The sequence below is a fragment of the Lontra canadensis genome, unplaced genomic scaffold (genome assembly GCF_010015895.1).
Source record: "Lontra canadensis isolate GAN:19392208 unplaced genomic scaffold, GSC_riverotter_1.0 scaffold87, whole genome shotgun sequence".
Lineage (NCBI taxonomy): Eukaryota > Metazoa > Chordata > Mammalia > Carnivora > Mustelidae > Lontra > Lontra canadensis.
Window position 1 is genome coordinate 4,801,636 of NW_022631081.1, and position 288,358 is coordinate 5,089,993.

The 288,358-nt window shown below is 46.0% G+C and overlaps 2 protein-coding genes and 1 long non-coding RNA gene across 13 annotated transcripts; 2 read left to right on the forward strand and 1 right to left on the reverse strand.

Moving 5' to 3' along the window:
* The first annotated feature begins 1,729 nt into the window (after window positions 1-1,729).
* OSBP2 (oxysterol binding protein 2) lies at window positions 1,730-159,928 on the forward strand. 4 transcript variants are annotated; one of them, XM_032883432.1, is made up of 14 exons: window positions 1,730-2,445; window positions 33,818-34,026; window positions 128,382-128,638; window positions 142,362-142,554; window positions 143,214-143,331; window positions 145,527-145,578; window positions 145,829-145,975; window positions 147,072-147,317; window positions 149,805-149,925; window positions 150,212-150,315; window positions 150,388-150,483; window positions 150,565-150,749; window positions 159,089-159,315; window positions 159,541-159,928. In XM_032883432.1, exons 1-14 carry the CDS (start codon window positions 1,769-1,771, stop codon window positions 159,777-159,779), a joined length of 2,871 nt encoding a protein of 956 aa, XP_032739323.1. In that variant the 5' UTR covers window positions 1,730-1,768; the 3' UTR covers window positions 159,780-159,928. The 4 variants fall into 4 exon arrangements, with proteins under 4 accessions (XP_032739323.1, XP_032739324.1, XP_032739325.1 ...); XM_032883433.1 differs by having other exon boundaries at window positions 159,563-159,928; XM_032883434.1 differs by having other exon boundaries at window positions 1,731-2,445; window positions 159,566-159,928.
* On the reverse strand, window positions 156,404-216,067 carry MORC2 (MORC family CW-type zinc finger 2). 8 transcript variants are annotated; one of them, XR_004385702.1, is made up of 28 exons: window positions 215,261-216,067; window positions 208,729-208,782; window positions 206,849-206,883; window positions 201,201-201,269; window positions 200,590-200,680; window positions 196,970-197,078; window positions 192,208-192,367; window positions 191,985-192,096; window positions 191,361-191,486; window positions 190,486-190,565; window positions 189,681-189,763; window positions 189,045-189,130; window positions 187,481-187,621; window positions 187,241-187,395; window positions 187,000-187,128; window positions 186,374-186,479; window positions 185,927-186,059; window positions 184,705-184,779; window positions 184,241-184,621; window positions 183,513-183,644; window positions 182,993-183,047; window positions 182,432-182,573; window positions 182,077-182,304; window positions 181,894-181,987; window positions 178,330-178,509; window positions 165,287-165,322; window positions 157,162-157,342; window positions 156,404-156,790 (listed from the first exon to the last, which is right to left on the reverse strand). XR_004385702.1 is itself a non-coding variant. In XM_032883427.1 (27 exons), exons 1-27 carry the CDS (start codon window positions 215,326-215,328, stop codon window positions 156,722-156,724), a joined length of 3,138 nt encoding a protein of 1,045 aa, XP_032739318.1. In that variant the 5' UTR covers window positions 215,329-216,067; the 3' UTR covers window positions 156,414-156,721. The 8 variants fall into 8 exon arrangements, 6 of the variants coding, with proteins under 6 accessions (XP_032739318.1, XP_032739317.1, XP_032739316.1 ...); XR_004385701.1 differs by having other exon boundaries at window positions 178,321-178,509; XM_032883427.1 differs by lacking the exon at window positions 157,162-157,342 and having other exon boundaries at window positions 156,414-156,790; window positions 178,321-178,509.
* A 611-nt stretch (window positions 216,068-216,678) lies between these two features.
* Window positions 216,679-226,390, forward strand: LOC116882814. Its single transcript, XR_004385703.1, has 2 exons — window positions 216,679-216,846; window positions 224,504-226,390. It is a non-coding gene; the product is annotated as an uncharacterized LOC116882814 (long non-coding RNA).
* Window positions 226,391-288,358: the final 61,968 nt, after the last annotated feature.

The following is a 288,358-nucleotide window of genomic DNA, read 5'->3' on the forward strand; positions in this document are numbered from 1 at the left end:
AGGTAGGGAGTGGCTGGGCTGGGATTTCCGTAGTGGATCTGATGCCCAGAGCCCAAGATTTTCTCTTTACATCACCATCCATCAAAGTGTGGTCAATGATCCACCCACATCAGAAACCCCTGGGAAGCTCATTAAAATGCATGCTCCCAGATTCCACCCCAGACCTACTGACTCAGAATCCCAGGAAGATGCAGATGGAAAACTAAATTTCCAATAAGCTTTCTTGGGACGAACTGAAACATTATTTTTTTGAATAGGTGAAACACACAGTTAAAACGTTCAAAAGGTTCAAAGGGTAGAACTGAAAAGCAAACACTCCAACTCCATCCCCCAGTTGCCCAGTTCTCAGAGGCAACTACTTTTCCTTGACTCAAACCAAGACCATCTTTGTATTTACATGATATACCAAGATAGGTAGGTCTCTGCATTCCCGAGCTCACAAAAATCTGCAGGTAAGACCGCTATTCAGGGCTAAGTGTACCAGTAAGGGGTCCCAGAGTCACCAGAAAAGATAGCAAGGCGTTCTGTTTGGGGAATGTCTGTACCACCTGCACCTTCCAGCCTGCTTGGCTCAGGCTATCACTTTGTGTAGGAGTCTGGTCCCTGCATAGGCAGTCTTGTCACAAGTAAAGATCAGGAAAGAACAGTGGGCAAAAGGAGAGTAAGACACATTAGGATGGGTAGAGGGGAGCCAGGACAGAAGTCTAGAAAAGGAAGGATCTGGGTGGGAGGACCAAAGTCAACATTTCCACTTGTATACCCCGTTATTTGTGGTAACCATTGACCTTTCCCTTTAGGACAGTCTTTAAAACATTTAACATTTCTGGAATCACAGACTTCTTTGGGAATCTCATGAAAAACGTGGACTTTCTCCCTAGAAAAATGCACAGACACATAAAACTCTGCAGGCGATTGCAGAAGCCTCATAGACTGCCAGGCAGGATTACCCAGGGATATCCAGGAGGTTCAAGTTAAGAACTCCGCTTTTAGATGTCCTTGTTACACCTAAAAAGCCCAGTTTACAAAAACTCTTTCTGTACTCGTTTAGAGAGCCTGACTATGCCGCGACTTGCAGCCAAGTGCCAGGGCATGAACTCGAGGCCAGCTTGCTCAGGAGGTGGAGGCGTTGGTGACTTCGGCCATTGAACCTCCTCTTCGGGGTAAGGACCCACAGACCCCCACGCGGGGCGGTGGGCGTCCGCCGCAGCTTTTAGCGTCATCCGCCTGGGCCCCCGTGCTTCGGTCGCATTTCGTGGTTTCTGAGCGCTGCACCTGTTCCCCCACACCGCGATCTCCGGGGTTTCGGGGAGCGAACCCACCCCCGACGGAGGAGCGCCGGCACCGAGCCCGGCAGGCAGAGCCGCGCTGGGAGCTGACGGGCTCCACATTCATCATTGTTCCCCCAGCGCCTGGCACGGGTTGGAGCGCAGGCAGCGAGGGTGGCCTAAAGCGCACGGTCCCTTCCGCGTCGCCCGCCCGCGAAGCTCTAGCGCCACAGGTGTTTCCAGGGCCCCTTCCAAGGGCCAGACCTGAGCCCAGCTCTGGCGACGCAAGGGAGGGACAACTGGACCAACTCCGGCCCTCTGCGCGCGGGGAAGACAACAGTCGGCGGGCGCTGGCGGCTCGGGGCGCACGGGGCCGCGAGGGGACCTGCGCGCGCCCCCGCCCCGTGCCGCGCGCTCGTGACGGCGCCCCCGGCCCCGCCCCCGGCCCCCGCCTCCCGCTTCCCCCTCCCCGCGACTCCGCCGCGCTCGGGTCGGCGGGCTCTATGGGGAAAGCGGCCGCTCTGTGCCGAGGCAGCGGCTGTGGCGGCCGCTCCCGCGGACTCTCGTCGCTGTTCACGGTTGTCCCCTGCCTGTCCTGCCACACGGCGGCGCCGACCATGAGCGTTTCCACGCCTGGCCCCGGGCCGGAGCCCAAGCCCCAGCCCAAGCCTCCGCCCCAGCCTGTGCCGAAGCTCGAGCGGCAGCCGGTGTCAGAACAGGTGCCGGAGCCACTTTCTGAGCCGGTGCCAAGATTGGAGCCTGTGTCTGAGAAGACGTCTGAGCCAAGGCCAGAGTCCAGACAGGGAACAGAACTGCTGCTGGGTTTGGGGCGGGGGTCAGGGCCCTGGCCAGAGTTGGGCTCAAGTGTAGGGGCTGGAACCTGCCCCAAGGCCTCATCAGAGCAGCTGCCAGCACTGGGGCCAGTAGTGGGGAGTGCGCCCTGGACCAAACCCGAGCTGGGGTCGCTGGCGGTGTCAAAGCCCCCGCCCCTGCTGCGACCCGGACAGGCCAAGGCGTCTCTTGGGGTTCCAATGTCAGGGACTGGCACGACCTCCACGGCGCCCAAGGTCTTACTGCCTCTGGACAGCTTCAAGGGCTGGCTGCTGAAATGGACCAACTACCTGAAAGGCTACCAGCGCCGTTGGTTCGTGCTCAGCAATGGTCTGCTGTCTTACTACAGGTATGCGGGTGCCACATTGGGGCATCTGAGGTTGGAGGGTGGTGATGCTGCCCTGATGGTGACAGAGGTTGTCTAGGTGTGGAGGACACTTCCACTAGCCGAGGGATGTTTGGGAACATGGACTCTAGCAGGAGAAAAAATATCTCTGACCAGCCTGCGAAGGCTGGGGGCCCTGACCATCACACCTCCCCCACCAGCTTGGGTTTAAGGAGTGAGTGGGGAGGTGGAATGAGAGTGACCTGGGGCCTCAGGGCCCCTCTGGTCTTGGTGGTAGTGGAGCCTCGCGCAGCCAAACGGTGTCAGTTCCCCAAAGTCTTTGATTCTGGTTCAGGATCTAAGGTCATCGTGTTAGGGATTGAGGGGAACAATCACCTTGTTCGGTCCTTGGGACCCACTGTGGAAAGGACTGATTGTTCTCCCTCCCCTTAGCTGGTCACTTAGTTTATTTTCCACTTTTCCTGACGCCCCTGGGGGCCAGGCCTTGGGATGGGCAAAGAATTCCAGTTGTATCAGATACAGCGCCTATGTTTTAGGGGCCCATCCTAGCATTCTGTGGAGAACCAGAAGCAGCCCACCGCCACCTTCCTTATCGCAGAATCAGCATGGGATTCAAAATTGAAGTCCAGTGGTGAGATAGCTAGCACTGTCTGCCCGATGAAAGGGAAAAAGATACCAGAAGCTTCTCTCCTTTCTTAGGCTAGTGCCTTAGAATGTTTACTGGGGAGAGTCGGTTTCAACTTTGAGATCTCAGATCACTCTGTGCCATTTGTTCAAACCTGAGCCGGCATTAGAATTCCCTTGGAAAGCTTGTTGAAACACCGAGTACTTGCCTCTCTGCCGAATTTCTGATGCAGTCTAGGGGTCTAGGAGGATCCAAGCTTTGGCATTTCTCACAAGTTCCCAGATACTGCTGCTCCAGACCACAGTCTGAGAAGGACTGCTCCATTGTCTTTGCAAACAGGAGGGCCCTGCCTTGCTGTCTAGTGCAACCCAGGTCACTTCCGTGACTTCACTTGGTCAGGCCGTATCCCTTCAGGTCACTCACTATAGGGTTTGTAGGATCCTTCCTAGCATTTTTGGAACATAGCTTCTGGAGGATTGTTGAGTCTATGATGCCCTTGATAATTGGGGAGCTCCATTGAATTTAAGCGATGGTTCCCACTCCAAAACAGGAATCACTGTCATTAATTCCTGGCAGGGGAGAAAAGTGACAAATATTTCTCCTGTGCCTTTCTCATGTGGTATCTTGGTGCCCCTCAGCTGCTCCCTCCAGATCACACAGAACATAGCGTTCTTATAGTTAGGCAACCAAACAAGAAACGATTCTTTTCCAAAGGGTGTTTTTATCCCACTTACCATTCTCTCTTAGGTGTGTAAACATTTCAGCAAGACACGCAGTGGTAGGGATCATCAGCGATTTGCTATAAATATGCCACTGTCAGCTGTGGACTGGCCACACTAGCAATGGAGAGAGAATCTGACCTGGGCCTGTTTTACTCCAGGCTCTGTGCCTGTCCCAGATCTGTGTCTTAATGTCCACTCATGCTTGAGTTCGCATTGTTGAGTTATCTGTGTTTACCAGGTACTACTAACCTAGAGGGGTCAAGGTAATGTTTATAAGGGTCCCACATTTCTAGTGGAAGTAAAATCTGACCCCATGCAATTTTGTTTTGTTTTATTCTAATTGAAAGAGCAAAGAGGTCCCATTTTCTTTTCTCTAAAATAACTGTGTAGACAGTTGGCATTTCAAGGTTATCTCAAAGGTGCAGATTCTCTGGGCAACAAGAAAAATTCTTACTGCTTGCTGATAAGGTTGTGGGGACAGATACTGGTTTGAGGGGGTGGAGGGGGGTGGGAGCAAGTTTCTGGTGTGTGTGCTTGCACAGTCCAGCTCTGTAGCTTTGTTTTTGGACATTTCTAGGCTCCAAGGTGGGCAGAACTGTGGCTTGACTTGTCTGGGTAAAATGAATGATTCCCTACATTAGGACAGCCCCGTGCCATCATAGTCCTACATGTGTCTTTCCATGAAAATGTCCTCATTCCCATTTTAGAGGAAAGGAAACCGAGGTCGAAAGAACAAACCTTCCGCAGCTCGTCCAGAGGGGCCTCCCTCGCGGGAGGCGCCCAGATGCCTGGGGAGATGAGTGAGTCTCCCAAGTGCAGAAGAAGCCCTTCCAAGGTGGAGCCCAACTCTTGTTGCACCTTCTGGAAAACCCTCTGGGCTGCCCTCTGTGCTGGGGACAGAGCACCCTCCAGGCCTGTGGCTCATAGCCCTGATGGCAGCAGTGTGGGGTACGCGGCTCTGTCTGTGCCCGGTGCTGTATGTGTATGTGCTGTGTGTGTTCTCTTCTTACCCTGCCTGGAATTCCAGCTCTCAGCGGTTCTTTTTTTATTTTTTTTAAGATTTCTTTTTTATTTATTTGACAGAGAGAGAGTGAGCACAAGTAGGGAGAGCAGCAGGCAGAAGGAGAGGGAGAAGAAGGCTCTCCACTGAGCAGGGAACCCGCTGCTGGGCTTGATTCCAGGACCCCGGGATGATGAACTGAGCCAAAGGCAGACCTTAACCAACTGAGTCACCCAGGCGTCCCTGGGTGGTTCTCCAAATGTGTGTGGCTAGAAGAGAGGCAAGATTCAAGTGCTTGTGAGCTGAAGACAGAGTGAATTTTTATTCATGAGCTCTCTCCCGTAGGGGCAGGGAGAGCTGGGTTTAACTTGTGAGGGTGATGAGCCTGGTGGAGAAGGAATCAGAGCCATTTCCCTTGCAAGCTTCCTTTTTGGAAAGACCACTCTAATTTTGTTTTATTACTCTTTTTTTTTTTTCTCTAACTACGTGAAGCCTGGTGTTCAGAGAAATATCTTCAGAGAAAATGTGGACCCCTATTTCTTGTGTTCCCTACCCTCTTCCATCCTCCAGCCTGTCCCACTCCAGGGTAACCACCACCCCAAATTTGCATCACTGTCCTCTTTCTTTCCTTTTTGTTCAGTTTTATCTCATCTATATGCAGTTCTAAAAGCCTCATACTTTTCATTTCAGCCATTTTTACTTTATAAAATAGGGTATTGCACAATATGTGATTTGGGGGGACTTATTCTGACAGCTTTGTAACAATCCAGGACATGAGTGTGTCACTTTTTATTTCTCTATTTAGTTCTCCTCTTGATGGCTGACCATGACAGTTCTTTTTTTTTTTTTTTTTAAGATTTTATTTATGTATTTGACAGAGGAGAGAGAGAGAAAGCATAAGCAGGGGAGCAGGAGCCAGAGGGAGAGGGAGAAACAAGCTCCCTACTGAGCAGGGGGCCTGACGCAGGGCTTGACCCCAGGACTCCGGGATCATGACCCGAGCCACCCAGGGGCCCCTGACCATGACAGTTCTTGTACATGTCCAGGAGTTTCTCTTGGGTGAAATCGCTGGGTTATAGGAATGTGAAGGCTCACCTTACATAACGCCAAACTGTTTTCCAAAACAGTCGTTCCAATGTTTATACTCTCACTGGAAGTCAGGAGGTTTTGTGGACCCGTATCCTTTGCAGCACTTGGTATTGTCTGCATTGATTTTACCAATCAAGTGGGTATGCTATGGTATCTCACAGTCTTGACCCAAGTTTCTATCCCCATTATTTGTACCTTAGTGGAAAATCAGTGGAGGTTTGGATTAGAATTTCTTTGTGAAGTGTGGCTTTCTCAGGTACTTCTGCCCTGGATTTTGCTTGAGAAACTCATTTGATCACTTAAGCTTATTCTAAGGGAGGAAGTACCTCGTGCCAACAGCTGGGCTTGGTTACAGTCCTATAATCAGGATTAAAAGACCCTCTTTGTAAATATTGTCACATATAGAAACAATTTCCGGGAAGTATCAGCAATTGTTGGCAGGTTTTTATTTCCAGCAATATGCTAGGAATCTCAATAACAAAAAATGAGGTTCTTATTCTATCGCTGGCACGATTAAGGCACGATTAATCACATGTCTGTTTGGACACAAAGAGAACATGGTCTTTGGGTTATTAGTTTCCATTTAACAAATTTTATCCCCAGTTCTCCTCTCATAGCAAACATGGGATTACATGAAGTTAGGGAAGAATTCCCAAGTGCTGTGGAATTTTCCACAGTATCACTTCAGCAAGTCCTTAGGGCAAGAGTGTTCCACGCACGAACTTTCTCCATATTAATGACAAAATTGATTGGGTTAAGCAAAATTCTGGTTTGTTTATGCCAGTTGCCTCTGTGGTGGCACTATAAATGACATTTGTTTCCTAGGAAACGATTTCAAACAGAAGCGTTTGTTTTGATTTATTTGTTGTTTTGACTGATCTGCACGGGTAGGCATGGCTAGGCCAGTTAGCAAGGAAGACCTCAAAGAAATTAGCCTGGATCTGTAAGAAAGAAGGCTGCGGTTGAGTAAGAATAAATTTTGAGTCTTCTGGCTGGGAAAGAGTGTTGAGTGTTTGCTGAGCTGGGTCCACTGTAGGTCAGGTAAGGTAAGAGAAGGTCAGGTAAGAGAAGACCAAGACATCTTTGACTCTAGGAGGGATCATTTATTCATTCTTCCGGTGAGACCATCTCTGAAAGGCAAACTTTCATGGAGACGGGGTGCCAGGAAATAGTAGTGTTCTTAACGTCACTCTAGGGAATCCTTGAAGGACGGGGATGGGAAAGACTCTGCAGCCGCAAAGTGGACCCGAGAGAACAAGTCTACAGGTTAAGCCACCGGGGTCTCTGCCCTAGAAGATGGTGGCCTTATCATCTTGGATTCAGCTTTCCTTTAAAATATCATCCAGTATTTCATACTGTAAGACCACTGGGAAGCTGAAAAGGGACGCACAGGCTGATAACATGTCCACATTTGCTTGAAGTGTATTTTCTTAACATTTAGCCAGGAGGTCATGAGTGGCCTGGCAGCATATTTTGAAAGAGCACTGTACACACCAATGTTCTTAGCAAAGTCTAGTGACATGAATTGTAATTTTCCCCACCAAGCCTCCTGCTCCTGCTAACTTTTCTCTTTCTATGAATAGCTGAAAACCTCTGAGTCATGCTTGCTGCCTCCTCCTCCTCTATTCTGACATCAGATGGAATCGCGAGCCCTGCCTGTCTTTCTCCTTTAGTCCCTCTGCTCTGTTCCTAGGGCCAAATTGTGGGTCAGGTCTGCCTTCTGCTGCACTAATGGCCCAGCTTCCAGCCTCTGCCCTGGACAGCGCCCCGCCACTGTGGTGCTAACTCCCCACCCAACAGGGCCCCGGACTTGCCTTGTCTACTCTAATCTTCGTTTTCAACAGTTACACCCCTTATGTTCATACATCCCTGCATGGGTTTTTTCCTGTTTGAAATATCCACAGTGGCCCATGACTGATCCCAGGGCCATGTCTTCCTTCTCTGGGAGCCACACACACACACACACACACACTGTGTGGGCATCTCTGCAGACAGCTTTTGTGCCAAAGGAACACCATGGCCAAGTTCGGCATCTTCTTTGTCTTCCCCATGGAGCCTCGCAGGTGCTTTGCCGTGGATATGTTCTCAGTGGTTTGGCTAATTTGAATGGAAGCATGAGTGAATGAATGAGAATTGCCTGCAATTTTATGAGATTTCAGAAAGCCAAGGATGTTAATGCCAAACTTGGGTTTTTCTTAATTTGTTTTCAGTTTCAAAAAGTTGTTTGCTGGAATGAGATTGGGAGGATAAGTGGGAGATTGCCGGCTGAAGCCCGGACTGCCAGATACAGTTATGAAATGCAGATTATCTGGATATATTATGTTGACAGATTCGACTGTGTTGAAAGAGGCTCTTCAGTGAAACAGTAGCCTCTTTCTGTTGTCCTAGTTCTATTTCCATAGGGTTGCAACTGTCTAGGTACATGATCTGTGTATACCTAAGATGACTTGTCACTTTGTAAAGTGTGGCAGTGGTTGGAGGAACAGGGAGCGAAGGTAAAGCTATTAAAAGGGCTTGTCTCAACCTTATAGCGCCTTCAACTAGTTTCCTGCGCACCAGAAGGTTTGCTTTGCATGCCCTCCACGTGCAAGACTCTGTGGGAAGCAGGCCATGGGTCAGAAGTGACGCCTCCACCCTAAATCCAATCGAATAACAGGCCCTCACATCTGTGGGGTTCTCTGAGGTGTCAGAGCGATGTCTAGTTCACCGTTTCAGGGAGGAGCGCAGGCCAGAAGCATGGTTCCGATATATGGAGGGAGAAGAGGGAGTTCACGAGAGCCCCAGGGGATAGCTCACAGACTCCACCCTCCTCATGGGGCGGAGCCTCTGGCTGAGGCCGAGCCTCTGGCTGGGGCCCTGTGTTGGGATCTCCAAGACGAACCCTCCAGGTTCCCTAAGGAGCTGGGAGGACTCCTAGGACTCAGCATCTATTTGTGTTCATAGCTGTGCTTTATTACAGTGAAAGGGGGCAAAGCCCCATCAGCAAAAGGGGGAAGGACATGGGGGGTGAAGTCTGGGGAAACCATGGGCGAGCCTCTGAGGGTCCTCACCCCTTGGAGTCACACAGGTCACACTCGGTTCCTCCAGCAATGAGTTGCGACAACACGTGGGAAAGGTTGGCAGCCAGAGAAGTTCATCAGAGACTCAGTGGCCATGGTTTTTGCTGCCGGGGGGTGGAGGGGGCTGACCACATGGGCGCCGTCTGCCTGGCTCACACCCACCGTCCAGACTGCCGGAATGAAAGCAGGTATTCTGCAAAGACCGGGGGTTTGTGCAAGTAGTTTAGGCACAGTGAGCCACTGGTAGCAGTCAGTGAGTGGGGGGGCCCTCCCCAAATCCAGACTCTCAGATGCCAGCCCAGGGCAAATCTCTCAAAGGATAAGTGGTCTCAGGCCAGCTGTGTTCATTCTTTTCTGCATAGCTCTGACTTCTTCCTCCTTGCAGACTTCAGTAACACCAGGCCTGGCTTCTTACCACCCATCAGAGAAAACACACCAGTCTTGCAGAGTGTGGGTGTGGCCCACTGCTCTGTGTGCCTGAGGGACTTCTCTATGGAGCCTCTGGCCGCACTGCTTGTCCCTTTATTGTTTCATAGATGCTTTTGTCATCTAGACCTTCCCTGGGAGACACCTTTGGTGACTTGATTTTGCATATGACTAGGGGCCACTTGCCACATGTTCTTCCTCCTCTGCAAGTACTTCTGTGCCTTTGATGGAATGTGTGGTGTGAGTTCTTCAGCTGCTACTGACCCTGGTGTCTCCTTTGGGGAGGGTCTGTTAATCCAAGACTGGGGCCTGATGAGCAGTCTGGAATATTTGTGACAGTAAGCATATACCAGCTCTGGTTGTATCATTTATCGAGGGCAACAATCTGTAAGGCAGTGTGGGAGACAGACATGCATACCATCATGAAACCACTGCATGGAGGAGGGAGGGAAGGAGGGAAATCCGTACCCATCCCGGCCATTTGGTAAAAAACCAGCAGGTTTGGACCCAGTGCCGTGGGGGAGCTCCCAGGGAGCTGGGTGTTTAAGCAAGCAGCTCCCATGCCTCCTGTCGTCTTCTAGGGTATAGCTGGCAAACCGCATGAGCAAAGAAAGACAGATCTGTGCAAAGGGTGCGGGGTTCCTTAAACCCAGATCAATGTCTGCTTATGCTAGGTGGAGAGAAATATACTCCCCTGTAACTGCCATACAGGGAGCAGGAGATGGTAAGAAACATCCTGAACAGAATTGAAATCGGCAGCTTTGATGGGTGGTGAATCACACATTCCAAGTGTCGCCACACAGAGATGTGGCTTTAAGAGGCTCCTTTCATAACCAGACCCATGAAGCAAACTGTTGATGCGTTTCAGGGTCATGCTGGGTGCTCTGTGTGTGTGTTTTCTTTTACATGGGACTCTTTCCCGCGTCTGTTTCTGTTTTTAAGAGTCCTGATCACTGAGTTCCACTTGTCTTGACACCTCATCACACGCTCGGTCGCAGCGCCGCGCACTGAAGGCCAATTTAACAATCTTGACTCACACCATTTGATCTGCATTGCTGGGCCATTGCCTAACCAAGAAGAGGGCATATGGCACTGCTGAGCTTGCCGCGTAGGACAGCGCCAGATCGTGTTGTCTTTTGAAGCTGCAGTAGGTCCCGTCTTCCCAAAATACAGTGTGTGTTCTTCCTGGGCTCACCCCTCACCGCCCTGCCCAGCTGAGTGCCCCTTCCCTCTTTCCCTCTCTCTTGGTCCCTTGGCCTTGACCCATCTTCTGCCAGACTTGCCTTTTTCCTCCCTCTGCACACCGCATGCCCTTCAGACTCCCCTTCAGATGTCTGCACCAGCCATCCTTTCAGCCAGGAGCTCTCTTCATTGCTACTGACATCCTAGCTGACAGTCTTAATTCCAAGTCATCTCAGGGTGAACCTGCCTGCATTCCCCTGCAATGAGCTGAGCTGGCAGAGCCATCCTTCCTTTGATGCTCCTTTTGTGTATTATGTCATTTGGCTGTGCACCCCTATTAGAATGATGTTGGTTTGTCTCCTTCCTTTAGATTAACACCTGGCTCCTCCCCTCTAGAGCCTGGGGCTGTGTCTTCCTGCTGTAGCTTCCCTTTGGGTGCTGTACATAGTGCCTTCTACTTAGTAGATTCTCAAATTCCAGTGAAGTCCTTTTTTTTTTTTTTTTTTTTTTTTAAATAGAAGACTCTTTGTCATTTTAATCTTTTCCCATTTGTAAAGACCCAATATACAGCCTGGGACTATTACAGTAGACCATGGGGAGTAACTGAATTGCCAGGAGAATCAAATGAACACAGAAGATACACATTGCTCAGATTTTTAGCTCCTTCTCTGAGGCTCAGCATGAGCCAAGGATATGTGACAGTACTGACAGCTCATTGTACTCATTTGTATTTAAAATGCTTTGATATGAAGAATTTTAAACATATATGAGAGTAGACAGTAGTATAACAAACCCCTATACACCCATCACCCAGTTTCAGCAATTATTAACTTTCTGGCCAATCTTCTTTCATCTCAGCCCTCCACCTGCCAATACCATTTCAAGTGAATCCCACATATCACATTTCACCTGTAAGTGTTTCAATATGTATCTCTAGAGGATAAGGATTTTTAAAAAAAATATTTTATTTATTTATTTATTTAAAGATTGAGATCACAAGTAGGCATAGAGGCAGGCAGAGAGAGGGAGGGGAAAGCAGGCTCCTCGCCGAGCAGAGAGCCCGACGTGGGGCTTGATCCCAGGACCCGTGGATCGTGACCTGAGCCAAAGGCAGAGGCTTTAACCCACTGAGCCACCCAGAAGATAAGGATTTTTAAGAACATATCCACAATACCATTGTGACACTACAATTAATAATTCCTTATTATCATCAAATATTTGGTGTTCGCAGTTTCTGTTGTCTCAAATGTCATAAAGTATTTTTTTTTTTGATTCATTTGTATCAGGACCCAAGTAAGGTCTACCCACAGAATTTCACACAGTCTGGATTTTGCTGATTGCATTCTCTTCGTGTAGGTTAACATGTCCTCCGCAGTTCTTTAATTTGACAGATGGATCTAGAAACTTGATCAAGTGATGATGTGTTCTTCCATCAGGAGCTCATAATATCTGGTGGCTTCTTGGTTTGTGATGTTAGCTGCTGGTGATAACCAGTCTTTGATTCGTGTAATTCTATTATTTCTTCCTTATTTATTAGCAGGAATACCTCTAGGAAGAGAAACCTCCCCTCATCTACTACTCCAGTTACCCACAGGCTATAGTTCACACAGGAAAGGCAGAATAAATTCTTGATTCTTTCCTTTTAATCACAAGCTCTCAAAATCACAAATTGTTTCTTATCTTCTAGTGGTTACCAATCCATTTCATTTGTTTTCTCTAAAACACTATCATCTCAGGTGCCTGGGTGGCTCAGTGGGTTAAGCTGCTGCCTTCAGCTCAGGTCATGATCTCAGGGTCCTGGGGTCGAGTCCCGAGTAGGGCTTTCTGCTCAGCAGGGAGCCTGCTTCCCTCTCTTTCTCTCTGCCTACTTGTGATCTCTTTCTGTCAAATAAATAAATAAAATCTTTAAAAACAAAACAAAACAAAACCCACTATCATCTCATATCCCGTTCTCTCTCTACCTGCCTCTCTGCCTACTTGTGATCTCTCTCTCTGTCAAATAAATAATTTAAAAAAATCTTATAAAAAAAGGGGGGGGTTGCCTGGGTGGCTCAGTGGGTTAAGCCTCTGTCTTTGGCTCAAGTCATGATCTCAGGGTCCTGGGATGGAGCCCTGCATCAGACTTTCTGCTCAGCAGGGAGCCTGCTTTCCCCTCTCTCTCTGCCTGCCCCTCTGCCTACTTGTGATCGCTCTCTCTGTCAAATAAATAAAAAATCTTTAAGAAAAAAAATCTTAAAACACTATCATCTCATGGATACAAACATGTTTGCTGTGTTTCAGCCCCCTGTTCTATTGCCCTTAATGATGTTCATATTGTCCTACCTTGTCTTTGCCAGCATGTGGGCCTCTTCAGTTGGCTCTGGGGTCTTTTGGGTAGGACCCCGATGGTGTTTCCTGGGTCTAGCTTGAAAACATGTTCCAAGCTCCTCTTATACTTGTCTTAACCCAACCCTGGAGTCAGTTAAGGCTCCAATTTCCTCCTTTTGCTTGTAGGCATTCAGTTTTCCCAGGACCATTTGTTGAAGAGACTGTCCTTTCCCCGCTGACTGGTCTTGGCATTCTGGCACCATATATGCAGGCTTGAAAATCAAACCCATTTGAACAGCATCCATATTGACCATCTAGGGCACTCTGCCATTTTCTGGGTCTACCTGCAGCTCCGTCACCTGGGACTGTGGGAAGTTAATCCAAGGAGACAGACCTCCAAGTTCCCTCCCCACATCTCCAGCCTTCTGTAACTGGCTAGTAAGCCGTCTGCTTGCAAAAAGAATGACAGCAAAAGCCTAAGAGAAGGCAGGGGGAAATCAAAAGCAGAGAGTTAAGTTGCTGACAAAGACTGCTGACATGTACCTTGCATTTGGGTACGAGACACTCCTTTTCATTGTCCATTCATCCCAAACACATACAACCGTGCTTACCCTCAGGACCAGCCTCATCTCTGCCTTTCTGAGATCATCTTCTGGTTTCTTTCTCTACTGTCACATCCTAGTGACAGTGGGCTCTGTGTACATCTTAATAGGGGAGTGGGTAGATGAGAGTTAGAACTGGGTCCTCAGCTCACTTGTGCTCCTGGATCAGGCAGCCCCCAAATAAATCACCCAAAACTCAGAGGTTTAAAGCAAGGGTGATTTATTCGTGCTTGTCTGCAGATGGCTGGAGCAGATCTGCCTCCAGTAGTGGCACCTGGGACACGCCTCTGCCTTAAACAAGTGGGTTAGCAGAGTCTGTCTTCTCGCCATGACGGTAGAAGAATAGGAGGGTGAGTGGGAAAGGGAGCGCCTGGCTCAAGCCTGCATGCCTTCACTCTGATCCATATTCCATCAGCTGAATCAAGGCACACGGCCCCATCTCATATCAGTAGGGTCAGAGGGTACCCACTCCCCACTGTAGTGGGTGACCCTCCAAAGTCCCATGATGAAGGGTGTGGACATGTAATTGTAATTCAGGGAGCACATTAGGAATTGGGAAAAAATAATTCAGTCTATCCCAGCCTCTACCCTTCCTTCCAGTGATCACACTCTTTATCTAGAAAATAAGGGGGCTGGACTGGGTGATCTGTGGGATTCCTTTTAGCCCCAACTTCCTTGAGAATTTGACGAGGAAGCAATTGGAAGAAGTTGGGAGTGAGATGAGCTATTAAAGATGATTTCTGCCTGGCAGTGGGCATGACACAGATATGTCTGTTGGCTTGGAGATCAGAGTCCAGGCAGCCTCCCAGAAGGAAGGCTGGTGGCTGATTTGGGTGATGCTTCTGAGGAGCCACAGATGGGCGAGTGGTGTGTTCCTATTCCTGGTTTGGGGAGACTTGCAAGTGGACTAAATGGCTGCGTTGTTTACAATGCCATGTTGTTTACATGCTGTGACAAGAAAGACACCTTCCTTGGATTTTCCATTTTGAGAAAGTGAAATTATTTTGCCAGTTGCAGGCACAGAAGTGATTTTCTTCTTCTGAGTCTTGCAGTTGTCCTAAGTTTGCATTTATTTTGCTTGCCAGTTTACTGAGTCATTGCCTTCTGGAGATGAGGGTACTCCTAACCCCCTAGCAGATTCCCAGAGTGCGTTCTCTCTCACTTGCATTTACCTGGGTGTCTCACAGCACTCACTGCCTTTGTGGACTTCTAGACGTTAATGGCTTTGGGCTGCAGGCCTCTTGCCTCCTTTCCCCTGTTAGCCCTGGTTTGTACTTGGTGTCAGTATGTCCGTGTATGTGTGCAGCTGGTTTGAGGGTAGGACCAGTAGCTCATGTGTTGTTTCATGTGTTTCCTCCTGGAACAAATCAATTTTCAGTAACTGTTAGCCAGACACACACTGCCCAAGCAGGTCATTGGAGCCTGGGAAGCTGGGGAGGAAGATTTTCCAGGTCCCTGGGTAAGTTGCATGGTATGGAAGATTCTCTGGTAGGAAAGGAACTTAAAAGTCATCTGGTCCAACCATTGACTTGAAGTTCATTGACTTCTCCTTATGGCATCTTTGTCCTATTAGCACTAGCCTTTGAGCAAACCTCTCTGGTGACAGAGAGCAGACCTTTATCTTTCAAGACAAGCTGGTATTACTTAGATAACTCTGTTAGAAAGTTCTTCCTCTGTTGAGCTGAGATGGGTTTCCAGGCAATCTCTGTCTTCATTGTGGTGTTTATCTGTCCCACACCGCTGGACTTATCCCTTCCTCACAGCCATACTCTCCATCCTCAGAGAGGTTGGCTTGGTGTCCCTGTGTATTTTCTCTTGCATAACAAATCATCCTAAAATGTAGTGGCTTAAAACAATAATAAATATTATCTCATGGTTTTGGTGGGGCCAGAATGCATGAATGTATGGTTAGTTGGGAGTGATTCTGCCTTGGGATTTCTCATGAGGGCTTCAGTTCCCTGAAGGCTGGACCAGGGCTAGAGGCTCCACTCAGAACATGGCTCGCTTATGTGCCTGGCAAGGTTGTGCTGGCTGTTGGTGGGAGGCCTCAGTGCCTCTCTACATGGGCCTCTCCAAAGGGCTGCTTGAACGTCCTCACAACATGGCAGAGAGGTTGGTCCAAGGGAGAGCAAGCAGAAACCACAATGGTTAGTTGGTTGTTTTTGTTTTGTTTTGCCTTTTTTTTCACCTTTTCAGATTTTTGACTGTCATTTCCACAATATCTTGTTAGTTGTATAATCAGCCCTGTCAATATGGGAGAAAGTCTCCAAACCTCTGTGGCCCCCAATTTTATCAACTGTAAACAGCCCTACTTGGCTATTGAAACAAACCATGAGGAGTACCTGGTAAACCCTTTCATAACTGAGAGGGATGTTTTGAATGTAAGGATTTGCTAGTCTAAGTGTTTAACTAGTGAAAAGCTTCCGTTTAACCTCTCACTCCTGCTTAACATGTACAGTCAAGGAAAGCAGGGCTGGATTTGCCAGAGGGTAAGGAAGACATGTTTGAGGGCTCTTTTGGGTATAGCCAAGCTGTGGTCTATCCTTCTGGAGTTCAGGAACCTTTTCATAGGGAGACCTGCTGCATGCTGACAGGACCCTTCCCTTGTTCAGTCCAAATGGTGGAGAGGAGACAGAAGGTCTTACACTCTTGTTGGATTCTGTGGGGGCCCAGGAGAGCTACCACCCCATGGAGAAGCCTGGATCTCATCTGTTCTCTTCACTGGTTTGAACCTAGTGCCTGGCCTGTCACATTGACTGAACAAAACAGCAAATGTGACAAGCAGGGGCAACAGTTGTTTTAAACACAGTCTCTGCTGGGGAAGTCTGTGACTGCCTGTGGTGTGAGGCCTTCAGCTTTGCACGCTGCTGTCATGTTTTGGTAGGAGTTCAACTGCCATTTCTCTTTCATTTGAAACTTGGTGGGAGTCACTTCTAGCTAAGAATATTCCATCTAATATTAATATCAATGTGCATAAGACCGGAGGCCACAAAAGGAAGTAGAATTCCTGAACAAATGACTTGTCTCCCCATCAGATCTGTGAGCTTGCATTGTAATCTGTGCATTTAAATTTGTAATTGGCCTTGGTGTGTTAAAATTCCATCCAAGTGTTTCCTTAATTGACTTCTAATTTGTGGTGTTTCAGTCTTTCACTTGGCTTCCTAACTGGTTTTCTTTTTTAGAACTTCCTTTGCTTAGTGTAATATTTTTGGGGGGTTTGTTTTAGTGCTGCTGAAATTTTAAGCTAACAGGTCACTTGTAAAAGGAAGAATCTAGGTTGCTGGAACATTCTGTAGATTGTGGCTGCAGCTGCAGAGACTGTGTGATGACTTAAAAAAAAAAAACCAAATCTGTTCAACTACCTTGAATTGGTCTGTGCCCATGACTAGGTCTTGAAATAGATTCAGTTCTGTGTCCTGCGGACCTGTCATCTTTTATCTCCTCCTGAGACACTCACTGCACAGCCTCATTCCTGTGCCTGGCTCGTTGGGACTCAAGAGGTTCCCTTCACCATCAAAGTAGTTCAGCACAGGGACGCCTAGCAGGCTTAGTAGGTAGAGCATGTGACTCCTGGCCTCAGGGTTGAGAGTTCAAGCCCCACGTTGGGTGTAACATTTACTTTAAAATAAATAAATAAAATCTTAAAAAAAAAAAACAGAACGTAGTTCATGGGGTGCCTGAGTGGCTTAGTCATTTGAGAGTCTACTTTTGGCTCAGGTCATGATCCTCAGAGTCCTGGGATCGAGTCCCGTGTTGGGTTCCCTGCTCAGTGGGGAGCCTGCTTCTTCTCCCTCTCCCTCTGCCCCTCCCCCTGGCTTGTGTGATCTCTCTCTCTCTCTGTCTCAAATGGATAATAAATAAAATCTTAAAAAAAAAAATCAGTTCAGCACTGCTGTTGGTCATCGCTACACACAGGAAAGAACTTAAAATGCAATATATTTCAAATGGATTTTATTTTTTATTATGGGAAATTTCAAACATATAAAAGTAGAGATATTAATATAATGAACCCCATGTTCCCCTCACTCAGTGTGAGCAAGTCTTACCTTTGGGTCAATTTATGGTCTCCTCACCCTCGCTTAATTTGAAGCAGGCCCCAGACATCTTTAACCTAATTTTAATAATTAAGTTTAAAAATAATTTTAATAATAATTAATGTTTATAAATATTTCAGTATGTAGAGATGAAGGTTTTTAAAAAAAAGAATCAAAATGGCGTTAACATGCCTAAACGTTTAACACTGATTCTTTAATATTATCAAATATCCAGTCAATATTAAAATTTCCCCATTGATTTAAAATTGTTTTTATAGTTTCTAGAATCAGGATCCAAATAAGGTCCATTTATTGCAATCGTTGATATTTCTCCCCAGGCTTTTTTTTAAAATAATATTTTGTTTATTTATTTATTTGAGAGAGAGATCACAAGTAGGCAGAGGCAGGCAGAGAGAAGGGGGGAAGCACGCTCCCCACTGAGCAGAGAGCCCAATGCAGGGTTCGATCCTAGGACCCTGAGATCACGACCTGAGCTGAAGGCAGAGGCCCAACCCACTTACCACCCAGGCGCCCCTCCCCAGTTTTTTTTAAGATTTTATTCATTTGTCTCAGAGAGAGAGAGAGAGTGAGAGAGAGAGAGAAAGAGAAAGAGAGAGCACAAGTAGAGGGAGAAGCAGGCTTCCCACTGAGCAAGGACCCCAGTGCAGGACTCGATCCCAGGACCCTGGGATCATGACTAAAGGCAGATGCTTAACCCACTGAGCCACCCAGGAGTCCCCTCCCCAGATTTTTTAGATAAACTTTTTATTTTGAAATAATTTCAAACCTAGAGGAAAATTTCAAGAATAGTGCAGATAGCTCCTATGTACCCATCTCTCATATCAGCCAATTGTTACTATGCTCCATTTACCTTAGCATTCTCTCTGTTATATTTATCCATAATATTTCTTAAGATTTTAAAAGTTTCAGACATGATGCCTATTACCACTTAATACTTCAGCGTGTGTTCCTTAAAACAAGGGCATTCTCCTATATCCACAGTGTAAACATTGATACGATGCTGTCTTCTAATCCATAGACCCCATCCAGATTTTGCCAGTTGTCTCAGTGATGTCCTTTAGAGGTACAAGAACCAATCCAGGGTCACTGATTACATTTGGTTATCTTGTCACTTGAGTTTCAGTTTGGAGCAGTCCTTCCATTTCTTCTTGGTTTTCATGATCTGGACATTTTTGGTAAATATGTACCAGTTACTTTGTTGAATGTGCCTCAGTTTGGGATTACTTAGTGTTCCCTTATGTCTAGATTCAGGATCCGTGCTTGTGGCACATGTTGCACTGCTGTGTCCTTCATAGTGCATCATATCAGGAGGCATGTGACGTTGATTTGTCCTGCTACTAGTGATGTAACTTTCATCATTTCATTAAGATGGTGTTTGCTGAATTTCTCCACTATAAAGTTAACTTATAACTATTAATTAATAAGTAATTGATCAGAACCAACTAATTAATAAGTAATTAATTAACCAGAATCAATAATTTATTGGAATCATAAACAATTAATTAGAATCAGTAAGTAATTGATTAGAATTTATTATAATTTAGTTACTTAGAATAATTAATTAGGGGGCGCCTGGGTGGCTCATTGGGTTAAGCCGCTGCCTTCGGCTCAGGTCATGATCTCAGGGTCCTGGGATCGAGCCCCGCATTGGGCTCTCTGCTCAGCGGGGAGCTTGCTTCCTCCTCTCTCTCTGCCTGCCTCTCTGCCTGCTTGTGATCTCTCTCTGTCAAATAAATAAATAAAATCTTTAAAAAAAGAATAATTAATTAGGATAAAACTAGAATATAATTAATATAATCATTAATTAATGTGTAATTAATTAGAAATAAATTAGAATGTAGTTTTATGTGGAGACACTTTGAGGCTTGGCAAAACACAGTTCTTGAACAAATCCCACTGGTTTTTAGTACATTTGTTTTTCTTGGCTGAATCAAGTAAGTTATTACTTTGATGGCTGCCAGTTGGTGGTTTTTCTTATAATACTATTCTTTGCACGTTTATTAGAATGCATTGTACTATAAGGAGCAGCTTTTTATTTACTTACCTGTTCATCTATTCATATCAGTATGACATCATGGATTTTTGTCTCATCCAGTGGGTTATTATAAGTAACCCTCATTTATATTGATACTTAAATTTTCCCAGCTTTGGGTAGGAGGAATCTTTTTAAAATTTTAATTAATTAATTAATTAATTTGATGGAGAGAGAGAGAGCACAAGGAGGCAGAGCGGCAGGCAGAAGGAGAGGGAGAAGCAGGCTCTCCGCTGAGCACGGAGCCCAATGCAGGGCTTGATCCCAGGACCCTGGGATCATGACCTGAGCCTAAGGCAGCCACTTAACCAACTGAGCCACAAAGGTGCCCCAGGAGGAATCTTTTAAAACTGCCTCCTGTGTCCCTTTGATGTTACCCATCACTCTGAACATTTCCTTACTTTAAAGAAACAACAACATGTTCCTGGTTTATCTTGTAGTCGAATGTGCATTTCTCAGATTAACCCCAGTCCTTTTTATTAGAAAATTTAGAAGCCAAATTCTGGATGCTGGGTGTGCTCATTGCCGTTGGGACATCATTGCTTCTAGGCTCTCTCTGTGGATAGAGACAGTTCCTTCTCACCTTCCCCTTCCATATTTCCAACTTCAGACTCTGACAATAAGAGCTCTGGCTCCCCCTATCCTCAATATATTTACATATATTTACATATTTGCTCAATTTCCTGTATGAAACTACTCTCTCAGCCATGCTGACCAAATCCTGTCTGTTCCTCCACACCCAGTCATACTTGCTGAATTTTCTTTAATGATTTTATTTATTTATTTGTGGAAAAGAGAGAGAGGAAGAGAGTGAGAGCGAGCGCACAGCAGGGAATTGATGGGCAGAGGGAGAAGTAGGCTCCCAACTGAGCAAGGAGTCCTTTGTGGGACTTGATCCCAGGACCCATGCATCCCAACTCAGTGAATTTTCTTGACCTTAGTGTTGCTAATCTTGCCAGTGATACCAGCCAAACCTCTCTGCCTCAGAGCTCAGCTCTCCTGATGTTGCTGGCTGTGCTGTCTGAATCCCCATGGCTGAGAACAGCCTGGGAAAGGGGAAGGAGCCCCCAGTTGCTTTTGATCTATAGGTTCTCCTTCTCTCTTTTTTTCCCTTTGTAATTAATTGACTGAAGAAACTAGGTCAGGGACACCTGGGTGGCTCAGTGGGTTAAGCATCTTTCTTTGGCTCAGTCATGATCCCAGGGTCCTGGGATTGAGTTCTGCATTGGCCTCCTTGCTCAGCAGGGAGCCTGCTTCTCCCTCTGCCTGCCACTCCCCCTGCTTGTGCTCTCTCTCTCTGACAAATAAATAAATAAAATCTTAAAAAAAAAAAAAAGGAAACTAGGTCATTTGTTCTGTAGTTTGCCCCAGACATGATTTTGCTGATTGCATCTCCGTAATGTTGCTTATGATACTCTTCTGTCTCCTTCATTTCCTGTAAACTGATAGTTAGGGATTCAGAGTAAGAGTCAATTATATTGGCAGAATGATTCACAGGTATATTGAAAGGGCACACATGTTGTCTGGTTCTCTCTCTCTCTCTCTCTCACACACACACACACACACACACCAGCAGCCATTGTGGACAATTTCCTAGACCCATTGGTTCAGTACAGGTTGCAAAATGATGATATTCTATCATTCCTTTTGTAGTTATTAGTAGAAATAATTCTATAAAGAGAAACTTCTCCTCATCTAACCATTTGCTTACCCAATAGTTTTCCTAATATGGAAATGGTAAGAAAAATATTCCATGCTTTCCTTTATTCACCAGTTACCAGACAAATGAGTTGAACTTCTAGCATCTCTCCAGGGTTAGTAATGACTTAATTTTTGGTATCATTATGCAATTCTTGACTTGATGCCTTTCAATGTATTGCAGTTGTTATTCTTCTTATAAATTTTGTGATATGATTCAGATACTGTGGAAGTCATCCACTTAAAGTATATAGCTTTTTAACATATTCGCGGGTATGTGTAACCATCATGGTCAATTTTAGAACATTTGCATGACCTCCAAAAGAAACCCCATACCCTTTAGCTATCACTACTCTGCCATCCTTACCCCCAAATCTTCCCCCAGCCCTAAGTGACCACTCATATACCCTCTGCCTCTATATATTTCCCTATCATGGACTTTCACATGGATGAAATCATACAATGTGTGGAATTTTGTGACTGGCTTCTTTCACTTAGCATAGTGTTCAAGGTTCATCCAAGTTGTAGCATAGACCAGTACTTTGTTCCTTTTTATGGCTAAATAGTATTCCACTGTATGAATATGATTCCACTATATAATACACATTTTTGTTGTAGTTATTCATTCATCTACTGATGGATATCTGGGGTATTTCTACCTGTTATGTGTAATGCTGTTGTAAAAGTTTGTGTACAAGTTTTTGTGTGGACATATGTTTTCATTTCTCTTGGCTATATATCTGGGAGTGGAATTGCTGGGTCATATGGTAACTGTATTTAATTCTACAGTGTTTTTGAGTGTATCTCTTTGGTTAACTTTTTTAGTGGTCTCTCCATATATTACATTATGTATACATGACTTATCATATCTGCTGGTGTCATTTAACCAGTTTCAATGAAGTATAGAACCTTTACTTCCCTGGAAGTTCCTTTACCTGCCCCCATTTATAGTATGATATAGTCTTAAATTTCCCTCTGTATACATGTAGAACCATATCTAAATTTTCACTTCAACCATCAAACATAATTCAGAAAACCCAAGTGAAGAAACATCTATTGTCTTAACCCATATTTTCGTTTATCATGTTCTTTCTCCTTCCTGATGTTCTAAGATTCTTTCTTTTTATCATTTCCTTTCTTTTTAGAGAACCTTTCTTTCGCCATTCTTTTAGAGTAGGTCTTCTGGTGACAAATTCTCTTTGTTTTCCTTCGTTTCAGAACGTCCTTAACATTTCCATCATTCCTAGGGGATATTTGCACTGGATTCTGGGTTGACTATTCTATGCTTTCAGCCCTTGAAAAATGTTGTACCACCTTATATATAAAACTTCATTCAAACTTGACATTTAAAAGAGCAGGGGTCGGGGGATTCTTTCATGGCAGTGGAGGCAGCAATGACTAGCAGAGCCAAGGAGCATCACCACCCTGTGCCCAGGCAGCAATGTCCTCTCCAAAACACGACTTTGGGTCATGGATCTGGCCGCCCGGCCTGTCTTATTCTCTCCCTGCTCTGTGAGCTCTGTCCTCCTGCCTTTCCACGAATCCTATGAGCTCCTGAAGATCCTTCCAGTAAATACCTCCTTTTTTGGTTAAAGTGTCAGGAGCTGTGTTTCTGTTGTTCTTGACTAAGAACTTGCCAGCACAGGTGGACAGCAGTCACAGAAGGAATATCAGAGGGCAGAGAGGATCATGAAGAAAGTCGTACAAGAGACACAGGCAGGAGAAACAGGAGATTTCTATTCAGGAGGAGCTGGTAAGTCTTATCCAGGAACAAGGACTTTTTCCTGCAGAAAATGAAGAGTGGTCGAAGGGGTTTCATGCAGTATATTGACATATTCAGAATGGAGTTTTAGAAAAAGAGAGAGAGAGAGAGGCCAGTTCTGTGTCTCGCGGTACTTTCGTTCTCACTTATAAGCGCCAAATAGAAGCAATGACCAGATAAAGCATTTTCTGGAGGGAGACACCAGGATTCCCCAGGGAAAGAGCCCTGTGCTGGTGGAAGAGAACCCCAGCTCCAGCCTGGCTTTATTGTTTACCAGTCTTATGGACAGTGGTGCATAATTTACCTTTTCCTGGCCTTCTCCACTTTCTTGGCTGCAAAATGAGGCTGATTCCCTCCTGCAGGTGCCTGCCGTTTGCAATATACTGAATATTTGCTGAAAAAATCAATGTCTGCTTTGCCCACTTTTCTTAGTTCTTGGGAGGACTAAAGGAATCATGTTTGTGACAGTCTCCCATGGAGAGTGAAACACTGTCTGGGTGTAACTTGTATGGGTAAGTGTGCTGGCCTTTGTCAATTACTGTGTGTCATCCTCCGTTTGCGTAAACTCGGGAGTGATGTGAATTTCAGTAACGGGAGAATGGCTCCCAAGTCTCTGCTTTTATTTAAAAAATTACATTAGAAATGTCCTTCCCGTAGAAGGTATAGCAGCATTTATTTAACATTTCTCAAGGGAAGCTTTAAATGGAAAAGAGGCCAGAAGCAAAGCGGAATGGTGTCAGGTCTCACGGGGACAGTCTCATCTGCCCAGGAGAGGTTTCTGTTTGGCCATTTCTGACAGCTGCTGTATGGAGCATTTTCTGGACGGTGCTATTTAACCATCTTTGGTCCATGCACCCCTGGGGGTAAGAGGCAGGGCTGCAGGTGGGTGGGTGGGCCTGGCTCTAGTGGCCTGGTCCCCTTTGGGACCTGCTGTGAGCTGCCTACAGAGCCAAGCCTCTCGGCCTCTGCATCTGGAACAGGGAGGTAACATTGCTGCCTTTCCCACCACATCTCAAGTGGCTCATCCATGTGCGACACTCCTAAGGCAGCCCTCAGCCGAATGAATCAGCTGAACTTTGTTACTTAGACCTGGAAGGCTCCTAACTGCATCCCTGTGGCCTGACAGGCAGAAGATCCGAAATGTACTGTTTCTCCTGCCTGTGTCTCTTTTACGACCTTCTTCACTGTCCTGTCTGCCCTCTGATGTCCCTTCTGTGGCCACCATCCACCTGTGCTAGCGGGTTCTTAGTCAAGAACAACAGAACCCCAGCTCTGCCTATCTTAAGCAAAAAAAAAAGAGGTAGTTTTAATGAAGTTTGATACGCACAGACAAGTGACAAATAAGTGTACAGCTCAGAGAATGTTCCCCAAATGAACACAGTGACAAGCCATTGCTCCTGCTGAAGAAATAAAACAGGACCAGCGCCCCCCCCCTGCCCAAAGCCTCCCCACTGTGTCCCCTCCAGTCATCGCTCCACAAGGGGACCTGCTGCCTTGACTCCTTGCCCCAGCGCTTAGTTTTGCCTGTTACTGTGCTTTGTCTAAGTAGACTCACACAATATGTTTTCTTTGTGTCCGGCTTCTTCTGCTCAGCATTGTATGTGAGAGGTGTTTCCAGGCTGTTTGTGTAGTTGTCACGCATTTATTCTCAGGGCTGTGTAATACTCCACCGTTTGGATGAGCCGCCGCACGGATAAACCAGATCACCATTGTTTATCCATTCTGGCATGGATGGACACGCCTGGTGGTGCAGTTTGGGGCTTTTAGGAAGACTACTGCAGACATTCCAGTACGTGTCTTTTGATAAACCGCACATATACATACATCCCTAACAGGGAAGCCTAGAGGAGTGGAACAGCGGGATTGTATGTTTACTGATCACTGGCTTACTGCTGAATCACATGTATGCTTACTGATGACTTCAGTGAGGTTGAGCACATTTTCATACGTTCTTTAGCCATTTGGAGACCCTTTTTTTTTGGAAGTATCTGCTCACATCTTTTGCCTATTTCTAACTGGGTTGTTGGCTATACATTTTGCATCTCTAGATCCAGATTTTAAAAACTTTGCAAAACAAAACAGAACAAAACCAAAAAAGAGCCCTCTGCAAACACATGGGATTGGCCTGTGCGCGCCTCGGTAGCCACAGATCCCAAAGAACACATGTCAAAGCTTGTTTTGCGGTCACGGGTATTCATTCTGAGATGATGTAGGCTCTGGAAAGGTGCCTTGGCCAGGACTCAGCTGCGCATACCAGAAACGCGCCTGGCTAGGGTTAGCTGAAAGGCTGTGCTGTCTGGGGTGAGGTAGCTTCCTAGTCCCTGGGAGGGCTAGCAGAACAGCTGTGAGCTGAAGGTCATGAGCATCTCGGGTCCCCAGACTCTCACTAGCTCACCTGGGAGGCGGCTGATGCTGCTATAGGGAGCCACAGAATCAGGAAGCTGATGGCAATGAAAGCCCGCTCCCTCTGTCACAGCTCCTGCCACCCCAGGGGATCACTTTTCTTCTGCTCATTTCCCTCCTAACCTGCTTCCACATTTAAGTCTTGTGTTAATGCGTGTCCTTGGTGGAACCTGAATCCTGGAATCTCTGCTGAAGACCATGCTGGGTGCTCCAGCCCCGGTGGAATAGGACAAAGAGAGAGCTCTGAGCTGTGATGGGTAGTTCTGGGGCAGGGCTGCTCTAGAAACAAGAGGAGCCATATGGGCTCCTGAATGTTCTAGGTGGGGCCTGTGTGGAAGGCTGAAATCCAGCCCCAAGGTTGATGCATAGAAAGAAACTAGCTCAGCTGCATGGAAGCTTCTAAAAGGCCATTCCTGCGCTCTTCTGTTCAAACATCATGTTAATGTCCTAGGAATTTTGTAAGAAAACCCCACCAGCTGGGTGGCTTCAAACAGTAGAAATTAATTTTCTCGCAGTTCTGGAGGCTGGAAGTCCAAAAAGAAGGGCTTAACAGGGCCATGCTCTCTCTGAATCTTCAGGCCTGGCTCACTTCTGATGTTTGCCAGGGACCCTTGGTGTTCCTTGATTTGTCGATGCATCACGTCCCTCCCTACTGCCCTGTGTCTCTGTGTTTTTCTTCCTCCCCTTAGAAGGACACCAGTCCAGTCCTGGATTAGGGCCCGCCCTAAGGACCTCATCTTAACCTGATTATATCTTTAAAGACCATATTTCCAAATAAGGTCACATTTGCTGGTAATGAGGATGAGGACTTCAATATATCTTCTTGGGGGACACAGTTTAACTTTTAACACCCATCATCAAGCCAGGCCACGTATGGACCTTCTCCTCTGGGCTTTCCCAGAGCCACACACCCCCACACCACTGCTCTAGGTTGGTTTAGTTCTCCTTCTAGCCTTTACCTGGGCAGAGTCCCCTCACCGTTTGAAATTCTGCTCCAGTGTACCTCCTCGATCCCTCTAGGACAGAGAGGGTCCTTCTGTCTCCTGAGCTCCCACCACTGGCAACCTATTCTTCCATTTTGAGGTTTTTTGTTTTTTGTTTTTTTAAAGATTTTATTTATTTATTCGACAGAGACACAGCGAGAGAAGGAACACAAGCAAGGGGAGTGGGAGAGCAGCAGGCTTCCTGCTGAACAGGGAGGCCGATGTGGGGCTCAATCCCAGAACTCTGGAATCATGACCTGAGCTGAAGGTAGACCCTTAACAACTGAGCCACCAGGCACCCCTTGAGTTTGTTTTTAAAGCAAACTTTTTATTGACAATATACACACAATATACTGCATGTGTGTAACATACATGCAGAAAAGTAGGTAAATTATAAGGCTGCAACTCAGTGAATTTTCATAAAGTGAATACTCCATTTTGAATTTATTTTCCTCTGCCTATTAAATAGTAGCTTGCCATTTACAAGCCTGTCTTCCTCACAAGACAGAATGTTCTTTGAGGCCAGAAAATGTGTTTTATTTATGTTTATATTTACCCCCTCTCCAGTTTCTAGCACAATTCCTATATATAGTGACCGATAGGAAGTACTTGCTGAATTTGGATTTGGAAGATTGAAGCGGAATTTGCCAATGAATCAGATGAGCTAGCATTGAATGAAAGTCACACACAAGGCTAAGTGCTTTGCTCCAGATCAGTATCTTTTGTCTTTCAATGGGTTTGCATTCAAATATGTGGCTTGTCAATTTTTTTTTGCCTGTGGACTTTTTTTTTTATAAAGGTCCTCTAGAAAACATAGCCCAAGTCAAGGATTAAAAAGCTGACACTTAAAAAAAAAAAAAAAAGGTTGATTTTTTTACCTTAGAGAGAGAGAGAAGGGGGAGAACACGCCTGAGCCTGCACATGAGTGGGGGAAGGGGCAGAGGGAGAAGCAGGCTCCCAGCAGGGAGCCAGCCCAATGCGGGGCTCAATCCCAGGACCCCAGGATCACTATTAAAGCCGAAGGCAGATGCTTAACCAACTGAGCCACCCAAGCTCCCCAAGAGAGGACACTTTGTGTGAGAGATGCAATCCCAGGGCAGAGAGGCAGAAACAGGAAGTGGGAGGATGGATGTCACACCATAGTGAGCTGCAGAGAGACACAGCAGGTCTGGCACATGGACTTCTCCGGAAGATATGCAAGGAGAAAACATACCCCCGAGAAGTCTGCAGAAGGAAGAGTGGAGGGGGACTTTATCTGCCCCCTCTGCTTTCACCTCCCATTTCCCACTGTGGCATTTCACGAAAGACCAGAAGTGAAGGGACGATTGGGCAAAGATGAGGTACCGACTGAGAGAGAGACAGAGAAGGAGGTGGTCGAGGGAATCTGAGAAGGTGCACAAGGTTTGTGTCCAATATGCTCCACACCTTGCGCTACTCAGGTCCACTCGTGCCCTCCCATGGTGTCAGCTCTCCTCCTACGATGTGGGGACCTCCATTCTCTTGAGAGAACGAAGACATCTTTACTCCTTCCCTGGGAGGGGAGGTGCAAGTCCAGCCAGTGACAGCGTCCCCTTCTGGGTGGCCAGCTGGGATTCCCTGGAAGACGGAAGCAAGAAGGTTGCGAGACAAGCCCATTTGCTGCTGCTGAGTCTGTCCTGACAGTATAACTGATATTCGTGATCTTCCTCCTCCACCACCTGTTCTAGAAACTCTTCACTCTCTGCTAGCACTTTGGCTGGTCTGTGACATTTTTTGCCCTGAGGGCTCTGAGTTCCTTGTTGCTTTGCCTGTTCATAACCATTAGGAGACATGGAAATACTGAGAGAGTCCCCAGGGAATCCTCCCAACTTGATTCCAGACATTCCCCTCCCATCCCCATACGTGCCACTAACCTCACTCTCCACGGCAATTAGCATCAGTAACCCCAGCAGTAATGTCACTCCCTTTTTGGTCTGTTGGTCACTGTCCCGAGGAGCAGAAAGTGGCCGGGGAGTAGTGTCAGCTTCCAATTGAATGGAAGCCTTTTTGTGTTGTGTTTTCCCTTTCCCTTGAAGGAGAACCTCTGACCCAGCTGAGCCCAGCTGATGGGGAGCACAAACTCTGCCAGAGGTCATCGTGTGCAATGGTGAGCAGGGCCACTCCCGGACCCACCTTCTGTAATCATACAGGATATGGTTCCAGATATCAGTTGTCAGTTCAAGACATACACGTCATCCTGGAGGATAGACCCTCAAACACATAATAGATCTCCTCAGTAGATGCCCCAGCTGAGCCTTCAACAAGCCATTCCATTCTTCTGTCAGGCTGGTGGCTCGTGAGTGACCATAGGGTTTCCCAGGGAGATCAGTGAACTCCAGTCAGTAGTCATTGGTTCACTGCCTTGGTTGAAATGGGTGACTCGGCCTGAGGTTGTGTCATATGAGAATCCAGGCCAGCAAGTGAGGATTCGATAACTGTGGACTGTAGTGCTGCCAAAGGCAACCCTATTACCAGAAAACATGTTGATTCCACTAAGGAAAAATATCTCAACCCCCTGCACCCCCGCCAAGGTGAAAGTGATCTAATCTGGTTGGTGGCTTCTTGTGGTTCCCAAGGAGTGGATCATGCCACGGAGGTTTAGTGTCAGTCCCTCCTTCTGGTAGGTTGGACACTCAGCAAGATGAGCCTTGGTGATGTGGAGGCAAAAAGGTAAAGAAAGACCAGGGGAAGATGCAATGTGATGTGAGACTTTAATGGGATGGCCCCCACTTCATAGCAAACTGTAGTCACAGAGACTACTCACGTTCTCTGGGCTCATCGACTTCTCCAGAAGGTTTGCAAGGATAAAATATACTTTGGAAAGGTCCCCTGAGGGGCAAAAATCAGGAGACTTTACCTTCCCGTCTATTTCCCACTTGCCACTGGCCATTGTTCAGCCTGTGGGGTGCTAACCTCTTCTCATTAGTGGGTTGCAAAAATCCAGTCTCTTGATAGCCAGTCAGGAAGCCAGATCCCATACTCTGACACTCAGCATCCCTTCCAAGCCCAGAAATGGAGTGGTGACTCAAGCCAAATGAGGTACCAAGAGTGATAAGAGAAGTGGTTTAGGGACTCTGAGTTGGTGCATAAGGTTTGTACTCAATATAGGTGGGTTGGGTTAGCCACTAGCCAAAGTGCTAACATTAACTATAGAGACTTCCATGTTCTGATAGCTGCTGTCATACTCTCATCTCTGCCGAGGATATTGGCCATAAGAACTGGATGAATATTATTTGGTTGAGAGTCAGTGTGACTTACATAGAATGATGTTAGTTGTAGTTAGCCTCTCTTATAGTTAAGTTTATTGCAGGTGTTCCATAGTTTGTCTCTACTTGTTTTAAATGCTTGAAATGTCCACCAAATGTAAAGTAGTGCCACAGAACGAATTTCTTTTAAAAACTGGCAGAAGATAAATGATCACGTGCTCTGGATATGGGCTCTGACATGAACGGCAGGACCTAGGACACGGCCAAGTTTGTCTTGAGGCACTGAAGATGCCCAGGGCTCGATGACAGTAGATAGTTTGGGGGTTTTGCACACCTCCAAAGCTCCCCTCCCAGGGCGGGTAGGACAGGAGTTGCCAGTGTAGCTGGCAAACCCAAGTTCACAGTGTGCCATGAGTGGGGCTTAACTTTTCTACCATCTGGGCTGCTGGGTGGCCCTAGAAGGTCAACTCTCATAGAAGGGGTTGCCTCAGCCAGAACTCACAGTGGGAGAAACAAAAACTTTTACAGGCAACATGGGTAGGTGCACTACTCCCAGAAAATAGCATGAATTTTAGGAAATGTCCCTGAATTTTAGACCCTTTGGGACCTACTCTGAAATTGAAATTGAAAATTTCCCAAAGTGAAATTTTAAAAAACTGAGTAACAGGACAAAAAACAGGCTACTGGTGGAGAATGGATTGACCACAAAACATTTAAAGAAAAAAAGAACAGAGTTAAGTTCCAAGACAAGCAAACGTATTGGACCTTGATTTTTTTTTTTTTTTATTTGACAGAGAGAGATCACAGGTAGGCAGAGAGGCAGCCAGAGAGAGAGGAAGGGAAGCGGGCTCTCTGCTGAGCAAAGATCCCGATGCGGGGCTCGATCCCAGAACCCCGGGATCATGACCTGAGCTGAAGGCAGAGGCTTTAACCCACTGAGCCACCCAGGCGCCCCAACCTTGATGGTTTTAATGCACCTTTAATTCCTAAATTCACATGTGTAGAGACCATAATGCAGAAAACTGAAACTGAAGAATTAATCTCCTTAAGTCTTTTAATGAAAATTAACTCTAGTTACAGAGTTACGGCTAAATTTCGATGTGGATGCTGGGTGACTGGTGAAGTTTATCTTCTATATTTTTATTTGCTGTAATATCCTGTTACTTTTTCATGTCTACCTGTTGTTTTGTTTTTCCAGCTTTTGTTTCACAAATTATTGCTCTTTATTGATGTTACACATTTATCTTTGAGAATATTTAGCCTATATATATTCATTTAAAAATATCTTTCTGATAGATCCATTTTTGTGTGAAGTGATTTATCTGCTTAGCATTTGACTTTGTTGTTTTCTTTGTTAGCATTGATTTTCTTCATGGGTTTTGAATTTAGATTTTCAGTTTGTCCTGATTGGGAGATTCTCTCTCCTTCCGTAAGACTTACCTACCACTCTACTCTTCTTTTTCTAGTGATTTTTATTTTATTTTATTTTATTAACATATAATGTATTATTTGCTTCAGGGGTCCAGGTCTGTGAATCATCAGTCTTACACAATTCATGGCTCTCACCATAGCACATACTCTCCCCACTGTCCATCGCCCAGCCACCCTATCCCTCTCTAGTGAATTTTGGAGGGCCTTTACCTCACTCTGTGAGGAGCCTAGTCCAGAACCAGACATTATGGGGGTGGTTTAGGGCTTCTGTCCTTCAGTGACCTTGGGAATATCTCCATCACTGAGCCTGAGGGTGAGTGAATTCAAGTTTCAGATACAAGATTTCATATTAGCTATGGTCCTGGGAAGAGTGCGATGGCACCATTAAAAATTTTTATTTTTAATTTTGAAGTCACAGAGTTTCCAGGTTGTTAACATGTGGAGATTTGGGGACGTGATGTGCTTAGAACACATGGAAATCCCATAGCCTTTCCCCTACCTTATCCTATGTATCTTGCATCTGTCTGTTCCTGAGCTGTGTACTTTTATAATAAACTGGTGATCTACTACTAACAAGAGGAAAAAGAAAGGAAAAAAAAAAACCCAGTCTTACAGAAGAGTTGCAAGTACAAAGAGTTCTCATATACTAGTCACCTAGCTTCCCTTAACATTAACATCTTATCTCAGCAAAGTACAATTGTCAAAAGTGGAAAATTAACATTGTATGATACTATCAACTAAACCTCTGACTTACTCATATTTCACAAGTTTTTCTCTAATGTCTTTTTTGAAAATTTTATAATGCAATCCAGAATCCCACATTGCATTCAGTGATTTTCTATTTCTATGATCATATCTGCTTTTATTAAGGAAGATCTGTCCCTTCTTCCCCATTCATCTCTCCCTTCAACTATATACTTACCTCAGCGTGGACTCAGGGTATTTATTTTGGTCAGTGTGTTGTAATCCAATACAATAGCCACCGGATAACTTCCAGCCCAACCCTCATACCACACAGGGGCCAGGCTTCCATATCCTTTCTCACTCCAGGTACTTCTTTTCCCCCATTTTCTATAGGAATTTCTGTGACTCTTGACCACACCTGCTTCTTTCTTGACGTGAGGCCCAGGAGGCCCACTGTTTTAGTTTTGAGATAAAAGTCTAAATCCTTAACACAGTCTGCAAGGCTTTACATTTGGTCCCTATAAAATTTACCAGCGTCATCTTTTTCTCATTCACTCTGCTGTTCTCAGTGCTCCAGCCACACGGAACTTTTTCCTGTTCCCTGAAAGCTGTAAACTCCACTTGGTCTCGTGGTGTTTGCCTCTTTGGTTCCCTATGTCTGGAATATTCACGCCCCTCTCCTTTTTGAGCTGAGCCACAGTGGCATTTTTGGTTAATTACTAGACTGTTTAATACGTGAATAGGTCTAACCTAAAAGTCCTTGAACCCAAAAGGGCAAGCTTCCAAAAGGCATGCCCAGTTTTCTAGTTTTGTAAATTAGAAGGGGTCTCCTTCAAGTGGAAGATGTCAGCACCTTTGAGCTGGACCTCTCCTCAGATATAAACTATGTCATCTTCTCTAGGGAACGTAACCAAAGCAGGAGGGAATCGGGAAAGGCGACTGCTATTCACATGAAAGCCGAATGTCTTACTGAGTGTCACTTCATTTGACTTTAGAACTGGTAGAAGAGGGGCGCCTCAATGGGTTAAGCAGCTGACTCTTGATTTTGGCTCAGGACATGATCTCAGAGTTGTGAGATGGAGCCTGGCATCGAGCTCCATGGGCAGCCCCTTTGTTGGGCTCCGTGCTCAGCAGGAAGCCGCCTTGAGATTCTCTTCTCCCTCTCCCCCTGCCCCACCTGCAACTCACCTGTGTATATGCTCTCACTCTCTAAAAACGAATAAGTAAATCTTTAAGAAAATAGGACTGGTAGAAGAACCAAGAAAGTGACAGATGAGGAATGGCCAGGGGGAATGAAGGAGCATCAAAGGGCCACAGAATTACCGAATGAGCTCCTGTTGTTGGCAGTGTTACATGCTGACCAATGGCTCCTCCTTTTCCAACCCTCTCTGTGGAAGGAGATTTGGGACATCATGAGGGTGCTGAATTTCCTTTGAGTGTTTGAAGGGGTGAGTTAAGCAGATCCAGTCATGATGGTTGCTCTCCGTTTTCAGACACTGGTCACAGCTGGAAATGTCCCACACTTTGGTCACCTCAGCTTCCCCTTAATTTGGTACCATTAGCTCTACAATCTTATAACCAAGAAAGGCTCAGTCCCCGTCATGAGGTCACACTGCATTAGGCCAGACATTGCAGTTCCCAGCTCGCTCCTGTTTCCAACTCACTCCAGCTAGTGGGTGCCTCCAAGTTCATTTCCTGAGGTTCCAGGTCCCTAATCTCATTTTTAGTGGCAGAGTGTCCCCTGCTGCAACTCTGTGGTTCTGAGACTACAGGTGGGAGGAGGCTGGAGTGGAGTTAGAGGACTACACTGCCTCACAGGACACGAGAGGGTCACCCTTCTCCATTTCCTGGTGTCTGCAAGGGCTCAGCGCACCGCAGGCGTCCCCTGCAGTTGGCCCTGATGCAGACCTTTCCTCCCTCTGCCATCTCCACCCAGCCGAGCCTCTTCCAGTCAGTCCCATCCAGCTCCGACTCCAGGGTCTCCCCCAGTGCCAAAGGTCTGAGATTCTGAGGATTTGCCCTGAGGCTTTCTTCAGTCTAGAGCTATTTAGTTTGGGAGCCTCACTCCATTCCTTCTCTTGCATCCTACAGAAATCAGGGGGAAATGGCTCACACCTGCCGCGGCACCATCAACCTGTCCACCGCGCACTTTGACACGGAGGACTCTTGCGGTATCGTGCTGACCAGTGGGGCAAGGACCTACCACCTCAAGGCCAGCTCGGAGGTAGAGCGGCAGCAGTGGATCACCGCCCTGGAACTGGCCAAGGCCAAGGCTGTCCGCATGATGAGCAGCCACTCAGGTAGTGAGCACTTGGTGAGCGGGTGTACACGCAGGGCCGTGGGTCTGGAGAGAAGTGGACATTAAAAGTGTTTGGGGGGGGTGGTGACCAGGAGACTCAGGCCAGTCCAGACCAACCCTGGAAGGCGGAGTTATGCGTTCACCCTTCCCCTTTAGCTCCACGTATCTTCAGCAAGGAGAGGCTCAGGTGGTCAAGGTTGGCTGGCGGTTCTTGGGACAGAAATATTTGTGGTGAGCAGGGCTGTGTGTGTCTTTCTTTGGACAAGTCTGGTTCCTGGACTTGAGCAGACCCTTCAGATGCTGTGGTGTGTGAGAGCCAGAGGCAGAGCAGGGGTGGGATTGCGGGATCGTGCACCTGGGTCTGGGGCCAGACTTTTCCTCAGGCCCGTTACAGAGATTGAAATACCGTTTAGCCAGAGCTGCTGCCTGTGCTTGGGTGGAAGGCCAGCGCAGATATCCGGAGCAAGACATGTAAGTGTTTACTTTCATGTGGTCACTTTCTTCATATGCAGTGTCTTTATCTGATTCATAAGTCAACAGTTGCAAAAGTCTATGCAATAAAGCCTGCCCTTGACCTCCCACCCTGTGATCCCCCCGGGAGGCAACCAGAGCTATCTTGTGTCTTTTACGTATATATTAAAATTGGTACTTATTTTATTTTATTTTTTTTAAAGATTTTATTTATTTGAGAGAGAGAAATAATGAGAGAGAGAGAGCATGAGAGCAGGGAGCCCGATGTGGGACTCGATCCTGGGATCCAGGATCATGACCTGAGCCGAAGGCAGTCATTTAACCGAGCCACCCACATGCCCCCAAATTGGTTCTTATTTTAAACTAAATGCAGTCTTCCACCTTGCTTTCTTTCCATTTAGCAATAGATCTTGGAATTTTTTTCCCCTATCAGCACATAAGAAGCTTCCTCCTCGTTTTTACAATACTCTAGCCCTTGGTTACACGGATGTATCATAGTTTACTGAATCCAAAGCCTGTTGCTGAACACTTAAGTTGTTTATCTTATTATGACACACTGTGCTGCAGTGAGTAACCTTGCATTTCCATTTCACATTTGCAAAAAGATAAATGAAGTATCCGTTCCAGGGGGTGGGGTTGCCGGGCCAACACGAGTGTGTCTTTGTAATTCTGAGAGATTGTCAAGCTGCCTTCCATAGGGGTTGTGCTATCAGATCCCAGGAGCAGATGCGGGAACTTCTGCTTTCCACAGCCTTGTCCACCAAGAGTGATAGCTCATGTTTCAGATGAGTGAAAACCAGGTCTACACACACAACAAGGAGAGATTGGGAAGCTGTGATTCTTCTGAAGTTAATGCAAAATTGTGTGTGTTTCCTTAGATGTGTATGGGCTTCTTTTAGGGAGGCAGGGCTCCAGGTGAGAACGAGTCACAGCCTCTGTTCTATCACACAGGCTGGTTAGGGAGACAGTGAGTCATGGGGAAGGAGCTCTAGCATAAAGCAGGGTGAGAGGGGCTGTGTTATCAGTCACCATGCCCCATCCCTAGGCTTGTTGTGGTGGGGTCTCTCCCAGTACTAGCTTCCCAGTGCACATGGAATGTCATTGAACATGAGTCTGATCTTCTCTTTTGGTCTCACACATTTGGAGCATGGATTCCACCCTCCACCCCCCCAGGCCCCCAGTGACTGTTCCTTGGGGTCAGCATTCATGTGACTCTGGTGTGTCAACAGTGATGCTGAGCTTGGTAAGGGGTCCCCCGGGTACCACGCCATTTCCCAGTGAAGGAGGATGTTGGTGCCATCTTAGGCAAAGGCTATGCTGAGACCCCAAGTAGCACTCATGCTTTCTGTTCGGAGGTCTTTGGAAAGCCACTGTGGTGACTGCTTGTTAACTCAGCTGGGAGTGTTAGAAATTGCTAAGCCTGGACTTCTTCTAGGAGAGGTTGGGATCCCAGAGGGAGTTACCTCAGGCTCACCTTCCTTAATTTCATACCCCTTGGCATAGTCAGGGGCTGGCAACACAGTATATGTCTTTTGTTCCCCAGGGGTTAGTCTCCCAGCTAAGGACAAAGGACAAATATTCAGGTACAGTTTAAGATAGCACTTGCTATATATTGATGAGAAATGGTAGGATTCCTCTCCTTTGGGTATTTTGAAACATAAATGAACTAATGTATGTGAAGGAGAAGTCTTCAGGAAGGTACCGTGCTTTTTATAGAAAGGTTGGTTATTTCCTAAAAAATAAGTCTTGTGGTAGCATTCTCTGCAAGGCAACACCCTTCTCCCACCATTCTCAGGCTGATGTTGGAGAGTTGTGATTTTCACATGGAGTCAGTTTCAGGTAATCCTGAAGGAGGGAAGGCAGTCTGGTGTGGTTCTCCTTGACTCTGGCTGGTAGTGACCAAGCTAGGTCAAGGGCACTCCAGGTAGATTCCCTGCAGGTCATCCCAGGACCCATCTATTCCTTTTAGACTGTGGACCATCTCTCATCTAGCAGGAAGCCTACTTCCTGCCTCTACTTGCTTGAAAACATCTGCTACTCTCTAGCTTTTCTGCCACCCCCAAGTCCAGGCACCATCCCTTCTCACCTGGAGGTGGGTAACAATCTCTTCCTCTCCAGTCAGTTCTCCAAACCGCAGGCAGAATGACATATTAAAAAATAGGAATTTAATCATATAACTGTACTGCTTACAACTCTTGGATGCTACAAACCAGCTAGACTTAACAGACATGCACAGAACACTCACCCAACAAAGCAGAAGACATACGTTCTTCTCAAGTGCATGCAAAAAATTCTCCACAATACACTAAATGTCAGGCCACAGAACAAGTCTCAATAGATTTAAGAAGATTGAAATCATAGAAGTGTCTTTTCAAACTATAGTGAAATGAAGCTAGAGATGAATTACAGAAGAAACACGAGAAAATTCACAAATATGTAGAAATTAAACAAAACTCTCTTGAACAACATGACTCAAAGATGAAATCACAAGGGAAATTAGAAAACACGTAGAGATGAATGAAAATGAAAAAACAACATACCAAAATTTTAGGGGATACAGCAAAAGCAGTGCTCAGAGGGAAATTTATAGCTATCAAATATACATTTTAGTGTATGTGCTGCCGAAGTGAGCACTCAAATACACATTTTAAAAAGACAGAAAATCTCAAATCAATAACCAAACCTTCCATCTAAAGGAACTGGATTAAGAACAAACTAAGCCAAAGCTAGGAGAAGGAAGGAAATAAATATCAGAGTTGAGATAAATGAAATAGAGAACAGAAAAACAGTAGAGAAAAATCAGTGAAACCAAAAGTTGTTTTTTTTAATTTTTTATTAACATATAATATATTATTAGCCCCAGGGGTGAAGGTCTGTGAATTGCCAATTTAACACATTTCACAGCACTCACCATAGCACATATGCTCCCCAAAGTCCATAACCCAACCACCCTCTCCCTACCCCTCCCCCCAGCAACCCTCAGTTTGTTTTGTGAGATTAAGAGTCTCTTATGGTGTGTTTCCCTCCTGATCCCATCTTGTTTCATTTTTTCCTTCCCTAACCCAACAACCCCCACATTGCCTCTAAAATTCCTCATATCAGGGAGATCATATAACTGTCTTTCTCTGATTGACTTATTTCACTCAGCATAATACCCTGTAGTTCCATCCACGTTGCTGCAAATGCAAGATTTCATTTCTTTTCATGGCTGCATAGTATTCCATTGTATGTATATATCACATCTTCTTTATCCATTCATCTGTTGATGGACATCTAGGTTCTTTCCGTAGTTTGGCTATTGTGGACATTGCTGCTATAAACATTCGGGTGCACATGCCCCTTCAAATCACTGCATTTGTGTCTTTAGGGTAAATACCCAGTAGTGTGATTGCTGGGTCGTAGGGTAGCTCTATTTTCAACTTTTTGAGGAACCTCCATGCTCTTTTCCAGAGTGGCTGCACCAGCTTGCATTCCCACCAACAGTTTAGGAGGGTTCCCCCGAAAGTTGGTTTTTGAAACAATCAGCAAAATTTGCATACCTTTCACTAGACTGATTAGGAAAAAAAGAGAAAAAACTCAAATTACTAAAATCAGAAATGAAAATGAGGACATTTTCATTATAAGGACATACTGACCTCACAGAAACAGAAGGATTACAAAACAATACTATGAGCAATTGTATGCCAACAAATTAGACAAAGTAGATGAAATGGACAAATTCTTAAAAACACACAGGTTACCAAAACCGACTAAAGAAGAAATAGAAAATAGTAAGTAAAGAGATTGAATCAGTCCTCAAAAATTTTCCAACAAAGAAAAATCCAGGACCAGATGGTTTCATTGGTGAATTCTACTAAACATTTAAAGAAGAATTAATACCAATACTTCTCAAACTTCCAAAAAATGAAGAGGAGGGAAACACTTTCTAACTTACTCTGTGAGCCTGGCCCTATACCAAAGCCAAACAAAGACATCACAAGAGAAGAAAACGATAAACCATTACCCCTTATGAATAATAGATGTAAAACTCCTCAACACAATATGAGCAAACAAAATCCAACAGCATATCAAAAGGATTATACACCATGTCCAAGTGGGATTTATTCCAGGAATGCAAGGGCAGTTCAATGTAAGAAACCAATCAGTACAATACATTACATTGACTGAAGGAAGAAAACCCTCACATGATCATCTCAACTGTTGCAGAAAAAGGATTTGACAAAATCCAACACCCTTTCATGATAAAAACATCAGCAAAGTCAGACTAGGAGGTAACTTCCTGAACATGATAAAGAGCATGTATGAAAAACCCACAACTAACATCATATTCAATGGTAAAAAACTGAATGTTTTCCCCTAAGATCAGGAACAAGACAAGGATACCTATTTTCACCATGGCTCTTCTCCATTGTACTAGAAGTTCTAGACAAGAAAAGGAAATAAAAAGAAAAATTGGAAAGGAAGCAGTAAAACTTCCTATTAGCAGATGACACAGTTCTATATATAGAAAATCCCCAAGAATACACACACACACACAACTATTAAAGCTAATACACAAATTCAGCTGTAAGGCACCAGATCAATGAACTTACAGATCATAAAATACTGAGGAATAAATTTAACCAAAAAGATGAGATGTTCACTGAAAACTAAATAAAAAAAATTGAAGAAGAAATTAAAGAAGACCTAAATAAATGGAATGACATGTTCGTGAATTGGAAGACTTAATATTATTAAGATGGCAGTACTGCCCAAAGCAATGTATAGATTCAGTAAAATCCATATCAAAATTCCAACGGCCTTTTTTCTTGGAAGTAGAAAAAACCATCCCAGAGAACCTAAAATAGCCAAAACAATCTTGAAAAAGAAGGCAAAGTTAGAGAACTCTTTCCAATTCAAAACTTACTATAAAGCTACAACAATCAAAAGGGGCACCTGGGTGGCACAGTCAGTTAAGCATCCAACTCTTGGTTTTGGCTCCGGTGGTCATCTCAGCATCACAAGATCTCAGAATAGTGAGATTGAGCCCCACATCAGGCTCCACACTCAGCACAGATTCTGCTTGAGTTTCTCTCTCCCTTTCCCTCTGCCCCCTCCCTCAGCATGCTCGCTCTCTAAAAAAAAATAAATAAATCTTTAAGGAAAAAACTACAACAGTCAAAACAGTGTGGTACTGACCTAAGGATAGACTTGAAGATCAATGAAATAAAATTGAGAGTCTAGAAATATGGCAATGGATTTTCAGCAAGGGTACCAATGTCATTCAATAGGGAAAGGATAGTCTCTTCCACAAAAGATGCTGAGAAGACTGGGTGTCCACATGTAAAATAATGAAGTTGGACCTCTACCTGACACCATATACAAAAACTTATTCAAATGCATCAAAGAGGGGCACCTGGGTGGCTCAGTGGGTTAAGCCTCTGCCTTCAGCTCAGGTCATGATCCTGGGGTCCTGGGATCGAGCCCCACATCAGGCTCTCTGCTCAGCAGAGAGATAAATGAGATAAATGAAATAGAGAATAGAAAAACAAGCTCTCTGCTCTCTGCTCAGCAGAGAGCCTGCTTCCTCCCCCTCTCTGCCTGCCTCTCTGCCTGCTTGTGATCTCTCTGTCAAATAGATAAAATATTTTTTTAAAAGTCAAATGCATCAAAGCCCTAAATGTAAGAGTTAAAACCATAATGCTCTAAGAAAAAAAAAAGAAGTAAAAATTGATGACCTTGAGTTTGGCAATGGTGTTTTAGATATGACACCAAAAGCACAAGCAGCCAAAGACAAAAAATACATGAATTAGACTTTATCAAAATTTTAAACTTTTGCGCATCTAAGGACACTTACCAAGAAAGAGAAAAGACAATCCTCAGAATGGGAGAGAATATTTGCAAGACAAGTTTTAGATGAGTTTAGAATCCAGGAAATAAATGGATAGAGTATTTGAATAGGTATTTCTTCAAATAAGATATCTGAATGGCTAATAAACATGTGAAAAGATAATCAGCATTGTTAGTCGTTAAGAAAATGACAGTCAGAACCACAAGACACCACTTCATACCCATTAGGATGGTGACTATCAAAACAAAAATCACGATACGACAACAAAAGAAAGTAAGTGTTGATAGGGATGTGGAAGATTAGAATCCGCAAACATTGTCAGTAGGAAGGTAAAATGGTGCAGCTGCATGGAAAATGTTTTAGGGCTTTCTCACTAAGTTAAACATATAATCACTCAGAGGACCCTAGCAAATCCACTCTGGGGTATACACCCCAAAGAATTGAAAGCAGGTGTTCAAAAAAAACTTGTACGGGAATGTTCATAGCATCCATTATCCACAGGAGCCAAAAGGTGAACCCAGCCCTAATGTCCACCATGAGACGAATGGATGAATGGATGTGGTACAGCCACACAATGGAATATTACTGAGCAACAAAAAGGAATGAAGTACTGATACATGTTCTTCCATGGATGAACCTTGAAAACACATTTCGTAAAAGAGGCCAGATACAGAAGGCCACATGTTATATGATTCTATGTATATGAAATGTCCAGACTAGGCAAATCCAGAGAGACTGAAAGCAAAGGAGTGGTTGCCAGGAGTTGGGGGGAGAGAGGATGAGAAGTGTCTGCTTAGTGGGTACAGGGTTTCTTTTTGGGTCACAAAAGTGTTGGGGAGGTAGAGATGATGGTTGTGCATTGTGAATGTACTGAATAGCACTGAATTATACACTTAAAATGGTTAACATGTTAAATTTTATGAGTATTTAAAAACACACACACACTCACACACACACACACACACACAGACACACACACACACCATCTCAGGTGGCTCGCCAGTGCTCTCAGGGTAAAATCCAAGTTCCTTAACTTGCATGACAATCTATGGCCTTCTTCCCTCACTCTCTCCCTGCTCACCATCTTCAGTTTCTGCCTCAGGACCTTTGTACTTGCTGGCATCTCCTCTCTGCCTAGAACACATCTGCTCCTACTCTTGGCTTGTCTGGTGCTTCTCTTAAAACAGCTCCATGGTAGCATCCTTATTTTCTTCCCTGTGATCAGCCCTCATTAGCGGACTGGCTTATTTAGTTACTTACTGCCATCTCTTTCATAAAACCTTAGTTCCTCCAGGGCAGAGAGATCCTGTGTTGTCTTATTTCCATGGTGACCTCTGGGCCCAGCCCTAGACTTGGCATTGGGGTCAGTATAGTGAGGGTTTGTTGTGGGGTTAGCGTGCACAGCCACCAGGACACCCTTGTCCATGCTTTGAATTGTCCTTGGAGAGGAGGCTTGGGGTGTCGTGGTTTCTCTGTGTCTGTCACCACTGGAGCAGATGAGGGAACTCATGACATTTAATGTGGAGAAAGGAAGACCAGGCAGAGCCGGCTCATATTGAAAGTTTGAAGGGTCAGAGCATGTGAATGAGAATGCAGATCTGTTTTTTATGTTTTGGGCTTTTCTTCTTTTTTTTGTGGCATTGGGAGACACAGCAGAACCAGCAATGAAAAAGATGAGACTGATTTCTTCTGAGGCTAAGAAACAAACCAGCATACTCCAAAAGGGAGGGAGATGGTAGGGACCTGATGGAAGGTTCCAGCAGAGAGCTGGGTTGGGGGTGGAGGTCCCTTGCAAGGGTCCTTCAAGAATCTATGGTTGTCCTTCTGAGCTAACTGTGTTTCTTTTGCCATTTACTTTCCAAATTGGTAGAATGTTCTGTGTTACTATGGGCTAGGTGCTGAGCCGAAGAGGGTCAGTTCTGACCTTCGACAAGTCACTGTGTCTCTTGGGATCTCTGTCTCTTTACCTACAAAATGGATGGTTAGTGAGGCTTCTCACTGAGCTCCAGACAGCTCTGGGGCCTCAGTCGAATGAGTGGATATTTCTCAAGCTCCAGATTCCTCATCTTCAGCACCCCTGCTCAGGAACCAGGAGCATTACAGGATAATATATGGGAAGTGTGTAGTGCTGTGGGCGACCAATTCCATTCATCCCAGCACTGTGGTCAGGGAGTGCGGCCCAGCCCTCATAAATCATCCTGCCCACAGCTCATAGCAGATGATAGGACAGAATCATCCACAGAAGGTCAAGCACCCAGGGTGTTTGAACAATGAAGGGAAGAAATGCTTCCACTCTTAAAACGACCTACCTCCACCGACACGTATTTCCCTGAAATGCAGCACAGCAGTGGCAGAGGGCTGCATCCCTGGGAGCTGGGAGCTGCTCTCCCCTCGGCTAGGGACATGCCACTGGTGGGTGGAGAGGGACGAGTCACGGTCATCTTGGGGGAGGTTCTGTGTCAACCAGGACTCTGGGTGCTGGGACAGTGGCTCTGCCCCAGCTGTGGGCCTTCTGCCAAGCCCAGGACCTGGACACATTCTTGGAGCCCAGCCCTCAGCAGCCCGTGTCTGTCCCTGCTCTCTTGCCCCTTGGACACCTGAAACTTGGCCTTTTGAGCTTTCCAGTTTTATATTTGTGGCCTTAACTTGCTCATTATCTGAAATGGCCAAAAGAAGGAACCACCTCTCTCCAAGCCACAGTAGTTTTTTATTAGATTAAAAAATCACCCCCAGTAGACCTCTGCACAGTATGTGCTCTTGTGTATTAACCTTTCAGAGGGAACAAACGTCATTCAAATGGCATAGTCCTACATGAACTCAAACTTCACGAACAAGGCATGACAGTTCCCACGGAGGTTAGAGAGATTTGCAGGTGAATTAGCGCAGTGTAAAGTGGGAGGCTGTCACCGCTGGGGTGGGTGGGAGAGGGGAACAACGTCAGGGAAGGCTACTTATAGGAGCTGAGAGCTGAGGTGGGTTTTTGAGGGACAGGAAGGGTTTGAAATATGGAGATAGATGTGGGGGGTGCAGGGAAGAAGAAAGACTGTCCAGGCGGTGGGGATGGGAATGGCTAGAGCAAAGGGACGGATGTATTCAAGGATCCTGGGGGTTCTCTGTGGCTGGGGACGCTGTGTGCATTCTGGCTGCGTCCTCCCTCAGCCCAGCAGTCCCCAAGGGGAGGTTAGGGATCAATCTGGTAGGGGTGGCCTTGGCAAGATCTGGAGCTAGGGCCTCCATGTGGCTGGAGGCACAGGGCTCCTGGAGGGAGGACAGTAGCCAGAAGGGCTGACTGGTTCAGCAGCCAGAGCACAGAATCCCTCTGCCTGTCCTAGGAGGCCCAAGCCCCTTCAGTCAGCAGCAGAAGCCCCCACACAGCAGAAGGACCTACTTTTGGCCCAAGGACCTTGTATCTAATGGTTTAAGGACTTTAGTTATTTCGACCCCTTTGAGAAGGGGTTTGCTTAACAGCTGCCATTGGGCTCATCCCCGGGAAGGGGTAATTTGCCTGCACCCCTTCAAAGGGAAGGGAATTGCTTACACATTATTTCAAATTATAAGGATTTGAAAGCAGTGAGGCACCACTGTCAAATCCCTATAACCCAATGATCTTTTCTCCAGTCAATTGTTTTCCCCGTTTTGCTTAGTGAAGACCCCCAGATTTCCTCCTGCCTATGTGTTTGGGGTTCCTTGTTTGAGTTTACTTATCCTTATTCATTACACTGAATTATTATGTCATGTTGAACAGGCCTCGAGAGATCAGAACCACAGAGCCCTTACAAAAATGACACTGACATAGTTGTCGACTCTTTCTTTCCACTACGTGGGGGAAAAAAGATTTTTCTTTTAACCTTTTTGTAAATAATCACTAAGAAAATGGACTTCAGCCAAAAATTGGTCGGGCTTCTCCAAGTACACAACGGGAGCTCAGACTCCCTAGATGTTGTTTGTTCAGTTAATGCTCCCTCTGTTTATGGTGCTTTTTATTGTTGACACCAAGCTCCTTTTCTGTCTGTGAAAGCAAGCAAGCAGTCCAGCAATGTGAGGTTGCTTGAAGCCGAAATATTCCTTAAAAGAGTAAAGTGCATGCATTTGTCACCAAGGGCTCTTGATTCGTATCCTTCTGTGTCCCGGGGACTGAGCCGTGTGTGGGGAACTCAGAGATGAACAGGCCCAGGCCTGGACTCAGCCTTGGAGGAGCTCTCTGGTGAGGATTGAGAGTAGGCTGCTCGGTGCCCCTGACCCTTCGGAGGAAGAGATGAACTACGCCTGAGGTGTCCTTGAGGGCAAGGACACAGGGACACCTACCCAGAACCCAATGTGGGAAAAGGGACCTGGCGGTGGACCCAGCAGCCACCCACCTCAGGCCAGTACTCCTACAAGGAGGGGGCAGAGGACATGGGATGGGGGGGGCAGGCTGAGCACCCCCATCAGACGGGGCAGGTTGAGGGGCCTTCCACAACAGAACAGTGGAAGGAGGGATTATGGGACAGGGCCATTCAAGAACATTCTCACTGGAACTGAGAGCAACAGCAGGAATGGATGTCGGGTCCACCATGATGGTGTACTTTGACCCCTGCCCCTCGTGGACTCTAGGCCACGTGGCTCCTCCCTCCCTAGACTTCTCCCCCTGCTCCTCACTCACACCCTGACCTGCTCCCCTTCCCCTGTCCTTAGTTCTTTCTTGGAAGCTCTCTTTCAGCCTCCCTCATGGAAGCCTGACTCTGGTGCTCACCGGCCCCAGGTATGGCTGACTCTTTTACCTGGAGCTGTTCTGCAGGGCTCCCGCTGCTCACCTCTGACCTGCCACTTCACTGGAGGAGGGGAGGGTCTAGATGACCTGTCCAGCCCAGAGCAAGTTCTGGCATCGTCTTTGTTCATCTCCTAAGGCTGTCCCCTCTGTCGCTTCCCACCTCTAGGAAGTCTTCCACTGACGTATTGCCATTGCTAACCACGTCTTGTTCCCCCCATCACTGATCGTCCCCACATCTGTCTTCAAGCTCCTGAAGGCCCTTGTCCTCTGTTTTTTTCTGTCCATCCAGCCTCCCACTGTGCAACCTTCCCCATGGGTCTCCTGTGTGGCGCCTACCTTGCCAGGCCCTTCTTGGCTTCTTGACCTTTTAGCACAACCGACCTGCCAAATCCAAGCTGTGATCATCCTGCTTGTGTCCTCTCGTGGGCCTCTGCCCAGCTGCCGTGGAACACTGGAGACAACGTCTACACCTGTGTAAACACAGCCACTGAATGGTCATGCTTTCTGCTCCAGGCAGTGTGCCAGGAGCGGGGAGCCCGAGAACAGCCAGAGCGCAGAGCTCTAGGAGGCTGGTCACTGGGGCCTCAGGTGAAGTCTGGGGAAGCTCATCAGGGGAACTTCCAGCGGAGTTGGAGATGGGCAGGGACTCATGTCACCAGAAAGAGCAGAGCCCACCAGCCTTTCAGGACAGTCTTTCCTTCATCTCAGATTTACAAGATTTTCCTCTTGTGTTATTAGACGAATCTGTGTGAGGAAGTACATGGAGTCTTCTGATATTCTGATCAGGAGACAAGTGGCCCTGGGACTGGATGACTTACTCTTTCAGCAGCTTCTGAAATGTGGGCCTCGTTTGACAATGGAAGGCTTTATCTGATGTCTGCAGCTGCCATCTGGTGGCTGGATGAAAGCCCTTCTGAGGTTGTGCTGTGCGTGCTGGGGCGGCTTGCATGTCTGCCTTTACTCACTCGCTTGTCTTTTTATTTATTTAATTAATTAATTAATTTAGATTTTATTTCTTTATTTGACAGAGAGAGACACAGTGAGAGAAGGAAAACAAACAAGGGAGTGGGAGAGGGAGAAGCAAATTTCCCGCAGAGCAGGGAGCCCGATGCGCGAGTCGATCCCAGGACCCTGGTCAGGAGCATGACCTGAGCAGAAGGCAGACGCCCAGAGGCTGAGCCACCGAGGTGCCCCTCACTTGTCTTTTTAAAAAGGTCCCTGTGGCATCGTCAGAATGTGGTACCTTTGGGGAGAAGAACACAATCAGGAGAATGAATTTACATCTAGGTAGTCCCCGGAGAGGGGCAAGTGACCAGGCCAGGGTCATGCCCACCTCCAGCATTTGCCTCCTCCCCGCTCATTCATCCAAATCTTGGCATCTTGGTGCCCCTGCTGGGATTGCTTACCATCATCTCAGCCCTCAGGTTCACCAGGGCCCTCAGCTGTGGAGCTTGTCCTCAAGTTCCAGGGTCTTGTCCTCTGGTTGGCACACCCTTGCGTCTTCAGCTATGCCTTGGTATCACAGATCCCGTCTGCCTTCCCCACAGAGCTCCCTCTGGACCCTGGGGCTCTGGTTCAGTAATTTGAAGTCAGAGTCTGACCCCTTTTTGGCTGCCATAGCAGCTACCCTCTCAGTATACTTCTAGACTTCTGGCTCCTCCTCTAGCAGCTGCCTTCCCTTTTCTTATTCTCCCTTGCTTGACTGGGCCAGTATCTGTCCCCCAGTCGCTACTGAGAGGCGTCTTCCTCCCTCGCCTGATTGTCCAGCTTCCCACACCCACACGTCCTCCACCAACCCATGGGACAGCCTGGGAACCAGACAGCCCTGGGCTTGAATCCCAGCTGTGCCACTCACTAGCTGGGTTACTTCAGCTAAGTCGCTTGACCACTCTGTGCCTCTGTTTCCTTACCCTGAAAGTGTGTTTATTGATAAAGACCTCTTAAGGTTGTCGAGAGGAATAAATTAAATCATATTACAAACAGCTCAGCTCAGCAACTGGAGTGTGATGGCTGCTCAGTTGACAGTAGGGAGGCTGTCGCTCTTCTGGTAATGACCCTTCAGTTCTGCACATTCTGCCTTCAGGCAGGAGGTAGGGCCTCTTCACTGAGCCAGGGTACGTATGACACAGCCAAGTTCTGGGGGCAACCTCTCTCAACCACATAGATCAGTACACCCTCAAACCTAGGGCTTCTGCTGGGCCTTTATCAGTGTCTGTCCCCCAATTGTGGGTCCCCTGACAGCTTACTTTCCCATCTTCCAGTGGCTCTTGAAGTCCTTGCCACTCTACATACCCTCACTACCCCAGCAAAGCACCTTGCCTCCTTCTCATTCCATAGAACAACAAACTCAACCTTCTGGACCACTCAACCTTCTGACTTAGCCACTTAGCCACCTCTGGGCATCCACCCCTGTGTGACTCCAGTGGGACCTGGTTCCACTGCTATTCTCCTGTTTCCTGTCTCCCCTGTTCCTCCTGACCCACTGCCCACTGCCTCAAAATCACCCTCGTCATAGTCTTAGGTGACCTTCCAGATGCAGAAGTGGGACCAGTTGTAAACCCAAGTGTCCTGCCCTCCTTCACCTCTCACGTTCAGCTGTCATGCAATCCTGTGAGTCCCAGCCCTGAGCAGTCTTGGGTCTGCCTGTTGCCCTTCATCTGTATGGCCTCCCAGATTCAGGACTCCAAAGTCTTCCATTAGAGACTCCTCAACAGCCAGAGTGAATCTTCTAAATGGCAATTCAGCTTGATTCTAGTCCTCGGGAGGATGAAGTGAGAGCACTTCACTTTGTGCATCTAGAAAACCTACACAGAACACATGGGGCAGCTATGTAAGCATCCTGGAAATTAAATAGCCACAAGTAGAGTGGAGAAGACCATAATCTGAAGTAACAATGAACAGGTGGTAAGTTTACAACTTCTTTCATTCCAGTCTGGACTTGGGGGAGACCCATGAGAGAGCAGGCAGAGAGAGCTCCAGGACAAGCCTTCTTGTTCAGGCCCAAGGAGCAGGAAGTTCTCCTGTCAATGATAGTAGCCGTGAGGGGCTGCAGGTGCTTAAAGCTTTGAGGGAAACCCTCCCCTCCAGGAGAAAGAGCTGTGGTCCCAAGAGGGTGAGTGAGAACGCCTGTTGCATTATTTTCTTTCTCTTCCCACCCACTTGGCCCCAGATGTGTGTGTAATGATGGGAAATGGGCAGTGGAGATGAATAAATAAAGCCCCAGTCTTGGACCAGAGGACAGAAAGAAGGAGCCCTTGGGAACTGGAAAATACCAAGATATCGCAGAGAGGAGCTTGGGAAAGTGACCCTGTAAAGTTGTTTATGAACTTCTAGGTTCATGTCCAAGCTGCACGTGCATGAATCAGATCCTAAACTGCATACTTGGAGAACTGAACTAAAAGCCACATGAACTTCAAGGTCCCAATGGCCACTGACTGGCACATACGAGGGAGAAATTCAAGTAGCACTGCAAAGGCATTGGAAAGGGAACTGGTAATGAAACCATCACCAGCAGAAGGTTGGTCAGAACTTGTGGCTTGAACCCAACTAGGTCAATTGCCTGCTAAAATGAAAATATCAAAGTACCCACATCAGGAATGAAATGAAGGAATGAAAGAAGCAATTAGCAGTATAAATTCCATGGACATTAAATAATAATACGGGAATACTACAAGTAACTCTACCCACAATTCTGACAACTTAGATGAAATAAACGGATTCTTCAAAAGTCATAAACTCGAAAATGCACCGAAGATCAAGTATATAACCTGAGTAATCCTATATCATTAAAGAAATTGCATTCTTTGTTTAAAACCCTTCAAAAAAAAAAAAAAAGAGAGAGAAAAGAAGAAGAAATATTCAGGCTCAGGTGATTTCATTGGTGAATTCTACCAAACATTTGAAGGAGTAATAACACCATTTGCACACAACCTCTTCCAGAAAATAAAAAATGAAGAAACACTTCCCAGTGCATTCCCCTGATATCAAACAGAACAAAGCTAGTACAAGAAGAGAAAACTTTAGACCAATATTTCTCATGAGCATAGATGAAAGAGTCCTCAACTAACTATTAGTAGTTTGAATATAGCAATATATAAGTAGAATAATACACCATGATCAAGTGGGATTCATACTAGCTGTGCAATGTAGGTTCAGTATTTGAAAAGCAATCAGTGGAATCACCGTTATTAATGGTCTAAATAAAAACTACATGATCATGTTAATTGATGCAGAAAAAACACTTGAAAAAAATTCAGTATCATTCATGGTAAAAACGTTCAGCAGACATGCCTGGGTGGTTCAGTTGGTTAAGTATCTGCCTTTGGCTCTGGTCACAATCCCAGAGTCCTGGGATCAAGGCCCACATTGAGCCCCACATTGAGCCCCACATTGGGCCCCTTGCTCCGGGGAGCCTGCTTCTCCCTCTGCTGCTCCCCCTGCTTGTGCTCTCTCAGTCAAATAAGTAAATCTTAAAAAAAAAATAAAATAAAAAATATATAAACAAATACAAACGTTCAGAAAACTGGGAATTCTTCCAAGTGAAGGAATTTTTCCACTTGTTTAAGAGCAACTATAGTGGTGAAAGACACCTAGTATCATCAACAAGGCAAGGAAGTCCATTCTCACAACTCCTATTCATCCTCATACTGGAAGTCCTAGACAGCATAATAACGCAAGAAAAAGAAACCAAAGGCATTCAGATTAGAAAGGAAGAAACAAAAACTTATCCCTATTTGCAAATGACATGATGACTATGTAGAAGACCCTATGAAATTGACTCTCAGAATAAGTGAGTTTAGCAAAGTTACAGGATACAAGATCAATACACACAAAGACCAGTCATATTTCTTAAAAAAAAAACAACTTGAGAGAGAGAGTGAGTATGAGTGGGAGGGGGGCAGAGGGAGAGCAGACTCTCCACTGAGTGGGGAACCCGACGAGGTACTCCATCAGAACCTGAGGACCATGACCTGAGCTGAAGGCAGACACTCAACCAACTGAGCTACCCAGGCGTCCCAAAGACCAATCGTATTTCTATGTGCCTGCAGTGAGCCTTTAGAAAACAAAATTTAAAAAAATATATTTGTAAAGTACCCCCATGAAATCTTAAGTATAAATATCACAAAACTTATATAGTATCTGTATATTGAAAACTATAAAGTTCAGATAAAAGACCATGGATCAGAAGACTCAACAGAGTAAGGATGTCAGTTCTTTCAAACTGATCAATGGATTTAATGCAATTCCAATAAAAATCCTGTAGCAAGACATTTTTTTTCAATGTATACAAGCTTATTATAAATTTATATGGAAAGACAAATGAACTAGAATAGCTAAAACAATTTTGGAAAAAAAGGGATAAAGTTGGAGTAATTATCCAAAGTTAAGACATTATAAAGAAGCTGTAATGAAGATAGTGTTGTGCTGGCAAAAGCCAACTCAAAATATAAAACACAAAACTATAACACCTTTAGAAGAAAACATAGAATACTTTTGTGACCCAAGGTTAAAAAAAGAGTTCTTAAATATGACATCAAAAGCATAATCCATTAATGAAGAAAATTGATAAATTGAATTTCATAAAGAATGTGAAGCTTTTACTCTGCTTCTTCAAAATGAAATACTTCAATATAAATCTAACAAATTTCATACAGGATCTGTATGCTAAAAATTACAAAATGTTGATGAAAAGAAATTCACTATCTGAAGAAATGGAGAGACATACCATGTCCATGGACCGAGAGACTCAACATAATAAAGATGTCAGTTTTCCCAGAATTTATCTACATGTTTAATCAAAATCTTAGCAAGATATTTTATAGCTTACTCTAAATTTTATATAGAAACACAAAGGAACTTGAACAGCTAAAGCAGTTTTGAAAAAGAATGAAGTGGAAGAAATCACTTTATCTGATGCTAAGACTTACTATATAGCTAGAGTAATAAAGGCTACATGGTGTTGGTGGAGGAACAGAGGCCTATAAATCAATTTAACAGAATAACCAAAAATAAACACAGATACACCAAACTGACTTTTTGACAAAGTACCTTGATGCTGGAGTCTTTGGACGTCCATAGACAAACAAACAAACAAACAAACCAACAAACCACTTCAACCTAAGCATCAAATGGTATACAAAAATTAATTCAAAATGGAGCACGGATTTAAATGTAAAACTATAAAACTTTTAGAAGAAAATATAGGATACTTTTGGGACCTAATGCTAGATGAAGAGTTCTAAGACCTGTCTAAGATATGGGAAGCACACTCCATAAGAGAAAACATTAATAAATTGGGACTTAAAATTTGAAGACTTTGGCATTGCAAAAGACCCTATCAAAAGGATGAAAAGGCAAAGTACAGGCTGGGAGAAAATATTTGCAAATTATATAATGAAATGTAAAAACTCAACAATAAAAAGACAATCTAAATATAAATGGGGAAAGAAACACAAACAGATAATTCACTGAAGGGAAGATACAGGCTGCAAATAAGTACATGAGAAAAGGTGATCATTATCATTAGCTATTAGAGAAATGCAAATTAAGATCATTATGAGATATTACTACACATTTATTAGAATAGCTGAAATAAAAAATAGTGATGATACCAAATGCCGGCAAGGATCTGTCCTATACATGGCTGGTGGGAACATAAAATGGCGCAGCTACCCTGGAAATAGTTCGGCAGTTTCTGACAATACTAAACATGCAAGGATCACATGACCCAGCAGTCACACCTGTGCACATTTATCCCAGAGAAATAGAAACAAGTTCACACAACAGCCTGCATCCAAATGTTCAGAGCAGCATTGGTCTTTTTTTTTTTTTTTAAAGATTTTATCTATTTATTTGACAGAGACAGAGGGAGAACACAAGTAGTGAGGAGCAGCAGAAGGAGAGGGAGCAGCAGGCTTCCTGAGGATCAGGGAGCCTGATGCGGGGCTCAATCCCAGGACTCCGGGATCATGACCTAAGCTGAAGGCAGAGGCTTAACCAACTGAGCCCCCCAGGCACCTCTGCAGCATTGGTCTTTTTTTTTTTTTTTTAAAGATTTTATTTATTTATTTGACAGACAGAGATTACAAGTAGGCAGAGAGGCAGGCAGAGAGAGAGGGGAAAGCAGGCTTCCCGCCGAGGAGAGAGCCTGATGTGGGGCTCGATCCCAGGACCCCGGGATCATGACCCGAGCCGAAAGCAGAGGCTTTAACCCACTGAGCCACCCAGGCGCCCCTGCAGCATTGGTCTTAATGGCAAATACTGGAAACTAACCAAGTGTCACCAACTGAGCAAACTGGTCCACAACACAATGGAGAACCACTCAGCAATGACAATGAATGAGTGACCCATACATACAACAACTTGGATGAACCTCAAAGGGATTTTGCCAAGTGAAAGAAGCCGTTCTCGAAAAGTCATATGACTCCATTTATCTAACATTCTGGAAAAGGCAAAAACTGTAGAGATGAAGGCCAGATCAGTGATTGCCAGGCATGAGGGTGTGGTACAAAACTACAGCATGAGGGAGTGTTTTGAGGGTGATGAAGCTGCTCTATGTCCCAGTGGAGGTGTGCTATGAAGCTATACATGTGTTAAAATGCATAGGACTGTACAACAAGAAAGTAAAATTTGCTGAAGTTAATTTGAAAACAAAAGGCAATTTTGACTCACATTCCTTCTTGGGCTTTCCCCTGCCCTCCAGATCTACCTAGCTTCCCCTCTCCTCATCAGCACACTGTCCTTCTGCCAAGGCACGCTGAACCTCTTACCTGCAACCCCTCTTCCCAAGCACCCACCCCTTTCCCACACCCTGTTTTTCCTTAGGTCTTCTCCTTCTTCCAGGAGGGAGCCATTCTGGAAACTGAGCCAGCCCCTTGCCTGAGCTAGGTGCTTGCTCTCTGCATCTTGGCTTAGCTCCTTGTGCCCAGTAGCTAGTGCTTAGTGTGAATATGGACTTCCCAGAGCCTCAGATTCCCATTTGTCAGGGTCCTTGCAGTTCATAGATTTCTAGCCCAGTGGAAGCAAGCTTCCCTGGGTTCAAACCATACCTGCTGTGTGACCTTGGGCAAGTTGCTTGCTGTCTTTTGCCTCATTCTCTCCTCCACAACGTGGGCTTAATAACAGACCCACCTCCTAGAGGTACTAACCTCTAAGATTAACTTAGAGAATGCATGAGAAATAATTTAGCACTTGGTTTGACAAATGCTCAAGAACAATTAGCTGTAATTATTGATAATAGCCATCTTTAGCTTTATAGCAGCTTTAAAGTAATACAGGTTCCCAGGTCTCCCGGCCCTGATAAATCTGAATGAATGGGAGCAGTACTAGGTGGGGTGTGGCGGGGTTGGGGGGGGAGGGCACCTGCATTAAAAAACAACAACAACAAAAAAACCTCCTTAGGTACAAGTGCCAGATTTTGCAAATAGAAATATAGGTCACCCAGTTTAATGTGAACTTCAAGTATATAGCAAATAATGTTTTAATATCAGTATGTCCCATGTAATAGTGCAGACAAATACCAAAATTTATTTATTATGTATCTGGAGTTCAAATGTAAAGATTGTCCTGCATTTTATCTCTCTGTATTTGACTGTATCCTGGGGGATCTTGACCATCAGCCCGCTTGGGAGCTGTCCTCCTGACTCCCTGGGTAGGGCCCAAGGTTGAACCTCCCAGTCAGAAAAGAGCGTATTTTTTCACTTGACACAGGGGGGAGCTAGAGGATGGTTGTTCATTTTCTTTGCTCCTAAAATCTTAAGGAAGCAGAGGCAGGTTAGCGGGCCTGAAACTTACCTCTCAGTACTAGTGAATCATTTTCAGAAGCTCTGCGGGTCTACATCCCAGTGGGGCTCTGAGAGGCTATAAGAAGAACACAGAGCCAGACACCTCTCTCTCTCTTGGCCTTACTTGCAGGGGGACTGATCCCGGCCTTTAGGAGCTCCCTATCTTCTGCCCTGCTTCCCCAGACTGGCCTACTCTCACATTGATGTCATAGCCCTATTCTGACATCACAGCCCTGTGCTCCGATTTATCCCAGGCAGCCCAGATTCTGCCCTTAGAACAACCAAGGCTGGCATTTGAGCAGGGGGTCAGGGAGCTTTGGGTGGCCGGTGGCCCTAGGGGTTGACCCTACAGAACATCTGGGCAGCCTGCCATCCAGTTGCTCCAAAATGAAAATCTTCTAAAAGGTAGGACTTCAAAGGCTTTCCCTCTGTCCCTGTTGGCTGTGGTTCCCAGAGCTGGAAATAAATTCCTGGGGAAGGTGGATTTGTTCTGGTTCTGTAAACAGCTCCTGGAATACCTGCTGCCTTTGTGCCTGGAGATGCAAGGACCCTGGAGAAATGCACGTCTCTCCTTGGTCCACTCAACGCTCTTCTCTTCCCATTTTTAGGCATGGCTTCCCGAAATGTGGAGTTCCTTGCGTGTTGTGGGGGAGTTGTCCCTTAGCACTCGGAGAATGCCTTGCGCGTACTGAATCCATAGTGTGTTCTGTGGCCACCTCCTCTGTCTAGTCCCTAGAGGCTAGGTGGGGACAGGGCTGTGCCCTTCTCAGCACAAAGGGAAAAGGCAGCCCGCTCAAGCTATTAGCTCTCAGATCCCTTAGTCCCAAAGAAGAAGATCCCATCTGCCTAGCTGGCCAGAAGGTGTAATGAGGTCTCTTGTGAGCTTATTAAGTTAGTAAAATATTGACTGGCATTGGTTCAACAATACACACACAAAAGAAAACCCTGAATAACTTCTCTTTAACTCAGGTAGGTGGGCATGAAGTCCCCTGGGATGAGCACATTAAAAAGTCTTAGGGAAGGACCACCAAGATTCTGACGTGATGGTCATGTGGTGCCCGGGGACCCCACTTTTAATAGGTGTTCCATACAGGGTTCACGCTGGCCCCCCGTGGATCTCAGGTTAAAAAATGTCATCTGTTCAGACTCTCTGGATTCCTTGCCACAGCGGGCTGGCTTCCCCCATTTCTAAATTTCATGGTTTCCATTGAATGGCGATTTAATTCTAATTTACTCCCGTGTAATTATTTAATGCACTGGATATAGAGAGACAAAAGAGGCCATTAGGGTGAGCATCAGGTGCATTCGTATCTGAGTTCTTGGCCCCTGGCTTCCAGGTGTAGGCGCAGCCTTTTGTTTTTCCTGACAAGAGGCCTTGGGTCTGCATTGGGAGTGATATACCCTTTACTAATCAGACTCTCGTCGTCACGGTCCTCACCTGAACTGTCAGAGTGGGGATATGGGTGTGAATTATTGGCTGTTGACCTTGACAGTGGTAAAGCGTATTGCTGACTGCAGGATTGCCTTCGGTTTCTATGGCCGCCCCAGGATGAACATTTCATGGTAGCCGGAGAGTTGCTCGTTGATAGGCGAGCAGCTCAAGGTGGGTATTCCTTCCCCACTTTGGCTGTGAATTCAGGCTTCTTTGAGAATGCCACACAGACTTCTGACCGAATCAACACATCTGTGCCTCATTTGGAAAGGTCAGTTTCTGGCTTGGAGCTCTCTGGGTGAGGCAGTCTCCCATGTCCAGGTATCCAGGCCTGGAGCCCCTCGTGGTCTCAGTGCTTTTGTCTATGCTTCTTATCCCGATGGGAGGCGGGACGTGTCCTGGCCCTTGGTCCTTTGTCAGCAAGTTGTGGGACAGAGGGGTCGGCCTCACCCAAACCCACCGAGTGGATGGATCGGCTTCTCCTTCTCTGAAACTCTCGTCTGCCCTGACCCACACCTGGGCCACCTCACTCAGTAGGGATGACAGAAGAACGGAGGGAGCTCGTACACCGTCAGGGATGCCAGGACAGGAAGCTGGGCTCACTCCATCGCATGTGGCCAAGGAAGGGGAGGCCCTGACTGCCTACCCTTCTGTGGGAGAGAGAAAAGCCAGTGCCCAATTTGAGAAATGAAGCTTTGGGGACTTCATTAAAATAAAGGACAGGACCGTGCAGGCCAGGGCAGCCTCCTGAGGGCTCCTCACAGGTAGAGCCGGTCACTTTGACTCTGCAGCTTTTGGCAACACCTCGAGTGTAGTAGTTGCTTAGTAAACAAGTGCCAGTTGAAAAGGATGCAGGTAAAGCTCAGGTGGGACAGGTGGACTCAAGGATGTCCCAAAACCCTGGGGATGGGACTTTTGTAAAGCCTTTTTGTTGTGGAAAATTTAAGACCTAAAGACAAGTGGACAGAAGAGTCTCAGGAATCCACACACATACCCGTCACTCAGTTATCACCCCATCCTTGTCTCTGCACCTCAGGTCTCTTCCCCCACCATTTTGAAGCCAATTGCAGATCTTAAGTCATTCCATTTGTTAATATTTCAGGATGTGCCTTTAAAAGAGTAAGGATTCGTTCTTAAAAATTTAACATAACCTAAGTATCATTATCACACCTGAGAAATGAACAGTGGTTCGGAATGCGGTTTATTTAAGGGAGCTCTCTCCAGCGTCCAGGAAGGTATAAAGGAATTAGAAATAGGGATGCAGTGGCCGAGAAAGGGGGGGAACGCCCGTGCTTCCAGCCGAGCACAAAGCACTTTAGTCAGAGTTTGAAGAAACCAAAGAGGAAGTTAACATCCCTCAGCTGGGAGAAAATTCTGGCCCTTCACAAAGAAGCAGGGCGTGGCGTGGCTCGGGAGGTCGTGGAAGGATGGAGACTCCCATTGCTTTGGCCTTGCCAGGAGGCCCTGCAGGGTAGAGAGTGGGGCATGAACTGGAGTTAGCTCTCAATTAGCAAAAGCAAGAGCTAACACAAGGGAACTTAGCAAAGCGACGGTATCTGTTCTGTAGGGGATGGTGGCGATTTGGATTTAGATGTGACCCTGTGACCCATACAGATGGCAGCAGCTTTGTCCCCAGGGGACTCCTGTAAATCGGTCCTGGCTGAAAGAGGCTCAGGGTAAATGGGTCACTGGTGAGTTGGAATGTACGTGCAGAATCGGAAGAGACTGATGCTGTTCTCAGAGAAATCGAGTTGGATTTTCACAGTGAGGACGACAGGTTGCGTCTATCCTGACTCCAGCTCTTCCTTTATGACCCTCTGCCCTCCCGCTAAGCCTAGGAGCTGGCCAAAAGATGGCCCCCTTATTTCAGTAGAAAACAGGCATTCTAAGATGTGTTTGCATTGGGAGGTGGTCATTATAAGAGGATTAGTAGGTCAGAGTCACTGACTAAAAAAGTAGACAAAAGGTCACTGTCTGCATTTGATATAATCTTACCATTAAGATGGTTTAAGCCTCATTTTCCTGCCAGGGCAAGTACCTTGATTACTAATTGCTTTCTTGGCAACTAACAAACATAATAGCACTTCCTTTTGTAATGATCAGATTCATAAGGCTTATGCTTTGTTACCATTTAGATGTTAACCTGCTTGTGTACCTGGGGGCATGAGCGCCAGACTCTGACACAGGTGAGGCTGTTGGTTCATCACGTCACCAGCTCCATGGCAGAGGGCCCTGGAGGCCAGGACAGAATGTGTGACCCAAACCCAAGGCGCGCTGGGCTGTGTCCCCTTCCTGGATCCCTCTTGTACCTTACTTTGCCAGTTTGAGCTTTGACTTGGAGAGGAACTCTGAAAGGTCAAGGCTAGGTATTCTGAGATATAAACCTGGAAGGCTGGGCTCTGCGGAGTCTCAGTTGCAGAGCGGGGTGAAGGAGTGTGGCTTAGGAAAAGGGCTGCAACATTTGGGATCGTGGCTTTGCTCCAAGTCATTTTGTGACTTTGGATGAGCCCTTCAAAGCCTTAGTTTCTCTGCCCATCAAAGGGAGGAATGATGGCCATATCACGCGACGGTTATGAGGATAAGTAACAAGAACAACAGCAATAGAAGAATACAAAACACCTGTAGGCGACAGGGAACCAGGTGGCTCAGGTGACAGATGCCGGTCATTACCACCACCCCACTGTCCTTGACTCTTCAGTCTGTATCCCTACTGGACAACAGAACTTGTGCATGTGGGGATGTCTCCTCACTGCACTGAAAACACCGTTATAGACAGGGACCTGTTTACTAATTCTTTTTTTTAAAAATTATTGCTTTGTCATGGTTTCCTATTCGGGGTCAGTTAGTGGCAAGGAATGAAAACCCACTCAAACTGTCTTTAGTGAAAGTTATACTTTCACTAAAGTGAAAGTTTAAAGTTATGCTTTAAAGGAATTATGCTCGGGGGGTGTGTCCTGGAGGGACAGAATGTGTCGTCAGCTGTTCTTGGTTTTCCCATTTCTGGTTCTCCCTGGTATCCCCTCCCGTTTTCCTTCCCTCTGTAGGTAGACCTCTGTGTTCTTCTATAACCCTGCTCTGCCAGTGGGACTGACCTGCTCTGGTTGTGCCCACCTTTGGCTGCTGTCTCTGGGCCCCAGTTTCAAATTCTTGGGCGAGAGGCCCCAGAGCAGGTTGGAGCAGGTACCTGGCCCTGGTCCTATCAGGTGCAGACAGGGGAGTCAGGGTCATACCTGAGGGCCACCTGAAATGTGTTTAGTAAGGGAGAAAATCTGCCCCCTCTTGGGTCCTCCTGAGATGTGACCTCTTCTGCAGAACCTACCCTGAGCACCTCCAGCCTCCATCCAGTAGTCCCTTACTGTTCCCTCCAGGAACAGGAGCAGGAAAAAGAGTAGGAGGGCAGACAGCGGGTGCCCATTGCCCACATCCAGCCCAGACCTCGAAACCATGGTGAGCTCACACCCAGCTCTGGAGGGAGGCCAGACCAGCAGGTGGTGTAATAACCATGAATTGTGGAAGAGAATCACTGGGGGAGAAGACAAGTCGCCTGGGGGCAGGGGCAAGAGTCAGGAAGCTTCTAGAGACCCCTCACAAGTGGGCCGTGCTAGCAGGGTGGCCCTAGTGAGCACAGGAAGAGCTGGGCCCAGCAGAGGCTGGCTCACAGCAGCATGGTACACATTTGGCACACAGCTGGGCAGGAGGAATTCCTGCACCTTGGGCCAGTGTATGGGGCTCTGGTTTGGCCTCCTCTCACTCTGTCAGCCTAACTAGCTTCCCTTGTTCTGTGTCTGGGGGTCTCTGGTAAAGGACATCTGTTTGATAAATGGATTCCTCTACAAAAGGTTTAAGAACCACTGGTGCAGAGCTGTCACCTCTGAGGTCTGGATTAGCTTTGAAACCAAGGCTGACCCGGAGGGTGGCAAGGGCTAGGGCGAGGGGTGGGGCTGGCCGTTTTCATGATCCCCCAAAGGAAGCCTGTGGGGGCAGCTCCTTGGGAGGCTTTACAGATCTTGGCCCTTGTCGGCCCTTGCCCTTCAGCTGGCATTGCTCTCCCAGGGCTCCCGCATCAGGGGTCCTTTCTCCTAAAGGCGTTTAGTGCCTGGATGCAGAGAGAACATTCCGTCCAGCACTCTGATGTTTGGTGTGTACAGTGCCGCACGCCTGTAGGCTGTCATAGTCTAGGTGGGAGCAGGGAAGAACACAGCTGACCCAGCAGGCAGCCACGAGGCCAGAGAGCCAGGCTGAATGAGGGTCTCCTCTGGCTGCCCAGGCAGGAGTTGCAGCTCCTGAAGCCTGGGGCGCGGCCCTCTGTAGAGAGAGGAGAAATCGTCCTAGTGGGTTCGTGCGGGGCCAGGATGGAGGCGGCAAACTGGGATTCTGGTGGGCGAGTTCTGCTTTTAGATGACTGAGTGGTAGATTTTCCTCTCCTGCCAGCACCGCCTTACATTTTTCCGTAGAAGGCAGCCGGAAACCCTCGACTGCTCAGAGAGGGGCTGGACTGCTCAGAGAGGGAGGGGGTGGCCTCTCCTGAGAATGGGATTTTCATTTTAATTAGATTCTCGAGTCCTGGTGCAGGGCCTGCTTTGGAAGAGTGGCAGCTAACCTGGGCTCATCTTTTCCTCATCTCTGTTCAACGCTGGAAGTGGGGAGGCCAGACTGGTCCAAGGGACATCTTGTCATTGATGCAGCAGCTCTGTCTGCGGGGAGCTCCTCAGAGCCCTTACCACAGTCATGGTTGTTACTGACTTGTGAACATACCTATTTGACGTCTGACTTCCCTGATATTCCCGGTATCTAGGCCTTGCTCCTCTCAGAGGAGATATTCAGCAAGATGGATAAAGGAAAGGATGGAAGGAGGGGGAATGAATGAACTAACGTAGAAGGTGCCTTGTTCCTTTCATTCATACCTTCTGGTTGCCGGTTGCCGAGCCTTCAGGCCATTCAGATCATTTGCATGGGCATCGTCACAGAGCTGAGTTTGAAGAGCGTGTCCTTCTGAAGGGCATTACCCGGAGTTTGGGAGATCGGGAAGGACCCTTGGCCGCTGATCTAGAGAGACCGCAGGGAGGTTCTGAGTCCTCGGCAATGGGCAGTTGAGCCATCCAGCTGCTGCTGCTCACAGGACAAGCATTCGGAGCTGGAAACACCTGGCTGTGAGCGATAATACGGGGGCTAAGGTTTTGCTCCTTTTTGCAAGATCAACGTAGCGGTCTTTGCCTCCTGAGTGGAAGACTGGCCTCAGCCCACAGCAGCGGGGTCCTAACCACCAATGAGGAGTGGTTCCTGGGGGAAGGGAGAGTCCATGTCGGGTGGGTCCTGCCTGGGCTGCTCGGCTGGGGTATGTGGGCACTGGCTTTAGCATCGTCCTCTCTGAAATAGGGACAGCCTCAGCGCTGGTCCCGCCGACTCCACAGGGTGACTGACCGACGCTGGATGAAGGCGCGTGGAAGAAAGAGTTGCCAGGGGTCTGTGTTGGGGTTGTCCTTGGCCAAAGTGCCCAACAATAAAGTTGGGCCCTCTGCAGCCCCTCCTTGGGGTGGTGGTCATCACAGACAGTCGTGGTCATTGGAGTAAGTGCCAGGTGCCTGGTGGCTTTTGTGAGGAATGTGCCATTATACAGGGTCATTCAGTCAGAACGCTGGAGTTGAAAAGGGTGTTTCCAAACATGTCTGCCTTTTAAGAGAAAACCTTTATCGTTTTATAAAACTACACTCCATGGAAAAAGAGAAGAGTAAACCATCCTGGAAAATGGAGAACAGGGAGAAAAATCTCAAACCTACCAACCCAGAAATGATCACTGTGAGATCTTGTACTGAGCAGCATTACAAATGTTTTAATTTATGCAGAGAAATGCAGGTAGATCTACACTTTTCACATCATTAGTGGGCAGGGGGATTCCCAGTATCCAGTTTTGCAGCTGACTCATCAGACCCAGCATGTTGTGGGCATCCCATGCTGACAGATACACATCTGTGCCACGGCTTGTTATGACAACTTGGTAGCAAGTCATGTATACACACACACACACACACACACACACACACACACACACAGAGTCCCCTGATGTAATCCCTCATTTTGAGCAGTTTTCAGTTACGGCCAATCTTATTTCATCTCACCCAGCTTCTGTGCCCCTATTATTTTTTTTTTTTATCGTGGTAGCACACATAACACAAAATTCACCATTAATGGTACTGAGCACATTTACAATGTCATGTCCCCCCATATAGTTCTAGAACATTTTCATCACCCCTGAAGGAAACCCCATACCCATTAAGCAGTCGCTTCCTATTTCCCCCTTTCCTCCGCCCCTGGCAACCACTAATCTGCTTTCCCCCCTATTATTTATTTATTTTTTATTAAATTATTATTTAAATTCCGTTTCAGATGTGGTGTTCAGTAACTTATCCGTTGCATATAATACCCAGTGCTCATCACATCACATCCCCTCCTTAATGCCCATCACCTAATTACCCCATCCCCCCACCCACCTATAATCTTCTAAAAAGCCCCACCTGCAAAGATTTTACTGTGTATCTCTAAAAAACAAGGACTCTTATAAAAGCATAAATTAGGATGACTTATACATCCGAGATAACAGTTCTTTAATATTACCTGTTTGAATATCTAATTTTAATGTTATTTTTAATGGTGTATAATATTCCACTGAATGGATGTAGCATAATTAAATTAATACCTTTTAACCAGTTAGGCTGTTTGCAATGTTTCCCTATTATCAAAAAAGTACCGGCATGAGCATTTCCGTGTTGTTGTTGTTTTTTTCCCTTGGCAGTAGTGTGATTTCCAGAAGGGTAAATTCTTAGGAAAGAGATCACTGGATCAAGTGCATGTTTCTCATTTTGATACTATTGCCAAGATTATAAACCTTCCAGTTTACACTCTCCTTAGCAGAATACGGATGGCTTGGTTTAGAGAAGGTGCTCCCCAGAAACTGTGTGTGTGTTAATTCTTTGCCATAGCTCAAGTTAAAAGTATCACTAATTTCCCATTTGTATAGAAATGTTCTGTTGCACCCCGCGAAGGGTCTCACAGATGCCACCATAGCTCAAGGCCATCAGTTGATAACCGAATGCAAGAGAATAATGCCATGTGTCGCATCCACAGTGACAGCACACAGGACCTTCAGCCAAGGAAGGGCTCAGAGCTGTTGGGGAGAGTGATGGCCGCAGCCTGGGAAGGCGGAGGCCCCATTCGTAGAGCAAGGGGCTGTTCTCAGATGTGCCCATCAGTTTGAAAGCTGGGGGATAGGGCCCTGGGGCGGCTGGTGGTAGGAAATCGATACTCTTTTGGAAGAGAGGGAGGAAGAGAGAACTGGTGAGAATAATCGTCCTTTGCCATTCACTTAAGCTTGATTTCCTATGCTATTAAAGACATTATAGTGGCATTAAAGGACACTGAAAAAAAGAATTAAAAACATGGCCATGGTTCCAGCCATGGCCACGCCTTTAGGGCCCCACTTGTATCTCCCTGCTCCCACCCCCTTGCACACGCAGCTGAAGTTGTAACGAACACCACACGTTCTCATTTCCTTCGGCTTCCCAGCATCCGTATTTGCAATCACTGGGGCCTTGGTTGTCACTCTTGATACTTGCTTCTAGCCCTAGTTTTCATACTGTGCTGTCCTTTGGCTGGACACAAGCAGCTTCTGGTTGTGGCCTGTTACAAATATAGTGTCCATGCATGCCGCTGTCCTCTCTTCTGTGATGCTTTCCTAGGAAAAGTTGTGTCTTTGGGGGAGAAGGAGGGGATGTGCAGGTGGTATGATGGCTCTTGATTCCACAGTCCTCCAGCCCAGTTGCTTTTTTTTTTTTTATATTTTATTTGTTTATTTGACAGAGATCACAAGTAGGCAGAGAGGCAGGCAGAGAGAGAGGGGGAAACAGGCTCCCCGCTGAGCAGAGAGCCCGATGTGGGGCTTGATCCCAGGACCCTAAGATCATGACCTGAGGTGAAGGCGGAGGCTTTAACTCACTGAGCCACCCAGGCACCCCCAGCCCAGTTGCTTTAAGAAGGCGATGAGTGCCCTGCAGGAGGGTTAAGTCAAGTAGTACAATATATATATTACGTATATAATCAGGAAATAATTGTTCATCTATTGGGGGCAAGTGATCAAACTTTTTTTTTTAATTTTTTTGGATGGGGTGCATACTCCTAACAGCTTGGACTTGAGTCTTGGACTTGGCTTGAGTTCTTTGAGGACCAGCACCCCCTTCTCCTCACTCTCTGTGCCCACCGCCCAGCACAGAGTGGCATTCCCCAGGCATTTGGAAAAACTTCCAGAAGGGGGTCCCAGGCAGCACTGCCACCTGGCCTGCTCCTGAATGGCTGGACTTCAGCTTATCAGGAAACGGATGCCTTCCTGCCTTACCTGCCTTGACCTCCCTGCACTTCCTGGGTACACATGCTACTGCAGTAGCTAGACAGAAGCAACACATATCCTGCCCTTCCTTGGGAAAGCTCCAGAAAGGAAGTGCCCCCCCCCCCTTTTTAAAGTATCCCCAGTTCCTTTCCAGAATGAAGGAATGAAGTTGAACTGGAGCTAGGGGAATAAAAAAGAGATTCAGTCTTGTGCTTGAATGGCAGGGACCAGACTTGAGGCAGAAGGACCTTGACCCCTTTGATGGCTGGGTCTTCTTTCCCTGGTCCTCACTACCCACCTTGCTACCACCTACCCACCTGGATGGCCCAGACCTTTGCTTGTCCTTTCTCCCTCCAGTTTGCTCCCAGCTCCTCTGTTACACAGAAATGCAGCTCATCCCCACTCCTCAGGCTCTCCTCTTACTCTTCAGTATTTCTTTGCTCATGATTTTTCCTTTTAGATGTGCATTTCTGGCAGGTCAGTCAGATTCATGTTCAATGTGAAGCAAAAACTTTCATCTATTTGTAGTCAATTTAAAATCAGATGAAGGTGCCTGAATTGGAGGATTATTCAGGCTGAGCTTTCAGTCCCTCAGGGGCTCACAGCCCTGGGGGAGCAGAAAGGCACAGCTCCTGGGTGTTATTTGCAAAGCGTGAGTCACCCAGTTTTGTCTTCTGGATGCCAGTGCCAAGGCTCTTGCTGTAAACATGCCACAGTGATCCATCTCTTCTCAAACCAACAAAGTGATTATCCTGTAGCAGGTCCTGGGGACACATTCAGGCACCAGTGAGTGGAAAAGCAGCTGAAAAATCTCATCAGGGAGCTTTACTAAGCCCCTACTCTGTGTAGCAAACCAAAGCTTGTGAAATGCCGGTGGGCTGTGACTCTGGCACTTTCCATTCCCTGGCCGCTAAGATACTGTTACACCATTTTCATGAATCCCTTTGGCATTTGTGGATCTAACTTCTGTCAAGTCAACTTCCCATTCCTTGGGCTTTGTGCACTCATTTCAAGCAACCCAAAAGTAAATGCCATGCACTTCTTTTATTTTAATATTAAAACCCATCCTCCTCAAAAGGCGGCCATTCCTGCATTTTTAACTCCGTGGTTCCCGCCACTCACTGAGTCATCTGTTCTGTGGCTCAGGCCTCAGGTCCGAGTTGTGGGTGTGGAAAGGCCCGTGAGGAGCCAGGGGGGGTCTCTTGGCCAGGACATCCACCATCTGCCTCTCCACTTCTCCTGTGGAGCCTGCACTCCCCAGAGACCCACTGATGCTTTGTTTCCCTGTGTAAAATACCGCTGAAGTGGGTTGAAGCATTCTGACCTTGGGCTGTTTGGAGGGAAGGAGACATGAAGGGATGTCCTTTCCCCGCACCCAGGTACTGAGACTTGACTGTAGGTGGTACCGGGTCCTGTGCAGGGTATGTCTGGGGCACTGCCTCAGGGAGTCACGCAGATAGAGCTGCCATAAACGTACCTGTCCACGCCTTTGTACAGACACATTGTTTATTTTCTCTTGGGTAAATTACCTAGGAGTGCAAGAGCTGGGTTATAGGGTAGTAGACCCCATGCTTCACTTTCTAAGAAATGGCCAAACTGTCTTCCAAAATGGGTGTACGATTTAAATGTCCACCAGCAATCTGAAAGGGCCAGGCTTGGGGACACTGGGTCAACCATCCCAGAAAAGCCTGAGGAAATGTTGAGCACAGGTTTTCTTGAAGAACAATCATTTTGCCTTCAAAGAATATGATTGTATGTTTTCTCAGGCATTGCAGTGTCTTATATACGTTTTCCTTGCTTCAAGGAGTAGGGGACCTGTGCGCATATGCTCCTAGTCACTGGTACCCCCGGGGGAATCAGTGAAAGCAGCTTACCGAAGACACAGGTTCCTTCTGCTTTCATCCCCCTGGGACATGAAATACCACATCTTAGAGGCAGGGAGACTTGTTCAGAGAGCATGTTTCTGACTAAAGGTAAACAAATAACTCCATTAACACTCCTACCTCGCCAATATTACCCATGAGCCCCGGAAGTTTCCCAGAGCCACTCCTACTTGGGTCAGGCAGGCAGGTGACAGAGAGGAGAGTGTGGGTCTCAGAAATGGCCTCTATAATCACTCAGACTATGTTCATTGAAAGTTGTCTTCGGTGTGTATCTGTAGAGTGATTATTTCCTCCCACAGAGGGGCTTCAGAAACAGGGACGGCATTTTCAGAGGTGGGCGTAAGTGTCCAGAGCTGAGTCTGTGGTTGCTTATTAAAATGCCATAGGTGGAAATCCTTCTTTTCATTCTTAAAACCAGACTGGGACCTCCAGAAATAGATTTATACTTTTTGGGAGTTCACTTAGTGACAAAGGTGCCATTCACACCACTTGGGAAGGGAGGGACCATTAACAAATGTGCTTTAAGTTATATCCTTCTGGAATTTGTTTTCATGCAAGATATGGGGTAGGCGTCTAATTTTATGTTTTCCAAAAATATATCTCGTTTTCCCCAGCAGAATTTATTCTGTTTTTGAACACTACTCTCCATTGATCTCTTTATCTCTTGATCTCTTTACAGTTAAGTCACTGTAGCTTTACGGTAGAGTTTGACAGCTAGTCGGATAAATCCTCCCTCACTGTTCTTTAATTTCAAAAATATATTGGGATTTCCCCCTTCTATGTAAATTTTAGAATCAGCTCAAGTTTTACTTAAAATATCCCATTGGGGTTTTGTTTGAGGTTGCAGTTTAATTGTAAATTAATTTTTCCTTTCCAACCCTGTCATATGTGGACCGTGTTTTGTTCTTTGGATAATTTTAATTGTATATCTAAAGCAGTGTTTAATATTTCTGAATTGGGAAACTTGCTTCCTGGCTAAATTTTATAGAGTTTAGTATATTTTAAGTCTGTATACAGTAAATATTTGCTGCATACTTCTCTGTGCCAGACAATGCTAAGAGATGAGGATTTAATGGAAACAATGGAAAACAAAACCAGTTACTGTCTCCAGGGACCTCACTGCCTGCTGTGAGGAGACCAAACAGCAGAAAAATCACAGTGGAGGGTGTATGATGATACACCCCGGCAAAGGAAACATGAGGAGAGGCACCTTGCCCACTTTGGAGGGTCAGGGAAGGCTGCCTGGAGGAGGTGATGTGTAAGCTGAGGCCTGAAGGTCAAGGAGGAATCTGCCCGATGAAGTGCGGTGAGGGCAAGTGAAAATGAGGCCAGAGGTGGGGAGGAGCATGACCATGTGGAGAACTCCAAATAGTTCAAGAGTGACCCAAAACCCAAACAGAGAGGGCTGGGATGGGGTGGGCATGTCCCAGTGTGAGGCTGGAGGAGCCACATCATGGATCATGAAAGACCTTCCCGGCTACATTCCCTGCTAGATCCCAAGAAAGGCTGAGTCTCTCAGAAAGGTGCTACCCTGGAGTCTGGCCCCCTCAGCTCTGTGCCTCTGGCTGCAGGGTAAAGAGCATGTCAGAGGGAGGCAGGGCTGGTGACAGGATGTGCTGGCAGCGGGGAAGGAGAGAAGCTCTTCTCAAAGCCCTGGGATTTGAGAGCTTCAGGGGCAGACCCGAGCTCTGTGTCCTGTTTTTTCCTTATGGTGTCTGCAGAACCAGAAGCCAACCAACCTAGGATCTCAGCTGCGTGGCTTTCCAGCCGTGTGACCTGGGACATGTGATCTAATCCCCCCCCCCGGCCCCGCCCCACGCCAATCTTCCTGAGCTCTGGTTCCATTATTTGAAGAATCAGGCCATTGTGAGGATGTGTAAAGTGTCAGCGCCCTGCCCAACCTTATGGCACCAATACAAGTGAGAGTAACAATGGTGGTGAGGGGGACAGTCTGATCAACTGAGGAATGTCCCCTTTTGTCCGTGGTTTCCCCGATGCCATGTCGATCACTCTGAAAATGCACAATCCCACCCAGAGCCCTTGGAGATCTGCCTCCAAGGAGAAGCCTTCAGTAGAGAGATCCCAGCCCTCTGCAGCCTAGAGAGCTGGTGGTGGACGGTGCGCTCAGAGCTGGGCCCTAGCCTTCTAGCCACATTATTCCCCTTTCACTCGAGGAGCCCTTGGTATGATTTAATCTGACAGATTCAAAGAGGAGCATAAAATGATGTTGCTGTGGCTCGGATTTGCAGGGCTCCTGCAATTACCTATCTCCTTTCATGTAAAATTAGATTAGCACCGCGGCTCCCATGTAATGAGTCTCTAATGCCAGGGACCTTGTTAATGAATATGTTGTAAATGTTGACTTTTGATTCAGGCCTTCTTCGGGGGTGAATAATTAATTTTTAATAGCTTTGGGCAAATCTACTACATGCAGTACCGTGAAAGGGAAAAAATGGCTTGGCATGAGGCCGTTGACGTGTATGGCCATCTCAGAAACAGTGCCCTACAGGAAAAATGAACGTGAAATGTTTGCTCCTGGCCTTGACCAGTAAAACATCAGCTTTGGATTGTTGTACCCTCTTAGAAAGAACTGTACTATTTCTGAGCTTAAACGGAGGATCTTGGAAGGTTTACTGTTCCATCTCTGAGACGCATGCTCTGGGTTGTGGGGAGGGACTCTGGAAGGAAGTCCAATCCTGACCAGAGAGGGAGGGCCTGAGTCTGGCCAGCAGGTGGGGAATGCATCCTCTGTGCATTCAAACACTAGGATTTCATGGCAATGAAATCTGCTTCCTCTTAGAAATGATCTGGCCCATCTACTTTCCAAATTGCTCATCTTCTAACCAGTTCCAGGGGCCAGTAGCTAACACAAGTGAATAAGGTCTCCCTTCCATTGACCCACCCATTCAGCTCAGATGCTTGCAGAGAGAAAAACCAATTTACAGGACACTCAAAAATCAGAAAAAAGGGGCGCCTGGGTGGCTCAGTTGTTAAGCGGCTGCCTTCAGCTTAGGTCATGATCCCAGGGGCCTGAGATCGAGCCTTGCGTCGGGCTCCCTGCTCAGTGGGGAGCCTGCTTCTCTCTCTCCGACTCCCCCTGCTTGTATTCCCTCTCTTGCTGTCTCTCTCTCTCTCTCTGTGTGTCAAATAAATAGAATATATATTTTTTTAAAAAATCAGAAGAAAAAAGGCAAACCAAAACCCAAAAGAACCTCAGGAGAACCCAGTGCCTCTCTTTGAGGTTCACCACATAGAACAGCATTGGCTGAGGTTCCCAAGTCCACTGGAGACCCCCAAGTCCAAGCCTCCCTAAGGAGAAAGAAATGGTTTGATTGGAAGTGGTTTGGGTGCAACCTTTCGGAAGGCAGCACCAATGGCCAGAAGGTGGACAGACTTCAGTTCTAACCTCAAGCTCACAGGCAGGATGTACTTTTCTCTAAGAACAGGGTCTGCTTTTGAGATTCTCTGTAGCAGCTTTGCCTCCTCTTCTGGTGGGAATTCTGTTTCTGTTTAAGAGCACAGCTTCATTCTATCTTGTGCCATGTTATCTGTGGGTAGGAGGGATGTGAATCTCCGTGAGAACACATGTTGTTTCTTGTGCATCTCTCTCTGTGAGACAAGGCTGTCATCAGAAAGAAGCCGAGTGGTGGGGGGGGGAGGGGTGACGCTCTCTCCATGCTCCAAGGTGACTGAGCTTCAGAAGGAGGACATGGGCCCTTGAGATTGGTAGATGCGTAGTTTGTTGCAGTGGCTGACGGGTGTGGGTTTCTGGAGCTGGAGGCATTGATTGGCCAGATGCCCCACAGGGGTTTACTGTCTCTGTCCTTTTAAGTGTCACCCTCTGCCTCCACATATTCCCCACCTGAGGAAAGATTCTGGATATGTAGCCCCATGAAAATACATAGCACTGGTGTTTGACCCCCTTTTCAGGGAGAGAAGGGATAGAAAAGATTGGACAACTTGAAACTGCATCACCCATTCGTAGGAGCTCTGGTTGCACATCTGATTTACATATTCATACACAGGACCCGTGATGGATTTGGAGGGAGGTGGGAAAGAGGACGAAGTTGGAGGCTTCACATTGGTCTTGAATTATCAAAGAGATCTCAGTTTGGGGGCTGGATTGAGAGAGAGAGAGAGAAAGAGAGAAAAAGTGTGTGTGTGTGTGTGTGTTCCAGTTTCTATGGCTTTCAGGCACTATTTCAGAAAGATTCTTAAGACATGCAAAAAGCAATCCTAAGGGATGTAGCAAACTATATTTAAGGGAGGGGGGAGGGGAGGGAGGAAGAGAGAAGGAAAGAAAGTGCAGGGAGTACTTCCCAGGTTAAGTTGTTTGAGATGTGGTAACTGGCTGAGAATCCACTGGCAAATGTGGTTAAGGGTCATTTCAAGACTGATAAGCTCTTGTATCAACAATTTAAAAATCAGTTAAGCGATGTTTCTTCTGTTATCTCTAGGCTTGCCCCACTTATCAAGTGGCTGCCCTGAAACCAAGGGGGATAGGATCTGTTTCATTGGTTTTTAAGTTCCATTACGTGGAAGGTCTTTGACAGTCGACAGCAACATGATCCCTGTTGCCAACACTCCCTTTTTTCAGATTCCAAGAGTTTACATGTATTAGGGAATTTTAGATAATGACCAATCCTATCTCTTTACCATATCTGTGCCACGGTCTTGTGAAAAATGTTGTCAACTGTAATTTCACTTTGTCGATAGAGAAAAATTGTGGACTGGCAGAGTGCCTTAGCTAGCACAGAACAGCAAGACTGAGAGGGTCATAGTGATGTCCCAGGGCTGGGCTCAGGCCAGTGGGGATTTCAGGAGACTTTGCAGTAAATAGTTTTATTAAGAACCCAGTTAGCCTCCTATCCTGTCCCCAAATCAATGGATACATAGATAGACATCACCAAAGTATAGAAATAGAGTCAAAAGGCTCATGGCTAAAAAACCCATAAGCATGTATCAAAACAGCAAAAAACTAAGGATTTAGGAACCGTGCATAGGAGCTTCGATCACCATGGTTTGCATGATAAGAAATAGTTTATGAATGCAAGCATTTTTTTCATCTACCATCTGCAGTGTTGTTTACTGAGAAAGCTGAGGTTATAAACATTCCTCAAATGCTTCCTGCAGACATTTACTTGCAAGCCCTTGGGTAAAAGTTTACATTTCTATTTTTTAATGAATAGTCTCTATTGGGTTTAATTAGTCATTGTGTCTATTCATGAGTCATTCATAATCTGGGTTTGCCACCAGCATGTGGCATTTAAAGTCAGATGAACGGAAACAGTGTTTTTAAGCAAAATGTAAAATACACTTAGGCCAATTATCATTGGTTGACAGAATGTTTTATAGAGGTGATTGGCAGCTGTTACAAGTTCTGTTTTGTCTTCTTGCCGGTTGTGGGGGAAAATGACTTTATGAAAAGCATAAGCCTCAGGCATGTTCTCCACCGACACTTAAAGGTCCAGAGTCTAGAACACTTCCCAGCCCACAAGACATCAGAGAGGTGCTCTGACCTGGTGAGAATAACATGCTGTGCCTGGCATTTTTATGTGTGTTATGTGTAACCTTCCAAGAAACTTGCCAACAGCCGCTGAGCTAGTAAGTAGCAGAGGTTGACTTGACATCCAGGTCTATCTGACTTCAGGTTCTCTACTTCATTGTCTGCCCACTGTCCACTACATTGTCTACATACTGGAAGTTCAAGTAATCAAGGTCATCCTTCAGCCAAAAGGTTGATTTCAAACACGATTTAGATTGTACAAATATTCATATTCTCAGAAGCACTATTCACAATACCCAAAAAGGGGAAGCAACCCAAGTGTCCGTCGATGATAAATGGATAAACAGAACATGGTCTATCTATGCAATGGAATATTATGCAGCCTTAAAAAGAGAGGAAATTCTGATACATGCTACCACTTGGATGTTCCTTCTCTTTCATTTTTTTTTGTTATAAATCAGGCATTTTTAAATGATTTTATTCTCTCTTTTATTCATTCTTAATTGTACTTTCTCTCATCCTTATTTTAAAATAAGACTTATTTATTTATTTTAGAGAAAGAGAGAGGATGAGTTGGGGGGAGAGGGAGAGAGAATCCTCACGCAGACTCCCTTCTGAGCTTGGACCCCGACATAGGGCTCAATTTCACAGCTCTGAGATCATGACCTGAGCTGAAACCAAGAGTTGGGTGCTTAACTGACTGTGCCACCCAGGCGCCCCTCTCATTCTTTTAATAAAAGAGATTATAATGTGACTCTTTCATATATTATAGTCTACTTTAAATTAGTACTTTTACCACTTCCCAAATAATTTAAGAATCCACAAATTAAATTCTTCTTAATGCTCTTATATGTTATAAATTCCACAGAGCATTATAATGGTGTTTTAAGCAATATTTATATTTAGCTACATTAAAATTCTGATGTTCTTTATTCCTTTCTGAATTTCTTTTCTTCTGTCTGGGACCATTTTCCTTCAGTATAAAGAACTTGAGTATTTCTTGTGATGCATGTCTACTGGCAGTGAATTCTTGGCTTTTTGTTTTTTATTTTGCCTTAAAATTTCTTTATTTCACCTTGAGTTTTGGAGGATCTTTTCCCAGGGTATAGAATTCTAGATTAGTAGCTCACCCTGCCTCCCTTCCTTCCCTCCTCCCTCCCTTCCCTCCTTTTTTAAGCTTTAAAATCCTATTATCTTCTTTTTCTCTATTTTGTATTGAAAAGATAACAATCCGAATCAGTCTTACTGCTCCTTTGAAAAGAGCATATCCTTTTATTTTCCCCTCCAGCTGCCTTTAAGTTTTTTTTTCTCTGTATTTGATTTTTAAAGACTGACTGTAACGTACCTAGGTAAGATTTGATTTATAGTTCTCCTTCTTGGGGCTCACTGGGCATCTTGAATCTGTGGGCTAATGTCTTTCACCAGATTTGGGAAAATTCATAGTCATTATTTCTGCCATGACTGCTTCTGGCTTATTCTTTCTTTCTCTTTCTGTCTTTCTCTGTGGGACTCAAATTACATGTATGTATGTTAGACCTCTTGGCGATCACCCAAGTGAACTTTACGCTCTGTTCTGTCTTTTTTTTTTTTTAAGATTTTTTATTTATTTATTTGACAGAGAGAGATCACAAGTAGATGGAGAGGCAGGCAGAGAGAGAGAGAGAGAGAGAGAGAGAGAGAAGCAGGCTCCCTGCTGAGCAGAGAGCCTGATGTGGGACTCGATCCCAGGACCCTGAGATCATGACCTGAGCTGAAGGCAGCGGCTTAACCCACTGAGCCACCCAGGCACCCCTCTGTTCTGTCTTTACCAACTTTTTTTCCTCTGGATATTTTGATTAACCAGACTTTGAGTTCATTAATCCTGCTTTCTACTTTACCCACTATGCTGTGAAGCCAATTCAATTAGTTCTTAATTTCAGATACAATATTTTTAAATCCTGGAATGTCCATGTGATTACTTTTATAGATTTCCAGTTCTGTTGAAATGCTACATCTATGTATCCATTTTGTCTTTTTTTTCTTTAAAATTATTAATTATAGTTATTTTGAAGTTAGCTTCTTGCCAATCAAGCTGCTTAGGACACCCTGGATATGCCAAGTATTTTTTTCTCATGGCTCTTGACATTTCAGCCATCTGTGTTTTTGAAGGTTACGTTTCTCTCTTGTGGTGTTTTCTTAGGTTTCCCTAAATGCCCGTGGGCTTCATGAAGGGAGAACATTAAGTCTTTGAGAACTTACCAGGAGATATGAGGAATCAAGGCCCCCAGTTTATGTAGATGTGGCTGCTTGGTGACTGCTGAGGGAAATCTGGTCTCCTGGGCTGGGATCCACCTAACTGAGAGCTCCTTAGTCAGTCAAAGCTACAAACATGGTATTCAGGGTTGAATTTATTTGTTTTTCCTGCTTTTAGTCCTTTGTATATCATAAGTTTCTAAGCATTAAAAATATATTTACAGGGGCACCTGGGTGGCTCAGTCGTTAAGCATCTGCCCTCGGCTCAGGTCATGATCCCAAGGTCCTGGGATCGAGCCTTGCATCGGGCTCCCTGCTCAGTGGGAAGCCTGCTTCTCCCTCTCCCACTTCCCCTGCTTGTGTTCCCTCTCTCACTGTGTCTCTTTCTGTCAAATAAAATCTTTAAAAAAAAAAATATATATATATACATTTACAAGGGAGGGGCACCTGGGTGGCTCAGTGGGTTAAAGTCTCTGCCTTCGGCTCAGGTCATGGTCCCAGGGTCCTGGGATCAAGCCCAGAGTCTGGCTCTCTGCTCGGCGGGGAGCCTGTTTCCTCCTCTCTCTCTCTCTCTGTCTGCCTCTCTGCCTACTTGTGATCTCTGTCTGTCAAACAAACAAATAAATAAATAAATAAAAATATATATTTACAAGGGAAATAACTGATATTAAGCTTAACCAACTACTTAATGTTTCAAAAAATTCTCTTCCACTCTGTTAATACATATACTTCAGAATAGATTTTTTTATTTTTTAACTTCTTAATAATATTAATAATATTATTATAGTATATACTTGAAATTTTAACTACTTTTAAGTGTATGGTTCAGTGGTATTAAATACAGTCATATTGTTCAATAGCCACCACCATTCATCTCAGAATGCTTTATCTCGCAAAACTGAAATGCTATAGCCAAGGAACAATAAACCCTTCTCCCCACTCCCTCAGCCCCCATTCCATCCCCCATGACAACATTCTACTTTCTGTCTCTATGAACTTCACGACTCTGGGTACCTCATATAAGTGGAATCATAAAGTTTTTTTTTCTTTTTGTTACTGGCTTATTTCACTTAGCAGAATTTCTTCAAGGTTCATTCAAGTTGTAGCACATGTCAGAATTTCCTTTCTTTTCAAGGTTGATTAATATTATGCTGAAAGTATATATCACATTTTACTTCTCCCTTTTTCCATCAATGGACACTTGTGTTGCTTCCATCTTTCGGCTATTGTAAATAATGCTGCTGTGTATGAATGTGGGTGTAGAAATACCTCTTTAAGACCCTGCTTTCAATTCTTTGGGGTAAATACCCAGAAGTAGGATAGCTTAACCATTATAATTCTACTTTTAAATTTTTAAGGAATCCACCATATTGTTTTTCATAGCAGCTGCACCATTTTATATCCCCACTAACAGCACACATGGTTCCCAATTTCTCCACATCCTCACCAATACTTATTTTGTTTATTTTTAAAATATTAGCCATTCAAATAGATGTGAGGTGATATCTCAAATGTTTTAGATTTGCATTTCCCTAATGATTGGTGATGTTGAACATCTTTTCATGTGCTTATTGTCCATTTGTAGATCTTCTTTGAAAAAATGTCTATTCAAGTCATTTGCCTATTTTTGAATCAGGTTGGCTTTTGTTGCCCAGTTTTAGGAGTTCTTTATATATTCTAGCTATTATATAGTCTAGCTATTAATCCTATCTCATACACAATTTGCAAATATTTTCTCCCATTTTCTCCCAATTTGCAAATATTTTCGGCTTTTGACTCTGCCGATAGTGTCTTTAGATGCACAAAAGTTATTAATTTTTACGAAGTCCAATTTATCTGTTGATTCTTTCACTTCCTGTGCCTTTGGTGTCATAGCTAAGAAGTCATTGCTAAATCCAGTGTTGTGAAACTTTTGTCCTATATTTTCTTCTAAGAATTTTATTGTTTTAGGTCTTACATTTAGGGCTTTGATCCATTTTGAGTTAATTTTTGTACCTTTTGCATGTGGGCATCCATTTTTCCCCAGTACAATTTGTTGAAAAGACTGTCATTTCCCAATTGCATGATCTTAGCACCCTTGTCAAAGAACATTTGATTACATATATGAGGGTTTATTTCTGAAGAGCCACTGAATTTTTGTAGGTAAAAAAGACTGCCAGAATTAGTTAATCCAGTGCCTACTTGTTACAGATAAGGCAACTGAGCCCCAAAGTGAGAAAGCGACTTGCCCTGGGTTTCATTGCAAGTATATGACAGAGCTAGGAGTCCATCCCTGGCCTGATTTCTTCACGTAGGATGCTTTTTAAAGCTGGTTGCTAGTTTGCTTTGTTCCTAGAGTAGATTCATGTCAGTTACTACTTTGGTGAAAACAGCAAATAGTCTCCAGTCTGCAGAAAATCGACAGTGGCTTATCCAGCCCCTCACCACTCCTGTGGAGGAGTCAATGCCAATAGCTGTGTTTCTGATTATTGCTATGTGGGAATAGGTTACTCGGCCCATCACTGGGTTCCAATTTGCCCTGTCATTTGGTTTGTCGAGTTACTTGAAGGGTCTGGAATACAACTATATAATAACATATCACATAATGCTTATCAGTCTTTATCACCCACTGGCAAGGAATTTGTTCTGTGAATTCTCTGGCAGCCTAGAACCTCTTTCTCCCCTGCCTGCCATCCCAAGCCCAGCTTGGCAGGATGTGGCCTGAGGATGAGGAGAGAGAGAAAAAAATATGAATTAGATAAAATTCAAAAGCAGGTTTAAAAGGATCCCTTTCTTGCTATTACCCATGCTGAGTTTGCTCATTCAAGAACTATTGAGCACCTCTCAATAGCCCTATTAACACTTTTCTAGAAACTGACAGACCCCCACAAAAACAGAAGACTTGGGCTCATGTAGACTTTCTGGAGAAGTAGGCTGCCTGGGCATGGACAGGTAGGTAGTGGTGTAAGTGGTTGGAAAGATGAATTGTCTGGTGCATGGTACTGGCAGGAAGTGCTCTAAGAGCTCACGGAAGTGGAAGTGAAGGCCAAGGTGAGGAGCCATGCCCCAGAAGGGTAAGCATGCGCTGCCTGACACCAGACTCAGCACTGGCCACAACTGCACCTGGGATCACTTCTCGATTAAGAGCTTTGTAGCAGCAATGGATGGACAGGGAACTTGGTGGCCAGGTGAGGGATAGTTGGGCAGATACTCAGCACTGACAAAGGACAGTCTAGGTCACGAGGCAAAGATTTGAGACATTGTGGCCAGAGGTCAGAGTTGTCACTAGGAGGCCCTGGGAAATGGGATAGAGAGGGCATGTCTGCCTAGGACTCAGAGTGTTAGGTTTGAAGTTGAACCTTGCTTGGTTAGTAGTATGCTGATGGCATTTTAGACTGGTAACGGAAGTAGTGACAGGCTATGCCAGAAGAGACATACAGCTAGAGAGGAGGTTAAGAGAGGGGGTAGGGTCCCAGGGAGGAGGCTGCCATGGTGGACCAGGGAGAAGCAGAGATAGCTGGGTCCAAGTCCCCAATTGGGTGAGCAGGAAAGAGTGGGCTAAGGAAGGCACTGGTGGACCCTGGTATGTTGGTTATAAGGGAGGAAGAGGGGATAAGCCAAGGATATGCTCAGGTTTTCAGTGCATAACAGAGGGAGCAAAGTACAGCTGGACTGGGGAGGGAAGGATGGACTTGGTTGGGATTCACCAGGCATATTGGTAGAAAGGTGGCATTCCAGGCAGGTTGGGGTGGTTTATTAGCTTTCACAGGAGTGGTAGTCATAGTCTGCCCACTAGGAAGAGATTGTGTAGTGAGAGCAGGGTCTGAGCCCTGGGGCAGAGGGAGGAATGGGATCTGGGGCAGAAGTGTCTTCCTGCCTTTGTGGTTGAGAATCATTGGAATGTGTTCCAGTTTTTAGGCTGTTCCAGAACCTATAGAATAACTGAATAACTGCACTGGAATTTAAAATCTTGCCGTATGGCTTGGATCACTTCTGTTGTTCCAAATCCTGAATCTCTTATGATCTTTAGTGTATATGTGAGTATGCCATATCAGTAGAAAATGTGTGCTTTCTGCTAGTAGCGTGTGTGTGTGTGTGTGTGTGTGTGTGTGTGTAGAAATGGGCTTCACTGGGTCCCTCACTGATCTCCTGAAAGGTGAGGATGCAGACATGCTGGTGATTGCTGAATGTGTCGTAAGTTAGACAACTAAAAGAGTTAAATTGAAGGAATCCTCTGTCACAAAATCCTCAAGAAATTCCATTACAAATGAGGAAACACACACAAAAATGACTTTCCTCATAAGTGTCAACGTGTCCACTTGGCAATTGTTGGATGTTTGGGCAATTGTTGGATGTTGGGAAGACAGATAGGCACCCCATCCCCCATCTGATGCTTGTGACCAGTGCAGCAGGAAGCCCACATAACCTGGTGTCCCTGGAACCTGACTTGTTTCTTGTCTTTGGATTTTGATGGTATGCTACTTTAAAAAAAAGAAAAAAGAAAGAAAGCTCTTGGAAGTAATTTTCGAAGGAGGGGGGGAAAAGATGTTAAGTTAAAAGACTGTAGAAGTAGTGGTTTTGTTTCTTTTTATTTATTATTTATTTATTATTTTTTTAAGATTTTTTTAAACATTTTATTTATTTGACAGACAGAGATCACAAGTAGGCAAAGAGGCAGGCAGAGAGAGGAGGAAGCAGGCTCCCTGCTGAGCAGAGAGCCCGATGATAATGCAGGCCTCAATCCCAGGACCCTGATCATGACCTGAGCTGAAGGCAGAGGCTTAACCCACTGAGCCACCCAGGTGCCCGGTTTTGTTTCTTTTTAAAGTCACCACACGTGGATTGTGATTTTTCTTCCTTGATGTGGAAACTGAAGGAGCCCCCCCCCCCCCGCCCCCACTTGCTGCATTTCCTGGATGGCAGATTCTCACTCCTGTTCCTGCGGTGCCCTTCCTGAATGTTTCAGCTCTGGGCTCTTTGTGCAACAGCCTTGATCTGTGAATGTTTGAGCAGAGTGCCTCATGCCTGATCAGATAGCATTTATTAACCTCGACTTAAACTCATTCCATTTGGTCTTCTCCCTTCAGACCAGGGGCTCAACCAAATGGTAAAAAATCAACATGTCTTTGGATTTGAATTAGTGAGGCATAAAAATTGTGGTTTGTTTAGAAAGAATTAAGCAAGATTGGCCAGTTTTGGCAGTGGGAAGAAGTGTCTCCTCATCTTGTACTCAGAAAGGCCATGAAGGGAGGTGGGCTGCGGGTGGCTGTCCAGTCTTGGATTCTTCTGCTTGGCCAGAGAGGCTGAGTTAGTTCAGACTTGGACCCAGAGGTAGCTCTACCCGACCCCCACATCCCAGAGGAAAAGCTGAGGCTCACTGAAGGCAGAGGAAAGGGTGGGCCAGGTCATATTTCTGGTCTGTGGCAGAGGCTTCTAAAACCGGAGCCCCTCATCTCCGTGGCAGGTTTCCTGGCAGGGGATGTGGGACGGATTTTAACAGAAATGGAAAACGTGGAAGCGTTCTGAGTGATGTCACCAGGCTCCAGTAGTCCCATCTCTTGGTTGATTGATGCTCTGGCACCAAGGATGTGGAGGTGGGAATTGGATTCCAGGTGGGGATGGAACCCCAAAGGCTCTCCCTCCCCTAGTTCCCAAGACACTCTGGTTAACTCCTTACAACACCCGGGGTATATCACAGAGGAGAAATGAGGGCTTGAGCCACCGGCCCCTCCCACTAGGGACCCAGGCAAAGGGCCAGCCCTCTTTGGCCTCGATTGAGCCACGATAGCGCCCTTCGGGCCGGGTCGGGTTCCGGCCCTTGCTCCCTCATTTTAAGAGGCTGAGCTGAGCTTTCCGCTGCCCGCCGGCCTTCCGACACCGAGAGCTTGCCTTTGTCTAGCTGGCTGGGCGGGAGGAGAGCGCTAATCCCTGGTCTGACCCGGCCGGAGGAGGCGCGTCCGGTCCTCTGGGCACCGTCTGGTGGCCTCACGAGGCGCCCTTCGCTCTTGGAGAGGGGCCCTGAGGAGGCGGCCTCCTCGGGCGGGTGGGGAGGAGGTTGGAGGAATGAGGACGCGGAGCGCCGCGCCCCTGCCGCGCACCGTCTGACTGGCGGGCGGGCAGAGCCGCCGCACCGCTCCTCTCGGCTTGGCTGCTCTGCGAGCAACCGGGCTGGCCGCTGTCCGCGGTGCTGAAGGGGCGGCCGCGGCGGGGAGGCGGGCCCGGGGCCGCCGTGTAGCACACACCCAATCCGGGGACCGCCCTCCTTCTCCCGGGCTTGGCACGGCGGTGGCAGCCGGCACTGCACCGAGATGGACTGAGAGCGCGGCGGCGGGAAGGCGGCGGCGGCGGCAGCGGCTGCAAGAGCCCCCGCAGCCTCGGGGCCAGACCCACTTCCACACCCGGGAGCCCCTTCCTGGGGTGAGTTGGGGCAGGTGGAGCAGGCATGGGGCGGGCGGGTCCCGGGGCATGGGATCTCTTGGGCTTTAAAATTTTCCCTTACCCGTTGTAAATTTCTTCCAGCCCTGATCTTGAGCAACCTACTGGACTGAGGGTTCAGATCTCTGCCCTGGTTCTGACCCAGTCCTGGGATAGAAGGCAGGCCTCTCTGCCCTCACAAGCCAGGGGACAAAGGGTTTAGCTAGAAGTCTAAGGGCAGTCACTAATCATGTCTTCTTCACCACCCTGGGTGCTGCCCACCATATGACACTGAGAAGGGATGTTCACCTGGGTTGGTGTCACAAGGACAATACTCTCCCCTCTCTGTGCAGGGGACTGGCCCGTGTAGACCAGCCACTGGAATTCAGCCCAGACAGAGGCCAGCCATCTTTTAGCAGGGAAGGTAGGCTCGAGCCTTCCCCAGGGGCTGCAAACAAGAGGTAAAGCCCTCTCTCTGCCTTCCTCCAGTCTCCTTGGGCACCTGAGCTACCATTACCAGGACTTCAAGGGCAAGGGTCACTTGAGTGCCCCTGACTGTTAGGAGTGAGCTGGACAGAGGCAGAAGAGCTTTGGAGTGGATACTGAGCAGGCACTCCCTGCTAGTGTGTGTGTGTGTGTGTGTGTGTGTGTGTGTGTGTTTTCCCAGCACGCAAAGGGGATTTTAAACTCCGGTGGTGCCTGTCACAGGGAAAGCCCTTCTCCAGCTGGCCTGTGCCTCTGAGTAAGCAGTTTGGGGTCACGCTGGGCAACAACCCAGCCAGGAGCCTTGGGCTTCCTCGGTCCTTAAAGCTGCCCCCCTCCTGCCTTGAGCCATCCACTGAAGGGGGAGATGTGTTTAAACTTGATGGGTCACCTCTGCCTTCGATCCCACCAGCATTCGGTTCCCATCTCCATCACCTGGCAAGGTCAGACAGATAGACCTCTTGACTCCCTAGAACCTGATGGGTGGGCTATTGGGGGGCTCTACTGCCTCGACAAAGGACTTTTGGTATGTTGGGGAGGTGAAGGGGTGGAAAGAAGGGTGGGTGGAGTTGGAGGGACCATCCTCCAGGGCCCTGGAGAGGTCTAGATTCCGAGCCTTGTAAATTGCCTGCTGTAACCAGGTGGATGTTAACGATGCTTCTGAATCTTGGCAGGCTCCTGCTGGAGGACTGGGGTCTGTGTTTTGTTCGGACTGTCTAGCCTGAGCTATGTGCATCAGAAATGTCTCTGGTGGGCAGCTTCCTTGGACCATTGGATGCCTGGCAGTGGTGCCGATGAAATGAAAGAGAGGTGGAAAAGCTGAGTGAGATGATGTGCTAGTTTTAGGGTCAGCGTGAGCTGCAATGGTGCTGCAGTGCTGATGGAAATGTGTGCCAAGAGTGTTGTGGCATTCCTGGGTACCATTCGGTACCAGGTTCCATTTATCTCTGGCCAGTGTTCTGTAGAGAGGAAAGGTCAGACTGGAGAAAGTATAATAACGGCATATCTAACCTATACTTGATTGACGTTATCCTTGACCACTTTTTTTTTTCCACCCCAGAGCATTTTTGTTTTGAGTAGGTAAGTTTTGACCCACCATGTAAACACTTTGTATTTTGGCCAGACGAATAAATCTCTTTAGAGAGTAGTTGTCTTGTCTGGAAGGATGGCTGACTCACAACTGTACTTTGACATCCTCGCTGACTTGGTTCATAAAGATATGAAATCCAAATGCGCGAAAGACAGGCTGGCTGAGCAGCAGGCTATTGCTTTTGCTTTGGAAAAACAATGAATTTGAGCTTTGCATGTTGATTGTTTTGAAAATTCCTTTATGGGCCCAAAGTCTTCTGTAACTAGATCAAGGTGGGTTATCTATATATTTTAATACACCTGTAATGCAATCAGCCTACCTATTTTTATTCACAAACTGAGCAATTTAAAACCTCTTCAATAATTAAGGTGGGCTCATGTTCTCCTCTGTAACCGAGCAAGGTAACATCTGAGGGTTGTCTAGGTGATACACAGTTGTAGATCCAGCTCACAGTTTCTGTTCAGAAGTCTTGCACGTGATTATATCACATGCAAGCCTTCATCTATGTACAATCCTAAAATGTGCATGAAAAATATGAACAGAGCCTTTCTGACTGGATTTCTCAAGTCCACGGCAGAAAATAAAGATATAGTGACGAATATACAGCAATGGGGCAAGTTTCATTTTGGTGAAAGTAATTCATCTTGGGTTCCCGATAGAGTGCTGCTAGGGATGGTGGTGATCGCTGTGGCATGTAAAGGAATGAAGAAAGGCCTTGCTTTGTAGACTGAGAGACCCCAGTTAAAATTCCTATTTCATCTCTTATTAACTGTATGCCATGATTTAGCCTCTCTGAGCCTCAGGGTTTTTTTGTTTTGTTTTGTTTTTGTTTTATTTTTGTGTGTGTGTGTGTGTGTCTGTTTTTTTTTTTTTTAAGATGTATTTGTTTGAGAGTGAGGAAGCAGGGGGAGGGGCAGAGGGAGAGAAGCAGACTCCCGCCTGAACGCGGAGCCCTTTGCTGAGCTTGATCTCACCACCCTGAGATCATGATCCAAAATCATGACCTGACCCAAAATCAAGAATTGGACGCTTAACCAACTGAGCCACCCAGGTGTCCCCTGAACCTCAGTTTTACCATTTGTAAGATAGAGAAAGTAACAGCTGCCTGATATGTAAACTTATCACAGGATTGAAAGGGGTTCGGTGTTATCCTTGATATCTCTTGCCATAGTCTACGGTCACTGATTATTAGAAGAATCTGAGCATAGTGGGACAAAAATCCCCACACATTAGTGTTTATGCTAAAACCATGACAGTCATGAAAGGACTCAGTGGTTTGCTTTGGTAGCCCAGTCCTGCTGGAGGTAGTGTTCCCAAGGCAGAGGCTGTCTTTGGGTTTGCTGTTATCCAGGGACCTTGGATGGCTAGCAGTGGAACTCCTGCAAAAGGACAAGGGGAGTGTACCCTCCAGGAGGAAGGGAGTCTCAATACCAAAGGCCATGGGGTGTGGGTCTCTTTTCAGAGAAACCCCTTCCAGGAAAGGCCACGTAGCAGGGGATGGTTTTCTTGTGGGGAGAGTCTGCTGCTGTCCCTCCTGGGGCTCCATCTCTCTGATACTGTGTTGTCCTTCAACAACATGTGTCTTCTATTCCTGCTCATGTCCCCATACCCTGCAGTAATAGCAGCTAACACTGGCCAGGCTTTCCTATAGTAACTCAGCCCTCATAACAATCCCGGGAAATAGAACCATTACCACATCCTATGGGGAGCATGGGGAAACTGAGGCTCGGAGATTAGATCACAGGTGCCCAAGGTCTGACTGTGACACCTGCCTGGCTGGCCGGGGAGAGGGCCTCACAGATGACTGATGGCATAGCAAGGGGGAGCAACACACCTGCAGTCACCTGGATCTCCAGGCTCACAATCCAGTGCTCCCTTCTCCGACTGAGGTGCTAGCACCCGTTGCTGGGCGGCCGGCTGGAGGAGGAAGAATAAGCAGGGGCTCGGATCAGCTATATGGAATCACAACCTGGAGGTGTTCGTGTCTGAGACCCTCCCTTTCAGGATTGCCAGGTCTTCCCATCCTCGACTAGGGATGATGCTTGTTTGTGATCAGGCAGCCAGGACGGCAGCCGCAGCGGTAAGCAGAGCTTTGGAAGGTAGAAGGGCCCTTTGGAAATCTATGAGGCCAGCCTTTCCTGATATGAAGAGCCTGAGGCCCTCATGAAGATAGGGGGATTGAAGGGAAGGGTCTTTATTCCATCACCCAAGGCAAGAGCGTCTTCTAAGGCTGTGTCTCCTCGGAGCCTCTCTGGGATGTCTGGGATGGTTGGAAGTTGGTGGCTCCATGAGAAAGGGCAGCTTAAGTCCCTGGACCTCTGCTGATCCCAGAGATGCCCTGAGGCAGACAGCTCCCTCTGCCCCTGGCTCACCCACCTGGGAACTAGCTCCATCTGGCCTGTGCTGGCACACGGTAGGGTAGGTAGCCTTTTGCAGACTGCATTGATTTCCATTTCCCCGAGGGGATGAGGTAATTTAAAGGTGATTCCGTTGAGTTTCCAGTTCCCTTGCCTTGAGACCTTTCTTCCAAAATGCCTGCTGCTAATGGCTTGGGTACCAGGCGTTGATAGAAAAAGACGTGTTTGTTGCCCATAAACTTGAATTATTTACGAAGCACGTGGACTCTTATAGCCACTTTGCTTGTTTGCCCCTCCTCAGTGGTTACTTAATGAGTGCATGCGTGAGCTGGCTTTTTAAATTGAATAGCATTTCATGAGGCTAAACTGATCGCCGCTCCTGCAGGCACGCTGCTCTCCCTGGGCTGCCATTTTCAGTCACTGGCCCCTGAACCCCAAGCCCCTGCAGGCTTCAACTCCTTCCTCTCCTTGCTGCCTGAGGTCATGCCCCATCCATTCTGTCACATTTTCTCTGGATTCTCTCCTTGCCGTGCTGCCACTGCCCTCATTATTGGGGCTCCCTGCACTGGGAGGCTCCTTTTAGACTCGCCCCTCTATGCCTTGGGCAGCCTCATCTTTCAGGAACACTGGTTCTGCTCTTGTCACTGCTTTCCTGATGAATCTTCCCTGACTCCCTACTGCCCTGGCCCCCTATCACCTCACAGAACACAGAACAGAAAAGCCTTCCTGTAGGCTGACCCAGCTCCCTGCAGCATAAAGCACAGAGCCAAGGCAGCCCGCCTCTCCCTCCTCTCTCATGCAGTCTTCCTCATGGTCATGTCCCTTCCCTCTCCCATCTCCTGAGGCCCGGCTTCAAAGCTACCTCCTTCGAGATGCCTTCCTCCTCTGACTGTTCCTCCACTGCCTAGACCCAGAGCACCCCGGCTCTTTCATCCATGAGCAGTTCTGGGCAATAATGATGCCAAAGTGAGGGCTATGGGTTGTACTGTGTCCCCTCAAAAGCTACATTAAAGACCAAACCCCTTAGTACCCATGAATATGACTGGAAGTAGGGTCTTTGCAGATGTCATCAAGTTAAGATAGGGTCATGAGTGTGATCCCTAATCCAATATGACGGATGTCCTTCTAAAATGAGGGAAATCCGGACTCGGACACAGACACGAAGGGGAGGGCCATGTGAAGATGGAGGCAGAGACCCCACTTATGCTGCCCCAAGCCAAAGAACACCTGGGACCACCAGAAACTAAAAGAGGCAAGGAAAGATCCTTCCCTCAGACTTCAGAGGGAGCATGGCCCTATCAACACCTAGCTTCCAGAATTGTGAGAGAATAAATTACTGCTATTAGAAGCCATCCAGTTTGTGTGGCCCTAGGAAACTGATACAGCAAGTGCACCCCCTTCCCAGCCCCAAGGCACTGGCCATTTATTTGCAAGTGGATAGACAAGAGCCATACGAATCAGTGTGATAAGTGCAGCAAGCAATGGGTAAGGGTGTGATGAGAACCCTGAGGAAGGTCCCTTCTCCAAATAGTCTTCCATCCCCTCTCTGGGGTGGCAGCTGTCAAGTAAGGATCGTGCAGGGAGGGGCCCACACCCGCTTTCCAGACATGACAGGAGCCAGCTGAGGGAAGGAAAGACAGGAGATCTCAGCCAGGTAAACAAAGGCAGGGGCGGGAGGAGTAAAGGTGAAGCTAAGGAGTAAGAAGTGGGGAATTGCTGAGGCCCACCAGGCTTAGCTCCTGGTGGGCTGTGGTTTGCCAAGGAGTTTGAACTCGAGCTTGCTGCTGTGGGTATCAGGGAGCCATGGAGGGGAAGTGACAGAGAGCAGATGGTGTATTTTCAGTAAATTGTCCTCATGGCAGCTTGAAGGAAGGATCGGAAGGGATAAATGTGGAAGCTGAGACCTTGGAAGTAAGCGGGTGGGTGGCTTACTCCCCCAGGTGGAGAATAGGGTATGGGTTTGCAAACTATTTTGAAGTTAGCATCCTTACAACTTGGGGATGCGTTGCATGTAGGGGCCCAAGGGGAGGGAGAAACCATAAAAGCTGACCCTCAGGTCTCCAGCCTGGTGCCTGTGGGCAGAAAGAATTGTATAGAGGGAGAAAGAGGGTCCTGAGGGAGCAGAGGAGGGATACTGGTCTCAGTGGGGGACAGGTTGATGTGGGGGACTTCTGGTGGTCTTGGAGATCTGGAAAGGGCAAGGGCACCATCACTTGTGCCCCATCCAGCAGGGAGTGGGAAGAACATGGGAGTGAGGACTGACTCGGGCCTGGGAGCCACGAGAGAGGAGGTCGGAGGACAGCGGGGGGTGTGGCTACAGGGCCGGGAAGCAGGGAGTTTCAGGAAGAGGCCACTGGCCTCTTGCCTGCCACAGTGCGGGCACCAGAGAGGGCATCCAATGGGGCTGCTGCATTTCAGGATGACTCTTTAGAGCAGCCATGTATCTGTCACTTCTTCCCTGTGTCTTTGGTTGACACTTGCCTCTAACATCCTCTCTCCTTTTCTGGCACTTCTCCTGACCTGGACCCTGCCACCGAGAGCAGCCCTGGTGAGGTGAGCGCAGGTGGATGCCTGGACATCCACGTGGTGACCTGTCCTGAGCCTCGCCCCTGAGCCACCTCTGCTACTCTCAAGGTCACTGGTGTCCCCGGCCTTGAGCATCTGCCAACAGCCTGGTGGCTGAGGGTGGGGTGAGGCTGCCGCCTGGCCAAGTGACAGGTGCCTAAGCCTTTCGCCTCCTGCACCTGGTTGCAGCTGTGTCCATTCTTTGCAGGGCCCGTCACCATGGGCGGCTCTGCTCCTCCGCCTCATGGGGATTGTGCCACGGGTGCGTCAAATGATCCAGCCCCTCTCTGATTGCTGCCTGCCAGGTTGGTCTGTGTGCCCTGATGTGTGGTGGCTTCTCTGATGTGACCTCTGGCCTCTCCTGCCCTCCAACTCCCTCATTATTCACCCGCCTTCTTGCCTGACCTTCCACCATTAGAGAGCCTTTGGTAGGGTCTCAGGTTTCAACATGAGCAGGAGCTGATCCCAGCACACTCTTACCAACTATAATTTGTTGAGAGATGGCATTTGTTGGGAAATGCACACTTGTAAAGTATTTTAAAGACTCTAAAATATAGGACGTAAGATTCAGTCATCTTTCATTACCTCCCTCCTAGGAAACATACACACCCATTGGTTAGCAGTGATACTTTTCCAGATCTTTCCCCATGCTTTTACAAAGCCATGTAAGTACACACACACCCCCCACACACACGCACTTACATATATGGAAATGAGATCGTATTGTGGATATTGATAAGCAGCTTGCTTTTTCCCTTACGAATATATTTTAGAGATCTTTACATGTCGACACAAATAGACTTAGCTCATTTTAAAAATAATGGCATAGAATTCTAAAGTGTATCATAATTTATTTAATCATTTCCCTCTCGAGGGATGGTTAGGTTCTTCACATTTTTATTTAACGGAGTGCTGTAGCAGTCCTGCTTGTGCGTGCAAAGTAATGCACGTGTGTATAGATTCCTAGGAGTAGAATTGCTAGACTAGAGGAGGATACCCATGATGGATAGCCACAGACACTATCAAATTGTCAGCCAAAAACAGGGCATAAATTTATATCTCCCGGTAGTGTGGATTGTCAATGGAAGCTACCCCATCATTCTTGTTATACTTTGTTGCTCTGATGGGTGAATGACAAGGCATTTCTTTGCTCTGTTTTGCCTTTCCGTTATTACCAGTAGAGACTGAGTATACTTCTGTTTGTTGACCGATCATGCACATTTTGTGACTTGTATGTTCGTATTTATTGCCATTTTACCATTTAGATATTTGTGCTTTTATGCTGATTTGTAGGAGCTCATTGTGAGTTGCAGTTATCTCTCCTTTGTCCGTTGTTTATTTTCCAAGCATTTTCTGTGTTGCTTATCTTTTAACTCGATTTATGGTAGCCGTGGTACTATGGACTTTCTAAACATTCACGTTGTAGGATCAGTCAATCAGAGCCTTATTTCTTAGTGGGGAGAAGTGGAGGTTGGAGGCTTAAGATGTTGCCTCCTTGACTCTTCTTGGTCTGTGCTTGCTCTTTGACTTTGCAAAAAACCCCTCAACTTCACTAAAATCTCATTTTGCCAGCTATGTATGGCGCTGTCTGTCCTTCCCAACCTCATCCCAGCTGCCATGGGAACCACAGGAGAGGCTGTCTTGCAGGACTTCATAGTCGTTCTGAACTTCACAGTGAAACTAACTCATTGATGGACACTGAGACCCAGTCTCCCGGTACAGGCCTTGTCTGGGGCAGTGGTTTTCAGGGCGCCAAGCCCCTGCCTCTGACCTGGTTTACTTTTCCCAGATGTCTTTTGGGTGCTTGCCCTTTGCCGGTGATGTTGTCTTTGGGGCTCTGCAAAGGGAGGTATATTTGTTTGCTGGAGCTGCCCCCAAATACTGGAGACTGGGTGGCTTAAGCAACAGAAATGCATCTTCTTTCTTCTTCTTCTTCTTTTTTTTAAAGATTTTATTTATTTATTTATGGGAGACAGAGAGAGAGGGGCAGAGGCAGAAGGAGAAGCAGGCTCTCCGTAGAGCAGGGAGCCCGATGGGGCTCGATCCCAAGACCCCAGGATCAACGACCTGAGCTGAAGGCAGCCGCTTAACTGACTGAGCCACCCAGGTGCCCCAGAAATATGCTTTCTCACAGTTCTGAGATTGTGGTGTCTCAAGTTTGGTTTCTTCTGAGGCCTCTCTCCTTGGCTCATACATGGTTGCCTTCTCCTGGTCTCCTCAGTGGTCATCCCTTGGTCTGCGTGTGTCTTTGTCCTGCCCTCCTCCTCTTGTAAAGACACCAGTCATATGGAACAGGGGCCTCATTTTACCTTAGTCACCTCTTCAAAGGCTCTGTCTCCAAATATTGTCATATTCTGTGTCGCTGGGGGTTTGAACCTCCACATATGAATTTGGAGGCGGGGAGGGGACACAATTCAGCCCCTAAGGGAGCCAGTCCTGTGCATGGATGAGAATCAGGCTCAGAGAGGCTCCTGGACTTGCTTCCTATCACCCAGGGAGCGGGTTGCAGCTCTGTGCTCAGACCCACACATCTGATGCTTCTTTGGCTCCACTGCCCTGACCTCCCGTTCACTGGTCCCTTCCTGTTCTCCAGCCATCCCATTGCCTCACACCCGACGCTCCCTGAGCAGGGCCCCTACTCCCAGCTGACTCTTCTGTACTTCCGTGGGCCCCTTGGGAATGGGTTTGAAATAATCCGTTTGACTGAATGTATCTTGCTCAATTTTTGTTGTTGTTGTGGAAAAATACGTAGAATATATATGAGGACAAAGTGGGAAATATGTGGGAAAGTATGCTGAAAAAATAAGATAAAGAGCATTTGGAATATGTGTAACTCTCCAGTAATCCCACAGCCTCGCAAAACTGTTTTTTGATTTCGCTCATTACCTTCTCTTCCCCACCCTGCACATACGCCTGTGTCTCACATCTTTGGCCATATTACACCTGGCCTTTGGGCTCCGTCTTTTTCACCCCACATTATAACTAACAGTCTCTCTATCTTTATAATGATCATTTTAATGACTGTGTACTATTCCACCAAGCGATGCACTCTAATGTTTTGAATTATCCTCTGATTTTTGTGCATCTGAGGATCCCCTTTATGCCATTACCGATAATGATGCAATGAGTGTCCTTGGACTGAATTCTCTTCGCGTCTCTTGAATTATTTCCTGAGGGAAAATTCCCAGGAGTCAGATTACTGAATTAAGGGAAGCAACATCATCACAGCACCTCGATGAGCTGTAAAATCTCTTTCTGGAATGAGTGTACCAATGTTCTGTGCCACCAACAATGAATGAGTATACCAGCTTCGCTGTCATCTCACTTGCATTTGGTGTTAATAATTAAATGCATTTGGGGCCATTTTAATATACTTAAAAGGGTACCTACCTCAAGGCTTTAATTTGTATTTTTTTAATGGCCAAGAAAGGAGGAGGAACATTCTGCAGTAGATCTGTATTTTCAATGGTTTCTGTTGTCACTTTCTTTAAAAGGAATTTTTTTAAAAAGGAATACTTGACCAGACAAATAAATGGGTAGTAATCCCTTGGGAATCCCAGCTCTCTCACGTTGTGAGGGATTTGTTAGTCAAAGTGACATTTAGGCCCTCAACAAGCAAAAGGCCTTTTGGTCAATAACTAGCAGAAGTAATTGAATGGGCCAGCTGGGTCAGCCACTTCTGGGAACAGAAAGGACTAAGAAGAGGCCAGCATCTTCAGAGCTGCCTGGTGGGACCTGACCCCAGTTCTCCATGGGGTCCTCTAGGAGACCTGGTCCTCAGGCAGGCCTCTCCTTCCAAACACTGCAGTGTAGCCCCTGGCTCACTCTAGAACAAAGCCCACCAGACTCAGCTTCCAGGGAGGGGACCTCTGGGGCTGCTCCCGGTAGCAGAACGCACTGCAGGCAGAGTCAGGCCAGGCACCATCCCCAGTGAAATCTGTCTCGTGTTTGCTGTTTTTCAAACTCCCCCTATTCCATCTATCTGATCTGAAATAATCAAAAATAAATTGAAAATTTTTCCCCCTCGGAAGTTTATTTTAATTGCCTAGCAACATATTATCATAAATTGCTCTGAAATTAATTCTTTGGCTTTGGTGCACACTGATTTATTAATGATGATAGCAGTCAGCATCTATGCGTGGCTATTCTTAGAACGCTGATGTTTTCAAGCGCTTCATTCTTAAGATAACTGCTCAAGGAACTTGTATGTCCTGCAGACATCCAGACAACACAGAGGTCAGTACGTTTTCTGCTGTGGGCCTGAGCCCCTCATTAGATGAGTCTGAGGCCCAGAGGGTCCTCCAAATGTCTCTCAGACCCACAGCAGTGGAAGGCTGTGGCCAATTCAGGTCAGGAAGCCACCATTAGATCTTGCCCTTGTGGACCTCCCCAGTCTGTGTTCACCTCTGTGTGGTCCAGTCAAAGTCTGGTCAAGGGCAGAGGTGCAGAGGAGAAGGGGCTGCGTGATTGTGTGCACAAGAAATGCCATCTGTGAGGGGTTGTGGGGTGGGAGGAGAAGGGTGGTGATGGGAAGCTTGGGAAGGTAAGAAGGTGGTGTGGGTTTTGTAGGTTGGGCCAAATAGGGCTCCTGATAAAGTGGCCTTCATTGATCAGTTTATCAATGAATTAATTTATCTGTTTATTCCTGTGCTCATTCATTCATTCTGTGTCTAACATACTCTGGGCCACCCGAGAGACTGGGAACAGTAAGAAAAGACCACACTCTCTGCCTTTGAGGAGTTTGCTGTCTGTGTGGGAGATGGACAAGTTAATAGGAACTCCCACGAGAGGGCAAGTTAGGTCCCAGGAAAGAAAGAAGCCTGAGGCATTTTGGGAGCCCAGACTGGAAGAAATTCACCTGTGATTCTAGTATTTTAACATTTCCGGGTGTGGACAGTTTCCCCACAATTATAAATATATTACATGTTTTGCCTCTTCCTCAGCATTTTCTTTTTAAGCACAGTTTCTTATTTCTGCAGAGTCATCACATACATAAGTCTGATGGCTCTGTGCTATTCCGTGAAGTTGATGAAATAAGCATTTGCCTGCTGTTAGGGTCTTAGGTTGCGTCCCGGTTTTTGCAACAAATGGCACTGGATGCAGAGTTTTGTGTTCCTTTCCCATCGTTCATTTGTGATGAATCCCTGGGGGCCCACCATCTGGGCTGGAAGGTGTGGATGTATGTTTGTGGTTCTGAGCTACCACATGTTCCCCCACTCCACCTGATGCCTCATAACAGTTTCCCGGGACCTGTTTCTCTGTTGCCTCCAGGACTGGGATGGGCAGCCATACACCCAGTTACCCCACACACACATGCCTGTGTGAATCTTAATTGAGTGCCTGTGCATACCATATTAATGAGCAAAACAGGGAACATACTGGAAGCAGAGCCTGCATAACAATGTTTTGGTAGCAAGTGGAAGTGGGGAGGCCAGCCTCTAGGGAGGCTGTTGCAGCAGCAGCAGCAGCAGCCCAGAGGGGATGTGACAAGGAAAATGTCACCATAGACCTGAGGGGAATCCAAAAACTCAGAAGTGACCAAAGACAGTGGCCTTGATGTAGGGTCAGCTATAGCCTAGAGGGAGGGTTGCAGTTACCTCCAGGATTGTCACTGCAGGGTATTTGGGGTAAGTGGATCTCAGGAAGGTCACAGAGTTAGTTCATTTGATTTTAGGACATCATATGTAGGGTGTTGGAGGCTGTCCACTTGGAGCTGTTCAGGATGGGGGACAGGAGCAGGCTGGGGTTCAGCCTCACTGTCACACACACGGACAGGAAGGAAACTTTGACAGACCTCAACGTAGCCAGGAGAGCTGCTGGAACTATCTGTCGGTCATCTGATGCTCTCTCGGTGATCCCGCTGCTGGGTCAACTAAGACATTTCAGGTAATGTGTCCTCTCCTTTAAGGACAAAGCGGCACTCTTCGGCTGCCTGTGAAGCTAGATGGTAGATTTTTGAAGTATTCCACGTGAGCAGGGTCTCATAATTGTTTGATGTGAGTTATAGCATGAAACAATTATGGAGAAAAGGAGAAAACGCCTTTGTAATACCGCATGACTTTCCTTTCCTGTTTCTCTTCACTATTTTCGTTTCCTCCCCGGGAGTGTGTTGTTCCCAGCTCTTACTCTTTGCAGCTGTAGGTGAGGGGAAGGGGAAAAAGGAAGCAGGGGCTGAGAGTCCAGGATCCACTCACTGTGAGGATGGGCGTGAAGGTTCTCAGCCGCTCTGCCCTCCCCTCCTCCGCTGTGAGATGGAGGGCACAGATCCACATTCAAAAGATGCTTCCAGCTTCCAGAGTCCGTGATGTTCAGAGTGGCTGGTTAAATATCCTGGGTATTATTCTTCCATGTGCAAATCCTTTAAAAATTGCCTGTGTGTTTATGAACATTTCCCAGAGCACTCAGGTCACTGTTCCGGTCTCACCCCCACTTTTCCTTATAAGGCCTCTGGGAGCTTAGGGAGCAGTATTGTGCTTAAGGGGCCCCACAGGACGTGGTTGAGAGTCTGTCTCCAAGGTCAGACAGAAGAGGCTGGGTCCAAGCCAGGTGACCCTAGGCAAGTCCTTTTACCTCAGAGCCTTAGTTTGCTTGTCTGTAGAAGAGGATGTTGGTGGAACTTACCAGAGGCTATCTGGTGGGGATTAAATGAGGCACTGCAAGAAATGTGGGTAAAGCTTTAAGCCCAGCACTTGGCATTGAGTCAGCACTCCACTGGCTGCTATTTGCATTATTATTATGCTCTTCATTTTGTAGTAAAAAAATCAAGGCCCAGAGTGGCTAAATGCCTTACATCCCCTGGGCCACTAAATCTAACCCAATAGCTCTAGATTAATTCCCTAGGTGGAGGAAATAGTCGCTTCAAAGGCCTAGAGGGAATTATTGACCCAGCAGCACCTCCCTGAGTTTATTTTAACAGGAGCTTCATGGTATATTTGAAAACCTTTAAATTGGTGAAACTTGATTCAGTTTCAATAGATTACATTTGATAAATTCCCTTGACTGAACTCCGGTGAAGAGGTGGTGTTGGGGAGGGCTTTGTCAGGGGTGGAGCAGGGCCCAAAGCCTCGTCCCAGGGCCCAGAGTTTGTCAGCCAGTGGGAAAAACAAGACCTGAACAGGGCGGAGGAAGGTGGGGGCCAGGGCCAAGAAGCAGGGCCAGCCTGGGTTTGGACTGTCTTCCAGCAGCTGTGTGTGCAAGCCAAGTTGTGAGTGTGGCTGGAGCCGAGGGGGAAAGGGGAACAGGAGGGGTATGCCTGTGGGGGCTTAGAGACCACTGAGTGGATGTATGACAGAGTCTGAGAGCAGGATCTCTTGGCTGTTGTATGAAGTGTAAGCCATGGGGGGGCCTGGGTGGCAGCCGGAGACCTGCTGGGAGATTCTAGCAGAGTCCACAGGGAAGATGATGCTGGGTCCGGCCTGGGTGGCAGCATGGGGGTGGTGGAAAGAGATGGGATCCTGTCTGTATTCTAGTAGAACTTGTCATGGTGTGCTGACCAGCAGGAGGTGGGTCTAAGAGACCTGGGAGTAAGGGTCTCCAGGTTTCTGTCCTGAGCAACTGGAAGGTCCATGCTGCCCCTTAGCTGAAGTGGGGAGGACTGGGGGAAGGGTAAGGACACAGGTCTAGGGGGCCATTGGGAGCTCAGATTTGGACAGCCGGGACAGTGATGCCCATCACACATACCGTGGAGAACTCCTGCAGGCAGCTGGACAGGTAAACTGTTCAGAGGGGTCTGGCAGAGACAGATGTTGGTCCCCAGGCGCCAGCAGTCCTGTGGTAGCAGTGGTAGCTGGACTCCCTGGGGCCCCGCTCCTTGCCTCCTTCCAGGACGGTGTACAGGTGTCAGCAGGTGCTCAGACACAGGTGCACCGGACACACCAGGTGCCACAGAAGAATCAGAGGGTGACCAGGGCTCAGAGGTGACCCCGATTTCCTGGAATCATCGTCGGGCTCTGGGCCAACCCCATTTCACACGTGCCACTTAGCTCTCAAAGGCATCTTTCCCTTTGAAATAAAGCACCGCCAATCCCGCTACTGCAGGAGGGGACACCTTCGCTCTCATTTTGTCGTTAACATGTGACATTTAACTGAGGAGCCCGCCGGACACCTGGGTCCCACCTGGGTCCCCTGGGGGTCGCACGGACAAGCAAGGAGCGTGCGGGTGAGGGCAGCCCTCCTGAGAGAAGAGAGGGGGCGGCCGCAGCTCGAGCTCCGCTAGGCTCCCGTGGCGCCGACGGGGTTAACGGGCTCGTGCACCGGGGGGGCCGGCAGCAGTGGTGCATTGTGGTAACGCGGCGCCGGGACCGCTAGCACCTGCCGCCTCCGCCGGGAGGCCCGCCGAGCTGTGCGCGCGTCCGTGGGAGACCCTGGGCCCGGCGCCATGTAGCGTCCGGCTGCTCGGAGGCCGCCCCGCCGCGGGAATGAAGGGACGCGGCTGCTGGGAGTCGGCCTCCGTGCGCTCCTTCTGCAGCTCCGGCTGCCTGAATAAATTTAAGAAGGGTTAGTGCTGCCGGGCTTCCGCCCAGAGGCCGAGCTCCCCTGCGCACGTCCGCGGGAGCCGGGTTTGCTGCATGATCAGTCCACGCGAGCCTCTGATGTCACTCCCTCGCGGCGTGGGGAGCGCGGGGAGCCTCGGGAAACCCCTGTCCCGGTACCCCGCCAGCGTGTGCTCTCCGGACTCGCACCTGGCGCGGGGCATTTTGGAGAGAGGGCTGTAGCTAGAGACCCATCCATCTGATTAACCCCTGCAAAAAGGAAACAAAATATAATCCAGAGCTTTCTGGAAATAAGGGGCGGGAAGAGGAGGTACCTGTTTAACCCACCCACCTATCCTTCCTTCCCGAGAGTTGGTTTGGGATACTGGCAGAATTGCTGCTCTGTCCACAAGAACCTCGTCCTGTCCCCTGCCCCCACCACCGTGGGGGCAGCTGTGCTCAGTGCATGACCCAACCAACTATTCTTTGCCCCTTGAGCAAGCTGTGACAGATCAGGAGATTCAGTGTAAGTGGCCGCCTGGGTTTAAGCAAGGACCTGCCTTGAGGGTGCACCCGCAAGCGTGGTCTGGACAAGGGGCTGGACAAGGGGCTGGACAAGGGGGCTGGGCAGGCATGCACCTAAGAGCCCTTCCTTCCTCAGCAGCTGTTGTTAAGGTTGAAATCTTGCAAACCGTTTAAGTTTCTGCCTGAAATTCTTGATGCTTGAAATTTGCATTATTGGAGATTTTGCAAGAGTGAAACTTGCAGTTTACTTTATTGTTCTGTTAGAGTTTGAGACTCTGGGGAACAAATAGTATTCTTTGACTCTGTAGACCTAGAAGATACAGACGCAGTTAAATTTGCTTAACACAAATTCATTAGGAAGAGCTCCTTTTAGGAATTAACTCCCTCTGATCTGTAACAAGCCTTGTAATTAATTTTGCTGACTGGTCACACTAACGGCTTCATGAGGCCCTGGTGTAGGGCAGACATCTTCCAAGTTGTGGACTCCAGGCCTCAGCCCTGGAGTCAGGTTTAATCATGCATGTCCTCCTGAAAACACCATCTGAAGTCTCAGGGTGTTTGTAATTACAAACATTTGAGATTTCTTTTCGTGGGAGCTGATGCTGTGGTCCCGTCTTGAGAATGCTTTACAGAAACTGACAGTGAATTTTGTATAAAGTATGTCTTCTGGTTTTAGATTGGTTTTGATTTCCAAATTTAATTTTAGATGGAGTGTCCTTTCTAATGCGGTTATGCTCTTAATGAAAAGTCTAAATGTTCCTGTTAACGTTTTGGCCGAATTTATTCTGAGGGTGAATTTTGGAGTTAATCTAAAAAGAAAAAAAGAATGTATGGTTAGGTGTTAATTATTTTTCTATTGGCCTGCCTGATGATTTTCTTGGTTGCCATTCTCTAGAACATTTGCTGCTGGCGGGGAGCATTGGGCCTGGTATCCACTTGCTTTCTGCTTGGTTGTGAAAGGATGCTCATTTGGGGGGACAAGGTTTTATTTATTTATTTGAGAGAGAGAGCGCACGTGCGTGCCAGAGCAGGGAGGGGCAGAGGGAGAGGGAGAAAGAATCTGAAGCAGGCTCCCCACTGAGCGCAGAGCCTGTCACGGGGTTCGATTCCACAACCACAAAATCATGACCTGAGCCAAAACCAAGAGTCAGATGCCTAACTGACTGAGCCATCGAGGCGCCCCAAGGGTGATCATTTTTGTCCGGAAGTTCAAACTCAGGGCTGATGACATAGTAACCTCTTTGATTTCTAGACCTCTCCAGGCGAGGCCTTCTGTCTTACCCTTCTTGTGACTGTTCCACTCTCCACAATGGGTCTGGGGACGAGGAGCTGAGGATATTGTGAGGCGTGGTGGCCACTGTGCTTAGCATAGGGCCTGGAGCAGTGGGTGCCTCCTCCCACAGCCGAGGAGCCGGCACCACGGTCAAGAGCAGCCAGGGTTCAGCCCCAATGTCAGATGTCCCGGAGGCAGACTGCAGAGGGTGTCCCCTCCGGTGCCCCACGAGGCCAAACAGAACATTTCTGTGGGCACAATGATTCTGGCCAGCTACAAAGAGCAGAGTGAGGAAAGCCGAGATGAGGCCTTTGGGAGGCCTGGTGATCGGGCTATTCTGGGAGGTGCGTGCCTCGTGGGCCCTCACATTATGGGTGTGGCAGGCACGGCTACGGGGCTCTCCTCCCCAACTTGCAGACAAGGTGAGACCAACCGTCTTGTTTCTGACACATTGAAAGGTATTGCAATGAGAGGCCACTCCAGACCCATTTCCCCTTAGAAAAGGGTGCTAGTGAAATCATGCAAGTCGAAGAGCCAGTCGGGCACACAGCCTACCCTGGGGACTGGGGGCCGAGGTCCAGGCAGTGATCATGTAGGTGACAGGACAACATCTGAGCTGCGGAGGTTCATCACATGGGCTGTTCCTCCGCAGGGGGTGGGCTTCCCCCAGTGGACCCAGGGTGCTGGGGGGCCTGAGTACCTATCCTGCCTTTGCCGCTGGGTTGTGTCACCACGGGCAAGTCCCTGTCCCACTGTGGGCCTCGGTGGTTCCCACCTTGGTACATGACAGAGGAGGAGTGAGTTTCGAAGGGCTGGTGTCTCTCTTGCTCTCAGGCCCGGGCATGTGAAGAGGAGCCCTGGGGAGTCCTTGACAGGAGGCCGCTCCTCCTTGGGGAATGGCCTGTTCAAACCACATCCCCAAGGCTTGCCTGAACCTCAGCTAGCTTCTTCGCCTTTTTGATGGGCAATTTTCTTGTCTAAAAGATGCTGCGAAACCTACTTACCTGGCAAGGAGGCTGGGAGGTCAAAATGAGATAATATGTCTCCATGCCTACTAATCGATCAGTCCGTGCTTCAAACAGGGCTGGGACGCCACAGATGGGGAAATGCCCATTCAGGGTTGCTCGTAAGCTCTACCGAATCAGCTGTTGGTTTGTGCATATGCATGCGTGTACACAGTTGTATATAGGACTTGGACATGTTTTCAGAATGTAAAGTTCTGAAAGAGCACAAAATAGGGACCCCCTGCCCTGGCAAGGTAGACTCACTAGAGGTCTGAGCCAGGTGACCCTGCCCACGGCACTGCTGAGGTCACCGCTTTCCCATTTGCGGCTCCCCTGCGTACCCATGAGCCAGCTTCCGTGTCTTGAGACCAGCTCTGATGGGCCACGTTTGCACAGTGGAAATGGAGGTTGTGTCATGGAAACAGAAGGGGATCGGGAACGAGAGCCATCAAGGTCAGGTGTGTGGGACCAAGCAGGTTAGGTGTCTCTGCTCAGGCTCCCAGCGTACTCGATGGCACGCACGCTCCAGCTTCTGTGTGGCTATGATATGAACACCTGGGTCTCTGGTTTTGTGGAGGGGTGTTTGTTGGTTTGTTTGTTTTTACATCTTTGAGGCCTAGGACAGGTACCATTCTCAGAGAAGGGGCTTCATGGAACATCAGCTGAGAATTGCTGTCGGATGTGGTGTCCTTCAGAAAGTCACAGGTGGGGTTCTTTTGTGTTCATTTTGGGGCTTGTCAGCGTGTCCGATCTTGTGTTCCCCTGCGTTGTGTTCCCCAGTGTCTGCTGGGGTCTTTGGGAAGAAGGACTGAGGCATGAAGTAAGGGACCAGCTCTCCATTCTGATCACTTTCTGTGTAGGTACAGAATGGTCCCCCAGTGCAGTGCCCCAAGATTAGCATCCGTGACCTCACTGGGCATGGCCTCACTGCTCACCCAGTCCAGCCTCACACTCTGCTCTGCCTACTCAGCTGAATGTCCTTGCTCATCCCTCACATGTTAATCAAAATCATCCTTTGAGGTCCCGGGCCCATCCCAGTTCCTCCTGAAGTTTCTCCAAACCCCTCAAGGCTTGAGGTAACTTCTCCCCTCAGACCTCTCTGGGCCTCCCTTCTGCAGTGGACCTGGATTGTCGAGTGCAAGTCTTGCCCTCCTCAGAGGCTGTAAGCACCCAGAGGTGAAGCCTGGGTTTGTGTGTGATGTGCCCCCCACTCCCCAGCACGTAGCACTTTTGCCAATTGCTGTTCCACAAGCAACGAACTCTCTCGACTCAAGATTGAAGTAGCGAGTGGAATCAGTCCTTCTCTGTCCCTTCTAGTGCCACTATGTATGGCAGGTGGCTCCCCTGGAAAAACTGGGAAGCTCAGAGGTGTGAGCAAGGGGAACATGAGAGATCATAAAGAACTTCCTGGAGGAGGAAGTCACGCCCTGATGGGTGTTGGAGGTTGGGTGGACGGGAGGAGGCTGGGGAAAGGCAGGTGCTCACTTAGGTTTGAGTGAAGCGAGACAGGCGAGAGGTGGAGGAAGGCCTCACTGATGGGTTGGCTCTCAAAGGACAGGTGGGCAGGAAAGGCCGTGAGCTCTGCTGGCTCTGGAGGTGGAGTATGGCTTCTAGAAAGGAGGTTTTAGGGCAGCACTGACCCCATTTCTGTCCTCTCTGGGAAGGACATCTGGCCTCATGAGTGGTAACCATTACTTGGTGCGATGCATGGGAGCAGGACATTCTCTCATAGATGTTACTTTGGGGGAGCCTCTGTCTGCATGCCCGTGGGATGGGGGCGGTGAGCAATCTGTATGAGAGCCCCCCCCCCCCCCGGCTGCCCCTTCCTGGCACATGGTAGCTACTCATCATTATTACTATTATTTTGGGAGGCTTAAAGTCAGGGGGAATGTGAAGCTCTCAGTACACACAAGGGGGCTTAATCAGTGGTAGCAAATAAGACAATTATTGTATCATTATACTGTGTCATTCTACAGGTGGGGAAACTGAGGCTAAAGGACTTTCCCCAGATCACAGGCTTAAGCAGGACTCAGAGCCTGTACAGTCTGAGTGCTGGCACATACCAACGTGTCTGTGGATGGAGGGTCAAGGGGCAGGGGAAGGCCAGCAAGGGAGCGGTATAGACTGAGAATCTGGGACTCTGAACAAGGCTGGCCTGAGGAGAAGCCACAGTGGGTGAGGCTGGGGGCTCAAGCAGTTAATGGTTAAGACAAGACAGAAGAATTTGTCTTTTCTATGGAGCAGAAAATCTGGCTGGCCGTTCACTCTGTGCTAAGGACTGTCCCAGTAGCTGTGTGGGGCACACCGTGTCCACAGCCAGGTGACAGAAATCCAGCCCGGAGGGACTAGGCATGGTGGAGCCTGGCCCGCATCTTTCTGATCTGCCACACCTGTTCCTCAGGGAGGGAATGGACAAGGGGCATGGCCCTGGTTGGCCAGACTAGAACACAGGAGGTCATGCCCTGTAGAGAATATCTGAGAATATTCACACAGCCTGAGGCTCTCAGGAGCCCATGAGCTCTGAGGAAAGAGGATGCCAGGGGACAGTGAGGTGAGATGTAGGTAGGCAGGGAGCCCTGCATGGAGGGCCTGCTGTGGGCAGGCAGCTAAGGGGTGGGTTTTAGATGGGCTGCAGGCACGGGCATCCCCTAGAGAGCAACACGTTGGGGGCACTGAGGAGGGCTGCACATGGGGGAGCGTGTGGGTGTCATTGTGTGTGTCGGGGGGTGGGAAGCAGGCCATCGGGTCAGGTCGGGTGAGTGGAGAGCTGAAGGCAAGAGGTGGGAAGCAAAGGGGAGGAAGGTGGGCGGAGCAGGCTTTCCGCTGTGGTTCTGATTGGCTGTGCGGAAGCCCATGTCCACCAATGGGCTTCCTGCCTGTGCCAGCTCTGAGCTCCCCGCCCCGTGGCAAGTGGACCGCTGTACTGGATTTGAGGACTGCGAGAGGACAGAGAGTCATGAACAGAAGTGACCTCTACTTGGAGGACAGGAGAGAATAGCAGCTGCCTGGCGCTCATGGCTGCACCCTCGAATAGCAGCATGTCAGTGAAGAGAGAGAGTATTGGCAGCATGAAGGTGACAAGGCTGTGACAGGCGCTGGGCTGCCCCAGCCAGGGTTCTGGTGCCACTGGTGGCCCTAGGGGGCCTGGAGAATGTAGTGGGCTCTCTAGGGAGCTAGTTCACTGATTGTTCACAGGTTGGTGTGCAGAGCCGCAGTGAGTCCGCTTTAGAAAAGAGCACCCCTTCCTCAAGACCTTTTACTTACACTGATCCTGAACCTGCTGTAAATAGTAAGTTTGTTAGAGCAACACTCTTTGCTTTCGTCTGCTGTTATAATGAAAACAAATCTACAGTGTCCCTTGCGAAAGGTGCTGCCTGTGCTTGTGCAGTGAGTAACCTGCCCACCCAGATGCAGCAGTCCTGTTAATATAAACACATACTAGGAGCAACGATTGGCTGGCCGTGAGGATTATATAGCAATCTCTGTTGCCTCTAGGCAAAGAGAGAAAGAGGGCTACCTGGGTGCCACGCCGAGAGAGGTGACTGCTGAGGGCAATCCTACAGCAGGTGGCACTGCCCTCTGCAGAAACAAGTTGTTCCTCCGCTGCCCGGTTTTCCTGTAAAGTGCCAATCAGCTCAGACCCGCTGATCAAATAGATGAACATTATGAGTAAAGATGAAGTCATGGGCTTCAGGCTGCCAAAGATAAAATTTCCATTTTTTTTTAAAAATATTTTATTTATTTATTTGACAGACAGAGATCACAAGTAGGCAGAGAGGCAGTCAGAGAGAGAGGGGAAAGCAGGATCCCCGCTGAGCAGAGAACCTGATGTGGGGCTCGATCCCAGGACCCTGGGATCATGACCTGAGCCGAAGGCAGAGGCTTTAACCTACTGAGCCACCCAGGTGCCCCAAAGATAAATTTTCCTTTTATGTCCTGCTTGCCTCTGACATGTGTGCAGAATAATGACACCTGACGCACAACTTCATTAATCAGAGCTGCGCAGGCTTGATGAGTGGTGAGGTCGACGAAGGCCACAGACTGGGGGGCGGGGGGGTTCCCCACATGGGCAGCTCTTCGGTGTGTCCCATGTCCTCGAGGCCATAGGCAGGAGCTGGTTAGTGGAAAAATGTTTTCCCTGAGAGGCTAGAACGGACAGTCATCAAAGCCCCCTGGGTCCCACCCTCTGCCCAGGGTATTTTTATGTCAGAAGCAGTGGAGTTTGGCCAGAGGGGGGTGCCTCTGGAGAGCGTGACTCTCAGCTCATTGACCATTTGGTAGCTGCCCTTCTGCCTAATGAAGTCCTGCCCCCACAAACCCACTCCTCACCTCCCCCTAAAACACACACCCACATGCGTACACTTTGTTCTTGGCCACACTGAGCTTCATCTCGGCCCAGCCTCTGCACCCTGCCCGTTCATTATTTTTAAGGGTTGTTTACCATTTAAGGTAACAGTTCCAGATGTTCAAGATCCTGGTGTTTCCATAACTCCATTACCCCTCACACCCCTGTTTTCAGGTCTCTATTTTTAGCCAGTGTTTTTCCTTTATGTGAACATCCGTTTAACATCACCAAGAGACCAAAAAAAAAAAAAAAAGTACCATTTTCACGTGGCTGTTACATCATAAACACTTTCCTACGTTACCACAGGCTTAATATGCATCTGTTGAATGGCTGTGGAACGCCTTTTCCTTCTGTTAGGCATTTCGCTTCTTCCCAGATTGTCACTGGAGCCGAACTGCTGCCTGAGCATCTTTGGCATGTAAAATTTTTCTCTGGTGTCTCTTTTCCGGGACAAATTCCCAGGAGTGTGATAGCTGAGCTAGAGAATATGAAGGCTTCCCTTTGGCGCTCCATGGCCCTCGGCCGAAGTGTTCTGGTCCGTGACGCTCACAGGGCTGAGTGTGGGCATCTGCTTCTCTCCCACCTGCCCTACACTAGCCTTCCATCATTCTGAGGAGAATTTTTTCTTTTTCTTTTTTTTTAAAGATTTTATTTATTTATTTGACAGAGAGAGAGAGAGAGCACAAGTAGGCAGAGAGGCAGGCAGGGAGAGGGCGGGGGAAGCAGGCTCCCTACTGAGCAGAGAGCCCGATGCAGAGCTCAATCCCAGGACCCCGGGATCATGACCTGAGCTGAAGGCTGAGGCTTAACCCACTGAGCCACCCAGGTGCCCTCTGAGGAGCATTTATAACCAGGCATAAAATTGGGTCTCGTTAGTGTTTTCGGTTGCACTTGACTAACCAGAAAGGATGAACCATACCCCCCACCCGCCCACCGGCCACCAGCCACTCCGGTTATTACTTGGTGACCCTTCTGTGGGTCATCTGCTACACCTTTTCCTGCCCTCATGTGGAAACCCAAGGGGAAGCATGATAAATGTTGTTTATGTTGGACGTGGCTGGAACCCAAGCCAGACAGGACTTCCTAGGACCCTGGCAGTGCCCTCCTTTGCTCGGTGGATGAGGTTCTGAGAAATGGTCCTTGGAACTGTCCTCCCCCAGCACGATCTGCTGCATAAGCTGTAGGGACCCCTTGTTTAAAAATTATTAAGAGTTTCAAGAGGGAGACAGCTGAACATCAAACCAAGCCTGGGGTCCTTCTGACTTAGGGGCCTGTGTGACTGCACAGGTCCCGTGCCTGTGACCCCTCTCCCCCGGGGAAGTGGCTCACCCGACTGTGCTGAATCCACCCTTCAGCTTCCCCAGGGCTCATTCCAGATGCAGAGGTACCAGATCCAGATGTGGATGGGCTTCTGAATGGAACCCCACTCCCGCTGCCCTTGACTGACAGTAGCCAATAGCCGTGCGCCCTCCCAGGGAGCTGCTGAAAATCAGTAGCTAGTTGCACCTGCCAGGCTGCCTCCCTGATCCCAGTCCTGGTGGTCCCCCACCAAACAGCAGAGGTTCCAGAGATGAAGGGGCAGAGGGCAGGGAGTGTTAACTTCACAGGGGGCTCTGAAACATGGTGGCGTTCTGAGTGCAACAAATGGATTTCCACAGAAAGAGGGTGTGTGAGCCCTGGTGTGTGTTCTGAGTAGTGGCATTCTGCAGGGGACTTGCGGGGGGCGGCAACTTCTGGAATGCACCTCCTGCATTCTCCCCATGAATTACATAGAGTTTGGAGCTTGTGGGAGATTTACCCAACCTCTATGGTAAAGATGAGGAAACTGAGGCCTGGAGACACACAGTTGGCACAGTCGGGACTCCACGGAGCCAACCATCCACTGCTAGATAGAGATCAGAGGATGAGTACCAAACTATTGCCATTTGGCTGTTAAAATAATTTTTGACATATTTTCCAGATTACAAAGATAATTCATCCCCAGTGTAGAAAATTTAGGAAAGAAAAGTCACTTAGAAGAAAATAAAAAGTATCTTTAATTCTATTGCACAGAGATAATCACAAATAATTTTAATCAGATTGCGTGCATTTTTGGGACCTATTTTTTTCTCTTTCAACATTATGTTTCTAAGATTTAACTACATTGTTGGGTATTGTGATGTATATTCTTGCAATTCTGATGACCCTAAAATGGTATTTCTGTGTGATCTTAACTGGCATTATCTTGATATCAAAATAGTGTGAGGGTTTTATTGGGGAGTATATATTTCTTCTTATGTGAAACGCACTTTTCTGTTGATGATTTGTCCTTATGAATTGGTAGGAGCTCCTTATATGATCTGGATGCTTACCGTCATTTGCATTTGGTCTATATTTTTATATCATCTTGTTTATGATGTCTTCTGATGAATACACTTTTAAATAGCTTTATTGAAATATTCATATACCATACAAGTCACTCATAGAAAGTATATAATTCAATTTTTTAGTATAGTCACGAGTATGCAACCATCATCATAATCTAATTATAGAATATTTTTGTCCCTCCTAAAGGAAATTATAGCAGTCATTCCCTATCCTTCCTCCCTCTACCAACCCTGAGCAACCACTGACCTACTTTCCGTCTCTCTAGATTTGCTTCTCCTGGATATGTCACATAGATGTCATATATTTTTGGGTCTGCACTTAGCAAAATGTTTTAAGATTAATCCATGTTGCACATATCATTAATTCGTTCCTTTTTATCACCATATAATATTTCATTGTGTGGTTATACCACATTTTGTTTTATCTGTTCATCAAAGTACAGATGATGGGCATTTGTACTAGTTCTCCTTTTTTGACTCTTATGAATGATCCTGCTGTGAATGTTAGTATATATGTTTCTGTGTGGTTGTAAGTTTCCATTTCTACAAGTGGGATTGCTGGGGCACATGGTCATATTGCTGGGTTATACAGTTTAACGTTTAAAGGCACTGCCAAACTGTGTTGCATAGCAACTGTATCATTTTACGTTACCACGGGCAGCAGTGTCTTGGTGTTGCAGTTTCTCCATATCTTTGCCAACACTTGTCACTTTCTGATTATTATTATTGCCATCTTAGTGGGTGTGAAGTGGTATCTCGTTATGGCTTTGATTTTCATTTTCCTAATGACCAAGAATGTTGGGCATTTCCCCCCGTACTTACTGGCTGTTTGTGTATCTTCTTTGGAGAAATGTCTCTTCTAATCCTTTGCCCATGTTTTATTTAAGTTATTTGCTTCTTATTGCTTTGTATGTTCTGGATGTCTTTTATCAGATAAATCATTTGCAAACGTTTCCTCCCATTCTGGGGGTTGTCTTCTCCCTCTCTTAATGGTATCATTTGTAGCACAGAAGTTTTTAATTTTGTTAGTGTCTAGTTTATCTATTTTTTTTTTCTTTTGTCACTTGTGCTTTTGGTGTCATATCTAGGAATCCACTGCCTAACCCAAACTCATGAGGATGAATTTCTATCTTTTCTTCTACGAATTTTATACTTTTAGCTTTTAGGGGTATGATCCATTTTGAGTTAGTTTTTGTGGATGTGAGGAAGGGGTCCGACTTCATTCTTTTAGATGTTTTCCAGCATCATCTATTGAAAACACTATTCTTTTCTTTCTCTTTTTAAAAAGATTTTACTTATTTACTTGAAAGAGAGAGCAGGCACAAGCAGGGGGAATGGCAGAGGGAGAGGGAGAAGCAGGCGCCCCGCTGAGCAGGGAGCCCCCCTGCGGGGCTCGATCCCAAGACCTTGAGATCTTGACCTGAGCCAAAAGCAGATGGTCACTTAACCGACTGAGCCACCCAGACACCCCGAAAACACTATTCTTTTCTCTGTTTTTTTTTTTTTAAGATTTTATTTATTTATTTGACAGAGAGAGATCACAGTAGACAGAGGCAGGCAAAGAGAGAGAGAGGGAAGCAGGCTCCCTGCTGAGCAGAGAGCCCCATATGGGACTCGATCCCAGAACCCTGAGATCATGACCCGAGCCGAAGGCAGCGGCTTAACCCGCTGAGCCACCCAGGCGCCCTCTTTTCTCTGTTTAATTGTCTTAGCATCCTTATTAAAAATCATCTGGCCCTAAATGTAAGGTTTTGTTTTTGGATTCTTAGTTGTGTCCCACTGATCTATATGTATATCATTATGCCATTACCACACTGTCAATAGACACTCTTCAATTTAATTTAATTTAATTTTTTAAGACACTCCTTAATTTTAATGTGGTTGAATTTACCAGTCTTATGATAAATTCAGTCTTAGGTTTCTGTCTAGAGATAACATATTTTTCTATATTTTCTTCTTAAAAGTTTAAAATTTTCACAATGAAGTGTTTAATACATCCAGAACTGATTTCTGGATAGGATGTGAAATATGTGGTTAATTTCATTTTCTCCACATAGTCAATTCTTTGGTCTAGTACTGTTTATTGAGCAGTCCCCTTTTTACCCACTGCTCTACTACATTTAGCATATGCCTGGGTCTTTTTGGGATGCTCTCTCCTTTCACGGAACAATTTTTCCCTCTTACCAGTACCACGCTGCCTTAAGTACCTTGTAATACATTTTGATACCTTGTTGATCAAGTCTGGCAGCTTATCAGGGTGATGTTATAATTATTCCCATTTTACATACGAGAAAACTGAGTCTCGAAAGGTTACACCCTGGGTCACGCTGCTAACAACTGGCAGAGCCAGGCTTGTTAGAACTCAGGCAGTTAGGATTACAGCACACACTCTTAGCCTCTGAATTCTGCACACATCAACAACCACCGCATACAAATCACACTTGCTCCACCAACTGAAAGTTTAAGGCTTTATCCCCTTTCTCTTTCTTTGCATGGCAAAGGGAAAGTAATTAAAATTTAAATATAACAAGATCTGGTTTGTTTGAGGTTTTAATCCTCCCCTGCTTCCCTACTTGAGATATTTCAGGGAAAGCTTTCCAAAGATATTCACCACCGCTTTTATACTTTGGGGCAATTTTCTAGGCAAAGATGCAGGTGTGGTCAAGAGAAGAGTTGTCTGGAATGCAGGTAAGACACAGCAGGACAGGTGACCGGCAGTTAGGATGGAGTGGGCAGCTGAGACAGGAGAGAAACTAGGAACCCTGAGAAGTGGTGCTGACTGGAGTTCTGGGTTGATGTTGGCTGGAAGATGAGGCTTGGGACATAGTGATTCTTACAGACTGCTGCTTATGTCCCCAGCACCCCACATGGTAGCTGGCACACATAGTCAGCACGTTAAGTGAGTAATGTGATTAAGGAACCTATTCAGCAGGTATAAGATGCTATGAGCCGCTGTGTCTCCAAGCTGTCATCAGTCAGTCCTTTTGAGCAGTGTGGTGTGCTGGGGATAAGGGGGAAGCGTTCTCACCCCGGGCCCACTGTAGACAGTTTGCCCTTAGCCCCAGTGGACTGCGGCTTCCTTAACGGTTCCATGGTGGGGGGTAGGGCGGAGATGTGGTCAGGGTGCTGACATTGTCCTGGGTCCTTCCTCTGTAGTCCTCATCCGCTGATGGAGGTTCAGGTTGTTTTCACTTTTTGGCTACCACGAGTAACGGTACCATGCAATAAACATTCATACACATATTTTCATGTAGACACGTGCTTCCATTTTTCTTGGGCGTATACCTAGGGTGGGATTGCTGAGTTCTGTAATAACTGCCAAACTGTTTTTTTTAACAGCAGCTGTGCTATTTTATATTCCCACTAGGATGAAGGGTCCAGTTTTTCTGCATCCTTACCCACACTTACTCTTTTCTTCTTCTGACAACAAATGATACTGAGCATTTTTTCATGTGGTTATTGGCCATTTTCTTCAGAACCTTGTCTGTTCAAAGCCCATTTTTAAAATTTTATTTTCCTTTATTATTTATTTATTTACTTATTTTCAAATCCCTTGTTTTCCATTTTTTTTTTTTTTTCCTTAAAGCAGGCTCCACACCCAGCATGGTTGCGACCATTAGATTAAGACCTGAGCCAGGTCAAGAGTCAGACACTTAACTGAGCTACCCAGGTGCCCCTCAAATCCTAATTTTTTAATTAGGTTATCTTTCATTGGTGGATATTTGAATGTTAAGCCAACCTTGCATTTCTGGAATAAACTTCAGTTATTCAAGATGCCTTACCCTTTTTATGTACTGTTGGATTATATTTGATACTTCTTTTTGAGGATTTTTGTGTCTTTGTTCATGAGAAATATCGGTATATAGGATTTTTCTTTGTCATTTGTTTTGTAATGTCTTTTCCTGGTTCTGGTATCAGGTAATTCTGGCCTTAAAATAAACTGGGAGATATTCCCTCCTCTTTAATTTTCTGGCAGAGTCTGGGTAGAATTGATAGCGTTTCTTCCTTAAGTGTTTGGTAGAATTTGTCAGCAGATCCTTCTGAGCCCTGAGTTTCCTTAAATACGTTTAACTATAAAATCAATTTCCCTAATACACTATTCGGGTTTTTTATTTATTTTTTACTAACTTGCAGTGGCTTTGTATCTCAAGGATTTATTTCATCTCTGAGTCATTGAATCCGTGGACACAGTTGTTTACAATATTTCCTTCTTATCCTTTAATGTCCGCAGTGATGACCCTCTTTCATTGCTGATATTGCTACTTGGTTATGCCTTTTTTTTTCTTCCTTGGTCTGGCTAGATTTTACTGATATTTTAAAAGAATCAGATTTTGGTTTTATCAGTCTTGTCAACTGTTTTTCTTATATGCTCTTTAAAAACACATACATTATAGATACCCTTTAAAAAGTGAACTGAATCAACTATAATGCCGTTCTGCACCTTGATCTTCTTCATTGACTGTGTCTTCAAGTTTTTTTTCATATCACACAGAAGCTCATGGATTCTTTTAACACCGACATAATACTCTGTTATATGCATGTATCATAGTTTAATAACCAGTCCCACCTGAAGGGCATTTAGGATGTTTATAGACTTATTACTCTTGCAAATATCCTGAAATGTACATTTATCTTTTTTTTTAAGTTTTATTTAAGTACTCTCTATACCCAACCTGGGACTTGGGCTCACGACCCTGAGATCAACAGTCTCGTGCTCCTCCAACTGAGCTGGCCAGGTGCCCCTGAAATGTACATTTATCACACATCAGTCTTTGGTCACATATCTGCATATCTGTAGGATATATTACTACACCGGGAACAGTAGGTGGTTATCCTTTTTTTTCTTTTTAAATCAACTTTATTGATGTATAAATTAAATACAATCAAATGTACTGATTTTAACCATTCTGTGAGTTTTAACAAATGTATACACGTGTATAACCACTACTTCAAATAAGATATAAAACATTTTTATCATCCCCAAAAGTTTCCTCATGCTCTTTGGCTGTCAAGGCCCTCACGCCCATCACAACCACTGATCTTCCTGTTTTATTTGTCTAGCATTTTTTTTAAAAGATTTTATTTATTTATTTGACAGAGAGAGATCACAAGTAGGCAGAGAGACAGGCAGAGAGAGAGAGAGAGAGAGAGGAGGAAGCAGGCTCCCCAGCGAGCAGAGAGCCTGATGCGGAGCTCGATCCCAGGACCCTGGGATCATGACCTGAGCCAAAAGCAGATGCTTAATGACTGAGCTACCCAGGCGCCCCTACTTTTAGTTAATTTTGTGTATGGTATGTTGTCAAGGTTATTTTCTTCCTCCATGTGAATATTCAGTGAATACTCAAGCGCAGTTTTCTTTTAAAAATGAAGCTTTTCGGGGCACCTGGGTGGCTCAGTGGGTTAAGCCTCTCTGCCTTTGGCTCAGGTCATGATCTCAGAGTCCTGGGATCAAGCCCCGCATCGGGCTCTCTGCTCAGCAGGGAGCCTGCTTCCCCCTCTCTCTCTGCCTGCCTCTCTGCCTACTTGTGATCTCCCTCTCTCTCTCTGTCAAATAAATAAAATATTTTTTAAAAATGAAACATTTCCCTCATTGACTTACCTTGACAATTTTGTTGAAAATCAGTTGATCATACATGTATGTGTCTATTTCTGAACTCTATTATATTCCATTATAAATGGAGTAAATGTCTAGTAAGTCATGATGTCAGGTAGTATAAGTCCGCCAGCTTTGTATTCTTCCCAAGTGGTTTTGGCTGTTTCTTGTTCTTGTGTTTCTCTATAAGTTTTAGCATTGGCCTGTCAGTTCCTACAAAAAAAGATCTGCTGGGATGTTGATTGGAATTGCATTAAATTTATAGGTTAATTTGTGGAGAATGGATATCTTAATGATATTGAAGTTTTTAATTCATGAATATGATATTTATTTTTGTTTTCTTTCATGTCTCTAGGCTATGTGTTTTCTTGTACAGATTTTGTTAAATTTGTTGGCAGTATTTACTGGTTTTGTTGCTATTACAAATAGTGTTTTTTAAAATGTTATTTTTCCAGCTATTTGTTGCTTGTATTGTAGAAATACAAGTGTTGTATATACAACCTTTTATTCTACAACCTTGCTAAGTTCACCTGTTGGTTCTAGTAGCTGTTCTTTACATTCCTCAGGATTTCCTGTATATGTGATTATGTTGTTTGTACTTAAAGGCTTTTTACTTCTTTCTTTCTAACTTGTATGCTTCTGATTTCTTTTTATTTCCTTATTGCACTGGCAAGGACTTCTGGTATAATATTGAGTAAGAGTGGTGAGAGCAGACTTGCCTTGTTCCTGATCCTAGGGAAAGACGTTCAACTTTTCATCATCAAGTATGATGATAACTGTAGATTTTTATAGATGTCTTATGTAATGATGAGAAAGTTCCGTATTCTTCCAAGTGTTTGGGTTTTTGTCTTGAATAGGTGTTGAGTTTTGTCAAATGCTTTTTTTAGTATTTGTTGAGGTGATTATATTTTTTCTTTATGCTGTTAATATTAATTTAAAATGTTAAACCTCACATTCCTGAGACAAACCCCACTTGTTCATGATATAGTATCTTTTGTAGCTGAATTTTATTTACTAATATTTTTGTCAGGGAATTTTGCTTCCATATTTAGGAGGGATCTTGGGCTGTAGTTTTCTTGCAATGTCTTTGTCTGCTTTTGGTATGTGTAATACTGGTACCTTATAAGATGAAATAATAGTGCCTCATAAAATAATCGAGACTCCCTCTTCTATTTTTTGACAGATTTTGTATGCTAATAGTATTATTTCTGCCCGAAATATTTGGTAGAATTCACCAGTGCAGCCATTTGTACCTCAGTTTTCTTTGAGGAAAAGGTTTTTAATTTTAAATTCAGTTTCCTCATAATGGCCCTTTTTTTTTCTTTTTCTTGTGTCATTTCTGGTAACTTGTTCTTTCAAAAAATAATCTGTTTCATCAAAGGTGTCAAACCTACTGGCATAATATTTTACATAATATTCTTTTACTATCCCTTTAATACCAAAAGAAGCTATAGTGATTTTTTTTCATTCCTGTTATTGGTAATTTGCATTTTCCTTCTTTCTTGATTGTTCTAACTAGAGGCAAATCAATTTCTAGATCATTTCAAAGAAAATTTTTCCAAAACTTTTAATATAAACTTTCCATTGTTATTCTGTTTTCTGTTTCATTGGTTTCTGCTCTTACCTTTACCATTTTATCCCTTCTACTCATTTTGAGTGTAAGTTGCTTTTCTTTTTCTAGTTTCTTAAGGTGGAAGCTTAGATCATCCATGAATAAATCATCATAAATAGATTTTTTAGATCTATCATCATCTTAGATCATCATAAATAGTTCTTTAAACCCTTTCTTCTTTTGTATAATAAGCATTTTAAAGCTATGCATTTTCCTCCAAGCACTGCTTTAGCTGCATCCCACAAATTTGATATGGTGCATTTTCTTCATTACCCATTTCAGAATATTTTCTAATTTCCCGTGTGTTTTTTTAAAGATTATTTATTCATTTGTCAGAGAGAGAGAGAGAGAGAGAGAGCACAAGCAGAGGGGGAGGCAGAGAGAGAGGGAGAAGCAGGCTTCCTGCCTAGCAGGATACCCATGTGGGGCTCGATCCCAGGACTCTGGGATAATGACCTGAGCCAAAGGCAGGCACTCAACCAACTGAGCCACCCAGGGGCCCCTCCTGTGTGGGTTTTTAATTTGACTCACCAGTTATTTAGAAGTGTGTGATTTGATTTCCATGTAGTTGGGTATTTTCCAGATACTTTTTTGTTATTGCTTTTTAATTCTGTAGCAGTGAGAGAACATACATTTTATAATTTACAGTTAGACTTGATTTGTGGCCCAGCATATGCACCAATACAGTAAATGTTTCATGTATTGTTGAAAGGAATATGTATCTTGCCATTGTAGTGTGGAGTGTTCTATAAATATCCATTAGGTCAAGTTGACTGATAAAGAATACTTAGAAGATTCACAACCTCTAAATCCTTATTCACTTTTATCTAATTCTATCAATTCCTAAGACAGTAGTATTGAAATCTCTAGCTATAATTGTAGGTTTGTCTCTTTCTCATTTCATTTCTGTTTCTACTTCACGTACTTTCAAACTTGCCGTAAGTTGGATTCACATTCAGAAGTTTGTAACATCTTGATGAGCTAATGTCTTGAATTTTCCTCTTTATCTCTGTCCTCAAGCCTCCTTTGAGATGTTGATCTTGTAATTGCTGTTTGCCTGGTGTTTCTTTGTCCAATATTGTACTTTTAATCCATTGGTATAGTATATTTAAAGTTGTGTTTCTTGTAGAAAGCATAGGGTTGGTTAGTTTATCTATGCTTTTATATTTAAGGGGGTTCTTTGTAGATATATCATGAGTCTTGCTTTTTTTTTTTCCAGTCTGATAAAGTCTCTGACATTTAATCAGAGTGTCAAGACCATTTTAACTTGTGTAATTATTGATATGGTTGGGTTTAAATCTACCATTTTGCTATTTGTTTTGGTCTCATCTATTTTCATGCACCTTTTTTTCTCCTTGCCTGCCATCTGTGGTATAGTTTTTAGTATTTAGTATTCCCATTTTTCCCCTTTATTAACCCATAGCTCTCCATCTCTCTTCTTGGTAGGTTCCTCTAGGATTTACATTACACATCTGGAACACATCACAGTCTTCCTTCAAATCCTCACTGATTCAGCTCTAAGAGCATCTAATGATGCTCTTCCATTGTCCCCATCCCCTCTGCTGTATCCTGTTTTACTTTTAAAGATGATATAAACCCTACAATATACTTTTTTTCCTTGCTTGATGCAGTCAGTTATCTCTAAATGAAATTTAAGTGAGAAAACCAACATCTTTTGCTTTTACTCACCTATTTATCTCTCTTAGCACCCCTTTGTCGGGATCTGAGTTTCCATTTGGTATCATTTTCTCTCAGGTTGAAGAACTTTAACGTTTCTTACAGGGCAAGTTGGCCAGGCACCGGTTCTCTTGGGTTTTATTTATCTTTCTTTCAACTTTATTTTTGAAAGACATTTTTATGAGCTATACAATTCTAGGGTTGTTTTCTTTTTTTTCTTTCAGACTGTAAAGAAGCTTTACAGTCTTCTTTGTCTTTGGGCACCTCCCTTCTCAGGGCCCCAGTAGCTAAATCCTAGGGTCAAATCTGCCCACAGATGACCCAGGGCAAGCATCTGGCCTCATGGCTACTCAGCACCCTTGATATTAACAGCCAGTGGAGCCCATGGCACAGCGACGTGGTGTGGCAGGCCCAGGGAGCACTGTCTGGCAGAGTGTTTTATGACCTTAAAGTAACTTATGTTGTCAGCCAGCAGTGACCACTGCTGTCGTTGCCCAGCTCTCTGCCTCTATCTCACCTGCTCCAGAAAAGGGACTCTTTGCAGGACTTGGCCATTCCAAGACCCCAAGGCCCTCTGGTCTAAAATGACCTCGGGTATTCCTCAGCACAGCCCCCAAAGGTCTCATAGCTGCCTACTACACGCTCTGTCATTCTCTCCCCTTCTAGCATGGGTAGGCCTAGGGTGAGAACCGCAGAAGGTTCTCAGCCACAGAATGACCTAGTGATGGGGAATACCACCAGGCCACTGTGGAGCCAATCTGAAATGGGTCTTGGGTGGAAAGTTGGTCCAAAGATGTTGGACCTCTTCAGGCTGGCTGGAATTCGAACCCACCTGGCTGTGGGGTGTTGGATTTTGCCGGATCATATTCTGACCCCCTCACAGCCCGAGTGCTGTGAGCCTCTTTGGATATGTTCAGGTCTCTCAGCCCCACAGCCTATGTGAGAAGTCTCCAGGCACAAAGCAGCTCCACAATTGAGGGGAAGGTCCCAGCCTGGGGTCACTCATGCTGTGAGGAGCCCCCATGCAGGCCCAGGGAGCAGCTGCTGAGTAACGGGGTCCCCAGTACTAGGGTGTGGGCAATGGCCCTCCTCTCAGGCTCTGCTCTGACATAAGATTTTTCCTTTCCCACTCCTGCCCACCCGCACCCCCACCTCCTCCACAGGCTTTTCCTCCCTCTGGCCTCACAGTAGCTCCCAGTTCCACCACGTCACCCCTGCCCCCTGCAAGGCTTCCCAAGGTGTTATTTCCTGCCTGGAGCCAGTTCCTAGTCACCAGGACTTGGCAGTTGGAAACAGCCCTCCCTCAGTTTTTAGGAACAATCACCTTTATTTTCTTGACCACCCATATAGGAATTTCTAATTTCCGTTTCTTCTAGAAAATAACAAACCAATTTATTACCTTACAGTAAAAAATGTAACTGCCAGGAACCTGGCCCCGTAGAAAGCGGTTTTCCCCTGAAGGAGGCTAGGCAAGCAGGTGCTGGGAGGGTCAGAGCCCAAGGCTGCAGGGAGGCTGGGACCTCCACCTTCACCCTGGGCTTCTTGAGGAAAGGCCGGCTAAATCCCACCATGCTTGTCTTTGGCCAAGTTCCTGTTAAGCAGCTTGCTTCCCGAATATGGGCTTAGTGCTGAGACCTCATTATTTTCAGATTGATTTTCCTCTTTAGCAACAACAACTTGGGTAGCCTTCCCCAAAGCCAATCCTTGGAACTAGAGGTTACACCCTCAGCAGTGTGTAAGCTGGTCCTGCTGGTAGGGTCCCCCTAAACTGTGGGCGGTGACTGCCCCTGCCCTGAGTCCAACAGATGTGGGTGCGGGGGAGACAGGGCAGGGAGATGATGGTGGACCTGGGCTGGGACACAGCCTCCATGGGAGCTGTTCCATACTAACTGGTGGGGGAAGGACCCATGCAGAGGGGAGAGGGTGCCGCTGAATGATTCCCTCGAGTCTTTTCTGCTGCAGACTTATCCTCGGCCCCTTTGCCTCCTCCCCACTCTGGATCTGAGCCCTGGAGCCGAATCTCCAGGTGGCAGACATGGGCTCAGCCTACCTGGCTGGATGCAGTTACCCTGGGTTGGCTTTCTGCTCTGTCTCACAGTGGTGGGGGCACCCATGGATCCTGGCCTCTGGCCTGGCTCCCAAGCCTTCTTCAGAAATGAGTAGTTCTGCTGAGCTGTCAAACCCAGAGGAAGTGGTTGTTTACACAGTCCTGTCCTCCTCTTCCCACTCCTAGAGCACAGCAACATGAGAGGCCCTGGGGCCTGGGACCCCAGGATTGAGGGCATGCCTGTGTGAACCCAACTGTAGCTGGCAGGCCTTCTCTGCAGAGGGCCTTCCTCTTACAGAAGCAAACATGGAGGCCCAGGGAAGGAATGAGATCTGCTCAAAGTCACATGGCCTGTCGGTGTCCAAACACTTAAACTGAGGGCCTGTCCTGTGGTCTTCTGTAATGACCTGGGAACGTAGGAAACAGAAAACAAAGAACTACATTGGCAATCAGCCAGGCCTTAAATTCTTCCAGGTGCAGAAATACCTTCCTCCGTCTCACTGACCCTCATGTCGGTCTCTCTCCATCAGTTCTGGGTCAGGGCTCACGGCCCCTAGCAGCCTGAGGCCACGCTTTTGGCTTCCCAAGAGGCCCCACAAGGGAGAGCTGTCTAGTGCCCTTGGTGTTCTCCAGGAAAAATGCTCAGATGCTGACAAATACAGAGGGATGGCAGGCTCCCGGGTGCATGGACTGTGACCCAGAACTGGCAGAGAAATAAAAGGAGCTTTGGAGGAGCCAAAATAGCCTCCACAAAAATCATCCCCACCGCACCCCACCCCCCTTCTCACAGCCTCACTCTGTGCCTGTTTTCTGTGCCCATTTTCTTTCTGTGTCTGCCAAGTGTGCTCTTCTGGTGTTGCCAGTAGAGACAGGCCTTCCCTAGGGGGCACTTCTGCCACCTGGTCCTCAGGTTCTGCATGCCTGGCTGGGCCGGGCTCAGGGACACCTCCAGAGATACACACTGACGGGGTGCGAGTGTGCCTGGACCCGGGGGCACACGCTTTTCCGATGATGAGCTTTCCCACCTGCTCCCCTGGCCCCAGACAGGTCTCTTCTGTGGGTGTTCTTGGCCACCCGGCAGGCAGGGCCCTGGGGACAAGGGAGGGCAGCGCCCCCATCTGTGTGGCATGTTTGAGTGGGCAGGGAGAAACTGCCACAGGCACCGGACAGACAAATTAGGTCATCTTGAGGGGAACTGCTGGTGATCATTGCTTTGCTACTTTACGCTTTTTTCTACGGAGCTTTTCAGTTTTTCTACCTCAAGTGGGGATCATTTTTATAGCCTGGGAATAATGGCCGCTATTTGTGGCCTCATTGTGGGCCAGGCACTGTGCTGAACACTTCAGAAGCATGAACCCATTTTACAGATGAAGAACTAGAGGTTAAGCGGTTACCCAACTGTGCAAGGCCACAGGGGTGATGCGTTCCTGGCCTGTTCGACTCATGAAAGGAAGGGGAAAGCGGCTCTTACTTGGGCAGTTCAGTGAGAGAGGCTCCTTTATCCCCTTGTTTGTTTAAGACATGGGTTGTCTTGGCTGCCTCCCATGGAACACCGTCTGGGACTCCACCTCCACGGGACTGTGGGTCTCTCCCCGCCCTCCCCGCACAGCTCAGCCAGGGCCGGGCCCCCTCCATCGCCACCCTGAAGCCAGAAGAGGAGGGAGGGCACCCAAAGAAGGTGCGCAGGGTGGGAAAGAGGATCTTCACAGGGACCTTGCAGTGAGGTCTGGCCAAGGGGGTAGGTCACAAGTCAGCTGGGTTGTGGTTGTGACTTTGGATTCCTGTGGAAGCTCAAGAGCCAGGAATGGCGTACAGAAAAGCCCTGAACCTGGGCTCCTCTCCTAATCCCGAAGTACCATGGTCCTCCCCACCACTTACACCTGCACACCAGAGCAGTTCGCAAAACTCTTTTCCACCCATTGTCTCTGGCATTGTCCATTCATTCAACGGGTTCCTAGTTCCTGCGTACCTGGCTTGGGCACGGGAGGACCAGCCAGGCAGACATGGCTCCTGGGTGATGGGACCCTTCTGCCTACCCCGGGCCCCGTGCCTCGACTCACTCCTTGTGGACGCCCAGAGGCAGCTGCACGTGGAAAGTTCTTTAGGGTGATTACATGAACATCAGATGGTTTCCAAGGATAAGCAGCCGTGGCTGTCCTCAGGCCAGGAAAATGTAAACTAGTAGTTTCCAAAGACCTGCTCAACAGCGCTGGCGCCATCTGGAACAGATCAGTGGGTTCTCATGTGGGGGCTGCCAAATCTTGGTTTAGAATTGAGTCCCCTTTGCTTTGGCCTTGAGATGCATGTGTGCACTGAGCAAAATGAAACAGAGAGATGGGATTCCTTGTCTATTAAGGACCCTTCTTGCTGGTCCCATGCCCATTAACCAAGGGCTCAGATGAAAGCTGCAGCTCCTTGCTCCAGTCAGCTTACTCTAGGGGAAGGGGCTGCAATAGACCAGGGCCCAGCCCTTATGCACCTGCCTCTGGGTGGCTGGGGAACAACCCACTTCGGCACCTTGTGGTCCTGGGGTGAGTCTCCCACCAAGACAAAGCAGCCAGGTGAACCAGAGGCCCCGGGAGGGCATCAGCTCCCTACAGGGCTTGACCCTGAATGATATACCCTTACTCCCTCAGAGAGACTCCCCCCACCCCCGCCCTGCCCCAGAAACCCCAGGTTAGAGTGGAAGCTAACGTAGGCTGGGCACTCTGCCAGGTGGAGGTGGCTGTGGGCGGCAGGCTGTCCTCAGCGTCACGGTGGCTGCCGTAATTGGAGCACGCACCTCTATTTTTATGTTCCATCTCTGTACCAGTGTTTATTTCCCTGGTGGAGGTGGGCCCTGCTTCCATAGCTCTTCCTCATCCTGAGAATACCATGTGGCTCCTGGTCCCAGGTTTCTGCCCAGTCGGGGAGGCACCAGGTTCTGTGGGGATCCCGTCACTCATGTGAACTTAATTTTCACCCTTCACTGTGGCTCGTGGCTTTGACCCCAGCCGCCTCCAGTGAGAGGAAAGGAGATGGGTTTCTTCACCCTTGGGGATTTTTGCCCACCTTCCGCTTGCTGGAGTCTGTAGCCAGTCAGGGGGTCCCAGGGGGTATTTTTCCCTGGGAAGATGGGAGATTTGGCAGCCACAGATGTGTCTGTGGGCTGACGGTTCTGCCTGCCCCTTGCAGCTCTGACAGATGGAAGCAAAGCCCAGTTTCTGTATCAGCTCCTGCGCATGTATCCCACAGGCCCCATCCCTTGGTCTTGCTGATCATTGCCTCTAGTTAGGGTGTCACCCCTGGACCCCTCTCTGGGGAAAGTTGCCGGAGAGCCCAGATACGGTCTCAGCAGGTACCCGATGCCCTCGATATGCCCAGTGCTGGTCACCAGAGAAAGAGGAGGGGAGGTGAGCCACAGACCAAAGGCCAAGACAACGGTGGTGCTCTGGCTTATGTTTCCCAGCTGCCTGCCAGGGTCTCACAATTTATTATTTATTGTTACTGGATTTTTCCATCCACGTGGATCCTGACACGCCTTCCAGGGCCCTTGAGTCCAAGCTTCTCTGAGTATTCAGTCCCCTGCCCCCTTCAGGGAGGGATGGCATTCATCCTATTTTCCAAAGCTCCTTTTCTATTTTTACTTATTTTATTTTAAATCATCACCGATTCCCTTTTTGCAGAGCTCTCTACAAGACTAGTGTCCCACAGGACCTACTCTGGGGAAGGCAGACTTGCTTTCCTTCTGGGTTCCCCAGTCAGGAAGGACCATCCATGCCTTGGCAGCCACTCCCATTCCCACGAGCCCTCAGTGGCTCCCTATCACAGCTGACCCAGTCCACGTGCTTCGCTTCCCAGACTAAGCCCTCTGACCTCATGCACTGCACTTTAGGGGTGCTTATACTCAGTGTTCCGGGAGAGTGTCCCTGCTCCCTCCATGCCCTGCAGTGTCACCATCCCGCGGTGCATGCACCTCCTCCCAGAGGCCCCTGGGGGACCCAGCCCAGCCTTGAAGTCCCCCATCCAACACTGTCACCCAGGAGCTCCCGAGCCCCTTCTCTGTCAGAGGTCACAGGCTCCCTATTCTCTCAGAAGCACCCAGAGACGTCTCAGCCTCCCTCTCCCCCTTGCCTGAGTGGGGCAGAGTGCCAGCAGGTCCCCCTCCGGGGCAGGGGACCAGAACACCTGCGCCACCGGCTAGGCAGGGCTCACCTCCCTGCCTGTCCCCCCTCCCCAGCCCAGCTTCAGGACCCCGGCAGGCAAGGGGTTCACTCAGGGCTGGGTATAGCAAGCTGCCCTGGTCCCTCGTCCCTCAGACTCCGGGGCTATGGAGCGGCAGGTGCCGCCAGGCTCTCTGTAAAGACCACACCGCCAATTCCAGCTCCCCCTCCTAGGAGCCTTGGGGTCTTGCGCATGATCCTTAACTTCCGTGTCACCCTTCCTTCTTTGGGGTGTGATTCTTTCCACACACCATGTTGCACGTAGGAACGACACAGCTATGGAAGCGTAGAGTAGAGCACTGCTGAGCGCCCGGGCTGGTCATACTCAGACTCACCGAAGTCCCTTGACATCCCGTCCACATGCCTCAGGGCCTGTTTCTCTCTCTTCTCAGCAGCTGCCTAATTGGATTCTGCGATCCAATTCCGGCAGCCTAACAAAGCTCCCCAAAACTAAATAAAAGTCACCAAACCTGCTGTAATTGAATTTTTGAGGGGCTAACGCTGCAGATTGGAAATGGCTGTTTTCTGCGGGAAGTGCAGCACCCCCCGCGGTTCCCACTTGAAACTGATGCCCTCTGCATCTGTGTCTTCCCAGAGGCCTTTGCACAGCCAGACCTGCTCCATGTGCGGAGTCCTTCTGGCTCAGGGTGGACTGAAAGCCCTGCCGAGGGGGCATCAGGGACCCCCGAGGAGCTCTGTCCACAAGGGGGAAGGGAGCAGTGTCTTTCCCCATTAACCATGCTGCTGGCCTCGCGGGGGCTATGCTGTGCCAGGATTAGTCCTGCTTGTGAGGGAAGGGCCGTCAGCTGCCGCAGGATGGGTGCGTGGGAGCCCGCAGGTGTGGAGCCCCTGCCACCCTAAGGCAGGCTCTCCCTGCTATGGCAGGGGTGGGCTCCTTCACCACTCTCCCCGTGGAAGGCCAAGACAGGGCCTGCGGTGAGAAAGGACACGTAGACATTGAGACCACATGTGTCCAGGGCCTCGGGGTAGAGGAGCCATCTGGCAGACGGAGTACAGGAGGAAAGAAATCTAGGGATTAGGGCTGAAGTGGAAAATCACTGGGGACCTGAGGTCTCTACAGGAGCATGGGGGGAGCTGAGGAGCCAGGAAGGGGAAAGAAGTTGGGTCAATGACAGGTGGCTTGCTGGGCATGGAGCATGGGGCCTGGGGTGGGGGAATTCCTGCTCAGGACCCTGCTGGGGCCTGTGTGCTTGTCCCTCTACTCCCATAGGCCTGTCCCCTTCCTCTGCAGTCAGGACCCATCTCAGCATCACCCCCTGCCACACACACACACACACACACACATATATACATATACACACAACTCATATAGCCTAGTACTGGGTTCAGGTGCAGAGAGCGGGGTGAGAGCTGGGCTTCCCTGGGCCTTGACCTTGCCTCTCCTGAGGCCTCTACACAGCCACAGCTGCTCTCACTCATGTCCAGCACAGTGGGTGAGGAGAGAGGACCCCTGGCCACCCTGTGCCCAAGCAGCTCATGGGCAGATGAGGGCAAAACCAGGCTTCCCAGAGAAATAAGCAAGAGACAGTACAAAATGGAGTGGCCCCAGGGCCTCTGACTCCCACATCCCCACCATGTCTCCCTGCCCCATCCAAACCAGTCTGTGCCGCCTTTTGCTTTCTTGGTTCCAAGGCTGTGTTTGCTGCCTGCCCCCCTCTCCACCTTGCACAGGGCTTCCCCACCCAGAAACCTGATCCATTTTCCTCCACAGATGAGAAAATTAAAAAAGCTCTACTTCTAAAAATAGCCTACCTGGCTCCACTGTTGTGTTTCCATGGCAACCCCCTCCTTCCTGGAGTCCCCTGGTAAAAGAGGGTAAAACAGGGTCCCAGCCCTATTGGGGGTCCCTAGAGGGCTCCTCAGTCTGAGCTGGCCATCAAGGGCATTGAGGAGAGCCCCAAGTGGGGAGCAAGAGCAGGGGGCACGGCCAACACCCTGGGACTCTCTGTGGCTCCAGGCCTCTGTGGTTTGAAGTAAGCTGAAGACTGGTAATGATGACTAGGATCTGGAGGCGTCGGTGGTCCAGTAAGTCCTGGCTGCATGCTGGGCACTTAAGTCCTTTTCCAGAGCAGCTGTGGATATCCCCACACCTGGAGATGAATGTACTTAACTCCCAGCCACGTGGGGTCAAGGCAGGACTGCTTGACCAGATCTCAGCTCCTCTCTGAGCAGTAGGAAGACCTATATGCCAGGCTTTGGAGGGTGGGGGTACACAGGGACCTGTGAGGACTTGTGCCCAGGGAGGGGTCTCCCAGTTTAACGGGAGAGCATCCAGGGACCACAACACCCCAGGGCAGTAGGTAAAATGTGATGACCAATGGCCAGGATGGCCCAGTGTTGAACTCAGCCACAGCTCCCTGGTGTGGAGCTGAATAATAGCCCCCAAAGATGTCCATGTCCTAATTCCCAGAACCTGTGCACATGTTACCATACATGAAGGAGGGATCCTGCAGATGTGGTTAAGGACGCTGACATGGGGAGATTTTCCTGGATTAGCCAGGTGGGTCCAATGTCATAACAAGCATCCTTCTAGGAGGGAGGCCGGAAGGTCAGAGTCCAGAGAACCCTACTCCATTGGCTTTGAGGATGGGGTCAGGGCTGCAGGCCAGGGAATGTGGGAAGCCTCCACTCGCCCAGAGAAGGCATGGAAACAAGAAACAGATTCTCCCCTGGAGCCTCCAGGAGGAATGCAGCCCTGACTTTAGGGCTGATTTCAGGGCCCTAAAACATCTTGATTGTACAACGTATGATCTCCACAGCCATCAGGTACAAATGAGTGTTGTTTTAAGCCACTGTTTTCGTTCCTTAGGGTTGCCATAGCAAACAACCACAAACCAGAGGCAGAGAACCACAGAAGTTCATACTCTTACAGTTCTGGAGGCCAGAAACCTGGAATCAAGGTGTTGGCCAGGCTGTGCCCTCTGAGGGCCTAAGGAGAATCTGTTCCAGGCCTTTCTCAGCTTCCGGTGTTGCCGACAGTCCTTGGCATTCTTTGGCTTGTGAACATATCTGTCCCTCCAGTCTCTCTGTCTCTGCATCACGTATATTTCAGTGTCTTTTCTTCTCTTAAGGACATCAATCACATTAAGGAGCCACCCTATTCTAGTATGACCTCATCTTGACCAATTATATCTGTAACAACCCTTCTAAATAAGGTCACATTCTGAAGTTCTAGGAAGGACATGCATGAGGGGGCCAGGGGAGGACTAGCCAAGCCAGTATGGCAACCAAAGGTTGGAAACTCTTATACTCAGAGAGCTTGCCATGGATGAAAGGCCACTGCCAGGCTCTGCGGGCCTGGCCAAGATGGACAGGCAAGTTGTGACTGCTGAGTTTTATGGATTTATTCTCTTCATGTTGTTGTTGTTGTTGACAGAGCAGGTGGGGGAAGGGAAGAGGTGGAGAGCGAGAACCTTAAGCAGGATTCATGCCCAGCAAGGAGCCCAACGTGGGGCTTGATCTCATGACCCTGAGATCATGGTCTGAGCCAGCATCAAGAGTCGGATGCTCAACTGACTGAACCACCCAACGCCCTGGGATATATTCTCTTCTCACAGAAAGAGCTCATTCTTGCGTGTAGCTGGTGAAAACTGATGGGCATTTTAGGAATCAGTGCCTTTCTAGAAATGGTGGTGTCTGAGAATAGGCTGGCCCATTTGTTTCACATGGTCCCACATCCGAAGAGCTGCTCACACCTCATCATCTCGAGCTCTGAGTCTGCCTCAGGGGCCAAATCAATTTGTTCTTTAGTGTTCTGTAGTCTGGAGCTTGGGAGTGCCACCGGCTAAGGAATGTCAGGCTGAGATCCCCCGCAGTTACTGAGAATTCATTTGCATTAGAAGGTGCAGGTCCTCTGGCCCTGTGCAGTCCCCGGGGAAGACCAAGAGCAGAGTCGGCTTCTCTGCCTTCCAGGCCCAGTGTCCTGTTTCGGAAACCACAGCCTCCGCTGACGGAGAGCCCCTCAACAGGCTCCTGCTTAGCAACTTTGCTGGGGAGGTTTGATCTGCATGTTAGGAGCACTCCAGGAGCAGCAGTGCACAGAGCAAGGCCTGAGGAAGCGTGGTGGGAGTTCAGAAAGGTGGCCTTGGCAGCCCTGCTGGGAAGCACGGCAGGACAGCAGCCGGGCTTTTGCAAAGCAGGCATGAGCTTTGTGGGAGGATGAGCCCATGAGCCCACGAAGGGGCCCGGGGGATGGGACACCCCAGCTCCGCCCCTCACACCTGTTGGACCCTTCCTGCTCTGAGCCTCAGTTTCCTCAACTGGGAAATGGGGGTGCTAAGGGTGCAGGGTTAGGACTCTGCCCTCTCATCCAGCTGCTTCCTCGCTGGGCAGTGGGAAGGTGCCTCTTCCAGAGTTTGTTTTGTGAGCTGCTGAGACCCGATTGGGTCCAAGTGCAACCCATGCGGCATTCCCAGAGGGCCCCAGCCCGGTGCAGAGCCAGCCGGAAGCCAGATGGGGAAGCAGAGCAGGTGGCTGCAGGGAGCTCAGCGGAGGCAGGCAGTGAGGGGCACTGCAGAGCCAGGGTGACAGGGCCTATCGTGGAGGGAAGGGGAAAGACTCGCCCCAGTGAAGGCGCCAAGATTCCTGGTGAAGGTATCGAGGGAAGAATGGGCAGAAAGGTCCTCACCAAGCAAACGACAGGTGCCCGTGTACTTCGGGGTGCTTTCACTGGCCCCTTTGCTCACACCTGCTGCCCAGTAAAGGCAGCCGCCTGCCTGTCCTCTCCTGCTTGTCCCCTGGCTGTGCTGAGAGAGGAAGTGAGCCCCACCACGGTGCCCCTGCAGACCTAAGTGCCCCCCAGCGCTGCGGGCCCTTGATGGCAGCAGCTGGTACGTGGCTGCGATCAGAGGCCGGCATCCCACTGCCTGGGGAGGAGGCTCTGATAGTAGGCGCATAAAGCAGCCTCCCCTCCCCCACCATGCACTCCTCTCCTGGGAAAGGTATCTGGGTCATCTGTCCTGGGGCCCAGGGTCTGAGCCCTTAGCAAATGCATCTTAGCCATTTGGAGAGGTCTGGGCCTTGTCTGACAGAGGAGGGACTCAGTAAAAGCTAATTATAGCTGCCCTTGCTGTGGTTCCAGCGTCTGACCTTGACCAAGCCCCTCTCCTCCCTCCAAGTCTGGGCCTCAGTTTTCCCATCTGAAAGCAAAGGCATGGGCCTGGGTGCAATGGGCATGACCTAAAGGCGCCCGTGCTCTGGAGGGAGTTCAGGGGTCAGTCTGCCCTCTTGGGTTCAGCCTAGCCATTCCACAAACGGTGTCACCTGACGGCCCAAGAGTCTGGGCCCGAACGCTCTTGCTACCCCTATATCAGCTGACCGCAGCTGAAGAAAATGGGAGAAATGAGTGCAGCAGAAGACGGGGAGGACCGGGAGCACCCTTACAGTCAGACACTTGTCCTTTATCTTAGGGCCAGAGTCTGCCTCCCCCAAAGCTCTACCAGTCGTTGTGAACAGAGATAAAGCAGTGGCTAAGAAGGAGGCGCCCGGGAAAGTAGAACATTTATGTTTATGCCGCCCTAGTACAGCCTGACCACCCCTCCCCCCAGAGCTGCTCAGAGCACTAAGCTGTGGCCTTCACATGGGCTTTGAGGCAGGCCAGGGCAGGAGCTCCTGTGGCCCATGAGCCTGGCTTTGACCTCGCCCTAGATTTCAGTTGCTGCTATTCTTGCATTCATAGAGCTGCAGAATTTCTGTAGGATTTTATGTTTGTGGATATGTTAGTGTTGACTGTTTTGTAGAGATGCGGATTTAACAGAGGGGACAGGCAGTGTCATAAAACGGTCATAAAAGCTTGAGAACCCCCAAGGCCATAAGCTTGAGAGCCACAGGCTTAAACAACTTTGTGCATACAAGTGTCTGCCTTCCTTTGGGCCAAATTCCACTACATCCCCTCCCCCCCCCCCCCCCCCCCCCCCCCCCCCCGCAGTGGAGTTCCCCGATCAAAGGAAGAGGCAGGCCATGGAAGCCGAAGAGCCATTTTTACCCCCTTGAGGGGTAGCTGCTGGTTTATTCTTCAGAAAGCCAAAGCTAGTTCAATGACCTTCACTATTTTTTCTAGTTCGAGTAGCGTCACAGTAATAGTTTTATTTATGCCTCTAATAACGAATTTCATCTCTCTTTCTAATGTGAGTCTGCTCCTTGCAAGGACACCGACCCCACACTGAGACCTGGAGACTCAGCATGGTCAGAGGTCATCGTGTCAGAGGCAAAGTCCCCTTCCAGGGTTTAGCTCTGCTTCCGCCCAGGCCTGAGTGGGGGGTTGTTCACAGCGCACTGTGCTCAGCCGAACAGCCCCTGACACTGTGGGGAAAGTGAGCAGCTAGGCCACATATCAGGCCACATGTCTGCTAGGCCCCACCCTCGAGGACTGGCCAGGGACTGAGACTGCCTGGGAGCATGGCTGTCACTAGACGGTCATAGCCTTGCAGCTGGGTGGGTGTGGCCATCAGCCCTTTTCTGCTGGGTTCAGAGGTCCTGTTCTTTCCAGCCCCTGGCCTCCTGTGGCTACTCTGATCTCTCTGTCCATCTTGCCACTTGCCACCAGTCTTGTCTTTCCCATGGATCTCTGCTCGAGTGCTCCTACTCTCCCTCTTGCCAAGAAATGAAGGTTCAGTCTTCTCAGTGGAGCCAGAAGCCCTTTACCATCCCTCCTCTCCAAATAGCTCCTTCCCCCACTACTGCTTTTGCTCTTGTCCAGACACTGCCCTCTCATGTGTAACCGCCATCTCCGTGCATACCACCGAGAACCCCTGCACAGGTCTCCTGTGAAATGCTCAAGATCCTTCATCCCTTCACTCACCCACTCTCTCCCTCTCCTCCACCCTGCACCTGCCCTGCTTCCCTCATTCTCCCAATCCCACTGTCCTTCTGGGACAGAATCTCCCTGCCCACCCCCATAGAACACACTGTGCTGGTCAGTAACCGCTGACCCAAGAATCTTCCCATCCTTCCTCCAACGACACAGCCCATGATTTGGTAACAGAACAAATACATCTCCACGTCCCTGGCTGCTGGACCTGGACCCTAAGAGCTGCTTATTAACAAGTTAACTAGAAATGTGGTTACCCACCTCTGCCCACCACACAGGCAGAGGCTCCAAGTTAGGCTGGTTGTGCTTCTTGCTTAGAGAACGGTATGTGTGTGGTGGGGGGAGGCGGGTCCCATTCAGGCTTACCCACAGCTGGCATGTCCCCACACAGCCCTCCCAGTGTACAGAAGCCCGTGCTCTGACCGGTTGGTGGCTGGCCATTCTGGGCCATTCTGGGTGTTACACATGTTGAACCTGGAAAGGTGACAGGAGCTTATATCGTAACTGAGTGCCCAGGCTCTGATGCTCGACAGACCTGGATTTGGATCCAGCTCTGCCCCTTAACCACAGCGCCCGGAATGGGTGGCTTGGTGTCCAAGAACGTACCTTTCCTCCCATCTTACTGTCTGCTGACAGTGCGTGAGGCTGTGCGTGAGACTCAGTGCGTGAGGCTCAACGTTCACGCCACTCGAGCGGGTGGCCCAGACGCCACACAATGCGTCTCCAGACCCCGGGTCATTTCTGAGCCATCTCTAGGCTAGCTACAGTGGGGAGAGGGAGAGCCCCTGCCCCAGCCTGGATGATGCTGGCCCACTGCACCCCCAGCCTCCAGCCCATGCAGGTCCCATGCCACTGGCCAGCCTGGCACCGCCACCTGCTCAGGGCAGGCTCAGAGTCATAACTCAGCCACAGCCACCCCCACGCACCCTGTCTGTCGTGGGAAGAAAGCTGTTCCCTCACAGTATGTGCCTTTATAAAAAATTTTGTATCTTGGGTTACAGATTTCCTTCCCCCCCCAAAAAAAAAAAAGTTTGTGCTGATTGCTTCTGAAACAAGACATTTCAGAAACCCCTGTCACTTACAGTCTTGGACACTCACGTGCCAGTGACAGCCTCTCTATGATCACATGGAGCAGAGCCCAGGCCAGCTGCCCACCTACCCCACTCACAGTGGTGCACCCCCCACCACGAGGTCCCTACCACCCTGCAAGCCTTTGAACACAGGCAGGGCTGGCAGCGGGCTGGGCTCCAAGGCACCCCAGACTCCCAAGAATGACCCCTTGAGGGGGCCTGGGTGGCTTTTTGAGAAGTGAGCGGACCGGCCAGTGGAGAGGGGGCGCCCGCCTGACCCTGGTGTGAAGAGGGTGGCTGCGGAGGCAGACAGACTAGCCGGGAGGACCCCAGCTACCTGTCTGTCCCTGGGGGATGGCATCGTCCCTACCCTGACAAGGCTACAGTGATGGCCATGCTCCATGTCTAGACTAAAGGGATTTGATAAATGAGAGTGGCCTTGTTCGTGCAGGGGAGGTGGGTGGGGACCTACAGGGGAAAGGCTGGGGGGCAGAAGCAGGGCAGGGGAAGATGACTTTGGCCTGGGGGTCTTTAGGCAGGCTCTGAAGATAGGGGGCATGGGTCTGGGTCTGGGTAGGGGTGAGGCCTCTGAGGAGGTGGGGGAACTAGGAGGTGGTTGCAAGCAGTGAGGGCCCTGTGGGAGAGGCCCCAAGCCTGAGCACTCACTCAGGTGTTGCACAGAACAGGGCAGTTCAGCGTGGCCGGCTGTTGGGTGCGGAGCTCGGGGTAGAGTGAGGCCGGCGGGAAAGTATGGGTCGACTTCGGCTGGGACCATGATGTGGGGAGAGGAGCTGGCCTTCATCCGGTGTCCCTGGCCTGTGACGGGAGCTGCTCCTCGCGGCAATCTCCACTTCCCCACCCAGCACGGGCCACCCTGGCCCTTGTGACATAGCTTAGGGGGCTAGTGTCCCCCACGCAGGTGGATGTCTGCAGGCCTGCCCCTTCCACAGTGTGGGGCAGGCACTGTCTGTCAAGCTGGTCCCCCTTTCCGTCCCCTCCCATGGACTCAGGAGGGCCCATGCCCACCCTGGAGGGCTGGCCAGGAACAGGAGCTGGAACCAGTTAGGGCACTCTGTTTGCGGGGGCGGGGGGGGCTCTATCTGTTCCTTCCTCCTGGGCCCAGGCCACGTGGGCTTCTCAGTGTTGTGTTGGCCAGTTAGCAACCATGGCAACCCTTTTCCCTTCCTCAGATGACTCTGGGGACGACGACGACGAGACTGCCTCTCCAGCTGATAAGAGCGAGCTACACTGCACCATCCAGAGCCTCTCCTTGAAGTTGGACGACCTCAGCACGTGCAATGACCTCATCGCCAAGCATGGCGCTGCGCTCCAGCGCTCCTTGAGTGAGCTGGACGGCCTCAAAATCCCCTATGAGAGCAGTGAGAAGCTGAAGGCCGTGAACGAGCGGGCCACCCTCTTTCGCATCACCTCAAATGCTATGATCAATGTAAGTACCCACCTGCACTGCTGGCCCCCACGCAGCTGGGGACAAGACAGTAGCTCCAGAAGGAGCTACTCCCTGTCACCAGCACCGCAGTCCCCAAGTAGGTGGTGGCCAGTGTGCTTGACAAACCAGGGCTCCATTTCTTGGTGGCCTCAGGTCATTTCCCAAAGCCTCCTGCCATGTCTGTAGCTGATTGCTGGGGACCCCAGTGAAGTGTGAATCCTGATGGGGGCTTGGGGCCTAGGCGAGGAGGGCCAGGGCCCCAGGTGGAACAGGTGGTCCTGCCCCCACACTGGGGACAAGGCGGCCATGCTGATCCACAATTGCTGCTACTGCTCCTTCTCCGAGTTCGCTGCTCAGAAGTAACAGGATTAGGGCCCAGTAACCCCTGGAGCAGGTGTGCAGCTGGAGGCCCAGTGCCATGGGTTCCCTTAGCCAGGAGAGCTTGAAGGTGCACCTGCCAGGGGTCGTGCCAACCTGACAGTAGCCAAATGAGTAGCCACAGTCCATAAACTGAGAGGCACAGCCTTGGGGATTGCCACTTTCCACAGGGTTCTGGAAGCCACATTGCTGTGACTGGGAGCTGGGAGGGTCTGTCTGTGGAGGCAAAGAATATAATGCTTACCTGGGCTTTTGGGCCCTTTTTCCTCCTGCCCCATGAGTTTTTCCCCAAGATGTGGATGCTCTTTTAGGCCTCCATCCTATAGACATAGGTCTGACCGCAACAGCTTCCTCCCGTGGACAGCCCCCAAGAGGGGCATATCGAGACAAGGAGACCAGAGAGGGGGAGGTGTGGGGAAATGGAGGCCACCTCAGAGGAGGTGGCCACATCCAGAGGTGGCGGCTCGGGCAGGCCATCAGGCTGGCCAGAGACAATGGGCAGTACTAGTGCCCAGCCTCCAAATCAAGGTAATTCAACCAGAGCCGAGCCAGTAGTCGGAACGAGTCCAGAGGCCAAGAGAAGAGTGGGAAGGTGGACGCTGGAGCCCATGGTGGGGCCAAGACCTTGGGGTAAAATTGTGGCCATCAGAGACTTGCCCCAGGTCTGACTCAGGTCTGACCATGCCCACCGCCCCCACACCCTCCCCGCACCCACCCTGCCCCTGGAGCTGCCACTGGTGCAGGAGGAGGCCTGAGGAATCTGTACCCTGGGGCCTGAAGCAAGCACAGACCTTTGTCCACACACACAGGGGTGATTCTGGGGGTGCATTGGGTGTGTCCACCCAGAGGCTGCCCTGTGAGTCGGTCCCATCATCAGTTTGTACTCGCTTTGTCCTATGCTCTCCCTCTTAGGCCAGCCAGCCTCCTTACAGCCCCCAGACTCTCGGGGTCTGGCTCACTGCCCTTCTTGCAGTGACAGGCCCAGATATGAGGCGCTTGATTATAGAATGACGCACTTGTGTTTCCCCACTGGGCCCGGAAGCTGTCGCCCACTCGCGGCTTCCCCGGCACGGCCTCCCCGGCTGCCAGGACGGAAGAGGCTTTGTCTCGAGTAAGCAGCTCTGACTTTTCCCAGATAATGAGCTTCTCAGCTGGTGTCTTTAGCAGAAATCTTTTATCAGGCGTCAGAGGCTCGTCTGTGTTAGGAAGCCATAGAAACCGTGCACCATCTAAGTGTGTAATGAATTGTTTGATGGGAAGCAAGCCCCTGGGGTGAGTTACAGAACCCTGTTTGCAGTTCCAGCACTGGGAAAGTCCACCAGAGTGACGGAGAGCTGCACCCTGGACTGGGCTCTGCCCGCCCGCTGCCATGAACCTGATGTGAGGGCCCCTCCCACCTACCTCCCCTGTGGGGGGGCACACCCAGAAGTGAGGGGCTGGCCCCAGCAGGCTGTGCTGGCAGCCCAGACCTGTGCGGAGGCCCGCCTTTCTCCTGCGACCCATTCCTGACACCATGCCTCACAGGGCGGGAACTGAGTCAGTTCTGGGCAGGGAGTTCATTTACACAGTTGTCAGACACCAAATGTCTAAACTCACACTTTCTGCAGAGGCCCCTTGGACAAAGTATCCCCACCCCTGGCCAGGCCTTGGCTTCTACCCCTATTACAAGGAAGGGGTAGAACTTCCTGTAACTAAGGAAGCCATGTGCATTCACACCCAAGACCACTCACCCCTTGCTACAACCTCGTTAATACCACTAAGTTAGTGCAAAGTGGAAACCGAGGCTTAAAGAAGTCACCCGAGCTGCCCAGGGTCACCCAGCTGGTAGGTATCCGAGCCAAAATGCAAGGTTGAGTCTGTGAGGCTCTTGGGGGCAGTGATGCCCCTACACGCTCAGAGGCAGTGAGGATGAGACCTCCAAGGGTGGCAAAGGCCCCCTCCTCTCTGTGGTCAGCACACGGACTGGGAGCCTTGCATCGCCAGGGTGAAGCCCCCCAGTCTCAGGACCTGAATCCCTGCTTTGTGTCTTACCTTTAGGCTACAGCCACACCAGGGCGCTTCCTGGGAAGCTGGGGACCCAGGATGAGTGGGTCCCCAGAAGGCACAAACCATGGTTCCGCAGGTCATTCCAGTTCTTGCTATGAGAGGAGGAACCTGCTTCTCCCCACTGTTGAGATCCCTTTGCAACGCCCCCTCCCGCACCCTGACTGGATACTCTTGCCCTCTGGAGGGAAGCTTCCAGCATCCCCCATGCCTGAGTTTGGGGAATCTATTCCCACTGCCACTAGAGGGCAGGGCCCCCTCCTGTGAACTGCGAATGGCAGTGGTTTTCCACCTCGTCATGGGCTCTGACTGAGATTGAGTCCTACAAGTGGAGAAGAAAATGAGGGATGGCTGGCCAGAGCCTATGGAGGAGCACATCTTGTAGAGGGTCCTGGGCAAGCAGCACTCTTCACACACAGAGAGGGACCAGCTGTGTCACCTTCACTTTTACCCAAGATGGCCAAGAGTCTGGGGTTGTTGAGCCTTCAGGAGAAAAGTCAGAGGGACAATCAAATCTCCTTCAGATTTGGGGAAAGGTGCTTTGGGAACCTTCACAAGCCTGTAGATCCCTAGCTCCCAGCAGGGCAGGGAGGCGGCACTCTGGACAATTCCTTAGACCATTCCATAGGAACCATGGTTAGTGACACAGCCCATTCCTGTGCCACTGCCCCCAGGGGGCCAGTGCAGTGAGACTCACCTCGAGTGGAGCACGGCCCCTTCCCTTCTGTAAGTGTTGAGGAATCAAGAGGCTCAGAACAAGTTTCTGGATCAGGAATGTTGAACAGTGCCACAGTGTTCCACCTCTTTGTGTCTTTGCCTGTGCTGTACCTTCTAGAATTTTCCCCACCCTTTAGATACCTGGTAGATCCCTTTACATCCTCTAGAATCCCACATGGATGTTACCAGGGCTGGGAGGCTGTCCACGCTCCTTGTCAGGAAGCCGTTCCTTCTAGCTAGAACCCTCTGGAACTATCAGGCACTGCTGTGCCTCACTGAGCCCACTGTGCACTTTCCCCAGTTACTTTGACATCTGCCTCCACCAGTCTTTGTGCCCCCAAAGTGAGACTCGGATTTTAACTCACCTGTGTCCCCAGCAGCAGTTGGGAGTACCCAGTGGGAGTGCCTAATATGTGATGTTGGAACCCAAATGGGTGTCATATCTCAGAAAAGAGAATTCTAAGTAGCTCACATCTCATGTTTGCCTGCTGTTACCATTTACAGAGCCATGCTCCTTCCATTTCCTCACCTGAACAAGGTCAGTGAGAAAGTGGGTCTGGCAGCAACCCTCAGCCAGAGCCACTTGTCACTCCGTCTTGCAGAGAAATGACTCAGCCTGGTCACGGAGACATAGGAAGTGAGACTTATGAAATTAACTCATAAATTGTGTTTTTCACAGGAGGGCTGTACTGAGTCCTGGCCCCCTCCCTCCGCTCGTGGTTTTGGTTGGTGAAGCCTTGTCTACATGGCTCCTGCAGTTAGGAAAGGCCTGGCTGTTGGAACTTGAACCCAGACCTGACCAGCTTCCCACTGAGCCTTCACTGGGCTTGTGCCAGGCAGGGACTCAGCGTTGCCCCTGGAGCTCATGATCCTGAGGATGCACCCGGTGATAGCCTGTCACACCTCAGGGTGGCTGTGCAACCTTCTCAAGGAGCAGCATGGACAGTAGCTCAGAGGCCCACTTTTGAAGGTCAAGTGTAGAAGGCCTAGGGAAGGGCTGGGGAGGTTCACATTTGGCTGGGAGAGGGGCTCAAGCCTGGATGACCACCACCCACCTTCCCCTTGCTGGGGAGCTAGCTGGACATCCTGAGAGCCAAAGCAGGACCTGCAGAGGGCACGGAGTGGGACCCAGACCAGTGAGGAGAGTCACTCACAGGCAGGAAGGAAAGGTATGAATAGGGACCACATCTGTCCACGCGGCCTCCATGGATGCAGCGTCCTGTCCATCCCCCTCCCCACCACCGCTGGCCTGGGCAGCCCACAGGGAAACCCCAAAGCTTCGGTGGGTAGCACAGCTCCCAGCCTCCGGACCGGAGCCTCGGCCTCAAGTGAGAAGGAGCAGGTGGTGGTGGTGCGCTCCCTGGCGGGGGAATTTTGCAAGTCTGATCCGAAGCAGCCCCATGGGTCCCTGCATCGATTGCTGTTTGCGTAGCTGTGAACTAGCCCACCGTTGGAGGAGCAACCTCACGGCACCATGAAACAACTTTGGTTCATAGATGGAGTCTTGAACCTCAGCGCCCCAGCGTCGCGCGTCCTTCCTGGGACCCAGGACGCACCTGGTGTGCGGGCGCATCGGGCTGGTCCCAGGTCTAAGGTGGAGCGCGGTCGAATTAATATGTCTTCCCAGCTCCTGCTTTGGGTATTTGTTTCCATAAAGGAAGAGTCAATTCCAGTTTTCATTCTCTTTTCCCGTAAGTTCATCTTTGGGGTAAAGCAGGATTGAAGGACAGGCCACTGGGAAGGTGACCGGTAACAGCTGCAGTCCGCCAGCATTCTTCCTGTGCCTTTGTTTGCGCCTCACAGCAGCCACATGAGGTTGGGGTCATTGTGGCTTCCTTGTCATCAACATCATTTGTGTTAGGTGTCACCCTGAGGCCCAGAGCAGTCATCTTGCCTATGGGGGGGGGGGCAGGCCTGGCTATTCAACGAGCACTTGGGGTTACAGCCACTGGTCTCTGGGCCACCCGCAATGCTGGCTTGTGGGGTCTGTGCCGAAGGGCTGAGGCACACCACCCGTCACCAGGCCCAGCACACCTGCGCTTTGCCAGGTGACCCCAGCTTCCTAAGGGTGGCCCATGAGGCCTGCATGCCAGCCTCATGGCCCCTGCTCCCCACAGAAGAAACCCTCGGTATCGCCATGGACGTTCAGGGGGTGAGATGTGAGAGGTTCCTCAGAGTTCGTGACTTATGTTGGGGCCCAGGACTCAGGTCCTTCAGCCACAGGGACACCCCAGGGCCCTTAGGTGCAGTGAGTTCGGGCCGGCCTGGCTCACAGGCACTAAGCACTTTGCAGGGGGCGGGGGAACTGTGCAGGCGTAGGAGGCCCTCTGGAATCCCTCCCTGATCCAGTCAGGCCCTGGTCTAGGCCCTGGGCACACAGGGAACAAAGACCCCTTGGAGAAACGTAACCACACAGACGATGAGGCATGCTCGAGGCCAGAAGACCTCAGAGGGAAAAATGCAGGCTGATGAGGGGGGGCGGGAGCGCCCCCTTGCACACTGGTGGGAGGGGAGGGAGGACACCTGGAGGGAGGTGGGGAGAAGAGCCCGCACTAGATTCTCAGGCAGGCCTGGAGCAGCGGGATGCCGGAGGAGGGGTGAGTGTGGCAATGGTAGAGGGGAGGCCTGGGGAGATAGAGCTGCTCACAGGACACACTGGGTGCTTACGCTCATGGAGAACACCACACTTTCCACTCTGAACGAGGCTCCAGCAGCTGAGGGCTGTGCTCCAACCCAAGTTTCAACAATAGCCTCCTGCTGCTTGGAGCCTGGACCACAGGTGAGGTGGGGACAGGCACTTGGAGCCCCTTGAGAAGCGCACTCCCCACCGCAATGCTTATGAAGGGCTGCTGGCTCTGACTGCTGGGAGGAGCTGCGTGGCTATCCCCTTGCTGGGTTTGTTGGCAGCGGGGCCCACAGAGTGGCTGTGCAGGGAGAGATCTGGTCTCGGGGTCGGGGGCACTGCAAGGAGTGGGAAGGAGCCACTAGTAGAATGGGGCCCCTTACTGTCTGATCCCTACCTCTGCTGTCACAGTGCCGGACTGGGGTCCAGTGGTCAGTCCCACAGATGCAGGGAAGATGCAGGAGGGCCTTTCCCCGAAACAGGTCTTGATCAGCCAGTGAGCAAGCCAGCCGGGTCGGGGGGAGCCCCTCAGTAAATGAGAGATGGCCGAGGTGCCCAGTGGAGGCAGGAAGTGGCACTGGCCCACAGAGGGTGGATGCCCGCCAGGCCTAATTCCAAGGGCCTGAGGGGACAGACAGTGCACTTGGGGGCTCTCGGTTTACCCAGGAAGGTAGTGACTTGCAAGACACACCTTTTGGTGCTTGCAGTAGAGCTGTTGGGGCAGGATGAGGGTGCGGATTCCGAAGGCAGGGACGCTGTGGGGAGAGGCACTGGCGCAGCCTGTCTCAGGAGGGCTTGGCCCCCAGTCCAGCTGAAGGGAGCTGGAAGAGAAAAGTGCAGGCAGGCGTGGACAGGGTGGGGGCAAGTAGGGCCAGCTGGGAGATGTGTGCAGATGCAGACAAAGCCTCATATTTGGGGCATCATAGAAATAAAGCCCAGACCAGAGCTCTTTTGCTGCTGGAAATACTCTGAGGCTTCTCTCAGCCCCATTTGGAGGTCACGAAGGGGTTCTCGCACCCACCCAAGCAGAGCAGGGGAGAGCGGCCCCGGAGCTGCCCTGCCCGGTCCTTCTGGGGCTCGTGGGCAGGTTCCCGTCCAGCTGACCGCTGTTCCGCTCTTGACAGCTTGCTCATTTGGGGCCTGGGGAGAGAAATAAAAATAGATTCTGTAACTGTTTAAAATCAGTTGGCAAACTGGCGGCCAGATGGTGCTGGTTCCTGTGCGCAAGGGGTAAACTATTTTGAATGTGGAAAGGGCTATTTTAAAGTTTGAACTGAAGTGAAAAGCTGCCTCTCCAGTGCCACAAGTGAGTCACATCGGAGAGAAGCCGTGACCATCCCCCTGCCCGGTGTTTGCGAAGGGCTGGCCACCGTGAGCGTGGAGTCTGTTCTGGGCATTGGGCGAGTTGGGGCTACAGGCAGGTGGCTGGTCCAGCCTGACCTGGGAGCTACTTGGTCTCTAGGGGCCAGGAGGGTGCTGGAGATGCAGCGTGGCAGTTTGGCTGGGCCTGACCTCCCTCACAACCCTCTCCCCCAACCCCCAGGTTAGCCCAGCACTACTGTCGTCACTCCACAGGTCCCCACTCTCGGTCTTGGAGGCCTGGATGGCTGGGCATCTCCTGCCGCGGCCGCCTCTGAGCCTTGCAAGCCTGGCCTACATCTCAGCACTGCCCCTTCCAGCCACTGGGAGGCATGCACTAAGGGTAGCCTGCTGCTCCTAGGGGAGGAGTAGAAAGAAAGACCCTGTTGACCCCAATGTGTCCCCAGGTGTGAGCTTCTGGCCACGCACAATGGCTCAGGGAGATGAGCACTCTGAACGACTTTGTCCTATTGGCTCCTTTTATGGTAGAAGGCCAGTGAGAGGCAGGTCCGCAGTCATGCTGGCCATGTGAGGACCAGTATAGGGGGTTAGATGGTGGATGGGCAGCCCCCCATGACTCTGAGAGCCAAAGGGTCCAGCTGCCCACCCACCTGGGAGCCCTAAAGCCTGAGAGTCCCTGCAGGCCAGACATAAAGCAGTCAGACCTCCGGCAGGTTCTAGCTGACTGCAGGTGGAAGCACAGCCCTTTCTCCCATTCCTCCTGCATCCACGGTTACCAGAACTTGTTGTGCACTGGTGGCTAGAGACAGAGCCCGTCGCCAAGATGGCCCTCTCAGTTGGCACTCACCCAACCTGCAACCTCTGGGCATTTGGCCCATCTCTCCACCTCCATGAGTCCCAATGGTCACCCACCCTAACATCCCACAGTCTTCTGGCATCTTCCTCATGTTCCCGTCTAGAGGGGAGACAGCACAGGAGACAGTGCTTCCCGAGTTGTCCCTGAAGGCCAGGCTTAACCAGGGTCTTGGCTCTGCAGACCCTCCCCAGAGCTTGAGAGGCTCCCTGGGCCACACACAGGACGGTCATCGGACCCAGGCTGGCTGACCCCACACCCTGCTCACCTGCCCGTGTTTGGGGACAGCGAGGTCATTGTCTGGATTAGGATTAGGAACAAAAAAGCGATTAGAGTTTGTCCTCCTTCCTCCTGGCACAGCTGCGCAAAGGTTTCCAGCTCAGAGACACTTGGTCCGTCCCACAGGATCCCCTCAGGATGACCCGTAGCAGCTCCCTTCGGAGCTCACACAGCTTGGGTGAGCAGGCCTCACAGCTCCCTTCACCGGGTGGGGCTTCTGAGAAGGGAGAACCCCTGGTGGACAGGCAGGGCCTCCCAGCCCCCCAGCCTGTTGCTGAGCAGAGCCAGCCCCAGTACGGGGTCGGGGGAGAGCTGTCTTTTCTGTCCCGGGCTTTTGGGTTCCCACTCTGCTTTGGAGCAGCCCACAGGACCCCACATCTCTTCATCTCGGGGATCCTTTCCACAGCCCTGGGAGTGGGAGGAAGGGACAGGGCTAGGAAACTAGAAACTTGTTCCCACCCAGAGGGCAATTCCTCAATGGGTCATGGAATCAGGGACTCTGCAGGACTCCTGGGGTTCGACTGTCTTTCTTCCCATGAGGACACCAAGGCCCAGGAGGCTATAGGCCTGGCCCAGGGTAGGCAGCAGGCAATGCCCTTGAGGGGTCCAGAGGCTGGGCTCCTTTGTTCGGCCCATTCCTGGTGCCTTGCATCATTTAAGAGCTAATAGGTGGCGTAGGAAACCGCTCTTGCTCAGGGAAGGGCATGAGCCCTCTGAGAACTGTGGCAGAGCCTCAGGGGAAACGTGACGGTGTTCAGCGCGTGGGTCCGCCCGGCCCCTCCCTGGGGCCCCAGAAACTGCCCCCAGCCAGCCGCCTGGCGGGCCCCTGGCCTAATCCAGCTTAGTGAGCACACAGGGCACAGCCCAGCTCAGCATTCCCGGGCAATAGGATGAGGCCTGGAGAAGGCCAGCAGCAGCAGAGGAAGCCTTGGGAGTTGAGGAGGGACACCAGGTAGGCACACGGGGTGAAAGGAGTGGGGGAGCTCGCCACGGCCCATGCGGTGACCAAGGCAGTTTCTCCGCTGCAGATGACCCCCCTCCTCTAGGAGCAGCGGTAAAGGCCTTGGTCCAGCCCCAGGAGCCCCTCCATACTGGGGTGTAGCAGCCTCTGCCCTGCCCTTATCTCTAGGTGACTGCGACACTCTACGACCTTCATGTACCCAACCCAGCCACGTGAGGCCCCTGTCCTGCCCTCTGTTGCCCCACACCCTTGGTCCTTCAGGGGCAGCGAGTTGGAGGTCACCAGGTTGTCAGCCAGCAGCCCTGGCCTCTTGGGCCCTGTCCTCCGCCATAAGGACGGGTGCTGGTAACAGGTTTTGTGGAGGCACTGCTGAGTCCTGGTGCTTGAACAGGGTTATTCCTTGACATCCTTGCTAGTGAGCATCTCCGGGAGCCCAGCTCCCCTACAGGAAGGCCACGGAATCCCTCAGGGGGCATCCAGGCCATGATGCTCAGCTGTACAAAGTGGTGACAGGGCTGGTTCCATACTCTGGGAGACTGTAGATGGCGTCCACAGAGCCTGGGACTCAGGTCCTACACATGCCGCCCGGGGCCTTGAGCAAGTACCTTGGCCTCCCTGAGCCTCTGTTATAACAGGGAGCTCCGTGCTCGTAAGAATGCCCCAGGCAGCTCTGGCCCACGGCAGGGGTGCGGCATGCGGGTGGTGGGCCAGGCATCAGCATAATCAGGTGTGTTTGGGACAGAGCCAGAGGGAGGGTGACACATGCCTGGTGGGCCACATGCAGGTGGCATGGGGATGATGGGGCCCCGGGAGATGAGGCTGGAGAGGATGTGGGGCCAGGTCTGTGAGAGGCTGTCAGCTCTTCCTCGAAATACGACGAACATTCCATTTTTCCCTTGGAGAAGAAAATGGTCATTTCTAAGGCAGTGAGAGCCCAAGCCCATCAGAACCTCAGGGGTGGAAGAGAGGGAGCCTAATTCATCTTCACACTGCATTTGTCTTTCCCCCTTTGCTCTTGTGGCCAGAAAGCCCAGAGGCCACACCGAGTCCTCTGGCATGGATTCGTGGGGCATATTTACTGCCACCTCTGGCTCCTGTTTTATACTGTTGTTTGGGGCTCTCTGACCAGTCTTGTTTTAAAGGCCATGGGTTCCGTGAAAGCAGAGCGCCCGTGGATATTAAAACTCAGTGAAAGGGAGAGGATGGCAGGAGCTGTAGAGGGTCCCCAGGGAGCTGTGGAAGGCGGGTATGGGGGAGCAGAGCTGGAGGAGGGCAAGGGGGGAGGTGAGTGGCTGGGTGCTGCTTCCAGACCTTCCTGGGTGTTGGGGGGAAGGCAGGCAGCAGGCACAGACTGAGACCAGAGCAGAGCACCCACAGACTGAGAACCCGGACAGCCATGAGGCACCCACTGTGTATCCTGTCTATAAAAAGGCTGTGTGCACGGGCCAACCTAGGCCCCTGCACACTCACCTTGGGGCAGGCAGGCCTGGCTCTGTGGGGGAAGCCTTGCTCTCGGGCCTGGCCTGCTCATCCCCTTGGGCAGCCCCTTCTCCCTAGGCCTCGGGCTTACAGGGGGGCAGGGGCAGGGAGACCTGGCAAGGGGCTTCCCTATGGCAGTGCGCCCAGCACCCATGCCCACCCAGAGAAGTGAGGGCGTTCCTCCTCCACTAGCACTGGGCCCCCTTCCGACCTGCACCGCGCACCCAGCTCAATAACGCCTGGCAGGCTGCCTGGGCCATCAGTGGGTCAACCAGCACTCTTGCGGTATTGGGACTCCTTCCTGGGTCAGCAAACAGATGGCAGGATCCGAGACTGACTTGACTGGGCATGGTGGCTGAGCTCGGGACTGTGGGAAATCACGGAGGCCGTGGGCCAGGGCTCTCAAGGGAGGGGTGGATCAGAGTGGACAGAGCTCCGGGATAAGAAGCTGGGGTCCCGCTCTGTGTCTGCTACCTCTGGCCATGTGACCTCAGAGCCTGTTTCACAATCTGTGGAAGGGGGTGGGGAGCCCCTCCCCACCCATTTCACAGGACTCCTAGAAGCATCTGGAACATTTCTGAGGTGCCCAGAGGGGTCCTCTGCCCACCACGCTCCACCACTACTACTTTCTATACCCGCTGGGGCAGACCCAGCAAAGAGGAGTCTTCTAGTGTGGCCTTTGGAGACAGTGGTCATGTGTCTGCTGTCAAGGCCCCCTACACTGAGGCCTGCAGTGGTGAGGGGGGAGCAGGGACCAGGGATAAGGCCACTGCAGGACCCTGGGTGGTAAAGGCTTGGCTCCCAAGTCAAAAGCTAGGGAGTGGCAATCAGGCATGTCCTCGTCCCCAAACTGCATGATGGTCCGTGACTATAGCCCCACACCAGCAGCTGAGCCTCACAGGTCCATAATTTGCAAACTCTAGAAAGCCCCAGACCTGCAGCTGCTCCCGGTGCAGCCTCTATTTTCTCCAGAGCCTATTAAATGCATAAGGAGATTTCTCTACTCCCATCCCAACCTGTGCTGGGTCACCTGCCGGTATAAATCCCTGCCCCCTTTTGGAGAAGCTGGTTGCAGTGGCTTAGGTGTGACCAGGCAGGGACCTTTCGGGGAGAGTGGGGACGCTTCTGAATCTGAGGTGGAGTGAATACACTTCCTCCCCAGAGCCTCTCAAGGGAGCCGCAGGAACCTGAGCCTCAGTTTCCTCATATGTCAATTGGGGATGACCCCACTCCTCTGCCTTGAGGATTTTGCTGGGCCGGGGTGGACAGCGAAGCTGGGAGCCTGGGCTCTGTCAGATATTACTGTTGTGTCTCAGGACATGGGCTCAGAGGGGCTGAGTGGCTTGTGCAGTAGCCCGGGCCTTCCCATTCCGGATAGCAAGCCTTATTACTCTACCAGAGCTGGTTTCCTTGGGTCCCCATCCCATCTTTAGAATGGTGTGTGGGGGTTGGGACGCCTGGGTGGCTCAGTTGGTTGGACGACTGCCTTCGGCTCAGGTCATGATCCCGGAGTCCCGGGATCGAGTCCCGCATCGGGCTCCCAGCTCCATGGGGAGTCCGCTTCTCCCTCTGACCTTCTCCTTGCTCATGCTCTCTCTCACTGCCTCTCTCTCAAATAAATAAATAAAATCTTTAAAAAAAAAAAAAAAGAATGGTGTGTGGGGGTAAGGGGGTGTCAGGGAGGAAGCCTTGCCCAGCCCACTCCGCACGGGTGCTGGGAGGTGAGATGACAGGGAAGGCATGAGGGGGTAGGCTTGAGGAGAGAGAGAGATGCCGGCCGGGGCCTGCCGCTGGCGAGGTGCTATCCGTTCCTGCTCTCCTGAGAGGCCCCCACAGCCCCCCCTCAGCAGGGTGTTCGCTCATCCAGCGGATGCTCAGAGTAGCCGCTGAGTTTGGGGATCCATGGGATGAAGAGAAACAGGCAGCAGAGAAGCTGATCCGTAGGCATGAGATTGCGGGGGGTTGGGGTGAGTGAGTAAGTATCTCAGGAGACTTGACTGAGCCGGCTCAGGAACCTTCCCTGGAGGAGACGTGAGAGAAGTCTGAGCAGTGAGGGTGGCACCCATGCCTCTGGTGCCTCCCAGGGAGTGTCTATGAGGGCTGCTTGGCCCAGCACTCCACATCACCTCCCTGGTTCCTCCCGACAGCTGTCAGGATAGAGCTGCATTGTCCCTGTGTCACCGAAGAGGGCCTGTGTGCCCTTCTCCCTCCAGGAAAGCATGACTCCAACCCTCGGGGTCAGATAGCATGTGACGTGTATGGAAAGGGAGGGCCGGGGAGTGGTGGCCAGAGACCACCGGTGCATGTTGGACCAAGGAAACGTGTCCCTTCCTACTGCATTCAGTCCAGAAAAGGCAAACCCAGAGGTCCCCGGCTTGGCCCTCCCTGCCCGCCAGGAACAGCTGAGCCCGGGCCCTCCTCTCCACTGAGATCAGGTACAGAACGACAAACCCCTGCCTCATAAGAGTGTAGTGGGACCACCTACGGACTTGGGAAGCTGGAAAGAATCTGAATGTCAGAGTAGGCCCCAAGTCTGAAGGGGGAACCTTACTTAAAAAGCAGAGTTATGTGATATAGACTTTGAGGTAACTTTGTGGGAAGGTCTGGTCTCAATTCCCGTGCCAGATAAGACCCTTTACCTCTCTAAGCCAGGAAGTTATGGCAGAATGTGGCTTTCCTTCCTCCCATGCCACGGGCAGGGACTGGCCTGAGCACCACATAGGCCTCGGGTTCTCATAGGGACAGAGGTCGTGCTTAGGTCCGGCACATGGCGAGGATGTGGCAGCTTGGGCCCCAGCCATGTGGAAACCCAGCCTCCACCAGCCACAGCCCGGGTTTGGTGCTTCTCAGATGGAATCCTGACTATGGGATGCCCACCATGGCAGACGCCTGTCCCTGGGCTAGCTCTGAGAGAAAAGTCAGAGTCTCTACATCCCCACAGAAGCCAAGGGGGCAGCAAAGGTGTTTCTGAACACCCCAGGACTGACTGGCAGGTGGGGTGTGGGGTATGGGGCCGACAGACCCCTGCCCTGGGCCCTGTGCTCACCGGCCTCTCTGTCCCCCTCCCCAGGCCTGCAGAGACTTCTTGGAACTAGCAGAGACACACAGCCGGAAATGGCAGCGTGCCCTACAGTATGAGCAAGAACAGCGCATCCACCTGGAGGAGACCATCGAGCAGCTAGCCAAGCAGCACAACAGCCTCGAACGGGCCTTCCGTAGCGCCCCTGGCCGGGCCACCAACCCCACCAAGAGCTTCAGCGAAGGCGAGTGGGCGAGGGCCACCCAGCCTGGCTGGGTCCCTTGCTCGGGACTGCTCAGCCTCTGTTCCTTCCAATCTGTGCTCTGTCTCCGCCTCCTCCTGCCAGCTGGCTCTGCTTACATGACCCCCCCCACACCGCACCCCCAGTACACATGCCCCTTAACATGCCCACATTTGGGCCTGCCTCGGTGGCTTTGTATTTCCCACACCCACTACTGAAGGGTAATTATCTCCCTGCATTTAGGTTCCAGTTCTTATGATAAAAGTCCAGTGAGCCCAACTGTCCCTCTGTGGCAGGGCTGCCCTGGTGCCAGGTGGCAGCCCACCTGGCCTTGGGCTGGGAGTGACGGGTCCATCAGAAAGGGTAGCTAGGCCCCAGATAGACTGACCAGTGTGTTGAGCAATCTGGGGAGGCTTCCAGAAGGAGAGAGGCCTTTGAGCCAAAGCACTGAGTGGGAAGCTCATTCCAGGAAGGGGACCCAGGGCAGCCACAGCCGCGTTAATGCGGCCCAGGTGACTGAATTGGGAAAGGAATGAAGGGCTGGTGGGGTGGGGGGACAGGGTCCAAAGTGGGGAGCACCCTTTGGGCTCTGGACTTCCTCAGGCAGGTGAGTGAGTTTTCAGAGTTGCAAACTGAGGCCGCGGTTTTGCGTGTATCTGCAGGAAGCCTCTTAACTCCCAAAGGAGAGGACAGTGAGGAAGATGAAGATACCGAGTACTTCGACGCCATGGAAGACTCTACATCCTTCATCACCGTGATCACAGAGGCCAAGGAGGACAGGTGTGTTCTCCAGGCAGGACCGGCGGCCCTGGAAGGAGCCTCTCCCAGGCTTAGCCTTTCCCGCCTAGTTCTTCTTAAGCTGCACCTGTTCTTCGTACTTGGGGTTTTCTTTCAAGTCTTGCTTCACACGGTATTTTGATGATTATTATGATTGTTCTGTTCCTCAGATTTAAATGCCCACATAGAGTTTGAATCAGGGTTTCATTTTAACGGAGGCGGAGAACAGGGCCTCGGCTGGATCCAGTTCCAGCCGGAGAGGGTGGGGGTGGGGGCTGGGACCCCAGGGCCAGGTGGGAAGGCGTCTGCTGCCCTTTCTTGCCTCGGAGCTACACACAGTCCCAACCACTCCCTCCACCACACCCGTGTTCTAGAACATACAGGCCGTGCAAGAAGTCCCTTTTATTTTCTATTTCCAAGCCTCCTTTCATAAAAGTGTCCTCTTTCAGGATGTTTCTAAATACACACTAGAGCACAGCGGTAACCGGGACACTGTTGTCAGACTCTGGATCCCCAGGAAGCGCCCCCCCGCCCCCCTCCCACACCGTGGGACCGTGCTGGTGCAGGACCCGCAAAAGGGAGGAGCAGGAGCCCTGCGTGGGCAGGCTGGGTCAGAGGGCAGCATCCTGGGGCATGAACAGGGATTTGCTACAATTCGGAGTTGCCTCATTAGGACATTGCTTCAGGCCCTAGTACTGGAAGGGTCCTGAGTATGGCCGTTCTGGGGGACATGGAGGTGGCTGATGAGTTCCACCCGTGTCTGTGGCTCCTCTGTCATGGCCTGGGGAGGAGCTGCCGCTCCAAGTCCTGGGGACAGCGACATAAACGACCGCTGCCTGTGCTGCCCCCTGCACCCATCATCCCTGGGGCACAGCAGAGTCACAGAGCCTCCCATGCTCCCCCGCAGGCATGCCCTCAGGCAGGACACTCAGCCCCTCATGGATGAGGACCAGCAGGCTTCCTGGTGGCCTTATTCCCTGTGTCTGATCTACAGCTCACAGTGCACACCCCACACTGCCTTCCGTGGACTCCCTGGAGCCCAGTCCACAGAGGGGGAGGCCAGTAAAAACCCCCAGCCCCTCCTTTTTTGCCTCTGTGTACCAACATGGGTCACCACTCCATGTCCTGGTTTCTCTCAGGGCAAGGGCCTTTGGGATCTCTCTAATTCAACAGGGTGTTTCTAGTCCCTATCAACAGAGTATTTCCAACTCAATCACAGTTCATTTCCCAATAATATTTTAAAATTTGCTTGCTTATATTGCTCTCACAATGAGCTTGGCTGTTCTGAATTTCCTTTCACTTTACCACCCAGCACTGTCAACCTCATGCACCCCTCCAGCTTCCCCCCCCCCCCCCCCATACCTGGAGTCCCCAGGGGCCTGGGCTCTGCCCCCTCCTTCGTGCCCCCAACCCAGCCACCTTCCACACCTCAGCTAAAAGCCCCAGGCCTCTCTGCTGCCACCCAACCAGCAAGCAGGTGACCCCTGTGCTCGACACTCTTCATTGGCTCTCAAGGCTCCTGATGCAACCCCAAGGCCCAAACTACCACCTTCCCTGGTAGTGTAGCTCCTCTGGGCTGTAGGCAGGTCCCTTGTGTGCAATGACCCAGTGAGTCCTTCCCATTCCCTGAGGCCCTGACTGCCAAGTGCCTGCCCCTCACCCCAGCTGGCCCAGGTCACCTGTCCTCGAAGATCCCTCAGAGCTTGGGTCCTTCATCCATACCACCCCCTGCTGCTTAGCCAACCATCTCACCACAAGTATTCATAGGCACAGGCATTCATCTGACCCACTTCCTGCCCTTCTGGAACCCCAGTCTAGTGCGAGAGTCAGACCAGCAGACAGTGAGGACACAGTGGGGCCCCACAGGGCTCTAGGGGTCTCTGCCAGAGGAAATGGCCACCCTCAGCTTCCTCCGGGTCCAGGGTCTGCCAGTCCCAGGAGGGCCTGTGTGCAGGGACCTCAAGTGACTTTGCTCCGGTGTCTGCTCCTATGGCACATCAGTGGGTGGGAGCCCCTTCACTGCCCTGGGCCCCCAGTCCAGCTGAATGACCCAAACTGGGCATGTCCCATTGGAGAAGCAGCCTTGGGGTGGGCTGTCCCTTGCTTCTCACTGACGGGTCTGGGTAGAAGGTGCCCAGGTACCCAGGAGGCCTCAGGATTTGTAAATAACTTGCCTCCCCTTTTGTGTTTTCTTGCAGAAAAGCGGAGGGTGGGACCACAGGCCCAGTGGACTGGACCTCATCAGATAATGTAAGTGAGAAGGGAGACCTCAAAGGTGGCTAGAAGGCAAGCTGGCACTTTGGGCTCCAGGCCTCTGGGGCGGGCTCAGTGCCCTGGCTCCCTTCTTCCTGGTCTGACCTGTCTGCCAGCCTGCCCCTGTGCCAGCACCATGCCAGTGGCCAGCTCAGTGCTTGGACTGCATTGGATAGAGGTGAGGGCCAGGGCTGGAAGGCCCAAGGGGCTCCCTGGCCTCTGCTCACAAACACATTCTCTCTGGCAGGTGCTAGATGGTGCCTCACTTGTGCCCAAGGGTCCCCCCAAGGTCAAGAGGCGTGTCCGCATCCCTGACAAACCCAACTACAGCCTTAATCTCTGGAGCATCATGAAGAACTGCATCGGCCGGGAGCTCTCCAAGATCCCCATGCCGGTAGGGGCTGGTTCGGAGCAGCCGCCGTGGGTCCAAAGGGGGCCCTGTTTTGTGCATGGATAAGGAATGACCTCTAAGTGCCAGCAGTCTGGGTGTCATTCTTAACAACACCTGAGGGGCATGTAACAAATTATCAAATCGTGTTCAACAACATTGCCAAAATCCCGAGAGCAGAGGTCTCGGGCTCTGAGGGAAGAAGCTAAGGAGGGGCTCTGCATTGATCAGAGATGTGGGGACCCCCAGAGCACCTCTGCTCCTGACAGGGCTTCCCGATGTCCCGGCTCTCCCGATCTCATAGATGGGGAGTGGCAAGACTGGGCCTCCTGGGCCAGGAGCTATCTCTTGCACCCACTCCAGCGAGGTCACACATGGGGCTGAGGATGGAGCTAGCATTCTCGAGTCGCCAGGCTCTGATGGCATCTCCAGGGGGGAAATGTTTGGGGTTCAGGCCAGACTTGGTTTCACTGTGTGCCCCAGGACAAACCCATTCACATCTCCCGCCTCTGTGTCCACACCTGCAAAGTGGGGCAAGGAACAACGCCCACATAACAGTGTCTGGGAGGATGAAAGGGGAGAACTCAGGGCAGTCCCTGCTTGATGGCTGGCCCAGGGTCATAGCCAAGCATCACAAGGGGGGAGTGACCCTGCCCTGCCCCAAGACCAGGATGGAGGGGGCGCCGCCTATAGGAGCTTTCACCCAAAAACAGCACAAGAGCTCAGAATAGGAGGAAAACTCATTCATCCAGCCACCCACCCCTCCTGTCACTCTCTAATTCTGACTCTGTGCTGAACAAGTCAGAAACTCTGGCCTTGGTGGCCTTCACATCCTAGGAAGGGAGAGTGACAGTGACCGTAGTGACAGGGTACGAGTTACAGCAGGTCCAAAAGCCGCGAGGCTGTAGAGAAAACTGAGGGTGGAGGCAAGCACAGGGAGCTGCGCGGGTTTGGACAGGGCATTAGTCGGCGTCGGCCGAGGAACTTGACTGTGGAGGCGCCATCTGAACCGCAGTGCCCAGGACCGTCTGAGGAGAACAGGCGGGCTGGGAGGGCCCCGGGGCTGTGCCGGGAGCAGCGCCTGACCACCGCCCGTCCGTAGGTCAACTTTAACGAGCCCCTGTCCATGCTCCAGCGGCTGACGGAGGACCTGGAGTACCACCACCTGCTGGACAAGGCGGTGCACTGCACCAGCTCAGTGGAGCAGATGTGCCTGGTGGCCGCCTTTTCTGTGTCCTCCTACTCTACCACTGTGCACCGCATCGCCAAGCCCTTCAACCCCATGCTAGGGGAGACCTTTGAGCTGGACCGCCTTGACGACATGGGCCTGCGCTCCCTCTGTGAGCAGGTGAGGCCCACGCACACTCTGGCCAAGGCACTCCTGCTAGGCCCAGGGGTCCCAGGGAGACAAATGGGACACGGCCTCTGACCCTGCTGTGCCCGAGCCCACGAGGCCAAGGCAAGGTCCAGTCAGAGGCTGGGCCTCCTGCAGCAGGGGCAGACCTCCCGGAGATAGTTGGGTGAGGGCAGAGTCAGGGCTGGTGTGTGGGGAAGGGGAGGGCCCCTCCCCCTGCCAGGAACCACACAGCGGCCCTTGAGGGACAAGTGTGCGGTGCTCTCTGGGAGTCTGGGTAGACCAGAGCAGGCGAGGTAGCAGGCAGAGGGGATCCTGCACTGTGTGGGGACCCTGAGTCCTGACGGTGCAGGCCTAGAATGTGAGGAGCTTCTGGGGCCCAGCGGTCCTGCCCTGGGGGTTGGTGATGTCAGCTTGCCCCCATCGCTTCTCAATGCCTTCCCCGCCCCACAGACATGCATATTCTCCCCACGGAGCAGAGCCAAACCCGGGCCCTGGGGTCTAGGAGCCTCAGCAGCAGCATCTTAGCCTGAGCTTGTCTGAGGGGGGGTGAATCTGTCGGTGCCTCCCTGGGTGCTGGGAGGACCCAGGCAGGCGCTGCGTGAAGGTACCCAACATAGAGCTTCCCGGCTGGGCTGCTGGACATCAGCTGCCGGCCAGGCACTATTCGGGGCCCGGGGGGGAGCTCCAAAAGCAGACATTTCGCAGTCTGGTGGCTAGTTGAAAAGGCGTGCTGTGGCGGCAGTGTAGCCCTACACAAAGCCAGTTACAAGTAGAGCACAGGCTGCTTAGAAAGTAGAGCCTGGGTATTTGCAAATGCTTTGGATGTAGGGAGAGAGGGCCAGGGAGGAGGAAGGGAGGTAAGGGAAGGCAGCAAGGACGACCCTAGCATTCTTGGCCTGAACTACTGAGTGAATTCCCTTCTTCATTCAGTAGAGTTGACCAAGTGCCCCCAAGGCGCCAGGTGCTATACAGGCAGCTGGGAAGTGAGCGGATGGGGTGCCTATTCTCCTGAAGGGGGCAGTGCGGAACAGGTGCTGTGTAAGTGGATGGTTCTTTCACCTTTAGAAAGCTGGCTGGAGCCAAAATCGAGGGAGAAAGGAGCACAGGTCGGAGAGGAAATGGGCGGGCAGCCTGAGGCTTCGGGTTTCAGTCTGTGTGGCAGGTAGAGAGGGTCCTGACACCTGCTTTTCTTTATGTGCCCCCTGCAGCGGAGAGTAAAGCTATAGATGCTTTGCGCCACCCACTGTGGCCTGTGAGGGAGAGGGGCAGATTCAAGACGCATTTTGAAGAAAGAACAGCCAGGATTTGCTAAGGGTTAGAGAAGGAACACAAGAAAGAGGGCCAGGGATGACTCTCAAGCATTTGATGTGAGCAGCTGTTAAGACTAGATCATCGGCCTGAGCAGGAGGCCAGGACACAGAGTGCCAGGGCCAGCCCCTCGGGGTCACATCCCTAGGTGTGCCAGTATGGTGGGCTCTAGGGCATGTGGGGCCCTAGCCGTGGGTGACAAGGAATGGGGGGTGGGTTTGACCTGTGATCCTGAGACCAGAAAGGCCTTGAGGTGCCACTTACAGGGATAGGAGACAATGAGAGATGCAGAAGGGAGTGACAGGCACTCTGGTCAGTCCAAACAGCCACCTGTGTGGGAGCGTCCAGTGGGCAGTTGGGTGGCAGGGCGGCAGTCCCAGCGCAAGTCTGGGCCTGGAAACTGGGTGACCCAGGTGACCCAGCGAGGAGGTGCCTTAGAGAGGGAGGAAGCTGGGGAGAGGCTGAGCCCCAGGACCCTCCGACCACAGGGCCACAGAAATGAGGAAGAATAAACAAGGGGAAATTGACAGGGGCTTGCTGGCAGGTGAGACAGCAGTCAGGGGTGCCCAGTGCCGTGAGAGGAGGGGGGAGGTATGGCAGGCCCCGGGGTCCGTGCAGAGCTTGCTGTGCCACCCCCTGCGGCCGGGGCAGGACACTGATATGGCCTCCTGCTCTAGAGCCATGCTGGCCAGGAGGGAGGCAGGGCCCAGCTCTGCCCCTCAGTTCAAGTGGCTTCCCCAGCCTGAGCCCCCTGTGCAACATGGCACAGTAGGGGGCAGCCCTTTGCAGATGAGTTGGGGGGCTAACTGGGGAGTTGGCAGAGAAGCCCTAGCTAGAGCGTCACACTTCACTTCCTAGCCCTCAGCACAGCTTGTCACAGGGGCCCCCTTGAGGCCAAGCTCTGTCATCACCCCATTTCGGAGCCCAAGCCTGGCATAGAGATGCCTTGGTCCTCTTCCCCTGACCACAGCAAGCCCAGGACAGCCGCCCAGGCCAGTCCCACGGCCAACCCTTGCTTTTCCATCAGAGCACCATCTTTCCTGGGGGCCTGCTCCCAGGGCCATGGAGCCAGTCATGCTGAGCACAGGGCAGGCGGTCCCCACAGCTGGCTGGGGAGCAGGCCTGAGCCCATGTCCAGCAGACACTCATGTCCTTTGGGTCTGGTCTCAGGTGAGCCACCACCCACCATCAGCCGCACACTACGTGTTTTCCAAGCATGGCTGGAGCCTCTGGCAGGAGATCACCATCTCTAGCAAGTTCCGGGGAAAATACCTCTCCATCATGCCGCTAGGTGAGCTGGAGCCCTGTGCTTTCCCAGGATAGAAAGCCTTTCTGGATAAGTGGGAGGGTTTTACCAACACAGAAGCCACCTTGGGGCCTCTAGGAGTGACATTAGTCTCTCTGCAAATCTGCTCCCCACCTCCCCAGGCTTCCTGGATGCCTCCCCAGCCTATGCCCTGTCCCCAGTCTACATGAATACTGCTTCCAATTGTCAGGACCCTGGGACCGTGGGCAGACAGGCTCGCTGGGGTCTAGCATGGCAAGCCATGACTTCTGACCCTATATCTGGCCTCCAGGTGCCATCCACTTAGAATTCCAGGCCAGTGGGAATCACTACGTGTGGAGGAAGAGCACCTCAACTGTGCATAACATCATTGTGGGCAAGCTCTGGATTGACCAGGTCAGGTGGTACCCTCAGGGAGGGGGCGTGTGGCCTAGAGGTGGGGCACTGACCACTAACCTTCCTCACCAGACCGGGGACATCGAGATTGTAAACCATAAGACCCAGGACCGGTGCCAGCTGAAGTTCTTGCCCTATAGCTACTTCTCCAAAGAGGTAGCCCGGAAGGTAAGCAAGGCTACCTCTCAGAGTCATGGGAGGGGCCTGGAGTGGGGCGTGTGCCTGTGCTGATCCTGCCCATGTCCACAGGTGACAGGAGTGGTAAGTGACAGCCAGGGCAAAGCCCACTACGTGCTGTCAGGTTCATGGGATGAACAGATGGAGTGCGCCAAGATCGTGCAAAGCAGCCCCAGCAGCCCCAGCTCAGATGGGAAGCAGAAGACCGTGTACCAGACGCTGCCAGCGAAGCTGCTGTGGAAGAAGTACCCGCTGCCGTGAGTGGGGCTGAGGGCGGGTAAAGAGCAGGCAGGGAGAAGGAGGCAGAGGCAGTGGGGCCTAAGGCAGGCAGGGGAGCCTGGCCAGCCAGGCAAGAAGTGAGCGGCAGACACTGAGGTGAGGGTGGTTCTGTCCACACGTAGGCAGAGACCATGTTCTGCAGCTGACATCCCAATGTGGCTGTATCAGGTGGTAGCCGATTCCTATGCAGACTTTAAACAGGCTGATAAAGACAGAGTCCCCATAGTCCAAGGAAGGAAAACCAATGTGAAAATCAAGGCAAGGAACAGAAAACTATAAAACGTGGCACAGCAGGTTCCAGAGAGAACAAAACAAAGGAAAAATTAAGAGTGGCACAGCAGGTTCCAGAGAGAGCAAAACAAAGGAAAAATTAAGCAACTGAACTTGAGAACTCCGATTGGGAAGGTTTAATAAACTCCATCAACGGAATATAGGTCAGAAGGAATAAACCCTTCAGATAGAGAGACAAAACCTGGAAAAGATAAAAAGCCAACAGAGAGAAAGCTTACCACCTAGTGACCCAGAATGACTCCTGGAGCAGCATCGCCAGCAGCCCCGGGAGCCCATAAAGACCCCAAGGGTAGCTGTGTGCACATCAGGTTTGAGAGCAGGGTCTAGTGCACTTCTAGTCAGGAGTCTAGAAGGAAAGAGAACATATCTGAAGAGCAAACAGCAGAGAATCTTCCACACCAAATCTGTACAGTGGAACTATTGAAACTAAATCAAAGAGAAAATATTAAGCAGCCAGTTGTGAAAAAGACTTGTATGAGTTTCTGAGGAATAGCAAACAGACAGCGGTCTCTTCCTCAGCAATGATGGAAGCTTGAAGATGGTCAAATGAGATCTTACATGTGCAGAAAGACTCACTGCCGGCCGACAATGATACACCCAGGGAGAACACATTTACAGAGTGTTGAAATGTTTTGTTTTCAGACTATTAAAAACTCATTTTGCCACCAGCAGACCCACATTAAAGGATATACCTCCTGCAGAAGGAAAGTGATCCCAGATGGAAGATCTGAGATGTATGAGTGAATGAAGAACAAAAACTACGTGAACCTAAGTGAACAGTAAATAAACAAGAATAGTGATGTCTTTCAGGTTTTAGAATCTAAACATAAAATACAACTGTGTGATCACATAAGTCGGAAGAAGGATAAATGGAAGGAAACTTCTCAAAGGCCATTGTGCTACCCAAGAAGGTGGTCAAGATGTATGTTAACTTTTGGCTGTGTGAAGTCTGCATTCCTAGAACCACCACTAAAATAATGTTTAACTGGAATCCCAGAAGGAAAAGAAAGAAAGAAAAATGGAGAGGAGAGAGAAATAGTTAAATAATGGAAACAAATTTCCCAGAACAAAAACAAGGAGATGGGAGACCTTGGGCTGAAGGGTCTGTAGAATTCCAGAAACAAGAGATAAAGAAAAGCTTTCACTTAGATCATACTATAGAGAAAATTAAAAATGCCAAGGAGAAAATTCTAGTAGCTTCCAGAGAGGAGTATAAGAAGATTACAATTAAGGATAAAGAATCAGATTGACAATCAGAAAGATTGACATCTTTCAATAGCCAGTGTTTGGAGTAATATTTTCAAGGTAATGAAGAAAACAAAATTAGAAGACTAAGATTTTTATCCAGCCAAGCTATCATTTAATAATGAGGACATAACAACAACAAAATGTCATCAAGCAAAGAGTCTCAGAAGGTTTGCCACACAAAACCCACAATGAAAATGGTATTAGACATAGTAGTTCATTTATTTATTTATTTATTAGAGAGAGAATGCAGGAGAGCACAAGCGGTGGGGGCGGGGGGGCGGGGAGGTGAGAGACAATCTTAACCAGGCTACACACACCCAGTGCTTGGCTGACATGGGGCTCGATCTTACGACCCTGAGATCATGTGAGATCATGACCTGAGCTGAAATCAAGAGTTGGATGCTTAACCAACTGAGCCACCCAGGTGCCCCTAGACATAGTACTTTAAAAGGGGAGAAAAAAATCCAGAAGTTGCTGTAAAAGACATAATAGGACATAAACATTGTGTTTTTGGAGTGGTTTTTTTTTTTAAACAATGACTGAGACCAAAGGCAAAGAGAAAATAGTCCTAAATAATGCAGAATTTAAGGTGTAAATAATGTTAACACGTCAGGATATGAGGAGAGTTGAAAAGGACACCAAGGGATGAGAAGGATTGCTAAGTTCTTATTAGAAGGAAGAGACAAATATAAGATGTTAGAATAGTAAGAAAAGACTAAGAAGAAAAAGGACAAATAAAAACAATAAATCAACACAGTAGGAATAGGTCCAAACATAAATAAAAGTAGATGAAACTCACCAGTCAAAAAACAAAATACTGACTGGATTTTTAAAAAATCCAGATATATACACCTTCTAAGAGATGTAAAAAACAAAGACATGCAAAGGTTGAAAGTGAAAGACATACCATGGGAATACTAACTGGAAAAGCTACAATAGCTATATTAATATCAGTTAAAATAGACTTGAATAAGACAAAAGCATTATTAGGGATGAAAGAGTTGCTACATGATAAAAGTTCTTCAAGAAGATAAGGAGTTTCACTATGCATGTAATGAAACAGCCTCAAAAATAAACAAAGCGTATATTGATGTAAAGGGAGAAACTGGTAAATCCATCACCATGTGGGAGATAGAGAGACTTCAACACACCTTTCTCACTTGGTGATCAGTCAAGGGCGGCGGGGAGAGAATCAACAAGGATCTGAGGAGATCAGAACAACACAGGATGTCCACACACTTGAAGTTGCAACAATCAAAGAACATACTTTTTACCCAGTGGACATGGAATGTATGCAAAGATCTATCATGTACTGAACCTTAGAGAAAACTCAACAAATTTAGAGGGTAGCATACAGACCACATCCATGATAAGACAATTAAGTCAGAAGTTATGAACAAGATGACAAAAAATCCCCACGTGTTTGGAAAAAATTGTTAAGTTGCTAAATAACTCATGGGTAAAATAATAAATGAGGATGAATATGTAAAAATACCTAAAATTGGGGCACATGGGGGCTCAGTCAGTTAAGCATCTGCTTTCAGCTCAGGTCATAATCCCAGGGTCCTGGGATTGAGCTTTGCATCTGGCTCCCTGCTCAGTGGGGAACCTGCTTCTGCCTCTACCCCCTCCTCTGTTCTCTCTCAAATAAATAAATAAAATCTTAAAATAAAATAAAATACCTAAAATTGAGTGAGAATGGATGTAACAAAGTTAATGCTTTAAAGGAAACAGATTTTCTTAAATAAGCTCATTCATTTTGAGACTATTTCTTTTTTTTTTTATAAAGATTTTATTTATTTATTTGACAGACAGATATCACAAGTAGGCAGAGAGGAGGGCAGAGAGAGAGGGAGGAAGCAGGCTCCCTGCTGAGCAGAGAGCCCGATGTGGGGCTTGATCCCAGGACCCTGAGATCATGACCTGAGCCGAAGGCAGAGGCTTTAACCCACTGAGCCACCCAGGCGCCCCTTGAGACTATTTCTTTTCTGAGTTTCTAGTCTAAGAAATTAGAGAAAGGTCAACATATAAACCAGAAGAAAGAAAAAAAATGACTTTAAAAATAAGAGCAGAGATTAGTAAAATAGAAAAAAATGAAATAGAGAAGTTTAAAAAGCCAAAAGTTGATTCTTTGAGGAAAAAAAAAAACTGACAGAAAACTACTGGCAAGACTTATCAAGAGAGAATATAGAAATAAACATTATTAATGAAGAGTTTAATATGACATGCAAAGTACTAAGAATTAAAATTCAGATGAGAACAAATTCTTAGAAAGATATAACAAGAACTGAGTCTAAAAGAAATGAAAAGTATGACTAGTCCTATAATCAAAGAAACTGAAGTAGTTTAAAAATTCCCAAAAGGAAAACACAAAGCCCAGATAATTTTGTAGGTAAATTCTACCAAATTTTCAAGAAATATATTATCCCAATAGTATATAAAATCTTTTAGATCAAAGGAAAAGAAAAAATGCTCTCCTTTCTTATGCATGAGGCCAGGATAACCCTGATGTCAAACCAAGCTAAAAGAGCCGTAGGAAAATTAAAGTTCTGCCCTATTTCACTTATGAATATATAACCAAAATTCCAAAACAAGACATTAGAAAATCCAACAGTGTATAAGAAAGAAAACATTCATCATCAATCCTGTTGCATTTATCATGGGCATGCAAAGATGATTTTATATTAGAAAATACACAAATTAATTCATCACATTAATAAATCTCAGTAGATTCAGAAAAAGCATTTTAGGTGTCTTAGTACAAGGTTAATGTGCAAAAAGTCAGTTGCATTTCTACACACTAAAAAAAAAAACCTAGAAAATACAATTATTGTATCAGAGAACAATTTTGTATCAGAAAACAATTATTGTATCAGAGAATATCAAGGACCTTGTAATAAATCTTATATTCAGGACTTCTTTAGAGAAAATTATAAAACTTTACTGAGATATTAAAGAAGAGCTAAATCAATGGAGAAAGACACAATGTTCATAAATAGAAAGATTTATTATTACAAAGATGTTATCATCTAAAGAGATCAAACAAAATCCCAATAGTGATTTTCATTGCTTGATAATAGTGATTTTTAAATTTTTAAAAGGGCCAGAATTTTCTTACAAAGATTTTATTTATTTATTTATTTATTAGAGAGAGGGAGTACATGAGGGAGAGAGAAGGGGCACAGGGAGAGGGAGAAGCAGACTCCCCGCTGAGCAGGGAACCTGATGTGGGGCTTAGTTCCATGACTCTGGGATCATGACCTGAGCCAAAGACAGATGCTTAACCAACTGAGCCAGCCAGGGGCCCCAGGGCCAGACTATTTCTGAAGAACAACAGAGAAATAAGGACTAACCCTGCTAGATATTGGGACTTATTTTGAAGCTCCAATAAAACAATGAGCCTTGAAACAGACCCAAGGATGTATATATCTTTGGCATATAACAAAGGTGACATGAGATCATGTGGAAAGATGGCACTGTTCACTAAAAGGACTTGGTAAAATGGTTAAACATATGGAAAAAGATTAACTGAATCTCTCCCTTACATTAAAACAGAAATTGACTTCAGGCAAAGCTCTTAGAAAAGTATTAAGCTTGATTTGCTGTTAAACAACAAGTTAAACTCTAAGAAGAAAATGCTGATGAGTATCTTTTACACCTTAAGGAAATAGATCTTAAGACACAGAACCCCACAGATGCATGCAACTATATTAAAATTTTTTTCTTATTTTTTTCTAAGATTTTATTTATTTGACAGAGAAAGACACAGTGAGAGAAGAAACACAAGCAGGGGCAATGAGAAAGGGAGAAACAGGTTTCTTGCCGAGCAAGGAGCCCTATGCGGGGCTCCATCCCAAGACCCTGGGATCATGACCTGAGCTGAAAGCAGATGGTTAATGACTAAGCCACCCAGGCGCCCCTCTTTTTTTCCTTAGAAGAAGTTTTGCTCTTTAAGAGACAATTTAAAGAAAGTGTACATACACATTTAAAGAAAAGGCAATATATAAGCTTGCAGAAGATAATCACAATACTTAATACCTGACAACAGATCAGTATTGAGAATTTGGCCACGATTAAAAATAATAACTAAAAAAAAAAATCAAGAATACCTCATCCATGAACAAAGCAAAACAGTCTGGCAGAAAAAGTGCAAGAGTCACAAGCAAGAATTTCACATGAGAGCAAATACACATAACCAGTCATCATATAAAATGATCAACATCATTGGTAATCAGGGAAATGCAAATCAAAATCACAATGAGACCATTTTGCCTTCATTTAATTAAGAAAAAATGAAAAAGTCTGACAGTATCAAGTGTTGAAGAAGATACAGATCCACAACATTTCTTATGCATCACTGGTGTGAATTGAATTGGTGCAACCACATTGAAAAGCAGGTTGGCCTTACTTCCTAAAGAAGAATATTGCAGACTCTATGGCCCAGCAGTTCCACTTCTAGGTATATACTCAAGAGAAATTCCTGCAAATGTACAATGAGAAACATGCATAAGATTACTCCAAACCCAAAACTTGTAATCAGCACAGATTTATTGAATGAATAACTGTGGTATTATTTCACAGAAAGGAATATTACACAGTAGTTGAAACTAATGAACCACAGAAACAAGCAACAAAATAAATTTTGGCAGCATAATATTAAGAAAAAAAAAAGCAAGTCCCAGAAGGTTACATACATCATTATTCTTTTTATACAGTTAAAAACAAATATGTAAATATATGTATATGAATACACACACATACATATACATTTAAGACTATGTAAAGATGCAATAAAATTAGATTAAAAGGTAAGCAAGGGACTGATGAACCAGGAGTCTTGCTGACAGCTACCTGAGAAGGGGATAGATTGGTGAGTTTTCCATATGGTTAGATGTAGGTTTTGTCAGGATTCTACATTTTGCGTAGAGGTTCTTCTGGTGGTCAGTTTGCACTAAAACAAGCAGGTCATGCAAGGACCAATAAAAAGAGGGTGTTGTGTAGTAAGGATCATGACTAATCCAAAGCTGTGTACCTGAGATCCAAAAAAGGAGAACAAAAAGAAAAAACAAAATAAGATAGATTTAAATCCAACATATCAGTAATTACATTAATTGCTCCCATTACAGGTATAAGATTTCAGATAAGGTTTAAAAATCCAACTATAGGGGTGCCTGGGTGGCTCAGTGGGTTAAAGCCTCTGCCTTCGGCTCGGGTCATGATCCCAGGGTCCTGGGATCGAGCCCCACATGGGGCTCTCTGCTCAGCAGGGAGCCTGTTTCCCCCTCTTTCTCTGCCTGCCTCTCTGCCTACTTGTGGTCTCTGTCTGTCAAATACATAAATAAAATCTTAAAAAAAAAATCCAACTATATGTGGTTTATAAGAGCTACATCTAAGTAAGAAAGTAAAGAAAGATTGGAATAACAGGATGGAAAAAGATATGTCCACAGAAATAACAAAAGCTGCTATAGCTATAGTAATGTCACAAAACAGACGTTTAAAACAAAAAGATGGGAGGTAAGAGGGACATAATGATAAAGGTTCAATTCATTAAGATGAGTTCTAAATTTGAACGTATCCTATAGTTAAAGAACACAGAAATACAAGGAGAAATGGATTAATTGACAACCAAAGTAGGACATTTTAACAAAGCTCTCTTAGTAATGGCTAGAAACAAGGGGAAAAAAGTAGTTTGAACCATAGAATCTACTGGGCAATTATAGAACACTCCATTGAACAACTGCAGGAAACACATTCTCTTCAGGAACACATGGAACATCTGCAAAAACTGACCAAATACTGGGTCTTTTAGCAAATTTCAAAGAACTGAAATTATACCAGTATATTCTCTGTCTCCAAAGCAATGTTAGAAATAAAGATGACTAGAAAAAAATCCCCAGATGTTTATAAATTCAAGAAATATACTTCCAGCTAATCCACGGATCAAAGAAGATACAGTGGACATCAGAAAATGTAATTGCATAAAGGGGTGCCGGGGTGGCTCAGTCCCTTGAGCATCTGACTCTTGATTTCTGCTCCCTTCATGATCTCAGGTGAGATCAAGCCCCCCATCCACCTCATGCTCAGTGTGGAGTCTGCCCATCCCTCTCCTTCCATTCCCCCCCCAACTTGCTCGCTCTCCCTCAAATAAATAAATAAATAAATAATCTTAAAGAAAATGTAACTGCATGATAATTAAAGTAATGCATATGAAGGCTGTGAGATTCAGCTAATGCGATACTTAGAGGGCAATGCCTAACCTAAAACGCACATATTAGAAAAGAAAAGCTGCAAAATCATGAGCTCAGCAACCATCTCATGAAGTTAGAAAAAGGACAGCAAAATAAATCCTAACAGTGGGAGAATATAAAAGTAAACTCAGTAAAGCAGAAAAATCTAAAATAGTATCAACAAGTTTCATCTTCAACCAACGAAGAGAGTGGACAAATCGGTGAGACAGTTTAAAATGGGGGGAAGGCACATATAACCCACATCACAGATGTGAAAAGAGGACAGCACCATGTCCTAGTCATTAAAGCAGTAGTAATGAGATTGTGAAACAACATCACGCTGATCTAGTTTTAAAACGGGTGGAAATTGGCAAATTCCCAGAGAAGTGGAATGTAGCAAAACAGATGCAGGTCGGTGGAGGGAGTGTGCAAGGTGCGGGCAGGAAAAGAAGGAGCCAACCGCACAGGAGCCGCTGGCTAAGCGAGTTCTGGGGGTGGACAGGTGGCCCTGGGGCCGTGCGGGCCAGCTCACGCCGCCCATGCCGCCGCAGGGAGAACGCCGAGAACATGTACTACTTCTCGGAGCTGGCCCTGACCCTCAACGAGCACGAGGAGGGCGTGGCACCCACGGACAGCCGCCTGCGGCCAGACCAGCGGTTGATGGAGAAGGGCCACTGGGACGAGGCCAACACAGAGAAACAGCGGCTGGAGGAGAAGCAGCGCCTGTCGCGGCGCCGGCGGCTGGAGGCCTGCTCCCGGGGCTGTGGCACCGAGGAAGGTGAGGCGGGCTGAGAGGCGAGGAGAGAGGGTACCCTGGGGTTGGGGAACAAGTTCCCAGACGGAAGGGATGCCCTGGGGGTGGGAAGGGAAAGGGGAGGAAGGCGGACCAGAGACAGGGAGGGTATGGGGCGGTGGGGAGGGTGGAAGAAAGCCATGTCCTGGGGCCAAGGATTGGGGAAACCGGGGAAGGGGGCGGGGCTGGGAAGAGGCCACCGTCCACCAGCCCACCCACTGTGCCTGCCCAGCAGAGAAGGAGGCGGATGTGTACATGCCGCTGTGGTTCGAGAAGAGGCTGGACCCACTGACCGGGGAGACGGCCTGCATGTACAAGGGCGGCTACTGGGAGGCCAAGGAGAGGCAGGACTGGCACATGTGCCCCAACATCTTCTGAGCGCCACCCCTCCTGCAAATACAGGCGCCTGCACAGCCTGGTCCACCTCTTCTTTAATGCACTCAATTTAGTATTCAATGGCCCTCCTCCCACACCTTCCCTGCCCCATCCCCCCCCCTTTTTTTTACACTTTTTTGGGGCTCCCACCTTGGAAGGAGGAAGTGCTGACCTGCATTCTTTTCAGCTCCCAGGTGCCCCGGGTCACCCGAGCCCCTTCATTATGGACTTGGTTCCCACTGGGACCCCAGCTCCCAGTTACTACAACTCAGGCAGGCTGCCCCGGGCCCTGGGCTGCCCCAGTCACCAGCCCCACCCAGGGAGGCACTGGCCCTTCCTGAGGAGCCACTTTTGACTTTTTTAGAAAAAACTATCTCCATTTCTTTCCAGCCAAGACGTTTAGTAAATATTTTTAGTACAGCACTTAGCAGACAACTTTCTAAGTGTGCTTTCTTGCCACAAACATGTCCTGGCAAGAGCCCCTTCTTTTTAAGACATCAGGAAGCCAGACCCCTTTGAGCAGGGAGCATTTTGTCGCTCAGCATAGCAGGGCCATGTTTGTATGGGAGCTGCCCAGTCACTGGGAGCACAGGACACCGCAGAGAAGAGAACTGGAGGGTCCACCTGGCCCAGGAGAGCACAAGTCAGTTGTCTCCGGAGCTACAGCTGCACCCACTGTGGGGGAGGGGACGCCAAGCGGCCCCCATGTAGATTTGAGGGCAACAGCCCCTTGCTTAGCTTTGGCCATGCCAGGGCTGCTCCCCAGCCGTAGAGAGGCCAGAAAGGGCTGGGGGGCAGGGCCTGCAGGTGCTCCCCACCCCAGAACCAGGCCCCAAATCAGCAATAAGAACAAACACTCGGCTCAGCCTGGGCTGGTGCCCTCAGGCACCAGAAACCCAGTGTCCCACCTCGGCCTCAGGCACCTCTAGGGTGCCCATCTCCACACCCCCTGAACTCTTTATTTGCCTGATTTATATATATATATATATATATATATATGATATATGATATATAAATATATAAAAATAGCTATTTTGCTTAAATTTCTATGGTATGTGGAAGTTAAAAAATAATGAAGACAGGGCATTCCTGTCTGAGTTTAGCCCTCCTGTCAGCTGTGCCCCACCCTCTCCTCAAACCCCCTTCCAAAGGCTTCTGCCAATGGTGGGGTACTGGGCCACTGTGGCCCTGTCCCAGCCCCTCAGAACCCCCACTCCAACCCCTCCCATTTAAGTTTGGTCCTGAAAATTCATCACAGGGTTTTTTTCTGTATACTCCAGGACTGATTTTGTTTTTATAAAAAAACAAAAGTGAAAACACCAACATATGAGATGCCTTAGGGTGCCCACTCAAGAGGCAGGGTGGGCTGGGTGAGCTGGGTGGCCCCAGCAGGCCTGCAGCAGAACTGTGCAATGTACCTCTTCTCAACACTGTTTGTGAGGGAGCACCTTCTGACCGGTAATAAAAACCTTGGATTTGGAGTTTTCCAAGGCCCTGTCCCTGAGTGTGTCTGTGACTGGGTGGATCAGGGCTGATGCAGGACAGGTGACACCCTATAAAGCAGCATGGGGGCAGAGCCTGGGACTGTCTTCTGCTCTGCACTGAGGAAAGCAAAGGAAAACTGGTCTAAATGGGGAGGGGGAATAGTGGGGTGGAAGACCAGGGTCTGGACCAGGAAGCCTGCAGAGGGCAAAGACAGAACCTCAGGGAGGATTCACAGCTTTTCCTGGGACTATCTGGGGCCAATCCAAGGCATTCACCCCACTCTTCTCTTCGAGGGAAGCCCACCATGGTGAGTTCCAAGGTTACTCTATAATCATAACCTGGACTGCTTCTGTTGTGTTGTCCCAGGTTGCTAAACAACTCAGCTCACTAGCTCCCAGGACCGGCCTAGAGCAGCTTGGTCTGGCTCATGTGGTGGGGGTGGGGGTTCCCACTGTCAGTGCTTCCAGGTGAGAGGGTGGGGTGGGCCATGGCACCACTGTAGTATCAGAGCCAGGCTCCAGTCACCTGCCCTGAAGCCCCAGCACTGTGGGATCCAGGGCTGGCCCTGTACAGCTCCTTCGTTACCAGGGTCTTGCTTTCCCACCTGTGGGGAGGCAGACACTGGTTAGTCCTGCAGCTCTCACCACTGGCTAGAAGGGGCAGGGCACGTGAAGCAGCCCTAGCATAAACCTGAACCCCAGCCCCAAGGAGGTGGGGGCAGTGGAAAGGGGTTTGCCAAGGGAGAAGATGGGCTACATGGGCAAAGCCCAGAGGTAACAAAAGCCAGTCCGCTGAAACAAAGTGAGGAAAGAGCCTGGAGTGGAACCAGACAGAGCTCCAAACAGGGAATGACATCAGGTTGACATTCTAGAACCTACTCTAACCAGATCACAGAAGATCAGCCTACTCTCAGCCATCTATCCACCAGCCATCACTGAGTAGAAAAGGTCATAGAAAAAGAGATTCTGCAACAAAAAAAGATTCTGAGACCCTAAGGGGCCTCAAAGTACATCTGACAAAAAGATGCAAAAGACCTTTACAGATACAGCTTTAAAATTTTACTGAATGATAGAGAAGACCTGAATTAAAAGGAAAAAACACCATCTTCACAGATGGCCAGCTCAGTTATATGCGTTCTTCCCAAATCTACAAATCCATGATCCAAATCAAAATCCTATGAATGTTTTTTAAACACCTGACAAGTGGATTGTGAGATCTACATGGGACAACTGAGCAATCCTTAAGCAAAAAATAATAGACTAGAGCAATTCTTAAAACGGTGGGGAACATGGACGTGACCTGTATGTACCCAAATGTGCTAGAAAGCTACTAACAAATTGCTGCTTTTTTTTTTCCACTGCACTCTGGCATGATGTGTCACACCATATATTTCATTCATTTGCTGATTATCTCCCCCACCTCACAATGGATTGTGAGTTTCACAAGAGTAGAAATCATGTCTGTCTTACACACTATAGCATCCCCAGTGCTTGGCACATAGGAGATGCTCAGGAAATAGGTGCTGAATTAATTCCAGGCCATATGTCCCAGCCAGAGTAAAGGCTCAAGGGGATACTCCTCAGAGCCACTGAGAAGTGTGGCTGCAGTGACAAATTGTGAGGGGACCTCAGAGATGCAACTGGGAAGAGCTGAACCTAGTGACCCAGGGAACTCGTGCTCCTACAAACTGTAGAGTCCAAGTCTTTGCTCCTGAGGGACTGTGGGGGAGAAGGCCTGAAGTTCCCTTATCCCCAGGGCTGGGGCTCAGCATGAAATGGGTAAAGGACACCAGATAGAAACATGTCAAAGTGTAGCACAGAGACACCCCCAATGCAGTTTCTTACTATGAAACTGGCCAACATAATTTCAATAACAAAACCTGGTAAGGACAGCACAGAAGAAATATGTTTTTCAATCTCACTTCAAGAAGATTTTCAGGGGTGCCTGGGTGGCTCAGTTGGGTAAGCTCTTGACTTCAACCAAGGTCATGATCCTGGGGTTCTAGGATTGAGCCCTGTATTGGATTACCCAGTGGGAAGTCTGCTTTTTCCTCTCCCTTTGCCCCTCCCCCACTTATGCACACATGTGTGTGCGCTCTCTTTCTCTCAAGTAAATAAATCTTTTAAAAAAATACAATTTTGAGGGCACCTGGGTGGCTCAGTTGGTTAAGGACCTGCTGTCAGCTCAGATCATGATTCCAGGATCCTGGGATCAAGCCCTGTATCTGGCTCCCTGCTCAGTGGGGAGCTTGCTTCTCCTCCTCCTTCTGCTGCTCCCCCTGCCTGTGTGTGTGCTCTCTCTGTCTCAAATAAATAAAATCTTAAAAAAACAAACAAACAAACAGAATTTTCAAAAATCCAAATAGCAAATAGAATCCAGTCATATACCAAAGACTAATACCTCAAGTTGGTAAACCCATGCCCAAGTTAGGTTAACCACAGAAATGCAAGAATGGGTCAGTGTTGGGAAGCTTTTCATCATAAATCATTATATCAACCACTCTTTTTGTAAAACTAGGCATGCTAGATAAAATCTTACTTATTTTTTTTTTAATTTGCCGTGGCTTTTTTTAAATTTTATTTTAAGATTTATTTATTTATTTGTTTGACAGAGAAAGATCACAAGTAGGTAGAGAGGCAGGCAGAGAGAGAGAGGAGGAAGCAGGCTCCCTGCCGAGCAGAGAACACGATGTGGGACTCGATCCCAGGATCCTGAGATTATGACCTGAGTTGAAGGCAGAGGCTTAATCCACTGAGCCACCCAGGCACCCCTAGATAAAATTTTAAAACATCTTAGAAGCATCTATGAGTTGGAAAGAATATAAGGAATATTTGGGCCAGATATTGAGTGTAGAAACATGGAAAGGTAAGAAGAGTCTGAAGTCTGCTTTTCCCTCAGAGCCACTTATTGTACCAGTGAGCTTAAGTTTTCACTGCCTCAAATGACATTTTCAAGGTAGGGTATTTGACAGGATATGTCGACCATAAAGCTGGACTCCCAAAGGTCTAGACCTTTGATATAATGAATCCAAAATCAAATAGAGGAAAATTGTTTGTCTTAAAGATTAGTCCTAAGCAGAGCAGAAAAGAATCTCCTAAGAATTTATAATCAGGAGCAGACCCTCACCTGATTTGGTGTAATAGCCAAATACATACCACCTGGATGGTCCAATAAAACCTTCAATAGAGAATATAACATATTCTCAAATCGGCAATGTCCCCAGTCACGTGAGAGAAGCAAAGAAATCCTCTAGGCACGTTCTCTCTATTCCAGGCCTTATGGAATCCCAGATGTGACGTTGCAAGGAAAATGAATAGCTTAAAGCGTGGTATCTCTAAACACACAAGGAAATAAAAGCACATGTTGGCTCACGAGCATAGGCCAACAGAAATAACAATAGCAGAATCAGACATAAAACTCCATGTAGTGAAATTATCAGACAGAATATAAAATAAGCACGTGTAATATATTTCTAGAAATAGAAGGTTTCTAGGATTTTCATTACTGAAAATGAGTAACAGTATATTAAGAAAATTAAGGAATTTCCAGAAATTGGCAAAAAAAATCACTAAAAATAATTTTATAACATTGTACTACTGAAGAGCATAATAGTAACTTAGAAGTAAGATCTGAAGAAAGAATCTGGAATACAACACAAAGATGTGAAAAATACAAAAGAAAAGATGGAGAATAAAGTGAGAAGGTCCCATATGTGTCTAATTGAAATGGAGAACTCTTTTTTTTTTTTTTTTTTTTTAAGATTTTGTCAGAGAGAGTGCACAAGCAGGGAGAGTGGCAGTCAGAGGGAGAAGCAGGATCCCCACTGAGCAAGGAGACTGATGTGGGATTCAAACCCGAAGGCAGATACTTAACTCACTGAGCCACTGAGGCATCTGGAAGCAGAACTATTTAAAGAGTTGATAATTTAAAAATTTCCAAGAAATCATGAGAAAGACAAATATACAGAGTAAATCTCAACAAATCCTAGTCAGGAAAATAAAAGACATCCACAGCAAAATACAATATAGTGAAACTGCAAGACTCTTAAAACAAAATCTTAAAAGCATTCAGATTTGGTGTGGGTGGTGGGAATTACCTTCTGATAGCATTGATCAGACTGGGAATTGACCTCCTAAGAAAGAAGAAAAAAGTGATTAGAAGATGTTAGTATTCTCAGGGAAAGTATCTTTCAGGATACAAAGGAAAATAAAAGTATGAATAAAAACTTACTAAAACAATAGTAAAAGTTTTGTGGAGTTAGACTTTAGTAGGTTAAGTATTAGGTAAAATACACAGAGTAATCACTAAAGAACAACAGATTTCCAAAACAAGGGAAAACATTGAAGGGGGGCATGGGGAGGCTGGATTTCAGTCAATCTAAAAGAAGGCATGAAAGAGGAAAAAGGAATGCAGATAAGGTGGAATAAAAATTACAGAATAAGACAAAAGTCAGTAATGCATCAATAATACACAAAATTTAAGTTAAATCTTTGGGTAGTAATGAAAATCTGGATTTTAAAAATCTTGCTATATGCTGTTTACAAAAATACACTGAAAACATAAATACAGACAAGGTAAGACTTTAAGGCAAATATGTATTTCTATATGTCAACTCCTACAAATAAGAAAGTCCTTTTGTAGTGATAAAAGATAAAATTCACAAAGTTCTAAAACTCCTATGCATTTAATAACATCTCAAAATAAAATGGACACAATCCTAAGGAGAAACAGATAAACCCACAATCATAGTATCCATAAATCCACAATCTCCCTGTTTTGAGAGCTCAGAGAGGCAAAAAAAAAAAAATCAGCAATATTTCCAACACCTTTAACAAACTTGATGTAATGCACACACAACTGCAGAATATATATTTTTGAAATGTACATGGAACATTTTTGAATATTAGTCATAAAGCCTCAGCAAATTTCAAAAAACTAATATACAGACCACATTCTCATAAAGCCTCAGCAAAGTTCAAAAAACTATTATACAGACCATATTCTCAGGCTGAAATGAAGATAGTTCAAAATCAATAACAAAAAGGAAATTAGGGAAAAAACCCATTCTCACAAGCTGGTGCAGCCACTCTGGAAAACAGTATGAAAGTTCCTCAAAAAGTTGAAAATAGAGCTACCCACAAACCAGCAATTGCACTCCTGGAGTTTTTACCCCAAAGATACAAATGTAGTGATCCAAAGGGGCACCTGAATCCCAACGTTTATAGCAGCAATGTCCACAATAGCCAAACTATGGAACGAGCCCAGATGTCCATTGACAGATGAATTGATAAAGAAGATGTGGTATAAATATACAATGGAATATTATGCAGCCATCAACAAATGAAATCTTGGCAATGGTGTGGATAGAACTAGAGGGTATTATGCTAAGCAAAATAAGTCAATCAGAGAAAGACAATTATCATATGATCTCACTCATAAGTGGAATTTGAGAAACAAGGCATAGGGTCATAAGGGATGAGAGGAAAAAATGAAACAAGAAACCAGAGAGGGAGACAAACCATAAGAGACTCTTAATCTCAGGAAACAAACTAAGGGTTGCTGGAGTGGAGGGTGGGTGGGAGGGATGGGGTGGCTGGGTGAAGGACACTGGGGAGAGTATGTGCTGTTGTGAGTGCTGTGTATTGTGTAAGACTGATGAATCACAGACCTGTACTTCTGAAACAAATAATATATGTTGATATTAATAAAAAATTAATTAAAAAAATAAAGAACACTACACATGGTCATCTCCATTGATGCAGAAAACACTTTAGATAGAATTCAACATGCATCCATGATATTTAAAAGGAAAAAAAAATGCTTAAAAACAGGAATGGAAACTTCCTCAATCTGCTGAATGGTATCTACAGAAGAAAAAAGGAAGTAAGAAGAAGGTGGGGGGGGAGGGGGAGAGAGAGAGAAGAAGGAGAAGGAGGAGGAGGAGGAGAGAGAGAAAAAGAGAGAGGACGAAGAGAAGGAAAAGGAGGGGGAGGGGGAGAAAGCTTTGCCAATGAGATAAGAAAAAAAAAAAAATACCTGCTTTTACCCTTTACACTCAGCATTGAACTGGGAGCCCTAGCCAATGCAATAAGGCAGGAAAAATAAATGAAATATGAGAATTGACAAAATTATCATTGCTTATAGATATATAAAAGAAAACTCAAAAGAATCTAAAGATAAATTAGAATAATATGAAAGTCAATTACATTTTTAGATATCAACAAACTGTCAGAAAATGAAGTTTTAAAAATATCATTTACACCAGCATCAAAAAACATCAGGTACCTAGGATACATCTAATCAAGAAAATATAGAACCTCTGGGGTATCTGGGTGGCTCAGTCGTTTAAGCATCTGTCTTTGGCTCAGGTCATGATCCCAGTGTCCTGGGCTTGAGCCCTGCATCAGGCTCCCTACTCAGCTGGGGAGCCTGCTTCTCCCTCTCCCTCCCATTCCCCTGCTTGTGCTCTCTGTCAAATAAATAAAATCTTTTTAAAAAAGAAAATATAAGATCTGTAAAGGGAAAATTAAAATGCTTTCTTGAGAGACACTAAAGAAAGATCTAAAGTAATGAGTAGTTATACTATCTTCGTGGCTTGGAAGACTTATAAATACCAATTTTTCTCAAACTGTTGACATATAATCAATTCCAATGAAACCCCTACAGTTTTTCTCTTGGAGCTTGATTAAATTATTCTAAAATGTATATGGAAATGCAAAGGACCAAAAATAGTCAAGACGCCCTTGAAGCATAAAAAGTGGTTAAACTGGTTCTACTAGATATAAAAACTTACTGTAAAGTGATAATAAATCAGTGTGGTATTGGCATAGAGAAAGAGACAACAGCCAAATGTAACTGAATAAAAATCCAGTAACAGATTTACACATATATGAACATTTGATATAAGAGAGTTATCATTGCAAATTAATGAAGAAAGGTAAGACTTTTCTAAAGGGTGTGGGGACAATCAGAAAGAAGTAAGGAATTGGAACTCTATCTCATATCATACACAGAAGTCACTTCCAGGTGAATTTAAGATTTATATGTAAAGGACAAAACTATAAAAGCTCTATAAGGTAATATAAAATAGTATCTTCATGACTTCAGGATAGGAAAGAATATCTTGAAACAAGCTACAAGAAACGCAAACAATAAAAAGATTGGTAAATTAGTCTACACTAAAATTAAGAACTTCTACTCCTCAAGACTCTATAAAAAGGGTTTTTTTTTAAAAAAGGATCCCAAAAAGTGGACAAAATCTGCAACATAGATAATTTATGAAGAACTTGTATCCAGAATATACAAAAATACAAATCAATAAAAAGAAGAAAAAAGAACAGAAAAAATGGTCAAAAGTCTTGAAAAAACACCTTATCAAAAAAGAAATCCAGGTGCACCTAGGTGGCTCAGTGGGTTAAAGCCTCTGTCTTCAGCTCGGGTCATGATCCCAGGGTCCTGGGATGGAGCCCCGCATCGGGTTCTCTGCTCAGCAGGGAGCCTGCTTCCCCACCCCCCACCCCGCCTGCTTCTCTGCCTACTTGTGATCTCTGTCAAATAAATAAAACCTTAAAAAAAAAAAAAAAGAAATCCAAAGGTCAATAGATAAGAAAAGGTGCTCAACCACATAAGAAATCAGGGAAGTGCAAATTAAACCACAATGACAAAAATAAATAAAACCGCAATGACCTATGATTATACACCTACCAGAATGGCAAAAAAATCCAAGTCTAGAAATATCAAATGTAGGTGAGGAAGTAGAGAATTGAAGAACTTAGTACTAGTGAGCATGTAAACATATACAAGTGTTTCTGAAAGTAATCTGACATTACCTTGTAAGATTGAAAGTGGTATGACCTACATGATTCAGCAAGTTTACTCCAAGGATGATGCATGTAACAGAGGATGGAAACGAGAATGTCCACAGCTGTATTGTAATAGCAAAAAAAAAAAAAAAAACAAAAAAAAAACCCCAAAACAAAAAACCCTAGAAACAATCCAAATGACAGTCACAGAGACATGGATAAAAAATTGTATGTTCCATTGTAGGGGTGATTCATTTTTCACTACTGTATGATATCCAGCAATGATAGAATAGTATATGGTAGTGTAGATTAATAAATCACAGCTACATCTAACAACATGGATGAATTTCTGGAACACAATATCGAAAAGAAATAAATTGCAAAATAGTTAATGTTTGTCTACTCAAGTTCAAAAACAGGCAAAACAAAACAATTATTTAGGAACAGAAACTGAGATGGTAAAAGTTTTTAAAAGAGCGAAAACAAATAAACACATCAAATTCCGGATGGTGGTTATTGTTGGGCAAGGAGGAAAGGGGAGAGGCACCAGGAGAGGCACACAGATTTATAAGGTAAGAAAAATGTTTTTTAAAAAACAAGATCATAGGTGTACACTGCATATTCTTAGCATATAAATATTTTATAAATATTCTTTTGCAACAACACAATGTCTAATAAAAATAATTGTTAAAACAGCAGCTTAAAGGAAAAAAATCTCATATGGTTTGACAGTCAGGATTGTGTGCCTGACAACTGTGTGCCCCCCAACCCACACTTCAGTCTATGTAACTAGTGCCCCGGGGCGCTCCACTCAGGTAAGACTGGCAACCATGGCTCCATTTCTGAAGCTCCAAGTTTAAACAAGATAGAAACTCTTTCCACACTTTAAAGGCCATTCACCAAAACCAACAACCGATATTCTGCTCAACTCTAACCTCTGGATTTCCAACCCATCAGAAAACAAGACCCAGATAATTACTCAATATTTTTTCATCATTTCTAGCTAAAGCAAAAGAGCAGGGCACCTGGATGGCTCTGTTGGTTAAGCTTCAGACTCTTGATTTTGGTTCATCAGGGTATGAGACTGAGCCCAGCCAAGGGCTCCAGGTGGAGCCAGCTTAAGATTCTTTCTCTCCTTCCTCTGCCCCACCTCACTTGCATGCTCTTTAAAAAAAAAAAAAAAAAAAAAAAGCATTAAAAATTTTTTGAAGTTTTTTAAAAAAGATTTTATTTATTTATTTGATAGAGGGAGAGAGCTCAGAAGTAGGCAGAGCAGCAGGCAGAGAGAGGAGGGGAAGCAGGCTCCCCGCTGAGCAGAGAACCCTATGTGGGGCTCAATCCCAGGACCCCGAAATCATGACCTGGGCTGAAGGCAGAGGCTTAACCACACTGAGCCACCCAGGTGCCCCAGCATTAAAATATTTTTTAAAAATAATATAAAATGGCAATTAAATCAGTGTACTGACAAATTTATGCCTTGCATCTATTAAAAAAAATAGATTTATTTTTAAAACTACTAGAGTTCACAACATAGAAAATATTTTAGGTGCTTGCTTTTCTCTGCATTCATTACCAGGGACAGGGATGGGAAAAATATCCCATTCACAATACTGACAAAAACCATAACACAGAAATAAATGAGAAAGTTACAGGACTTGTATGAAGAAATTATAAAATCTTATTGTAGGACTAAAAGGAGTTAAACAAATGAAAAACCATTCCATATCCTCTGGGGAGATTTAAGGTTATAAAAATGTCAACCCTCCCATAACTTACATCTAAATTTAATGCAATTATAATTTAAATCACAATGGAACTTTTTTCTTTGGCAAGGATGGGGAAAAAATTGGTAATATGATCTTAAATTTCACTTAATAAGGGTGCCTGAGTGGTTCAGTCAGTCAAGAGTCTGCCTTCAGCTCAGGTCCTCCTGATATGGAGCTCCATGCTGGGCTCCCCATTTGGTGGGGAGTCTGCTTCTCCCTCCCACTTTGCCCCCACGTTCTTGTTCTCTCTCTCTCCCCCCCTCTCAAATGAATAAAAATAAAATCTTAAAAAAAATAAATTTCACTTAACAGAATAAATTCTATGAATGGGCTGGGAAAGTAGTAAAAGAACAAAACAGTAAGGGAGATTGATCCATCTAGATGCTCCTGATCCCCCAAATTCTAGTTTCAGCTGGGGCTCCACCTCTCACTTCAGAATCACCTCTCCAACTGATAACAGGATGTCTTCATTGACATGTCCAAGGGTTATAGCAACGCCACCAAACAGAATGGAATATAAATAATGACCATGGTTGTTCACTTAATAAATGGGGTGAACATGGGGAATTTCCATCTGAAGGAAGAATCAGAGCTTGACTCCTGCCTTACCGCTTAAACTAAAATGTATTTCACAGGGAGTGCACACTGACTTTTTTTTTTTTCAATATTGCAACAAAACATAGAATGTTTGGAGGGAAGGCAATGGAGAGAGGGGGAAAGGTTTTCCTAAACATAAGAATCTCCGAATCCTAAAAGTGTTTACCTTTCAAGAAACAACATACACCAAGCTAAGGACAAACCAGTAGAAAATGGGCCAAGGTTGTGAGACACAAGATGCCTCAGGTCCAAGGAGAGGCAGACAGGCTGGGAAGCAGGCCAGACCTTCAAGGAAAACTACCTGGAGATGGCTATTTTAAGACATAAAACATGCAGCTTCCTTTCCAGGTCCTTTGCGGATATAAAATATATCCTTGCAGATATAAAAGCACCACACTGCAAAATCATCTACACAAAAGGCTTTCTGCAGTGGCCAAGAAAAAAAAAAAAAAGTTGAAAAACAACTTGGGCTTAATACACAGAGGCCATAAGAAAACAAAAAACAAAACAACAAAAAACACCAGCCACTTTTCTATTTGGGGTGTGGGGAGATCATTGGATGCCCAAGGCCTTTCGCTCACTTTAGGATGTGAAGACCCTGGGGTCGCCGCCCCCCTCCCCCCAGCTTGCCCCCAGTCTGGCCCTGTTAGGTGGTGCCGCCAGCCCTGTAGCCCGCGGGCCTCGAGAACCTGAGTTTGGTCTTGGTGGCTTCCTCCCCACCCTCTGCTCTCATGTCCCACAGCCCCATTGGCGGGCTCGTTGTGTTCGCAGGCGCTTGCGCAGGGCGCAGCCACACGTGCCAGAGAGCAGCACGGTGCCACGCAGCTGCAGCGTGCAGGTGCTGTTACGTTCCCACCTCGAGGGTCTGGAGAACTGGCGTAGGGGGGGCCCTCGGCCGACCGCAACCGTTGGAGGGTTGGGAGAGGCCGGCGCCTGGTGGATGGAACTGCGGTTGGATCCCGGCCGCACGCGTCTTCTTGGCCAGGTAAGAATTTGCAGCCAGTTTTCCAGCGCATGTTGTTTTGTGATAGATGGTTTAGAGTAAGGAACTGAAAACTCTTTCCCTTCTAACACCGGGTGTCCCACACCCGGTGACAGATTGGCCTAAATGGTAGGGGCATTGAGGGGGTTGGAGAGAGCCCAGACCTTCACTAAAGTGTAAAAGGAGGGACAGTACAAAATGGTGAATTACAGCTGGCCAGGGCTTCAAAAACAATGGGTGGTTACTGGGGCAGGAAGTGGCCCCAGCGAATCCCAATGGAAGCCTCTCACCCAAGTCCAGAGGGGAAAGGGGGAAAAGAGAGGTCTATGTCCATCAGATCCTTCTTTTTTGTGGTCCAAGTGTGCTCCAGTGGTATGAGCTCCCCCACTCTCTAGACCTTGGCTGCCAGCTGCTGGGAATGCCAGAATGTACCATAGGCAACCTGCAGGACAGCCCTGGAGGAGGATGGGGAAGAGGATGGATGGAAGCCCCACTGCTCCTCGCCCTTTGGGGATGCTGCAACAGGCCAAATGGCTAAAAGGCTATGGGGACGGCTATGGAGTAACACCCCAGGAGGGCCACTGAGTAAGCAGTGAAATGCCTACAGGTAGCTCGCAGGGACCAGTGAGTCTTGGACACAAAAATTCAGGATCAGGACAAGGGCTTTGGACTCCATTCCAACTTCAGTCAGACCAGCCCTAGATTAATGGCTATCTATGTGGGCCTCTGAGTAAATTTCAGGTGAACTAGCTTTATACCTTAAATAAGCCAGGCTGGGCAGTGATTTCTCTGAAGCCATGTGAGCTGGAAGGAATTTTCTACAGGAGCCCTAGTTAGGCCAGGCACATTGCAAGTTCCTGGATGAAAAAGGTGGGGGTGGCAGGGTAGAGGGGTAGACTGGTCAGTATTTTGGCTCATTGCAAAACAAGATGCTCCTTGCCAGGGCCTTCCTCTGTCCAGTCTTTGTCTTGCTCACTCACTATGGAGAGGGTGACCCCATTAGGGCTAAGAACAGACAGAACAGTCTGAGGCCTCAAACAGGGCAGCAGAGAAAGCGTGTTCCCTTGGAGCTCTGCCTCCCTTGGCCAAGCTGGCCATTTACCTGTTCAGGGACCCAAAAGCAATGCAGTCCTTCCAAAGGAAGCCTCGGGGGAGCCTGTGTGGCTTGGTGGGTTAATTCTCTGCTTCAGCTCAGGTCATGGTCTCAGGGTCCCAGGATCGGGCCCCCCCCCGCATCTGGCTGTCTGCTCAGCGGGGACCCTGCTTCCCCTCTCTCTGCCTGCCTCTCTGCCTACTTGTGATCTCTGTCAAATAAATAAAATCTTAAAAAAATAAAAACAAAAAACAAAAACAAAGGAAGCATCAGGTTCCATCTCCAACAAAAGCCAGAACCCTCTAGTGGAATTCTGAGGATCTTTCAGGCACCTTAGTGACCACCCACCAGCAGGATAGCCTGACCCAGCTAGAGAACCTTCCAATAAGTAGCCAGGAGCTACTGCCTACTTCAGTCAAACCTTGTATTCTAATAAATGGCAGAGACATTTGAGCTCTATCACTTTCTGGTCCTTAGAGCTATGAACTCTTGGTTACCACTGCTTGAACCACAGGTCTGAAAAGCAGTCCTAGAGACATGGGGAACTGGACCCAACAAGAGCAGCTAAAAAATAATGTCACTCAGATGAAGAAGGAACCAGTTTTTTTCTCAACCTATTAACCTGTGCCTTCCTTGAGTAAACAAAAATGCTAAAGCTTTGTCCTGACTTAGTAATACAGTATTGATCCTAAAGTGGGGGTTATAACCCTAAATCTGTGGGACACTTAGGGCCTGAAGGGGTTATACAAGGTGAACATTCTCCTGAGGACTTCACCCCTTGGTTATCCTCTTATATTTTTGTACACATTTTTGTGAAGTCCCTAATCCAGATTCAGAACTACAGACTGCATCAGAGATATAACTGGCCAATGAAGGTACTCAATCTTACTTAATTCAAACCAACTCAGAAATACACCACTTTCACCTTCCAGATGGGTACACAGGATGGAAGAAACACATACTGACAAGTGTGGTGGTGATGGTGGTGGGGAATACACTGTTGGTAGGAGCTAAAGTTGGAGGTCTTTTCTGGACTGTATCTTAATATTTTAATATCTACCATTTGACACAGCCATTTCTCTTTGGAATTTACCATACATACATATAGATCTTAGTTAATCACACACACACACACACACCACTCTCTCTCTCTCTCTGATCATAGCATTTGTCATAAATGTTAACCCAAATTTTTAAGTAGCAGACTTATTAAATAGTACATCCAAGACAATGAAATGCTACTGGGATGTGCAGAAGAAAAAAGCAGACCCATATGGGCTATTCTGAAACAGGTTCCAAGATACACTGAATGGGAAACAGGCAGAAACAGATGTGTGCTCAGCATGGATATTCTTTTCAGGGAGAAAACAGGGATCAAGGGTGAAAGGGTGTCTTGATTTTCAGGCTTTCCAGCCTTTTGTAGTGTTTGAATTTTTACTGTTATGTATGTGTCACCTAAAAACTAAAGAAAGACCCCACTGCTCCCATTCCTTAAAAACAAGCAATGTTCCTTAAAAACAAGTTACTCATTCACCTTTGTGCTGCCATTGTGCTATGGGCCCTCAGGCCACAAACCAGCCTGACTACTTCCTCCTTCCTCCCAAGTCCTCAGACAGTTCCAAGCAGGTCCCGTCACATGGAAAGGGGAGGGACTCTTGATCTTTATCTTCCCACCCAGAATGGCAGGAGCTCTGCCTGGGAAAAGGGCTGCATTCAGTACAGCTGTGGTTGGATTTAAACAGCAAAGCGGGCACACGGAGTTCAAGCTGAAATGTTTTAAGAATTCAGCATTTGTTTCTGTGCGTGTTAAGGAATGTGAATACAAAAAAAGGAAGATGGTGATGAGGAATAATCTGAAGACAGTTTAAAACCATAATGGTAGAAAGAATGAAGTAGAAAGTGCTAACAGAAGAAAAGAGACTGAGTTCAGGAGTCTCACCAATAAAAGTTTTATAGTATTGCATTTTGATTACAGCTGTGTAAATAAAAAAAACTTGGCTATTGCCCTCTGGTAAAAATGCAGAACCAACTTCCTTTAGAATAAAAACAGCAGGTTTGCGGACAAAAATGAACCACATGCTGCCTGGGAAGAAGGAAAGCGAGCTGGACAGGAGAGGAGTTACCAGCTCAAGAAACCCCAAGGCTCAGAGAACTTCCAGAGGAAGAGGCCAGGTTCTGAGTGGTATTTCCCCAAATAACCCGCCCCCAGAGGTGTGGTTTGGGGAAGTCCCAAACCCACAAGTTGCAGGTGCTTCTGGACACACGCACAAGTGGATAGACTTCCCTCACCAGTACTTCCCAGTCTTCTGCAGAGGCCACAGAGTGGCATGTGGGCCACTGCTGACCTGGGGTGGGTAGATGCAAGAAACACACTCAGAAACGTTTCATGAATCACAGACCAGCAGTATCAGGCCATAGTTCCTGTGCCTCTAGAAAACCCAAAGTCCCCAAATAAAGAGGAGAGAGGAGAGTTGGGGGAAATCAAACTAGAATTTTTCCAATGACCACTAAAGAGAAACTCAGCAACTTTTGCCTTTGTCTTTGACCCTGAGAAGTCACTTGGACACAGCTGTGTGAGGCTGTGACTAGATGGGAGGGAAGGCATGGTGTGCTTCCAACAAAGCTGCCTCTGGGGTCCCTGTGGCTCAGTGACCCCCTCTTCGGTCTGGCCCAGTGCAGGGACCAGTGGGGCCAGGCAGAGGGGTAACAGTAAAAGCAGCAGCAGCAGGTTCTCCAGATCAGCCAGCACCATCTGAGGCAGTGTGCTCCCTCCCGACCCTGCCACAGGCAGAGGTCACCACCAGATCAGCACCAGGGGCTCCATAAGAAGCTTTCTCAAAAAGAATCCTTTGGAATTCAAACATTCATTCAGTGTGTATCCCACTAGAGTCAGATCTACTACTCAACCTGGACTCAAGTTTTTGGGGTGGGAAACCTCACTATCTATGGTTAACTAAGGAAATCATTGCCACAGAGAGAACTCGAATGGTGGATGGGGAGGTTGAATGGGAGGCTCTTTCTTCCCCAAGCTGTTTAGACAATGCCACAGCTAAGATGACTGACAGCTGCCTGGGCTGACATTCATGTCCCTGACCTGAGAAGGAGCAGCTTGGGACTGAGCCTCATCCTGACCCATAGCCCCCAGGGGTCCCCCAGATCAGAGCCCATAGGAGAAGCACCACTCTGGAGGGCTCTTTCCCCCCTCTACCCCTCAGATTTCAACACTGTTCATCCTCTAGAAGAGACGAGGCCTGCCCCCAAAGCCTCTCTGACTTATGGATGACACTGGGTTTACCACATCTTAAGGAGCCAGGAGACGAGACTTGAAGGAGCCTGGCATCCTGGTTCTCTGTCCTTTGCCCAAGAGTCACCAAAAGAAAAATGTATGGTCTCACAGCAGGTGCAGCATCTTATTTCTTTTAAAAAATAAATATTTATAAACTTAGGGAGGAAGATTCAAAGAATCAGAGTATTTTTCCCTCCAAAAGCACAAATGTCTCACGTGAGTCAAACCAAGGTAAGTCCACCAACCCATGAACAAAACACCACCCCCCAAGAACTCTGCCTTAAAGGGCAGAGGAGCTGATCTTTGTCTCTGAGCCCCTTAGTCCCCCTTGGTGATCAGGTCCTCGATGTAGGCATCCAGCTCATCATCTGTGTTGATGTCTATGTCCTGGAATAGAAGGGAGCAGTCAGCTAGAAGCCAGAAGGTGGTGGTGGGGCTCCCCATCCTTCTCACAGGCAAAGGAGCCTGAGCCCAGAGTCCCCTCCTCTTCCCCCTCCGCCCTGGCTGTCAGGCCTGTCCCATCTTGATCATTCTCCCCGCTCCCCATCCTCTGTACACAGATGACGCCCAGATTTCTTGCTCCTGCCCTGCCTTCACCCCAGGTTCCCGGGTACCTTAGATGTGTTGCAGACTTCTCAGACTCAGTATTCCAAACAGCCCAACTGCATTATTCCACCCCAGGTTGTGCCCGTCTCAGTACAGGCTACCTACCACCTTCCCTCACCAAGCAGCTCAAGACAAACCAGAAGAATCACCCCTGTTTCCTTCCTTCCCCCCAAATATTACAAAATCTTTCTCACAGTCACCATCCAAGATTCAGGCCACCAAATCTCTCACCCAGGTAAGTGTGAGAACCTCCTCACCCAAGCCCTGGCTTCTAATTTCCACCCCACTCCAGGATTTCCTACAACCAACCAGAATAAATATCTTAGGTTACAAACAGGATTGTGCCACACCCCTCCAGGGACTCTGACTTCACACAGGCCCTACCTTTTCTATTGCCCACAACTCCCTACCTTGGGCCTCAGGTCCTAGTCTTCTCTCTGCTCAAAGCACTCACATCCAATCTTGTGTAACTGATTCCACTCTCAGCTCAAATACCCTCTTCTTAGAACACCCTAGTAAAGTGGCCTTCGTGTTTTCTTTCTCTTGTAGAAGGGCACTACTGGGCTGTGAGGATAGGGACCTTATCTTGCCTATCTGGTTCACCCAGTATCCCCAGGGCAGACACAGAACAAGTCCACAGTGTTCACTGCCTGGGTGCAGGACCCTACAGGGGCACTCCCCACTTCTGGGCAACCCAATCCCAATCTGGGCGTCATCTGCAAAAGCGAGAACTTCTTTCTGTTTTATGGCTTGGAGGATTCTCAAACCAGGTTGTAAATCAGAATATCTAAATAAGGGCAAAAATCTGATACCGTGGGTCTGGCTGGGATGAGGCCCAGGCAGCCGCACCACCTCCAGCCCTCTTGGTCAGGATGCTGTGCAGCCAGGGTTGGAACCACAGATTCCTGTGAGTGGGGAGAAGGGAGCAGGAGGTGCCCAGGCCCCCCTCCCTGAGACACCAGGTGGTCCAGCTGCAATGAGAGGGCTGCCTGGCTCACCTCCTGCACCTTTTGCAGGAGCGCCACGATGTTGGTCCTCAGCTTCTGCAGCTTCTCCTCTGTCTCTCGGAGCTTTCTCTCAGAAGTGCGCAGGCTCTCCTCGGAGGCCTTGGCCCGTGAGTCAGCACGGCTCTGGTAGGAATGGCAGAGATTCTGGAGTCCCACTTCATACTGCTTGAAGTACTCTTTCTGTAGGGAGGGAACCCAGAGGGTAAGTGCATGAGCTTACAGGAGTCCCCAGGGTCATTCTAAATCGGCACTTGTATCCCCACCCAAATGGCCCAGCACAAGGATGCTCAGTGTGAAGGGATGTCACACACAAGGGACAAGCGGGTTTTCTAGCCCATCTCATGAGGCTGCCATGAGGAGGGAGATAGGATCACCCAATGTGAAGCCCTCAACCCTTGGCAGACAGCAAGCCATTAGTAAATGTGAAGAATGATTCTTCCATTCCAGTTCGCACAAAAAGGACAAGTCTCTCTCCCAGCTCAATCACACCTTTCTAACTTCACCAGTCCTCCTGACAGTCCATCCAAAGTCACACCCCACAATGTTAAGAACCAAAAGTTCTCTTCCAGAAATATTTATCAAACACCCACTAATGCAAATAACCTCCAGATTTGTGCAGTATACTTCTATAAGCAGGATCAGAGCTTTTACTACCTTTCCTAAGTACCCGAAATTTCCAAGATGTGGGGTAGTGATGGTAAACCAGCAGTTTCTCTAGACATGAGGCTTTTCAAACTTTTAAAAGGTAGCAGAACACTTGCTTCAAAAGAAGTATTTTGAATTCGAACATGGAATCTAATTGCAAAAAAATCTGAGCAGTATCTATTTTCAAAGCTCAAATTTATAACATTTACTCCTAAGCCACCAGTAAGAATGTTAAGGTCATTTTGATGAAAATGAGTGGTTCTGGCTGACCACAGCAATCTTATCAACTTGTGTTTATATGCTTCTGTAAAAATGTATGAGCTACCTGCCATTGAGGGGCTCCTGTTTTTAAAAAGCATTACAGGCTCCTGACTGTGGTTTTAAAAAGTGTTACTGGCAAGTACTTAACTGTGTCATTTACCCTACAATTTAGAGAATTATCTTATTAAGCCAAGATGGCAAAGAAATTTGAAGTTTTATGTAAAAAATAATTATGTTGGCAGCACAAAATAAATGTTTGAGCAGACTCCAAAATATTAAAACTCAGTCTATAATGTCTTGAGCCTATGATGTTAGTTTTTTTAAACGCTTTAAACTTTTTATTATAGATTTGCATGGTTATATTATTTTTTAAAAACAGATATATTTAAATCTAATGTTTGCAGGACTCCTGAGGACTTTATGGAACCCTTACTCCAGTATGATAGCAAAAAGGATCTTTTACAGACTGACAAAAACATAATGAACATTAGACTCTGTTGTGTCCCTGACATTAAAAAATTAGTTTGAGTTGTTGTAGACATTACCATCAGCAGACTATAAAGTTGATGCATTGGTCGTATACCTCCTTTTATAAGCACAAGCTAATAGACTCTTTGAGGCTCAGATGCTCCTGGCTGTGTTTCTGGTCTACGCAGCAAAGATCCCACTGCGCTCAGGCTTTGCTCTGAGTCTGGCAACAACTTTAAGCCCAAATCAACAAATCTGACTGACAAGAGGCTGCCAGGCCACCCTAGCCATCCTGTTAGTGGTTTTTTCCTGGGATTTGCAGAGAGCACCCGCAGCCTCAACAAGCGCAAGAGCTGAGGTATGGAGCTTTCTGGGGAAGCAACCAGGAGCTCTGCCATCCTCTAGCTCCCTCTGCCTGCTCCTCCCCTCTCATCTCAGGAAGCAAGGCAGTTCTGGTAGAAGGGCAAGACCCTTGTCCTAAAGAAGAGGTACCTGGGTTCAAATCTGGGTTTTATCACAACAGACTCTTCACCTCTCTGAGCTTGTTTCTTCAACACCTAACCTCTCTTAAAAAAAAAAAAAAAAAAAAATTTGAATGGAGATTAAAAACCCCATCTCTTCCTCTCTGGCAAACCATCAAGCACATAGCTGCCACACAAGGCCCCAACATCTTGAAAATACTAGATTTGCAGTTTCGATTCTAGTTCTATTATCTAGAAACTCCTCCTAGAAAAAAGTATCTACCCCATTCAATGAAGACAACTCCCAGATCCCATCCGCAGGCCTGGCCTTCGCACCCCTTAAGTACCCAGTCCCCAATCTCCACCTGCCCATTGGACATCACCAGAAATGTTGGTGCTGGTGCTTCCAGCCCAACATACATCACAATTCATCACCTCTCTTAACCTCAGCCTCTGTTTTCTCTCCCAGTTAACAGCTTTGTCATCACTTCCCACAGGCCTGAGACATAGAGAAGCACGTGGGCTCTGCCTCCTCCCCCATCACTTGCTTCCAGTCAACAACCTGACATGGCCCTTTCACCCACCAGTTCACTCCCACCACTCTGGCTCAAGTTGCCACTCCCTCACCTCTGACCTTTCACAAGTGGACCTGCCCCCTTGCCCCTGTATCTCCCATCCACCCATCCCACCCACACTACCATGAGAAGTATCCTCTTAGGGCAGGGTCAGCACACTAGAGGCCCAGGCCAAATCAGCCTGCTGCCTGTTTTGTAAATAGAGCTTATATGGAGCACAGCCATATCCACTCATTTACAAATTGTCTACTGCAGCTTTCATGCTGTAATAGTGGAGTTCAGTAGTTACCACAGAGACTATATAACCCCCATAGCTGAAAATATCTGCTAGCTGGCCCTCTACAGAAAGTTTTTTGCCTCTTGTCCTAGCTAGGTTCAGACTGACAAATTCCCCCAACTCAACACTTTTGCTAGCCCTCCATTTTATACAAGGTTTAAGCCACTATGCCTAAGACCAGACATTCAAGATGCACCATATCGTGGCCCTCAGGCTCTCCTCTTCCCGAAGTGCTCCTCACACAGCCTGCTGCCTTAATCTGGGAACTTTCATCATTCTGACCCCTTGCTCACAAAGTCTCCCTGCCTCAAAGTTTCCCTGTCACACAGGCACTTCAGACTGCGGCTCTCTCCCTCCCCAATGCTGCCATAGCCCAATACCTTCTTCCACAGCACTTACGGCTCTCAGTCTCATGTCCAACTACCTGGTAAAAATTTAATCTCTACTGAACCATAAGCCACGTAGGAGGCAGGACGCTATTCTGCTGCTCATTAAGAGCTCCAGCACAGAGCCTGTGCCCCAAGAGCGTAACAACACTCAGTGCTTACTTCCAACACATCTCTACCTCGCTCTAAGGGTCAAGTTTCAGGCATTTTGAGCCCAAGTTCTTCCCTGTTGCCTGGGACAAGTTTACCCCCTTTGCTGGGGTAGAGGAAAAAGGATATACTCATTGTGACATGTCAAACCAGGCCTGCTGCCCCTAAGTGAGGACTCAGCACCAGTCTCTTACAGTAGCGTACAGTTGGCTTCTACATGCCAGTCACAACAAGCTACTGCCAGGAAGAGAGGAGAAAGACATAGCAAGAGCTGGCACTTACAAAAAGCACGAAGCTGAGGGGCCACACAGAATAAAAAAAAAAGGTTAGGCCAAACTCACCAGAGGAAATGATATTAGCTCATCTGAATTCATAGCACTAAGCTCCTTCTTGGAGATGGGGAAACTTGGAGGCAGAAAGTACCGTAAACAATTCCTAAAGAAAGGAGAAGGTGGGAACAAATTCAGAATAGCAAGAAAAAGTGCGGAGCGCCACATTCAGCCCGAGTGGGAAGATACACATACCGGAGGATCTGGACGAGCAGGTCAATGGTCTCGTGGTTGGTGCTCGGGGCAGTGGTGTCAGGCTCTATGCGGATGCAGTCAGAAGTAGAGGGCTCTGCCATGGCTACAGCCTGCTGGGCCACCGCCACCTCCTCCTCCTCCTCCCCGCCCTCCTGCTGTGTATCAGGGCTCTGGTACTCCGGAGAAGGGGGCTTCATCAGCCGCACATCCTCACTGCCTTTCTCCACCCTAGAAGTCACACAGCACTTGTGTCATGTGCATCCCAGATGCCCAGGATGAGCCACCTGCTGGGAGACCAGGGACAGACCTCCCCCTGGCCTGGCCAACTCTGTCAACCTCTGGAAAGGGGTGTTACCAGCGGTCTCTCGGAGTGGTGTCTGTGGGCACGTAGTCGAACTTCACCTTCCACCGTACCACATGTCTGCCCACCTCCACGGCTGTGACACGGCCTGTGTACCACTCCCTGTTCACACGCACCTCCACGTGCAACCCTTTATCTGAGAGAATGGGGATGGAGCAAGAGTCAAAAAACTAACAAAGTTCCCCACTCAGCCAGGGCCACCTTGAGAGAGGCGGTCCCAGGATTTGCAGGGACAAGAACCCCTACATGCTTGGTCATACTTTGCCAGGAACATTGAGCCCAGCCACCCTGGTCTCCTTCCCCATCTGCCAGGAGGGTGCCAAAGAGTGGCAGGATGACAGCCTGCCAGAAGTGCAAGCCAAGAAATCTGTGCTAAAAATACAGATAGGGGTGTGTTATCTTCAGAATTCTTCTCAGGATCAGACTTGGAAGCATTGCTGCACAAGAGCCCAGAGCCAGGAAAACCTTCAAGAGCCTTCGGGATAAGCAGTTGCTGGCAGAGGGGCCCCACTACCCTTTTTCCCCACAGGATGCCACGTACCTCCCCAAACTCACCTTTCTGAGCCCTCTTAAGGTCAGCTGGGTCCTCTTCCCCAGCACTGTCTGAGAGCTGTAAGGAGAAAAGAGTCTATTAGAGGCATCCCCAGTGCCCCAGAAAAGCAGATTTTTAAATGACTGGAACCCAAGGTCATTAGCTGTCACTTCATATTATCTTATATGTGGTCATTTAAATTTCCATGTCTCACCAAGAGCTGCTCTCTAAATCACTAACTTGAGTATCTACCCTTCTGTAACCTTTATAAACAAGACAGTATGCAAAGAAAAGTCACAGACACTGGGAAGCAAAAGGTTTCAAGCCTCCCTGATCTATGTGTGACCTCCAGCCAGTGATAAGAGCCAGAAGCCAGTCTCACTCAGAAGCCTACCTGGCACCATGTTTCTAAGTCATCTGCGTGACTGAGTCCTATAGAGATGAACTGGGTTTCTGGGAGGCTCAAATCACAAAACAGAAATGGAGCTGGTACAGACTGCAATCCTGGGGAAGGACATTCTAACCTCACCTGGGACCACCTACCTCATTCAAGTCCTTCTTTTCTTCCTTCACAGCAAACTTGCCCCGCTTAGACCTCTCTTTCCTCCTCTCAGCCTCTTCCTCAGCTTCTTCTTCGTCAGAGACCCCAAGAGTCCGCTTCCGACCCTGAGTGGTCTACAGCAAGAGGAGAGGGAATATAAGGAGGGCCCCTGTCAGCCCTTGAAGTGCAGGAAGATTCCGCCTGGCCTAAAGGAGCTGTTCCACTCGTATGCTTCTCAGTTCCCCCAGGGCTGAGCCTCCTGACATTACTCAGTATACAGCAACCTCCTGATCCCTGTGCCCACAAGGCCCTTTGCTCAAAGTTGTAGCAGAGTGAGCCTCTCAGTTTATTTCTCCCTTAGCCTGCCTGGCCAGTCAGCTATGACCACCCTGAGACATGCTGACCATTGTAGCCCACCATGGCTGTCACCAAGCTGCCAAACTATACCTATACCATAGAAGCTGGTGGTGGGGACTCAAATTTATGGCAGACCAGAACGTGAAGGGAGCAGTGAGGAGCTCCTTGGACAGGAAATCACCCTGATCTGTGCCCTGACCAGATCAAGTTCCTTCAGCTATTGAGACTCCTCCTCAGGAAACAAGAAGCTTTAGATTTGATGACCTCCACTGAGGCTCCCCCAGTACAGCTTTGACACAGCCTGATTCCATTCCTGATTCCATTCCACACCACTGAGGGTAGACTCGGGGCTGGAAGAGATAAAGCATCTTACTGGGCAGAGTTTACTGGGTGGCTCTGGCTTCTTGACCACTGGAGTCTTGATGGCTTTGGGAGCAGGGACCTCCCGAGGGCTCTTGGAGTTGGGTAGCAGAGATGGTGACGGTGGCTGCACTATAGGGGTGGGCCGGGGCGGAGTCTTAACCGGTGTGTTAGCAGGCTTTCGGGGTGCCTCCGGTGGTTGCAGCACCCTGGATGTACTGGCCTCCTCCCGAGCTGCCAGGGCAGGAGGTTTTGGGGTGCTGCTGATGACAGGAGCCTTTCGGGGCTGGCTGGCTGGCCTGGGAGGTTGCAGGGAAGGGGGTCTGCTCGGGGCATTCTTAATCACAGCAGGTAAAGGAGGTGACCGAGGTCGCTGAGGTCTACGTGCAGGTTCCTGAAAGAGAACAAGAGAGTAAGAACACTGAGCATAGCGTGGGACACCTAAGAAAAAGCCCTTCCCCCTCTCCTGGGCGTTACCTCAGTGGAAGGTCTGGTGGTCACTTCCAAAGGCAATTTCTTCAGGTCAGCTTGGGAGCGGATAGGTGTGGTTTTCTGCACAGCAAACATGATGATGAGGCTGTTTGAATGTCTTGGTACATTCAAGCATACTCTTTGCATCCCTACTATGTGGCTGGGACAGTGTACGTATAAAAAAGAAAACCTAGGCCACAGTCCTACTATTGTAAGACTCCCATTCTCACTGGGGAGACAAAAAATACCCTAAATCATCAGCAAACTACAGGATTTTATGTGATTAATCTAGCAATTGAGAGACCAGGAAAAAGTGTTAATGAACTAAATTCCTATAAAAGAAGCCAGAAAAGGTAAAAAAAAGCCTGATGGAAAAGGTCAGAAAGGATGAGTGGGATTCAGTAGACATAGAGGCAGGCCTAAGACATCCAGATTAGTGTAACATCTGTACATACACTGAAGCCAGAAAAGAAAAAGCTTTTTATAATAAAAATGATAAAGGATTAATACCATAAACATCTCAAAAACCTGACAAATATGAAAAAAATGAGAATAAGCTATCCTAAAAAACAAACTGATGAATAAAAAACTTGTCGAATTTAAAAATATGAAGGAAATTCAAATTATAAGATGCGTATCTTTGCCTAAAATTGCAAAATATTTTAAAATAAATGTACTGCTTGTAAAAAACAGAACTTAATATATCTTCTGGAGAATAACTTGGAAGTAGTTATAAAAAAGCCGTAAGATTCTACAAACCCTCTTACTCTTTCAAATTCACTTCTGAAAAAGTATCTCAAGAAAAGTATGCACTAGGGACGCCTGCGTGGCTCGGATGGTTGAGCAGCTGCCTTCGGCTCAGGTCATGATCCCAGCGTCCTGGGATCGAGTCCCGCATTGGGTTCCTTGCTCAGCAGGGAGCCTGCTTCTCCCTCTGCCTCTGCCTGTCACTCTGTCTGCCTGTGCTCACTCTTGCTCCTCTCTCTCTCTCTGACAAATAAAATCTTAAAAAAAAAAAAAAAAGTATGCACTAAAGAGTATGCGTCATGACACATAATTTCCGTATTTTTATTATAAAATATGTATTTATGTGCACATAGGTAGTCATAAAAAGTTAGGATATGTTAGTTGATGGCAGTTACCTCTCTGATAGGATACTTATTTTCTGACCACATTGGAATACATAAACAAAATAGCTAGCTCTGTCCACTGCCCATGACCCACACACCTGCAGGGCTTCTAGCTTCTCCTGCTGCTGGCGAATTTTCTCTGTCAACTGCTTCTGCTTCTCTTCTTGTGTCTTTAGGTCCTTTCTGAATGTCCCCAGGGGAACCTTCTGCTTCTGTTCAGAAGCCTCACATCTGTAGAAAGAGGGTGTTAGGGAGGTGATGGCAAAACAGGGCCCTAAGTAGGACATGGTCCTTCCTCTTCACCCAACCCATTCTCTCTCTCACCAAAGCAACAACCTCAGGGTTCCCAAATGTACAGAATGAATACTCACTGCAGGACAGACATCTATTCTTATTTCCAGGGCACTTATTATTTGCAGCAAGACAGAGATGTGAGGATATCAGCACTGACCTCAAGATGCACAGCGAGTTATTTACCCAAAGGGTAGAGAGAATACAGTGGGGAGAGAGGAGATACCCACAATCTCGTTAGAGCAAGTGCTCACCGGTCCTGCTCAGGATCAGGGTTCATGGAGCAAACCCAGGTGTCAGGGTAATCTTTTTCCACAGAATTCAGCTGGAAGGGGAGGGTTCGCCACTTCAGACACAAATCTGTGACACAGAAAACACCCCCACAAACATCAGCCTTGCCCCGTAACAATCTTTAGTAAACAGACTCCTCCCACCCAGGCCCAAGGCAAAGATGCCCCCAACTTTCCGTGCAAAGATCTTTACGCTGGCTACAACTAACTCTGCCTTCCTTGCAGAATAGTAATTCTTCTCAGGGATGGTGATTCCAGCAAGAGGAGATATTTTATATCGTGGACTATTCAATGTTCCCAGCCTCTCTCCCTCCTCTAACAGGATCCTGGCTCAATCATCACTCACACCATTAGGAATGTGGCACCAAAGTTAGGCTTGGCAGGTTAGATACCCTCTGCCTCATTCAGGAGGGACAGGTGGACTTGACACAGCCCCAAGGCTGAGCTCCCAGGGCCATCACCAACCAGACTCATCTCCAGTGGGACCCAGAGTCCATGAAAGTCAAGTCAGGAGGCCAGCAAGGGGACAGAGAGAAGAGGATCATGGATTATGGTGAAGAGTCAGAAGGAGGTTCCGACCACCAGCTCACCACACTGGATGGTGGTTGGGATTTCCATAGCTCTCCGACGCTTGTAACGTAGCTCACTGGATGGGGGCTGGTTCCAGTTGGCAGAGAGGTAGCCAAACTCATCCCAGAACTTGATGATTCCCCTCTGGGCTAGAAAGGAAACACCCACACATATTAGGAGCCAGCCTCTTTCTCTTCCTAAATTTACACCCTTGGGCACTAAAGGTCTCCTAAGGTAAGAAGTGAACAGAAAGGGAATTACCAATGGCAATGTCCTTCCAGTACTGTGCCAGATGCTCCCCCATCGCCCGCAGCAGGTGCCGGTACTCCTTGGCATCAGCAAAGTCTTGCTTGTTGTGTGTAGGTTCCAGGACCAGGTAGGGCACGTCAACAACCCCAACAACCCCACCGCATGCCCTGAAGGGAGAAAGAAGACAGTTCTGTCACCCCACTGGCCCACTCACCACCTTGGGCTGAAAAGCTCTTGGTGGGCAATACTCACATGCCTCCTTCAAGCTGTGGGCCTACTTTCTCATACATCTTGATCAGGCGGCTACAGTTATAGATGAACATACCATCCAGGTCCCGGTGTTCAATGTTGACCCCAAAGACAAAATTCAGTTCCTTAGGTTCTTTAAGTGCTCTGAGAAGACACAAGATAAATGTAAGCAGATCAACCAATTAACACACAAACACCATCTTCTTTAAGATATGTGAGCTTAAGCTTAAACTTGAGACACGTTAAGAAATAAATTTTGCACTTCCAGTCAAATGTGTAACCCATCAGACCTGGTAGGGGTATGGTACTGTGCAGTGACTCTGAGCATCCCTAATTAAAAGCATGTGACTGTGGCTGGCTTCTGGTAACAAAACAGGGATGTTAAGATTTAAGTATGAATGGGATACTGTGAAGCTGCTGCAAATCTCTGTGAAGATAGTTACATGGTGGGCTAAACACAAGGTCACACCTAGTCCACTAATATGACAGTAATTAATTTTAAAAAGGTAAAAATTCACTAGAACGATGAACATGTATGTGAGAGAAGAGACCCTCATGTGATGAGTAACAAAATCATGGAGTTGAAAGCGGATTAATAAGCAGTGCACTGACTCAGAAGAATCCGGGAACCTATATGCCTGTGGCAGGAAGGCCAAGAAACAGCAACTTGGGAATTCTAAGACCAGAGTGCCGAGAAGCTCCAGACATAAAATGGGGTATGGAGATAATCTAATGAGCCAGGGCAAGTGCCCATTCTCCAAAACTCAATCTAAAGCATTACTCCATATTTTAACCCGGGATAAAATATTAAGAGTAAATAGTACTAGAAGGAACTAATATAAGGTAGTTTTAAGATGGTATTTCTAAAAATGGTCTGTGTTTTACATAATTAGCATCATATATATGATGTATATACATATAATATATATACTTATATATGATATATATTATTAAATATATATATTTAAAGGATATGTATATATCCTTTAAATGAAAAAGAGAAAAAAGAAAAAATGAAGAGAAAAAAGGAGAGAGAAGGAAGGGAGAGAGAGGAAAAAAAAAGAAAAAACAGAGGGAGGAATGGAAATGGCCAGGAAGGAAGGTCTGGTGTTCTATTCCAGGGATTGGCCCTGCCCTGACTTTTCCTACCTCAGGAGAAAACCTACAATGGGCACTGACAAGCATTTGGGACCACAACATCACTGGCTCTCTCAAAGCAATCTTTGTGATAGAAGAGCAAACTCACAAGGTGGGGAGGATTCCTGGAGCTCTTTAATTGTCAATAATGAGTACAAACGTTACATAATTTTATAAAACCAAAAGCCAGGGACACCTGGGTGGCTCAGTTGGTTAAGCGGCTGCCTACAGCTAGGGTCATGATCCCAGGGTCCTGGGATCAAGCCCTATATATGGGATCCTTGCTCAGCAGGGAGCCTGCTTCTCCCCCTGCCTACTGCTCCCCCTGCTTGTGTGTGTGCTCACTCTTTTCTGACAAATAAATAAATAAATAAATAAATCTATCTATCTTCAAAACAAAAAACCCACAAAAGCCAGCCCTGGCACTCACCGTTGCTTGGCTTCCTTGATCCGCTTCTTGACATCTGCTTCTCTGCGCAGGGTAATGGCTGTGTTCTGGACCTGCCGCAACATCACCTGGAAACATACGTTGGCACCAAGTGAGGGGAGGAGGTGCTGTGGGCCATAGCAGGCAATATTATAACCACCATCTGAAACTTCTGTTTAAATCACATGGATTCAGAACCACACTTAGAGATTTACTTCTTTTCTACAGAAAAACGACCTTAATGGGGACAAACTCAAAAGCTGTACTTTACCTAACCAGGCTGAAATGAAGGAGGAAACACCCCCAACTGAAATAATAGTGTCAGACAGAGGGGTAGAGAACTGCTAAGACCCCTTCAGGTATGTGACCTGGGGCAAGTGACCATCTTCACTTCAATCTCCATTTCTATAAACTGAGAATACGAACAGTGGCCACTCCATATTGTTGTTAGGATGTTGAAATGATTAGCCAAGATTCTGCCATACAGTGTGTTCAATAATGATTACGGAAACATCTTAACATCCCATTTTGCAGCTTTAGGGCGAGGGGTTCACAACTAGCTTGGGGCTGAGCCAGGCCAGCTCTGGGATCCTAATGCCAGAAATGTTAGACAACAGCTGCTTAGATTTGGGACCTTACCCTGGAGTCCCGTGTGAGGTCTCCACCTAGGCGAACTTCTAAGGTCCGAGCTTTGCTCTCTGCCTCCCGTGCCTTCTCCTCAGCTAAAATCCAGAAAAAAACATGATTAAAGAATACAAAGGTTCAAAAACTCTTAAGTCATCCCTCCTGAATCCCACAATGCAGTACCCACTGGGCAAGATGTATGTACACTGTCAAGGAACAGAAGAGCTGCCTCCAACCTCCCTGCCTGGAATGCAGAGTCGGTACAAAAAGGAAAATCCTTTTGTTTGGAGGCCTCAAACAAAACAGGCACTATTTATACTTTAGACGTTTTTTTTTTTAACTTTACAAACGAACCAGAACAGGTCAAAAACTGCCCAAGGCAACCAGAGTTACATCCTCAGCAGGAGCTGGAAGGTATCAAAGTCCTCAGCCAATCACTCTCCACCAAGCTGCCAAGAAGCCCCGTCACCATGAGAAACCTTGAGATTTTTGCCCTGGAGTCAGGAAAACTAATTTCACAAGTATTTGGGCCAAAGGGAAGTGTGAGATTCTTCACTTTGGGCAAATCAAGGAGTTGGTGCTATTTTAGCTAAGTCCCTAAAAATGGCTGATAAAAGTAGAGTCTGGGGGAAAATATGCTGAGAGGATTGGCATGCAAGGAGAGGGGTACAAGAGGAACTAGACCAGTGGTTCAGAAGAGCCTGCCCCTGGGTGCTAGCTAGACAGAGCTTTTTTTGGATCCTGCTTTGGCCAGAAGTATCCCCCAGACAACCCCAACCTGATCCCACCTCCTGCTCAGGGGGCAGGGAGTGCACATTACCAATCCGCGCTACATGCTCAGCTTTCTTCACCTCCTGCTCTGCGCGAGTCTTGAAACGGCTTGATGTGTACTTGTACATCCTGAACAGGGGAAAAAGCAACCTGAAGACCCAAGTAGCAGCAGGGTAGGGCAGCAACCTGTGCAACTCAAGAAGCACCCTGCGTTCCTGCTTCCTTCCAAGCTGCACTATATTCATGATGAGTCAAAAACTTATTTTAGGGCGCCTTGTTGGTTCAGTTCGTTAAGCGACTGCCTTTGGCTCAGGTCATGATCCTGGAATCCCAGTATCAAGTCCCACATAGGCCTCCCTGCTCAGTGGAGAGTCTGCTTCTCTCTCTGACCCTCTCCCATCTCATGCTCTCTCTCACTCTCTCTCAAAAAAAAAAAACCCAACAAAACAAAAAAAACTTAGTTTAGCAAATCCTCAACTCCTTATTCCACTTTCCCCTTGCTCCATCTTTGATAAGCAACCTCACTACTCACCAGAAGTGTCAATAATCCCACAGAAGAAACAAATCTCAGCAATCAGCCAGGGCCTTTGCTCTCTCCTGTGTAGTATCTAAAGGTCCCTTGGCCCTAAAGCTGAGAGGCTCAGTTCACTGTGCCAGGTAGGGTACCCTCCAGGTCATAGAACTCACACTCAGAAAGCTTCAACAATCTTCACAGCTCACCAGCCATCTGTGCCCCCTCCTCAAGACTTAGAAGTTTCTATGCAGTAAATCACAAGGAGCTTAAAGGCCCAAATGCAGTCAACACTGTCAGAGCCTCTTATTATCATCACTCCTACCATCACCCCAACAATGCCCATAAGAAATACAGCCACAGCCCCATTCTCAGCTGAAGGGAACGGCAGACCAGGGTGGGCAGGCCCCTACCTGGGCTTATATAGGCAGCAGGAGAGCCTCTTGGTCTGCACCTTGTGCCCATGGATGAAGATCCGCATCCGGGGATCAATATAGAGCACAGCAGCATAGGCACGGAAGGAGCGCCGCTCTGGCTTCCTAGAGGTGGCAGGAATGGAAGAGTGCTATCACCCACCCACAACCAGCTTGGCCAAAGATATGGCAGGACAGCCTCTCTGCAAACACTCTACCTCATATCCTGGATTTTCTCACCACCCTGAAGGGCTGCTCCCTCAGTGTGGGATGCACACCCCTTAAATCCCCAGCATAGACACTCCACAGACACCTGACCCAGCCCTACCACTGGCCCCACCACAGACCCAGCAAATCCTCCCCCACCCCTAAGGCTGTTTCCAAATCAAGGAGTCCGGGCAAGGGATCATTAATCTTTTCTTTTGGCTTAGCCGTGGAGCTGCTGTCCTATTCGTGCTGCTTGTGGTAAGAAAATATGGAGTGCTCAGCTTCATCAACTCCAATACTGGGAAATTCAGGGAATGAGCTCCCCCTCCCCCTTTCGCTAAACTCACCTCCTGAACTCTCTCCCTGAGAAAATGAACACCAGTTCCAAGACTTCCCTCCCTTCTCAGCCACACTCACGTGCCCTCTGGGGAAGTCTCTGCCATCTGGATATCTCTTGGATTTGAGATTATGTCTAGCTCTGGCTCTCCATTATCCATGAGTTTGAGATTGAAGATGATCACCAGTGTTCCTGGGAAAGAAATCCTCCTTTTGTCCTGCTAGGCACCACCTGCCCATCCCCACACCATTCATGGCTCTGGAGCTCCTAGATTCTAGGGGCTGTAGGCTCAAGCCTACTTACCACTGTCCCCAGGAATCTTCATGAACTGAGTCATTACTTCCTCTTCATTGCGGAAGGGAGAATACTTGTAGATGAGCTCTGTCTCAATGGCAAACTTCTCCACGTTGTCTGTGACAGGTTCCCGGGTCCGAGCATTCCAGGTGGGCAATGGGACTATCACCTTTGGAGAAAGCACAGGCAGACACTGATGGAAGACCCAGAACAGCCTCCCTCAAAATGTACCCCCCATCTTGTCCCTCTCCACAGTGGCTCCACACTGCCCCACTGCCCCACTGCCCCACTGCCCCACTGCCCCAGAGGAGAGATCAGAGGCTCTCTGACTTCTGCCCTTTCCAAGACAGCCTCACAGCACTAGGTCCTCTGGGATATGCTGATTTATGCCCTGGAGGTCTTTGCATAGGCAGTTCCCTGCTTGGGATGGCCCTGGCCATTCTCCTAATTTGGTGTTAATTCTACTCTTTCTACTACTGAAAAGATATTTGTACTTATCTAGTGAATCTGAAGGTACCTATAAACATACAACTCAGCAATTCCACCCCAGAACCTGGCAGTGTGTCCTGTATATATGTACCAGCAACCAATTTAGAATGGATAAATTATACTATCATATATTTATACAACGGAATAGTGTGTAGTAATGACAATGAACAAACTAACAGCTATTAGCATCAACATGGATGGATCTCAAAAACAATGCTATGTGAGGGGCAACTGGTTGGCTCAGTTGGTTAAGTGTCCGACTCTTGATTTTGACTCAGACTATGATTTCAGGGTTGTGAGATCAAGCCCCATGTTGGGCTCTGAGCTGGGCATGAAGCCTGCTGGAGATTCTTTCTTTCCCTACCCCTCCCCCTACTAAAACAAAAACAACAAAAAATTGTTACATGAAAAAGACAAAATAGGAAAAAAATCAATCTTATGGTATGAGCCCACTTACATAAACATAAAATAGACAAAACTAAACTATTCAAGAATGCATACACAACACAGGTGCCAAAACTATAAAGAGAACAAGGAAATAATCATTACAAAAGTTACCTGAAGGTGGTTCCTTCAGAGGTGCAGTAAGGAATACAACTAGTGAGGGGACACACTGGGGGCTTCTAGTATCAGTCTATTAGGACAGCTACGTAGGTGTTCACTTTGTAATTATCCTTTCAACTGTACCTGCATTTTTTTAAAAGATTTTATTTATTTGACAGAGAGAGATCACAAGTAGGCAGAGAGGCAGGCAGAGAGAGAGAGCGGGAAGCAGGCTCCCTGCTGAGCAGAGAGCCTGATGTGGGCCTCGATCCCAGAACCCTGGGATCATGACCTGAGCCGAAGGCAGAGGCTTAACCCACTGAGTCACCCAGGTGCCCTGTACCTGTATTTTAATATACTATTTCATACTATGGAATTTAATCTTATGTTTTTAAAAATCCTACCTTCATCAATTAAACTTCAATAAAACTGGAGGGAAAAAATCCTACTCTTTGTTCTAAAACCCCACCCTCGAGTGCCACACCCTTTAGACATGCTCCTCTCTCAGGCAGCTGCCCAGGAGCCCTGTGGATAGCTGACATTTGATTCCCTCTGTAAAGCAAACCAGTCTCAGCCACCTCGAAGGTTCAAATCAAACAGCCTACTCTGAGAATAAAGGGGTTCTGTATTTTAAGAAGTATCAGGATGATAAACTGTTTTTAAGGGTTCTGAGACATTTTACTGTTTTCTAAGAAGCTTTATTCCTAATGGTATTCATCCCTAGAGCTTGTTTGGACACATTCCTACTCAGTAGAAAATGATCTTATTTTGAAATCTTGGCTGAGTTTGTGCTAGAGTACAATCTAAAATAGTGAACTTCTAAGCACCAAGTAAGGAAAAAACTTCAACCTAGCTTTTTCACCTGAGGAACTGAGTTCCATTTGTGTTCTGTGAATCTATAACTGACTCTGCAACCCCCATTCTTCACAACAGCCCAGGTGACAACAGCATTACTTTAAACAGCATACACTTCCACTGGCACCTATCCCAGTCATCAGAACACTTAATTTCAATGTCACCACTCTCCTAGTTTTCCTCCTACATATCTCCTCATTCCTGTCTCTTGTGCCACCTTGTCCTCTCCCTGGAGAAGAGCATCCCTGAGATCCCAGGTCCTCTTCTCACTGTATACACCCCTTTAGGTGAGCTCATCTGCTACCAAGGATCCCAGAGCCCAGGCCTCTCCAGAAGCTCACGACCCAGACTTAACTTTTCATGTCCAGGGGAACTTACACTCTTCACCAAAGAGCAGGGCGCCACTCACATTCTTTACCAGCTCTAAACAGCCCACATCATGCCCCAGCTGCCACACCAGAAACCTACATCATTCATGATTCTCCTTCCTCTCTCCACTAATCAAACACCAGATTTGTGGGCCTCGCATGTTAAAAGGACCTCCCTGCTTCGGTCCTGCCAAGCCACACACAGCTAGGGAATCTCAACTAGTCTACTCCAACACCTGTCTTTCTCTCCTCTTCTTCCTTTTTTTTTTTTTTTTTTTGAGACCAAGAGTGAGAGCAGGCAAGGAGGGGGAAAGGGAGAGAAAGAATCTAAAGCAGGCTATGCACTGGGCGTAGCCCAATGGAGGCTCAATCTCAGGAGCCTGAGATCTTGACCTGAGGTAAAATCGAGAGTCAGATCCTTAACGTTCTGAGCCACCCAGGTGCCCCACAAAACTGATCTTTTTAAAAGAGAATCTGATACTGCCACACCACCTTTACTTAAAAGATCAAACCTGACCTATCCCTCCCTGCTCTCCAGAGGCCACCACCTTTCTTCAGGTAGCCCCTCTGCCAACTCCGATCCCACAGCTCTCACCAGCCCTCAGGGCCTTCAACAGGCTATTTCCATGGACTTGACCACCCTCCTTTCACTACCCACAGTCCATCAAGAAACATTTCTGAAAACCACAGCCTGGGCAAAAGTTCTCCCGCCCTACCTTCTCCCAGGAACCTGTTCATTCCAGCTACAGCATTTCTCTCACTGCATGTATGATGGATAAACTGACACTGTGCACCAAAAAGGCAAACAAATCCACTGGCTTGCCAAGTAAAGGTGGTAGGAAAAAACAGCCTTTCATTCCCACCATGAACTAATTTGCTATGATTTAAGCTCACATCTAATAGGGCCAGCACAAATTAAATCACAGCTAACTAAGAGAGATTGAAACCCTAACTAAATTCACCTATCTCAGGATTTCTCTCTGCAGACCCTCTCAGTCCCCTCTGTACAACTCTGGCCACCATTTCTCACACATGAAAGGAGAAAGAGTCCAGACTGAGGCTGGGCAGACTAGTCTCTGATTCCCTCTCCGGCGAGGAAGCACATACCTCACCAGACCAGCTCCGTAGATGTCTTAACCACCAGGCCACAAAGAGACTCAACCGAGCATGTGTTTAGCTTAATAATTAACTAATTACTGTAATGTTTTAAAATCAGAATATTCTAGATTCATTAGGACTTCTTTCCAGCATAGCAATGATGAGCTGGGGCTAAGTGTCATCTGTCATTTAGCAAAGAACTTACAATGATGTTTTCAATATACTTTCCTGCTTCATTACCTGCCCAGGCCCCATAGGTATCTGACTTGTACCTTCTGATACAGACAATTAAAGCAACAAATTTCTTAAAAAGGAAAATACAATCATAGCACATTTCACAAAATCACCATCATATGGGAAAGACAGTGCTGCTCCTATTATTAGTTCTTATTACTACTGCAGGTTGTGCTCTCCACCCATAGTCAAGAAGCCAAAACATTCCCCTTGATAAACAACTCTTCATACTGACACCCCACCAGACTAAATTCAGGCTGCAGGTATGGAGAAGCTAAAAATCCAACTCTTGGTTCTTGCCATTTGATGGCCTCATTCTCGGAAACAGGACAACTATTCTCTAAAGCTTTGAAATTTTTTTCTTTATTTTTCATTTTTATTTTTATTAACATATAATGTATTATTTGCCCTAGGGGTACAGGTCTGTGAATCATCAGGCTTAAACATTTCACAGCACTCACCATAGCATATACCCTCCCCCAGGTCTATAACCCAGCTGCCCTATCCCTACACCCCCATCCCCCAGCAACCCTCTGTTTTGTGAGATTAAGAGTCTCTTATGGTTTGTCTCCCTCCTGATCCCATCTTGTTTCATTTTTTCCTTCCCTATGTCAACCCCTGCCCCGCCTGTCAAATTCCTCGTATCAGAGAGATCATATGATAATTGTCTTTCTCTGACTTATTTCGCTCAGCATAATACCCTATAGTTCCATCCACATCATTGCAAATGAGATTTCATTTCTTTTGATGGCTGCACAGTATTCCATTGTGTGTGTGTGTGTGTGTGTGTGTGTGTGTACATACACACACACACATACATACCACATCTTCTTTATCCATTCATCTGTTGATGGACATCTAGGTTCTTTCCATAGTTTGGCTATTGTGGACACTGCTGCTATAAACATTCGGGTGCATGTGCCCCTTCAGATCACTACATTTGTAGCTTTAGGGTAAATACCCTGTAGTGCGATTGCTAGGTTGTAGTGTTAAAACTTTGAAATTTTTAGCTCCTCTCACACTAGGAAGTCTGCCTAACCCCTCAACAAGTTAATCCAAAGAGATAATCCCACAAGGAGGGCATGGTTGCAATCCTGCAAACCCAATAAGCACAGCATGGCGAATAACCTAGGCAGACCCAGGAAATGTGAAATGATGACTCCAACCATGAGGATAGGACCTACTTCATCAATGCCTTCTTCCTCATGAAAGGTCCGAGACAAAAAGAGGCAGGTCATGGTGTCCTCCTTCTTAGTGAAGAGTATAAAATCCTTCCCGATGCGCATGGAGCCCCTGAAAGGAAGGCAGAAATGGGTTATTCTCCCAGGGATTCAAAAACTCACCTGAAAAAAAAGCGAATTCACCCTCTGGACATGACTGAAACTGCCTTTGGAGAGCTCTCCTCAAGACCTCCCTTCCTCACAGGATCCTGAAATGAGGTCCATAATCCTTACTCCCTCTGCTCTTACATCAGCCTTCATCATTCCTCACAACTAGCATGACCCCACTTACCCACCATACAAGGCTTCCTCACCACCCTTCTAGGGCACATTCACCACAGATCACCAGCCCCAAGTCTAACTCCTGACCTGCTGCCACAACAGCAAGTAACCCCTGCTGCCCATGCACCAGGTTCATCTCAGCTACACAAGGGCTGCTGTACTCTCTGTGCCACCATCCAATTTCCCTCCCGGAACTAGTATCTTCAACACATCATCTTCCATGCTGACCACATCCAGTTCCCATCTGGTCCTTCCTTTGTTGACACAAATTCCTTCTCATTCACTCATCAAATGGCAGTACCATCAAGGGCACAGTCCACAATCTACACTCACTAAGTCCTCAAAAAAAAACAAAACAAAAATGGTGTGATCCCAAGGCTAAGCCAAATACAGGGGCTAAGCATACACAATATAATTCTTTTTTTTTTTAAGTCTTTTTTTTTTTTAAGATTTTATTTATTTATTTCACAGACAGAGAGATCACAAGTAGACTGAGAGGCAGGCAGAGAGAGAGGGAGAAGCAGGCTCCCCGCTGAGCAGAGAGCCTGATGCGGGGCTTGATCTCAGGACCCCAAGATCCTGACCTGGGCCAAAGGTGGAGGCTTAACCCACTGAGCCACCCATGCACCCCCACAATATAATTCTTAATCATAGTTTTTAAAGGAGGCCTATAATTGGTTCATATCCTATAACCTCAACCATCTTCTGTCTCAAAATGATTTTGCCACTTCAAGCTCATTACAACATAGGCGGTCCCTGCTCTTAGATGCAACTGGTTTCTGGGAAATGTGCCTTGAGGCTGGGTTCCACAAGGCGAAAGTCTGAATGGAATCAACTGCTTCCTTCCTCTGTTTAGCCACATTAAATCAGGTGAGGAACAGGCAAGGACAGGCCTTTCTGGGCAACATGGAACAGGGCAGAAGTTCCAACAGTTCATTGCCCACTGAACAATGGGGCTGTTTAGCTCCTTTCTTCGAAGCAGCTTCTGGGGTTTTATGGCTGTTATCTCATTAGTCTTCCTAATACCCCAGGGAGGAGATGGCAGTGGAAAGCCTCATTACTTTCTTCTACATACAAATACAAACGAGGCTGGCATGCCAAACACACAAATGAATGCCATGTCCCATTTCCCCAAATGCTCAGGAAAACGCCCAGGACACTATCCAGAGACACCCTGGGGGCTGCCAAGTTCTCTTTCTCCTCCTCCAGTTCCCAAGATGCTGGCAATGCTCCTTCCTCTGACAGATTTCATGGCCCTCCTCCTTCTCCCCTGAAGCTTACGGATAGCAAAATGAGGCATATTACCTTCCCTTCTGTCAAAGCTTGCTCTTGTCCTAATTTGGCAAAAACTCTCACTTTGTGCTTCTTTCTTCTCTCTTTGATCCTGACTTTGGAGGCTAAGAGCAACAACCCCAAAAATGCCACCTCTCTGCTGGCTTCCTTGCTTCTCAGCCCTATTCTCCCCACAAATCACTCCCTTCTGAAACTCTTTTCCAACTTCTGAATTGGTTTCAAAATAAATACACTCTCAACACTAGATGGCTCCAACTGAATGCATCCTTTACAACTCAGTCTACTAAAATATGCTAATGACAACACTGGCAACTTCCCAGTCTTCTAAGCACCGTTAGAGTCCTATTTTGTTTGCTCCTCAAACTTGCTCTGTAAGGTAGAAGGTCAGAGAATAGAATTGCATTTTCTAGATTAGAAAACACATATGCAGAGACATGAAAGAGCTTGCCCGAGGCCACAAAACTGCTAAGATCGGGTAGAAGGAGACTGGACTACAATCCAGATGGGAAGTCAGGACTTCTTTCACATTGACACTAAGAGACTGCAGTTACTGGGATTCAGGGCACCAGCACCAGAACCATGGGGAACCTACCTCCAGACTCCTAGGCCCTACCCTAGATCTAGCGATTCAGACCAGGAATCTGCCATGGAAAGATCAAAGGAGAAATAAAGTAAGAATCCAGAAACTAGTCTGAGGCTCTCAAAGCAGTAAGAGCATTTAATCCTTAACTTACTTAGCACGTATTTATAATCCCAATTTACAAAGAAGGATGCTGAAGCTCAGAGAAATAATTCAGTGGCTGAGGTGAGATTTGAACTTTAATTTGTATGACTGAAGTGAGATGGGTAACCACTCCAGCTCTGCAGTCAAAAGGACCTGGTTCATATCTCAGCTCTACACTTGGGCTACACTTTTATACCTTTTATAAGATATAAGATTTTTATATTTTTATACCTTGGGCTATACTTTTATACCTCTGGGCAAATCACTTCATCCCCATAAATCTCAATTTCCTCACTGGAAAATGAGAATAAATAAGAATAGAAGGAATAAATAAGATCATTCAAGTAAAGTTTTTAGCAAAGTGCCTGGCACATGGTAAGAACTTGTTACTACCATTTGGTTTCTCCCCTGAAAGACTAATAGTTCAGGTACCATGTCCCCAGTGTCTTTGGAAGCACTCTCTTTCCTTCCAAAGCATGCTGCATGCGAGGGACAACTGATACTGCTGACTGACCAAAGCACCACCCTCTCTCGAACAAAACAACACGTTTCCACAGTAAGACTGGAAATGTGACTCAGAATTCCGTTTGTACAAATTCCAATTCCACTAAATCTTATTCCATCCAAAGGTATGTACAGCTGGAAGTGAGCATTTCAGAAATAGAAACCTTTCTCTTGGGGCTTCACTCAAAACCAGAACAACACATTCCAAACACCAAACAAGTGGGAACCAAGGGCTGAGAAAGAAGTCCCAAGGGATCTGAAGACATTAGGTATGTCCCTGCTACAGGGTCTAGCAGGACACAGAAGTGGAGACCATGTCCTCTGAGAGGGAGGATTCAGATCTCCATTCCTCACCCTGGATCCCCAGTGCCTGGTCAAAGCATGACATGTGGCGGGTGATCAGGAAACACTGCAGTGCCATGAAGCAACCCCTTTAGCATCTCAGTTACATCCTAACCCCACAAAACAACCACTTGCATCCTCAAACCAAAGGGTAAAAATAAGAATTTTCATCAGGAGGAGAGATGCAATTCCACAGCACACTGTCAAGAGAAACCTATAGTTTGCTTCTCTCACCCCAAATGGTTTAGGATGTTCATTCTTTCAATCTGTAAGGAAAACCTTGCTGTACAGCAGTTGCTAAGTTCCCAAACTACTACTTCTTTCTGACCTTTCTTCTGCTCCAGAAGGATAAGGAACAGAAAAGATTTCACTGGACAGCAGCAGGACAGTATTGCTTAATTCTGTACTGAGTCCTATAACAGGCTTCTAATATACTTACGATTTTAACCCATTCCCATACTGCCCAATCTGGGTGGACTCAGGCGTTCGCTTGGCTGACTTCCCAAACTGGATCACACTGGCAGCATCACCTGAAGTCACAGGTACAAATAAAGTGAAAGCATTTACATTTCTTCCCCAGGATCCTCAAAAATCAAAGGTCTGAGCCTAGTTAAATCTAAGGGCTGTGTGTCTACTAAAACCACCTTCCAAGGAAATTCAGAACCATGAGGCAAATGGAAACAACCTCTGACTCGCCTGTCAGTACCACCATCACTATGCACTTATTCTGTTACCAGAACATGGTATGTATGAAGGCTAAGGGAGGCCTCTGTAGTTCCCGCTCCAGGATGTTGTGCAAGCTGATAAATACAACGTCAAGAGACGGGTAATCTGACTGACTTCAGGTTGCCATTCAGATCCTATCTCCCATGCTAGGACAAGATCTGGCAAATCCATTAGTGGAATTAAGCCTGAGATGTTGCAACAGACCTCTCTCTCTCCAGGTGGATCTTCTAGTCACGACAGTAAGGCAACAGAAAAACAACACAGTAAGTATTTAGTAAAAAGAGTTACATCCTCCCCAAAAGAGGAAATCATCTCATCACTTACTTGGATCCATTCCTGCTCCATCATCCAAAAAGCAAAGCATAAATCCTCCTCGAAGGTCCTCTCGCCTTTCTGTAAAAGAAGCCGTTGCCATTACTGGGTAGTTACCTACCTACCAGGTAATTACCTACCAGGAACTACCACTGGTAGTTCCACCAAAGGGCGGAAACATGGGTAAGGTCAGAAGGTAGATCCGTGTGACATTTGGCCCAAAAAAGTTAAGACAAACCTAGCTCCTCCTTCTAACAGCCCTAGCTAGTGTAAGGTAAATGTCAGGGCCCTTGAGGGTGGGCATTACTATCAAATGTTCTCCAATGTTTTCTAGTTAATGACAAAGACTGACTCTTTGAGGGCAGGAAATACCTGGTCCACTAGACTAACCACCAAGCAGGGAGCCCAACTCAGGGACTGATACCAGGACTCTGAGGTCATGACCTGAGCCCACTGTCTGAGTCACCCAGGCACCCCTGAATATGCATCTATTTCACACAAGCCTCAATCAATCATCCTACTGTGTCCCTCTACCTGCATTACTTCTACCTCTGCCCTCTGCCATGGGTCCCAGGGCACTAAAGCACTCCAACTACTACACATTGTACATTGTCAACACTGCTCAAATTCAACAGGGCCATCTTCTTTGTGGTTTAAATCTGGAGTAGCCTTCAAACAATGTGATCAAGCCAGACATGCTGTGGGTACAGTGGTGGCAGTTACTATCCAGAGAAATTGCTAAGTCTATGTATGACTATCCCCAGGCTAACTTGAGTTTCTGGGGTATCTGTACTCATTGCCACATCCTCTGCTTGCTATGGGTCCTTAAAATGGCTCCCTAACCTAGAAATGAGATGGCACAAGATGCAGTGAGAGCTGCCTGGTCCCAGTTGGACTTGCTTGACTGGAAGGAGGAACAGTCTTTTGACAAGAGGATTAAGTCCTTTCAAAGCGTAGCCACAGCAGGGCTTCCTGGTTGACAGGAGGGGAACAAACTGGCTGCCATTTCAGTGGGTGCAAGAACCTCTTCTTTCAGTAACTGTCTTCTGCAGCAGCAGGTGGTTACTCAAAGTAGTCTGGGTCTAAACATGTCACAAAGACTAAAGAAGAGATTCCCCAAATTGGGAAGGGGGTGATACTGGAGTTTTCAAGGTGCCTATGACCAGTGATGAAGATAATTTGACAAAGGAGGAACAGCACAGGCCTTGGAATCAGGAGAGCACTTCTACTAAAAGGCAGGAGGTATACATAAAGTACTACAGGGACAAACCCAAGGCTGCTTTAGAGCCTAGTTCCTGAGTACTTTTTTGTCTCTGTAAGCTGTGGTTCACCAACTTTAAGCTGAGGAATCCCAGTTTAAAACACTCTTTGTCCTAAAGATTCAGTGAGTCATGACCACCTTCTGTTAAATGGACTAGTGTAATTTAAAATGCTATTCAAAAGTATTATAAGTATCACAAGTATCACAACGTGTTCAGGAAGCTGACTTTGCTGAAACATTAATGACAAGTGCTTCTTGAAAGTTCAAGAGCAAGGACCTTCCTGTAAGTACTACGGGTAGATAAGAACATTTCTCCTTATGGCAGTGCCTCTTATCAGCGTGGAGAATCCAAGTGAGATCTAGTAAGCATGAGCAAGTGCAAGAAAAGTGCAAAGAGGCTTCCAACGTTTCCTTCTGGAGGAAGCGAAGTATAACATGAGGACTCAAACTAGGTCAGATACAGAATATGGTAAAAGAAGTGTTCTAAATCTAGCCAAGAGCCATTTGTTGTACACTTCAGCCATAAAACACACATGAAGATTCTGCTTTGGAATCCAGAATGGTTCAAGCCAAGTGGCACTCCTTGAAAACTATATAGGAAATTACTTCTAGGCCCTTGTGTTTGTTAGGCACATAATCATCACTTGACAGTGGGTCTGAGATCCCTTTCTTGTTCAAGGATTTCATTTAAAGATATTTCAGATGATTTACAAGGTTAAGAGATCCACCAATGGAGGATCTCCTGGCCACATAGTGATCAACAGTCTGTAAGCAGCTAGTAGTACCCAAGACCACATGATCCTCTGCAAGACTGCCTCAAGGCCAAGAGACTAGCTGACACAGCAGTCACTTCTTCAACTTTGTAAATAGGCAATGTTGCATCAACACCTGGCTTATCCTGATCACCTGTTTAATTTACTGAGCACTTCTCTGTTCCTGGCTCTGTGATGAAGACAGCAGTAAATAATGCAGATATGATCACTGCCTTCATTGAGCTTACAGTCCAACAGATGCTACTGTCTGCAGCAAATCAATTAAGCAGAAGGGTTTAAGCAGGAGATTAAGAGTAAGCTAGAGCAAAATGAAGTGTGCATAAGAATCAACTGAAGAGCTTGTTAAAAATACAGATTCTGGGCTCTACCCCAGAAAGTCTGTATGGGTCTGAGAAGGCATCTGAGAATTTGCATTTTAAAATGCTCCCAGGGGATGCTGATGCTATCCATCAGTGGACCACTCTGTGAGAAGCACTAAGCTAGAGTATCAAGGACCAGAAGGTTTCCCTACTCAAAACTATCTCCCCAGACATCCCACCAGTTAGAGATGTATTCCTAACACCAGATATTCACTTCTGCCAGTCAACTGTTATCTGAAGCCTCCAAGCAAAGGATTTTGATGAAGGAATTTCTAAAGAGAGGAGAGTTGAGAGAATCTAGAGCTGCAGGTTTTATGCTCCCACTCCCATCAAATGTCTTGGAACTGCCCTCTTTACAGTTGTGCTTCAGATCCTGGTAGCAGCTAAATAAGATTATCAGAATGAGTTTGGAAGGATGCACATCTAAACTCTCCCCAGGATGGCCAAGTCTGGCTTTCCAAATTAGCCTGACATCCAATCATCTAACTCCCACTGGAGAGGAGACAGAAAGAAGGAACTCGTAAGTCAAAGGTCAGAGATGAGAAAATATTGTCCTTAACAGAAGTTGTTAATAAAATGAAATCCAAGCTCTTCATTGTTCTTTTGCAATCTGAGTAGTGTTCACTTCAGTTACATGTGCTCTAATTTTCCACTTACTAGCATCACAAAGGGGATCTTTGAGGAATGGCATTGCCGATCCAAGGAAGTCAAGTAGTCAGTAAAAAAACCAAGTCTACTTCTGACAGGCACATTGTTGTCTGGCCCCGTCTAACAGGAAGAGGAATGCTTTGGGTAAATGAACACCTCTGCACTTTAACAGTCTGGTTCCTTTGTCACCCTTCTTTTAAAACATGACTTTTTAATGAAGTCAAACTAAATCTGATGTTTAAGGGGATTTCCAAGTTCAGTATCAATCTAGTCTCAAATGGGAGACAGGAAAATACCTTCCCCTGTGCCCTGACAATAAGAACTTTACAGTACTAGGGTATTACTAATTCTATCATTGTACTTGTAAAATTTAAAGTTGCTTTTATTCCTCCTGTTGAATGTGTTAGTAAGGCTCTAAGGTAGAAAAGTGTGAAGTTAAGGACATCTCAGCCAGGATTCCTAATCTGGAGGTATCTGGAGTAAATCAAGTCTTTTTCTAAAGTGCTGTAGTGCTTAATACTTCTATCATTTAATCTTTAACTGCTTTGACAGTTCCCACAAGATCAAGTTATTGTTCTCTAATCACCTGCAGAGTGCTAACTGTCTCTCCAATTAAAGACTTAAATTCTCTAATGAGAACTTAGAAAAGACCCCATCACATCCTCTCTGGACTCTTCCCTAAGCACAACAGGAGTAAGAACATTGAGCACAGAATAAATGTACAGTGGGTCTTTTTCATTTAAATTGAAATCCAACGGTCCTGTTGTATTCTGAGCGTGAAGGATTAAATTTTCTTAGCGAAATTCACCCACCAAAGGTGGGAGGAGGGGGTAGGGGTGGTCTGTGTTTAAAACACTTCTTTCAAGTAAATTCAGCTATGATTTGTCCTTTCAACGTCACTTGGGAGTAGAGGGCCATTCTCTGCTTTACCATCTATACAAGGATTAAAACATTTCTTTAAGAGGTAACTGTAATTGCTCCTCATTAAAGTACACTTGAGATGTAAGATACACACTGTGACTTGGGAATGGTGCCTCCATTTGGCCTTAGGGTTTAAGTAACCATCTTTAATACTCTTGTGCTGTGCCTCTGGATGTATCCCTAAATACCTGATATTTACTTTGTTCCTTTCTTTCCTGTTCCTGTTCCTTTCTACTAAAAATAAAACAAGTCTTATTTTCACCACTTTGGCATAGCCTTTTGAGCAAAAGGCTTTCAGAATAAGCAATATAGCTGCTTTTAGCTGTACTGAATTATCTTCTTTGCTCCCGAGTATATCAGGCATGAGAAATTCATCGTATCTGGGAAGATTCTTCATAAAATTATGTAACACTGGAGGTTCTGAAAATTGTCTCTTAGTTGTTTGCTTGTTCCCACTCATGAGTGAGTCCACAAAGATGGGTTATTTGACAACTGTATATTCCCACAAAAACACTTCACGTTTCTCAGTGTTATTTAAGACTTTAGAAAAGTTTGTCAGAGACCTATACATTATGCTAGCCAAATAGGATTTAAAAGCCATCTTCCTCTATTTTGCTTCCAAATTTCTAGCAATTCAAATGATCAAAAACATGCTGGTACAAACAATGAACAGGCAGAGAGCAAACTAAAAACAATGATTTAAAATTTTAAAAAGCCAATGATAATGACTAAGAATTTACAACAGAGCCTTAAAATAAGCAGAACAGGAGACACCATTAATATCTTTAAATTCCAGGATGCTTGGTACACTCAGCTGGCTAAGCATCTGACTCTGGCTCACATCATGATCTCAGGGTCTTGGAATCAAGCCCTGCGTCAGGCTCCCTGCTCAATGGAGAGTCTGCTTGTCCCTCTCTCTCTCTGCCTCTCCCTGCCACCTCACTCATGCATTCACTGTCACTCTCTCTCAAATAAATGAAATCTTTACAAAAACAAAAAACTTTAAATTCCAAGCAAAACAGGTCTCCTTCCTACCTGACACCTCTGCCTGAGAACATCTCCTCAGCAAACCCCACTGCCAACCCACTTGATCCACTGTTTTATGCAACTGACAGCAATTCTCCAAGTCCTCACTGAGGTTGCAGAGAGAGAAACTGGCCTCCAACAAATCTCTTTTTGACTCCACGTACCAGTAAAATCAACCAATCAGTAATCCAAACCAGTAAAATCACCAGTACTTGGTCACTTCACTCCCCACTACTCTACTCCATCATCCCATAAATCTCTCAGTGGCTATCTAAATAGATCTATAGGGGCGCCTGGGTGGCTCAGTAGGTTAAGAATCTATCTTCAGCTCAGGTCATGATCCCAGGGTCGGATGAAGCATGGAGTCAGGCTGCCTGCGCAGCAGAGAGCCTGCTTCTCCCTCTCTTCCCTATTCGTGCTCCCTCTAGCGCTCTATTAAATAAAATATTTAATAAATAGATAGATCTATAGATCTGGGAACCACATGTTAGTTTCCTTACACCAATATTCTTGGTTTCTATCACATGCCTGACTAGAGCTGCCCTATTTCTACCCTATGACCTGGAGTAATTGTGCCATCTCCCCAGGCTCTCAGACGTTTCTTCTTAGGCACAGCAATAAATACATTCAAAGGAACTGAACATCAGAAGAAAAGACTGATGTCCAACTTACCTGCATAAATATCTATTCTGGTGGCATCAGCATCTCTGCAAAATTAAAAGAAATATATGAAAATGAAAATATGAAATATCAACCATCAAAACACATAGTATTTTAAGTGGAACGCATAATATTTTGAGTCTATTTTTAGGAAGTCACACAGAAATTCTGTATCCATTAAAGTACACTTTCACACTTGGCAACACTACTTCCCTTATGTCTGTGATGTCTGTGAAACAGTTCTGAAACTCTAAATTATTTAAAATAACCACATGACACATAGGGCCTGTATACGTCTTTTAAATACAAATTTCGCAGTAAAAATATCTAGAGGATGAAAGAACATTTGCCTTTACACACTAAAAAATGACTCACAACTATGTTTCTCTCACTAATTTGATAGCCATCATAAAAAATGTAACTTGTCCATTTTTCTTATGTACAAGATACTGAGGAGAAAGAAAAACATCATCTTCCACAAAGCCTATGAAAAATCAGGTCTCATAGTATATACGTTACAGTCAGCAGACTAATTGACAAGCTTATAATCTTATGAAAGGAAGTTAGGGCACTCCATTAGACCAACCATCAGCTGAAATACAAGTTCAGCCATAAATAAAGGCTTGAAACTAATCTAGTCCAATTCTGCCAACTGCAGGCAAGGAGAATGAGGCACAGAGAATTTCATAAGTTTTAAATGCAAAAAATCCACTCAAATCCATACAGTTCTACATGTACTTATTCCCAAACACATAAAAACAGTTTCAAATATAAGACAGATGGGCAACATGTGTGCATGACCAGGAAACACATACTCCCAGGAATCTTCAGTTCACCATATGATATACAAAAAGGCAGTCTACCACAGCACACCATGGTCTCACTAAGCTAACAAGTGGCAAGTTCAAATATAGTTCCATTAAGCTACACCATTTCTAAATTGAATACAAAAATTATGAGTTAACCAGGATTGAAAGAAAACAGTTTTCTGATTAAACAACCTGTTAACAAGCACACTTCCATATAACAATCCCAGTGAATAACAATGAAAGTAATAATGGTACAGGATTATAGTATAGATATACAGACAGAAAATTATAGGCAAGCTCATTATAACTGCGGATCCACTTAGAAAGCACTTCTACCAAAAACAAACAAACAAACAAAAAAAACAAAAAAAACCTTCTCTCAACTCTTACCCTCTTCCTTTATTAGTCATCAACACTTGGTCAATAAGCAATGTGTCTGAATTTTATGTTTGCATTCAGAAACAACTCTGAGATAATATTTTCGTAATGAACAGAATCTTGATTTGGATGTTGTTATTTATCTTTGAGCCAACCCAAACTTCTTTCCAGTCCTGTACAGTAACATTTATAGACTTCCATCACTAAGAACTCAGTGTAATACAGTGCAAAAGAATTTCTTCCAAGCACAGCTGCTAACAAGAAACTTCAATCACTTGGAAGCCATCTGACATTAAAATACACATTTTGAGAACATACCTAACTCTGGCATAATTTTAAAGACTTTAGATGGTGTACTGTTCTGAGAGCACAAATTAAATCAGATCTTATCTGTCCCACTAACTTGATTCCTAGGTTTCTATCTTAATTCCCTGCATTTAATTATTGTGTTCTAATACACAAAGGAAGATAACTTTGGATGTCATAAGTTCATTATTTTTAGGAAAAGCAATGGATGAATTGAAATCAACCAAGTAAACTAGAAGTATCAACTAACGTGCTATTAAAAATACTTCTGGGGTAAGAGACCCATTAGGAGTGAATTACAGCTGCTTACAGAATTGTCTTCCTCCCACATCTTCAGAAGCAAAGGTCAAAATGACCCGAAGTTTTCAAGCACAGACTGTATGCCTAAAGACTACATACCTTGCATTATCAACCAGTTCAGCAAGAGCACCAAACAAGAATTCATGAGTAGTTCTGAAATGATAAATACTAAGAATCAGCAAAAGAATTACATAATTGAACTATGACACCTAAGAAGTCAAGGTAATAAAATATTAGTTTTTAGGGAAAAAAATCTAAAATTCCCATTCGTGCTATCAATTTATACTACTGAAATTTAAACTTCCCTCAAATTAGAGCCTTTTAAGAGCCTGCTAAACCCCTTCAAATGTTAATCAAGTTGTTATCTACTCCTGTTTATTCTGTTAAGAAACCAACTATGAAGCGTTAAGATTCCTATACATACTATTGATTTAAAGGCAGTTTTCACCACTCATATTGTGCCTAAAAAAATGTCAGTGTTTTATTTTTCATTGCTTTAACCAGCTATCAGTTTCTGCCTATCTCTAAGCATGCTCAATGGACACCTTGCTAACATTTTGCTTTACCAATACTTGCATGTTATCCATTGGTGAAAGAAGAAAACCCATTTGCTTCTGTGCAGTTTGTAAACAAAATATTCCAAATGAAAGTGAGGAGAAAGGGGAGAATAATCTAGTTCCTGACATTTCAACTCTAGCTAAGAGCAACCCTCACCACGTTAAAGAAAGGAATCGAAGACCTTCTTGCTCAATTCCTCTTATAAGGACAGCTTGGTGTGTTCTTCCTAGGGTCCCTGATAGCCTTTTAAGAAGATAACCTCTCTGAAGTGGAGCTGCAACGTGGGGGGTTTGGGGGGTAGGAAAAGAATAAATGGAACAAGATGGGATCCGGAGGGAGACAAACCATCAGAGACTCTTAATCCCACAAAACAAACTGAGGGTTGCTGGGGGGAAGGGGGTGGGGAGAGGGTGGTGGGGTTATGGACATTGGGGAGGGTGTGTGCTATGGTGAGTGCTGTGAAGTGTGTAAACCTGGCAATTCACAGATCTGTACCCCTGGGGCTAAAAATACATTATATGTGTATAAAAAAATTTTTTTTAATTAAAAAAAAAAAGATAACAAGAGGCTGCTCAAAGTTGGGTCCACCTAGACTTTTGGTAAAAATTAAAATCATTAACCTAAATAATACATTACCATCATCATTTTTTCAAAAATAAATTACTCCCGCTGACTTTTTTATACCATTTCAGCCAACAGACAAAGTGAAAATTTCTGATAATTTAGCATGAAATATACCAAAATTAAATAACCAGTATCTAGGATCTCTAATCATTTACTACAGCATGTAAAACAGAAAACAAATTGTAAAATATTTGCTTATAAAACAAACACCCAAAACTGAACTGTCCAAGAACCCTAGTTTCCCCTCCTCAAGTTAACCTACAAATTTTTATAATAGCAAAATTTGAATTAAAAACTACTAGTTCAAAAAAAAAAAAAAAAAAGCAGTTCTTGGAATTTTAGGAAGAACCTTCTCCCATGAGATCAGTGAATATATCTGCTGTTAATCCAAAGGTGGCACCAACAAATATGTCTTAGCAAAAATTAGAAACTTATCTCCAATTCACCTAGAAAACAGAGCTCAAATTCTTCTGACCAAATCCAATCCTTAACTATTTTACAAGAAAAGAAAAATTATTTCTAAGAGAAAAACCTGCATAAAAATTATCTTTAATTAAAAAATTTAAGCCTCTGTAATCTTAAAATCTTCAAATTACCAATGGAAGAAATGAAGTATTCTGTAGATTATTAAAGAAATAGGGAGAAATGTCAGAAAATTAAGGTGATTTGTAAAGGTAATATAAGTTAAAAGCAAATCTAACATTTGTTCTCAAGCTTTAAACCATTTTCCTGTCTTAGAAATTTAGAGTTTAAGTTAGTTTTCTAAACTCTAAATGTTTTTAATTTTAAAGATAGCTAGATACAGATATAAAATAAATTCTACTGTAAATTTCTCATTGTGAGAACGTGTACTTTAACTATAATCAAGGAAATTCAGAAATATAGCTCCTATAACAACAAAAAGAATACAACCATAATAAGAATGGGACTACAACTTGTATTCAGGAATCTTTGGAATAAATATGTTTAAGAATGAAGTACTGGCCTTGGTAGTGAAAATAGTGAATATAAATAATCTCCAAAACTAATTCTGATACCGTCTGCCATCAAGGCAAAGAAATAAAAAATGAAGGCAACTGCTTCTCAGTCATACATTATTTCTGACTGCTTCAAATGAAAATGAGAGACATTTAGAATTCAGTAAGATCTCAAAACAGCAAGCACAAGTATCTCTGGCTATTTCACTGCTTTCTATACAATGTTTAGAAATGTGCCTTGTAAATTCAGAATATAAAGAAAACATTCCAAATGGCCTTTGCTGTTCCACAGAGTGTCAATGCTGTTCCACACATACATATTTCAGATCCCTAACAGATATCGCTAAAATGTGGCTAAGGGGGGGCGCCTGGGTGGCTCAGTGGGTTAAGCCTCTGCCTTCGGCTCAGGGTCCTGGGATCAGCCCCGCATAGGGCTGTCTGTTCAGCGGGGAGCCTGCTTCCCTCCCTCTCTCTGCCTGCCTCTCCGCCTACTTGTGATTTCTCTGTCAAATAAATAAAAATAAAATCTCTAAAAAATAATAAAATGTAGCTAAGGGATACTTTTGTGATATGTACTGACATATCATAAAAGGGGTCTTTGTGACAACTGTTGGGAAGGTCAGAGGCAACACCCATTACCTTCTCTGGACCTTCAACTGATTGATGGGTCCTACTAACAAACTCTAACATCAGAGTTCTAAACATTTCTTAAAAATCTTAAGAAGCAAAAACATACCGACATAATTTCTCCCCCTTTTTTTCAAATAATATTCAGAGAGACACATTCATTGCTTGCTAGCATTTGAAACATGTATTTGAATAAATATCAAAGAAAATTATTTTCACAGATGTAAAGATTCTTTGCATGTTATCCAAGAAAGGTCAACCATCTGGAAAAAGGTAAGGATTTTTAGCAAACTCTCACTTTCCATTGACTTTTATACCATTTGTGCCATGATCAAAATAGTTTTGCAGCTCAGCATTTCCAGTGACAAATTTATGGGTAAATCTACTCATTACGTAAGGAAAATAGTGTCCCTATTTATATTCAACCTGAATTTAAACCAACAGGTTATACACAAGTCCATATACAGTGATAGCTTCTGCTGTGTTCTTGGAGATGTTGACAACAGTTAATTGCCTTAACTGCTAGAAAATAAAGCTGAGAAACTAGAGCAACCATTTTACATTAAAACGGCTTTAATATATTTAGAGTGTAAACCTACATTTCAACTAAATCCCCAAAATATGAAGTCTCTAGAGGTGACAGTTTCCTCTATATTCACTATATACATAGATAAAACAAACCACAACTATCATATTGCCAAGATAATTTATTAAATGTGCCAACAGGAACAGATACAGAGAGCAGGAATCTTAAGCATTCTATCAGACCACTTAGCAGTACTGCAGTGATGTAAGATACGCACCTTATTAAAAAGGAACATCACTACTACCACTATATCTGGAATCTAGCACCTAGATTGCTCAGGAAGTTTTTACTAGTAGTCACAAAACCTACCACTAAAGAGTAGCTAACAGCATAAAACTGCTTTTATTTAAAAACCATAACTTACCATTTCACACTAGCAACACCCTGTATTTTAAAAAAAAGTAGCCTAAACTTTCATGTTATCATGAGAATTTCCCAGGCCTGCTTTAAATCTTAATGTTGATGTAACCAAAATAACCATCAACAATTACCCTAAACATCATACAAAAAAAAAAACCCTCTCAAGACAGACATTTACTGTCTCCAACAAATGCTCCAGAATTTACTAAGAATGCATCTGCCTAATGACTACCACCAAAGAGCAAGCTATTACACTGATGGACTTCTGGTTTATATAAATTATTATACATTGAATAAACAATAAACAATAATCACCATCTATTCAATTTTTATCGTGTACCATGCATGAGCTAAGTACTTTACAAACATAACATATAATCCTCAAACTGCCAGATTAGCCCCCTTTTATAGATGAAAAAACTAAGGATCAACCTGCCCAAAGACTCACCGCGGAAGCAGGCAAATCTAAGCTTGGCTGGCTCCCAAGCCCATGCATGCTCCCTGCATTGTACCACACTGATTTCTATTCCTCTAGCCTGGGGGGGGGGGGGTTCAGCCTACAAATCCAAATTATATGGACGGTAAGCAAAGGGCCATACCTTTCATAATTCACAATATAGCAATATCATAGATGTCAGACATCCTATTATGGTCTTATGTTTTTAAAAATTAGAACAAAGGAGACGGTACTATGACACAAATCCTCCCATTTCTAAAGGTATGCATCTCTATGCATCACTTAACATAGAGAAGATCCACCCACCATCGCTAAGAGTAACAAGTCACATCTTATGAAAATTTAAAAACTTGTTTCCTTTAGAAATGAACTTCCAGTCATGCCACCACAATAAATAATCTTGAAATTGGCTATAAACCAACTTATCATAGTATTCTAGGGTTCATAGTTTCTTCTGGCAGGATGGGACACATTCAAAAGTAGACATCTTCAAAGGTCTGATCCAGATTAGAAAATCTAAAGCTTCCAAAATGGTACATCCAACCCTCAAATGGTCATGCAAGCAGGTGGTTCCAATTCAGTATGGTAAGTCAAATTCACAGAAAATCCTCCAATTTCACTTTAAACAAGTGACTTTAACTAGAGCTCAGTTCTTTACCTCAGTTCTGTTCACCTATTAATTAAGACAACAAAAGAATATACCAGAATCTCAAAGACTTCTGAGATAAATTTAATAGGCTTTCCAAACAAGAAGGAAACCCTTTGCTTTAGAAGGAAGGCAAGCCCTTAAAGGTAAATCTGACTAGTTATAGTACTGCCTAATGGTTAAAGACACAAACCCTTATAGCCAAATAAATTGTATTGCCTTAAATCTTGAGGCGTGAAATGTGCCACTTAGCAGATGTGTAACTTTTGGCATGTTAACTCAATCTCAGCCTGTTTCCTCAAACATAAAATAGGAATACTCCTTACTCCAACAAGGTTACTATAAAGATTATACACGTTTAAGGTGGCAAGAAGCAATTAACTGTTGTAACTATTATTTTATTATTAAAGTCTTTGGGGGAACATAGAATCCACCCAATTTCACAAGTCCTGTTCATGGTCTTCCAAGGTTATCATATACTCTGTCATTCCAAATTTGGCCTCTCATTCCACAATTCGGAACTGAAGTAACCATTTATCAAACACAATCATCTAAGCGATCTCCAAATGTTTGCTCTTAAACATGGCAGTTCAAATATAAAAAAGGATACTGAAGATTTTACCCAAGACTGTTATCAACTAGCTACACAAGCCTGATCTACAACCTTATTTAACTGGGTTTCAGATTCATCATCCATAGCATGAGACTTCACTTAAATGGCACCTACAGTAGCTACTCTAAAACGTTGTAGTTCAATAATAAGCTTCCTAAACAAACAAAAAAACCAGGCTATCACCATTTGGCAATTCACTTCACTACTCAGAAAGATTTTATTTCCTCGATTGGAAAAAGCAAACAAAAAATTACAGACTCTCATCACAACATATTGTCCTTTCCCATAAAAGGCTTAAAGTCATTTCACTATTACTAAATGACTGAAGTCTGTATCCTCAGCCCTTGAGGTGGTTCTTCAGATCTCTGGGCCATCTATGTAGCTTATCACTTCTCCAGGTACTAAAACGGTAGAATACTTACCTTCAACTCAAGTGACAAACGAATGTGTTAAAACATTATCTGGTTATGATCCCACTGAATTACTTCCAAGAGAGTGGGCATAAGAATTAACCCTAAAACATTCCAGGTCAACATGGGGTAACGATAATCTCTTCATGAACTCAACCATAAACACATGTGTTCTGTGATTTGCACACATTCTGGGGAAAGGCTATTTAAATTTTGAGTTTAAACAAGTTGCCATTTCCTGCTTAGCATATAAAATCTATACGGGATGTAAGTACGAATTTCCCAAGAAGGTAAAGCCAATTGTTTGCTGAAAAGAGAAACTAATAATTTCTTCTCACAAGTTGTCATTTAAAGGTCTTCATTCCTTTTTTTTTTTTTTTTTCTTGTTAGGGAAAAAACAGACTTATTATAACCCAACTGTTTTGGCTGGTGTCACTAAAGAGAAACAGTTGATTCTAGAATAGTCCAACTTCTGGCGATCCAAAGAAGAGTACTCGTTGGATTTCTATCACAGAATGAAACAACTCACTGTATGGACTTCAAACACTAAAACTTGCATTTGATCAAACATATTTTGATCCAACAAATGAAGATCATATTCTTCTGGATTAGCAACAAATATTTCACTGATCTCAGTTCTTCAACACAGAGCTCCAGACTCATCCAGTGATACATCCCCCAAAGTAAAAAAGCAGAGTTTTCTGGGAAAAGGATTTTCGTATTATCAAGGAATGTGTTAGCAGTGACCTCAGTGGCACCTAAAAGATACTTACGAATTTGTATGCAGATATTCAAAGGTTAGCTGAGCTCGATTCAGACTGCTGTAATTTGTGAAAGCCATGAGTGCAGTAAGATCTCCAGTCCTTCACCCACTAACTGGGAAATATAAACTTACAATGGAATAGATTTTCCAGGATTCCTTCCAGTAAAGGTTTGGTAAGTCTGTGCTCCTTACTGTTAAACAAGGTTACCTGCTATCTATCCAAAATATATTCAAAGAGATGTCTAAAACTACAACTGATTTCTCCTTTAAGTTTTTATCTTCACAATTGTGATGCAATATTCTCGAAAAAAAAAAACCTTATAAATCTGTAGTTTTAAAGAGCTTTAGCATTAAGTTGCGATAGTTCAACGAGTTGAATGTGGTCTTGGAGTAGATGTATTGGAGTTGGGAGGTTTTATTACTGCTCCATCTTCACGTTCTTCAAGCTTTTTTTGTTGTTCCTCTAAATTTCCGATCAGAAAATTTACCAATCCGAAAATTCACCAGCTTCTGTCATAAAACTGAGCAGTCACCCATTTCTTCACCACCAACGATCCCAGGGTTCTTAAATAGGCCCCAGGCTGGTGGCCATGAAGTCGATGTAGTGCATATGGCGTTAATTCCGGCTTCACCACCTCCCAACTGAAAGGTCTCCTAAGCGATGATGACGATTCCTTTTTCCAAAGCCCAGACCCAACCTAGCTTCTGCTCCAGTCCCAATCTCCTCAGTGTGATGGGTCAAATTACCTCACACTGACCCACAAAAATGCCTCAGAATTGACCCGCCCAAATCACCTGATGAGGGCAACGCCCCTCCCCCCACTTCCCTCAGACAGAGGCCTCCGTCTCTCCGGCCCACTAGGGCCTCGCTTCCGAGGCCGCCTCCTCCTCACGGAGAAGAGTTAGTCCCAGCTTTCAAGGCTCGGGTCGAGGGCTGTGTGGAGAGCGCACAACCCCACAGGGCGTTGCCCGGTGCTCAAAGCTGCCTTTGTCCCTCCCCACGGAATTGGAACCCAACAACCGCAGCGCGCTCTTGGAACCATGTGCTGCCTCCGCCTCCGCCGCTGCCGCCGCCGCCGCGAGACCAGCCGCCCACGCGCCGCGCTGGATGAAAGGATGACAGGACTCAGCACCACGGAATTCGGCGTTTAGGGCTGCTCTGCCGCCGCTGCCGCAGCCGCTACAGCCACCTCAGCCACCGCTTTGTCTCCGATAGTGCACACAACCCGGTCCGCCTCGCGCACTCCCCGACGCCCCAAGCCCCCGAGGCCTCCGCGGCGCATTCGGCCAATCACAGAGCCGCAGCTCCTCCCGCCCCCGCCCTGATGCGACGCCTCCTGATTGGCGGGCAGCGGGCCTCCACGTGACCGGATCTTGCTAGCCGGGCCCGCCCCTGTCACGTGAGGGCGCGCGCCTCTCTTCCTGCTTTCATGACCCTCTCCGCCATTTAAAGAAACAGTACCGGGGGCGGGTCGAGCGACGCAGCCGGGACGGTAGCTGCGGCGCGGACCGGAGGAGCCATCTTGTCTCGTCGCCGGGGAGTCAGGCCCCTAACTTGAAGAAGCCCTGGCGCGCCCTCCCCCCCTCCCCGGTCTGGTAGGGCGAAGGAGCGGGCGCGCGGTCGATCGAGCGATCGGTTGGCGGCTCTTTCTCCTGCTCTGGCATCCAGCTCTTGGGGCGCAGGCCCGGCCGCCGCGGCGCGCGCCCGGTGGCCGTTGGCGCTCGCGCCGCGTCTTTCTTCTCGTACGCAGAACTCGGGCGGCGGCCTATGCGTTTGCGATTCGTCGAGGAGTCGTCCGGGTGGTCGGCGGCGGCGGGCAGCTGCTCCGCCCCGCTCCCGGGGAGGCGGCGGCGGCGGCGGCGGGATTTGGCGCGGCCGGGGAGGCAGGGGTGGCCGGGGCTGGCCTGGAGGCCTGGCGCCACCCTTCGGGGCCTGCAAGGACCCAGTTGGGGGGGCAAGAAGGCGCCGGGGGATGGTTGGTGGTGGGCTTTCTACTTTGCCTTTTCCTTCTTATGCCCCCTTAGTGAGGGGCGGGAGCACTGGCAGCAGCTCCGGGGTGGGGAGACAAGCCCCGGAGTCGGAAGAGCTGGGTTTGCTTCCGGGCCTAGCCATCAGCTGGCCGAGTGACCTTAGGCAAATCACTCTGTAATTTGTGGGCGCCTCAGTTTCCTCCTCTGCCTATCAATGTTTGTGGGGTTGAAAGCGCTTTGTAAAGTATAAAGCGTCGGTGTACGTAAGGGATGATTATTGTTTGTAATGGGGTTTTTTTGAGTTGTAAGAAAAGTTAGCAATTGCCCAGTTCTTGGATTTTGAACCTGGGAACCTTGGATTGAAGTTGGAGATACCCCAAACTCCCCGAAATTGTATGCAGAAATAGTGGGAGTGTGCATTTTGGGGGGAATGAGGATCCATCGCCAGCAAGTTATCAAAGGGGGCTGTGACCCAGAAGAGTTAAGAACTCCAATTGTTTAATGCCACAGGGAGGAAACTGAGGCCTAGATGTCATTTGGGACCCTTCACAACCGATTTGAAGCCCGTTTGAATCCCTGGGATATGTGAGCTGTTTCTATGCATAATGGATATTTGGGGTAACAACACTCCACTGCTTGGCTTCTATTCTGAGTCCTTTCTTTTTACCATAGGGTGCTTGAAGGGTGGCTGACAAGTTGGTATGGTTCAATGGCACCCCATATAAAGCAGCTAAAACCAGAAATGGGTGTGTTTTGTAGTATCAAGAAGCCTGTTGAATCTTTTGCCCAGCAATTCTTAGTGTTCTGCTGCTTATACTGGTACCTACCTTTCTCTTTCATTGACCATTTTTCACAACCATGGTTGCCATCCATTACTTGCTTCTATTTTATATCTTTTGTGCGGTTGGTAGTGAGCAGGCTTATTTTTAAATGGTGCTGCCAAGGCCAGCTAATTAATGGTGCAGGTGGATTTTTAGCAAGCTGGCTCACTGGAACAGACTAAACCAGGCATGGAATTCCCGAAGATGTTTGGGGGTTTATTTTTATTAATTGAAGGTTAACGTTCTCTGAAGAGTTTTGTGATGACTTCTGCTGAACTTCAAAATCAGTAGATTTGGAAGTGTTTCAATGCTTAGCTTTTTCCTGGCTGGCTTTGTGTTCTATTTGCTTGCAAGTGTGTTACTAAGATGGCCAAAATGCTGGTGATTGCTTCTTTGTTAATTGTCAGCTGCTTTTATCAAATTCCAGGCCATTGTCCAGCAAACACTATAGAAATGTTTGAACAGTTGGATTTCAAACATTTTCATTTTGTGGAGTGGTGCTTACCAGTGGTACAGCTCTAAGCAAGTGAACATAAACACATTTATGTGTATTTTGTCTGGTTAGGTGTTTACCTGTTTTGCTATTTCATATAAATGTCTGAGAAAATCAATTGACTGTTCCTTTTACATAAAGGGCAAAGACAAATGATCTCACTTCCAGAAAAATGACTGTTTTGGAGAAAAATGTGTTGGTCTTTTAGCTCTTTTGTTATTATCTGGATGTACCTCAAAAGAATCTTAAGACTGGCGATCTTATAAGATGCTTTTTTCAGGAGAAGGGAGAAAAAAAAAACTGGAACTCAAAGCTTGAAATTCTATGACAAAACATGAGATATCCAGGATAGGAGGCCGAAAAGGTTTCACTACCGTGTTCTGCACTAGCTGGAGCAGATGCTTTTCTGTGTAGCCACAGCATGGGCTCCAGATTGCCAGATTTTCAACATCTGGGACCTGAAGAGTGTGTCAGGATATGACAAGAACTCTGGAGCTCAATATTTTTGTTTTTGAACATGGGGGCTGTTGACCTTGCTTTGAGAAGAGACAGCAACTGAGCAAGCACTGCCACCAGCACCATTACTGGGAATTTGAAGACCTGAGTGTCTGCCAGACCTTCAGTGCAAACTCTAGCCACACTTCATCAAACGTGAACTACGGTACTTGCCATTTTCCAAAATGCCTCATTCTTTACTTACCATCTCTGCACATTTTCATGCTGTACTTTGGAGTGTACTCCTCTGGTTCTTCACCTGTCAGAACACTGCCATTTCCTCAGTCAGATGTTCTCTACTCCCTGAGTCTCCGTAACTTAAGTTGTGTATCATGTTGTTTACCTTTTAGCTATCTTTGCGTAGCATACCTTGTAAAGTAGTCATTTGCAAGTATTTGCTCTTTTTCCAGATAGCAAGCCCCTTGAAATCAAGGGCTTTGTTTTAAGGATTTTTGCCCACACGTACTACCTGCATATGATGAAGCCTTTCATAGAAAGGAGTCATTTAGAGAGTGGGCTATCGAAAGAGACTCAGTAAGCATTTGCTTAATCGCTTCGTGGTAACCTAATTACTCATGATTAGGAAAAAGATCACTGGTTATGAGTCATGTTTATTTCTGTGTTTCCTGGTGGTTTTTTGGGGTTTTTTTGTTTGTTTTCATTTTGTTTGGTTGGTGTTTTTTTTTTTTTTTCCTAAATTTTAAAAGATGTAGGGAATCCTCAGACATGAAGAGAAACTGATACATTGCATAGGGTATTAACAGAAGGGTGCAAATACCAGGGTCTTACTCTCCAGGTACCTTGTTCTTTCCCACACAAGATTGAAACTTGTTAAAATAAAAGTTAAAAACAGCTTTTAAAAGTACAAGATCATAAGATAATTTGAGGAAAGCATTGGAAAAGGAAGAAGGACAAGATCTCCTCTGGTGTTGGTGTATAAACCTAAATTCAGTTCTTCTTGTGCTACCAATGGGACTACTTTCTCCCCAGTCAGGCACTGCTCAGCAGCCTGAATACAGATTACTCCCCCAGATTATGAGATCTAGGGCAATTCTTGTTTGCTGCTTCCCTAAGACAGTTTGTTCTCAAGAGTCAGGAAGCAGTCCCTGCCAGAGAACTCTCTGTTCTTATCATTACTAATTGTTAATCAGAAAGCTTTTTTACTCCCAGTAAAATTTGTCGGTTTCTTAGCTAGGTTTATCGAGAATTAGTACCCATCTGGCAGCTGATAATGCTGACAACACACCCTAGTGTTAGAGTCCCTGTGTTTGTAATTCCATGCATTTGTTATCTTACCTGTTTTGTTCCTATCCCTTCCAGTCCTGTGCCTCCTGCTGAGTGTTCACCTGGACCTTCTGACCACCTTCCTTGTACTGTTCCATCGGCCTACAGATCTGGTACCTGGATTTTTGCCATCGGTGATTCCTTCACCTTACTGCTGAAGAAGACATCATTCCTGTGGACCAGTGTGATCCAAGAGGCATTTAGCCTTCACCTCTACTCCTGTCCTGTTCCACTCAGATTCAGCACAGCCCTTTATAGTGAAGTCAAACTGTTTAAGCCAAGTAGCTGAAGCTATTTTATCACAACGAAGGCCCAGTTTGTTCCTTGAGTGTGCATTTCATTTCTTCAGTTAAAGCCTTCAGAGACACTAAATAAATTTGGACCAGAGGATTTTTTAGTTACCAACACTGAAGAATGACAACATCTTTTCAAGAACGGCATTGGACCATACCCCACAATCTCAAATGATTGAAATTCATGAAGTGTCTAGGATCCTATCCAGGTCACTGGATCTTATTCTTTCCACTTCAAGTCTATAGTAGCCTACTGAATAGAAAGCAGATATTCTGACCAGCAGATATTGGGATTAAAACAAAGGCACAGTGAACTCACAGCATCTTTGGGATTACTCAGGAACCAGAACTTTTCACTCAAATTTAAGAAATTCTACCAAGGAAACCCTTTACCTAACAGCATCTCAAAAAGCTCCAGTCAGATTCCAGAAAAGGCCTCTTGATACTTCCAGGTAGAACCTATAATGGTAATCCCTTATGTTTATATAGCACTTTATAGTTTCAAAGCACTTTTACATGCATTAATCTCAATTATCAAAATAACACAGTAAATTGCAAACAAGGAAATGGAAATTTAAAAGGTTATCCAAGGTGATACAGCTACAAAGTGGTAGAGGTCAGGCCTTCTGACTCCCAGTCCAGTTCTCTCCATGGAATTAACTTAGCCTCTACTTCTCCTGCAGTGTTAAGATGACTGGAGATTGGTAACCCCAGAAAATTTTTCAACTTCCTGATCTGGTGCCCTTAGTCAGTCGGTATGTTGTAAGTGTAATCTTGTGATGGCTGCATCTAGACCAGAATTCCATGGCAATACCCCTAAGGTTTAAGAGCGGACTGTTCTTCATAGTGGTAGATTATTCTAGTCAACAAGGCATACTTTCATCTGATGATAAGACTGTAACGTGAAACATGAAGCTACTTTTAGATCTGTTTTTCACATGGTTTTCCTAAATTCCCAAATGGCTTAATTGACTGGAGATTCCTGTTCGTATTTTGTCCTCTTTTTTTGTTGTTGTTGTTTTCCTAAGTCTTACTAACTACTAGACATCAAGATCTTATCTATAGTCCTCTACCCCCAAACATGTACTTAACATGAGTCCTACATTTTTTTTAGAGCAGTGCTGTTCATATATGTGTGTGTATGTATATTTGATGCATACTCATATATTCATAGATTTCCCATAGTCCTTTATTGTAAAATATATGTTCCCTCCCCTGATTCAGTGTAGTGTATTAAAGGATCTCAGAAGACTTGCAACAAAGAGCCTCATTGAGCTGTTTAGCCCAGTGTGTCCTAAGTTTAATCAAACACAGAATGTTATTGTCACAGCATTCCTTTAAATGGAATGGGGAAACTGCTTTAAAGCAGTATAGCCAGTGCTTCCTGATTGCCCTGGGGACCCAGGAGTAAAGAGCATCTTTGAAGGCTGCCCCGCCCCCCCGCATTTCTTACTTTGTCAGTAACTGAATTGGCATGTCTTTGATCATCTGAGAGTCCTACATCTTGACCGTTAACTCTCTCTTTTTGATAAAGGAACTGCTAGAAGATTTGTAGGGACATACGGGAAGGCAATGGGGAAAAGTTAATGTTGCACCCCAAATTGGATGGGTTCCATGACATTTAGCAATATACTTCTCTGTTAGAATTGTGCTGTAAATCTAGCTCAAAGGCATTGAATCTCTGGTGAGGAGATTGGGAAGGGAAGAGGAGAAGGATGGAGAAAAGGGGGAGGAGGGATGAGAGGAGATATTTTCTTAGAATTTGAGTTGTGGCCCATTGAGATCATACCAGTGCTGGAAGAGAAGTCATCTAGCCATGGACTTGGGATAATATTTGCGAAGAAATGGAATGCATTTTGCAGATGTATGTTGACTGCAAAAATCCAGTGCTATCGTCACTTAAAGCCAATAGCCTGTTCTCTGATAGTCACAAACCCAATTTGAGCCATCAGAATTTATAGCAAACTTGAATGTTAACTTCATCATTCTGTAATGTGGTCCATATTAGGGAAAGAATGATTAGGAAGACTCCTTCTTGGCTTACCACAGGCTTTGCTTACAGTTTCTGGTTTCTGTGACCTATTTTTTGTATTTCAGCATTTTGTGAACAACTTATTCTTAGATCATTGGTTTCCAAAGGCTTTGTGACCATGAAGCCCTTTGGATGAAAACTGTGTGGAAGCCCAGAGTAAAAGAGAAGCTGCTGTAGATGAAGCAGGAGTGGGGGGCCTGAAACCTGCCACAAGCATCTTCCTTTACCACCATGGTGACCCATAAGGAGACTTCTTTACAACACCTAGAATTCTTCAGAACACAGTTTGAAAACCACTGCCCTAGACAACATGTGCATTCTGAATGGCATTCTGATCTGTATCTCTACCCAACCTAGTCCTTGTTCAGTTGATGCTGCACATTCTTAGGAATACTTACTGTGGGCAAAATCAGAAAAGTGCAAGAAGATGGGCATATCTTTGCCCCCCCCCCCCCCGAGTAGTCATGTGGGCTGAAAGTGGTATCAAATGGACCTAGATTAGCAGCCCTGTACCCCCAGATGGATTTCAAGTCAGTGATTCCTGGGATTCAATATAGTCAGCAATTCATGTGTACTCTGCACTGACACACCCCCTTACCCAGCTGCTTTAACAAACACCAGATGCTCTAGTGGTACTTGAAACACGTAACTTTGAAGTCTTGATCCTCCTTGGATACCTGAATCGCCAGGTATTGAAGCTGGTACTAAAGTTGATGATGCCTCATTGAGGCCATATTAGACCAACTTGTACATTGGACCTCCCATCATCAGCCATGGTACTCTACTTCGTGCGCAAGGGATAACCATTAACTATGAAAGTAGAACTGAAATTCTGGCAACATTACCTAAAAGGGTACCTAGTTATTCATCTTATTCTCAAAACTACAAGTCACTATGACTCAGCCTGTGACAGTTACACTGCTCCTTGGTTATTATTCAGTTTAACTGCTGTTTCCGGGATAAATGAGCTAATAACCTTAAAAAATTTCTTCCATCATTAGCATATCTGCTCCAAAATTATGAATACTCTGCTGTAACTACATGTAACACCTGATCCACAAGAGACTGTATGTGATTTTAATGTGATCCTTTGGAAAGTTTTCTTCTAACCAGTGAGAGGTATTCTTTTGTGATGGATCTTTTGATGTCTGGTACCATCCACTACAGGTGTTAGGGATATTTGGAGGTAGGCCTTTTGACCAGGCCATGGTAGCTTGCTTGCTGGGCATCTCAAGTTGCATATCATCATCCTTGTTGGAAATGTAGAGTGACTTGAAAATCTACACAGCCTGCAGCTAAAATTTAATCAGTACACTCAAGAGCTTCCTGCAGCTTCTTCCTAATGTTACAAGACCACAGTGTCTTGTCTCTGTGGATGTTTTCATGGAATTTCATCTGTCTCCATACTGTTGTTCTACACTGAGAGTGGCTGACATTCCTTGCTATGAGATACACCCAGGCATTAAGACACTTAATCTGTTTCTGCAGGATGGATTCAATTCATGAAATCCCAGACCAGATCATGTTAAACAAGTAGACGTCAATTTGTGTCATGAGAAAAATCTCAGTCCCTTCCTTCACAGTCTACTTAAGGGCCAGCTGTCCTCAACTGTACTCTAATGAATGCACTGGTTAAATGCTGGGAATGGTTTCTTTGTATCTTTTTTCTTATTCTCTAGACTAACCCTGATTACATGATTCTGTCTACAAATCATCAAACAAGGCCTGTGCACCCTCAACTAATAAAAATCTAATGACTAGCTTGCTTGTACATATAACTATTGTTTGTTCATAAGTTATCTACAAACTCCATTTTTTTACTACCTTCAAAACGTCAGCTCGATTTTCTCTTCTGTACTTACAGAAAAAGACACTGATCTACACTGCCAGTCATTCCCTTTAATCCTGTCAGACGCAGTCAAAATGAGGGGCTTAAGGTGAGGATGATCATCTGTTCAAGAGTCTAATGTATGCTGTGTATCAGAATTGATGGTTGAAAATGAAGAAAGCCTAAAACTCAAACCTAGGATCTTAACTGCTCTCTCCCTGCCACAGATCTCAATCTAAGTCTTTTGGCAGCAACAGCCAACCAATCTAAGGCCTTGTTTCTAAGCTGATTCTCAAGAGATGGGCAGAGTTTCAGAAGATGGAGACTTGATAACCAAAGAGAGTAGGGCCAACCTTCATGAACCTGGCCCTCCCAACCTTGTCATTCCCAGATGTAGCATAGACTCCTCAACAGAACCTCAAGTCTGAATTGAGAATATAGCCTTCTACTGAGCTGAAAGTTTTTGGGCAGATAAACAGAAAAATGAAAGCTGCTATACCTGGCTGGCCCTTTAAGGTCAGAAAATGGTATCCAGAGGAAATCTTAAGGAATGACCCTGGAGTGCTCAGGATAAAAACTAATTTACAGAGCTTCAACATCAATCTACCCATTTTGACAGATCACATCCTGGCTGTTGGTGTGGCTAGCCCTGATGAAGGTACCCTATTTGCCTGTTTAGACTCAGCCCTTGTATGCCTTTTTTGACATGTTGCAATCAGACTGGCTGTGCCTGAGAAAACTACCAACTGGTACCAGTCTGTCCTACACTCAGTTCCACCCAAGGAGTTTTGAATAGAAGCAGCTTGCATCTTACCACTGCCCCCCAACCCCAGGACTTAATGTTCACAACTGGAAGGACCATGCTGTATACTACGTGACCAGCAGCCTTTTTTTTTTTTTTTAAGTGCAGAGTAAGCCTCTACACCTGTGTATATGTCACCATTTTCAGCACTTGAGACCCCTTCTACCAGATCTGAAAGACTACAGCAGATTGAAAGCACTGTCCATTTCTCTCTTCTGCAATAATACAGAGGTGACAGAAATGTTACCAGTTCACCTTGGCAAAGGACTAAAGGAACACAAAAAGAGGTTTCCACTGAAGTTAAAACTTACCACTGACTTCAGTAGCCTCACAGAACTATTTGCCAGTGGGAGGCTTGTCCAGCATCATGTCAGCAAGATGGTTGAGCTCTCAGATTCAAGGCCACTGAGTTTACTTCTGTTGAAACACTATTGCATCATCCAAAGTATGCTATTGGACACAATTATTATATTCAAATGGATTACAAGCTTCCTGGGTACAGGACAAATTTAACTCCTCATGATGTTTTCAGAATACTTTTATTATCAAGAAAGTAACAAATGCCAGCTCTTAGTGAACAGAGACTAAACTTTTTCAGTATCTGGTCATATTGACATCAGTTGTTTTTGATTGACCAGCATCCATTCCATCTCTTTGTAACAACTGTGATGTTCCTTGGAACCACTTTTCCGTATCTTCAGTCCACATGATTCAGACAGTCTGGCCTAACTTTAAGCTTCATGGGTGGACATGTAATTCAGACCTGATGAATCAGCATTGTCCATCTTTTTCACCATAAAGATTTCATTCTGGAATGGTCATGTGATCCAAGTTGGTCCAGTGATACTCAGCCCTAGGACTTTCACTGAACTGTGGAGGAGAAGCTCAGAAGCTCTCTTTACTGAGGTTGCTTGGCTTTGCAGTATGAAAAACTCAAACCAACAGGGCCCACCATATTGAATGAGCCAGAGAATGAAGCCAGTGCAGAGCCAAATGATGGAGAGACTTGAGTCCTGATGACAATGTTTGTGCCCCTGGATCCAACCGTGCCTGAAGCTAGTATATCCCTATGGACTTTTCAGTTATGTGAGCCAATAAATACCCTTTTTTGCTTTAAGTTACTTTGAGTTGGGTTTCTATTGCTTAAAATTGAGTCAGTCCTGACTAGTATACTGTCTACCAACATTGACACTTGACATATTCAAGTATTTATTAAACTGGAGGTCATGGCCACACTGACCTCTGAAACAGGAAGTGACAATGTTTAAGTTAACTACAGAAGCATAAGAAGTACATGGTTGAAAAATACAGAAGAAAACCTAAATGTTTATTGGTAAAGGATTGGTTAAATAACACATGGTTCAGCCATATAAGAAAATCTACATGGCTGTTAAAATTGATAAAATACATTTATTGTGTATGAACATGGAAAAACGGCCATGATATATTACGAGAAGTTGTAGAAAAATACTAGTATAAACTCACTTAAAAATTCATGTTTTATGATGTATAGAAAAGTCTACTAATGGCTTTCTTCAAATAGTGTAGATTCCATGAGACTTTAAACTTTATACATTTCTGTATTTGAATATTTTCCACTACTCATACTACTTTTAAACTTTATTTAAAAATAAAGAATTTTAAAAATTAAATTTAGTACTTACTGTTTGACTTTGGCAAGTTACCACTGTAAGGCAATTTAAAATACCCATCTTCATGTTAGTGAACATTTAGATAAGTATATCCTGTCTTCCCATTAGTGAAGCTGACAAGGTTGCACCTTTTTTGAGGAACTCAACTCAATAATTGATTCTTAATTCTTTCAAGTATATCTCTTTAAATGTCTGAGTTTTTTATTATCAGTGTATCATAGTATCAGTGTTCATCTACTCCAGTTCACAACTGATACTAATTTATTAAGACCTCTTACAGTGTTTACAGTAGGTAGGTAGAAGGAAAAAAATCATGTTTTCTTTGAAATCCTTCAGTATTTTGATAACACAGTCAAGTTCAATAGTGACCTTTTTATTGCTAAGTCTAGTACATAATCTAAACTTTCAGCAGCACAGTCAGCTCCCATTATATATCTTGGCACACTCTTTTTCCCTTAGGTGTTGTGACACTTCTCATTTTCTTCCTGCCTTTCTGGCTATTGCTCCATTGTCAATAGTTTTCTTCTCCCCATCATTTAAATATTAGTGTAATGGCCATTCATTGATTTTTGCCTCCCATTTCCCCTTTTCTTCAGTGAGAAATATCCACTTTTTGTTTGGAATCATATTCCTTTCCATTCTGAGGTTTTAGTTGAACTGTAGATTACAGTATTAAAGGCTTGTAACCCCCCCAGTTGATCATGTGATCCAAGGCTTGTCCAATCAAAATTCCACTCTCACCAAAACTTTGAGTCTTGAGAGAGGTGATGCAAACAAAATCAGGAGGTTAGTCATTTTGATGGTAGTGTCCCAAGGAAACTATACCAGAGTTGGTGCAAGGACATCCCCCATGGTGCCCTGGTTCTGGTTGTGAAGGCCTAGTTATCCAAATTTTCCTTTGATTCTGTAGACTACCATATATCCTTAAAATACATTCCCTTTTCACTTGTTAGCCAAAGCAGGTTTCTCTTGCTTACAGCCAAATGACTGATAACAGAAATTGATACCAGAGAGTTAAATGGGCTTCAAACCTTTAGAAACATGGAAGGTCTGGAATTGAGTCTAACTAGAGGCAGCAAAAACTTGCTTTGTATCCCAGGGTAGTGGGAATAAGCAATTTATATTGGTAAAGGAGCCAGTAAATATACTTCCCCCTTGTCATTTGGAAGCATGTGCCTCTTGAGGCAAAATGTGGATAACGAAGTATCTGTTGACAGTAGGACAATTTGAAATGGATAAGGAAGCCATTGTACAGGCAGTAATCTGCTCATTAATACACACAGGTGTGTTGGTGATGGTTAAAAATGCTACCAGATGCATGTGCAAGGTATGGTTTAAGAAATAAAAGGACAGTATCACCCAGAAATTTTTAAGTTCTCACCTTGGGAAGAAGAATAAACCTTTTTCTACAGTACATTGAACGGAAGTATTTGTAAAATTATTCACGTTGAAGAGTGCATGTCCTGGGCAGCAAAGGGATAGAACGCATTTACCCAACCAGGTGTCTTTTCCCCCTCCTTCGAGAACAGCAGCTCACCTTCATTTTGTGAAGCTGCGCCTCTCCCATGCTACCAGAACATAATATGTAAATGACATTTGAGTTCATGTTACTGAGGTTTCCTCAGTTGCCCAGATTCCTGATTTTCTTAAATGTTAAGCTTCTAAAATTTTTGTAAACTGCCTTCTGTCCTTCCAGTAAATTGCATCGGCTGTGCAGACATCATGATATATATGGCTGTAAACGGTATCCCTTTACAACCACATACAAAGGCCTGGTAGCCAGGGCCAATTTTTGTTACTTATAGTCAGAGAAGCCCAACAAAATAAGTGTCCCTCCTGTGTCTTGGGTCTTCTTAGCCTACTCTGAAGAATTCCCCATTCCCATGGCTTTGGTTTCCAACTATGTTGGTAATTTCAGATTCCTATTTTCAGCCCAGATACATTTCTTGAGCTTGAGATCTGAATGTCCACCTGTCATTTAGATATCCCCTTGCTTGATGAACAGATAATTCACACTGACCCCATCATTTTCCCCTCAAAATCTTTCTTCTAGTGTTCTTTTCTTGATAAATGGCTCCACCCTCCGTGGACTAGAACACAGGAATTATTGTCACTTCCTTCTCTTTTCTGTCACCCCAAACATCCCTATTAGTCATTAAGGTGTATCATGTAAATATACCTTAAAACCATCTACAATCTGTCAGCTTTGTCCAGGGTATCTATTACTAAGACTATTATGATGCCATTCTAGTGTCACTGCCTCTACTGTTGTCCTACTGTAGTCTGTTCTTTGCAGAGCAGCTAGAGTAATCTTTGATACCCAGATCTGATTGTGTTACTCTCCTGCCTAAGACCTTTGAACAGTCCCCCATTGTTTCAGAATAAAATCTAAACTTTTATTCTGAAACTTTATACTTGTTTACAAGGCTCTTCATTATCTGACTCAAGCCTTTCACCACTTCAGACAGCTCAAATTTTGTATGTTGGCTTTTCCTGTAATATTTCATATGAGAACAGGATTCCAAGTTTCTCTTTCCATGAAGTTTCTAAATTAAATCTGATATGTGTTACTGCTATATGAATAGATCTACAGTAAGTGCCTCAAGAGCAACAAGATTCCTGCCTCACAACATAGACAATACCAAAGGGACTGCAAATTCAAATGGTAAAATGAAATATTGGAAGAATTTTTAAGAGACTTTATAATCATATGATGGGGACCATAAGCAAAACAAAATCTAGAAGTTCTCAAGGAAATTATAGACATACTTGACTACATAAACAAATTTGGGGAAAACAAATCTTGGTTCTATAAAAGACTCGAGAGACACATGAAAAATTTCCAACACAAGTGACAGATTGATGATTAATATCCCTAATATACAGAGAGTTCCTACAAAATGATTACTACAAAACAATCATCCCACTTAGCCATCCAGGTGCCCCAAATTTAAATATTTTTAAAGAAGCAATTAAATTGCAATTGGACATTTTCTCATTAGAACATCCAATAGGCAATTCAAGAAATATAAAAGATCAACAATAATAGTCACTAACCACTTACTTAGAGCTTGCTATGTGCTAGACATTGTTTCAGGCACTTTATAAGCACTATTTAATACAACTTATCTTTGGAGATAGCTAATATTATCCCTGTTGTACAGCTAAGGAAACAGGCTCAGAGAAATAAAGTAACTGGTCCAAGTCCTGCAATAGGTGGTCACGTGTTTTGAGATATGACACAAATTCAAGTGGTTTGACTCTTGAGTCCATGCTTCAAACCATTTTTCTTTCTGGCGAATCAATAAGCATATGAAAGTAGATCAAGTGTACACATGGGCAGGGAGATGTAAATCAAAACTGGGTTCCACAGGTCACCTATCATGCAAAATTTCAAACAGCGACAACCTTCAGTGCTGACAAGAATTAGGGTAAAGGAAAACTTTTGTACAGTGTTGGTGGGAATGTGGATTGTTGCAGTCTTCTTAAAAGGTGATCTGGCCATAGCAATTACAATTGTTAAATGCATCTTTTAACCTAGCAGCCCCACGTCGAAGGACTGAATCTCAAAGAACTAAAAGCACTGAGATACAAGGACATCGATGCAAGAAGTTTGCTGTAACATGGCCTGTGGTAGCAGAAAAATGGAAACAGCTTGACAGTCCATCAAAGGGAATGATTGAATCATTTATAGGACAACTACAAGCTGGAGTATTAATGCAGCTATTGAAAAGAATGAGTCAGACCTCTAGGTCTTAATCTGTGCATGTCCATGATATATTTAAGTGAAAAGACAAAGTTATGGAATAACATATATTGTGAACCCATTTTGGTGAAAATAAAACCTACAAATATGTCGATGAATGATCATGAAAGGTGGACACAGACTATTATGGAGTAAACTGAAGAGTTTAAGAAAACTTAATACTTTATATATACTGGCATTGTTTCACTAGTCATGGGAAGCACAAGCCTTTTTTTTTTTTAAGAAAATTTGCTCATTTCTAGATTTAAATATTTTTTTAAAGATTTTATTTATTTATTTGACAGAGAGAGATCACAAGTAGGTAGATAGGCAGGCAGAGAGAGGAGAAAGCAGGCTCCCTGCCAAGCCGAGAATCCTAGGACCCTGAGATCATGACCTGAGCTGAAGTCAGAGGCTCAACCCACTTAGCCATCCAGGTGCCCCAAATTTAAATATTTTTAAAGAAGCAATTAAATTGCAATTGGACATTTTCTCATTAGAACATGCTAATAGAAAAGTAATAAAAAGAACAAAGAATAATGGTTAGTTAGGTCTTACATACTTAGGGTTGCCTTTTTTTTTTAAGATTTTATTTATTTATTTGACAGACAGAGATCACAAGTAGGCAGAGAGAGAGAGAAAGGAGGAAACAGGCTCCCCACTGAGCAGAGAGCCTGATGTGGGGCTCGATGCCAGGACCCTGAGATCATGACCCGAGCCAAAGGCAGAGGCTTTAACCCACTGAGCCACCCAGGCGCCCCTTAGGGTTGCCTTTTGAAGGTGCTTGGTTTTCAGGTGACTGGTCTTTAGCCTTTGGATAGGCCACTCTATAGCAAAGTGCTGTACATCGGGGTGCTACTTTCTGACAAAGATTGGTTGTCTCCCTGTATCTGTTCTTCCCAGAATAAACATATTTCCCAGCCTCCCTCGCATATAAGTATAACCCACTGACTACATTTTGGCCAATGGGGCATGAGCAACTGCTGCAACTTGTCCTTAAAAGTGTGTGCCCATCTCTTTCTTCCATTCAGCTGAGTACAGTGTGGGCTTGGAGGCTAAAACTTGAGCATGTCATAGTCGGACCGTGAAGGAGAAGGAGGTGTGTGTGAAGAACCACCATACCAGGTCTGCACTGATTACCTCTGGACGCGGTTTATAAGAGAAACTTCTATCCTCTTAACATAATTGGTATTTGAGGTTTTCTGTCCTTCACAGCTGAAACTAATCTGCCCACAAATACTTTGTCAGGAATATTTCTTAGGAACATCTTATTCCATCTGTTCTAATTTTATGCTACTGAGGGAGCCTGGACTGCTAGCTGTACTACCTGGACTAACAGAAGTGCAGTGCCCTAGGTGGAAGACTGGCTGCGCCATGAAATGGCATATCTCTCCCATCGGAAATTAATCAGTTGGCTTTATTACCCAGATGCCCTGAGTTCCCACTCCCAGAGTTACCACTGCTATGGACACCTATTGCTTTTGTATTCCCACTACTCATCTGCACTTCTTTTGATTTTCCCTCCACCATTTTCTGTGTATGCTAACTACCCGTGGCTGCAGGGCAAGCATGTAACTGACTGACCGACCAGAGTCCTGCAGCCCCTTGGTGAAGGTGTTTAGATAAGGGATAACCAAAGGATCTAAGCCAAACCAATCTTATACAAACTATGTTAATTCTGATAGGTGAGAGAGTGGGGGTGTTTAAACAACTGAGAAAGGCTTTTGTTTTTGCTTTTAATTCACTGAATTTAGAACTGTAAGGCTACAAGTCTAGTACTGTTGGTAACAACCTCACTACCATAAGGAGATTGCCTGTCAGAATGAAACATGCACAGAGGACTAAGAAAGAGAATCCTTAAAGACATTGTTGTCACCTGGGTCTAGCTATACCTGAAGCTAAACTAACCCTGAGCCTTCTTTGCAAGCCAGTAAATCCAACTTTCACCTATTCAATTTGAGTTGTCTTCTCTTTTCATGAAACAGTCCTGACTGAACCATCCCATTTCAATTTATTACTAGCGCCAGACACATAGTAAATGTTAGAAAATAGCATGAGATCAATATATAAGAGGCAGAAAGTTAGAACTTGTTGGAGCACCTGAGTGGCGCAGTCAGTTAAGCGTCTGCCTTCAGCTCAGGTCATGATCCCAGAGTTCCGGAATCAAGCCCCAGATTGGGCTCCCTGCTCAGCAGCGACTTGGTTTCTCCCTCTGACCCTCCCCCTTCTCACGCTCACTTGCTCTCTCAGATGAATAAAATCTTTTTAAAAAGAAAGAAAGAAACTTAGAACTTGTTAACTCCAGTAGACAGAGCCACAGAAATTTCTGCATTGGCAAAGCTGAAGACACTGGCATGCTCCTTAACCTCTCTGAGCCAGTTTATTCTGAAAAGGAGGAGTAGCTACCGGCCCTATCTCAAAGAATGTGAGGATTAGGAGAAAGAATGAACACATAGTACTGAGCACACTGCCTGGCACCTAATAAGCCCTTCATAAATGGCAGTTGTTGTTAGCAGTAATATGACGACAATAATACCCTGGAAGCCTCTCAGCTCAGCCAGCCAGCTATTCCCTTGCCATCTTTTTAACCTCAACTTGCCATTATATTCAATCTCTTTTATAAGAAAAATCAATTCCTTATTTGCCCCATCAGCCTTGGGAATGCTGATGGCAGCAAAACATGTCACATTCCATTTCTCTCATGGGCTGAGGTCCTTGGATGCCACCTGTGCCAACTGGCCTGTTAGCAAATGTGACAGTAAGCCTGGATTAAGGAGTTCCAGTTTTCACTGATAGAAACATGTCCTTCCTCATCTCTGTTAGAGCAGGTGGCCAATCTGGGCATGCTCCAGACAGATGAGTGGCTCACCACTTTTGGACTTCACATTGAGACTCAGCACTCCAAACTGCTGCTTGTTTTAAAAAAAGAAAACCAGTTTGGGCGCCTGGGTGGCTCAGTGGGTTAAGCCTCTGCCTTCAGCTCAGGTCATGATCTCAAGGTCCTGGGATCAAGGCCCACATCGGGCTCTCTGCTCAGCGGGGAGCCTGCTTTCTCCTCTTTCTCTATGCCTGCCTCTCTGCATACTTGTGATCTCTCTCTCTCTGTTTCAAATAAATAAATAAAATCTTTAAAAAAAAAAAAAAAGAAAACCAGTTTAAGTCACAAGAGTTAAGAATCCCGTTCCTTCACACCAACAAAAATAAAAGAGATCTTTCTGTTCAGGTGTAATTCTGAAAATCCCAGAAGACCTATGGCTTTCTTCCAGGTCACCATCCTGAACTGCCAGGACTTGGAGTGTTAGAGAAAGTAGCTGAAATCAGACCTAGTCATTAGGTCATGGAAATGGGCCAGAGCCATATTTCCTCAAGTGATAAGCACTGAGGGACCCTGGGGTACCCCAGCCTCATCACTGTCATTCTTCTGAGGCAACAGCAACAGACAGAAACATCCTAGCCACATTTGCCTGATTCAATGCCTGGCCTCTTTGGACAGGACTTCTTGATTTCCCAAGTTCAGAAGATTCCTAGGACTACCTGGATTTGGGGAGAAAAGAGTTTTCCTGGAGAAAGTATTCAAGTTCAGATGCTGTTTTAGGTCCAGGACCCAGAAGACATACACAGATTAGTGCTTCAAAGACTGTGGAGTTGATGCAAGGAAAGGAGGGGGTGACAGGAGGATCATCAACTCCATTCCACTCTTATCACGAAGATTCCCTGACATGGTCAAAAGACAATAACGACCGTCCCCAAGATGGTATTCAACTTCTGTCCCATCTTCAGAACATTTTAAAATAAACCTTTAGTTATCTTGTGACCAGCACAATTATGCTGCAGTATATTCCTATTTGTATTTTACACTATTTGTTTTACAGTGTGATCATTTAAGTTACATGAGAAATTTTGAAGAGTATAAGACAAAACAAGCATAAAATCAGAGTCCAAGGCCACACACACACACATCTACCACCACCACCACCACCACCACCACTGAGCTGTCTCACAAAACCGGAAGCCAGCCCCAGAGGCAGGGCCCAGCTGGGGTCTCTGTGAAAGGCAACCTGTGGCAGGAGACACTTAGACCTCCTCGTGGTCCCTACAGTGGATATAAGTAGTTTACATGACTTCTTCCCATCATTTCTGGTCTAAAGCAAGACCTCCCCCTCAACCACTTTGAGATGTTTCATTATCTCTAATAACAGGAAAACTTGCAGTAATCAGAAGTAAATGTGGAGGGGCGCCTGGGTGGCTCAGTGGGTTAAAGCCTCTGCCTTTGGCTCAGGTCGTGATCTCAGGGTCCTGGGATCGAGCCCCATGTCAGGGGGGGCAGGTCTCTGCTCAGCGGGGAGCCTGCTTCCCCCTCTCTCTCTCTGTTTCTGCCTACTTGTGATCTCCCTCTGTCAAATAAATAAATAAAATCTTAAAAAAAAAAAAGAAGTAAATGTGGAAAATTTTCAAGAAACTTCTATAATAGCAGGCATCTTTGGCCCTGGCTCAGAAGCAAGTTGATACCAAGTTGTTCTTAGCACTTCGCCAAATGGATTGCTGTTTCCTCGTGCCTTGGGCACCCAAAAAGGGAACAAGGGCTCAGGCTGTGTTTATGGCTCTTTGCCTGGATACCTCTCCCAGTTCCCTCTTTTAAGGCAAAGAGCTCTGCTGTAATCATATTCTGCCCTCCAGAGCCTAGCCTTTCCTATGTGAACCTGTTTTGTGATAAGTAGATACTTTTGGCTTTACTTTCTGTGCTTGTCCTTGGGCCTAACAGCCTAAGAAGAAGAAGCAGAACCTACTTGTTCCCCGCTCCCTTGCTCCTCTCATTGCTTGGTCTTCTTCTAGAAGAAGAAAATTTGAGTCAGTCTTCCATGTTCCCCCACACATAGGCCTTACAAGAAACCAGCTACTTCCTTTTACCCATCCATGGGTACCACCAAGTTAATATGGAGAAAATCCTCACATACTCTCCACAGCTCTGGCTCCTCCCCCTTTTTCTAATCCTTTGGTGTCCACCTTCTACCCCTCGCCTGTGAAATTTCATAATGGAGGAAGGTGCTCAAGATAAATAAATACTCCTATAAGAAAAACAGCTATAAGAAATTCGAAAACTTTATGTGCAGGTTTACTATGAACTTTACTCAAGACCTGGTGTTACAGGACCAATTACATAATTTGTGGGGCTCAGTGCAAAATGTGCAAAATGAAAAGGCAAAGGCCCTTGTTCAACAGTTGTTAAGAATTTCAAGATGGTGGCAGTAGATCATTAAACCAAATGTGAGGCCCTCCTGGGCACAGGGCTCTTCTAAATATGAGGTCCTAAGTGCAGGGCCTACGTGTGGCATGCAGGCCCCATGCCCAAGAATCTGGTTCTGGTGGTATATTTCCCTCAAATACCCCTTGGTTAACAGTCTGAAACACATCCATGCCACCCAATCTGCCAGTTCCAGACAACATTTGATATCAATATTACCATATGTGGTAATAATTATCATTTATTCATGCTAAGAATGGAGCTAAGCCTTCTTCCTGTTAACTCTGTTAATACCCAGTCATTATGTTCCATTAATATAACAGTAATTATGGAGGAAAATCAGAGTCCCTCCACTTGTAGGTGGTCTTCTACCCGGATTTCTAACCAAAACCCCATCTTCTACATGACGGATCTCTATCAGCCTGAAAAACAGTGGGATCCACGACGGTGGATAAACAACGGAGGTATTATAGGCACTCAAACTAGGAGATTTTGACATAATAGAACAATAACTTCCATTTAAAAAAGAAAAAATCCTTATGTATGTGCCAGGTACTGTGCTCTGCAATGTACATGCATCATCCCATTTGACACCTTTATGGTGTGTTTTATTCCATAGCCTTCGTGCAAGAAGTTTCTCATGCATTTATCACTCTATATTCTTTTTCATTCTATATTATTATCATTCTTTATCATTCTATATTAATACTTCCCTGAAGGCAACTTGCCCACACACATCCCCGCCCCCAACCAGGGACTCTTTGTGATGTCAGAAAATTGGCCCCACATGGAGGCTTCTCTGCCTGCTCATGGACATTTTGGCCAAGGACTACTTTTCCTTTTGGTGTCCAGAGACTCTGGCCCTTACCTCAGTACCCCAGACCTATACCTGGGCCTTCATCTTCTTCACTGCCACTGGTATATTTCAGCACCCTCCCACCCGCCTGAAGGAACAATGTAAGGACAAGCAAGACCCAGGTCACCTCCATTTTGAACATTCTCCAAATCCTGTCCCCCTTCTGATCTCAAATTTTCCATGGCCTTGAAACACCAAACCCTAAGGGCATGGGGATGCGGGTATAAGGTAGAAATTCCAGCCTTCTTTTGCTGGGGCTTGGCTAGGGAAAGGAACTGCCAATGCCGGAGGGTGTTTTTTAATTTTAGGAACTTGCCACTTTACATCAGATTAAGAAACTTTGGCTGGAAGGAGGAGTCACTGATCTAAGGTTCTATAGGTAGAAAGTGGCAAGGCTAGGGATTTGAAGCTGTTGGACTCTATCCTTCAACTGTGGGCCATCTACTCCCTCATTAGAATCATCATGGAAGAGCTCATTGAAACTTACCAGGCCACACACTGGCCTAAGAATGAAAAACTGTGGGGGACAATCTACATTTTTTAACACCTTATGTGTTACTTAGAAGCTTTTAGAATTTCTACTTGAAATTCCAGCCAACCTCACAATATCAAGTGTGGCAGAAAAACTCTAAGATGCCCCCACCATGATCAGTGCTTGCAGGCACTCACATGTCTTAGCTCCAAGTGCCAAAAGAGAATACCACAGAGTGGATGGTTCATCCAGCAAAAACTTATTCTCCCACAGTTTTAGAGCCTGAACGTCTGTGATCAGGGTGACCTGCCAATTTGGTTTCTAGTGAGGGCTCTCTTCCTGGCTTGCAGATGGCTACTTCTTGCTCCATCCTCACCTGGCCTTTCCTCAGTGTATGTGTGAGAGGAGAGAGTGAGCTCTTTGGTGCCTCCTCTTATAAGGACACTAGTTCTTATCAGATGAAGGCCCTACCCTTATGATTTCATATCTCCAAACATCGACATCGTGGGAGTTAAGGCTTCAACATGAATTCTTTAGGGACACAAACACAGAGTCCATAACATCACCTTTGAGTAATCATTCTGCCAGAGTTGGACTTTCCCCTGAGGTAAAACTTGTGATTTGCTTCCAACCGATAACATCTGGCAAAAGTGAAGGGATGTCCCTATCTTGCTGATTTCTTGAAGTAAGTGGCCATCTTGGGAAAGTCCACATGGCAAGAAACCATGAGCAGCCTCTAGGAGAGAAGGGTGGCTTCCAAAGAAAGGAAGAAGCTGGGGCCCTCCATCTTACAGCCACAAGGAACTGAATTCTGCCAACCTGAATGACCTTGGAAACAGGTTCTTCCCCATTTATGCCACCTGATGAACATGCAGTCTGGCCAATGCCTTGACTGGAGCTTTGTGAGTCCTTGAGAGTCCAAGCTACGCCCGGACTCCCAACCCACACAAACTGTGCGATAATAAATGTGTGCTGCTCTAAGCCCCTAAGTCATTTGTTACACAGCAATGGAAAGCTAATACATTAGAAAACCCCACAATCTCCACTAACAAGGCTGCATGGATAATTCTGCTCTTTTTTACCACTTCATGCCAAACTGCCTCTTTAAAAAATTTTTTTAATATCTTGATTATGAAAGGCAATACATATTCATTGTAGAACATTTGGAGGCACACCAAAAAGAAAATAAAAATTACCAGCAATAATTTCCTCCCACCCCCTCAGATAACCACAGATAACATATTGGCAAACCGCCTCCCCCAACTTGGGTTCTACGTAGAGAGACTGGATAAAGTTACAAACAGAGAACACTCTGTACAGACTGTTTTGTAACTTGTCCTTTCCACGGTGTCAGCCCACAATTTCTAAAGAATCTGAAGCATCAGAGGGATGATCTTGTTCCTGGGATTTTGGGATGTTGCCAGACCCCACTTTTAATGACCTCAGGTTTTTCCCAGGCTAGGCTTTGGCAAAGGGGACTCAGAAAGAGGAAACTGAGGCCAGAGAATAGATGACATGCCCAAGGCCAGATAGCTTGTTGGTCCCAGAAATTTCTCCCCCTTCACATGCCTCATAACATTGTAGTTGTGCTGCCATATCCCCAAAGTTGTTACTCTTGGACTTATTGGCAGAGTTCAGTTGTGTAAGTCACAACCTAACCTCCAATCAAGAGGGGTGCTCACACAGGCTTGGAATAGGGGAAGCCAGCACCCTTCCTCCTAAGACCTGGCCAGCCCACTATCCCTGAGGCCTGGTTATCTCCTGACCCCCAGAGCAGCTAAAATGACCCCTGGCATACCACTTCAGAACTTTCAGGGTTTAACCTTCTTTTAAATGTGAGAGGGAGGGACACCTGAGTGGCTCAGTCGGTTAAGCATCTGCCTTCTGCTCAGATCATGATCCTGGAGTTCTGGGATGGAGCCCTGTATCAGGCTCCCTGCTCAGGGGGGAGTCTACTTCTCCCTCTGCCCCTCACCCTGCTCATGCTCTCTCTCCCTCTGTCTCTCTCTCAAATAAATAAAATTATTTTTTAAAATGTGAGAGGGAAGGTGGTAAGGAAGGAGATGGGGAAAGGAAGGCAAGAATTATTCATCCAGTAGACTTTATCATGCTTCTGGAAGTCCAGGCCCTAAGCTAGGTACTGAAGTCATGGAGGTAAGTGCCATAAGGTCCCAACACTAAATAATAATTCTGTATTTGAATGTGATACAACATACAGGTATTACTTTTGCAATTAAAAAAAATGTTTAATAAATATTCTTTCAAGAATGCCTAAGTTAGGGGCACCTGGGTGGTTCAGTCGGTTGAGCATCCTACTCTAGATTTCAGCTCAGGTCATGATCTCAGGGTCATGGGATTGAGCCCTGCATTAGGCTACCCGCTCAGCAGGGAGTCTGCTTGAGTTCTTTTTCCCTCTCCCCTCCCTGCTCACTCTCACTCTAAAATAAATAACTCTTCTTTAAAAAAAACTGCCCGAGTTAAACATTTGTAACTTGGGACTCTTCCATTTGTTTATTATTAAATAACATACCAAAACTCTGTAGCATGAAATGACAACCATTTAATATACTCGTGATTCTTTAGGGTCGGAATTGGGCAGAAGACAGTATGGATGACCCATCTGTGTGCTTAGATATCCTGGACACCAGCGGGAATGCCTAAGATGGCTACAGATGGCCAGGACAGCTTATCCAAGGCCATATATCTGGGGCCTCAGTTGTTCTCCATGATGTACCTTCTGGGACAAGAATGACCAAGATGCCTCCCTCATGTCTATGCATGGCTCCTGAGCTAAGAACAGTCATATGGCTGGAGGAAGTTTGGGCATCTTTCCTGATGCTCCCTTTCCACATGCCTAGCTTGACCTTCCCCTCAGCATGGCGGTCTCAGAACAATCACCACTTCTGTTTGATAGCTGGCTTCCCCCAGAGCAAGAATTCTGAGAAAGGGGCAATCCTCTTAAAGGCATTAAGACAGAAACCACAGTGCTGAAGTCACACATCATTACCTCTATTTGTTTTCTATTAATTAGAATCAAATCACCAAATCTAGTTCACACTTAAGGGAAGGGGAGCTAAGCTCTATCTCTTGAAGAGAGGAGTATTTAAGAATTTGTGCACATAGTTTTTGAAAAGCACCATAACAGTCACATATTCTACTACATCCTGGGCATTAGACACCGTCTCCAAGCCTCTGCTCTCTTGGAACCAGTTCAACCCCCGGCCTTGTCTCCTAATGAACAGTATGGCTGATTTCCTTTTCCCCCGGGTTCTCCAAAACATTCCTGCCCTTCTCCTCTACCCACAAGAACTTATCAGTGTATATTTTCCCATCCTTTAAACAGTCCCCTCCCTTAAATGAATTCTGATACCTATTGTTAAAATAATGAAAATTCTGTTACATGAAGCTCCATACAGAGAAAATTATTTTGAATGAAAAGTCCATCTCCAGCCATACTGTTAAGCAAATGTGAGGACAAAAAAAAGTATCTGAAGACAGGCTGGGACTCCAAAACTTTCTCTCATACACCCTCTCTGGAGTACATCTTGAGGATGTACTCCAACAAACTAATAAAGGAGTCCAGGGAAAAGACTAGAAGGAAAAAAAAAAAAGAAAGAAATAGTGGAACTAAAGCAGGAAAAAGTTTGAAAAAATTCCAACCTAATAGGTCAGCAGACCTACAATACAATCTGTCAAAATGAGAATTGAATATTAGACATTTCTGGGACAAAAACTATATGAATGAAATAGATGTCATTGTACAAATTGAGTAAGTAAAAACCTGAAAATCATTAAAAGTGAAGTGAAGATAAAGGACTCTCTGACTGGGGTACCACCTCTTGGTTGGTTGGGTGTCTGCCTTCTACTCAGGTTGTGATCTCAGGGCTCTGGGATGGAGCCCCACATCAGGCTCCCTGCTCAGTGGAGAGTCTGTTTCTTCCTCTGCTCCTCACCCAGTCATGCTCTCCCTCACCCTCTCTTAAATAAATAAGTAAAATCTTCAAAAAAAAAAAAAAAGTTCTGACTGCTAGAAAGGGAGAGTGCAGTTAGAAAAGCTGGGGAGACACAGCTATGTCGGAAAATCATGATCAGGCTAAAGTGCACATGATTTTGGACAACTGATTGTGATTTAAACAGTAAGCAACAAAAATCACCAAATCATCTAAAACAAAGCTGACTTTATTGCCTTCTTGGCAAAGGAGAGTCATGTCACTCAAATGCAAGTTTCATAAGTCTCTCTGAGCAAAAAATCAAAGTAAGTAAAAAGGAGGGGAAAAAGAGTGCCTCAAATAAGGCAAGATTCTGCTATATGGTCTCTAGCTGGCTCACAAAGCATATTGTCAAATCATGTTTGCAAGCAGTCACCTCTAAGTTCTATGTTACTGAGGGTGGGAACCTGCCTTCAAGCAAGTCCAAGATGTCAAAACAAGATTCCGTTGGGCCTCAGGTCATTGAGTAGAGGTGCTTGAATGTACATGTTCAAACTTAGCAAGGTGTTGTTTGTTATTTTAAACAAATATGAAACTGCCCACCCCTTATAGGACAAAAAAAAAATTGAGAGAGGAGTGAGATTAATAATCTGAATCCACAATTAACTTTGTTGGCTTTAAAATAGATAGCACGAATAAGTGTTTTCACAGGATGTCTATTGTTTTTCTTCTCTAAAAGCAATCTGTCACTTCTATTGGATCTTTTCTTGGATCGGCCTTTCTCAATTACTCTCTTCAAGTAGGTTCAGGTTTTAATCTTTGTCCCGTTCAATAAGTTTTTTTAAATGTATATGTGTGTGTTTATTGTCTACTGAACAGTGACAGTTGTCTTCTGATTTTCATTTGGCAGGTGATGAGGTTTTACTACATGGAAATTTAGTTATACCTATTAAGAAAAAACAAAGTTTAATCAAAAACACAAGGTCCCCACTCTCACTATTTCACAATCTCTTTTTAAATATAGAAGGATTTTGGAGGGTGAGGGAAACTGGTTTCACTTCAGTTCTTTTTCTTCTATCAAATTCTGGTAAGATAATTATTTTTAAAAACTGAGACTCAGTATACCGTGGTGATGGAATTCAGGATGATTTTTAAATTTTCATCTTTATGTGTTATATTTTCTTTAAAAATTTAACCACAGGGTTGCTTAGATGGCTCAGTAGGTGGAGCATGCAACTCTTAATCTTGGAGTTGTGAGTTTGAGCCCCATGTTAGGCATAGAGCCTACTTTTTTAAAAAATCCATTCATTCCACCCTAAATATAAACCATTTTTAGAAAATAATAATAAAAATAAATAAAAATGTAACCACAAATCTGCATTATTTTAAAGCCATAAAATGTTATTTTATAAAAGAAAGCCAAATGTGTATGTTAATGAATGTTCATGACAACTTTAACCCCTTAAAAAGAAAACCACTTATTTTACCAGCAAAAATTGGTTTATTTGGGGAAGACAGAGAACTGAAGCTGGGATACAAAGTCTAAGGCAAAACCACATGAGTAAGTCCACAGAACAAAAGAGAGGAATGCTGTGTTATTGAGGAAAGGGGAAGATGGGTAGGGCTGTTATAAACAAAAAGTCCATTGGAGTAAACTGGGAGCTGCAAGTATAGTGGCTTTTCATTGGCTGGGTTGTGACAGTCTCTCATTGGCTTAGCTGTTGCCAGGGGAGAAGGAAAGCCTTTCTTCCTCCGGAAGGATAGTAAAGAAATATCCACGTGCATGGTGTGTCTCTTCTTGTAGGGTCTGCAGTTGAGGAAAGTTAGGGCTTGAGAGCGCCCCCACCAGCCTCCTAATTTCATTCTATATGAGCTTTTCTTTTATTACTTTTCACACAACATTGTTCATAATAACAAAAAAATGGCAAATAGTGGAAAGGTCCATCAAGAAAGGAAGAGTGTGGTTACATTATGGTGGCCCCATAAGTGATGACATAGTTATTGAAAGTACTAAGGTGGTTTTACATGAAGGGACTTGGAAAAATATTAAGGAAAGTAAACTGCAGAAAAATATGTTGTCATTTTTATGTGGTGTACAGAGCAAGATGGAGCCACTCATGTCAAGGAGTGATTCATGTTAAGTAGGGACAAGCAGCAAAAGGCGTTGCAGGTAGGACCAGACATCACTGAAACCAGCACAGACTGGCAGCACTCAGAACTCATAACCAGCAAAGTCAGAGAGCCTGGAAGAACCAAGAGCTGGTAAGTAGCCTGCAAAGATCCAGGACTGATTAAATTCCTTTAAAAAGGGAGGACTTTTTTTTTATTAACATATAATGTATTATTGGCCCCAGGGGTACAGGTCTGTGAATCATCAAGCTTAAACATTTCACAGCACTCCCCATAGCAATACCCTCCACGATGTACATAACCCAGCCACCCTATACCTACACCCCCACCACCCCCAGCAACCCTCAGTTTGTTTTGTGAGATTGAGTCTCTTATGGTTTGTCTCCCTCCCAATCCCATCTTGTTTCATTTTTTCCTTCCCTATCTTCCACACCCCCACCCTGCCTCTCAAATTCCTCATATCAGAGAGATCATATGATAATTGTCTTTCTCTGATTGACTTACTTCATTCAGCATGATACCTTCTAGTTCCATCCACATCATTGCAAATGGCAAGATTTCATTTCTTTTGATGGCTGCATAGTATCCCATTGTATGTATATGTACCACATCTTCTTTATCCATTTGTCTGTTGATGGACATCTAGGTTCTTTCCATAGTTTGGCTATTGTGGACATTGCTGCTATAAACATTCAGGTGCATGTGCCCCTTTGGATCACTACATTTGTAGCTTTAGGGTAAATACCCAGCAGTGCAATTGCTGGGTCATAGGGTAGCTCTATTTCCAACTTTTTGAGGAACCTCCATGCTGTTTACCAGAGTGGCTGCACCAGCTTGCATTCTACCAACAGTGTAGGAGGGTTCCCCTTTCTCCACATCCTCTCCAACATTGTTGTTTCCTGAATTGTTAATTTTAGCCATTCTGACTGGTATGAGGTGGTATCTCATTGTGGTTTTGATTTGTATTTCCCTAATGCCGAGTGATGTGGAGCACTTTTTCATGTGTCTGTTGGCCATCTGGATGTCTTCTTTAAAAAATGTCTGTTCATGTCTTCTGCCCATTTCTTGATTGGATTATTTGTTCTTTGGGTATTGAGTTTGATAAGTTCTTTATAGATTTTAGATACTATTAAAAAAGGGAGGACTTTTGCAGGAAACTGTCAGACATTACAGATGCTGACCCTTCCATGTCTGACTGCATTTGAAAGGCAACTTCTTCTAAACTTTATACTCTATTGATCTCTGAACATAATAGAGATCCTCCACTGTTTCAACATAATAAGCAGTAACCCCCAAGATTGGACCTGGACAAGACCAAGTCCTCATTTCAACCACATGCTCATGGACTTACTTTGTGCTTGGTTCATTAACTGCTTACTCCTTATCGTATCTCGTTTGTTGTGTTACTTTGTACCGTGCTTTGCTTTATGTGATGTGTATGAAGCCAAATGCCTAGTGAAATGCCACTGAGTTTGGAATGCTGGTTAACAATTATGTTAACCATGTTAACCTTGCTTTATGATTGAATAAGGCTGACATTGTGGAAAGACACAACATGTGTAGGCAGCATTACAGTGTGCTAAAGACGTGGGGATAACAACAGTTCAATTTAAATTACCCAAATATAACTCAAAGGGTTTGGCGATTAATAAGAGACATGTAGGTATAGAGATATATGTGATGTGTGTATATTTATGTGTATGTGTGTTTCAACTTGACCCCTACATGCAAACTGATACTCAAGTGAAAAAAAGTGATCTATTCCTCACTTAGGAAAACTAGGTGGACTTACTAAAGAAGGTATAGTATATATTAAGATCATGTATTTTGAACTGTATGAAATTTAGACAGTAATAAAATTTTCCAATATGAACTGACTTTAGAAGCCATCACTTCATACCACATAGGTCATTACTTAACTCTTTATGTGTGGACCAGAAATTAATATCTGATAACTGATGTTAACCTTTAGTTAACAGATGCTAGGGGACAGACTTACTTTTAATGCTTACACACATAGAGTTCTATATAATTAAGATTTGTTAAACTTGTTCATAATTTATCATTTTCCAAAAATTATATGTATGTCTTTATGTAATGCATATTATCCTGCTGTATTAATATATTTTCATACAACACTATTTTTTAAGTTTTTATTTTAATTGATCTCTACTTAATGTGGGGCTCAAACTCATGACGCCAATATCAACAGTCTCATGCTCTGGGGCACCTGGGTGACTCAGTGGGTTAAGCCTCTGCCTTTGGCTCAGGTCTTGACCTCAGGGTCCTGGGATCGAGCCCTGCATCGAGCCCTGCATCAGGCTTTCTGCATAGCAGGGAGCCTGCTTCACCCTCTCTCTCTGCCTGCCTCTCTGTCTACTTGTAATCTCTCTCTCTGTGTGGAATAAATAAATAAGATCTTAAAGAAAGAAAAAAAAAAGAGTCTCATGCTCTACTGACTTAGCTAGCCGGGCACCCCATGTAACACTAGTTTTTTTTTAAAGATTTTATTTATTTATTTATTTGAGAGAGAGAGAGAGAATGAGAGAGAAAGAGATAGCTGAGAAGAGGAGGGTCCAAGGGAGAAGCAGGCTCCGCTCCGAGCAAGGAGCCAGATGCAGGACTCTATCTGGAGACTCCAGGATCATGACCTGAGCCAAAGGCAGTCACTTAACCAACTAAGCCACCCAGGCACCCCTATAACTCTATTTTTTTTAAAGATTTTATTTATTTATTTGACAGACAAGGATCACAAGTAGGCAGAGAGGCAGGCAGAGACAGAGGAGGAAGCAGACTCCCTGGCAGATCAGAGAGCCCGGGGAGGGGCTTGATCCCAGGACCCTGGGATCATGACTCAAGCCGAAGGAAGAGGCTTTAACCCACTGAGCCACCCAGGCACCCCTGTAACTGTATTTTTAATGGTTGCATTTAGTCGGACATTTAAGTCTTCAAATTTTTTATAATTATAAACATTCTCATACACAAATTTTTTTTTAAAGATTTTATTTATTTATTTGACAGACAGAGATCACAAGTAGGCAGAGAGGCAGGCAGAGAGGAGAAAGCAGGCTCCCCGCTGAGCAGATAGCCTGATGCGGGGCTCGATCCCAGGACACTGAGATCATGACCTGAGTCGAAGGCAGAGGCTTTAACCCACTGAGCCACCCAGGTGCCCCCACAAACTTTTTTTTTAAAAGAAACTTTTTAAAAAAAAAAGATTTTATTTACTTATTTGACAGAGAGAGAGAGATCACAAGTAGGCGGAGCAGCAGGCAGAGAGAGAGGGAGGAAAGCAGGCTCCCTGCTGAGCGAAGAGCCAGATTCGGGGCTTGATCCCACGACCCTGAGATCATGACATGAGCCCAAGGTGGAGGCTCAACCCACTGAACCACCCAGGCACCCCTCTCATACATAAACTCTTGTTCACATTTCCATTTATTCTTTTATGAATTCATCCTAAGGGGGAGAAAAGGTGATATGCATTGCTTAACAACATCTTTGTGAGGATAAAGTAAAATAATGCTTGAGAAGAGCCTCACTTCTATAATCTTTCCCCTTGCCATAGGGCTTGTACCAAGATCTGAAAATCCCTGAAGGTTAAACAAATATCTGGGCCCCATTTCGGTTGCCACAGCCTGGCCTGGCCCCTGAATGTTACATGGATCCTGACCCTGACCTCAGGGAACTCACAGTCTTGAGGGGAAAACTGAGAGGAATAATTACAGAAAAATGCAACCCATGTTAAAAATGAAAATTCATTATCAGAAGTGGTATAGAACACTTTTCAAACCTTAACATGCACATTCATCACCTAGGGATCACTTAAAAGTCAGACCTAGGCACCTGGGTGACTCAGTCGTAAAGCGTCTGCTTTCACCCCAGGTCATGATCCCAGGCTCCTAGGATCAAGTCCCACATCAGGCTCCCTGCTCAGCAGGAAGCCTGCTTCTCCCTCTCCCACTCCCCCTGCTTATGTTCCCTCTCTTACTGTCTCTCTCTGTCAAATAAATAAAATCTTTTTAAAAATAAAATAAAAATTTTTTAAAAAAAGGCAGACCTGATTCAATAGGCCTGGGATAGAGCCTGAGATTCTGCATTTCTACCAGTTCCCAAGTGATGGCAAAAGTGTGGTCATTTGCAGACCACACTTTCAGTAGCAAGCATATAAATAGAAGATAAACAGAGCTTTCCAGATGCCTGAACAGAATTTTGAAAGATGAATATGAATTTCCCAGACAGTTAAGGAGGGAAAGGATATCCTCTGGTAGAGGGAAGGGCTTATGCAAAGGTGCAGAGGCACAAAGTGGCATGGTTTGTCTGAAAGTTCAGAAGGTGGGGTGGGGTGGGGTGGGGTGGGGTCAGGGGAGGAGATCAGAAAGCGGTCCCCTAAGGAACACCTGTGGTGATGAAACAGAAGAGGAAGAGACTTCAGGGTAAATCTGCAGGCTAGATAACTGGACGTGGGAGGAAGCAGGGGAGGGGATGGGGGATAGGGGTAGGAGTGCCCCCACCAAGTGATTGAATAAAGAACCTAGTGCAGGTTTGAGGAAGAAGGTAATGAGTTCGTTTTGAGATTCGTGGAGTTGGAGGGGGAGGAGTTGGAAACAGTGAGACATTAGTGAGCCCTCCAGACACAGGCTGGAATAGGAACAGGCAAGCTATCGGTATGTTGGGTAGTCAAAGCCAAGGGATGAGCCTGGAGGAGGGTTCTCTCAGCTAGAGGAATAGGCTCTCTGAGAACCTCAGAACCACCACCATGAAGCTGCAAACTGTGAATGGTGTTTCTCATACTAGACCTGAGAATGTGGATGATCAGGGGCCAAAGCCGGGTCCTCAAAGCCCCCCAAATTATCAACAACATCTCACACAAAGAAACTTCATAGATATGTTTATAGCAGCTTTATTCACAGTTGCTCCAAACTGGAAGCAACCAAGATGTCTTTCAGTAGATGAATGGATAAATAAACTAGGATATATTCATGCAATGGACTATTATTCAGAAATATAAATAAATGAGCTATTAAGCCATGAAAAGACATGGATGAACCTTAAATGCATATTGCAAAGTGGAAGAAGCTGTTATGAAAAGGCTATATCTTGGATGATACCAACTGGACAATCCAGCACTGTAGAGACAGTAAAATAATCAGTGGATTCCGGGTCTGATATTGTGATTTAGAGCAAGAGTGAAGTATTTGGTCTTCATCCCTATTCTGACACGAAACTCCTAAAACGCTTGGAATTTTCTAAGTGATGAAAGTGATCAAAATGTGTCTTTGTTATGTGAATGAGGTGACTTTTGTAAAGCCCCTAGGTAACCTAAGGGTGGGGGCTGGTTGCCAAGGGATTCAAGGGTTTGAACTTTCAGTTCCACCCCCACCCCTTCCTCCAGGGAGGGGAGAAGAGCTAGAGATTGAGTTCAATCATTCCTATATTAGAAAGACTTCATAGATCCCAAAAGGACAGGGTTTAGAGAGCTCCCAAGTTGGTGAACACATGGAAGTGTGAGGAGAGGGACACACCCAGGACCCACATACATAGCCCTATGCCTCTCTCCATCTGGCTGTTCCTGGGTTATATCTTTTTTTTTTTAAGATCTTTTTTATTTATTTGACAGACAGAGATCACAAGTCGGCAGAGAGGCAGGCAGAGAGAGGAGGGAAGCAGGCTCCCTGCTGAGCAGAGAGCCTGATGTAGGGCTTGATCCCAGCACCCTGAGATCATGACCTAAGCCTAAGACAGAGGCTTAACCCACTGAGCCACCCAGGCTCTTTTGGTAAGTAAAATGTTTCTCTGAGTTTTTCGGGCCACTCTAGCAAATTAATAAAACCCAAGGATGGGGTCATGGGAGTCTCTGAATCTATAGCTGATTTGTCAGAAGCACGAGTGACAATCTGGACTTGCAAGTAGCTCCTGGAGAGTTCAGGTGGGGAGGTTGTGTCTTGTAGGACTGAATCCTTAACCTGTGGGATCTTAGGTATCTCCAGGTAGATAGTGTCAGAATTGAGTTAACTGCCTGTGATGTTGGAAAAAGCACATACAATGTCAGACCAAACATTCATGGAGAGGGTTGAATAATAAAGTGCCAGGGATTTTAAATCCATGAAATTCTGTGTGATACTGTAATGGTGGATATAATTCATTACTGCATTCCTCAAAACTCAGAATGGTACCACACAAAAAGTGAAACTTAATGTCTGCAAATTTTTAAAAAAAATCATTTAGGAAGTCGGGGGATCCTAGGAAGGAATGCAGGCTGTGGTAAGAGAATTTAACTATATGAATGTATGAATTTACAAAACACCTTCAGAACTGAAGGGGATGTGGGTGCTGATCTAAGCAGATCTTTGGAATAAGCTAGGTCTGTAAGACTAAAGGCAAAAGAAACTGCACATAAGCACTGTACTCTAGTTGATAACATTGTTTCCTATGTGGGTACAGGTTAACAATTCTGATACCTGAATACTGGAATAGAACAATTAAGTAAATGGGTATCAGATAATGGGATGCGAGAATTTTCTGTTGGAATAGTTTACAGGTACTCAAGAGTAGAAGGCTAGAATGATCCATGTAGTATTGGATGCATCAACATGAGCTCATGTTTAGCTTTATATAGCTACATATAGAAAAATGCATAGATATGTGTGCATGTGTATGTATAGTTAGTTAATTAGTTAAACACAAGTATTTTTTGCTCTGTTCAGCTGAGAAGCCCTAAAAGAAATGACACTCCAGTAGCCAGGAGAATGTTTAATGTCCAGATCTTGGTTTCTTTTTTTTTTTTTTTTAAGATTTTATTTATTTATTTGTCATAGACAGAGGGAGAGAGAGCGAGCGAGCACAGGCAGACAGAGAGGCAGGCAGAGGCAGAGGGAGAAGCAGGCTCCCTGCCGAGCAAGGAGCCCGATGTGGGACTCGATCCCAGGACGCCGGGATCATGACCCGAGCCGAAGGCAGCCGCTTAACCAACTGAGCCACCCAGGCGTCCCCAGATCTTGGTTTCTAATGCTGTTCTCCAGTAAAAGGAACCAGAACGCCTCAGAGAAACAGCGGATTCTAGGACAGGAGCAGGAGCAGGAGCCTGGAGCATCTTGTAGTGCCAGAGAGTAAGGAAATACTCAAAAAAATTTTTTTAATGAGAATATATCACAGGAACCAACTAAAATAGTTCCTGATGGCCAAAGCTGAAATAATTTGAGCAAGAAAAAAAAAGTAGTATTGCATTATGACCCAAAGTAAAAAATAAGTATCCATTCATCCATGGTGATATAAATGACTGAATAAATTAAGAAAGGGGAGAGAGGACAAAACTCCCATGCAGAATAGAGTGGGCTGAATGGTGTCCCTTAAAAACTCATGCCCACCTCAGAATGTGACTTTATTTGGAAATAGCGTATTTGAAAATGTAATTAGTTAAGAGTCTTGTGCTAGCCTACCGGATTTAGAGTGAGCCCTACATCCAACGATTGGTGTTAGAAGAAGACACAGAACAGAGATACACAGATAAAGCCATGTGAAGGTGAAAGCAGAGATTGGAGTTAAGCTGCCGCAAGTCAAGTAATGCCTGGGGCCACCAGAAGCTGGAAAGGTCAGGGAAGGAATCTTTCTCAGACCCTTCAGAAGAAACATGGCCCTGCCAACACTTTGACCTCAGACTTCTAGACTCCAGAACTCTGAGAGAATACATTTCTGTTGTTTTAAGCCACCCAGTCAAAGGTAATTTGTTATGGCAGCTCTTGGAAACTAATACACAAAAGAATTCTAAATAATTTATGTAGATACTCCGCTTGTAAGGAGGGGAAGCATAAATCTTCACCCATTGGGCACAGTCTGTGCATGGTGACTCCCTTCCAAAGTGTACAATATAGAGAGAGGAGCAAAGAGTAGCCTGACAGTGGAGAAACCTGACAAACACCATGTCAGTCAGGTGATCAAGGCCAGTATCAACAGTCATAAATCATGTTGATAGTATATGTGCTTAATATGATGTAATGAAAGTGGAGACCTCTGTTGTCTCCCTACCAGTAATCCAAACTTATGAGAAAAGCATGAGATAAGTCCAGCAGTGGAGCAGCCTACAAAATACTTGTCCAGTAGTTCTCAAAACAGTCAAGGTCATCAACAACAGGAAATATGAGAAACTGTCAGAGCCAAGAGGAGCCTAAGAAGAGATGACAATTAAATGTAAAGGGGTTTCCTGGAGGAATCCTAGAACAGTAAAAGACATTAGGCGAAAACTAAGAAAATCTAAATAAAGTATGGACTTAAGTTAATTAAAACATATCAATATGATTCACTAATTATAAGCAAATATAGTCATACTAATGGAAGATGTTAATAACAGGGAAATTGGATGCAGGATACTCTACTATCTTGTTAATTTTTCTATGAATCTAAAAGATTCTCTAAAAAGTGTATTAAAAAGAAAAAAATTTAAACAATACAAAGGTATGGAAAGTGAAGATCTCTTTCTTCTGTTCTGAAGTCCTAATCCCCAAAAGGTTAGGTTAATTAATAAGTTAATAAACTTGGTGCCTATCCAAAAAAAGAAAACTATTAACAACCTCCCCTAGGGATATGCCCCAGGGGGTCCATGGTTGGCTTCTCTGACAATCAACCTGCCTGTCTAAACAACTCTTGGCTGACTGCATGAGCAGGAGAACCCACATCTCTGGTTCTCAGAGTCAGTGCTCCCCAGCACCCTACTGAGAGGACCCTTTCAGACCACAGATGATTGGACCAGGGGTGGATATCAAATTCCAGCTGAGCAAATCAGACTCTGCCCTGGGACTTGCTTATTCACTCAAAAGTCAGCCTTACAGCATTGAACTGGAAGGAAAACAAAACTTCAGTGGCCATCTGCTGGGCAGGCAGGGAGAAACAGTCAAGAGACCAAGTCTCTTGGACAGACAGTTCCTTCTTCCAGTACAAGGTGAAAGGGAAGAATCCTGTCTCTGGCGACAGCAACTCCCCAGCAAGGAGAGCAACGTGGCATTTTAAAGAGAACATGTGCTTTTTGTGCTCATGGCAAACAACGGTTATGATGCACTTGCTTTAAAAGAAAACCAAAAGATTTCTTCACAGAGGGATTTTCTAGAAAGTTTGGTGTCAGTCAGATTTTTGTAGTCAGTAATTTTGAATGTGCCAAGGTGGAGGGCAGGAGTTATAGTTTAAAAAAAAACAATCCTTGCACCTAGCAATTATATTTTAAAATAATAATAATGATAGCTTACATCTACTAGTTACTAGTTGCCTTTATAGGAATCAGACTAAGAATTTGACATACACTGTCTTATTTCATTCTTCAATAGCCCCATGAATTAAGTTAGCACTGATCTCATCCACATTTTACACATGAGGAAATTGAGGCTTGGAATGTTAGTATCTCACCCACAATCATATAGTGTTTAACTTGAGACCTGAGTATTGAATCCAGGTCTATCTGATTCTGGGGTCCATTCTTTTGAGATCAGTTGATACAGACCTTTCAAAACAATTTGTGGGTTATGGTGGAATAGAGAGAACACAGGCAAAGTGTTTGCCTCATTTTACTCTCATGTAAAAAAATTCCTTATGAGGTATGCCTGGCTGGCTCAGTAGACAGAGCATGAGACTCTTGATCTCAGTGTCATGAGTTCAAGCCCCACATTGGGAGTAAAGCTTACTTAAAAAAATAGTTCCTCATGAATAATACCTACCTCATGATGATTAAGAGAAATACAGCCTATAAAATGCCTTCACAGTGTTTGGCACATAATAGGCACTTAAGAAACCCGTATTTCCAGTGTTAATTAAGTATCAGATTGATCAGAAATCTTCGCTGGCCCAAACAAGGACTATGTATATGTATGTGTGTGTGGAGGGGAGGGTTTCTTTTGTTGTCCTACTCTTACTTATATGAGAAGATTTTGAAAGATTAAATCACACACACACACACACACACACACACACACACACACAGGGTTGCCATGTCTTGCTATGAAGAGCCACACAAGTTTTTAAGATTTTGGATGAGTTACAAACCTGGGTGAAATATTTGTAATTGTTTCTTTAGACAAATTGGAAGCCCTGGCATCACCGGATGTAGGTTCCAGAATGCTGCCATCATGGGAGCGGAGAAGTCCCATTTAGACAGAGTGTGTGCCCTGTGTAGGCGTTTGCACAGGCTTCACCATGGCCAATGTTTCTAATATGGAGGCCTCTGAGTTGGCGCACCATGTTCTTTTCCAATATTTTATTGTGAAAAATATCAAACATACAGAAAAGTAGAAATAATAGTATCACGAACTCTGTATTCTTTTCTTAAGCCTGCCCTAAGAAATTACTACACATTGGATGATTTAAAACAACAAAAATATATACATTTTTAAGTTTTTGTTTTTGTTTTAGAAATATATTTTTTTGCAGTTCTAGAGGTTAAAAATCCAAAGTCAAGATGTGAGCAGGGCTCTGCTCCCTCTGAAGGCTCTAGGGAAAAAAACTTTCTTTGCTTCTTCCTAGCTTCTGATGATTCCCAACAATCTTTGTTCTTTGGCTTCTTGGCAATGATCTCTGACTCTGTCTTCACAAGACATGCGGTCCTGTGTGTTTCTGTGTTATGCTTATTTTTAAATTGAGTTCTTGGGCTTTTTATTATTGAGTTATAAAAGTTGTTTATATATTCTAGGTACCAGTCCCTTATCAGATACATGATTTATCCCATTCTTTGGGTTAGCATTTCACTTTCTTGAAGCTGTCAATCTGTTGTCCAGCTGATCTCCCTCTCCTTGTAAGGACATCAGTCATTGGATTTAGGATCCCCCTTTAATCAGTGTGACTGCATTTTGACTTGATTATACCTGCAAAGACCCTATTTCCAATTAAGGTCACAATCACAAGTATTGGAGGTTAGGGCTTTAACATACATTTTTAGGAGACACAATCCAACCCACTACAACTCCCCATTACCTATCACCCAGCTTCAATAATTATCCATATATTGCCAAACTTGCTTCCTCTGTGCCTCCCACCACCTACCTTCAGCCAGGTATTGGATTTTTCCAAGCTTTATGGAGGTAGTTACTTATACAATAAAATTCACCAAAGATAAGTGTATGATTCAATTATTTTTAGTAATTTTATACAGTTAAACAACCATCACCACAATTATTTTAGAATATCACCAGCACCCTAACGAGTTGCCCTGTGAGTGTTTGCACTCATCTCTCCTTCCAACCTCAGCCCTGGGCAAACATTGACCTGCCCTCTGTCTCTACAAATATGTTTCTCCTGGGCATTTCATTAAGTGGAGTTGTGCAATATACGATCATTTGTGTCTAGCTAATTTCACTTAGCATAACATTTTTGAGATTCATCCATATTGTAGCTTAGATCAGTACTTCATGTCTTTTTATTGCTGAATAATATTCTATGTCGAATAATTTTTCATTGTTACCATATTCTGTCTTTTCCTTCACTGATTGGAGGACATTTGGATTATTTCCAGTTTGGGGCTATTCTATATGATGCTGCTATGAACATTCATGTACAAGTTTTTATGTGGACATGTTTTCATTTATCTTGGGTATATACCTAGAAGTGTAATTGCTGAGTCATATGGTAATTCTGTTTAGTCCCAGCTGTTTTCCAAAGCAGCATATTTTGTTACATTCCCATCAATGGGATATGGAGAATCTAATTTCTTCACATCCTCACCAATACTCGACTTTTTTTGTTTGTTTTTTAAAGTAGGCTCCCTGCCCAACGTGGGGCTTGAACTCATGACCCTGAGGTTGAGAATCACATGTTCTAAGGACTGAGCCACTCAGGGACCCCTCACTGATACCTGTTATTGACTTTTTGATTATAGCCATTCTAGAGGGTGTTAAGTGCAGGTCTCATGGTTTCAATTTGCATTTATCTGATGACTAATGAAGTTGAGGATCTTTGCATGTGTGTATTGACTATTTGTATATATCTTTTGGAGAAAATGCTCGTTCCAGTATTATGCTTATTTTTAAATTGAGTTCTTGGGCTTTTTATTATTGAGTTATAAAAGTTGTTTATATATTCTAGGTACCAGTCCCTTATCAGATACATGATTTATCCCATTCTTTGGGTTAGCATTTCACTTTCTTGAAGCTGTCAATCTGTTGTCCAAAACTGACCTCCATGCGTCAGAGCCAAAATATAACGCAAAGACAAAGTTTGGGATAAAGAAAAACAAAAGCTTTATTGCTTTGCCAGGCAAAGGAGGCTGCAGCAGGATACAACCTTCAAAGAACTGCAAACCTTCCCAGAGGAAGGGGCTAGCGGGGTTTTATAGGGAAAACCAGGATCTAGCTGGTTTTGACAGGAATTGTGTACTTGCTGCCTGCCTTCTTTGTCCTGTCTTTAGGGTGGTACCTGGGTTCCTGAAACAAAAGGCTAAGAAGGGAGGAGGAGTGATTTGTGGAAGGAAGGAAAAAGGTTACTTTAAAATCAAGGTTTGGGGCGCCTGGGGCACTCAGTCAGTTAAGTGCCTGACTTTGGCTCAGGTCACAATCTCAGCGTCCTGGAATTGAGCCCCACCTTTGGGCTCCCTGCTCAGTGGTGAGACTCCCCCACCTTTTCCCCTCCCCAAGCTCAAATGCTCTCAAAAATCAATCAATCAATCAATCAAGCTTCGCTGAAGCAATAGTGCAGCCATTTTTATTTTTGTTCAACTTGATGCTTTTAAGCAGTTTCACTTTGAAGCATAATTTTTTTTTAAATTTTGGTGAAGTTCAATTTCTTTATCTCTTTTTCTTTTGTTCTTTATGCTTTTGGCGTCATATCTAGGAATCCATTGCCAAATCTGAGGTCATGAGCTACAATGCTACATTTTCTTCTAAGAGTTTTTATGCTTTTAGCTCATGCATTTAGGTCTTTGATCTATTTCTCACTAATTTTTATATATGATGTGAGATAAGAATCAAACTTCATTTTTTTGCATATGGCTATCCAGTTGTCCCAGCATTATTTATTGAAGACTATTATTTTCCCATTAAACGACCTTGGCACACTTGTAAAAAATCAGTTGACCACAGACACATGGGCTTACTTCTGGACTCTCAATTCTATTTCATTCATCCATACATTCTTCCTTAAGCCGGTAACACACTCTCTTGATTATTGTTGCTTTGTAGTAAGTTTTGAAATCAGGAAGTGCAAGTCCTCTAACTTTGTTCTTTTTCAAGATTATTTTGGTTATTCTGGGTCCTTTGCAATTCCATGTGAAATCTAGAATCACCTTCTCAATTTCTATAAAGAAGCCATCTGGGATTCTGATAGAGATTTTGTTGAACCCATAGATCAATTTGAAGAGTATTACCATTTAACAGTACAGACTTTCCAACTCATGGACATGACATCTTTTTCCATATATTTAAATTCTTTCCATTTCTTTCAACCATGTTTTGTTTTCAGAGTTTGTTTTACATACCTTTTGTTAAATGTTCCTAAGTATTTTATTCTTTTTTATGCTATTGTAAATAGAATTGTTCTCTTATTTCATTTTAAGATTGTTCATTGTAATTTTATATATAGTTGATAATTTTGCATATTGATCTTGCATCCTGCAACTTTGCTGAACTCAATTACTAGTACCATTAGCTTTTTTAATGTACTCCTTTGGATTTCCTATATACAAATCATGTCACTGGAAAATTCAGATTCACTTTTTCATTTCCAGTTCAATTTTTTTTCTTGCCTAACTTTTCTGGCTAGAACCTTTAGTATAACGTTGAAAAGAAGTGACAAGAGTGGTTATCTTGTCTTGTATCTAGTCTTAAAGGGAAAGCACCCACACTTTCAGCATTAAGTATGATGGTAGCTGTAAGTTGTTTTTTGGGTTGGTTTTTTTTTTTTAGATTTCATTTATTCATTTGAGAGAGAGAGGATGAGAGAGAGAGAGAGAGAGCTTAAGAGAGGGGACAGTTAGAGGGAGAAGCAGACTCCCTGCCGAGCGGGGAACTAGACATGGGGTTCAATCCCTGGACTCCAGAATCACGACCTGAACCTAAGGCAGTCACTCGGCCAACTCAGCTACCCAGGCATCCAAAGCTGTAAGTTTTTCATAGTTACCTTTTATCATGCTGAAGTTCCCTTCTATTGCTATTTTGTTGATTGTTTTTATCATGAAAAGGTGTTGGGTTTTGTCAAATGCCCTTTCTGCATCTATTGAGATAATCATGTGGCTTTTTGTTATTTATTCTACTGCTACTGTGTATTACATTAATTAACTTTTGGATACTAAACCAAGCTTGTATTCCGGGGATAAAGCCCACTCAGTATGGTGTATAGTTCTTATTATATATTGTTGGACTCTAGTTCATTTTTTAAAAAATTGTATTGTGTTACTGAGTTGTAAGAGTTATTTATATATTAAGGATACGAGTTCTTTATCAGATATATGGTTTGAAAATATTTTTGCCAGGGGCACATGGGTGGCTCAGTCAGTTAAGTGTCTGCCTTTGGCTCGGGTCATGGTCTCAGTGTCCTGGGATTGAGCCTGCTTTGGAGTCCCTGCTCACTGGGAGCCTGTTTCTCCCTCTCCTCCTTCTCCCCTTACCCCCTTCATGCTCGCTCTCATTATCTCTCTCTCAAATAAATAAATACAATCTAAACATATATATATATATATTTTTCCCCCTAGTCTGTAATGTCTTGTCTTCTTATCTTTTTATAAATCTGTCTTTCACAGAACAAAAGTTTTTCATTTATTTTTTAATTTTTTTCAAGCATTTGGTATTTTTTTAAGACTTTATTCATTGATTTGAGAGAGAGAGAGAGATTGAGAGAGAGAGCACAAAAGGGAAGAGGATCAAAGGGAGAAGCAGGACTTCCCGCTGAGCAGGGAGCCCAATGTGGGCTTGATCCTAGGACTCTGGGATCATGACCTGAGCTGAAGGCAGCTGCTCAACTGACTGAGCCACCCAGGCATCCCACATTTTTTTTTTAATTTTAAAAAGATTTTATGTATTCATTTGAGAGAGAAAGAGTGAGAGAGAGAGAATGAGCAGGGAGAGTGACAGAGGAAGAGGGAGAAGCAGACTCCCCCGTTGAGCAGGGAGCCTGATGCAGGGCTCAATCCCAGGACGTTGGGATCATGACCTGAGTTGAAGGCAGATGCTTAACCGACTTAGCCACCCAGGTGCCCCAAGTTTTTCACTTTATTAAAGCCCAACTTACCTTTTTTCTTTTGTGGATATTCATTTTAGTGTCATATCTAAGAAATCTTTGCTTGATTCAAGAACATAAAGCTTCCCTCCTGTGTTTTCTTCTATAAGGTTTATAGCTGTAGTTCTTAAATGTATGTCTGTGACCCATTTTCAGTTCATTTTCCTGTATGGTGTGAGGAAAGGGTGTAAATTCATCATTTTGCATATTGATATCCAGTTGTACCAAAACCATTTGCTGAGAAAACTACCCTTTCCTTATCAAATGACCGTGACAATTTGTGGCAAATCAATTGACCATAAACATAAGGGTTTATTTCTGAGCTCTTCATTCTGTTCTATTGATATATATATATCTAGCCATTTGCCAGTTGGGTTTGTACTTGGGTAGTGTAAGTCGTACAACTGTTCTTTATTTTCCAAATTCTTTTGTCTATTTTAGAACCTTGCATTTCCATATGAATTTTAGAATAAGTCTGACAATTTCTACAAAAATCCTGCCGGATTTTGATCCAGATTTTATCGAAAGTGTAGATCAATTTAGGGAAAATTGCCATGTTAACAATAATGAGTCATGAACATGAATATCTCTCCATATATTTAGCTATTCTTAAATTTCTCTCAGCAATGTTTTAATAAATTTATTCCTAAGTATCTTATTCATTTTGATGCTACTGTGAATGGAATGATTTTTCTAATTCTATTTTTTAAATTCCATTTTTAAACTTTGTATCCTGTGACTTTACTGAACTCATTTATTAGCTTTAACAGCTTGTGTGTGTAATGGGAGAGAGAGTCCTTAGGATTTTCTACTTTATTTTTATTTTTTTTAATTTGTTTATTTTACATAAACCCTACACCTAACATGGAGCTCAAATTCATAACCTGGAGATCAAGAGCTGTATGCTCCACCAACTGAGCCAGCCAGGTGCCTCCCACTTAGGATTTTCTATATGCATGACTAAGTTATATTTGAATATGGACGTTTTTACTTTTTTATTCCCAAGTAGGTGCCTTTAATTTCTTACTCTCTCTCTCTCTCTCTCTTTTTGTCTTGTTACATATCTAGAGCCTCCAGTACAATCTGGAATACAATTGGCCAATAACCCTTGCCTTGTTTCTGATCTTAGCAGAAAGGCACTGAAGTCTTTCACCATATTGACGGTTGTTGTAGGCTTTTCATCAAATTAAGGAAATAATCTTCTATCCTAAGTTTACTGAGAACTTCTATCATTACTAGGTATTGGATTTTTGTCTGAAGGTTTGTTGTTTTTTTTTTTGGTACCTATTAAGATGATCATGTGGGTTTTGTCCTTTTACTGGTTTTTGTTTTACTTTTTTACGCCCAAATGAGACTCTTTCATTTATGTTGGCATCTTGGCACCTGTAGGTATTTGCATCACCCACGTCATGGTCAAGAGTCAGCCTTGTGTTCACTTAAGAAAGGAAGGTGACCATTCTTCCCTAGCCTGAGAATGTCGATGTCACTTCACAGTGTTGTATCTCAGCTCCTCCTGGTAAATTCATTGCAGAAGCAGAAGGCTGCTGCTTTTCCTGGTGAACTTTTCCTCTGGGGTTTGTAGCCTGTTCCTCAGTGCTGAGAAAGTTCTGGATAAAGCACTCTTGTCCTGCTTATGTGGCAGGAGGCCTACAACCTTCTTGGATTTCAGAGCCATTCTTCACCCACCAAGAAGAGTCTGCTGGCCAGGCCACAACCCCTGCTGCCCTGCTTCCTTCTGTGGCTTGTTGGAGATAATGAGGGTAGAAGGCAAAAGCAAAGCCAGCCTGTGAACTCACCAGTTTCCTAAAGGTAGGAAAGGGTCACTAATAATTAGCTGAGTTGGGGAGCTTATCCCTTCCATTCATCTTCCCCGGGGCCTACTCAGACAAACTCATTCTCAGTTACCTCACAGTGGCCTGAGGAGATGGTGGGTCCAAGGGCAGGACAGTCATGCTGAGCCTTCTCTCTCAGGCTGCCCCAGGTTTAACCCCAGCCTCTGGGAATACCCGCCATCCCCCTCAGATCCATCACTCAGAGCCAGCTCCCTCACTGGAGTCAAACAAATCTAGGAGCTTAGCCTACATATGGGTGAGGCAGAGATTTCCACCTAAGAAGGATGATTCCTGCTCCTTCACCCTGTAAACCTACATCAGAAGCCACCTGCCCTATCAGGATACCCACTCGACTCTGAGCCTCATCCAATCCCCTCAAGTGGGACTGATTCTCCCCACTTCACAGATAGAAAACTGAAGCAAAGACTGACCCCAAAGTCACACAAATTGTAAGCAATGAAGATTTGAACCCAGGATCCCAAAACCCTATGCCCTCTCTGTTAGCACAATATCCAAATGATTTTTGCCATATCTGTGTCCCTTACTGTTTACTTAAAATTTTTTCTTTAAATAAGTTTATTTTAAGACGCTTTATATTGAAATAATTATAGATTCACTGGAAAGAACAAGAAATGTACAGGGAGGTCCCATGCACTCTTCACCTAGCCGCCCCCAGTGGCAACATCTTCATCTTGTATAACTTGAAGTATGGACCATGCTTTTGATATCAAAACCAGGAAACTGGGGCACCTGGGTGGCTCAATCAGTTAAGGCTCCAACTCTTGATTTCGGCTCAGGTCACGATCTCAGGGTCATGAGGTCAGACTTGGGTGGGGTTCTGCATTCAGTGGAGAGTCTGCTTGAGGTCATCTCCCTCTCTCCCTGCCCCTCCTCACTGCCTCCAAGTGTGCACAGGCATGGACTCTCTCGCTCACTCTCTCTCTCTCTCAGATAAATAAATCTTAAAAAAACAAAACAGGAAACAGATTGTGATACAATCATTGGAACACATTCAGATACGCACTTGTGTCTGTGTGTATGTAGCTCTATGTAATTTTATTGCATGTGTAGCTCAACCATCACAAAACTTCTTCCTGCCTTCCTTTGTAGCCACACCCACTCCACTCCCCACCCATTCTTAACCCCTGGCAACTGCTAATCTAGGCTCCATATCTATAGTTATTTAATGAATGTGACACAAATAAAATTGTGCAGCATACTTCCTTTAGAGGCTGGCTTTTTTCATTCAGCATACTTTCATCCAAATGATTTCCTGAATCAAGAGTTTTTGTTTTTGTTTTTGCTGAGTATTATTCCATGGTATGGATGTAGCATAACTTCTTTTTTTTCTTTTCTTTCTTTCTTTTTTTTTAGAGAAAGAGAGAGAGAATCTTAAGTAGGATCCACCCCCAGTGTGGAACCTGGCATGGGGCTCCATCCCATGACACTGAGATCACGACCTGAGCCAAAATCAAGAATTGGAAGCTTAACTGAATGAGCCACCCAGGCATCCCTGGATGTAATGTAGTTTTTTTAACCATTCACCCACTAAAGGACATTCGGGCAGTCTAGTTTAGGGATACTATGAACAAAGCTACTATGAATATTTGTGTATTTGTTTCTGTAAGAAAATAAGCTTTCATTGTTGGGACATATGATAAGTCCATTTTTAGTTTTAAAAGAAATTGTTTTCCAGAGACTGTACCATTTATATTCCCACCAGCAATATGAGTGATCTAGTTTCTCCACATCCTCACCAGCATTTAGTGTTATAACTATTTATTATTTTATTCATGTAAGTGTGTGGTGATTTTATTTGCATTTCTCTAATGGCTAATGATGTTGAACATCTTTTCATATGCTTTTTTTTGCCATCTGTATATATCCTCTTCAATGAAATGTCTGTACATCTCCTCTTCCTGTTTTCTAATCAGAACGTTTGGTTTTCTTAATGTTCAGTTTTGAGAGTTCTTTATATATTCAAGATACTCTTCTCCTGTCTGATGCATGGTTTGTAAACATTTTTTCCTAATCTGTCATTTGTCTTTTCATCCTAACTTATTCCTTTTCTATAGAGCAAAAGTTTTTAATGTTCACAAGCTCCAATTTATTATCATTTTTCCTTTATGGACCACGCTTTTTTTTCTCCCAAAGACTTTATTTATTTGACAGACAGAGATCACAAGTAGGCAGAGAGGCAGGCAGAGAGAGAGAGGAGGAAGCAGGCTCCCAGCTGAGCAGAGAGCCCGGTGCAGGGCTCGATCCCAGGACCCTAGGATCATGACCTGAGCCAAAGGCAGAGGTTTTAACCCACTGAGCCACCCAGGTGCCCCTGGACCATGCTTTTTAAAAATAAAAATTATAGTGGTGCCTGGGTGGCTTAGTTGGTTAAGTGTTTGCCTTTGGCTCAGGTCACAATCCTGGGGTCCCGGGGTCAAGCCCTGCATCAAGCTCCCTGCTCAATGGAGAACCTGCTTCTCCCTCTCCCTCTGCTGCTCCCCTAGCTTGTGCTCACTCTCTGTGTCAAATAAATAAATAAAATCTTTAAAAAAAAAATAAAAATAAAAATTGTATACATTTAAGGTGTACAACATTATGCTTTGGTATACATATATGGAGAAACAATTACTATAGCAAAGCTAATTAACATCATCTTCTCACATAGTTACTACTTTTTCGGCACAAGAAATCTACCCTTTTAGCAAATTTCCAGTATTTGATGCAGTTTTAAAAACAATAGCATCAAGCTGTATGTTAAATCTCTAGACATGTTCATCCTACATAACAGCTACTTTGTACCCTTTGACCAATATCTCCCCATGCCCCTACTTGCCCTACCATCCAACCCCTAATAACCACTGCTCTACTCTCTGCTTCTATGAGTTTTGAGTTTTTTAGATTCCACATATATGTGTGATCATGCAGTTGCTATTTTTTTTCTTTTTCTGTGAATGGTTTATTTCACTTAATATACTGTACAGACCATGCTTTTAGTATCAAATCTTTCTCTTTAAGATTTTATTTATTTATTTGCAAGAGCGCAAGCATGGGGGAGGGGTAAAGGGGGAGGGGAGGGAGAGAGAGAATCTCAAGCAGACTCTGTGATAACCATGGAGCCCTACACGGGGATCAGTCACACAATCCTGAGATCATGACCTGAGCAGAAATCAAGAGTCAGATGCTTAACCAACTGAGCCACCCATTGCCCCTTGGTATCTAATCAAAAAACTTTTTGCCTAGCCCTGGTTTCCAGAGATTTTCTCCTGTATTTTATTTTTCCTAGATGTTTTATAGTTTTGTGTTTTACACTTTAGTCTGTAATTCATTTAGAGTTAAGTTTTATAAGGTGTGAGGTTTTCTTCTTTCTTTCCTTTTTTTTCATCTTGCCAAATATCTAGGCACCATTTATTGAGAAGACTGTCCTTCCTCCATTGGATTACTTTTGCTCTTTGTTAAAAATTAGGCATATTTGTGTGAATCTATTTCTGGATTTGCTATCTTGTTCCGTTGGTCCATGTGTCTGTCCCTCTATCAGGTCCCTGGCTGTATAGTACACCTTAATATTGGGAAAATTGATTCCTCCCACTTCATTAGTTTTAAATTTTGTTTTTGTTATCCTAGAGCCCTTTTCTTCCCATATAAGTCTCAGAATAAATTTGTCTCTGTCTGCAAGAAAAAAAAAACTTCCTGAGATTTTGATAGAAATTTTATTAAATCCATAGATGAATGTAGGCAGAATTGACATCTTTACTACAATGAGTCTTCTAATTCATGAACATGGTATGTTTATCCAAGTATTTAGGGCTTCTTTGATTTCTTCAGAATTTTATAATTTTCATCAGACAGATTCTGTTCATATTTTGTTACACTTATGCTTCAGTGTAATTTTTACAGGTAATGGTGGATTACATTCACTGATTTTTAAATAATGAACCAAATTTGCATACCTTGAAGAAACCCTACCTGGTTGTAGTATATTATTCTCTTTATACATGGTTGGATTTGATTTGCTAAAAATTTTTTGAGAGTTTTTGTGTCTAAATTTATGAGAGATACTGATCTATATTTTTTTGTCTTTTTGAGCTGGTTTTATCTGTGTTTGTTATAGGGATAGTACTAGCCTTAGAAAATGAGTTAGGAAGTGAATCTTCCTCTTTTATATTCTAGAAGAGAGTGTGTAAAATTGGCATTAATTCTTTGACTATTAGGTAACATTCTCCAGTATACCATCAGGGCCTGGAAGGTTGGGTTTTTTTCTTTTGAGAGCATTTAAATTAAAATTTCAATTTCTTCAGTAATTATAGCATTATTAAAGTTATCTATTTCAACTTGACTGAGTTTTGGTAATTTATGATTTTCAAAGAATTGGTTCATCTCTTCCAAGTCCAATAGTTTGAAGTTGCTTATAGTATTCTTTTATTATCCTTTTAATAGCTTTACAATTTGTCATGATATCTCCCATTTCATCCTGATATTGAGTTTTCTTTTTTGTCAGTCTTGCTAGAGGTTTGTCAATTTATTAATTTTTTCCCAAACAAATAACTTTTTGTTTTATTAATTTTCTCCATTGTTTTTCTGTTTTCAATTTCATTTCCCTCTGCTCTTATATTTATTATTGTCTTTATTCTCTCTGCTTTGGGTTTATTTTTCTCTTCTTTTTCTAGTTTCTTGAGCTGGGAACTTAGGTTATTAATATTCTACCTTTACTATTTTCTAATGTAAAGATTTTAGTGCTATCAATTTCCCTCTCAGCACTGCAGTAGCTGCATCCCACAAATGTTGTATTTTCATTTTCATTCAGTTCTATATTTTTTAAAAGATTTTATTTATTTGTTTGTTTATTTAAGAGAGAGAGAGCATGAGAGGGGGCCTGGGGTGGAGGGAGCAGAGGGAGAGGCAGGAGCAGACTTTCCACTGAGCAGGGAGCCTGATGCAGGACTCAATCTCAGGCCCCTGAGATCATGACCTAAGCCAAAGGCAGACTCTTAACCCACGGAGCCACCCAGGCATCACAGTTGTATATTTTTTAAATATTTCCTTTGATAGTTCCTCTTTAAACTATGAATTATATTAAAGTGTGTCATTTAATTTCCAAGAGTTTGGAGTTTTTCTGTTGTCTTTCTATTACTGTTTTCTAGTTTGATTCCAGTATGGTTGGAGCTATATGCTGTATGATTTCAATTTTTTAAAATTTGTTGAAGTTTGTTTTATGACCCAGGATATGGTTCACCTTGGTGAACGTGCCTTGGTCACTTGAAAGGTGTATATATTTTGTCTTTGTTAGGGAAAGAGCTCTATAAATGTCCATTAAGCCCTTCTGGTTGATGGTGTTGTTCAATTCTTCTGTATCTCTTCTGATTCTTTGTCTACTAATTCTATCAATTGCTGAGAATTATAAGTTAAAATTCCCAACTATAATTGAGGATTTATCTATTTCTCCTGATTATATCACTTTTGCTTTTATATTTTGAAGCTCTGATGTTTGGTGCCTATACATTTAGGATTGCTGTGTCTTCATGAAGGACTGATAATTTTATCATTATGTATTGTCCTTTGTTTCTAGTGATTTTCTTGCTCAGAATTTTAATTTTTTACTATTAGTGTAGTCACTCATTTTTAAAATTAATGTTTGCATGATATAACTTTATCCCATCATTTTACTTCCAATCTGCCTATATCATTATTTTTAAATGAACTGCTTATAGACATTATAATCATAAAATCATAAGTATCATAATTTTGTCTATTTTCCCAATCTCTGTCTTAAAATTGGTATCTTTACACCATTTACATTTGAAGTAACTATTGATGTGTTAAGGCTTAAGCTTGAGGTTTTATTGTGTGTTTTCTGTTTTTTCCCTCTGTTTCTCATCCTGTTGCTTTTTACTACCTTCATGTAGGTTAACATTTAGTGACATTTTTAGAATCTCAGTTTGATTTATTTATGATTTTTTTAGCATATTGGTTTGAATATATATAAAATATACATATAAATCCTATAATACATTGTACACAATGTATAATATACAAATATATATTTGTAGTTTTTCTAGTAACTGTTATAGGTATTACCATATGATTATGTAATTCATCATAGCCTACTGGTGTTGATATTTACCACACTGAATAAAGTATACAAACTATATTTTCCATTCAGATCCTTTTACTTTTCTACTTTTTCAATATAATTGTCTTAAGTATTTCCTCTACATACATTGTGTACCACAATGGATGGTATCATTAATTTTGCTTCAACCATAAAATATAATTAAAAATCATGAGGTGAGAGATAGTTTAATTCTATTTATATCCATTCCATTGCTCTTTAATTTCTAAACCTTCTGTTATTTTCTTTCTGAAAAGAGAACAAACTTTAGCCATTCTTCAGTGGCAAGTCTACTAGCAGCAAATTCTCTTAGTTTTCACTCATCTTAGAATGGCTTTATTACCCTTCTCATTCCTTAAGGATAGTTTCACTGGATATTAAATTTTGGATTGACAGTTCTTTATTTTCTTCAGCAGTTGAAAAATGTGCTATTTATCTCCTGACTCTTTGGTTTCAGTTAAGAAGGTGGTAGTCATTCAAGGTGAAATTCCTTTATAGATAATGTGTCATTTCTCTTTGGCTGCTTACACTACTTTTTATTTGTCTTTGGTTTTTAAAAGTTTAATTATGATGTGCCTTGATGTAGCTCTCTTTGAGTTTATCCTATTTGGGATTCACTAAGCTTCATGTATCTATATTTTTTGTCTTTCCCCAAATTTAAGAAGTTTTCAAATATTGTTTCTTTGAACACTTTTTTAGTCCCTCACTCTTTCTCTACTTCTGGAACATGGTATAAAAGTTGGATCCTTTGTTATTGTCCCACAGATCCATGAAGGCTATGTTCACTAATTTTCAGATTAAAAAAAAAAAATTAGACGAGTTTTAGGTTCAAAGCAAAACTGAGATGAAGGTACATAGATTTTCCATATATGCCATGTCCCCCCACACATGCATAGCCTCTCCCATTATCAATATCCTTCACCAGAGAGGTACATTTGTTATAAGTGATGAATCTATAGTGACACATCATTATCACCTAAAATCCATAGTTATCTTAGAATTCATATAGGGTTTTATATATTCCATGGGTTTAGACAAATAGATAATGACTCTCCATATTCATCCCTCCCTACCCCCAACCCCTGGTAACAACTGATCATTTTACTGACTTCATAAATTTTGCCTTTTCCGGGATATCATATAGTTGGAATCATACAGTATGTAAACTTTTCAGATTGACCTCTTTCACATAATACTATGGGTTTAAGGTTTTTCTATGTCTTTTTATAGCTTGATAGCTCATTTCTTTTTAGTGGTGAGTAATATTTATTTGTCTGGATGTACCACAGTTGATTTATCCATTCCCCCCAAAAGGATACCTTGGTTCTTTCCAATTTTGGCAAACTATAAATAAAGCTGCTATTAAAATTTGTGTGTAGGTTTTTGTGTGAACTTTACAACATCTTTATGTAAATAACTAGAAGCATGATTGCTGGATTGTATGGTGAGAGTATGTTCAGTTTTGTAAGAAACTGCCAAGATGTATTCCAAAGTGGTTATGTCATTTTTGTATTCCCACCAGCAATGAATGAAAGTTTCTGTCTCTCCACATCCTCCCAGCATTTGATGTTGTTTGGACATTCTGATAGGCATATAGTGGTATCTAATTGTTGTGCTAATTTGTATTAAATGTGAACTTATGATGTGGAGCCTCTTTTCACATGCTAATTTGGCATCTTTCTATCTTCTTCAGTGAGGTGTCTGCTAAATTTTTTGGCCCATTTTTTATTCAAGTTGTTTATCTTCTTATTGTTGAGTTTTAAGTGTTCTTTGCATATTGTGGATGCATGCTTTATTATGTCTTTTATGTATTTTCAGTCTTTTTTCTCTCTGTTGTGCAGCTTGAGTAGGTTCTATAGTCCTGTCTTCAAGTTCACAATTCTATTCTCTGTCATGTCCACTCCACTTTTGAGAACCCATCAAGCAAAGTTTTTATTTTAGTTACTGTATTTTTTAGTTCTATAAATACCACTAGGTTCTTTGGTTAACTTCTCTTCCTTTGTCGAGATCTTCTATTTCTACATTTGTTTCAAGAGAATTTGTAATTATTGTTGAAGCATTCTGATGATGGCAGCTTTAAAATCCTTGTCCAATGGGGCACCTGCATGGCTCAGTCATTAAGTGCCTGCCTTCGGCTCAGGTCATGGTCCTAGGGCCCTAGGACAGAGCTCCACTTTGGGCTCCCTGCTCAGCAGGAAGCCTGTTTTTCCTTCTCCCACTTCCCTTCCTTGTGTTCCCTCTCTCTCTGTCAAATAAAGAAATACAATCTTAAAAATAAATAAATAAAATAAAGTCCTTGTCAGATAATTCAGACATCCTCTTCATCTTGCTAATAGTACCTCTAAAGTTTCTTTTCTCATTCAAATTGTAATTTTCCTAGTTCTTGGTAATAGATGATTTTTTAATTGCATCCTGGACATTTTGTTAATTACATTAGGAGGCTCTTGATCGTATGGAAATCTCATATTTTGTCAATCACCTTGCTGAGGTATAAGTTCTGGCCTGTTTCTGTGGGCTTGAATTCCAATGGCAGCTTAATTTTCTGAGCCCTTGCAAAGTCATTATCATCTGCTTCATTCTCCTGATGATGCTGAGGTTCCTGCTCAATCTGTATTGGTGATCTATGTTGACAAGAAATGCTATTCTGGGTCACCAGCTGTCATTGATGACCTTCTGGCAATGGTGGGGATGAGCAGACTCTCCCAGGCCCAGGTCTCCCTATGTTATTGCGTGGAAAGCAAGGAAACACAGGATTTTGCTGCTGCTGCTGCTGCTGCTGCTGCTGCTGCTGCTGCTGCTGCTTGCTACTGCCACTATGGAAAGATTGGACCACCCCACAGTGCCCTGGCTGTGGAACTGAAGTTATTATGGCCCAGGACTTTGCTCCTGCTGCTACTACCAGCAACTCAAGTTGTCCATAGGGGCCCCAGTTGTGTAGTGGGTCAATTCAAGTTTTTAAAAGTCAACAACCAATTTTACCAATTTTAACTCATCCTAAGAAACAATAGGCATGATGATCTCATGCATTTGGAGGGTCAGTTCTAAATTTTCCTATAAGACTCATGCAATGATTGATTTTTTTTTTTTTTGAAAAAGCGTTTATCTTTGTATCACCTGAAATCACTTTATGGACACCTAAGGCCACTTTGGGGAACCACCCCTACAGCACACCAACACACTGAAGCTTTGTATGCCCTGCTTAACTGTGTCATAAGTAGAAATAATGTCCCAAATGGCCTAAGGCTGTTTTGTGCTGAGAGTACTCTAGAATGGGTCTTAGATGTAGTCACGTCACCATATTAAAGCCCAAAACCATGATCTGGTTCCAATTCTGAAAACAGTAACATGCCTAGAAGCAGCACGTAAACTCCAGCAGCAAGCCAAATGCCCACATGCTTCCATGTTTACCCACTTCCACATTCATCCACGTGTATGATTGCCTGCTTGCTCGTGTTCACTTATTTACAAACTTCTTGCCCACACAATTATGTGCTTCCTCCCTGACCTAGCTGCTCAGCTACATTCTTATCCGCTCACCAACTTACACCTCCTGCCTCCTGCCATGCCACACGCTCATCTCCTTGCTCCTGGACCTTTTACGTGCTTGCACTCTCGAGTGCTAACACAACTGCACACTTACTCGCCAACCTGCTTGCTTGCCCTCCCTCAGGGTTACCCTTTTACCTGCTTAGTCGCTTACACAGTTACATACTTTCATGATCGCAAACTTCCACAGTGACACACTTAGCACCCACTTCTTCAGCTCCAGCTCCAGACCTGGCATGGTCACAGCTGCACAGACACCCAGTTTAACAAGGAAAGAAGGCTGGAGTTCAGGGAAGGCAGGCTCTTAGTCACACTGCTGGCAGTCAGGCCCTCTCTCATCTCTGGCGCCTGCCTCATACCAGCCTGTTCTTGCAAGAGCCCCTGTCCACACCTCTGATAGTTGCCAACATATTTCCTGTGGTCTGAACATTTTTGTGGGATTTTTTTTTTCCTTCATCTCCATCTGTGTCCATTGGAAGAAAAACAACCAGCGTTTGGGGCCCTTGCACACTTAGGGCTTTGTGTGGACTACCCCATGTACATCCTCCTCCCTAGTCTTTTGGCAGCTGGCCTGCTCAGCTTCGTGTGGCTCCCTCTGGTGTGAGTCAGAGTTGATTTTCAAATCAGTGGATGCTGGCTTCGTGGATTGTGTATGTAGGGATCTCCAGGGAAGAACAGTCTGAGTATAGCTGGGAAGGGGAAACAGAACTGGACCTGGGGCCCACAGGCCTGAAGTCAGGTCCAGATGGGCCTCTTCTAAGCTGTACACCTTGGGGGAGTCATTGAGCCCTTCTGAGTCTCTGTTTCCTCATACAAGATAAGGGATAACTGGGGACACAGAGAGGCAGGGAATTGGTCCTTCTGCCTTTCTCTTCTATCCCTGGATCCTGGTATACAATAAACCAGTGAATGCTTTCCAACTGGAATAAGACTTCCCCAGACATTCATACTCTGCTGAGCACCAAAGTGACAAGAAAGTCATGGGGCACTATTCTCAAAGTGAGGTCCCCCCCCCATCACTGCCAGCCAGTATCAGAATCATTATAATGCTGTGTTAAATACAGATTCCTGGGCCCTACCACCTCTGGGGATAGGACCCAGGAGTCAGCAATGTAACAACTTACACAGAATCACATGCATAATGTGTGGGGAAACAATTTCCACTGATCCCTTTTCTCCACATAATGGGTTGTTGTTTATCCTTCAAGTGAACTAATGTCGCCTCCATCATGAAGCCTGCCTAGACTCATCACAGGTAGAACTAACTATCATCCTCTGTGGATTCATTATCTTAGTCACATTTGTGTCCCCAACACCTAGCCCAGGAGCACAGAGCAGGTGCTCATAATTAAAAATAACCTCCCAGGGTGCCTGAGTGGCTCAGTCATTAAGCGTTTGCCTTCAGCTCAGGTCATGATCCCAGGGTCCTGGGATGGAGCCCTGCATCAGGCTCCCTGCTCAGCAGGAAGCCTGCTTCTCCTTCTCCCACTTCCCCTGCTTGTGTTCCCTCTCTTTCTGTGTGTCTCTCTCTGGCAAATAAATAAATAAAATCTTAAAAATAAAAATAGCCTCCCTCCCCTGGTGTATGAGGCCCTCAATGATCTAATCCTTCCCATTTCTACCTGCCTTCCACACCCACTCAGCTCACTTCTCCTGCCTTTGCCCTGATCCTCTATGTTCCTAGCACACTGGCCTTTATTCTGTACCTTAATCAAGCCAAGTTTTGTCTGGCCTTCAGCCTTTGTTCTCAGTGCTTTCTCTGACCAAAGCACTCTTCCTTCAGATCCTTGCATGGCTGGCTCCTTCCTGCTGGACATTCCTGTTCTAGATCAAATGTCATCCTCTCAGAGGCACCTTCCCTGCCCACCCAACTGAAGAAGTCCCCCAGTCATACTTGTCTCATCACCCCATTTTCCCTTTATCACATACTTCTTTAAAAAAGAAATGTTTCATGTCTGCCTCTCCCCAGGGAACATAAGCTCATGAAATGAGAGATCTTTATAAGTTTAGCTCAGTAATTCTTAACCAGGGTGGATTTTTGCCCGCCAAGGTCAATTTGGCAACGTCTGAAGACATTCGGGGCTCTCACACTGGGCAGGAGCTACTGGCATCTAGTGAATAGAGACCAGGAACACTGCTAAACATTCTGCGAGGCCCAACACAAGACAAAGAATCATCTGGCCCCAAGCAACAATAGTGCCGAGGTGGAGAGATCCTGGTCTAGCTCATCTCCAATGCCCCAGTGCCTGGACCAGCGCCTGGCAAATCTTACGCAGGTCAAACATTTTTGTGGGATGAACAAACGAAATGTTTGAATTAAATGTTGGATTTAATTTTAAAGCCCCAAAAGTCCTTAGAGAGCAATTAAACCACACGTTTTCATACTCTGCTTCTGGAAGCCTCAGGCTATGGAGCAGAGTCTCCGAAATTCTGTACAGCAAGAAGAATTTCCAGCTAAATGCTGACAACATAAATTTTGTGAGTATGGTCTGTTTTATATATTGGGGTCTTGACTGTCTGGCAAGTTGCACTGCTTAAAAAAATTATTCCAGACCAGCCCCCTTATTTCACCGAGCTGGAAGACGGCATCCAAAGAAGCTGGTAGTTCATCCATATTACATGGAGAGGAGCGCCTGAGTGGCTCAGTCAGTGAAGCATCTGCCTTCAGCTCAGGTCATGAGTCCGGGGTCCTGGGATCGAGCCCCAAATTGGGCTCCCTGCTCAGTGGGGAGCCTGATTCTCCCTCTCCCTTTGCCTGCTGCTCTGCCTACTTGTTCTCTCTCTCTCTCTCTCCCTCTCTGTCAAATTAAAAAAAAAAAAACAAAAACCTACACAGAGAGCCAGGCCTGGGTCTCCTGAGTGCCTGGCTGATCTTGGTCACACACTGGCCAGAGCTCTGTGATTCTCCAAAGACACAATTCAGGAGCAAGAAGGTGTGACCTTCAACAGTTCCAGGCCTTCTGAGCCATATTGGGCGGGTTTTCATCCTGGTTCTGCCTCCAACCAATTGTGTGGCCTTGGAAAAGCCACTCACTTCTTGGAGCTTTAGTTTCTTCCTGCGGACCTAGAAAATAGAGATCATAATAGTACTTCCCTTAAAGGGTTGCAATGCAGGTTGAAAAAGTTAATATGTGAAAAATGTTTAGAAGACTGTCTAGCACGTGCTAACCGCTTATAGGTTAAGTGAGTGACCAGCTCCTCCCAGTTTGCCTGAGATTTTTCTGATGTTAGCACTAAGAGCCCTGTGTCCCAAGAAACCACTCCATCTAACCAAAGCGGAACAGTTGGGCATCCCAGCTGCATGTGCATGTTTGATTTTTTGAAAAAACTGTCTACATTAATGTTCAGTAACTGCCTATATTCATGTCATTTGGCTTTTGTTGCTAAGTACTTTTCGTTACTCAGTACATTTCATATAATGAGCATGAGAGAAAGGGTTACTGACAAATCAATTACACAGATAGCCTACTTTCTTCTTCTTTTTAAAATTTTTTTCTGGAGTGTTCCCCTTGCCACATATGGTAATATGATAGTGACTTTTTGCATTGATTTATGGGAGTGATTTTTCTGGGTAGTATTTTTTTCAACACTTTAATATTATCCCCATTTTTTTTCCAGTTTTATGGAGCTGTAATTGACATACAACACTCTACAAATTTAAGCTGTACAGCATACTGATTTGACTTCACTTGCTTTCTAGTAATGAAGTAAATGAACCTCTTGGTTTTTTTCTATCAATTCATGCAAGGAGGCCCACAGTACATCTACTTAGAAAGCACTGTTATAGCCCTTAGTTTGTTACCAGATGTCCTCAAAGAAGAGAATTTTGTTTCTTTTTTACAAAAGCCCATATTTCCAACACTTTACGGCTTCAATTAAACTTTCCCCAGTAACGTGGAATCTTGGAACTAGGAAGCAGTTTATATTTATTTAGTCACAACTCGGCTATTTCCCAGATGGGAAAACTGAGTCCGGAGAAGCCTTTTCTGAGGTCACACACTAGTAAAGGATGACCCTGGGGCTCAGACCCAGGGTTCAACTGCTGGGCCAGGGTGCTCTCAGAGGTTCTCAAACTGGGTTCCCCACCCAGTGGCAAGTTTCACAAAGGAGTGGAGTGGTGAGGGAGTGGGAGGGGACCTGCGCCACTCGGCCACCCCACCCCTCCTCCTCCTGTCACAGAAGCTCCACTTTTAGCATTTGTACACTGAGCTCCAGCTTCAGTAACCTCTGCAAAAGGGTTCATGTGCTGAAAAAAATGTTTTTTGAAAGCTGCTCAAGTATATCATAAGATTGACATATTTTCTTCTCTGGAAAATGTGCTCCCATGGAGAAAACTTCACTACTTCTTTGAACCACATTTTTCCTTCTCTAATAGATTTTACATGGTTGGAAAAAATGGGTGCCTGGCCCCTTAAAAGCCAGCAGTTAAAATGAAAGACTCATTCACTCCCAGGAACAAGCTGAGCCTGGTGAGTCAGGGCATTGGTAACAACTAGCCCAAATGTATAATCTCATGTCACTTAGGAAAATGCTGCCATTAGGGATCACGTGATAGAACCTTAGAGTAAGGGTCCAGGAGGGTCCAAAGATGGACAGTCCCCAGGAAGCAGGACAGACGTGGACAAATTGCAGTGAGACCATCTAGAAGCCAGCCCCAGGGCTCTGGACAGGGGCACGAGCTGGTCCTGGTGAGTTGTGTTTCTCCCCACCCCCTCTACTATGATTTTAAGCTGAAACAGACAAAATCCAAAGCCAGGAAAACATCCTGGGTTGACCCCCACCCCCTTCCAAAGTGGAAGAAAGACAACAAGAAATGGCAAAGTGCACAACCTTTGTCCAGAGAGATTCTGGCTTAAAGAAAGGGCGAGGAGGCATCAGCTGATTCCCCATAGCAGAGGTGAAGCTCAAACTTGACACTCAGCAAGTCTGGGTTTGATTTCCAGCTCAGCCACTCAACAGCTGTGCAACCTCAGAAGAGTTACCTCACCTCTCTGAGCATCCTTTCCTCATTGGTAAAATATAGATTGTAATGGTACCTAGCTTTTAGGGGCAGTAAAGGATTAGGCAAAGGGGAGGGCTCTGCTCCTTACTGTGCTTCTGTGCCAAAGAAATAGTCATAGCCACTGTTTACTAAGCACCTACTAAGTACACGGTGTATGGATCCGAGAGTCTGAGCCCCACGCCACTGAGCTGTGTGGCTTCTCGGGGATTCTACCAGATACTGGGGTAGTTTAGAGTAGGGCTGTCACCATCATATTTGGAGCCAAAATAGTTTGGAACCAGAACATCCTGGGAGACTCAGAGTTCACCAGTCTTTGCCATAGGTTACTGTGTTTGGCCAGCCCGCCCCACACAGTAAGGGCTCAAGAAATATTTGTTGAATGAGTGACTCAGTGATGGAAGAAATTAATGAAAGACCGAATGTTGATAAATGTCTCCTACTGGGTGGAGAGAGATTTAAAAAGAACTCAGGAATTCACGAACATAAGGTTGAATGAAATAGGCCAGATACGGGAGAATGTTCTGTGTGATGACATTTGTATGAAGTTCTAGAATGGAAAAGATAAATCTGTGATGATAGGTGTCAGAATCTTGGTTACCTGGAGCTGGAGGGAAGAGAAAATGGCAGAGCTGGGGTTTGAACTAGGGCCCCTGCCAGCTAAGCCTAAGCCTACATTCTTTCTTTTTTTTTTTTTTTTTAGATTTGTTTACTTATTTTAGGGAGAGAGAGCGCACCCCTTGCACCTGAGAGTGGGGAGGGGCAGAGGGAGAGGGAGAGGATCTCAAGCAGACTCTGGGCAGAGCCGTGGAGCCCAGTGCTGGGCTCAATCTCACAACCCTGAGATCATGACCTGAGCTGAAACCAAGGGTGCGATGCTTAACTGACTGAGCCACCAAGGCGCCCCCTAAGCCCACATTCTTAACCCCTTAGCCTAACTGCTGCTCAGGAGCCACATAGCCTAGTTTCCCATCAAATCATGCAAGCTCCTTGATAGCCCCTGCCAAATGCTAGCCAGGCTCCACTTGCATGCCTCCAGTGACAAGAGAGCTCATTACTTAACACTTGCAAAGGAGAGGCTTTGGGAGGAAGGGTTCTAGTCCCTCTACCAGCCTCTGCTTTCTCCAGCTTGACCTCAGGTATCTTGTAACTGCCCTACCCTAGGGATTTTTATCCAGGAGTGGCCCTTCTCCTCCTTGTCCAGTACCTCAACCCCCAACCATCACCCAGTCCAGTGGGCAGGGTGATATTTTTGTAGCAGATTCTCTTTCTCACCATTCTCTCTGTTCCTTTGAAGAGAAGGTAGGAGTGTCATGGAGGATGATTTGGCAACAGTTCAACAAATGTAAAACATACACACTCTGTGACCCAGCCATTTCTCTTCTTTCACACACACCTAAAGATGGATGGGTGAAGAAGTTCTGAACAGCAGGTTTATGAGCATAAAACCTTGAAAACAATCTAAATGTCCATTAATAGGGGTGCCTGGGTGGCTCAGTGGGTTGGGCCTCTGCCTTCGGCTCAGGTCATAATCTCAGGGTCCTGGGATCGAGCCCCACATCAGGATCTCTGCTCAGCGGGGAACCTGCTTCCTCCCTCTCTCTGTCTGCTTCTCTGCCTACCTGTGATATCCCTCTCTCTCAAATAAATAAATACAATCTTTAAAAAAATAAAAATTAAAAAAAATAAATGTCCAGGGACGCCTGGGTGGCTCAGTTGGTTAAGCGGCTGCCTTCGGCTCAGGTCATGATCCCAGAGTCCTGGGATTGAGTCCCACATCGGGCTCCTTGCTCAGCAGGGAGCCTGCTTCTCGCTCTGCCTCTGCCTGCCACTCTATCTGCCTGTGCTCACTCTCACGCTCTCTCTCTCTGACAAAAAAATAAATAAAATCTTTAAAATAAATAAATAAATAAATAAATAAATAAATAAATGTCCATTAACAGAGGACTGGTTACATCCAAGTGCATCCTTCTATTGGAGGATACCACAGCAGTTTAAAGAGTTAGGATTGAGGTTATCCGCCCAAGAGAACACACAAAGACTTGTAGGTAAACATTCACAGCAATATCATTCCCAGTAGCCCCAAACTGGACACACTCTTAGGGTCTATCAACTGGCAAACAATTAAACAAGATGTAGCATATCTAGAAAATAGAATATTAGCAAGAAAACCTCTAAATAGTTATGCTAAGCGAAGGAGTCAGATGTAAAAGAACAGATTGTATGATTCCATTTATAGGAAATGTCCAGAAGAAGCAAATCTATGGAGACAGAAAGATCAGTGGTTGCCTGTGGCTGAGCAATGCGCTGGCAAATGGGCCTAAGGGCACTTGTTGAGGGGTGGGGAGTGTGTGGAAATGTTCTAACCCCTTAGCCAAACTGCTGCTCCGAAGACACATAGCCCAGTTTCCTATCAGATTTTGAGAGCTCCTTGATAGTCCCTGCCAAATGGCTGGCCAGGCTGCCCTTGAATACCTCCAGTGACAGAGAGCTTATTACCAAATGGCATGGCAATAGATATTCACAAGTCATTGACCTATACCCTCACGACATATGAATTTTATAGTATGTGAATTATACCTCAATCAAACTGTTTTTAAAAAGAAGCTGATATAGCAAGAGGGATATAAGACATTAAGAAAAAAAGAGTGAGATGCCCATCTATGCAATTTTCATGTAGGTACGAAATAAACCCTATGAAAACCCTCCCATATGAACACAAATACACATATAAATAAAGGGAGCAACTCCCGTCTTCAAAGCACCATTCCAAACTTTTTTTTTAAGATTTTATTTATTTATTTGAGAGAGAGAGAGAAAAAGAGAGAGGATGAGAGGGGAGAAGGTCAGAGGGAGAAGCAGATGCCCTGCAGAGCTGAAGCCTGATGCGGGACTCGATCCTAGGACTCTAGGATTATGACCTGAGCCAAAGGCAGGAGCTTAACCAACTGAGCCACCCAGGCGCCCACCACTCCAAACTTCTGACAATCGATATTTCTGGGGAGGAGCATAAGAATGGGGAGCAGGTGAGGGGGACTTTAATTTTACCATGGAAATTGATACCTTGGGTAATTTTTCTAATTAAAAAAAACAAGCAAGCCTTCAAGGAAGAAAAGAAGCTATGCAAAAGAGCATAGAAGTCTGCAGTCCATCTGCCAGCCCTTTTACAATGACTGGGCCCATGGATTTAGAAAATTGGCATTTGTAAGCAATAAATTGGATGTGTCTAAACTTAAGAAGGACTTCAGGAATGATCTAGTCCTGTTCCTCTGCTCCGTAGGTGGAGAAACTGAGGCCCAGGGAGGGAATGGGGCCCAACCAACACCAGAGCTCGCTGGGCTTGGGCCCGGGCTGCCGGGCTGAAGTCCAGGCCCCGGACGAAGCTCCCAGCTCTGCCCCCGCACTGTACTCTGCGCAAATTGTTTCGTGTCTCCAGGAAGGGGGAGTTTATAAATTTGGCCACATTTTGGAACAACAGAGCCATAAATGGACATGCCTGCCGGAGGCTGGGAGGTACCTGACCTTTGAGGCTGGGGGTGGGGAGGGGAAGGGAGAACCGGGCCGGGAGCCTCAGCCGTGGCCCAGATGCTTGCTTACATCCAGGGGAAAAGAAAACTGGAGAAAGGAGCTAGTCCAGTGGGAGGCTGCAGATGAAGCCAGTCAGCATGAAGGGCCACATGGACCTGGTTCAAATAAATGCCCGTTTTTCCTCTGCCCCTGTCTGGCCTCCTTCGCTTCTCAGGGCCTCCATGGTCACCAAACCCAGCAAATGATGAGAATGTTTGGAAAGGTTGTAAAAATGCAGGTGCCCAGGCCCCAACTCCTGGGAGAGGGCCTCTCCCAGAATCAGACTCTCCCAGGCTGGGTTCCAGGCAACTGTATTTTCCAGAACCTTCTTGTGGTAGTCTGCATCATTGGAGACTGAATTCTGGAGCCAGGGATACCCAGGATCTTAAAACAGGCTTCTCAAAATCATTACTTTTCTTTGACTTCGTTGTCCCTAAACGAAAACCCAGACTGAACAGCTTCACTCCCGCCGTACCTCAGCCATTGACATTCATCCCTCCATTGCTTCTGCGAACAAAATGGAGTGTCCCCACTGCGGCCCCAGACAAAACCGCATCTCTGCCTGCCCTGGCAGTCCCGAGCGGGAATAAATTAAATTCCATACTCCATGGCTCTCTTCCTTTTCTAAACACGTTCATGTTCACACTTTCCAAGCCAGACAGTTCTTTCAAGTTGGACAGTCCTCCGTCCCATCTGGCTTCTCTTTTGATGGAAAACCCACCTCAAATTCCCTCTGCCACAAAGCTTTCCTGCTGTTCTCCGCACCATCCCCCTCCCCCAGGACCCGATCACCACCTACTCAGGGTTCTACCCTCCAAATGAATGAGGAAATGAGTGGAGCTCCTGACTGACTGATTGACCTCCTGGCCCTAGCACACGGTTTGTAACCAATAATGACATGTGTTGCAATTCAGTAAAAACCAGATTCTCAGAGCGAACTCTGATGTGAATGCAACTACTGCTGAAAAATATTCAGTCAATCAACAAACCTTTACTGAGTACCTACTATGCACAGGGCACATGTAAACAAGCCAGACCAGTCCAGATGGGGTTAAGTGCACTGAGGAGTGTTTAAGAGAGAAGATCTGAGGGGTGCTGTTTCAGAGAGGGTGCTCAGGGAGACCCTTGAAGGCATTTGAACAGGGACAGAGCAGGCCTAGAAGGGGTGACCTGTTTCAGATTTGAGAAAAGCTCTTAGGCCTCTAGGTGATACGTGGAGGTGGGGGAGGTGGGGTGGGGACTGTGGCCAGAGCCAGTGATGTGATTAACAGCGGTGTGGAGAGGCGGGGCCCAGCCACAGAAAGACAGATACCATGGTGGGGGGGGGCGGCTGCAGCTTGGGTGGGACCGCTGCTCTTCCAAACCGTAGATTCTTTGATTCTCTGACCTTATCTACATTTTAAATTCACACACACACAAATACACACATGCAATTAGAGAAAACAAAACCCTTCAGAGCCTCAGAAGTTGACTAAAGCCCACAGGGTTGTTTGTTTTTCTTAAAAATATATTTTCCCACTGAATCTTCAGCTTTGTGTTTCCAGCAGCTGGCATCCAGCCAAGGGGACAAGTTAGTTGAGACAAACAGGCTTCCGTCCCTCTGTCATTGTCCTCTGGCTCGCAGCTCGTGGCTGCTAAGAGGGTCATTTCCTGAGGCCTCAGCAGGGCTAGGAGGGTGAGGTGCGGGGGGCCAGGCCTTCCCACGGATGCAGCTGGGTCAGCTGCATTTCCCGAGAGGACACTGCTCCCGGGGAGGGGGTGGGGCAGGCGAAAAGTAGACCCAGAGGTCAGGCAAGCAGCTCTGGCCCCAACACTTCATTAGTTAAGTCCATTACTTGACGTTTAACAAAACAGTGGGGGTGAGGTTCCCAGGCTAGCCCACAAGAAGAGCCTGTGGCTCTATATTGGAGAGTCATTTGTGTAGGATGAGAGGAACTCAGCCCAAGAAAGGGTCTAGGCCACCTGATTTCAAGTCTTTACCAGATTCAGGCTGGGTGACCTGGGAATGATCCTCTGAGGTGAGGCTGGGCTATGACCAAGACACAGCAAAGCCCCTCCTCCACTGGGAGGGGCAGGGGACCCTGGGACTCTGGGACGCAGGACTCCAGGCGTGGGGCCCACTGCACTCCACGACTACATGACTATCCAAGCTGCACATTCTAGGTTCAGCCCCTCCTGGTTACAGTCTGGTTTCTTAAACTGATGCTTTGCCTCAGGGAGACGGGGGAGGGTGCCAAGGCTGCATCTGGCCCAAATCCCTCAACTACCTCCCACAACTCTACGAATCTTGTGTCAGGATCATGCACCTTCCTCTCACACCACTCTTCCTTGCTTGTTACCTCCAGGAGCACTAACTTGCTTTGGGTTCCTCTTTCCAGCCCCTTGGCCTTTGCCCATGCAGTGAAAGTAAGAAAAAGCCCAATATGGGGAGGGTTTGGGTTTTGGTTTTGGGGTTTTTTTGCCCACGTCTGGAGGAGGCACACAGCCCTCCCCTTTGGGCTGTGTGCCTCCTCCAGACGTGGGAAAAAAAAAAAAAAGCCTTCTTCATTATCTGGGATCAGCACACTTCTAACTACAAGGAAGGCTGGGAAATGTGGTCTAGCAGAGTGTCAAAGAGGAAGACATGGAAAGTGGCTCTTCAACAAGAAGAAAGGGGTGATGGAGGAAAAAGCCCCCGTGGCTATGGTGTACATACCCTTCACATCCTCCCACAGGGAGGGAGACACACGTCTCCTGGGCCTGTGTCCACCTTTTCCTGTGAATGTAAAACCAATTAGCAGTCAACTCCTGGAACAGACACTGCCCGTGTGCCACTGACAAGCACCTCTCCCCACCACAGCTGCTCACTGTGAATCCTATAACTGCCTGACAGCGTGAGTCTAGCCTCAGATGTGCACTTCTGCCTAAGCGTGAGCAAGCTGGAAGTGCTGAGACATGGCACCCCCAGAAGAGCCCTGGACCATTGAAGGGTGGAAAATCGGTAGATAGCACACCTGGGTGGCTCAGTCGGTTAAGCGTCTGCCTTCGGCTTGGGTCACAATCCCAGAATCCCGGGATCGACCCCCACTCACTGGGGGTCCGCTTGTCCCTCTGCCTGCTGCTCTCCCTGCTTGTGCTCTTTGTCTTCATCGAATAAATAAATAAAATTTTTAAAGAAAGAAAATTGGTGGATAGACACCCCCAGTTGGTTGGGATGACTGAGGTATGCTCCAACACTGTCGGAGGTCCCTAGGAGGACTGAGGTCTGGTTGTCCACCCCAGTAATACCTTGACAATGCTTCCCTTACTGGCTGACTTCCATTCCCTGTCTCACTTCCCCACCCCGCTGCAGGAATTCACTTCTCAGAAAGATGACTGAAACTTAGTTGTCTTAGGGTCTGCTTCTGGGGGAACCCAAACCAAGGCAGCCCCCAAGCATAGGAACAATGACCCATACTCTCCTCCACTATCCTGTCTAGACTTATGCTTCATGGGTGCACAGTAATCCTTCTAAATTACTTTTAAAAACACACAAAACACATGTCAATGGATTGGTCCTCTTGGCCAGGGCATCGAGGCCAGGAAGAGGACCTCACACACTTGAAAATAAGCATCGGAGGATTTATCTGCTCATTCTGTTTCTTTCCCACACACAGGAAATTCTGGGCAGGCAGAGCTTCCTGACCCAGGGTTGGGGAAGCTGGCAGCACTGGGTGAGGACCCCTCCTTGTCAGGAGAGGAAATGTTTGGGTGGTGGTTTGAGGGGACTGGTGTTCCCTCCCTCCCTGCTGGAAAAAGGGAAAGTTAAGAGTTCTGCGTTCTAGTCCTCACTCTGCCACTAGCTCGCCGCATCACTCTGGGCTGTTCTTGGGCCGTGGTATTCCCATCTATACAGGTGAAATAACAGTGTATCACGTTAGCTATGAATTGCCACCTCCTGGATCTCTTCTGAACTCAGATCCAGGCCTGTCACATATTTTACTGGTGAAAACTAAAAGATTCAGGAAGTTGAAGCATACAAGTATTTTGGTTATTTTAGAAACCAGTACTAGCAACAATTAAGAAGAGTTAGAGTGATTTGTCCTGTTGATGGAATTTTCCATGGAAAAATACTCTGAAATATATATTTTCTGAATAAACTGGCATTCACTAGCAACTTTCCTCTTTTCCTTTTTCCGGGCTTGCTCTGGTCCCCACTTTACAGCCCACGTTGCTTGGCCAATCGGATCATGTTGCTCTCTTTCTCTTAAAACTCACTTTCGGATAAGCGGGGCCTCCCACAGTTCTTTGTACAATAGCAAATGACTGATTATTGAACTAAATTTGATTTCTAGCAACAATAGCAAATAGTCAATAGCAAATGACTGATTATTGAACTAAAGTTGATTTCTAGGCAACTCTGCCTGGGAAGACACCTTAGGAATGCTCGTTAGAATTGTGGCTAAAGTAAAAACTAAAAGGCTGTGAGTAAAGGCCAGGGACAACTTGCCTAAGAGAAAGGTGTTTGTTATGGACATTGTGCGATTGGTTTTGGTGTTCAGTTGGCCTTTCAGCTTCATTTCAGATTGTAGATAAATGAAGTCATTGCACAAGTTACTCCAGTGAGGTGCTATTGTGCACGCTGATTGTATTGGTTAGGAACGCGTGAAACGGCAAGTTGCAGGATACAGTAGCTTAAACCATAAGCACACTGAGTGTTTGCTTGTCGACAAAACTGGACGCAGGTGGTCACCGAATTAGTCCACCTGCTCAATGATGTTATAAAAGACACAAGTGTGGGGCACGTGGGTGGCTCAGTCCATTGAACAGTTAACTCTTAATTTCTGCTCAGATCACGATCTCAGGATCCTGAAATCAAGCCCCATGTTGGGTATCACAGTCAGCACGGGGCCTGCTTGGGTTTCTTGCCCTCTGCTCCTCCCCCAACTCATGCATGCATGCACTCTCTCTCTCCAAAATAAATAAATAAATATTTCTCCTTTTTTGAGATTGTATTTCTTTATTTGACAGAGAAAGAACAAAGTAGGGGGAGCAGCAGAGGGAGAGGAAGAAGCAGGCTCCATTGAGCAGGGAGCCCAATGCAGGGCTCGATCCCAGGGCCCTGGGATCATGACCTGAGCCGAAGGCAGATGTCTAACTGACTGAGCCACCCAGATGCCCCAATAAATAAGTCTTTTTAAAAAAATAAGTAAAAATAGGGGTGCCTGGGTGGCTCAGTCATTAAGCATCTGTCTTCAGCTCAGGTCATGATCTCAGGGTCATGGGATCAAGCCCCACAGCAGGCTCCTTGCTCTGCGAGAAGCCTGCTTCTTTCTCTCCCATTCTCCCTGCTTGTATTCCCTCTCTCCCTGTCTCTCTCTCTGTGTCAAATATATAAATAAAAAAATCTTAATAAAAATAAAAATAATCAAATTTAAAATAAGTAAAAATAAATAAAAGAGGTGCTTTCTACTTTTTCACTCCTGTATCCTTATTTTCAGTGCCTCCAGGTCCCCAGATGGCAGTCACTTCTTGAAGTACCATCCTTGTTCAAGGAGGGTGATACCCCTCAGCTCTCCTCTCCTTTCTGATCCTTTTATGAAGAAAGCTTCCTGGAAGCACCCCAGCATAGTTTCCCTTATGTTGTTCTAGTCAGAACTAGGTCACATGACCATTCCTGTTAGTTACACATTGTTGGGAAACAAATTACCCAAAACCCAGTTGCTTAACACAGCAATAAACATTTTACTATCTCTGGGTTACTGTGGGTCAGCTAGAGATGGCGTAGTTAGGTGGCTCTGGGTCAGGATCTCTCAGGGGTGATTTGTGTCTGAGTCTTAATTTATCAAGATGACTACATGATGTGGCGCCTGGGTGGCTCAGTGGGTTAAAGCCTCTACCTTCAGCTCAGGTCATGATCCCAGGGTCCTGGGATTGAGCCCCGAATCGGGCTCTCTGCTCAGCAGGGAGCCTGCTTACCCCCGCCCCGCCTGCCTCTCTGCCTCAAATAAATAAAATCTTAAAAAAAAAAAAAAAAAAGATGACAACATGACGACATGGAAAGTCCAATGCCACCAAAAGCAAAGTTTACCACTACTCACCATTTTCCAAGAGACAAGAGTCACCGCATGCCACACAGAAAGCATCACTGTCAGCCAGAAGACAAAAAGAAGCAAGAGAAGGCCAAGGCCACAACCTTCATTGGGTTTTCTGTGGGAAAAGTAGGGCAGGGCAGGGTAATGTTTGGATAGTCTAGATAATTCCATTGGACTTTAGGGCACAGGGGCTGTCCCTAGTTGTCTAGTACTTGGCACTAGAATGATCTAGGTCAAGGGAAATATTGGCTTGGTGTGTGAGTTAGATAAGGAGGTGGCTGGGGGTAAGGACCCAGAATTAATTAGTTGGTTTGTATATGAAAGGTGAGTTCACCAACAGCTTGTTCACTGTCTCTAGGAATTAGCTAGCCCTAACCGGGAGGGGCAGTCTTTCCCCAGCCAGCAAGGCTCTCCTAAGACACTTAAACATCATAAAATATAGAAAATTAAAAATATGATTACTATAGGAACGCCTTGCTGGCCCAGTCAGTAGAGTATGCAACTCTTGATCTCAGGGCTGTAAGTTCCAGCCCCACATTGGGCTCAGAGATTAATTAAAAACAAAATCTTAAAAACAAATAAAAATAAAACAAAATCTTTTTTTTAAAAGATTTTATTTATTTATTTGACAGAGAGAGAGAGAGAGATCACAAGTAGGCCGAGAGAGGAGGAAGCAGGCTCCCTGCTGAGCAGGGAGCCCGATGTGGGCCTCGATCCCAGGACCCTGAGATCATGACCTAAGCCGAAGGCAGAGGCTTTAACCCACTGAGCCACCCAGGTGCCCAAAATAAAACAAAATCTTAAAAAAATATGACTCATGCAAAGATATCTCTGGCTCGTGCTGCAGTCAAAATGGTGGCCCACGCTGCAATCATTCAAAGGCTTGACTGGAGCTAAAGCCACTTTTAAGGTTGTCTCACTCACATGCCTGGCATGTTGGTGCTGGCTACTAGCGGGAAGACTTAGCTCCTCCCATGTAGGCTCTCCACAGGCCTGTTGAGTGTCCTCACGATATGGTCACCAGTTTCCTCCACAGTGAGTAATCTACAAAAGTTAGGCAGAAGCGACAATGGTTTTTATGACCTACCCTCAGAAGCTACTCTTTGAAATGAGTCACTAAGTCTAGCCTACATTCAAGGTTGTGGGGATGAGTTTCCACCTTTTCAAAGGAAGGGTGTCAAAAAATTTACAGACATTTTTTTAAAGCCACCAGGTCATTCCTGACTGCAAGCGAGTCTGGGAAGGCACAGGAGAACAAGATTGTCATGACGAGCTTAGACTAATCATGACTGACTCATTGCCTGGAACACACTGCCACCCAGACAACATCAGGGTTCGGTTAATGAGGAAGGAGATGGAAGGCTGACAGGGAGACACTGTATCTGCCACAATGGGAATGATAAAGATGAAGGGGATTGAGGTTGTCAGATGCCCGAATATCACACGAAACATTTATACGAAAAAATTTTTTGTTGTTTATCTGAAAGTCAAATTCAGTGGGGTGTCTTCTATTTTCATTTGTTATAAATCCAGCACCCCTTGGTGGGAAGTAAGTCTTCAGTCATCATAGAAGGAGGCCAGAGGGGGTGGCACTTCTGAGAAAGGGGGAGATAAAGGAAGCCTGGGATGGCCTGGGCTAAGCTCCTCTGCGGGGCGGGGTGTGCAGGGGAGTGAGGTTGAGGTCTTCTGTGGTCCCAATCTCTCTCCTCTGCTCCCCGGCCACTTCCATATCCACCACCACCACCACTGCCTCCACTCTGATGGCAAAAGATACCTAGGAAGCTCTAACTAGAATCCAACTCCCAAAGCTGAAGTGGGGACTGAGGGCAGTGTTGCCAAATGCACATGCGTGGTGTGGGAATTTGGAGTCTCTGCTGTGTGACCCAGGCAAGGCCCTCTCCTCTCTGGGCCTCCCTTTCCTTGGCTTTATAATGAGCATTGGTCTAAATCTTCTCCAAGGGCCCTTTTACTTGGCCTACATGTCTCCCTCCCAAAAGGAAAAACTACGGGGAACAAAAGGACATGGATGGTTTCTCTCATCCTGTCTCCAAGCCAAATTCAGACAAAAATGTCCAGTGTGACATAGATTTAATATAAACAGTGGTGCACTGATACTCACAAATACCCCAAAAGGAGTCCCAGATAGGCTATTTTTAGCCCTTAAAACACACACACACACACACACACACACACACACACACACACACTCCAACCCCCCGTTACCCCCCACCCATAAGTTTCTCCGGTTGGATTTTACAAGAAGACAAGAGCTCTAGTTAAGAGTACTAATTAAACAGCTCTGACTGTGGGCAGGAGGGAGGCTGGCGCGAATCTTCTCTCTGGGCATGATGTCATCACAATTGTGCATTTCTCATGACCCAAGAATGTGAGTGTGTTTGCACTGCACCGTCGAAGCCGGTGATGCAAGCGCCGCCTGGTAAACAGGCCCCAGACAGGCAGGCAGTGTGAGGAGGAGCCCCATGCGTGCAGAGGCCTGGCCGAGACCCAGGGTGCTCTTAACTCCTTCCTGGCAGAACTGGCTGGTGGGCTGCCAAGGTTTGGCTCAGGAGCCTTCTCTACTCAGTCCCTACTTCTCCCCCAGCCAGGGGCCCTGCCCATGACAAGCTCTGAGTTTGGACTCCTGCAATCCTACCAACCAGGGCCTTGGGTGTGTGACTCCTCTGGCCTGTGTCTCAGTTTTCATGTCAGAGGAAATGGGGAGGTGAATCAGGGCTTCAGTTCCTTGTCCTCAACTCTAACAGTCCACAAGGCCCAGACAACCAAGGGCTTTTCCGTGTATTTGAAGAAAACGCATGTGGAGGCAAAACCCAACCTGAATGGACTGGGGCCTGGGCAGGACCTTTATAAATCCCACTTACTCAATACTCACACTTCTCACTACATCAATATTCATAGATTTGACTGGAGGTGGGTGGGCCCAGTCCCCACTGAGTCACCTTTTAAAGCCCCCAAAATTCTGAGTTCCAAAAACCCGCCCAGCCCCAAGAGTGCTGATCAGGGATTGTGGGCCGGGGTCAGCGGACTCTCACTCATCGGGAGACTTGCTGAAGGATTGACTGCCTTTTGCTGAAAAGTCGGCCCCTGAGGACAGGCTCAATGCTATCCCGGCTGGGTCCCAAGTGGCCAGCTCAGTGCCTGGCACCCAGCAGTCCCCCAAGACCTGCTGAATCAATACCCAGAGTTACTCTTAGCCCCATAAATGCTGTGGTGGTGATCGTGGGGAAACTGAGGCCTAAGCCTGGATCCTTTCCCACAGGAGTTCTGACTTTCCCCAAAAAAGGTAGCTGCTCACATTTCTCTGCTGGCCCGCTCACAAACAGCTTGGTGACCCCCCTCCGACATTCCAGGCCGGCCTCCTCCCTGGAAGGCTGGTTTGCGGGCATCGAAGAGTTTTCTTTGGCAGAAGGTTCAGCGGATTGAAAACAAGGGAGAGCATGCAGAAAGCTGGAGGTGGGGAAGGGGTGGTCACGGGGTGGAATGGGGGGCTGAGCGGGGTGTCTAGGGAAGCTGAGATCTGCTGACTGGCCTGAGACCATGGGCCAGACTCTGGAACGCTTTTGAGGACTGTGACTGTGTCAGTCAGCTCCCATCTTAATTCTAAAACTGGAGAATTATCCAGACCTGTGCAGAGCTGCCAGAATGGAAGAGCCCTCTGCAGTGCAGTCTGACTTGCTCCCAGCTGCTGTGGAGCCCCGAGTAAATCCCTTGTCCTCTCTGGGCCTTAGGATGGTAAGGTTGGAGAATCCAGCAGAGCAGACCAGA

Coding starts and splice junctions, on each gene's coding strand:
- OSBP2 (XM_032883432.1), top strand. CDS start 1,769: ATGGGGAAAGCGGCCGCTCTGTGCCGAGGCAGCGGCTGTGGCGGCCGC. Junction 142,555..143,213: donor CACCAAGAGCTTCAGCGAAG/GCGAGTGGGCGA, acceptor GTGTATCTGCAG/GAAGCCTCTTAACTCCCAAA. Junction 149,926..150,211: donor CCTCTCCATCATGCCGCTAG/GTGAGCTGGAGC, acceptor TCTGGCCTCCAG/GTGCCATCCACTTAGAATTC.
- MORC2 (XM_032883424.1), bottom strand. CDS start 215,328: ATGGCTTTCACAAATTACAGCAGTCTGAATCGAGCTCAGCTAACCTTT. Junction 191,487..191,984: donor GAGACTTCCCCAGAGGGCAC/GTGAGTGTGGCT, acceptor TGCCACCTCTAG/GAAGCCAGAGCGGCGCTCCT. Junction 187,396..187,480: donor CCACAGCTTGAAGGAGGCAT/GTGAGTATTGCC, acceptor TTCTCCCTTCAG/GGCATGCGGTGGGGTTGTTG.